The 245,119-nt window shown below is 44.7% G+C and overlaps 19 protein-coding genes and 4 long non-coding RNA genes across 43 annotated transcripts; 16 read left to right on the top strand and 7 right to left on the bottom strand.

Moving 5' to 3' along the window:
- The first annotated feature begins 5,892 nt into the window (after nucleotides 1-5,892).
- sp7 (Sp7 transcription factor) lies at nucleotides 5,893-9,792 on the top strand. Of its 2 annotated transcripts, none has more exons than XM_029152245.3 (2): nucleotides 5,893-5,998; nucleotides 7,173-9,792. In XM_029152245.3, exons 1-2 carry the CDS (start codon nucleotides 5,963-5,965, stop codon nucleotides 8,517-8,519), a joined length of 1,383 nt encoding a protein of 460 aa, XP_029008078.1. In that variant the 5' UTR covers nucleotides 5,893-5,962; the 3' UTR covers nucleotides 8,520-9,792. The 2 variants fall into 2 exon arrangements, with proteins under 2 accessions (XP_029008078.1, XP_055365214.1); XM_055509239.1 differs by having other exon boundaries at nucleotides 5,899-5,983.
- Nucleotides 9,793-14,764: 4,972 nt separating this feature from the next.
- On the top strand, nucleotides 14,765-18,793 carry tarbp2 (TAR (HIV) RNA binding protein 2). Its single transcript, XM_029150548.3, has 7 exons — nucleotides 14,765-15,010; nucleotides 15,353-15,667; nucleotides 15,886-15,955; nucleotides 16,062-16,179; nucleotides 16,597-16,724; nucleotides 16,960-17,155; nucleotides 17,335-18,793. The coding sequence occupies exons 1-7, from the start codon at nucleotides 14,958-14,960 to the stop codon at nucleotides 17,490-17,492; spliced, it is 1,038 nt and encodes a 345-aa protein (XP_029006381.1). The 5' UTR covers nucleotides 14,765-14,957; the 3' UTR covers nucleotides 17,493-18,793.
- A 34-nt stretch (nucleotides 18,794-18,827) lies between these two features.
- Nucleotides 18,828-26,242, bottom strand: tespa1 (thymocyte expressed, positive selection associated 1). The gene is made up of 13 exons (XM_029150550.3): nucleotides 26,103-26,242; nucleotides 24,368-24,658; nucleotides 23,576-23,760; nucleotides 23,275-23,317; nucleotides 22,422-22,459; nucleotides 22,235-22,288; nucleotides 21,932-21,971; nucleotides 21,571-21,621; nucleotides 21,335-21,430; nucleotides 20,963-21,171; nucleotides 19,772-20,853; nucleotides 19,482-19,563; nucleotides 18,828-19,081 (listed from the first exon to the last, which is right to left on the bottom strand). The coding sequence occupies exons 3-13, from the start codon at nucleotides 23,718-23,720 to the stop codon at nucleotides 18,999-19,001; spliced, it is 1,923 nt and encodes a 640-aa protein (XP_029006383.1). The 5' UTR covers nucleotides 23,721-23,760; nucleotides 24,368-24,658; nucleotides 26,103-26,242; the 3' UTR covers nucleotides 18,828-18,998.
- On the top strand, nucleotides 26,140-32,654 carry sp1 (sp1 transcription factor). 2 transcript variants are annotated; one of them, XM_029150542.3, is made up of 7 exons: nucleotides 26,140-26,271; nucleotides 26,906-26,979; nucleotides 27,834-27,963; nucleotides 28,057-29,250; nucleotides 30,148-30,289; nucleotides 30,510-30,700; nucleotides 30,832-32,654. In XM_029150542.3, the coding sequence occupies exons 1-7, from the start codon at nucleotides 26,265-26,267 to the stop codon at nucleotides 31,134-31,136; spliced, it is 2,043 nt and encodes a 680-aa protein (XP_029006375.1). In that variant the 5' UTR covers nucleotides 26,140-26,264; the 3' UTR covers nucleotides 31,137-32,654. The 2 variants fall into 2 exon arrangements, with proteins under 2 accessions (XP_029006375.1, XP_029006374.1); XM_029150541.3 differs by having other exon boundaries at nucleotides 27,834-29,250.
- Nucleotides 32,655-32,700: 46 nt separating this feature from the next.
- Nucleotides 32,701-35,567, bottom strand: LOC114855395 (cell division cycle-associated protein 7-like). Its single transcript, XM_029150547.3, has 9 exons — nucleotides 35,409-35,567; nucleotides 35,190-35,303; nucleotides 34,452-34,811; nucleotides 34,106-34,201; nucleotides 33,875-34,012; nucleotides 33,658-33,801; nucleotides 33,278-33,427; nucleotides 32,980-33,116; nucleotides 32,701-32,818 (listed from the first exon to the last, which is right to left on the bottom strand). The coding sequence occupies exons 1-9, from the start codon at nucleotides 35,409-35,411 to the stop codon at nucleotides 32,773-32,775; spliced, it is 1,188 nt and encodes a 395-aa protein (XP_029006380.1). The 5' UTR covers nucleotides 35,412-35,567; the 3' UTR covers nucleotides 32,701-32,772.
- LOC114855394 (anti-Muellerian hormone type-2 receptor-like) lies at nucleotides 34,733-40,640 on the top strand. Of its 3 annotated transcripts, none has more exons than XM_029150543.1 (12): nucleotides 34,733-34,842; nucleotides 36,354-36,489; nucleotides 36,707-36,901; nucleotides 37,040-37,198; nucleotides 37,459-37,572; nucleotides 38,019-38,128; nucleotides 38,351-38,569; nucleotides 38,791-38,905; nucleotides 39,019-39,158; nucleotides 39,347-39,503; nucleotides 39,749-39,885; nucleotides 39,963-40,640. In XM_029150543.1, exons 2-12 carry the CDS (start codon nucleotides 36,453-36,455, stop codon nucleotides 40,074-40,076), a joined length of 1,497 nt encoding a protein of 498 aa, XP_029006376.1. In that variant the 5' UTR covers nucleotides 34,733-34,842; nucleotides 36,354-36,452; the 3' UTR covers nucleotides 40,077-40,640. The 3 variants fall into 3 exon arrangements, with proteins under 3 accessions (XP_029006376.1, XP_055364852.1, XP_040926817.1); XM_055508877.1 differs by lacking the exon at nucleotides 34,733-34,842 and adding an exon at nucleotides 36,197-36,213; XM_041070883.2 differs by lacking the exons at nucleotides 34,733-34,842; nucleotides 38,351-38,569 and adding an exon at nucleotides 36,197-36,213.
- A 170-nt stretch (nucleotides 40,641-40,810) lies between these two features.
- On the top strand, nucleotides 40,811-43,823 carry prr13 (proline rich 13). The gene is made up of 4 exons (XM_029150549.3): nucleotides 40,811-40,963; nucleotides 42,271-42,331; nucleotides 42,454-42,899; nucleotides 43,256-43,823. Exons 2-4 carry the CDS (start codon nucleotides 42,316-42,318, stop codon nucleotides 43,295-43,297), a joined length of 504 nt encoding a protein of 167 aa, XP_029006382.1. The 5' UTR covers nucleotides 40,811-40,963; nucleotides 42,271-42,315; the 3' UTR covers nucleotides 43,298-43,823.
- Nucleotides 43,824-44,189: 366 nt separating this feature from the next.
- On the top strand, nucleotides 44,190-53,705 carry LOC114855730 (poly(rC)-binding protein 2). 7 transcript variants are annotated; one of them, XM_029151133.3, is made up of 13 exons: nucleotides 44,190-44,349; nucleotides 45,678-45,777; nucleotides 46,505-46,528; nucleotides 46,612-46,644; nucleotides 46,780-46,896; nucleotides 46,979-47,110; nucleotides 47,202-47,330; nucleotides 47,584-47,658; nucleotides 48,719-48,760; nucleotides 49,738-49,837; nucleotides 50,104-50,156; nucleotides 50,254-50,423; nucleotides 52,499-53,705. In XM_029151133.3, exons 2-13 carry the CDS (start codon nucleotides 45,709-45,711, stop codon nucleotides 52,533-52,535), a joined length of 981 nt encoding a protein of 326 aa, XP_029006966.1. In that variant the 5' UTR covers nucleotides 44,190-44,349; nucleotides 45,678-45,708; the 3' UTR covers nucleotides 52,536-53,705. The 7 variants fall into 7 exon arrangements, with proteins under 7 accessions (XP_029006966.1, XP_029006963.1, XP_029006961.1 ...); XM_029151130.2 differs by lacking the exon at nucleotides 52,499-53,705 and adding an exon at nucleotides 50,853-52,492 and having other exon boundaries at nucleotides 49,765-49,837; XM_029151128.2 differs by lacking the exon at nucleotides 52,499-53,705 and adding an exon at nucleotides 50,853-52,492.
- A 903-nt stretch (nucleotides 53,706-54,608) lies between these two features.
- Nucleotides 54,609-72,608, bottom strand: LOC114856403 (mitogen-activated protein kinase kinase kinase 12-like). 2 transcript variants are annotated; one of them, XM_029152344.3, is made up of 14 exons: nucleotides 72,323-72,608; nucleotides 63,325-63,857; nucleotides 61,482-61,665; nucleotides 61,184-61,375; nucleotides 60,932-61,090; nucleotides 59,480-59,638; nucleotides 59,261-59,369; nucleotides 58,036-58,145; nucleotides 57,807-57,923; nucleotides 57,417-57,554; nucleotides 56,621-57,329; nucleotides 56,309-56,376; nucleotides 55,834-56,134; nucleotides 54,609-55,748 (listed from the first exon to the last, which is right to left on the bottom strand). In XM_029152344.3, the coding sequence occupies exons 2-14, from the start codon at nucleotides 63,815-63,817 to the stop codon at nucleotides 55,662-55,664; spliced, it is 2,826 nt and encodes a 941-aa protein (XP_029008177.1). In that variant the 5' UTR covers nucleotides 63,818-63,857; nucleotides 72,323-72,608; the 3' UTR covers nucleotides 54,609-55,661. The 2 variants fall into 2 exon arrangements, with proteins under 2 accessions (XP_029008177.1, XP_029008176.1); XM_029152343.3 differs by lacking the exon at nucleotides 72,323-72,608 and adding an exon at nucleotides 65,110-65,383.
- Nucleotides 72,609-73,247: 639 nt separating this feature from the next.
- myg1 (myg1 exonuclease) lies at nucleotides 73,248-88,293 on the top strand. Of its 2 annotated transcripts, XR_008694701.1 has the most exons (8): nucleotides 73,248-73,583; nucleotides 74,470-74,582; nucleotides 77,282-77,441; nucleotides 78,822-78,971; nucleotides 80,459-80,581; nucleotides 80,785-80,966; nucleotides 86,156-86,398; nucleotides 86,711-88,293. XR_008694701.1 is itself a non-coding variant. In XM_029152345.3 (7 exons), the coding sequence occupies exons 1-7, from the start codon at nucleotides 73,305-73,307 to the stop codon at nucleotides 86,343-86,345; spliced, it is 1,197 nt and encodes a 398-aa protein (XP_029008178.1). In that variant the 5' UTR covers nucleotides 73,248-73,304; the 3' UTR covers nucleotides 86,346-86,632. The 2 variants fall into 2 exon arrangements, 1 of the variants encoding a protein (XP_029008178.1); XM_029152345.3 differs by lacking the exon at nucleotides 86,711-88,293 and having other exon boundaries at nucleotides 86,156-86,632.
- Nucleotides 88,294-89,840: 1,547 nt separating this feature from the next.
- LOC114856405 (leucine-rich repeat-containing protein 3-like) lies at nucleotides 89,841-95,185 on the top strand. Its single transcript, XM_029152346.3, has 2 exons — nucleotides 89,841-90,082; nucleotides 91,732-95,185. The coding sequence occupies exon 2, from the start codon at nucleotides 91,772-91,774 to the stop codon at nucleotides 92,621-92,623; it is 852 nt and encodes a 283-aa protein (XP_029008179.1). The 5' UTR covers nucleotides 89,841-90,082; nucleotides 91,732-91,771; the 3' UTR covers nucleotides 92,624-95,185.
- On the bottom strand, nucleotides 95,183-125,097 carry col2a1b (collagen, type II, alpha 1b). Of its 2 annotated transcripts, XM_029152339.3 has the most exons (55): nucleotides 124,978-125,084; nucleotides 124,764-124,882; nucleotides 121,566-121,775; nucleotides 120,478-120,494; nucleotides 120,131-120,163; nucleotides 119,497-119,529; nucleotides 119,335-119,388; nucleotides 118,184-118,285; nucleotides 117,530-117,607; nucleotides 115,925-115,969; nucleotides 115,016-115,069; nucleotides 114,191-114,244; nucleotides 113,745-113,798; nucleotides 113,539-113,592; nucleotides 113,395-113,448; nucleotides 113,210-113,254; nucleotides 113,055-113,108; nucleotides 112,835-112,879; nucleotides 112,681-112,734; nucleotides 111,425-111,523; nucleotides 111,291-111,335; nucleotides 110,956-111,054; nucleotides 110,795-110,848; nucleotides 110,603-110,710; nucleotides 110,422-110,475; nucleotides 109,913-110,011; nucleotides 109,242-109,295; nucleotides 108,515-108,613; nucleotides 108,370-108,423; nucleotides 108,009-108,062; nucleotides 107,522-107,575; nucleotides 107,126-107,179; nucleotides 106,724-106,768; nucleotides 106,536-106,634; nucleotides 104,961-105,068; nucleotides 104,812-104,865; nucleotides 104,649-104,702; nucleotides 104,445-104,498; nucleotides 104,216-104,269; nucleotides 103,190-103,297; nucleotides 102,761-102,814; nucleotides 102,624-102,677; nucleotides 102,008-102,169; nucleotides 101,151-101,258; nucleotides 100,076-100,183; nucleotides 99,663-99,716; nucleotides 99,086-99,193; nucleotides 98,515-98,568; nucleotides 98,288-98,395; nucleotides 98,115-98,168; nucleotides 97,898-98,005; nucleotides 97,501-97,789; nucleotides 97,068-97,255; nucleotides 96,700-96,942; nucleotides 95,183-96,619 (listed from the first exon to the last, which is right to left on the bottom strand). In XM_029152339.3, the coding sequence occupies exons 2-55, from the start codon at nucleotides 124,855-124,857 to the stop codon at nucleotides 96,473-96,475; spliced, it is 4,476 nt and encodes a 1,491-aa protein (XP_029008172.1). In that variant the 5' UTR covers nucleotides 124,858-124,882; nucleotides 124,978-125,084; the 3' UTR covers nucleotides 95,183-96,472. The 2 variants fall into 2 exon arrangements, with proteins under 2 accessions (XP_029008172.1, XP_029008174.1); XM_029152341.3 differs by lacking the exon at nucleotides 121,566-121,775 and having other exon boundaries at nucleotides 124,764-125,097.
- On the top strand, nucleotides 96,825-100,194 carry LOC114856409 (uncharacterized). Its single transcript, XR_003786053.2, has 4 exons — nucleotides 96,825-96,958; nucleotides 98,353-98,436; nucleotides 99,115-99,215; nucleotides 100,087-100,194. It is a non-coding gene; the product is annotated as an uncharacterized LOC114856409 (long non-coding RNA).
- Nucleotides 101,153-111,707, top strand: LOC114856408 (uncharacterized). 3 transcript variants are annotated; one of them, XR_008694706.1, is made up of 7 exons: nucleotides 101,153-101,278; nucleotides 101,768-101,941; nucleotides 102,010-103,324; nucleotides 104,218-104,892; nucleotides 104,981-105,131; nucleotides 109,223-110,550; nucleotides 111,415-111,707. It is a non-coding gene; the product is annotated as an uncharacterized LOC114856408 (long non-coding RNA). The 3 variants fall into 3 exon arrangements; XR_008694705.1 differs by lacking the exon at nucleotides 101,768-101,941 and having other exon boundaries at nucleotides 101,154-101,278; XR_008694704.1 differs by lacking the exon at nucleotides 101,768-101,941 and having other exon boundaries at nucleotides 101,159-101,278; nucleotides 103,195-103,324.
- On the top strand, nucleotides 118,286-127,261 carry LOC114856407 (uncharacterized). Of its 2 annotated transcripts, none has more exons than XR_008694703.1 (4): nucleotides 118,286-118,703; nucleotides 120,587-120,673; nucleotides 122,551-122,612; nucleotides 122,698-123,835. It is a non-coding gene; the product is annotated as an uncharacterized LOC114856407 (long non-coding RNA). The 2 variants fall into 2 exon arrangements; XR_008694702.1 differs by lacking the exon at nucleotides 122,698-123,835 and adding an exon at nucleotides 126,525-127,261 and having other exon boundaries at nucleotides 118,288-118,703.
- Nucleotides 127,262-140,204: 12,943 nt separating this feature from the next.
- LOC129604184 (uncharacterized) lies at nucleotides 140,205-142,023 on the top strand. Its single transcript, XR_008694859.1, has 2 exons — nucleotides 140,205-140,941; nucleotides 141,067-142,023. It is a non-coding gene; the product is annotated as an uncharacterized LOC129604184 (long non-coding RNA).
- A 2,457-nt stretch (nucleotides 142,024-144,480) lies between these two features.
- nckap1l (NCK associated protein 1 like) lies at nucleotides 144,481-158,209 on the top strand. Its single transcript, XM_029150236.3, has 31 exons — nucleotides 144,481-144,649; nucleotides 145,574-145,684; nucleotides 145,767-145,859; nucleotides 146,391-146,447; nucleotides 146,740-146,882; nucleotides 147,393-147,483; nucleotides 147,611-147,748; nucleotides 147,985-148,033; nucleotides 148,159-148,315; nucleotides 148,447-148,503; nucleotides 148,609-148,705; nucleotides 148,855-148,964; nucleotides 149,093-149,225; nucleotides 149,315-149,396; nucleotides 149,467-149,525; nucleotides 149,627-149,772; nucleotides 149,847-149,979; nucleotides 150,173-150,292; nucleotides 150,629-150,768; nucleotides 150,893-151,024; nucleotides 151,772-151,990; nucleotides 152,090-152,220; nucleotides 153,430-153,527; nucleotides 154,067-154,160; nucleotides 154,573-154,655; nucleotides 154,999-155,079; nucleotides 155,939-156,032; nucleotides 156,120-156,236; nucleotides 156,851-156,960; nucleotides 157,252-157,341; nucleotides 157,587-158,209. Exons 1-31 carry the CDS (start codon nucleotides 144,560-144,562, stop codon nucleotides 157,701-157,703), a joined length of 3,372 nt encoding a protein of 1,123 aa, XP_029006069.1. The 5' UTR covers nucleotides 144,481-144,559; the 3' UTR covers nucleotides 157,704-158,209.
- Nucleotides 158,210-161,216: 3,007 nt separating this feature from the next.
- LOC114855247 (dual specificity calcium/calmodulin-dependent 3',5'-cyclic nucleotide phosphodiesterase 1B-like) lies at nucleotides 161,217-169,234 on the top strand. Its single transcript, XM_029150237.3, has 14 exons — nucleotides 161,217-161,455; nucleotides 162,904-163,017; nucleotides 163,782-163,964; nucleotides 164,322-164,388; nucleotides 164,483-164,599; nucleotides 164,816-164,956; nucleotides 165,411-165,511; nucleotides 166,389-166,514; nucleotides 166,975-167,076; nucleotides 167,197-167,317; nucleotides 167,845-167,926; nucleotides 168,108-168,225; nucleotides 168,335-168,471; nucleotides 168,802-169,234. The coding sequence occupies exons 1-14, from the start codon at nucleotides 161,403-161,405 to the stop codon at nucleotides 168,897-168,899; spliced, it is 1,560 nt and encodes a 519-aa protein (XP_029006070.1). The 5' UTR covers nucleotides 161,217-161,402; the 3' UTR covers nucleotides 168,900-169,234.
- Nucleotides 169,235-170,093: 859 nt separating this feature from the next.
- On the bottom strand, nucleotides 170,094-183,380 carry LOC114855248 (protein phosphatase 1 regulatory subunit 1A-like). Its single transcript, XM_029150238.3, has 7 exons — nucleotides 182,989-183,380; nucleotides 178,270-178,330; nucleotides 174,248-174,285; nucleotides 174,008-174,071; nucleotides 172,820-173,002; nucleotides 172,121-172,246; nucleotides 170,094-171,789 (listed from the first exon to the last, which is right to left on the bottom strand). The coding sequence occupies exons 1-7, from the start codon at nucleotides 183,067-183,069 to the stop codon at nucleotides 171,710-171,712; spliced, it is 633 nt and encodes a 210-aa protein (XP_029006071.1). The 5' UTR covers nucleotides 183,070-183,380; the 3' UTR covers nucleotides 170,094-171,709.
- Nucleotides 183,381-185,900: 2,520 nt separating this feature from the next.
- Nucleotides 185,901-187,415, bottom strand: npffl (neuropeptide FF-amide peptide precursor like). Its single transcript, XM_029150239.3, has 3 exons — nucleotides 187,110-187,415; nucleotides 186,353-186,468; nucleotides 185,901-186,230 (listed from the first exon to the last, which is right to left on the bottom strand). Exons 1-3 carry the CDS (start codon nucleotides 187,257-187,259, stop codon nucleotides 186,110-186,112), a joined length of 387 nt encoding a protein of 128 aa, XP_029006072.1. The 5' UTR covers nucleotides 187,260-187,415; the 3' UTR covers nucleotides 185,901-186,109.
- Nucleotides 187,416-191,910: 4,495 nt separating this feature from the next.
- Nucleotides 191,911-200,581, top strand: LOC114855920 (protein shisa-5-like). Its single transcript, XM_029151449.3, has 5 exons — nucleotides 191,911-192,352; nucleotides 192,754-192,904; nucleotides 194,027-194,163; nucleotides 198,051-198,291; nucleotides 198,640-200,581. The coding sequence occupies exons 1-5, from the start codon at nucleotides 192,286-192,288 to the stop codon at nucleotides 198,719-198,721; spliced, it is 678 nt and encodes a 225-aa protein (XP_029007282.1). The 5' UTR covers nucleotides 191,911-192,285; the 3' UTR covers nucleotides 198,722-200,581.
- Nucleotides 200,582-200,792: 211 nt separating this feature from the next.
- LOC114855921 (protein shisa-5-like) lies at nucleotides 200,793-208,828 on the top strand. Of its 3 annotated transcripts, none has more exons than XM_029151451.3 (5): nucleotides 200,793-200,926; nucleotides 201,328-201,478; nucleotides 207,144-207,280; nucleotides 207,659-207,791; nucleotides 208,221-208,828. In XM_029151451.3, exons 1-5 carry the CDS (start codon nucleotides 200,860-200,862, stop codon nucleotides 208,291-208,293), a joined length of 561 nt encoding a protein of 186 aa, XP_029007284.1. In that variant the 5' UTR covers nucleotides 200,793-200,859; the 3' UTR covers nucleotides 208,294-208,828. The 3 variants fall into 3 exon arrangements, with proteins under 3 accessions (XP_029007284.1, XP_055365113.1, XP_029007283.1); XM_055509138.1 differs by having other exon boundaries at nucleotides 207,659-207,895; XM_029151450.3 differs by having other exon boundaries at nucleotides 207,659-207,899.
- Nucleotides 208,829-211,367: 2,539 nt separating this feature from the next.
- On the bottom strand, nucleotides 211,368-232,187 carry itga7 (integrin, alpha 7). 3 transcript variants are annotated; one of them, XM_029150846.3, is made up of 26 exons: nucleotides 231,688-232,187; nucleotides 223,028-223,155; nucleotides 222,860-222,939; nucleotides 222,502-222,757; nucleotides 221,839-221,970; nucleotides 219,021-219,228; nucleotides 218,717-218,913; nucleotides 218,524-218,612; nucleotides 218,295-218,422; nucleotides 217,878-217,973; nucleotides 217,736-217,797; nucleotides 217,338-217,507; nucleotides 217,090-217,239; nucleotides 216,784-216,899; nucleotides 216,457-216,643; nucleotides 216,276-216,350; nucleotides 216,088-216,167; nucleotides 215,868-215,945; nucleotides 215,588-215,690; nucleotides 215,268-215,471; nucleotides 215,031-215,153; nucleotides 214,840-214,953; nucleotides 214,449-214,547; nucleotides 214,135-214,260; nucleotides 213,644-213,800; nucleotides 212,694-212,833 (listed from the first exon to the last, which is right to left on the bottom strand). In XM_029150846.3, exons 1-25 carry the CDS (start codon nucleotides 231,903-231,905, stop codon nucleotides 213,690-213,692), a joined length of 3,330 nt encoding a protein of 1,109 aa, XP_029006679.1. In that variant the 5' UTR covers nucleotides 231,906-232,187; the 3' UTR covers nucleotides 212,694-212,833; nucleotides 213,644-213,689. The 3 variants fall into 3 exon arrangements, with proteins under 3 accessions (XP_029006677.1, XP_029006678.1, XP_029006679.1); XM_029150844.3 differs by lacking the exon at nucleotides 213,644-213,800 and having other exon boundaries at nucleotides 211,368-212,833; nucleotides 231,688-232,186; XM_029150845.3 differs by lacking the exons at nucleotides 213,644-213,800; nucleotides 221,839-221,970 and adding an exon at nucleotides 221,194-221,301 and having other exon boundaries at nucleotides 211,368-212,833; nucleotides 231,688-232,185.
- Between the last annotated feature and the right edge of the window lie 12,932 nt (nucleotides 232,188-245,119).

Raw genomic sequence — 245,119 nt, 5'->3', positions numbered from 1 at the left:
TTGTGTGTCCAAACCGTGTCTGTGAGCACTTACAGCCTTTTTCCAGCTCCAACCTGCTTCACTTTCAGACTCCGGAGCTACTTTTTAAAAGTCTTGAACCCGGCTTTTAACCACGCGGCCGTCTTTCTGAGCCTGCGTTTGCTCCTTGAACCCCCTCCTTTATTTGATCAGTATCACCAGGAAGTCCCCACTTCAGCCTCCTCTTCAAAAGAGGAAATACAAATCAAGAACACTTCGCTTCTGTTCCTCACAATCACTCAATAGACAGGGACATCTGATACTCTTGGTCACCCATCTAAAACACAGAAGCAAACGCTCTCTTTTGACCCACTTAAAGATGTTATCCCTCTCCTTCAGCGCAATATGTCTCTCATAAATAAACGATCCTTCCAGTCCTCCAAACCACATTGTTATGGCACTAAGACATCAGATATAAAGCTCTGAACAAGCCTCTGTTAGAAGTCACAGAGATGGAGGCTTTGTCTTGAGAGTGGCAGACCACAGAGCCGAAGTGGAGCTCAAGAGGGAGAAAATGCAACACAGACAGAAACTAGCAGTAAATATAGTCAAATACAATGAAAAGTTAAATAAATTAGAGTTATTTATTATGTTATATTATTTTTTAAAAGTTAGTTAACACAAAGAAAAAAGTGTGAAAATATAGAAAAATAAATGAATACATGTGATTTTTAGCAAACAGCATTTTTTTTTTGGCTAATTCAGTGCATCTTCATGCACTGAATTAGCCAAGAGTTAGAAAGAGTTCATTAAATCCACAAGAGCGGAAGGTTTTTCAAGGGTGAAGAGACGCGTGGAGGCTGCTGGTGGCAACGCGCGACACATGGAACGCATCACACGACGCATGGACTCGGACGAAATAAAGCAACCCGAAAAAGACAACCTCAATTTACTCCCTTTAAAAAAACCCTCCCCTCCTCTTCGCCAGGGCCCCACCAACCGAGGGGTAATGAGCTCCCGCCCAAACCTCAGCACCAGCTGCTGTCAGGGTCTGGGGGCACTGACTAAATATGTATAAACCACTACGGGAAGAGGGGAAGGTGGGGAGCTGCCCTGTGGGGTAGAGCTCAGCCTACAGAGGTTCCACAGAGGTTTAGGAAGTCCATACTGATTGATCAGAGATCACAGCTTGGCTCAGATAAAACACGCACACACACTTATACGTGTCTCTGCTCACACACACACACACGCACGCACACACACACACACACACACACGCACGCACGCACGCTCGCACACACACACACACACACACACACAGTTACTACTGCCCCCCGGACACAACTGCACAAATGCAGAAATTATTATTTATACAGCGGTGATTTAAGTGTCTCGGTTGACAAGCGCAGCCCACCGTGCTGCTGCCGCGATAATGTTTCAAACTTCACTGTCGCACCCTGTAAAATTCACGAGTCCACTTTCAGCGCCATCAGAAGACATTAGGTTTTGTGTGCGGAGGTATTTCAACAACGTTTGGACAGTTGTGCGCATCCAGCTGAGGCTTCGTTTGAACGACGGCAAAACCTCCCAGTTCATTTTAATGGAGACAAAACAGACTATTTATATTTATGTTTGTATTTTATTTAATTGATCAATTTTTATATATATATATATATTATGTTATAAAATTGTATTGTTATTTTGATGATGATTATTATTAAGTTACATTTTTGAGATCAGTGCAAATCCACAGGTTTGTTATTCAAACTCTATTCTCTGACTGATTTTAATATATCGGCCTTTAGGTCTTTGGTCAGAGCATCTGCTCAGCAACCTCACATATTTAAATATTGGAGCTGTGAGGTGAAAATACTAATACTCCTTCATGGTTTTACCGGGTCAAAGGTCAACTGGATGGATTTCCTAAAGTCTCACTTATTATGAAATATTCTATTTGAACACAGATGTAGGTTTTTAGACAGACACTACAAACCACAGCAGATGCCAATGTGGATTTAGGCATCATCCACATACACAGGTATTTCAGATATTAAGAATCAACCCAATACACGAACTGCGTACAAACAGCCTGCAGAGCCCAGTAAAAAGTGTAGTAGTGCTCCTCAAAGTCCCTCTCATTTCACAAAGTATGTATAAAGAGATATTGAAAGACACTGTCATTGCTGTCATTGCGCCATCCTGTGCAATTGCATGTATGACGCCTGTTGGGGTCATTAGGTGGCCGCATGTCTCCCCGACAGACGGGGAGATTACAGGCCAGATGTCGGCTTGTATACAGCAGGGAGGCGGCGGACTGAGATTTGTTTGGGAGTGGATGGCCGTCAGAGTTTCTGGGGCTGATACTTGCATGGAGCATCCCGTGTGACCTGTTGCGCAACGCTGGGAGAATAAGCTGGCGTGCAGGAAAACGGATGGGACGGAGCTGGACTCCGCTGGGGGCGGAGGTGTCCGACCGGAGCCACGGAGGAGCATGAAACGACCCACGAGGACAGACCAAACCATCTCCCGTGGCCTCGATTCTACATGCGATCATCACCGTGTCTAGTGCCTGAATGTGTTTTGTCCACTGGTTGAAATGAAGCCTGTTGGCGGTCGGATGAGTCGAAACCACCAACGCGCCCCGAAGTAGACGCTCGCCACTCGAGCTGGGCCCAAGCATGTTGTCGCGTTCTAAGTTGACTCTAAAGGGCCACGAGTGACTAACATCTGATGCCATAATCAGGAGCACAGGCGAACCTGATATCCAGTAGCATTGTATAACCAGCGCCCTGTCTCCAGTCCTCCCAGTCTCTCTGTCTATACATCCTCTCTCTCTCTCTCTCTCTCTCTCTCTTACTCTCCCCCACTTCGCTCCCTCTCCCATTTTCCGTTGACAAGCACTCTGAATCTTTGACCACACAGCCTGGAAAAATAGCACAGAGTCATGCTGCAAGGCAAGTCTATCCCTGACCCTGATTCCCTCTCACCACATTTCCATCAGCAGCAAAGTAAAACACATCTAATCATTTCAATTTTCCCCCTCCGTCGCAGTATTATTAACATTGTTAATTTTTTGAGGGTTGCAGCCCAGAGGGGAATGTCAAGGGAAATGCATTACGGCGATATATTCCATTGATCCGCCATTATGCACACTTACTTGGTCGCCGTAATGACCTAATAATACCAAGTGGCCAATTTAAAACCAATGTAGAAAACAGAAGGCTATTCACTCCCAAAAGAACGAGGCTTTAACGACCGTGGAGGGGATGTGAATGTAAAGACCAAGTTTGACAAGAGTCCCACATCCTCGTTTCATGTTTTCTCTGCCACTGAGCGTCAAGTCAAAAACTCTGGCAAAGCCCTCAGAAGTAAGAGTAAACGCAGAGATCATGAAACATTTTCTAAATAAAATGCGTGACACACTGACAATAAAAGAAGAATTTATTAAACGTGCAAAAAGTGCGTGGAGAAGAATTATCCGCAATCAATCGTGAACTCATGGATGTTTCGTTGATGCATCAACTACAAGCCACTTGTTGCGTTCAAACAGGCCGAGATAGAGCTAATGAGCTGGAGGCACTAAAACATCTGATATGTTTCCTACTGACAATAATCATCCACACTTAGTGTGTAATCAGGCCTGGTGAAGGTTATTGTGCCCACCCAACGCCCCGCAGTCCATCAGGCCTGCAGCGCCGTACTGTACGAACCCAGAAACGTGAACCGCACCGGGGTGAAAATAGTAAATAGAGCAGAGAAAGCTTTTTGAAGAGGCTGTTAAGAACTTAACGCATTCTCTAATTATAGATCTCAGGCGCTGCCTTTTGAAGAGAACTGTAAAGGGGCACACGCCAAAGTTGGGGATTACTACAAGTCTTGTAAAAACGAGGAAAAGCGGCCCGACGCGAACGCTCTCCGGCGCGAGGAGCCGTTACCTCCCTGTCATTTCACTTCAGCGTAAAGGGACGTGACGCGTTAATGAAGACTAAGGCCACAAGACATAGTTCACTTACGAGTTCCACCAGGACCAGACCATGTGCCAAATGAGAGGGGAACGAAAGACCTCAGAAAGTGCGAAAAGGTTGCCACGTACAACAGTTTTGTAGTAGGTTCCAAATGCCAGTGACCATCGGAGGTGAGTGATTCGTGAACGAAGCAGCAAAACGAGGTAAAACAAGGGAAGCGGCGCCCGTGAGCTGATCAGAAGCGGCTGAGAGACGAGGGCGACGCTCGTGCTGATCTCCCCCCGTGGGTTGGTTCTGACCCGTCACCACACCTGTCCGCTTCCTGCCCTCAGTCACGCCCTCAGCAGGAAGCCACACACTGCAGCCACGTGACCGGGCCCTCAGGGGCCCTCAGGGGCCCTCAGGGGCCCTCGTCAGGTGGACCGCCTGCTCCGCACCAGGTTTGTGGGGCCGTGAGCGCGGCCCTGCAGCAGTGTGTGACCGTGTAAAGTGCTGCACGGTGCAGCCTTTGTTCTTCTGCTCACACCCATCCTGGAATAAGAAAATAAAGCAATGAAGGTCAGTTAGAGAGCAGACTGCCAAATATAGCCGCTATGTTCATGTGAGGGCCAGACTCTCCAGAACGACAAGCCCAGCTCTGACCATGCCCTGTAATTGAGGAGAAAATAAGGACAGAAATTATATGTTTATTTTTGACAACAATTTTAATCTTCTGTGCTCTCCTTCAGAAAACGAGACTCCCACAAGAAGACGCTGAGAATCCGTCTCACTCTCAGACTAAAAAATTCAGATTCTTACTTTTGAAACTGAAACTTCAGAATTAAAATAACTGAAAGCAATGAAATTTATTATCGGCTCGCCTATTTGCGTTGAATATTATATTAAATTATTTTGCTGATCACAAATCAGCTATTTTAGGGAAAGATTTTTAAAATAACAGTATCAACATGATCTTCACATATTTGTTTTACTGTTACACTGAGACGTTGTACCAAATATGAAAGTAATGCGTTTCTGAGTCTGTCAAGGATCACTTCTTATGTTTATGATGTTTTAATATAAAGTCATAATCACAGTCTATTGCTAACATGCATTCAAGCAGTTCAGCTGCAAAAAAAGAGAGTATTTATGTTCATAATTCCCAGTGACTAAATTAAATTTCCCATTAATCCACACTGTTTAACATATCTAATGATTTTTAAATACCTTTGGCACCACTTTCCCTTTTTTGCATTTTCAGATGCTTTCCTTCTCAATTTTTTAAAGAAATCCCCATTTAACTGCATTTTATTAGATGTGATCATCTCTTCTTTATTTTATTAAATGACTTGAACCGCTTCTTCCTCACTCGTCTCTACAGTTCCGTCTGTTTAACCATCACAGTTAATGTCTAAAAGACAGTTAACTCCATTTAAGAATATTGGAAACAGAGAGAGGCTTGAAACCAGAATAATAAAATCTCAGATGGAAACCACAGTCTCGGTCAGCTTATTTCTTCTCTTCTCTTTTTTTAATTTGATTTATGCGACGTGGGCCAAGGCAACATTTTCCTCCCGGAGGAAACCGGAAAGCGTTTTAGTACAAGATTCACTTTTATTCCCTGTTTATTTAAAAGCGTGTAACCTGTAACTCACAGCTGAAGTCTTTTTTTTTGTACGTAGGAACCAGGGTAGGTGCTGTTAGACCACGTGCTTCATGGACCAAACAACGCCAGTGTATTTGAAATAATGTCCACATGGTGATGGACGAATAATCCATTCATGCATTCATCTTCAAAAAGGATTCGACACACTCAGCTTTGCGGGGAGGTGGGACGTCCTCTTCTATCAGCCAATCTCTGCTCGGTTTCCTCCACTTCTGGGTTTTTATTGCTTCTCCTCCAGCCTTCAAAGAGCCCAGAGCCTGTAATTAGGGGGCGGGCTCCTCGGGCCTCAAAACACTTCCCCGCGTTAGTGCTCAGCTTCTTCCAAACTGTCCCGGGACTCTGAGCGGCGCCTCTCCCACTCCCCTTAGCTTCCTTAGGATTTTGTTTCTCAGGGATGGCCGCATCTATTCTGGAGGTAGGGAATGTAATTGTAAGTAGACCTTCTTTTTCTATCTTTATCAAAAGTGATTTCACTGCTGTTAGATTTATGATTTAGAGTTTATGGTAGATTTAAGCAGGGAACCAATATGTGGAAACTTATGCAGAGAGTTTAATATGAAGGTATTTGATGCTTGACAAAATAGAGTGTTCTTGTTAACTGTTTTACAGCAGAGGTTTGTCTCCATCAAATGAAACTTTTGCACTCAACATTTTAACCTCTTACGTAAAAACGTAAAGCTCGTATTTTATTGGGGACCCTTCAGTCTATATGCACTTAAAGTCTGTCTCCCACGTTGTCTGTAAGGAGACGAGCATGAAACCAAGAACACAGATCGTAGGAGCAGTCAAAGATCATACAATCTGTGATGAAACACGCTGTTAAACTAAAACTTATGAAGAAGCTTCTGAGACAAACCATGTGTCCTCTTGGGAATGGGAGGAAAAATATATCCACAGTTCACAGTAATAACTCTGTAACTTTGTCATATTACAGTAAAGGGAGACACACTGAGCAGTTCTGTTTAAACTGTCGGAATTCAAATTTATACGAACACTGTGTTGTTCCAGAATATTAGTGATTCCTAATTAGAATCATATATGTTTGTGTGACAACACAAGACAAGCACTTGAACTCCTGCCACGTAGAAAGAGACTTGATACAAGTAAACAACTGTTATAAAGAATATTTTTATTCTCAATTGATCAGTTCATTTATTCCAAAACTGAGAAATGAGACTGAAAACGCTCCTGAAGAGTGTTTACAGGAAATACCGCGACTTGAACTGACAATGGTTACGTCTAAATATGTCAGCACACAAATGGGACAATGAGCTGCCTGTGACACAATGTGCCATGAGCTTGTCTAACCATCGCCCTCGCCATGGCGACCGCGAGAGAACAAAAACACGTCCGACGCGATATCTGTGTCTGCTGCGGTCGGCGCTCAGATACGTCACGTGTGTTTATGTCCGGGGGCGACAGGTGAAAAAACTGTGCAAACAAACTCAGTGGAGGTGAAACTACAGAGGAAACGTGTGCTGCGTTAAAGTGAGCGCTCAGACGTGCTCTCTTTATTAGACCTGACACTGACAGGAGCGGCGGCGGCGGCCATTTCCTGCCGACACCGCGTCTCATTTTCTCCCTCGCCTCCTCCTCCTCCGCAGGAAGACGCGCGCTATGGCTCCAGTCCCCTGGCTATGCTAACCGCCACCTGCAACAAGTTCGGCAGCACCAGCCCCGTCAGGGATTCGGCGACACCCGGCAAAACCGGCAGCAGCACTCCAGCGAAGAAGCCCTACGTCATGACCTCTGACCTTCACACGGCGAAGAACGGCCGCACCGCAGACAGCAGCGCGCTGGCCGACTCCTACACCGGCTCCTTCACCACAGCTGGAGGCGGCGGCGGCGGCGGCATGCTCACCCCCACCGGCAGCCCCCCTCCGTCGGCCGGCGGCTACGCCACCGACTATAACCCCTTCTCCCATTCCTTCCAGACCTCCGTCTCACAGGACCCGTCTCTTCTAGTGTCCAAGTCCCACGCGACGGCGGACTGTCTCACCAGCGTCTACACCTCCCTGGACATGACGCATCCCTACGGCTCCTGGTACAAAACCGGCATCCACCCCGGCATCACCGCCGCCCAGGCCAACGCCACCTCCTCCTGGTGGGACGTCCACCCCAACTCCAACTGGCTGTCGGCCACGCAGCCGCAGGCCGACGGCGGGCTGCAGGCCTCGCTGCAGCCCGTGGCGCCGCAGGCCTCGCTGAGCCCGCAGCTGCCCAGCTACAGCACCGACTTCACGCCCCTCAACCCGGCCCCGTACCCGTCTGTGGGCCTGGGCTCCTCCTCGCACCTCCTCCAGTCCTCGCAGCACATGCTGCCCCAGGACATGTACAAGCCGAAGCCGGTGGCCAGCGCGGGGCTGATCGAGAACCCCATGGGCCTGAAGCCCGGCAGGGGGTCCGGGGGCTACAGCGGAGGGGCCGCGCCCACCAGGTCCTCCTGCGACTGCCCCAACTGCCAGGAGCTGGAGAGGCTGGGGGCCTCGGCCGCGTCCCTGCGGAAGAAGCCGGTCCACAGCTGCCACATCCCGGGCTGCGGCAAGGTCTACGGCAAGGCCTCCCACCTCAAGGCCCACCTGCGCTGGCACACCGGCGAGCGGCCCTTCGTCTGCAACTGGCTGTTCTGCGGCAAGCGCTTCACGCGCTCGGACGAACTGGAGCGCCACGTGCGCACGCACACGCGGGAGAAGAAGTTCACGTGCCTGCTGTGCAACAAGCGCTTCACGCGCAGCGACCACCTGTCCAAGCACCAGAAGACCCACGCCGACGCCGCCATGCCGGGGAAGGGGGCGGCGGAGGGGGAGGCGGAGCGGGGCGAGGACCCGGCGGAGATCAGCGCCGGCGCCGGCGCCAACGCCAACGCCGGCGCTGAGCAGATCACCAACGGAGAGGAGAAGAGCGGCACGGCCAACGGGGTGGACAACAGCACTGGACTGTTGGAGATCTGACTCCATTAGCTCCATTACTATCAATACTACTATTCTGAGACGTGGTGGTTGAGTCCTAAGTAGAAAAATAAGGACAGTGTTTGTTGAACCACACACAGAGGACACTAGACCGACCTAAAAGACTTGTTATATTAAATGAGTGAACATTCTGTGGGTAGCAATCATTTTATAATGAGGTCAGCGCGCAGGAAAACACACGCACACACACACACACACACACACACGCACACACACACACGCACACACACACACACACACACACACTTACGTGAGCCATCGAAGATGAAAATGCAAAAGCATAATGCGCTCATGCACCAGTCACACGCTAACGAGCAAACCTGCACACGTTCCGATGACACGAACCACTGGGGAAATTTAATCCGCAGGAGCCAAGAGGAAAAGGGCTCAGAAGCCGCAGGAGGAACGCAGTCGGAGGAGGAGGCGCGTGTCGGTGGCGTTGACGGAGCAGCTCGTGCCCAGGGAAAAATCCGAAACGCAGCCGCGCTTCGACACCAACCAAAGGACACTTTCACTCACTGCTTCTCGTTGCCAAAGACATTCTGGTGTCAAAAGGGTTTTGCATTTCACTTTTGTTCGCTGTTTGCTTCTTACTATGTCTAATTTAATTTCATATATACATAATCTAATTTATGTCTTAAATTATACACATCAAAGATTATCTTGCAGCCTGTCGGAAACAAAACGCCTGGAAAAAAAGAATGCAAGATGGTTGAAGTTGGCCAAAAAGGAAATAAAATGCATTAAATTAAGACTTTTCTTTCTTATTTATTAGTTATAAGTGGAGTTTGGTGTATTGTTAAAGGTTTATTTATAAATCTTGAAGTTAGATGTGCTTGTAAACTATTTCTATATAATCTTTTAATTGTGAAGTCTTCCACACCTGGCAGGTAATAATAATAATAATAATAATCAGGGCTCTTCCTTGTTTGTACAGACTATATATTTACTGCAGTCTATAGATGTTGTTAGGTGTGTTATTTTTCTACCTTTTTTATATCCATGTCTGTGTTTCGTGTCACGTCCCAGAGGTTACAGGCGCCGGTCGGGTCACAGACGTTCACGCATTCACGCTGTATTGTCGGCCATGATGTGGTAGAAGCTGCCAGTGTTGCCCTGTTGTGAAATCAGTGAATGAGATACTGTAAATACTGATGAAGCATGACACCCTGCGAAGGTGCAGTGTCCGTGTAACAGCGGTGGCGCGCAGCCACGACGCCTTGGTGCTTTTAAAAGTAAAGACATTCTAAAAGTGCTTCTTCTTTGTGTCATTTCTGCCCCCACCCCACCCCGCTCTGCTCATATCGTCCCGTATTTCCCTCTCACCGCGGCCGGCCAAATACTTTCATTATCTTTTGCGGCGCAAACAAAGCCGTCCACAGAAGCGAGGTCTTAACTCCACACAATGACCCCCTTTCACAGAGCCACTGTAGTTACACTCAAGACAATTACTCCGCTCTGCAGCTTGGGAGGAGTAATTACTGCGAGCGATGCTCCAGCAGAGTCCGGGGAGAGGAGGAGAGAGGGATTAGGACAAGAGGAGCGGTGCTTGTATTGTTTATGGAGGGAGGCGGTCAAACAAAGGGCTTCAATTAGGGCAGGATGCAGGGACGAAAGACGCGATGAGGAGATATGAAGGCTCAGCATCACCTGTCAAACCGTCTCATCGGATGTTGGGCCGGTGCTTCACACGGGAGCCTCGTAAAAATACTCAAAGGTGGGAGAATTACACTGCAATAAATGAGACAGCCCCAGGAAGGAAGGGGAGGGAGGTAAAGAAACAAGTCAGAAGCGCTACAAGTGCAAACTAAAACTGAAACCAGGCGCTTGTGATGTAAACGTGCGCGCTGAGCTGGAACCACCCGAAGGTGCGGACTCTCCTGATGCAACGGTGACGCTTCCCCGGCTGCATGGTTCCAATTTAGGGCTTCTAATGAGCTGTAGTTGAGGTCAATTTATATAAAACGTCCCGGGGCCGACTCTGTCATCAGGGACCGGCATGTTTATGGTGGTCTGAAGTGGGCGCACGGTCGAGTCCACAGCATAAAAGGCAGGCGGGGGGAGCGGGGCACGGGCAGGGTGTGTCGGGGTGGGGGGTGGGGGAGCCGGTCAGCGGCTTTTAAACCCTCCGCTGCTGCTGGAGCTGGAGCTGGAGCTTTCTTCCGTCTTGTTAAAACACAGAGGAGCCTGAAACCTCCTCCGCGCGTCTTGTATTTAAAAAAGGCCCGGAAACATTAAGTGTTGCTTCAAATACGGCCCTAAAAAAAGAAAATGGCCGAAGCGGACGCCGGACAATCGCTTCCATATGCTTTGCCCACCTCGACCCACCTGTCCATTTCCAACCAAACAACATCCACTCAGCCGGGGTTTAGTTAAGTCATAAGACTTAATGAGCAGCAGAATGAATCACTGGGGGGAGTTCCACTCCTTAAAGCTCTTCAGGAGCGATGAACCAAGCGCTAACATGCCTCCTTTTCCTGTGATTATCTGGTCCTGAGTGAGTGGTCAATAAAACAATGAGCGGGGACTTAGCCACAGGCATGGGCGCCTTCAGTTCCCCAGGAGGACAAAAGCACAGGTGTCTGCAGGTGTAACTGGGTCCGTGGCCGAGCGGGGGAGAGAGGGGGGAGGGACGTGAGCACGGCCAGAGGCTCAGCGCCGCAAACGGGGCAGGGTGAACCATGACGCGACCCGGACAGGAGAGGGAGCAGCCGGGGAAGGGGTGCAGAGGTCGAAAGGTCGCGCGGACGCAGGTCTCATCGCGCTCCTCATCGGCTGACGTAACAGTGCGCCCGCATTACTCTGCTGGTGACACAGACCAGACCACCGTGGCCTTTAACAAAGTAAATATGCTTTTCGTGCCTTCAAGCGAACAGGCGGTTTTGAAGTCCTCTTTGCTGCCCAATGAACCCAACGCGCCACTAAATGAAGCTATTTTGTTTATGGGAGATGTGGGAGGCTTGAGGGCGACTCTGTGCCCCTTTAAAAAGATAATGTTTCCCGTTTAATGGCCTCCGGATGACAAATTGCTTCCAGGGGAAAATTAAATTAAGGAAATTGTACGTGTGACACTTGAAGACGTATCTACTTAACTTAAGATGTTTGTCTTCCATAATTCGATTATGGAGCGGTGGGTTCAGGGACACGAGGCCCGAAGCGGGTGCACGCAGCTCTTTATCAGGAAGTATTGCTTATCATGTAATATCAATGTACTCTTTCTAATCATGACACTAAACTACACACAGATTTACGGTTTATGGTCAGTGAAAGTAAAGCTGGTGCGGTTTATTTGATTTGGACTTCAGGGGGACGTTTTATCATGGACAATAGAAACAGTCATGTATCGTTTGGATCCGGCTGGAAAAACTCTGGCCCTTCCTAACCTAATACCTCTAACAAATATCTGGAGCGCCCATAAACTGCTCTTTCCTTTATAAAATGCTTACTCTCATGATGGTATTCTGGCTGACACAAAGCCCAAACCATTCTTGTTTGCTTTTTTTTCAAGTTCAAGCCACTAAATACTTCCCCGGAACGTTGAAAGCGCAGGGATTTCAGGGAGACGGCGCAGAGAAAGGCTGCGGGGCGCGCGCGAACACAAAAGCCTCAGGAGAGAGCGCAGCGGAGGCGCAACGAGAGGCCGGTCCCTGAACGCACCGCGCTAAGTGAGAGAAGAGGAGGCGGCCAAGGAGCCGACGAAGCTGGATTTGGACCAAGCGTGGGGGGGGGGGGGGGGGGGGCTGTAGAGGGGAAAAGGAGTCGGAGAGGAAGGAGAGAGGAGAGAGAGACGGAGTCCAAACGCGCAGTACGAGCAGTGATTTGGGTTGGAAGCGGGAGCAGCGAGCCGGGGTTGGCAGGGTTTCGGTGGAGGAGTGTGGTGGTTCAGAAGTCCTCCAGCGTGAGGCGCCAGTGTGTCCGGTGGGGGCCCTGACCATGAGCCGCCTCACCCCCCCAGAGCCACGGCCGCAAACTCCCCTCTCCCCCTCCACCGCCGGCACCGCCACCCCTCCAACCCCAAAGCCACTGGCAGGCAGCGCTCCGCTGGAGCTGCCGCCGCCGCTGCATGTTTATTTAATATTCTGTAGAAATTGAAATATCTTTGTGGGTTAACACGCATGCATACGCAATTACGCACGGCTCACCCGCGCGCGCACACGCACACGCACACACACACACGCACGTCCCCGCACGCATACGTTCACACACACTGCCGCCGCAATATATATATAAATAAAGTCGCGTAATAACGTTCTCTTGATCTGCGGCCAAGCGCAGAGTTGGAGAAAATCTTTTTCAAATGGTGTTTTCAGAAGTGTAGAGGAGGAGGAGCGACGATGTCTGACAGTGCGTGTTGCCTGAGCGGGCAGCGTGTCTCCGGCTGACTCCCACAGAGGAGAGAGAGAGAGAGAGAGAGAGAGAGAGAGTGAGCGTTAAGAAAGCGAAGCGGCCCCATGTGACAGGATGCGACTGTGAGGAAGAAACCAAACGGATGCTGATGATGCTGATGATGATGACGAAAGCTTCACGGTAACAGCTCCGCTGCTCCGAGTGTGTGGGCTGCAGATGAGAACACGTATATGAGGTGTTTGTGATGTGTTAAATGAATGAGTGAGCCTGCCAGCCTGTTCTGGGGGCACGCGCGTGTGTTTGCGCGCCCGTGCACGCGCACACACACACACACATCCGTAATGAGTCTGATCATTACAAAGCAATTCCTTCAGACAGAAATCCCTTAAACAGCCTCGGTTTCGGGCTCCATGCTATTCCCCCCTTCTGTCTCCTCTCTCCTCAACAGCCACCAACCACTGCTGCTGCCAAAAATAACACGGGAGCGCCACTCGAACCCGGGCCTCACCACAGCGCAGCTCGGCCGCAAGAGAGGGATCAAAACACACACAAAAAAGGAAACACATCATACTGTGGAAGGAGGGAAAAAGAGCATTCATACAAGTCCATGCTTGAAGATATCTACTGATGATTTTGGCAGCCAAAGAACCACACACACTAATGCACCGAGCCAAGACAGGGGGAAAGGAAAGGGCCTGTGTGTGTGTGTGTGTGTGTGTGTGTGTGTGTGTGTGTGTGTGTGTGTAGCTTCACTCAATTCTGATCTCATTCAGCCAATCGTTTGACCGCGAGCTCAATCAAAACACTTGCATTATCACGTTATAAGTCAGTAAATTAGATCCTTCGTCTGACAAATGAGCGCCCGGCGAACAAATGAGCGCAGGAGGGATGAATAATGAGCAGGAAGAATAAAATCTGGTCACTGATGAACCACCGCGCTTCCATTGCACGGTTTGGACTTCGAATGGGAGATAAGTTCATTCATTGTCGTGGCCGGTTCACGTTGTGTTGAATTTGGCGTCGCCAGTGAATGGAGACGCAGGGATCCAAGCTCTGTTTCAACGGTGACCAGCAGGGGTTTACGAGCAAACCATCACAGGATTCATTCCCCAACCACAGAAATAAAGGAAGCGATGGAAACGTGGAAAATGTACTCAAATATTTTATGAAAGTGCTGCTGCATTAGTTGGTTCCCAACTCAGGAGCCTAAACAATTTAGGAGTCTGTAAGAAGGAAAAGCGATTATTATTTTTTTAAATTTCATTTCATTGCTGTAACTTTTTTTTCCTAAATGGTAAATAAGGAGAGAGCTGTTATTGTTGCTATGAAACTAGTAGATGCTGCCACATGTCTTGATTCAAAGTGACTCCGAGCTACGGACAGTCAGTCTATAAACAGGACTGAAATGCTGCGTCCATGCTCGTCTGTAGTGGGGATGGCAGGTGTCAGACAAACTGAGGCCCCCGACAGGCAGCAATGCTGTGGCATAAACCAGCCAGCGGGGCAAATTGCTCACTGTCTCCCTCTTCTGGTTCATTTTAGTCATAGCACATAATTTCACAGCTCTAGTGCAGTGAAGGCACTAGCACAAGAGATGCTGTGACATAAGTAAAGTACATTAAAGCATACCTTCTTTATTTAGGTTGTGACACTCCTGTATTTGTAGTTAATACAGACAAATTTATCATTTAAATGCTAATGATGCTAAAACACGCACACGCACACACTTATCTCCCCTCGTGGCCGACTTCAACCGAGCATCACCTGTGAAGGTGCTGGGTGCTTTTCCCTGCCGGCCTTTCTCTGTGCGCAAAGTGCCCCGCCCACAGCGAATGCGGACCAATGAGAATTCGACTTTCTCCGGCAGTCGTTACGTCATATCTGTGCGCCAAGAATAACGTTAATGTTTTCCGTGGCTTGTAGAGGGCCTTATTGGGGGCTTCGCCTGCTCTTCACATGTTGTTACCCCATCATCTGATCGGAAAATACCGTCTAATGAAAGTAAAGCGTCTGCTTTGCTCAGGGGGGATTTGCCATCCGAAACCAACCGGCTCTGTCTGTGTGAAATAGGGAATGAACGACGAGACAGCATCGGACAGCTGGAATAGAAACTCAGGGTGCTCCAGGTAAAGCGGCACAGAGGCTAAGCTAGCATAGTCTGAGAATGAGATACTTGTAGAAATATATTTTAAGTGGTCTGACATGCCAGATCTAAGTTAGTTATGAAATACGATACCCCATTACGAATCTGTGAACAATTTAAACGAATTGAACTTTTGTCAGTGCAGATGATGTTTTTCTACTAAGGTAAATATTTATATTCCCATGCAATAAAGTGAGAGCAGCTAATGTTATCTAATAGTATAGCCATTGTAATTTAAAGGTTAAAAAAACACACCGCACTTAATTAATCTGTTATTTAGACAGATAAGAAGTCGTATCTACTAAATGCTGGGTCTTCTTCTCAGTATTGAGCAAATGCTGGCTGTGAACCCCGGAAAGACGCCCATCAGTCTGCTGCAGGAGTATGGAACGCGGATAGGCAAGACCCCTGTGTATGACCTGCTGAAGGCCGAGGGACAGGCCCACCAGCCCAACTTCACGTTCCGCGTCTCAGTGGGAGAGATCAGCTGCACCGGCCAAGGGCCCAGCAAGAAGGCAGCCAAGCACAAAGCAGCCGAGGCTGCTCTGAAGATGCTCAGGGGAGGCCTGGGAGGTCCCGCTGGAGTTAATGTTGGGGTGGATGGGTTCATTGGGGTTGATTTGACTACTGATGGAGACAGGTCAGTATACTTCATTTGTATGTGCCTACTGTACACATAAAATTATGCATACAATTAAAAACATGTGTGGATTCAATGTCAGATGATATAAATTATCTAATTCCTTACTTTTTGGAATAAAGTAATGTGCAATGTTTTAATATTCAGCAATCATGAGACATCCTTGTGGTTTAATTACTTCCTCTTTAGAGCTGTTATTTTTATCATCTTCTATGCAGCTCTCAGTCGGAAATGAAGACCACAGGCAGTTCTCAGCAGTCTGAATGTAACCCAGTGGGGGCTCTGCAGGTGAATAAACTCAATTTGTGATATAAGCACTGTCTTGAAAGTTTAAGTCTGTGTTGCGTTCAGCTCTTTTTATTATTAGTTTTTTGTCTGTGTGCTTCTGTGCTAGGAACTGGTGGTGCAGAAAGGATGGCGTTTGCCAGAGTACACGGTTACCCAGGAATCTGGTCCAGCACATCGCAAAGAGTTCACCATGACCTGCAGGGTTGAGAGATTTGTGGAAATAGGTAGGATGCCCAATCTTTGTGTGTGTGTGTGTGTGTGTGTGTGTGTGTGTGTGTGTGTGTGTGTGTGTGTGTGTGTGTGTGTGTGTGTGTGTGTGTGTGTGTGTGTGTGTGTAGCTTTTTGCCTCTGTTCATACTCGATCCTCGTAAAAACATAAGGCTGTGTTTTAAGAACTAGCAGTTCTGCTGAAGTAATGCTAGGACACAAGTAATTGAAACAAACATAAATGCCCATGCACCTCCTACAGCAGTGGTATGAGAACTTCAGTTCTCTAAACACAAATTTCATCAGTGTTGATTGGTTCCTGGTGCAGCTGCTGTTTAGAGCCAGACAAGTTTCTCTTTTACAAGAAACACAGCCAAATGTTGTGGTTGCATCATGTCGTTATCGTAATTCAACTGCATGTTCTTTATCTCCAGGAAGTGGTACGTCCAAGAAGCTGGCCAAGAGAAATGCAGCTGCAAAGATGTTGTCCCGTATACACGATGTACCAGTAGACCTGAGAACCAGCAATGATGCTGATGCAGAAGATGACACGTTCACCATGGTGAGAAATGGAGATAAACATTTACTGCTTCAGTAGCAGCATTATAGGAACTGATGCCTCTGAAACTCAACAGCACCAGTTCTCTTAATATCACACAATCTTATATATGCTTCTGACACCCCTTTACTACTCATATTAATCGTACATCAGGCAGATGTACGATTAGGCAGAAGTACTACAGGCAGAAGTACTACAGTTTATTAACTGCTATGAACGTTACCTTTCCTGCACACAGCACATGGGGAGCAGAGCTGAGTCAGGCAAAAGTAAAGTCTTTAGCTGCACATGGGATTCTCTGCGTAACTCTGCTGGAGAGAAGATCCTCCAACTCCGGAGTCACCCCCTGGGGATGCCCTCTGATTCCAACTTTTGCTCTTTGCTGAACGACCTGTCTCTGGAGCAGCGCTTTGATGTCAGCTACCTGGACCTAGGTGAGTTCACAAAGATTTTTTTGTCACTTCCTTGCATGGAGACAAGTAAAACCTGTAGCTGGCAACCATCAATGTGTACTTGATTTTACAATAAAAATGTAAAACTACTGATAGCAACGTAAACCTCCAACTGAGAAGTAGCCGGTGTTAAACGGAGACACTGTTGTTTGTTGTTCCAGAGCAGCGCAGCCTGAGCGGCCTGTGCCAGTGTCTAGTGGAGCTCTCCACTCAGCCAATCACAGTGTGCCACGGCTTTGCTTCAAGCACAGACGCTGCTCGAGCCAACGCAGCCCACCATGCACTGCAGTACCTCAAAATCATGGCTGGAGGGAAGTGACGTCTTCTTCATTACAGACTTGAACTCGCTGTTTTACAAAGCTGGGAAAAGGTTCCACTTTGGACAACAGAGGCACTTTTGTGATAAGTTCAAATAACATGAATTACCTCAAATTTGGAAATGGAGATATTTTCTGTCCACATGTACCCCCCCCCCCCCACCTCATTGTGGTCACTTGGGTTTTTTTAATTGTTGACAGAAAATATTACGTTGCCCAAAAATCTTCCTTGACGTTGGCCTTTTATCAAAGGCTTCCTGAGTATTTTTAGTTCTTGTTTGCTTTGATACACAGAGCACTGTGTTTTTCGAAATTTTAATATTGTCAAATTAAATTTTAAGTTGTGGATTTTGAAAATTAAAAAGAGGTGTCAAATAAATGGAGATAAAATCTGATTCAAATTAAAGGGGTTTAAAGAAACTGGGCCTGTGGTTCCCAGTTTCTGGTGCTTAATCTAATCCCTTCTCTCACAGATAAAAGTTAAATCATGCTAAAGCAACTCTATTAAATCAATATTTTTAAACAGCTTTTTTTCCAGATACACTTGTCTTGTCTTGAAATGTTTGGAAATCAACTGTCCATGAAGACAGTTGGGGACATTTACTAATATGATCTTGGAAGGATTCATTTCAAATGATGAATCTTGTATGCGTCAAGTGAATTCTTCTTAAAAGTGTTTTAAATTTGCCCTTTGTAGATGGCTTTGTCTGACTTTAAGTGCAGACAATGAATTCAATTGATTGATTGTTGCACATTGAAAATTGATTTCAAACACTGAAATATTCAGTATATAAATACAGTATATAAAATCTAAGTGCTAATAAGTGTATTAGAGGTTTGTTAATCGTTTTTACATTATCATCTAACACAGTTTTAATGTCCTCACTAAAAATGTTTGTTAATTCTAATTTTAATTTATGTGACTTATGCAATGTTGTGTTTTTTTAACATGAAAATCAATCATGGTTCCAGATTCTCCTCAATTACCTGTGGTTTCTTTGCATGAGGTTCCACTTTCACTTTCTCTACTGCCTTGCACTCATGAATTAAGTGAGAAATGAACTGGCCCTACTTGAAAGTATGAAGTCCTTTGCACAGGACAGGCTGTACATGAACACCTGCTGGAATCACGATCTAATGTGTGTGTGAAAAGGCAGATCTGCTTCACATTAATAACAGAAGAAAGCTTGTGCTTTAGCGAATATGTTTTGGCATAATTGATTAGAAAACGCAGAGAACTCAAATGTTCATGTGAGTTTGACTTGTTTCCAATAAAACATGTTTTTGTATGTTTTACTGTAAATTAGTTTGATAATAAATTACACATAACACACAGATATATAATATATATTATTAAGACTATGATGACTAGATGATATGATGTAAGCTTGCTTTTTGTTCTTGGGTGCGGTCTCTGTCTTGTCTGGATGCAATTTCCCACTCATTTACTGTAGAAAGAGGAGGAAAAGTTCCACCAGTGAGCGAAAGCCCTGTTTGGATGTCCTCCTCTATAATATCTGTCTGACGAGAGGCTCTTCATCGGCGTAGCCGCTGCTGTCCGACTGCACGCTGTCGCCCCGGACCACTTCACCTGCACAACACAAGGTTAAAGTCAAGACAACAACTCCGTGCTCTGCACACAGTAAACCTGCAGAGACGCAGCTGCAGTCTGAGGCATGAACCGAGTGCCTCCGGTGACGCGTGCACCTGCGCAGTGACCTGCATAGACGCACGGCTGCTGCTCAGAACCCTCCTGTTTCTCCTACATTCCTTTTCACGACCACACCATCGCACCTCTGAGCCTACGACGCTGCTTCCAGTTACTGTTAACCCTCACTGTCGCCCTTCACACGTCATTTGTCGGCCGCCCAAACTTGCAAATAAATGATCACAAGTCCTATATCTGGCGCGTAACCACAGTCTCCGACAGCTTTATCTACTTACAGTGGCCTGTGTTCATGAGGAGAACATGATGTACAATAATCCAGTACCTTTGGACTGATGCTTGGTGGTCGACAGCGAAGTTCTTATAGGTTCTGATGGTCCTAAATCATCTTCACCAGCACTATGCACCTGTAAATGTATGAAGCACACAATATAATAGGTGCCTGGATGGGGAACAATATAATAGCAAATGAACACCAGTGATGCTGAGCAATAACATGATGTGATGACTCATTGACCGTCACATTGCTTCCAGAATTATGTTGATGAGGTCAGTGGTACTAATTGTCCGTTTTTCAGGTCTAATCAAAGTGCGTACAAATGCTCCAGACCGTACCTCCTCCAGCTCAAAAGAGTTGACCTGTCGCAGGTTAGTGGAGACCTGCCCCAGGACCCGATGTGTCAGCGGGTTCAGGTACTGGCTCGTCCCCACGGTGAAGGACTCCTCGCACGTCTGGACGGGCGGGACGCGTGGAACGGGACCGGAATCTGGGGCTCTCACGGTGATGCAGTAATGGGTGTAGCTGCCGCCCGGGGCCGGGACGGAGAAGAGCGAGGTGGATGCGTCCTCCTGGGGCTCGGGCGCCGCGGTTCGCTTGCGTGAGGCGAGACGCGACGCGAGCCGGGGTTCCGGCCCGGCGGCGTCTGGAGACCTGTCTGTTTTGGGACGGAGCGTGCGCTGGCAGCAGAACGGCGCCTGGTGCACGCTCTCCACTATCTGCGGGCAGATTAGCTCGTACGTAGCCTTGGCGGCTGGTTTCACATCAGCTTTCCTGGTGTCGCCCTGAGGGGAACAGTCCAACTCCAACTCCGGTGGACGTGGAGGAACCTGATGAACCATTTCTATCACGGTTTCCCCTGATAACGATGACGCTAGAGACGTTCTCACTCTGCTCTCATCACCGTCATCATTATCTAATTGTTTATTGCTCTTCATATCCATCTGATAGAGCTTATTTCTGTACTGACGAGCGTCTGTATCCACCACAGTCTGCTCTGTGAGCCATTGTGTCTCAGGGTTAGCGGTTGTAGCTAGCCTCACGTCCACAGCCGATCGGCTCCTATTACAATCCTCCAGCTCCAGGTTCTTGGCCGCGCCGGGCCTGACTCTCAGAACGGCGCCCACCACGTCAGGGAGGCTGGCCCGCTTCTTGGGCGACGCCTGCGGCGAGGTGGAGTCGGAGCCGCGGGGAGAGCCCGTGTACAGGCACATCTTGGAGACCGTGTCCTTCAGCCTCTCCACCGGCGAGCGCGGCTCGCTGCGAACGCTGCTCCTGAAGCGCTCGATCCGCTCCACGGGCGACGAGAGCGAGAACTCCGGCGTGGCCAGTTTCTGCAGGGGGGTGCGGGACACGTGGGAGTAGAGCTCGTAAAAGGCATTGGCCATCGCTGTGAGCACTTGAACCTGCCTGAAGCGACCTGTGGGGAAGATTAAATCTGAATTACTACAAATAATAGGATTGTCTGTTTCATCCCAGAATAACATAATATCATTATAATTCCCACTATGGCAGATCCGTGATCTTACTAGCGAGGGAAAGGCTGGGGTCTTCCTCTCGTATGCGTCTTATCTGTGAGTCCAGGAAAAGGCGGAAGTTGATGCCTCGAGCGTGCGAGGGGAAGGTGAAGAAGCGAGGGGGGATGCGGACTGTGACCTGAGGCTCATCGCAGCCAAAGCCCAGTTCGTACAGCGTCTCCGCTGCATCCTCCGCACACATCTGCAGAACCTCTGACACACTGGGGTCGGGAGACCAATAAAACACGCACAAAGAAGAAGTACAATTAAATTGTGACAGAATGAATGAAAACTATCCAGCAATGTGTTGGAGGTCAGTCAACACAAGAGCCCCAGTATCACTCTCACACAAACGTAATATAATAAGAGGTGTTGATGCTTCACCTTGATGTGGTTTTGCATGTGGAGGAGGAGAGGCAGCTGGAGGCCAGGCTGTGGCCGAGGCTGAGCGACGGCAGACATAGTCCCGGACGAGGCGTGCTTCCGACCAACAGGGAACGCGGAGAGGAAAACAAGAAGAAACGCACAGTCAGAACCGCGTCTTGTGCTCGAGATCAGGAACAACGGGCAGTCCGCTGACAGCTAAACACATGATGATGAACTCGTGCGCCAGCACTGACCTGCTGGTGAGCGTGCTGTGGCGTCGCTTGGAGGGAAAGCGCGGCGTCAGGCTTGAAGGTCGATATAAATAATAGAAGGGAAGAAATAATTAACGTTCATTCACTAAGTCCAGAAAGAGTTGTGTAAATATTTTCTTAAAATGCACAGAAGACGTCATGCTTTGGCTGAATGAGATCATTTACACTCCTGTGTGTGAAGATTCCTGTGAAAGGCTTTTGTTTTTATATTAACATGCCTTTATTGATGTAAATGCTTTTATCTTGTACAGAAAAAATGTAAATGTCACATAATTAGCTTTATTGATGATATTGATAAAGTGATTTCCTCTACTCCAGCTACATAAACACAGTTGCAACTCACCCGGCGTCAAACGTAATTTCCCCACTGTTCAACACAGAAGCTGAAATAAGAAAGAATCTTCTTTTACTGTGGATCCAATTCAGACATTTGTCACGCAGTTCATTTGCAAACCTAAACGCATCCAAATGCAGTCGGTGTTTGCTTGTTGTGTTGATTTGCCTGGTGAAACTGTGAGCCAGGAGTGGACTGGTTCTGACATCAGGGAGGATGCACGTGTGTGTGTGTGTGTGTGTGTGTGTGTGTGTGTGTGTGTGTGTGTGTGTGTGTGTGTGTGTGTGTGTGTGTGTGTGTGTGTGCATTTACCATCAGCACCGAGACTCAGGTCGTCGTCAAGGTTACTGGCTCTGAGCACAGACTCTGAACACATAAGACACAATCACTGATGAAACGCATCAAATAAAATGGGCAAGAACCTAAATGTTCCCAACAGAGTTAGAGCCAAACGCACGGACAGTTATACACAATACAGGTTCATTTAGTTCTCACTCACCGACACTCAGCTGACCCGGCTCCAAGCAGGCACCCGGTCTGTAACACAGAACCCATCATTCAGTGCGCAAACATTGACCCAAGGCCACTCACACGGTCTTATCTGCGAATATGTTTTCATAAATGTGGAGTAAAAGAGCAGCTGTAAGGTAAAGCAAAAGCCTGTGAACACAGCGACTCAGTCGCTAATCGGGCTCTTTCTACTTCCTCTTGCTGTCCGCCTGCTCACATGCTGAGCCACAGTAAGGCCTCCAAACCCATCCGGTAACGTTCTGCTGAGTTCTCAGAACGCAACCAATTATCACACTGAGGCGCCGAGCTTCACTGACTAACACTGGTGCTGCTTTGTTTTTCACCTGCTGAAATAAAGGACACGAATGAATGTCTCCTGCTTCATTCAGCCACTTTTATAACAGAAAAAGGAATCGCTGTCTCACTCCAATTCTATCAGTTTTACTTTGGGGAAATTTAGCAAAAGCCAAAGGGCTTCAAACGCATATGTGCTGACAGTAACATTCTTTAATTAGGGTTAAAGCATAGATAACTATCGCAATGTCACTTAACATCTGCTGAGGAAACTGTGATAAAAGTTGCTCAACTTATAAACACGATGCTTCGAAAGCTGCGTTTTTTTTTCCAATGGAATCTTGAAAATGCATGATGTGAAGCTCTGGCGCTGACAAACAACGCTGTGGCCACCGTACGGCGCCTCCTTCCTGGAACACCTGACCTCAGACAGTTTCCACTTTCTACTCAATGTTGTTTGTTAATCCAGTTTTCGGTGTTTGGCACCTTGTTGAGTACGTGTGCAAAAGAAATATGCATCTGATTAGAGAAGCAGCACGGCGACTCACCCACAGCGCTGGAGCCATGTCTCAATCTTTCCTGTGACGCATCCTGTGGAAATCATATATGTACAACTCTTACTTTTATGAGAAATTGAAATTTCCACACTGTTTATCTTATCTTAATACGTCACATACACAAGTCCTACATTCATAATTTACCTTTGCCTACTCATTACTATTAACACTCTATGTTATGCAATTTTAATTGACCAACTTATCAAGTTATTATTACAGTTAAAGTTAAAAAGTTTATTTTGCATCTGTGTTGCAGGAAATTATAATATTAATCAACTGCAATTGCACTTACCATCAGAAAAGACGTCATCGTCTGAAATAGAGGCCGATCGCAGGTTACACAGCGGCCCTTCGGGGTCCAGGTCCTCCACAGTGGGCCACTGGCGGCTGCTGTTGATCCAGGCCCTCCGCCTCACAATGGAGGACGGGCTGCTCATCGCCTCAGCTCACACACAGATGGAGAGCATGGCACTGAAGCTACACACACAGCGTTTGAATAGTTGCATTTCTATAAATAAATATTTGCATATTAAATACAGCCCTATTTCTAGTAATGCTTATATGGATGCTGTTGCTCTTAATCAGAAACCCAGCCTCACTAAAAAATCTGAACGGGTCTCAGGTTCACGATTGATTTCCATCTCCATAGTTTGTCATTGTAACTGTAACTATAATATTGTATTTGCAGCAGGGTGGGACGTCAGATCAAACACAAAGATGAACACAACAGTTAAGCGCATAGAGCAGAGTAAACAGAGGTGAGTACAGTATGTTGTAACCGTAAATACGCACAATACAGTGTGACAGATGTGTGTAATTCTACCTTAACACAAAGAACTTTCACTGGAAGCAAAGCCTTGAGATCAAGTACCGACCTGAAGTCATGTCAAACGCTCATAACACAGGACACTGTCATCATTCTGCTTCTCTAACACAGAGTAACTGTGGGAAAGTGGTCAACTTTCCCATATAAATATAAGCAAGCACGTGTTTACACGTTAACTACATGCCTGATGCAAACTCAGAATATTGCTTCATACAACTATTTTATCGAACAAAGCTGGCAGAAGAGAGGCTGCTTTACCTTCGCCGACGCTGGTTTCAGTTCTGTCAGTGGCGCTCCTTTCTCTCGCTTCCTGTTGTCGCGGGCTCAGATGTCTGGAAACTTATCTGCAACCTTCATCGCGTCGCGAAAGGGCATCGGGCCGCTTCGGCCGACTTCGGGCGATCAGCGCACGGCGGCCGCGCTCCGGCCGTTCGCGCCGAGGCTGGGCAGCGGCGCCGCGGGGGGTGAGGTCCGCGCGCAGGAGGAAGTGACTTTGCATCTCCTGTCAAACGCGCGTTCTATCAGCGTGGGCCGCAGCCGCGGCGCATCCTGCAGACACGAAGACCGACAGAGTGAAACAGGTTGCTGGAAATGTCAAGAGGTGAAGGTCGACCGCGCGGCTCGCGCACGCGGCAGCCTCGTGTGCTTTATAAATCACACCAAAACAACCACTAAAAATTGTTATTTTTAAGTGAGAAAACATTCATTCAGTCATTCATTTATTTTGTGTCCACATTATTCTCACTTCCGATATACCCATAAAGGCCAAATTAGGACTTAGCCAGTGTTAAATATAGTTAATAGCCATTATATTAAAGCTTTAAGTTTATAATAGACGGCAGATGGCGGGAATTATTTTTTTTTTGCTTTTAAGGAAGAACAGCAGCCAAAAAAAGCGGCTACACACTGGTATTAACCTATAATCTTGCGCATTCATGCTTCCGTTTCTCAATTTTGGGTGAATATGGCTGCATGTTGCTGTGTTAGTTTGCCGGTTAACATTCTGTATATGGATAAAATCAGCATAATAGTGCAGAAGGTCTAGGATGTGGATGTCCTACGGGGGATGAATGAGTGTGGTGGTTCTTTGCAGTGGTGTGGATGCGGGCACAGCTGGAAGACGGACTCCACCCTCGGTCCTGTTTACATGGGCACATGTGCTACTTGATTGACAGCCCCCTCACACGTCCCGCTAATAAAAGCCCTCCCACAACGAGCCACTTCCTCCTCCCAGTGCCCGCGGTTACAGCCACTGTGAGTGCGCGTGCTGGGCTTCGCTCTCCTTCACCCGCCTCTTCGCTGTTTCCCAACCCACAGGGCACCGTCAGGGAGTGGCCAGTGGCCACGGAGGCAAGACTTAAATACCCGTCTGCCTTCCTCCTTACCCACCTCTGTGTTCGAAGCCCCACGTTAGCTTTTACACTCGCACACTGGATTATTTTAAAACAGTGTAGAGTGTAGCAAAACCAATCGTCAGTATTAACGTGGACACAATGGCGACTTTTGAACGGAAAACAGATAACACAACGTCAATCATACTCAGCACTACAACCTAGTATGCTAAGTCCCGCCTTTTCTCCGCCTTTCGCTCAATTGCATTGGATACAAGATTCTCACAAGCAGAAACGCCTTTTTCCATTGGGCAAAAGCTGCAATCCTTCACAAATGGCTTTCAGAGGGGTGCGCTTCTTTTACGGATTGATAGAGTCCGATAACACGCTAATAACGTTTGAGTCGAAACTGATTATAGTATCCTACGTTCTACATATGCGAAATGTGTTTGTTAGTTAATTTAAGTTGAAAACATTAAGAAAATGTAACGAGTTTTTTTTTTTTTACAAATCAGCATAAACTGAATACTTTTAGATTAACCACAAGATTTTCTTAGAAATATATTAAAACGCTTCTGCCTTAAATGTTTACTTAAAACGTCACTTTCTAAAATTTACTGAACAATGCGTTTGAATTGAAAATATATATAAACTTTACACACATGCACATATCCGTGTTTCGCGGATCTGGCGGGTTGCAATACTCCTTAGATCGAACGCACCCGTGTTTCGCCTTCATAGAGGGAGCTTTTCAGGTTTGTGTGAAGTTGTGAAAAGTTGTCAACCTGAAAAAAGACCAGAGAAACTCCTCCCGTCTTCAAATTATGAGCAGTAAGTGAACTTTTCAAAACTTAGTGGCATGTTGTGAATAAACAATCAGGTTAACAATAGGAAAGAAAATCAAAGTACATAGTTTAAAATATATTAACTCTTAGAAATTTGATACTACGTTGTTTTCTAGCTAGCGTCTCAAGCTGTTTAAAAGAGGCCAACTACTTAACTGCTGATTGTCGGTGCTTAGCTAACAACACTTAGCCAAGCGAGTAGTTAAAGCTAGCTAACTGGTTAACAGTAACATAACACGTGCTAGTAGTTGACACTGTCAGCTTACACAACAGTTTAAGATAGCTAGATTCACTTAAACTAACGATTTTTTTAGTTTAATTTAGTTTAAACTATTTAGCACTCTGCTCAACATTACTTGTGGTGCGTCCAGGTTAGCTTAGCTAACAGGCTAGCTGGCCCTTCGGGCACTTGTGGCATAGGTTTTCGTTGCATTTCATGTATGAATTGATACACGTAACTACAGAAACCTTAACGCGGTGTTATTACTGTGATGCGGACCCTGCGCATACTGATCCTTTTGTGGAACCCAGTGATTACGTTGTTAATTCAGCTTGGCGGTCTGGCGCTTTGAAGTAAAACTAGTCTCTGAGGACTGATGTTACCAACTCTTCTTCCGCAGATCAGCAGCAGGGTGAAATGGCCGCTGCGGAGAGCGGCGGAGGCTTCAGTCAAAAGCGAAACACAAACTGCCAAGTAGGTTAACTGCATACATTACTCTACGCTTTTGCCGAATTATACGTTTGTCTGCCGAGGAACTTTGTTCAACCCTCTCTCCCGTTAAAGCTGACATTAATTCCCTTTATGTTCGCTGGATTTTGCGGTCTATCTGTGTTGGGACTTGCACGGCTTGTTGATTTTCTCCAGAGCACATGTCGGCGGGGTGGGGAATGGGCAGGTAAATTTCGCCCACACGGGGTGTTGCCGTCAAACCCCGGCACTTCGTGTGCATTTTGCTCGGCCCATTTGGCTGGCCTTGGAGGGGGTGGCTAGAGGACTGTGTCAGTTTATAGGGCAAAATAAAGTGTGGGAGGGAGATGGGTGGGTTTGGGGGGAGGGCAAGCCGAGCCCGCCGCTTCTCTGGAAAAAATGCCGTCCCTCCCATACTCTCCCACCCTGCCTCCCTCTGGACCATTCACTGAATCCCACTCTGACAGAACAGGAGACTGAGATGTGCATGACGAAACGTGGTTTTGTTAGTGTCAAAGACGTAGGAGCTGTAGGAGCACTGCAGTATTGGATGTTTAGTCTGACATTTTATTAACAGTCACAAGTTTCTTTTGCTGCATTTTAAAATGAAATTTGAAACTTCAAGCTCTCTAGCAAACCAATGGAATAAATGAAATGCTATTTGTTTTAAATTTTTGCTATTGTAAATATGCTGTGTAAATAGCTTTTTTTTATTGTGTGTAATTTTCTTTTGCCTTATTTATGTTTTGTATTTTTTATCCAGCTGCTATAAACACTTGTTTATACAATATAGACATTGGATGCGTATAATATTGAAATTCTGTATTTATGCATTTCCATATATCTGTCCTCCATTGCAGGACTCGCAGCAACCGTCTCCTCTTGCCTTGTTGGCGGCCACATGCAGTCGAATTGACACACCAGGGGAGAATGATTCACCTGCAGACCAACAGCAGCAGAACCAGCAGCAACAGCTGGACCTAAATCCAGGTGTATTCACCTCCAATGCTAACGGCTGGCAGGTTATTCCTCTCGGCGTTCAAGCATCCTCAGGCACTAACACTGTCACTACTGACTCGCCAGGGGTGATGACAGGAGGAGAGACAGGCAAGACCAGACAGGTGCTCTCACACTCTGCAGCTACTGCAAGCAACCAAGGACAGCAGCAGCCACAGCAATATGTAATAGCTCAGGCTCCATCCATGCAGGGTCAGCAGTTGCTTACCACTATATCGGGTGTGATGCCCAACATTCAGTACCAGGTTATTCCCCAGTTTCAGACAGTAGATGGCCAGCCACTACAGTTTGCACACCCTCAGCAGGATTCAGCCATACCTGCTGTGACTGCAGCAGGGCAACAGTTTCAGATAGTATCCTCCCCTAATGGCCAGCAGATCATAGCCACCGCCAACAGAGCAGGTGCCACAGGCAACATTATTACCATGCCTGGTCTCCTACCAGGAGCCATCCCGATACAAAATATAAGCCTAGGCAATGGCGTAATACAAAATCAGCCCCAGTTTCTGGCAAATATGCCTGTTTCACTAAATGGAAACATCACTTTGCTTCCTGTTAGCACTGCAACAAGTGGTGCAGGGGGAGATGCAAATATTGGAGGGGAAACAGGAGGAAACCAACTTATGCAGCAACAGCAATCACAGCAGCCAGTGTCTTCAAACAGCGGGGCAGGTTTCATGACAAGTGCATCCACTGTCACAACACAGACGACCTCTTCTTATGGTATTACACAGACACATAATAGCAACGGGGCAGTGACTGGCACATTTCATCAGAACACAGTAGCTTCTCTTGGTGTCCCAATACAACAAGACCACAGAGATGGCCAACAGCCACAGCAGATACTTATTCAACCGCAGCAGGTTATCCAAGGTGGAACACCCCTCCAGACCATTCAGGCTGGTACTGTCCCGGCTGCGGGTGGTCAGGTATTCGCTACTCCAACACTGAGCCAAGAAGGGTTGCAAAACCTTCAGATCATGCCAAACACAGGCCCTATCTTCCTGCGTACTGTAGGCCCCAATGGCCAGGTGAGCTGGCAAACCCTTCAAATACAAAATCCAGCGGGAGCGCAGATCACACTGGCCTCAGTGCCGACTCTCCCACAACTTAGCCAGGGGGCCACTGCAGCTGGAGGAGTATCTGTCAACACAGTGCAGATTCCGGGACTCCAGACGATAAATCTGAACTCACTTGGAGGATCTGCGCTACAGATGCACCAGCTACAGGGTGTTCCCATCACCATCACCAATGCCCCGGGTAAGTTAGAGCTGCTTTTTTTTTTTTATCCATTTATATGTTCATGTCATTTATTTGACCTTAGTGAAACTTAGTCTGTGTTTTAACCAAACACCCACCTTTTTAAATTTAACAATTAATTGTTTAGTTTTTGTTACTTTAGGCAAGTAATCAGTAACTAAAAAAATGAAACTAGTAATAGTTGACACTATGTGTACAAAATTACGCTAAGTAAATATGTTGTTGTTTTCGAGCTGTGTGTTTCTTATGCTTCTGCAGTGAAATGCTGAGTGTCTGGTATCTCTGGATTTGGATTTGATCTCTCTTGCTTTTTGTTTGAAGGGCACTTAACAGGTTTAACCAGTTCAGCCAGCTTTTTGTTTCCTGAGCTCTTTATTACACTGTATGCTTGTGTTCTTTTTAACCTTCTTCTCTTTCTTGGTGACATTTCACCTCTTCAGATTATCAGGACATGAGTTCTGTGAAATTTTCACAACCTGTGTCACAGAAGCGTCCCTTCTATGACCTCCCATTCTACCGCAACTTTTATTATGTCTAAATCTATTTAGTCATTGCCTCCCTCAGTCATATGCTAATTTATCAATATATTAAGAAGAAAGTAGAACAAATAAATTAGCATAAAGAAATACCTTGGCTATAATTGGAAGGAACCTGAAGTAGATCTTATCAGAAATTGTTTAAGTCTTTCATTTGCCTGAAAAACTGTTGATGTGAATGCACATTTGAAACACTTAAAGGAGGGGGGCAGTTTAACATTGTGGTTGTTTGGACAAATTTCGATAAACTTTTATATAATTAATTATATTTATAAATGTAAGCAAATAATACCTCAGGAACGAGTCAATCTAATAAGTGTAAACATTATCACATCTGATTATTTCGCCTTAACATTTCCAGGAGAGCAGGCACTACAGACTGGTGGGGAAAGTTTGGATGATAGCACAGCTATTGATGATGAGGACATTAGCCCACCGCCTCCAGGACGACGTAACCGAAGGGAAGCCTGTACCTGCCCATTCTGCAAGGATGGGGAAGGGCGGTATGTTATTAAACTACATTGTCTAACATTATTTTGACATCATGCTCATTTAGATAACTTAATATGTTAAGAGAGTGTTTGTCATTTGTTACACTGCGTTAATATTTCAAGCTATAGTTAAGAAACTAAGTAATTACTACAGTTGCAGTTAGGACTTCCCATACCCTGACCGTTACAAGTCAAATCACACTCTCACTTCTCATTTGTGGTTGTCATGCAGTGACCCAACCAAAAAGAAGCAGCACATTTGCCACATCAGTGGTTGTGGAAAAATCTACGGCAAGACATCCCACCTGAGGGCTCACCTTCGCTGGCACACAGGAGAACGGCCCTTTGTCTGTGGCTGGCCTTTCTGTGGCAAACGATTCACCCGTTCAGATGAGCTTCAGCGCCATAGGAGAACACACACAGGTATATACAAGAACTTTTTTACAATATCATGTTGTTTTTTGTAATTAAACAAACTATATAAATACGGTAATAACACTTCTGAGGGGAATCAAATGCAGCTTTTTTATTTATTTTTTGTCTCATCGTCTCAGGTGAGAAGAAGTTTGCCTGCACAGAGTGTCCCAAACGTTTTATGCGCAGCGATCACTTGTCAAAGCACATCAAGACCCATTTAAACAAAAAAACACCTGTCACCACGAGCAGCTCTACAGTCTCAACTGGCACCACTTCACCTGCAGCTGGAACAGAAGCTGGAACTGGAGCAGTGTCAGCCAATGACCAGCATACCATTGTCACCATGGAAACCTTATCTCCAGAGAGCATAGCTCGATTAGCCAGCAGTGGGATCAACATGATGCAGGTGGACCTTCACCAGATTAATGGCAACAGCTATTAGGAAAAGGAAGGCTTCCTTGGTGAAGGCTGCTTTTAGACATTTGGGGTTAAAAGGGGCACATCTCACTGTGCACACAAAACTCAAATGCTTCAAACAAGAGAACTGGTCATCTGCAGCAGCAGATTCTATATAATTTTCATTTTGTATTTACATATCTGTGGTATTTAAGGGTTGGAGGTGGGTGAGTGGTACGATGTTAAAAAAAAGTCATTAAATTGTATTTCCCCTAAATAGAAATGACACTACACTAACATTTGTCCCACGTAAAAAGCCCAAATTAGTTGATTGTAATAGAACACACATACCAACACACTTAACATTGGCTTGGTGGCAAGTAATGTTGTCTACAAGCTTCTTTAGTACAGAGATGACACTACGTCAGACTTTTACCCTAGTGACCTGGTTTGTGAGCTTTGCTTCTTGTCCCTCTCAAACTGGACTGATGTATCAAGGAATGCCCTTCGTTGCTATTTTATGTCACAGTAGCCCATAATGAGCAATGTGCCTGTTAAACTTAGTTACAACCGTATGATGTGAATATATTGAAGTAAAAGTCCCTTTTTTTACGTGCAAAATGTCTTTAACAAGGTTCAGAGGAGGGTTGGAATACATGAGGCCACGGCCAGGGCAGAGCCAGAAGCACTAATCAATGTGAAGTAAATGTATTGGGGCACTGAATCCTATAGGTACACTCATTTAAGCCATCATGCTTTACCATAAGCAAAAAGTTTTTTTTATGTATATATATTTTTTGGTAACATAGAGGATACGTCTGTTAACTTAGGAAGAAGCCTCTTATATGAATGCAGGAGATTGCCTTTCAATTGTATGGCCCTTTCATGCACAATCAATCTTAACCATATGTTACATATATATATAAATATGTAGATTAAATGTGTCAACATAAGAACCTGCCTGTCATGGAGTAATGTATTCTACATGGTCTAGATCGTCCTACTACTTTTTCTATTCTAATTATCATCTGAGACTTTGCCTTGCAGTTGCTTCAGTTTGACCTTTTTTACTTGCACCATATCTAATGGATTTTTGTTGTAATAATGCCCAGACAGCATAAACATGTAAGCTCAAAACCAAAGGTTCACACTCATTTTATGAGAAGAGGATATTGTTCTGTGGTCCATCAACTTTTCTCATTTTTACTTATATTCAAGTTCTAACTGTAAAGACCCTGTTAAAAGTAAACTTCGGACACAACTCCTTTTGTTAAAATAATGCTAAATGTATTAAGGGTGACCTGGTAATTAAGTCAGCTATTTTTAAAAGGTGCTTCTCACCACTGTGGAAATACTTTTCTTCGTGCTTTGAGAAACAGGTGTGTAATGTTTGTTAAATATGTTCATTTGAATGTATATACTTCATGAATATAGATTCAAAGTATATACGAGTTCATCAAACAAGTGCCCTTACTTTCCCCTGCTTTAAATAAGGGATTTTATATTGTATGTATACAACTCCTGCATATGCCAACAGCTGGATTAAAATTATGATTATACATTGCCTTTTTCATTTTGCACACTTTTTGTCTCAGTCACTAAGAGTCAGCTGGTTAAAATAAACTTTATTCATTCAGAACTTCAGAGAATAAAACAGAAGAATTGTGCCCTCTAGTGTTAAATTATTTCTCCACGTCATCACCATCGCTCCTCAGTTTGTTTCTAAGGCTGTAAAAGAAAATTCAAGTTAAAAAAAACCTTGGCAGCATTATTCTTCATATTTATTTTCCAGATCAAATCCCTGGATTAAATTAGAAGAGGGATGCCATGTAAAAATATGCTTACCTCAAAATTTACAGTTTTTAGGTAAAACATTACAGTGCATTTACCTGCTGAGATAGGAGTGGACGTCAGAGAAGCCGTGGTACTGAGCCAGAGGGAACAATATACCAGTGGGGCATCGGCCATCGCGCTGTCGGCAGAAGCTGCAATTGCAAATTCCTCGACAAGGAGGACACTTCCACTCCTGTAAGAGATTACTAGCTGGTTTAAAGATTTATCTTCATTTAGTTTGCAAATACTGTTTATTGGTTTGAATACAGAGGACCTTTCCTAATTGTGATGACCCTGACGTCTCCTATCTTGCTTGTGGTCCCAAGTAAAAAAATCAAATGTGCACAGTCTCACCGGATCAAGCAGCGCTTTCTTGACATCCTCTCCATATCTGTTCCTCAGACATGGCCCACAGAACTGACCCTGAATCCCACGACAGTCCTCACTGCGGCAGCAGGTTTTAGTGTCAATAGTTTTCTGACGACACTGATGACATGTGGATCCCTAAAACACAAAAAGAACATCAACAGCAAACAGATATTTAGTCTTGTGAATCAACCACTCTGCCTGTTTGTCTAACCATTTGCCACATTGTGGTGGTCAAGTCAATTTTACCTCAAACATATTACTATTTTAGAACCTAATCAACTTTGATATGACTGAGGCGACTGAAATGGAAATCTGTCAGTATATTTTATGATTCCAATACATCTAGAGTTTGGATGTAAACTCACTGTAACTCTGTTGTAGACTTTATCAGTCATGTTTTCAGCAACCAGAAGAAGTTCATCCTCTGTAATGTCTTCCACAGTGCGAATAAAGTGAGGTTTACTTGGATTAGGCCGTGGGGTGTTGCGGCGCTGAGGGGCTCGACGCACCTGGAACACAACATCTTGAAGTTTTATACAAATGATTGGTTAAGCATTCATACTGACAAACCTAATAACTGACCTCCAGCAACTCCTCCTCTAAACTGAGCTCGAGGTCTTCCTCTTTGGGAGCTGAAGAATCCTCACGCCCCCCCATGGAGCGGGTTTGTCTGCGGGACATCCGGTCGGGGTTCCTCCTGCACTCCGAACGTGGAGGGCGCTGCAGGAGATGTTGGATAAAAATCACTTGAGTACACAAATCTAAAAAGCTGAATATGTGCTGCCCAAACTGCCCATTTTTCTCATCACTCACAGTGCTTTTCTCATTGGTCTTCAGTTTGCCGGCACGTTTTTTTAGGATTCCTGCTCCTCCTGGCATTTTCTGCAAGTCTGCCATCAGCTGAGCCAACTGTCAGAAGAGCATCAGGGTAAGAAAAAGATTAAACACAAACAGATCTTCATGTTAACATATTTGGTTTTATTTTTACTACTATTTACTAAAGATAAAATTAATTTAGGTGAAAGTCAACATCAGATGTCTGACACCAGGGGAGCTGCTAGTAATTAAAGGCACTGGTTTTAAAACTACTGATTTAAATATATCTGTCTATTTATAAATTCTATTCTTGTGTATATTGAAGTCAGTGTTTCTGCTTTACCATTTCTTTGTTGGCCTTTATGTTCTGCTCTCTTTTAGCTAGGAAAGAATCTATCCCATCTTCAGCTGAATCAGGCCCTGTCTTCCTAGAAGTAGGAGGCAGAGTCACGTCAGTCTCCTCATTCTCAAATTTAACAAGTTTCTTCTCCTTTGCTTGAGTACGTTTCCCTGGCTTCTTGGCCCCTCTGCCTGCTGCCCTCATCCTTTCACCGTGGGCATCCTCATCGTCAGTGGAGTCCTGGGTGGACGGAGCGGAGCGAAGGGCCACCCTCAGCTTGAAGGCTTTGCCGGCAGCAGATGGTTGCGTTGTGTGCTCCTGCAGGGAAACATCGAGCTGGCTTTCACCTTCAGCGTCTGAATTCTGATGGATAAAGAGAGAGGGCTGCTCAGCGGTACATCACAGCTTCAAAGCGGAATTAATGTGTTTTTTTGGTCAAAAATGCTTGTAACAGACTAACTCAACTAAAGCAAAATGTTCTGTTAAGTTTCTTTACAGGCCAATAATATTATGAAATATTCCCAGGTACAACTTTGGGTTATCTAATTAAATTAAATTACTTTTTATATGCGCCTGGAGGTTATAATTTATAGTATTATTGCGAAACGCGTAATGAATTGTTTTATTAAAGCTGTACTTGAGAGACAATAATTGAATCAGTACAGATTACGCTTAGACTGCTAAACTAAACTACCGTTCTACCTTTCTATTGACGCATCTAAAAGAAACCTTAAAACGCACCTTATCGCTGAGTTCGCCTCCAGAAAAGCCATAAAACGTCGTGTCATTTTCAGAGTCCTCGGCGAAAACATCCGCTAGCTCCTGTGTCGGGAAGCGCGTTGCTAGCACACCTGTCTAAGGAGAGATGCGACAACATCAGCCTGCACTGTACAAACTAAGCTTCAGTAACTACATGACCTGAGACCTTAGCAATAATAAAGTTAACGAGTTAACTACTACCATGTTCGTGACTAACGCCGCGGCTTTAGCGACGCCTCTTAAAATGCAGTTAACGTTAGCATGGATCGCAGCGTCGCGCGCGTTTAGCTGCGGTGGAGGATGGAAGCGTTTAATTGCCCGACGCGGCAGCGCCAATCTGCGGGGTTAGCCCGCGTCCCAGCTTGTTTAAACCCCGCCCACTAGGAGTGTACAGGTACAATACTAAACATGAAAGTAATTACAATGCAATATTAATTGATTTAAGACGGTGTAGAAACGTATACATTTGTTAGGCGACTTCTGTTTAGGCACCGCAACGCTTGCTGCTAACGTCGGTGGCAGTCGATGAGTTTAGCAAACATCCCAATAATGGCCTGGTGGCGGCACCACCGGATTAGAATGAATCCCCTGGGAGCCATTGAGTACTGTACTGTATGTGAGAGTTAGAGATGGTTTTTTTTTACATGCTACCTGCTGCTTCTATCCCACACATATGTTTAGTACACTGCACGATTAAGCTGTAAATATGTTTTGTATTGTTATGTTCCCATGTTTTATGTTCCACTTGTGCACATTTCTCTCTACTCTTGCTGTGTCCCAGTGGCTGCTCCAGCAATTGAATTTGCCCACTGTGGGATAAAGTTCATGTATCTATCTAACACGGCTTAAAAGGTCAACAAAACCAAGTGATGTGGACACAAATACATGCACAGAAGCCAGAGGGCTCGTAAACCAGTGAGAAACAGAGACACAAATCACCACAGGAGCACATGTGTTGTTGTGCGTCTGATGTATGTGTTCGGGTCACTCCAACATAAAACAATAGGTCCGTCTGCTACATGTTTTTACCTGAAAGGCAAAAAGCACCTGGGATCTTCTGTCCCGCGTGTAATTGTCAGTTTGAGTAACATTATGCATAATGTAAATTGTTGAATAATCGTTGCATATGCTTTACTCTTCTGGCAGACAGTATGTGCAGCACCAGCACATGCGTGGGAGTGATGGGAAACTCCACACAGTCTGAAAACTGAGTGTGGCGTGTCAACCTGGGCGCAGACTGAAAAAATGGTCCAGGGAGTGAACCATGTAATATTCACTGTTGGTGAGTGAACCTTTTTAAACTTTCAATTGTTGGTTTAGTTAGAGCCAGAAAAGTTTTCAAGTCAGCCTGAAAACAAATCTAAAGCTCTATAAAATCATACCGGACTTTGTGAGTGTTATTTCAACAGTAGATGGTTGTGGTAAAAATGAGGCAGAACAAAATTAGAAAGGTTTTTCAGACCAGTTTATAAGAAATAGGATCTTTTATTTTCTTTTAGGATGCATTGTTCTCTCCGGTCAAGCTTTGCGGCAAAGGAGGCAATGTGCTTTCCAGTCAGGAAAAAGGAACAACAATTTATTCAGTTTCTCATCTTTGGGGAATGTGACTGGGTCCATTCAGGTCTGTGAAAACACAGAATGCTGCGTGGGCTTTTTTGAGGTCATCAATAACCAAGCAGAGGTTGATATTCTTGGTAAGGAACTATAATACTCAAAAGAGTCATATTATTAGCTTCAGTAACACATATTGTGTTATACAGTGCTGTGTAGAATACATATAACTGCGTTTGGAAGTACAATATGTATTTTTCATTACTGATTTTCTGTTTTAGCATGCAATGTAGCTGAAAATGATTGTCCAGATTCAACCTGCAAGCCAGTAATGCTTCACACTGGTAAGAACTTAAAGTGCGTCTGCAATGCAGACCTCTGCAATAGCAACATCACTTGGAGCCCAGAGACCCCCAGAGACACCTACTCCTATTCTGCAGGTAGGACAATTGCTTGTGTATCAAATGTCACTTGAACAGTAATAAATCATTGTATATTTACAGAAGAAGTCACATTGTTTCAAACATTCCACCATTCTGAATGGTTTACTAAACCTGACATTTAGGGAAATTAAATAAAGTATAAAGTAAAGCTAATTTAATGAGATTTGGCCACTTAGCACCAGTACATAGTATCAGTGAATTTATAAACTGATTAAAACAAACATAACTTCTTACATTTGTTTTGTTGTTTGTCTTAGATAAAATTATGATACCTGTTGGACTTATTCTGACTGGAACTATATGCCTTATGATTGTTGCATTTATCCTACGGTTCACGGCTGTCAACCGGAAAGGCCTCGTCACAGACACAGGTATGTTTTGTGATCCAAAAACAGTAATAGAGCAAGAAATGGGGAGTCATGGTGCTAGAATGGAGTAATCTCTCAAATGGTGATTTACACAATATAGTGCAGAATGTGGATTTACTATACTTATTTACTCTATACTTATACTCTTTAATTGTATTTCATTTATTTATTGCAAATGTCATGATTCTACATTAAGCACAGATTCACATCCTATGATGTCTTGACTAACCTTGAAGCTGTTTCATTCTCTGGTGAACTGACCTTGTTCTTTGTTACTCCCCTTTCTGTTCTTTGTTGCAATGAAAATATTGTGCCCTTTTTTTTTTTACTTTTCTAGGTAAGCGACATCATCATAGCTAATCATTGATCATTCTGATGTTAGTGTCGCGTTATCTTTAATAAGTTTGAGTTAATCACAAAACTGTGTCCATCTATGTCCATTGCTGTAGAGATGAAGCCACAGTGGTGCCCTCATTATTGCACTGTGGGTGACCTGTGTTCCTGTCTAACAGCAGCAAACTTCTCTGAGATTGACATTGCTGACATTGAACTGAGTCAGGTATGTCTACTCAAAAGCTGGTAATATGTGGGCAACCTGTACAGTAATGTGACATGCAGCAGCGGTGATCTGACCAGTCTGTGGCTAAATAGTCCCAAGGGTACAAGACAGCATTTTCCTGCATGTTATCCAGTTCCATCATTCAATAGTGTCAAGACAACAACATACAAAGAGTCTTTTTTGTATATGTAACATTTCTTGTACCCGTGACATCATTTTTAGGTTTTGAACCAAGGACATTTTGCAACAGTTTGGCAGGGGGAATACCATAAAGCCAAAGTAGCTGTGAAGGTTTTTTCATCAGGCTGTAATGAAAGGTTTTCAGCTGAGAAGGAGATTTATCAACTACCGCTGATGAAACACGCAGGGATCGCCCACTGCCTTGGCACTGGAAGGAAACCAGACAGGAGTGGTTTCATCGTCCTGCAATTAGCCGAATATGTAAGTAGCAGCCGTTCATTAAAGAGGCGGCTGTAGATCAGGTACAATAGGTGTTAGAGTGCCTTACAACTATTGCAGGGTCAGTGGTTCACTCCCTGGATTCTCTGGTTCACATGTCAGAGTCACTGAGAAAGTTGCTCACCATGAATCCACCCTCCGTGAGCTGCACAGAAAATGACTAATAATCCACTTCTATCCTCTGTGTTTCTCTTTGATTTCAGGGATCTCTGCATTCCTATCTATGTGAACATACCTCCAGCTGGATGTTGTCACTGAAGCTGTGCCAGTCTTTATCAGAGGGACTGTCTTATCTCCACTCTGACCTTCGAAGAGATGGTACTGTTTACAGAGTTACTGTGGAAGAAAATCTATGTGGAAAAACTATGTGGAAAGATTTGGATTTGCAAAACTATAGCTTAAATATCGAAAACTTTAACTTTTACCTGCAGATGTGCATAAACCTTCTGTGGCTCACGGAGACCTCAGCAGCTCCAACATACTTGTGAGAGCAGATGGCTCGTGTGTCCTCTGTGATTTTGACTGCTCCACCATCCTGCAAACCTTTTCAAGAAACAAAACAACCATAGAGGTGAGACGAACGGTTGGGAATTCACAGAACTGTGAGGTAGATATTTAGATATATTTAAATTCTCTGACAGATTGTTAACTGATCTTTTCTACTCCTGCTACGAGCATAAAATAGTAAAACACTACAAACTAGATAAACATTAGGTAACATCATTAAATGTAACAGTTCTAATTTGTGTGTGTCTAAAGGGTCACGCTTGGAAAGGCACGCTGCGCTACATGTCCCCTGAGATCCTGCAAGGCAACGTCAACCTAAGCAGCAGCTCGTGCCTCATACACGGAGACATCTATTCTTTGGGGCTGCTTCTGTGGGAAATCTGGATGCGCTGCTCTGACTTATTTCAAGGTAAATTTTGATGACCAGACTGATTAAATTACATATATATAAATAAATTCGTAGGGTACTGGAGGAATACAGATGAGCCAACAATACATAATAAAACAAACTATACATATTTAGTACGTTAAAATAGTGTATAATAAAGTTTATTATATAATATATAATAAACATATATGTAATATGTTTAAATGGCTGCTTCACTAGTCAGCTTATTCTGATGCTAAAATGTACACAAATGTCTCCATCTATAGGCGGTTTAGTTGCTCCACACCTTTTGCCTTATGAACATGAGCTGGGGCCCATTGTAACAATAGAGTCCCTTATCTGGTTTGTGGATGGCATGCAGAGGAGACCCACCATACCTAAAGAGTGGGCGCAGCTACCGCAGGTATGGCTCTGTGTCGGCTATGTGCCAGGAATGAGCTGCATTTGTGACCTCAGTGACTGAAGGTTCACGTCTTTCAGGGATCTGCTCTGCAGGACCTCCTGAGTGACTGCTGGGACTGTGACCCTGAAGCACGGCTGACAGTTACCTGTGTTTCAGACAGACTGAGCTCCCTTCAGTCCTCCTCTCCATGACCGTGGCTTTGGCTACGGAGCTGATTGGCTGTAGTTCGAACATCAACCAACGTCATTGTTCTACTTCTGTGGGCTGTTCAGTGTGTTTTTATCATATATCTATTTCATTACAATATTTTTCTATGACTTACCTACAACTGTTTTAAAAGCTGCAATAGAGATGCAGTGTCTATAATCTGATATGCATGTGCATATTGTTCTTGAAAGACAGTCTAAACAAATGGGTTTCTTTTATTCTTAGAAGTAGTTTTATTAGTTTTAGTGGTATATGAGTTAAGTTTTCAAGTAAAACATTAGTTTATGTCCCACATGATCCAACAGTAGACATTTTAAATGTGGCCAGTACTCTACTTTACTTTAGTTTCTCATGGCAAAGTAAGATATAAATAATAAATGATTATTGGCTGATTTTCACTGAGTGTCCTGCTGACTCATCATTAGTGACTCATCGTTAGTGTTGTTTTATTGTATTAACACATTTCATTTTCCTATCGCGCCAAGTCAACATTTTAACCGTATTTGTTAACACTTATTTTGTTTCAATAAAGTGCGAAACGTGTTGTGCGACAGACTGTTGTGTATTTGCTCTTCACTGATGTTGTGTGTATGTTGTAACCGCTGTGTGTATTTCACGGCCATTTGGAAGTAGGTGGGAGCACGCAACTGTTCCATCGTGACAATTGTTCCATTGTGTCCCGCGGGTCCGTCGCTCGCGGCCCGCCGTCGGTGGCGATTGCGTAAAAACGCGCGTGGCCTTTAACAACGGGCGGAGCCTGACCGCTGATATACGATACACTTCACAGCGTCCGCGTCGCTCAATGCGGAAGAAAAAGGCAGAAAGCACAGGCCGAGGTCCCGACGCCCGACGCAGCTGCAGAAGTTCCTCGGTAAGTTTATGGAATATAACGGCTCAAACGCATTGATTATGAGTGTTCCCACTAACCTGAAACTACGGTCGTACGATGTATTAGCCCTGTCAGTCATGTCCGCCTTGTGTATAACTCATCTGTAATGGGAAGTGGCTGTGTCACATTAGTGAGGTATGTGAGGCTAAGTTGTTTTTGTAAATGTTTTAAAATAACACCAAATCATGCAGTGCATGAACTTAAAGAACAGTTAAAGTTCGGTACTTGCTTAAAAATGACTGCACTGGGAGTAGAAGCAGATACACGTTCAGATACTTTACTGGGGGTAAAGTACTAAGTTTATTCTCTGGTGTGTTTTAGGTACGAAGGTACAAGTAAGAAGCTGATTTCTCTGAAAGACACCAAACAACTGAAATGAGTGTTGTTTCTAACATTCATATTTATGTCAAAATGGGTCTGCAGGATTATACATTGTACCATTTAATCTCAGAAAAAATAGGTTTTCTACACCAGTGAATAAAACTGTTATTGAATATTCATATTAAAGTATTTGTGCTGTAAACCTGTAAAACCCAATTAATCAAAACTAATATAAGGTTGATTATAAAAAGATGTATTGTCTCTAAAATACTTGCCTGTAAAAGTTTGATCTGACCATAATAATGCATACAAAATTACTGATTACTCATTAACTGTTTTGTAATATTTAAATAATTTGGATCCTCAAAGTAACTCAAGCAGTCATAGTAAATTAATTTTTGGTAAAAATTCTATATTTTTTACTGTCATTATTGAATTGTCATTAAAAGTAAGATAAAATATGAATGTGAAAATAAGCACACTTGGTAGATTGTATACTAAGTAAGCTGAATTAGTTAAATTAACTTAGCAAGTGTGTGACTAAAATATTACTAAAACAAGTCACATGTAGTACCTGGTTAAACACTGAAGTAATTATTTTAATGAAAAAACTGATTTTCCTTATTTGTCTGTGTGATACACTTCTATAGTTGTCTAAATATTTTTAAAAGCACGGTTACACTGGATGACGTGTTTTTTTTTCCACATGGAAAATAAGGGCAGTTTATTTTATGTATAAACATCTCCACAGGTTAATAATAGCATCAGTTTCATAGGTCACGGCGGGTGTTCCAAAACTTTTAACCCAAATGCTAAATGACAACACTGGATTTTTTTCAACGTGAGCCTTTTACCACCAGTAGAAAACAATGCATTGTTTGAGAAGTGTTTGATGTATCTGTTTGCTTTTATATGTAACATATTTTGAGTATACATTTATTGCTTTTATCTGCTTGTTGTTTGCTCAGGTTTCACCCTGACAGGTTTGAACTTTCCAGTCAAAAAAAAGAACCATGTGGCCAAATCAAGGTGGGATATCTTGTATAGTTAGCACACGGTGACATGACAATATTTTATGGTGTATTTTACACCCCTGTTATGATATAGGTGCTTGAAAAATAGATGTGTATGCATGCTTTTATGTGGATTAGGTCCTACTCCACCAGCGGGGCCCCCGAACCCTGCCTGCCCTCCAGTTTGCAACCCTGCGTATCCTGCTGTGCCTCCTTATGGACAATACCCTGCACCACCAAATCCAGCATATCCACCTGGCCAGTACCCAGCTGGTATGAACCCAGCCATGGTACCAAATGCACCTCCAGGAGCGATGCCTTACGGCGCTCCAGGATTGCATCCTTATCCAACAGCCCCTGGTGGAATGCCAGCAGTTCCTCCTGCAGGTGTTTATCCAGGTCCGTATCCTCACTCGCCAAAAGGAGGTCACCATAAAGGCCATCATCACCATGGAGGCATGCCTGGAGCAGTAGCAGGGGGATTGGCAGGAGTGGGAATGGGACTGGTTGGACACAAAGCCCACAAAAAGATGAAGAAGAAGATGAAGAAAGCACACAAGCATGGGCACCACAAACATGGCAAGGTGAGATTGGGTTTAACATCACACCATAAGAAATGTAAAGTGGCAGGTGGAATATTAAATCCATCTAAACTAATATTTGACCCAGTCCACACCTATTTGCTCTGAGCCTGTACCTTCTGTCAGCGCTGCAAACGCACACAAGCATCTCTATCTGGATTTGACTAAGATAGATCTTTAGGTAATTTGTCTATCAGAGGCTTTAGACTAACTGTGCAAAATGTAGAGTAGACGATAGATAGATAGAGAACTAACTAGAGAAAAATAGGCCAGTCAGAAATATAGTTGAATACAGTCACCTAGAGAATAGTTTACATATTAATCCATATATGATTTTTGTCTGTTTGTTTTCTCCACAGTCATCCAGCAGCAGCAGCAGCAGCAGCAGTGACTCAGACTGAGGTCTAGAAAACTTTAGCAAAAGTGCCACTTTGCATAAGTGCAACCTGGCTGTTAAATATAAACATGTAAGAATCAGTCGTATTAAGTTCAATAGAATTTATGGAACACACATAGAAACATCTAGAAGTGGATCTAACAGCTTTAAGCATCCCTGCTGAGATAATCTATATTACATTCCACCATGTGCTGAATTTCCAATTTACTTTTTGTTTGCAGTGTGTAATTCTGATGTTTGTGATTATGTGATAATGTTGCATGCAATAGTTAAAATTCCAGCATGTGTGTCTGCTTAAATAATTGACAAAGTCAATTAGAACTAATAAACAAAATCTAAATCTAATTTAATTGAAGCATAATAGGATAATTAAAGGATAATGAAATGTTTGAAGATGACACTAGAGATGATGATGATGGTATTGATACTAGGTGTGTGCAGAAAGGGTTTTTGTATTGGTTTATGACACTAACTATTTGTTAATATATGTCTCAATGAATTATACTCAATAAATATGAATTTTAAGTGTTTGTTTGTAGTCTCAAAAACATTAATTAAAAGTTGTTAACTGAGTTGCAATGCACCTTATGCCCACTAGTGTCCTTAAAAATAAACAAGTCCTTTTGTTGAAGTTTGTGAAGATGGTATACAAAAGCTGTGGTAAAATACTAACTAATTTCATGGCTTTTGATCGGACAAATGTAAACTATTTCCAGCGGCAGATCTTCCTGTTTTTCTTTTTTAATCAATGCAACAATTATCTTTTGTGCTAAATAATGTGTTTAAAAACGACCCAAATGAAGACTGTCCAGTAAATATTAGTAGTTTTTTAGGGGCGTCGTTCTGGTTTGTGTTGTGGTCATACTGGGCGTCGGGGGGTGTTGGGGGGGGGTGAGAGGGGAAAGTTCAGAGGTCATAATTTTGTTGTCTTTGTGTAAAGGAGTGGAGCTCGATCTCACATCACTCTTCCCTCTTCCCCGAGTCCTTTCTAACCTCTCCCCTTCCACCCTTACAACCCCAACCCTTCCCCTGATCACTTACCGGCGCACGAACCAGGTGAGCATTTTCCTATCACGTTTGGCGTTTTTATATTTGTTTATATGTTCTCAAGTAGCGGTAAGATATCGCGCCCAGCAGCTAGTGGCGGATTGTGAAGCATGCTAACAGGCCGCAGGATGATGAGCACGCAGTCTCCGTGCTGAACGATGTAGCGTGGGGGGAAGTTTGAGGCGTTTTATGTCGTTATTTAAAACAACAATCTAATGTTTAACAGATGTACTTGATCAGAAGACGTCCCAAACACAAAAATTAAAATTGCCACACCACAAAAAGAGACATTTTTTCTCAGTATTAATAACGGGATATAAAAGCTAACGCGCTAGCTTTGCTAAGTAGCGCACGCATGCTCCATTCATTTTCCCACCTCGGCGAGTAGCCGGAATGCTAAATGGCTAACACACGGCAACAAATGTTAATAGTTACCCGGGGATGCTTCACGTTGAGCAACACAAGCGACACCCGCAGTTAAAATTGCGTTTTCAAGCCACAAATGCCCATTTTATCTAAATATGAGGCTAAATGTGGTAGTACGACCGTAATTGCCTGCACGTTTGTTGACAAACTTAATTCGTAGCTAAAGACGAAGGCGTCGTTAGCATGCGAGCCATATGTCTTGGGGTTAGCTCGGACTTGGTTTCACCGCTAATTCGTAGTGTTTGAAGTCAGATAATTTGTGTCAAACTAACGTCGACGTGTTTGTAAATACGCGCACCCAATGGCAAGATGTAGTTTTAATTGGTAAGTGAACTCTTGGTGTGACGTTTGTATTTTGGACACTGTCGTACATGTGTTTTTTAAATATAAACCGTGACTTGGATTACTTCACGAATACATTCCTAAATTTACAAAGGGGGTTTGGCGCATTTAGCCAAATGATATGACCTTCTGTTTAGTCGGTGAATTAACTGCTTTAGTTTGATATATAGTCATCTTTAGTAAAATAGTGTTCGTTGAGGTCCGTGTAACCTGGTTCCAGCGACCTTTTTAAATACTGTATAATAGCAACATCTGAGTTTTTCAGCTATGTCCGCCAGGCAGAAAGTTCAATTTCCATTGATTTGTTTTGTTATGCTAGATCATAGATACAATGAAGAGCTCACTGTGGGTGGGATGGAGGTTGCAGTACCTTCATACTGTAGACAAAGATCCAATCACTCGGATTGGTCATGTGTAATTAATTTAGCACGTGTTTTGTATTAAGATTGCAGGAACATCGTCTATAACTAATCTGTATGCTATATATGTTTTTTTGTCCTTTCAGTAACAGTTATAAAGGATGACTGTGTACCAAAATGCATGTTATTTCTGTTTGTGTGTGTCTTTAGATACATCTTGGTGACCAAAGAGGTTGCAGTTATGGACTCCGGTGTGATTGAAGGAGGGCTCAATGTCACCCTTACCATTAGGCTGCTCATGCACGGCAAGGTGAGGTCACTCATCATCTGCTTATGTGACACTATAATAGTGTGCGACGTTATATTTATGGAAAATGTGGCCTTGTGGGAGGTTGAAGTGCTGGATCTCTGAGTAAGTGTATTGATTCATTGATGGGATCCTGAATCTCAAAGCAAGGTGCAGTGGGATGGTACTCCACTAGTTCTACCAACAACCATGCTCAAAATATACTTCTTTGCTACTACTTGCTTCACTGCTTGCCTGAAATCAGTGGTTAGATCCTTTTTATATTCTTTAAACCTATAAAGCTTTCCTCAGACATTTGCTAAAGCTCATGCCTAGAAGACATGACATAGCATTTGCTGTTGTCACTAATCTGTCTGGTTTTCACATCGATAGAACAGTGACATACTTCTTGCATCTCAAAGTGAAACTTAAGGTTTCGAATGCTGAGAAGCCATATGGCGAGAGTTGGCTGCTTCAGGAGCTGATTCTGACACAACGGCTTATACTGCTTGCATACCAACTTGTGATTTGCCCAAAAGCTTTTCCAACTCCAAGCATCATAGACCCTAGCACTACCCTGGCATTAGGGGCATACCAGCATTTTTTGTGATGGGTTATGCCAAGTCAGTGGCGCCATTAGAACAACTTTTAAATAACACCAATTTACTGGGTCCAAATCTGTTTTTAATGTGTCAGGTGTCAAAATTTGGTTAATCAACCTAACGGAACTCTTTCTTCTTTCCTACTCTAGGAGGTTGGAAGCATTATTGGAAAGGTAAGGCTGTCTAATGGGGTAGGAATAATTCGAAGGCCGGTCTATTTAACATAATGATTCTGACCTTGATTTTCTATTAATAGAAAGGTGAATCTGTCAAGAAGATGAGAGAAGAGGTGAGAGTTTTACTTTGTTACTGTAATTGGCCTCCAGTATAGAGGGCTGTAAGATCACATAACACATTTCTAGAGTTTCTGCTTTTAAAAACCTTCTACATTTCTAAATTTCTTTTATTTTCTTGTTCTCTGTAGAGTGGGGCTCGCATCAACATCTCTGAGGGCAACTGTCCTGAGAGGATCATTACTTTGGCAGGTCCAACCACCGCCATATTTAAAGCATTCTCCATGATCATTGAAAAGCTGGAAGAAGTAGGTCACAATATATGTTGAGTAATGGAGCGAATAGTAATCTGCCTAGAGAAAACATTAATTTCATTTTTTTTCTTCCCAGGATATAAGCAGTTCAATGACAAACAGCACAGCTACCAGCAAGCCCCCAGTGACCCTACGCATTGTGGTGCCTGCCAGTCAATGTGGCTCCCTCATTGGAAAAGGTGGCTGCAAGATCAAGGAAATTCGAGAGGTGTGTATGGAGGAGAGGATCTAATACAAACAAATACAAAGCTATAAAGGGAAACCAACATGCTTTGATTCACTTTGTTTGTCTGCTTCAGTCAACCGGTGCTCAGGTACAAGTGGCAGGTGACATGCTCCCCAACTCCACAGAGCGTGCCATCACCATCGCTGGCACTCCTCAGTCCATAATTGAGTGTGTGAAGCAGATCTGTGTGGTTATGCTGGAGGTAAGTGGATTCATAAAAGCATGTGGCTGTTGGCCTATAAATGAATCATGTGAAATATGGAGCTTTTGGCTGCTGTGTGGATATCAAAAACACTATAGAGCACTATAAAAAAAATACAATAGGACTTTAGGATAGTGTGTGTGTATAAACATCAGACTCAAAGCGTTTGATATCTAAGTAGTGGTGTGCTAAGTACTTTTTGATATGATGCCAAATGTAATACTATAATGACCATGCTTAATCTCTTGCACAGTCTCCTCCTAAAGGGGTAACTATCCCCTACCGACCCAAGCCTTCAGGATCCCCCGTCATCTTTGCAGGCGGACAGGTACGTACAAAACTTCAAAAGGAAAGAGAGGCCCACGGGTTTGTTCGTAATGTTTTATGAAGTGTGTATTTCTGCAGTTGACAGCTGTTCAGCTTTCTATCAGTTTGGAATGTAACTGTGATTTCATGTAGGAACTCTGGAGAATTCTCAGCCTGTCAAATACATACTCAGAAACCATTGTTAAATGAGTGTGTCTTCAGGCAGCACTGTGTGAGAGGAATCTATCATATATAATGAATTAACCACATGGGTGGAAAAAACCTTAATTGTAGTTGCTCCACAACTATGAAGTGTAACCAGAAAGAAGACGTGCATCATTTCATTGGCGCACAAATGGCACCTGGTTCTCATTGATGGTTCTCAAGAGGCCCCCGTTTGACCTTGTTCTAGTGAGAAACAAATAAAGATGATAAAAAAGAAAGTCCTGCATCTGTGATGGTGGAGCACTAGTTTGCTTCAGGCATCAAACTCTGCATTTAGTTTTAGTCAGGGAAAAAAAACACTTGATGCTGGTTCTACTGAATTCACTGATTTTATTGAAAGTCAGAAAAAATCCTGAATTTTTTGAAGATAAGGCTGGTAGAGCATAGTTGATGCCTAAGCTGCAAGCAGAGCTGCTCATGCTAATTGATTGTGCATTAGCAATGTCTTAGTCAGATGACTAAAACATCTTTACTGTGTTACAGGTATTTCTCTCCATGATTTCCCAAAGCTTATCTTATTACGTAAAGACCTATTTCCTACTGCTGTTGGCCTTAACCCCAAAGCTTTCTGGTGCTTTATGGCCTATCATCACAAGGTCTTTTATCTCACTCAATCCTTTTTTTTTTTATTTCTTGGAAAGAATATCTCTCTCCCTGGTTTTCCTCAATTCCGCTATAATGTCTCTGAAGATTCCCTTTCCTCTGAAATGTGGAGACTTTGGACAAGGCATGCATTTTGAAATCGGTTTCATAAAAGGCTTTTGTGTGTTGTAGTCTCCAGTAGATATCGATGTAGCCGGGAAAGTACGGTAACTTGGACGTGAGGCCCATGAAAGCTTTGTTTCCATTTGTTTCAGGCATATGCTGTACAAGGGCAGCACGCGATTCCACAGCCAGATGTAAGTGCAGTAGATGTCTTTACATTAACTCCACCATTCCCACCCATAATTACAAGTGTCCTTCCCCAAATGTGCAAACGCCCACCCACCCACACTTTGTTTTCTAGCCTGTAACTGTAGCTGAACCTGCCCTCTAATTTTATTTTATGATGTCTCCCTTTGCCCTACTATTATACATTTTTGTTAACAGTTTAGTGAGCAGTATTCTTAGTCCTTTGTGTCCCTGTAGTTCCACAGTTGACTGGCAGTGGTTAATTTAACTGACAGTTGCTTTGTTTGTCCAGACTCTCCACTGTTCCACGATCTGTTCTCGCTGCCAACCTTTTCTTCTGTTCTACTCGTTGCATCAGTCCGTTTGAAACAAACGCATTCTCCTTGCTCTTTTAATCCTCCGTGCTGCTTTGTGTCCTGCTGTCTGGTGTCTTGAATCAATTAATCTTTGTTCTCTCTCTCTCTCTTTTTTTTTAAATGACCCTTTTTAGATGTTCCTTTAGAAGCATTGGATCTAATAGGACATATATCAGTAGTCTTGCCTGCAAATAAATATTGCCAACAAAGTCAGATGTACTCTACAATTTTACTCTCAGATCATTAAGTTGGATTAAGTTGGTAGTACTTAGTTTCTGCTACAGCTTCACTGTTGGCTGTCAGTCTTATTTGGGTCTTATATTATTATTGTTGGTGAGGAAATTATCTGTTTATTGAGAGCTCACTCCTTTTCCCTGAAGACAAGAAAACAATACCAAGTAGAGGAATACCTGTGGGGTACCCTGCATAGATAGAAAAGTCAGAAACTGGCAGCAGAGTTTTTCAGTGGATAAGAGCATCAGTCTGAGCATTCTGTTAGAGCGTCTTCTCTTTTCTTGTGGTGACTCTTTGTGTAACTGTCAGTACTCACTATGATTGTTGTTTTTCCTCTTCCTGTGTTTTTTCCGTTTCCTCCGTTTCTCTCCCTGTCTTCTCTCTCACTCTCACAGTCTTCCTCTGCTGCTATCTCTCCACAGCTCACCAAGCTTCACCAGCTGGCCATGCAGCAGAGCCCCTTCCCCATCGCACCAAGTAACCAGGGATTCACTGGTAAGCAGCATGATGCTGACCCAGTGCCTGTCAATACAACACTTTTTGTGGGAGGGTTTGGATCCACAAATATCTGACTTTTTAAAGACTTTTTAAAACTTAATAGTACACAAGGTACCATTAATCTCTTTTGAATTTAGGCTTTTTCTAGGCTGCAGTTGCTTCTGGTTATAATAACGGATAACTATAATAATCTGTTAACATATGCTCACTTATCCAATCCTATGCATTTAGTTTTTTTCCATTGTTGGTTGTCATTTTTCCAGGAATAGATGCTGCTGCTCAAACCAGTTCTCATGAGATGACCATTCCAAATGATGTAAGTGCCTTAAATTTAAAGTTGAGGCAACATGAAGAGAAAAGCTGGAGTTTAGTGTTTGTTGCTGCTAAACCTTCCTGCTCATCTCCTGCTGTAGCTTATTGGGTGCATCATCGGCCGCCAGGGAGCAAAGATCAACGAGATCAGACAAATGTCAGGCGCCCAGATCAAGATTGCGAATCCAGTGGATGGATCGACTGACCGCCAGGTCACCATTACAGGCTCGCCTGCCAGCATCAGTTTGGCAGAGTACCTCATCAATGCCAGGTGAGCTATTGACTTGCATTACTTGAAGTAGTGCTTTCTTCCTTCTAATATTGTCTCCATAATTAATAATACTTGTGTAAACTAGTTTGTGTTTAATATAATATGCAGCTACGTAATTCGTGTACCTGCCTATTTGTGCAATACGTCAAGTTTTCTTGTACGTCTGCAATTTCCGTTCCTTTCCTTTTCAACGTTAGCTCCCCATTAATTCATCTTTTAAGATGTGATTTCGTTTTCCCTGTATTTATTTGTATGACTCATTAATTCTTAATGAAGCATTTTGCTGCGTTTTAGTCACACCCGAGTGATTTCCCCACACCCCACTATTCTCCCTACCCACAATGTCCCCCACCCATTGCTCACCACCAACCTGCCCTGTGACCCATCCCGACTGTGTTGTCCCTCTCTCCTTGTCTTCTCTTTCTACAGTGTAGAGTCCTCTAAACCTCCTCCTCCCTCCTCCTCCTCCTTGAACCCTGAACAGACCAGCCTGTGCCCTTCCTCCACCTCTACTACTACTACTACCACTACTACTACTACTACCACCACCACCACCTCCTCTGCTGCTACCTCCTCCTTCTCTTCCTCCTCCTCCTCCTCTTCTTCCTCCTGTGTGGTGCCCCCCTCAGCCTCCATTCCTCTGTCCTTGTTGGCTCCTGGGCCTCCTCCTCCTTCCTCTTCCTCCTCCTCCTCTTCCTCCTCCACTGATTCCCTGCTCCCAAGCTCTCCTGCCTGTGTGTCAAGTCTCCTAAGTCTCAAGCCCCTTCCTCTCCTGGCACTCCATGTTGTCAGTGGGGCCAGTAACCCTGCACACCCAATCCCCACTGAGCCCAAAATCGCCCCAGAGCTGGGCTCCAAGTCTAAAAGGCGAAGGCTCTCCCCTTACTAATGAAGGAAACATAAGTCATCTACTACTAAAGTACTGACAGTTCTCTTTGTTGTCTGTACCTGCACTTGCTTTTGTATCTGGCTGCGCCATGCCATGCTTACTACAGAAAACAAATGCACACAAACCGGTGTTTTAAAGCCAAACAGAAGGTTGCTGCCATATTTATTGAATAAGTATCTGTAGCTTGATTTGGCCTGTCTCCTAAAGAAATGACATGTTGAGTGCATTATATTTTTAAATGACTTTGAACTTCGCATGGACAGTGAATAATGTCACTGATTTACTAAAGCATTTCTTTGTGTCAGCTCTGCTCAGGTAGCGGCTCTCTTTAAGATGTCACATTGTATTTATGGGAATAGTTTTTGTTGTGAACTTTAAGTGACTATTGCTATCATAATGAAGAGTATGTGGTTTTTCTGCTTGTGTAAGAAATAATTGTAACTTTAATTCCACGTAAATCTGCCCTCAGGAAACAAAGGCACCAAAATCATCTTTTAGGTTAAAAAGAAAATTCAAAACGTTTGAGCGATTCATCTTTAATTTAAGGGAAGATTTGATATTATGGGAAAGGCAACTTCACAGAGCTTGATAAGAAGTTTAACAGCGCTGTCATCTATAGTTGAGATTGCTACCCTTGCTCAGTCAAATGCTAACCGATAGGCCTGCCATCACCAGGATTATGTGCCAAGTAATTTCTCGTTCAGCCACTTCCTCGAGTGACAACAAGATGTCTCAAGCCTCCCATTCCCTCGCCAAGAAATAGTCTGGTTCATAACCTACTGTAAAGGCAAAAGTTATTTAAGCTAATTAAATGTTTTTGAGCAGAAGAAAAGCTGCTGGACTGTCCTAATGATGAGATGAGCTAATCAGGTGGTTTGGAACTTCTTATCAAACTCCTAGCAATAAAGCAACTTTTATTCCAAAATACTTAACTCTTAAATTAACCTCAATTTTCAACCATTAAGAATCAGTCTGAGATGTTTGATCAGCTGTTGAACAAACCTATTGACAGCCGTAGCAGACAAAGCTGCTGCACGCCCATTCCATTAACCCAGCCAGTCTCCTACGCAGGTGTATTCTTCTATTGTTGTAATGTACCGTACATGAGGTTGACATTTATCTCGTCTGATTGCATGCCTTATTCTCTCTCCCTCCCTGGTCTCTGGGTGTCTCTCTGTCTCCCCAGGCTTTCGTCTGAGGCCACAGGACTGGCAGCCAACTGATAAGACACTGCAACTGCACTAAATCTCACTTTTGTATCATCGGCTACCATAAAGCAGTTAATGCAACTATACACCTTAAGAGTTTATATATTACACCACCTCTTCCTGTTTTGAAATCATGTCAACCAACACTGATTTGATCTGCTCTATTTATTTTTTTCCCCTTTGGTTTTAGTCAAAATACTCAAACAATTAGGTTTTTAATTCTTCTTTTTGAGTCGACTTGGGGGGTTTTAATAATTTACTAGACTTTTTGTGTATCCCTGGCTTTTTTCTTTTTTGCCATCACAGAAGAGTAGAGTTGGACAACTCTGAATAGGCATATAGCTTTAGTTCTGTACAGTCAGTTTTTTCTTTAACAAAGGAAAAGACAAAAAAGGAAAAAATAAAAAGTATCAAAAATAAGAATAGTGTGACTTTTTAAAATGTGTTTATATACGCCCCCCTTCTCTTCTCTGTTCGTCTGATCATTTCATGTCCATACTCGCTTTAATTACATACATTCTCCCCCCTTTGTCACCTGTTCAAAGTGCTTGTATCAGGAATTACACTCATGTCACTGAGAATACGTAGCTGTACATGCACTGTCACTAATATTTGGTTATTATGACAAATGTTCTAACACTCACAGATGAATTTATTCAAATAATTTAAAATGTGTATTACTACGCATGTCACTTCTTCCTCTACATATCAGTCCTCTCCCTCCATTCCCACTCCTGGTTCTGAGATCATGTCTTGATATATGCTGGGATGGGAGGTATTGGGGTTTTGGGCTTGGCTCAAGGAATTGGAAGTAGAGGACAGTCCTCGCTTTTTTTTGGTAAAGATTGATATATATACTAAAAATGTTTGTTTTAAATGGAGGAAATATTTTTTTCTTAACTACCAAAGGGGGAATAACTCCTGGACACTGACAGATCTGTCTATTAAATGTGATGAGGCTGAGAAGTGAAATCATTGAAGCTTTGGAACTGGACAAAGAAAGGGTTGTGAATTAGCACTAGTTTCCTGCTCTTTGCTTTGCTCAAATCAGAATTAATTTTATTTTTTATTTGCAGGAAAGAGAAAAAATAATTTTGTGCACGTTTTTGAGACTGTAGACCTGGGTGCCACAACGTTGTTTAAAAAAATACAGAAATAAAGATGTGAAATGCTCAAACCACAAAATGTCTTGTGAATTGTGTCAGTGAATAAAGAGTTCACACAAGAGGCTAGTTGATATTTCACATGTTCAGTCTTATTTTAAAATGTTTCTTAAATATATTTATTGTACAGTTTCCATAGTGAAGTATAAAAAGCAAATGTTGGTTCACACCAGGCTATTTCAGTCAGCATCCATGGGAAACACGGGTACAACCATAACGTAGTCACTGGAGGGCAGTAGTTTGCTTCTTGGCAACATTTCCTCTGGGCTTATTTTTAGCTTTCAGTTTGAGGGAACAACTGTTTCAAAATGCTCTATGATTTCAAATTCAATATTAAAAAAGCTGCCATTTTAGCTTATTGAGTGTGATCTGGAGTTGATTAGATGGAACTGTTCCGTTGGACGGTCACAATGGACTACTTGTACATTATAAAGGCTTCAAGAGGCCGAAGACCTAAGTTTGTGTTAATATGAAAGAGCTTTTACACATTCAGGAGGAATGACAACGCACTGGCCAACGTCTTAAATAATCTTTGTCTAAACCTCTTCCCAACCGAGGCAATGATAAAGTAGACGCATCCTGTCATGCACGATGATGTCATGAGCAGACTGCAGAACAGAAGCCGAGTTCTGAGTTTTTACTGAACGCTTACTTGCTTTGATTTTAGATAAGCCTGTGACTCAGTGAAAATACACAGCACAGAATCAGCAGTGTTTGTAGGTGTCTGCCAGAAATCTAGAGTTTTCATTATTCCTGTGGATGGTGGTTCACAAACAGCGACAGTGCTATATTGGTGTGTGTATGTGTGTATATATATATATATATATATATATATATATATATATATATATATATATATTATCTCTATATCTATCTCTATATCTATCTATATATATCTATCTATCTCTATCTCTCTATATATCTCTATATATATATATATATATATATATACATACACCTTTATCACAATAAAGCTGTTCTGATGCTCAGAAAAGGAAATAAACAAACATTATAATGCATGCAATAAAAGCATGTTTTTCCTGAATGAAGCCACATCTGTGACATGACGGGTCATACGGTAGCAGCGCAGACATATTGCTGTTTCTTTGTTCATATGCTGCTGCTCTGCTGTCTGTGTTTTGATGCTCACCCGTGAGCAGCAACTACAGTACATTCTACTACTGTGAGTTTTTGGAGATTCAAATAGCGCAATGCCGCCCGATCAAAAACATCAGCACCTTTAAATTATACAATCTCACGTTTTAAAAATTTGTTCATTGTACATCACATATTTACACTGGTAATAAAACACAGAAGTAGAAAACGGCAACAAAATCCATGTCGCAATTATAAATTAATGTAAATGGAAAAGTTGCTTTTAAAACGTCATTAATTAGCTGTAAATGAACTATAAATAAGTCAGTGCATAAAATTAGAGACAATATGATACAATGATGGTCAGAAAAAAAAATAAGTGCAAGCTGCATTATCAGGGGCTGTAACAGCAATGTTAACCTATGACACGTTGACGTGTAACGGAAGCCCTGATACGAATCACACATTCACATATGACACCGTGTGAAATGACACGACACATTTATGATATAAAATTCCAAATTAAAAGAAAGTCAAGGCCTCCTTGCCTGAGGCTCATGTCACTGAGGTGTCATTTAATGGGTTTTTGCAAAGCTGATCCTAGGTCAGTTGCTATTGAGGGAAAGGAGGAGGCAGCTGCTGTGGCCTTGTAGTGCTCCGATTCAGGCTCACATCCACGTGATGCGTTTATCTCATGTGTATTTCCACGATAAAAGATTTTTTTTCCTTGTGTCTTATGTTCCTTATGTGATTGAGGCAGACCTTCATTTCCTTTTTCTCTGCAACGTCCCTGACCATGACCCAGAGCTTTTTAATGTCCACACAAGAGGCAGCATCAGAGGTCACATCTGCAGTTGTCTGAGTGGGCTGAGGTGCCGTGTTTTCACCAGTTGGCTGGAGGCTGGCTGGGCTCTGCACTGCCTGAATGGTCCAGCTCTGCGCTGTCACAGTCCGAGTCATCGTACAGGCCCTGGTTTGGATCAGAACATTAGTTAGTGGGGTGTTGTTGCCACTGTCTGACATGCTTCACCTCTCCTCTCGCTCCATTTGCCCACCTCGTAGTTTTGTTCATTTGTACTGAGCTGCGTCTTCACGTGTCTCAGAGCAGCCTCCTTCTCAGACAACCCGTCCGAGCCCAGCTGGGTCGGGTCAGACGGGTCGGCGGGGATCTCGGAGCCCTGAGACAGCAGATCGTCGCTCTTGTCGTCCAGGCGCTCGTCGGTGTTGGTGCTGACGACGTCCGGCGTGCCGCTGTGCGAGTGGTCGGTGGTGTTTCCCTCCTCGCCGTCGGAGACCGACAGGTTCTCTGAGCTGAAGGTGGACAGGGACTGGCACTTGGTCATGCTAACGGTGCGCCTGAGGGCGAGAAACGAAAGAGACGATACGTCGGCATTCCTGAACACTTAAACGCAACACGGCGCATTCAATGACGCAGAGGAATGTTAAACACATTCATGTTTGTCTCATTCATTTCGTTGCGGTGTTGTTACAGCATTAGTCTGTAGATGTGGTGCCTTCTTCAGGTCTTACCGTCTCCTCGGCAACTCCACCTCGCTGTCCACCTCTCCTTCTTCTTCCTCTGAAGACACGCCGCGCCTCTGAGAAGACAGTTTACAGTGAGTGTGAAGCACAAGTGTTCACCTGCTTGAGTGCGTGTCGGCACCAAATACTGCCCCGACTACGTATAATTACACACGACCGTGACCAGCAATCTGAGTGACCGTATCATCAGTAGTATTTTTGATTCTAGAACATTTTTGTATCATCACACATTCCCACTGTGTTTTACTGTTAGTTCTCTGCAGGAACACACGGTTTCATTTTGTGGCCACTGATTCTCACCTGACTCCGCGTGACCGCCGCCCTGTACAACAGCGCCGCAGGCGTGAGTCTCTGGCTTCTGGGGGAGCGCGTTATCACCATCCCCTCCTCCTTCTCCTCACCCTCATGGGGCGCCCGGGGGGGCCCGAGCACGGACGCCCTGCCTGCAGTCGCCCCCCTGCCACAAGGAGAGTCGGGGCTGCTGGAGAACGGGACCGAAGCTGCGTCTTCGCTGGGCGTGTCACTGCGTGGAGGCGTTTCTGCCAGGTCATCGGGACCGACACCCACATCCGGCCCCTCCTCTGGTTCTCCAGTCCCGCTCTCCCCCAGCCCGGCGGAGGCACTCTGGCTGCCGGCTCTATCCAGCCCCGGCCTCACTTGGCCCTTCCTCCGGCCTTCGGCCTCCAGGGTGGTTGATATGAGGTCGGGGCTGGAGGAGGACATCTTCTTGAGCAGCAGGTCATGCTGCAGGCCTCGGAGAGCTGCGCTGGGGTCTAGGTGGTGCTTGCTGCTGGGAACAGATGAGGTGGCATTCACCATTGCTAAAGATGAAGAGAGGGTGGCCTTCAGCTGAGCCAGGTCCCCGCTGCTGCCCTTCCCAGCCTTCCTGTAGCGGGGCTTTCCTCGACGTGAGCGTCCAGGGGACGTGGAGCCTTTGTTGGGGATCGTGACCTGCGTCATGGAAGAGTCCAGTTTGGGGAGGATGACCTCTGACTTCAGTAAGTCTGGCCTGAAAAGAACACGGGCACAAGTGTTTTCAAAGTAAGTAATGTGCTATAAAGTCCCACTTTAGCTTTGAGGTGAGCGTTCATCTCACCTCTTGCTGTGCGACGGCAGCTTCTGAGGTATGTTGCGTTTCTTCATGAGCTTCTCCATGGAGTTGGAGGACGTCGACTGTCTGGAGCTGTGGTGCTTGAAGCAGCCTGGGTATTTCTTGTCCAGCGACTGTTCCCTCCTGGTGGCGAAACGCAAAGCCAATAATTACTGAATGGGTGTCAGTGGATCCTCAGAACTGCACATTTTATCAACACGCTTTAATACTACAAATACAACGAGCTTAATCAGAATTAATGGAGAGCAACCTGTTAATTGCAGGAAATCAAAACCTAAGGTTTTACTGCATGCTGCTCCGCCTCTTCTCGGTTTCTAACCTCTATTTGTGTGTTACTTTGGACAAAAGTAGAAATAAATGCCACTGTTTCCATACTTGAGCAGCTCCTTCTCTTTAATCTCCAGCTGCAGCATGATGGCGTTGAGCTCCATGTAGAGGTTGTTGGCTCTCTCAAGTTTCCTCTCATAGTGCTCTCGGATGTCCAGTGCGTGTCTGTGTGGAGACGGGGGGTCATGAACGCACATATTCCATCGTAGCATATCTGTTCACACCTCAGTACTTTTCCATTCCCGCTGGGAACGAACCCGCACTCTTTCCGTCTAACCTGAGTTCCTCCCTGCGTCGTTTGATCAGCTCCTCATCCAGCCTGTGAAGACACGTGCCCTCAGACTTGATCTTCTCAAAGTGGTGCCTCACCTCGTCTCTCCACTCCACCTGGAGGGGCGGCATTGAAAACATCAGTCAGATCACACAGAAATGACTAACAGGTAACTAAATACTTAATATTTTACAATTAAGCTGTTTCCCTCGTGTCTGTGCCTTATCACTGAAACATTAGTCTTTCAGATTCCAATCAATACTCGGAGAGAAAAAAAACGAACACGAGCTGTTCTGATGCGCAAAAAATGCAGCATGAGCACTTTCTTGTACACAGTGGAGCATGACAGCAGTTATCTGATACCTGTCACATCAGAAGACAAAAGACGTCAGGTATGAGCGCGTGCAAATACGTGTGTGTGTGCGTGCGTGCGTGTGTATGTCTACGCACTAGTGAGGCTTCTTATTAAGCTAATGGACTCCCGCGTGCACTCCTCTATGTCTTCAGTCCCCTCTTTCTGTCTCTGTGCTCTTTGCTCCCTACCATTAAAGCAATCAATACACTCCAGCAGCAAATACTTCTTTCTAACGTCACAAGAAAAATCCATTATGGGGCCGAGAGGAGAGAAACCGAGGAGGGCCGCAGGCGGGGGCAGGGAGGAATAAAGGATCGGGGATAAGTGGGGAGAGTGAAAGAGGTTTGTGCTGTGCATCATGGGAGATAAGACAGGGTCTTGGCAGCGAAGATGAAACACAACCTTAGCCGTGTGTTTTGGAATTATACATGCATGAGTTGCATGGTTCTGCACGGCAGAGTGAAGACGTATCTCCCACACAATTATACTTTTCCATCCCTCCTCTGCTTCATCTGTTCGAGTGCCCGGTTGGGGGATATTTGTCATCCCCACCCCCACCCAATTACAGGCGCACACGCCCTCCTGCTCCATCATATGCAGACCTTTCAGGCCAGAGGTTGTCACTTTCGCCACAAATCAGCGCTCGCATGTGACGGGAAACAAAGGCCGAGAAAGCGACAATGAAGTGTCGCCACTGAAGGGACAGGTGTTATTAGTGGGCTCCTGAGGGGCCCCGGTGCAGCTGAGCACGCCGCCCTGCCCGTCTTCACAGCGGAGCTCGTCCAATGAGCCGTTTATATGTTTGTTTATTTGACCATGACCATGAGAAGTGACGCTTGACATGAAACATAAATTAAGAAAAAAAAACAAGTCTACCTGAGACTGAAAGTATGTTTCCTGTGGCGTGGACAACATGTCCGCCGAGGCAATGTCCAGATGCAGCAGAATCTGTCGGAAGGACGGCCTGTTTCTTGGTTTGCAGTTCCTGTGGGTGGAAACGCAGGAATAGGCTCCTTGTTAAATATTGTTTTACTTTCCGTCCCTTCACTTTTACTACATGGCTCCAGCCATTATTTCCCCCCTCCGTCTGCTCACCAGCACTGCCTCAGGAGCAGTTTGAAGCTCTCTGGACAGCTATCGGGCACCGGCAGCTGCAGGCTGTTATTTCCCACTCCCCAGATGATGGCGGAGGAGTCCACGTCCTTATAGGGCACCTCTCCTGTCAGCATCTCCCACAGCACAACGCCGAACGACCTGCATACAGATGTGGCACATCTAATTTCAGATGCATCAAAAAAAAAAGATGTGAACTGATGAAAGGTGGCTCGATGGATGTCTTCTGAAAAATTAATTCTGCCTTTGTCACCGATATTAGTGCAACTACATTTTTATTTTAATGTTTTTTTAGTGGTAGGGTTTATTAATAAAATAAAAATCAATACACATTTTCCAAATGCAGTTTTTAATCTATACATTACTGTTTAATGGATGAACTGTTTTGTACGAGCAGACCCACAGGGATGGTAACTAAGGAAAGTCTGTTGTTGGCGATTATGGGTTGCCATAGCGACCATATGCAGCATCTAAGGCTCCAATAGCATCACATGCATCACGTTGTGGGTGTGTGTGATGTTTGGTTTTCGTGCATATTTTTAGAATCTCTCCATCTCCTTGTTTATGATTCGTGATGTGCACATGAAGAGAAGACTTTTCTTCTTCACTTGAATAGAGGGAAGTTCATGTATTCATGTTGGAAAAAAACAAATATTATTATTTGTCAAATTACTAATCAGTTTATGTTTTAATGTATTATTATTATTATTTTTATTTATTTTTTATTTATATTTATTAGGTGAGTTTAAGGAAACGTAGGTTTGCCCGGTGTTACTGTTTATTTTAGCATAACTGTTAAATGGCAGGTGCTCTTATGGTACAAAAAATAATACACTATGTGTCAAAGATTAGATTTCCACTAATGTTTTAGACTACTAACATTAGACTACTTTCCTTCCGAGTTATGACCTATGATCTAGTGATTTACATACATTTGAACAAAAATGTACAGTGTATCTTGTGCTTTGCTTTCCTCCTACATCAAAAGCTTTGTAATCCTATTTTCACTTCTCTGCTAATGCACTGCTGGCTCTGGGCCAAACCATCTGCAGGCTCCGAAGGTTATTCCAGCCTCTCCTGAGCACTGCAGCATCTGGCAAATCAATTATTAAATTAGCCAGCGTTCCTTTCAGGATGGAGAGGAAGAGTGATGGAGGGACGTGGGACGGGACAGGGATGGGAGAGACGAGGTGGAATGTACTGGGCCGAGCTTCACGCGGGGCAGCACATCAGATATGGCAGAGACCCTATAGGATTTCATGTAATGAAATATTGTACATAACACTGAATAGATTTGGTGGAAATAGGATCCCTCGCTCTCCACTGTAGTAGGCTGCAACTAATGGGATTCTGTGTTGATTCCGCAACAGATAAGACCCATGATGCAGGTTCACTCCCGCTGCACACAGGCTGCGTTCGAGGTCTGCTGCTTACCAAATATCCACCTTCTCTGAGACGGGCTCGTTGCGGATGACCTCCGGCGCCATCCAGGCCACCGTCCCGGCGAACGACATCTTGGTGCTCTTGTCACTGAGCTCCTTGGACGTGCCGAAGTCAGAGATCTTCACCGCGTCGTCGTACGTGATCAGGATGCTGGAATCACACGTCGATGCGTCACCTTGTGATTAGAACTGTTCGTTTACGCTGCAATCACTCTTTTTTTTCCAGCGGGTCTAAGGGACTCACTTTGGCGACTTGAGGTCTCTGTGGATGATCTTGTGGAGGTGAAGGTAATTCATGCCGCCAGCGATGCCCATGGCCCAGTCCATCAGCAGCGACGGCGTGATCTTCCTGCCGGCCCGCAGCACCTCATACAGCTGTCCCTGGGCACAGTACTCCATGATAATGCAGTAACATGGAGCCTGAGTACAAATACCCCTGCAAGTGTAGAAAAACATGTAGAGGCTTGAGTTCACGTCATAACACAACATTTTAATGGGAAACCTATTGCAATATCTTATTCCTAGTAATGATTTCTACTGACTTGAATGTGATGATGTTGGGGTGTTTGAGCTTGCGCAGGTGCTTGATGTCCGTCTCCTTGATGTTTCTCACTTTCTTCACTGCCACTTCCTGTCCGTGCAGTTTCCCCAGGAAGACGGCGCCCTGGGCTCCGCTGCCCACCCACTGCAGGTCTGATATCTCCTCAAACGGGACCTCCCATGCTTCTGACATTGGGAAAGGGGGTGGGTAAAACGGTCGGTGGGTTTATTTGTGCAGCAGCATAAATTACAGACGCACAGACAGAACTGGGGAGAGTGCAGCCTCCGTAGAGATGCAGCCATGATGTAGCTCAAAAACACACAGTGTGAGAACCCGCGTTGGTGTCTTGTTCTGCTGTTGAACCTCCTCTTAACCTGAGACTTGGGGAGTGCCGGCAGACAGACAGGGAGCTCTAATCTCCTGTGGGTAATTCTCCATCAGCCTCTTAAATCCTGCTTAGTGCCATTGTGAGGTTGACGCAAAACAGGGGTCCAACGCTGGGAAGGGGGCTGGAAGAGAGGGATTTTAAAAGCCTAGGATGTGGATGTGAGGCGGGAGGTGGAGGGGCGGTAGGGGTGATTCCCCATGAGCCCATGTGGCCAGAGACAGACTATTAATGCAGAGAAAACATACAGCCTGATCTGCTGCTGTTCTTGACACGGGGGAAGAAAATGGAGACGCATTTATCATATTAATAAGGGCGTTGTGAATGATTAATGCTCCGCAGTGGCTGATTGAGGGCTCAGCTACTAATGAGCCCTTCACATTTCCACAATAAAGCCAACATCTGATACACCAGGATTTTCCCAAGGTCTTTGACTGATCTGTAAAATTGGGGAAATTTAACACATCACCAGACGCCCCACAGTCCTTCAGCATCAATAAAAGGCAGATCGTTTCCCCGCTGTCTTTTGTGCCACATTGTGTCTTGCAATCAAAGCCCAATAATGGGGCATTGTCAGGCAGTCGGCTGCACTACGCCTATTTGTTTCACTTTCGTCATATCCACTTTGCTCCTCACGCCGCGTGTGACTCTGCACAGCGGAGGGGAGCAGCGAGGTGCAGATAGGCCGGGAGTGATAGCAATGAAGGATAAAGAGGAGACAATGGGGGGGGGTGGAGGTCAAAGGGTGCTACAGTATCAGAAGGCAATAAACACCGCCGCGTTCGTGCCCGATATTCATTCATCAAGTTTGCCTTCTGCTCCGTGATATATCTGCATCTTCATGTCAGCGCTGGGCGTGAAGACTTTCTATCTGCGGGCGTTCATCCACGTACGTGGGCCTGTGCGCGTGCGAGCTTTGCGTTAATAGAGACGAGAGGTGCGGGGTCAGAACGTGGCCATGCATAATTCATGAAGCAGATTTGGCAGAGGGGTCCCGGGGGAGCGCTGAGCTATTGTAGTGGCTGCAGACATAAACAACACAGCGTCACAGGGAGCTAGTTTCATTTGGGGGGGGGTTTAGTAGGAGGGAGGGTGTGTGTGTGTGTGTGTGTGTGTGTGTGTGTGTGTGTGTGTGTGTGTTGGGGGGGGGGGGTTATGGGCGAAGAAGAAATGGAGGGTGTCAGGGGGAAAATAAGCCCTTTGCAGCTTTGATAGAGTCTCTCTCTGGCTGAAGCGCATCCACGTCAAGGAAAGTGTTTGTTTACAGCGAGGTCTTTGTGGGAGTCATACTGTTTAATGTAATTAAACAGGAGGATACGATCATTTCATTAGCATATCAAAGCTTTTCACTGGCGATAAAGCGAGACGAGCTTTTTTGCTTTTATAGGAAAACTAAAAGCAGCCATTGACGTGAGTGTGTTTAGATGTGTCTGTGTGTGCACGGGGCCTCTGGACTCACCGTCCAGGTCGTGCTTGTGCTCCGTGGAGTAGGCTTTGCCAATCATGGTCCAGACTGGCCGCAGACACCCGAAGAGCCCCTCCAGAAACCCCCCTCCCCCTCCGGTGGACTGGCACTGAAGCCTGGCGTCGTCCGCCTGGCTCCTCACGGCGCTGGTGTCCGACTCCTGCCGCTCTCCCTCGGTCCTTCCAGGGCTGCCGTCGTGGTCGTGGAGCTTCAGGACGCTGTTGGCAAAGTGCTCCTGTTGTTCGTCTCCCGGCGTCTGGCTGTGCCCGGCCGTCTGCGCCTCCCCCCCCCGGACCCCGGCCTCCACCGCCGCCCCGGTGTCTATGGAGAGGACGTTGCGAAGGACGCACTGGGTCGGGGTCAGGTCCATTTCCGGGGTGCAGGGGGTCTCGGCATCGAGCCGCCGGAAGGATGGAGGATCGGAGAGGGGAGTGTTGAAACCGGAGAGAGAGGGAGAGGGGGCGCGAGGTTCATGAATGAGCGCCATGAGTGGCTGCAGTCATCCAAACAATGAGAGACAGGGGAACCTTGACAGGACCAGACACAGAGAAGAAGAGGAGGGAGGACAGGAAGACAGAAACTGTTACTGAGTTACTAATACTATTGAGGTTACTTGTCCATATTGCATCTGTGTAAAAACTCTGTGATAGTGTTAAAGTTAGCAATGAACTCCAAAAGCAGCCAGGTGCCTCCTTCTATGATCAACATCACAGATATGCTTTTTACAGATGCATAAGTACAACCTTGTTATTTGTGAGAAACAAGGAGGTGAAAGTAGGTCGTCGTGCTACGTGTGCATCTGAATCAACTGACGACCGATCGCTTGTGTCTGCAGACATCAAATCAATACTGGAACGTGGAACGGGGTCCAGGATGCGGCTAAAGGACAAAAGAGCAGCCTCTTTGAAGCAGCACCAATAAAAAAAAAATGCACGGATCCCACACACAGCGGCATCACAGCATTGGAGTAACAGACTGCTGTGCTCTGAGATTATTACCTAGGCCACACAGAATGAGCAACGTGACGGCTACAAGGAGCGTGTTCGAGGCTCGTCATTCGTCCAAGGTGGATGAAAAGGCATGATTTCTCTGTGTCTGCCTTTGGAAGGGACCCACTCCCCTTCCTCTGTCTGCCACAAACAAGGCAAGAAGTTGGCAGCCTTGAACAGCGATTAACTACAACCAAACTCCATTACAGCACTGGAGTAGTGGAGTTGTTGTGCACCTTAAGCCATGACATGAACATGGAGCCTCTTTGTCCATCATTTCAATATATTTTTGTGATATCCAAGTCAGTTTACTGAGCTCCGGTGAGACACACAGCCACGAACCCGTGAAGTCCGCAACCACCATCCACATTATCATTTTCTCAAACCAACCACCGAGACACATCTGGTGCCTCAAATCTCGCATCATCACACATCATTCACATCCGACTGGTTCCTGGCTCTCCTAATAGCCCCGCTTCCTGCTCGCACTTTATTGCTGTCGAGGCATCAGCTGCGGCAGGCTGCGCTCGGTTACAGGCCAGCGCGCTCCGGATGCGTCGGAGAGCTTCCTCGCGCGCATCACCGCCCCCCCCTCGCATCTCGCGCAGTTCAGACGCCGCGGCGCGTCGGCGGAGCATCACTGACAGCGCCGAAGCCGCAGTCAAGCACGTCGGCCGTGAATGATAGGACACGGGCGGCGTTGCTGCTGGTGCTGCTGGTGCTGCTGGTGCTGCTGGTGCCTTGCTCCGCTCTACCTGCCCGTCATCTGCCGCTGTGCAACGTTGCCTACCTCAGTGCCGACAGCTGAGCTCCATCGCTGGTGTCGCTGAATGCGCGCACTGTTCCACTTGCAGGGTTTTATCCTAACAAACGCTGCACGGCAATTCGCCCGTTCTCGGCTCGGACGCGTCCCTTCTCGGCGTGCGGCGAGGCGCTGCTTATTCCAGTGAACAGTAAACACAGATATGTGCGCTCCCTGGCTTCGGTTGCGCTCTCGCCTGTGCGCATCCCCCTTCAGCCTCCGAACGTGCGATCTGCGCACACTCAGGAATTTATACGACTATCCCACCTATAGTAAACACGACCGAGGAGCAGCGAGGGGAGGAGGGAGGGGGGGGGGCATCCTCGGCGGCCGCCTATCGGGGGGCGGGGATGCTGTGACGCGCTCAGCCCGGTGAGACACGGGACAAGCGCAGGTACACGGGGTTGGTGTGCATGAACGAGGCTACCTTTCGGGCAGGGAAGAGGGGGGGTCGGCCGGTATGTGAGGCGATCAAAATGATGTCATCCCCCAGGCACGCAGCTTTTGACTGGACAGCGCCACGAAAATCCCCTCAAACCCTATTAACGCGCTCTGCATCGGGTTTAATTGGTGCATAATCTGCGAGCAGTATCCCGTCTGCCACAGAGGGGATGTGAAGGAAGGACGGCAGGTCGTTTTTTATTATTATCGTCTCCAATCTCCACTGACCCAATTCTCTGAGACGAAGAGACTGGGACTGAACACATAGAACCTAAATGGGACTTTCCCCAGGCGCGGTTTGTTCCCCTGAGCGACTTTAATTAACCTGAATGAAGGAAAATATCCCACTAATTCAGACAAGTGCCGCAAATCACATTTGGTCTTTAACATTACTCATTATTATTGTTGTTTAATTAAAACATGCTATTGTGGCGTGCCATCATTAGTGATGAAGACCTGACCCCCACAATCACCTGATTGAACGCTAAAAGAGTTTTTTGGGGATGAGCTGGACTGGAGGGTGAAAAAGAAAGTTAACATCTGTGGGAGCTCCTTCACGACAAATGGAAAACCAAGTAAAAATGTCATCAGAGCAGAAAGTGGCAACTAGCACGTAAAACATAATTCCATATAGTTCTAAATAAACTAATCTATAAATTTCAGTTGTTTGAGATGTAATTCACGGGAAAGTCCTGCTGCATAACTCACTCTCAGGCAGATCATACAGCTACTGTAACACATTCAGTGCAGTGGAGTCCTGCATCATGAACGGAGGCTCCGCAGGCCAAGATGGGGATCATGAAATCAGTGTAAACACTGGAGAATCTTCCAAGAGTCAAACTACTTGGCTGGTGAAACAGCTGGGTCTCCCACGTCTGAGCTGTGAATGTACTGAGAGTAAATGGTTGTAACGACACGACCCTCTTTGAGCGCTAAATCCAAATCCTGTCCTTATCTCCCAGATTAAGCTCGTGTTGGGCTTAAATCCCAACGATGACCTCATCGCGCTGTTTGTAGACAGCAGGGAAACCCTAACTGGTGCAGAGACAGACCATGTGGGACTGAGAAACCTGTTCACACACTAGCTTTCAGAGACCCCCTCCCTCCCTCTTCATGAAATCCTGATGAAAAAAAACATAATTGAACCTCCAGCAAAATCACATTTCGAGAAAAAAAGGAAATATAAATATAAAAAGATTGCGTTATTTATTAAATTTTGGAGTGAACCTTCTGCCTCCAACTGAAGTCTTGCCAAATGAAAATTTGTTTTGTGGTTTACAGAAGCAGAGACAGATTGAGGCTTTTAATAATGGTACATTATTAGCTCCTAATGCCAAAAGGGGCAATACAGCAATTAATTAACTAATCAGCTAAATGTTTTAGAACATGTCTAATTAAACATCACAGTGAGACACTGTCAGGGAGATACTGTACGTTTAGTTGTTTAACTTCATTATTCTTGGCTTTTATGGTTTAATTTTAAAATTAGACATAACATCATCCACCAAACACTTTCAAAGAACACACCAAAATGTGGTTTATTAATATTTTAGGTTTTTAACATTAAACGCAGTAGAAAAACCTCAACCACTTAATCATTCCTGTTATTTTCTGCCGTCCATATCTCTCCCAACCGTGTCTTAAGGCAGTGAGAACAGAGCTGCACATGCTTTGTTCTCCCTCAGAAAAACTTTCTGCATGATTTATTTATTGGCGCTTGTAGTTGCAGAGCAGCTTTTCAGCGGTGCTGCTCGGGGACTCGGAGGATCAGCGCTGCTGTTTCTGATGTCCACGAACGCAGCTTCTGCTGTGGTTACTCCAGCTGAACGAAGCACTGAGCGAACGCTGCAGGGCATCACTCCTCAGATAAACCCCCCCCCCCCCCAAAAAAAAAAAATACAAAGTGACAGCTGTTCTACAGCCCATTCAGTGGGACTCCTGCAGATTGGAGCAGAGTTAGTCACTCCCTCAGATTATTGCAAATAGTAAGAGAAAATCAATGAAATCTGCCCAATTAACAGTGCCAGGCTTTAATCAGACTACTGAAGGAATGATGGTACAGGAGACGCTGTGTGGTCTCCATCCAAATGACTGATGCAAAATGCTGTGGTGACTGGCAACATGCCTCCTAATCTGTAGGGGGGATTTAACAAAAGCCTGCAGTGGAAGGAATAGTGTGTGTTCTGTGTGTACATACATGCCTCAGACTATGAGTGTACAGTATGCAGCATGAGGCCTGGTGCCAACTGGTCAGATTGTCCTGGTGTGGTTTAGGTGGAATGGAATGGGGTAGAGAACAGGGGTGTGTGGGGTTTGGGTGTGGATTGGAGCATTGTCTGTGTGTGTGTGTGTGTGTGTGTGTGTGTGTGTGTGTGTGTGTGTGTGTGTGTGTGTGTGTGTGTGTGTGTGTGTTGGAGGGGAGGAATCCCTGGAGAGTCTATTTATGGATCCTCACCAAGAGCCCCTTGTGTTGCTCATTGTCACCTTTGCTGAATAGGCATCCAATCATCCAATCCACTCGTCTGTTCCTAATGGGAGCGCGCACAAAAGAAGCAAAGATATCTGGGAAATGGAGGCTTCGACATCATGGCAAAGACACTTTTAAAAATTTCACAAAAAAAGAAAGGTTTGGTCGAGGAAGGAGCAATCCTGTCTTTAGAAGGAAGCTGATGCTCAAAGCCCACAATGCCACTCCATTGCATCCACATGCGTCCAGTGATGGGATTCATTAAGCTTGGCGCCGACCAGTGTTGGAGGGCGGGTAGGGGAGGTGTCGTGGGTGGGGGTATCCTCCATTTCAAGACAATGATCTCACCTCCTGTCTGCAGAGCTTTCATTCATAAAGTTCATCCATTGATCGCAGGTGTGTGCGCAGAGATGCACACACAATGAACTTGTCTCCCAACAGGATGCTGAGGAGACATTCGAGCCAGTGAGGCAATATTTTGGTGAGATCATTGATGGAAGTCAAGGTCCCTCCTTCTGCCTCAAACCTCTGTAAAAGGATGGATGTCTTTATCAGCTCTTACCATATTAGGGCAAGTGTGCTAACACAGGGTTATACAACCAACCTATGTGGCCATATAAATCATATTTAGTGACAGGATCTGGGCCCCGTCTTATCCTGGAGCCGGAGTGACTCTGTCTCTGCCATTTTGTGCTGAGGACATAACTCTGAAAATAATCTGATTGATGAAAAGCACTTAACCAAGACCAGAGAAAGCCAAAACACTGAGTTTAAAGTTGTACAACTCTAGAACATACGGAAATGGCAGGTTTCATCACTAATAGCAAATCCCTTCAAATACAGGTGACCCTTTGTTAACATAAAATATTGATTAGAGATGGCTAACAGAAGAACCTTACTGACTTATTAAGGGGTGTTCTAAATTATGCTAATCCAACATTTAGATCAAGCACTGCTTTGATCTTCCAGGGAGATTAGATGTGTGTCTGACTCGGCTTTGAAACCTTGGAGAGGGTGGAAGCCGGCCTGGCTGCCTGCTGTGAGCAGCCTCCGGCAGTGGCCCCGGCGAGGCAAGGGTTAACGCGCGCGCAGGGGAGGTTGGAGAAGCCTTCCTGAAAGTCACGTGGTCTGTGCCAAGAAGGGGTGGAGGAGGGTGGGGGGTCGGCAGCGTGTTGCCGTGGAAACAGAATCCTCAGTTGGCTGGGTGAAGTCAGAGGCGTAATATTAGGCGGTGACTGCAGTTAGATGCTGCTGGTGGTGTGAGGTACGTAGACGGGCGGGGAGGGAGGGAGGGAGGGGGGGGGGGGGGGGAGTGACTCACTCGGGAGGACGCACTCTGCATTCTAATGGATGGATGCACATAGAGTACTTCCTTGCTCACACACAGTATTTTATATACGTCCACCTACAACGTGCTATTCCCTGACTTCTCACATTACATAGAGTCGTTTTGCGTGTCCTCGACAGCTCTACGTCTAGAAACCAAAAAGGCCAATTCATTGCAATGGAAGACCTCTCGGAACGTCTAGTGGCTTCAGTTGTACCAAGAAAGGCATGTATTATCTCCAACGGTCTAGTAAAGTAATTGGTAATGGTATAATTGTGTAGCACAGGTGGCAATTAAAGTGATAATATATGTAAACCATGGTCACGATTATCATTGAATTAACTACACTTCCCAAATGCCCTCAAGTGAAGGGGCTCACCAGCTGTCACAGGGGAAGCCTTAATAATTATGTTCAGGATTTTTGGGTTGTTGTTTTAAAGGGCTTTTCTTTTTTAGCTGCAGGGCCGTTAAATAACATCTCATTACATCGACTGTGTACTTTATGTGAATGAGCGTTATTTCTCAGGACGCAAGACAAGAAAGCAAAAGCAACTACTGTACTATGCATCTTTTCTGAAACGCATATAAAACTAAATCATAAAATTCAAAAACAACTCATTAATTATTCTTGTTTAAAGTTATCCATTGCAAATATGTTTCACTCAGTCAGAGAGAATTTGAAAACAGAAGAGGCAGGAATAAATTTAGCTTCAATGGAATTGTTTAAAAAAGGTCATAAAATAATACTATTTTATCTTCTTCATCTTGTATCTACTTTTATGGAGTGTTATTTACCAATAAATTACATTTCTCTCTGTTGTAACTAACATAATCAATATTCAGGGTTGAAATGCTGTTGTAATGTAATTTGAATACATAGTGTTGTTATTCATTTTTTGTAGGTATAAATATTTAATTTTTGTTATTCAGCTGTCTGGCTGACATCCACAGCCTCCACCTTCAAAGCAGCCGCTGCAGTGTTACGCCACAGGGGAATGTGACATACACTGTGCCTGAAGCAAATAATTGACTTTTTGATTGAACCCTGCTTTGCTTTTCCTTTAAAGGAAAGCCAGGGCAGGCTCATTTCCCATCATCGCTCTGTGTAAAACTGGAAGCAGTGTGACGTGTCCTTGGCCACCACCCACAGCTGCATCTCATGGTGTGGTGCGAGCCAATGGGGAGCAGGCTCACTGACCAGTCTCAGCACCGAAAGCAGGAGGCTGGTGGATCCAACCAAACACGAATTTCAGGAGCTTTTATAGATGGTTTATGTGAGTGTGACTCATTTCATTTTTGGGAAGATGGAGCACATACAGTGCACCACAAAGAGAAGCAAAAGTGACATCAAACATATACACAATTATACACAGTGTATATAGATGTATGTATAAACATGGCATAGTTTAACAGAGACAACTATATTTCACAAAAGCAACTACATTCATCATAAATCACATATCTATTGTTTAAACTGTTAGTTCTCATAACCCACTTACTATGTTTCACAGGTCTTCACACAAACCCAAACAGAAAAATAAGCAGGAAGAAGCCTGAGGAATAGCAACAAAGGGGTTCCCTTTTACATGAACCCATGCAAATAACGATGTGTGACAGAGCACGGCCACACAGAAGACTTGCATTATGGTCAATCAGGTTAACAGCACTACAGGCTGTAATATTCATAGATGCGTATCAGTAACCCATGAACACACACAAAATTAACTGATCCTACACTTACCTAATATATTCAACCACGGTGGCCATTGCTTCCCAAATTTGTATTCTAGAGAAACACCAGCCACCAATTACACAGTTATGCTAATAGCCCTCTTCACTGAATCATATATTAGCCATATTAGGAGTGATTCATTCAACTGAGGTGGCCAAGTAGTATTTGTTACAAGACTGTGATGAAAGTGAATACACAGTAAAAATGTCAGGATCTAAGTGGAAAACATTATTGTTGTTTCACAAACTAGTAGCTGAAATGAAGAGACGCATCCTCTGCAACATCACAAGGAACTTCTGCCTGTTTTTTCAACGTAGTGCGCTGTCCATGGTGCTGATTAAGTGCACTGAAGCCAAGTAAGAGGTATAAAATGCATTTATCTAGAATGCAGTGTGCGGTTGAAAAGGGATGCCGTGTGACAAAAAAGGAATTTAACAGATTATAGTTAAACAAGTTATTCAAATTCTTAAACTTCCAGAACTTCTTAGACTTCAAGAAATAAAAACAAATTAGCCAAACAAAACAAGACAAAATTTGAATCAATTTAACTTAAAGATTTTTTCTACTTTCACTCAGGGGACTCAAATTATATTTCAAAGCCAAATACTGAATCTATTTTTATCAGCAATTTAATATGTAACGACATTTTTTGTGAAATGCTATATTTATTCAAAATTTAATGTTTCAACCAAATCTAAATATTTTACCAAATTCCTCCCTTACACTTTTTCTTTAAAATATACAACGTTTTTCGTTTTTACTTTTCTCACATTAGTTTTTTTTAAAGTAAATAATAGATATATTAGATAGATTATACAAAAAGCAGTAAACTGACGTTAAAAGGCCTTTCTTCCATTAAAACCTTGCACTCAACCTGTCAGGAAAATGGGAGCCCCTCTTCAAATCAATCTTTATCGAGTTGATTAGGCTGAAATAAAAGAGTTGTCAATGTGCCAAGTGAGCTGGTGATACGCAGTCAAAGCCTCTCAGCTGACCCGCAACGCCACCTGGCTGCTGGCAACGCAATCTGACATTAAAATACTAGATGTACAGATCAAAACAGCCAATGACACCCCGTTGTCCCCGAATATGGAAAGAAAGAACATTGCGACGAATTCCGCCTGTCTGTTTCTGCAATGTGTGCTCACATGGCGAGGAAGATCAGCGTTGGAAAGATGAATCGTCTGAGCAGGAAGCAGGGCTCATATAGCATATTAATTGATGACAAACCTACCTTCTGCAGGCTCGGCGTTGCTAAACGAAGACACGCGACTGTTTGGTTTAGTAAACGAGGGGTGAATAGCTGTGTTCTTCCGCAGGAGGAAGACATAAAAGCCGCGGCACCTCCGTTCAGCCTGGCTACCACAAGGGTCCCATCTGGCTAATTACCTTGTCAATAAACCTTGAAGGTAATATCGCGACAACGGGAGCTGGGGTGAGCGCTGCATTGACCCTCCTTAATGACACTGCCGCGATTGAAATGTGACAGCTGACGTCTCCATTTAAATTCATTGCATTCCATTATTTTGAAATCGCCCCCGGGTTCCTTGACTACACACTGCAAAGCAAATCTGACGCTACAACGCTGACAATTGCAAATTAAATCCTTTCTGGATTAGTTGAAAACTAGTCATCTCCGTAATATTAAAAAATAGCTACAGTAATTTATGAACAATTTATTCTCAAGTCAATGGTAAAATATTTTTCGTTGTTTAGTAATATATTGCTGGAATAGATTTTACTTGGCACTGGTGCCAGTATTACTGTCATGAGGCAATTAGAAGATTTATAGCACGTATAAAATAAACACGTGACCCAGTCACTCCAGTTCTGCACCCAATTTGAATTAAAACGAACTATTTACAATATTCAGCTACCACGATGCAGTTTAAGGCTGGAAAAAGAAACAACACATCTTGTAATGATTTGTTGTTAAGTGCAGCGCCCTCTAGTGTTACATTTGCGTTAGCATAAAATGCAGATGAACAAACATTTGGTAATTTTTTACTTTACAGAAATCGAGTCACGGATAAGACATTGTGATTCAGTTGAACTCAGTTACGGTGCCGACATTACAAGTCAGAAATGTTTAAGAAACTCATAGGGAAACACTTTCCCGCCAGGCGCCAGTGTTCCTCCGGATGAACAAGGCAGGCGCATCACATCCGGTCCGGCTACCAAACCTGTCCGTAACGCGCGCGTGGTTATGCGAACCAATGTTTATCCGTATGCTACCAGCTCATTTTATTAGATGTTCGTCTCTGTTGCTTAAAAAGAAACCAGTAAACGTAATACGCGGTTTAAACGCAAACGCTATTTGTTGCAGTTTGTTCACTGTGAATGTTACTCGTATAAACTCGAAATACATGTCAAGTGGACCGAAAAAGCTTCGCACAGACAATATGACAGCTAAAAAGATCGGAACTCATAACGGAAGCTTTCACTGTGATGAAGTTCTGGCCTGTTTTCTTCTCCGCCAGTTACCTGAGTATAAGGTAAATTAATTCCACGAAAATAGATGCGACAGTAGTGGAAAGTGGAGAAGGTCCTGTTTTCTTAGACGATGCTGTAAAAAAAAACCCTTTACTAACTTAAAATACAGCACATTGTGAACATCATAATGAAGTTGTGTCTATATATAACATCTATTAAATAAATACATTTATTTATTGTAGTTAAGGTTCGTTTTGCCCTAATGGCATTTGTTCCATGTCATGTCGTAACAGACCACATGGTGGCGCTGCTGTGTAGGAAAATCTATATTTGTGGAGTAACTAAGTACTTCTAGTTATTTAAGTATAATTATACATTTTGATAAGTCAATATCTGTGCATTGTTCGCTTTTAAATAACGAGTTTCTAACTATAGCTTTCTAGCATTATTCTGATTTTCCTCTGAAACTGATGTTTTTGTTGAAACTATTGTATAACAGCATTTGTTAAAATTTCATGGCCATTTTTTATGTAGTTTGTTGTGCTGTCGACATGAATTATATTATACTAATGCATAATAATTTTATTCTTCATATTATATTCATGGCGGCAGGACCTACTGAAGGACTGTTTGCTGGACTGTTTATATTTTTATATTCATTTATACTCAAATATATATAAAAACATTACGGCAAAGATGTCATCAGTGGTTGAGCTGGCAACAGCTCTCACACCATTGATATTTGTTTTTGATTTTGTAATTTTTTTTCTGAATCATATTCTAAACACACTCCTACACCAGTGGTTTGGATAGAATTTCTATTCTGTTGATTTGAAAATGTTAATAAGCTTCAATTTTGTTTTATATTACAATGTGTTCTTTTTGTGTCAGTCATATGCTCCACAACAAACACTCGGACGTCTACAAGTTTTTCTGTTTATTGAACAGGACGCTGAGATCATTCGAACAAGGGACCCGTCAGTGCTGGCACAGTGTGACGTTGTTGTCGATGTGGGTGGAGAGTTTGACCCAAAGAGGCACCGCTATGACCATCATCAAAGGTACACTCACCGAAAGCTCTTGTGAATTAATTAAATGCATTTAATTTTTATGAAATCTAATTAACTAAGGTTAATGACTGTATAAATAATTAAGGTTTGTAATGATATTGTGGGTTTATACTAATAAAGTTAACAGTCAATACTAAATTGATTAATAACAGACTGTTAAAAGGTTTCTAATTATAAAATAGGATTAACTACTGTAATTTACTGAACTGTGTATGTTAGGAGACCATGTCAGGTTGACGTAATGGCAAAAGATCATGTATTCCAGTGCAATGGACATTTCTCACAACAAGACAAACACATTGCCTCGTTAAAGTTTCTGTGTGAGGGTAAAATAAGGACACACCATGTTATCCTGAACGTGGTGTGTTCATATTAGGACAATAGCACAGTAGCATCCTTTCGTGACAGATATTTTAATGTATTTGCTGCAGAGCACATGAAACTAATCTCATTAGCGATGGCTCATTCCATTTAGATGTGCCCACTAGCATAGTTAATTTCCCTGCAACCACTTTGAGTTTTCATAGAGAAATGTTAATTCTATATGAGCTAGAGGAGAAACAATAAAAACACATTAGTTGATCAGTGAAATGATGTGTTTTTTTTTCTTTTTAACCCTCAAAGTGCAAATGTGAACTAAAAAAGTCATATCGTTAGCATGTCCAAGGCTTCTTCCTGTCTTAACATCCCTGTTTGCACAAATCATTGAACGGGCTCCGTGTTTCCTGGTAAAATTCCCTCCTAAGTCTCATCACGTTAAATAATCAGCCCATTGCAGGTGCCTTGTATGCTTAATGTCCTGATGATAATCAGACACAGCTTTTATGACCATGGTGATAAAGATATGCCAGGGCTCCCTTCCTGGCAGGCGGTTAGTGATAATTAGCTCTCCTTCAACTGAGGCCCCCCTGCAGTTGAATCACAAGGCACGGAGGCTGCCACTACGCTGTTAGCGCAGGCAGGGGAATGTGGCTGTCACTCACACACACTGGTGCGGGCAAGATGGTTGTGAAAGCAGGGACAGATGTAAGTGGGCTGGGTTGATGCAGGAAGTTGGAGAAGGAGCTGGCAAGAATGATTACAGTCTTCATTTCAGTAGCACTTTTTCACAGCATCCAGATGAAGTTGGCAGTAAAATCAATTCATTACAGTAATTTGCAATCTGAGCTCTTAATACACAGTACGATATCTAGAGAAATATGTTTTTTTATTTTGATGAGTAGAGGTTATGATGAAGGTGCAGTTTCTGTGTTTTGGGAGATGGTTGGTGTGAAAACACAGTGAGTTACAAAAAGCTTTTCTTTTAATGACGAAAGCAAATATCTTCTTAATGTCCACAGTGTGTCTGTGTCACAAGGGCCCTCAACAAATCATGTCCACATTGTAAAAATAATTATATATTTCTAGTAGAAATTATGCAAAACAGTTGAGCACTGTATCTTGAAGACCTCCTTTTATTATGAGAATCTGCTACAGATATGGCAAACTATTTTTAAAATGTTGATTCAGAGAAGAGGCAAAATGTTCTGACTGAAATTGAATGAAGCAGATGAAGATTCATCTGCTGGGGATTAGGTTTGTGGTTCTTTGTACCAGAAAATTCACTGGTGCTGCACAGCATAGAAAAATGAAAAAGGGAATGTATTTTGCTGTGAAAAATATAAATATTTTCAGTTTTACTACAGCAACAGTGAATAGTTAAATTCTCTTTTTATGCATTTTTGTTGAAATATAGTTGAAACATTAACAACCCTACCAATATATGGCCTGTATAACTGGCTTAACCTTTAATTATTTTTGTGACGTTCGTTTGCTAAAAATATCTTTTATCTGCTTTTTCACATCTTTCTTGATTCATTCACTTTTATCATCACATAATCGGCATAGAAATTCCTCCGCTTTGCCAATTAGCCCTTTAATGACTGTGATCACCCCCCCACTCCACTAGCATGTCACTCATTCTGTTTTCCGCTGTGCTGCAGCCAAAGCATCCTAATTAAGCCTGAATTAAATGACCAGCAGCAGCTCATGGTTGCAGCCCACCCATCCCAGCAGAGACCTCCAGTGCCTTTTATTTATGTGCTCACGCGTAAAATAGGCCCGAACATGCTCGCTCTCTGCAGTCAATGAAAACTCACGCTAAGAATCTGTTTACTTACTTATTTATGCTCCGTTCATTGATTTCTGATACTCATCCGCTGATGCACTCCATACATGTGGAAGTGGGAGGCACTTTATTGTGGAGATTGGTTATTGAAATAATGTCAATAGTCTGTTAATGAGCAGGATAGTATGTTTAATCCCCTAAGCTTTGGCTGAGGTATAGTGTTGGGTCTTACAGTCAAGTCCAGAACACAAGCATGTAGAGTAAAGATGTGACAATCTGACATAAATACAGTATCAGTAATACAGTACCATCATTCATTTTGCAGAACTCTAAATCCTCCATCTGCACATCTGTTAATTACCAAACACTGGACTTCAGACGGTTCTCTACATTTTGATGTCACTGACAGAATGATTCATTGGTTTAATTAAAATCCCTGTTAATTGCTGTTATGCATCAGGTGGAATAAACACCAAGTGTAATGATATTTTATGACCACTTTGAACACCACATTATGATGTTATTAAGGAGACTTTCCCGTTTCTGCCACGTCCCGCTGAAACAAGGTCATCTGTGTGTTTAGGACTTTTACGGAGTGCTTCCACAGCTTGTGTCCAGAAAAGCCGTGGGTGACCAGGCTCAGCTCCGCCGGCCTGGTCTACCTGCACTTTGGCCGTCAGCTGCTGGCCCACCTGACGCAGCTGAAGGAGGACGACAGGCACCTGGAGGTGCTGTATGACAAGGTGAAGTAGAAACGATGATGGCTTTATAGTCCACCGTGGATGACCACTACTTGTGTTTTACTTACAGCACATTTTTACTTGTTGTCTTGTTCGGCGAAAGCGGTCGAAACAGAGAGATGAGACGAAGTGGATGAATGTCCGTAGATACAAAATGAATGAAAATGAATAATGTTATTAGTTATTTCAGAACATTTTTATTGATCACATTGCCTAAACATTCACGTTGTTGATTTTAAAATAAATTGAACTACAGTAGTGCATGTGAGATGTCCAGATAAACTAATGATATAGAAAAATAATATCATTTTAGATTTTCAGATTTTTAAAGCAATTTTAACATTAAAGTTCTGCTCTGTCTGTTCAGCCTCTTCATTTGGGTCTGAAGTCTGCTTTTCTTCACCAAGGGGCTGTTGAGGGCATCATGTCATTAACTAACTAAGACCTGTGTAATTTCCCACTGGCTCTGTGTTCTTATGTAGTGGTGCCAGTCGAACAGGTACCGTGTATAGGCTTTAATTTGTGTATAAAACATTCTCTTGTGCTAAACCGTGATATTGATTGGACAAGGATTAACACCTTTATGAAGGGATTCAATGCAGTTTTGTTATATTTTACGAAATCCCAACAAAATCCCCTCAATAAACTTTATATTGTCAGGTGAAGACTTAAAAGAATTCTCTGGAAAATGCAACAAATCTCACCTGATGGTGCCCAAGGCAACAGTTGAGACTGAGAGGACGTTCCTTGAATGCCAGATTAATCCTGCAGTTATGTTTAGTGCACTTTGGACAGTCTGACCAGCAGGACGCCTCTGCACAGCCCACATTTTTACGACCAGTCACTTTAAGCCTGTAAAATCTAAGGTCACCACATATATTAGCTCTGCTAACTCACATTTTTATTGGCTTTTTGATGTGTCGGTTTGTTTGAAGTCCAGAGTAATCCTTTTACTCACAGCTGGGATTTTATTTATTTTAGGATGATGCATGTCTCATCCTTCAGACAAACTGAATCTCTATTTTTGCCAGAGAGCTTAGTTCCACTAGTAAGCCACTTGTAAAATGTCAACTCTTTAGTGATTGACCTTCCAGTGTATGGAGGAATTTACTTCTCAGCAAGACCCTAGTCTTGCTCCTCATACACTTATTTTTGAAGTTTTAATAGTGAACAGTAATGCATTTTATCTGAGTAACTGCCTACGAACTGTAGCCAAATGGGCTTCCATCAGGATGATGTGATCCCAATATAGTTCTCTCTCCTAAAAGTCCATGCCTAATTAAGTGACATTAAACTCTGCTGCAAAGCTTCATTTATTAAACAAACCTTAAAAGCGTGTCATTACACTTACCGGATCCTCTCCTCTTACAATTCTGTTTGCAGCTATATGAAAAATTTGTGGAAGAGGTGGATGCAATAGACAACGGTATATCACAGTGCGAAGGGGAGCCCCGCTACTCCATCTCCAGCAACCTGAGTGCACGCGTCGGCTACCTTAATCCCTGCTGGAACAGCCAGAGCCAGGATTCTGAGGTGTGTGAGAGCAATGACACTATATAATAACTGATAATAATAAACTAAACTTGAGTAGATTATTGTCCTGCTTGTATAGGTGTGCTTAATAAAGTGGCCATTGAGTGTAAATTCATTTATTTTTCATTACTTTTCTTTTAAATGATTTATTATTCATTTATAAATATATTATATTCATGCATTTTTGCATGTACATTTAGAGTAAAAGGGATAACAAGCTGTGCGGGTGGCGATACCTTTGCGCCGAGAGCTACCTACACAGTTGGACAAATACAAACCTAACACTGCAACTCAAAAGACTGACGGCTCATCCACCGCTGAGCCGCCGGCGCCAGAGAAACACCTAGCCGATGCTTCAGAGCAAAGGGTGCTTCCAAGAAGCCATTTCCTCTGTGCGCCTCTCCTCGCATCTTTTCCTTGCAGTACTGCATGCATATTTAGTGGGCGAGACTAGGAAGCATTGAAAAGATGCAAATGCGGCCAACATGCAGTTGAAGGAACTGGGAACCACCCAATGTTGTGCAGTACAGACAATCACTGTAATGCTGTTCTATGGTCACATTATTGTGTCATATGCATTTATTATTACAATACAATATTAAAACATGGACAGCAAAAAACACCACCACCACTGTGGTCTTAATCCTCCATCCATGCTTTTGTTTATTAATTATTAAAGTTTAGTAGTAGCTGTATTATCAGAATCCGAATTATTCAATGATAATCATAAAAAGCGAAAAAAAGCGAACACGCTATTATAAAACAAAGATGAAAAATAGGTTGAAACTTTTATTTTAAATGGAATTTTTACAGCCCAACATGTCATTTCCTGATTCACAACTGACCTGTTTGTTTTACGCATTTCAGCTGATATGATTATTATTCATGTCCAGACACCTTCTCCTCGAATTTCCCAATCCCCACTGAGAGGCTAGACAGCTCTGAGAAATCACAAAGTGAGAAATATTTGTATTGAAAATGTCTAAAGCTCTCAACAGTGCCTGTGATTATTGAAAAAGGTAATTGATTTTCAGCTCTTATTCACGTCTGTTAAAGCCCAGAGATGCTTCAGTCAGATGGATGTGTGTTCAAGTGCACATGGCAGGATACAATTGTGCCTCTATCGGTGTCTGTGTTTTTTTTTTTTTTTTAATGCTCTATTGGGCGTTTGCACATGGGTGATGAGTTTGAGGTCAGCCAGAGGTTTGAGGAGGTCATGACAAGAAGCTGATGAATTTGGGCTGCTGAGATCAGCGGGGAAACGGTCTGACAGTACTTCATAAACCTAATTTTATCTGGCAGATAGTCTCACTTGAATGGCTTGACATCAGGCTGTTTTGAAATTCAGATGCCGTGGCAGAGAGATAAAATGTGAATCATCTTAAGCATAAGTTCTTTACTTCTCAGAAGCTGTATTTCATCACTGGTCATAGTATGATCCAGTAACTCTCACTGTCCCACCACATGTGACTCCACTTTGTCTCTAGGAGGGTTTCAAGAAGGCTCTGGAGATGGTTGGTGTCGAGTTCCTGGATCGCCTGAACTTTTATCAGTCAGCCTGGCTGCCAGCTCGAGCAGTAGTGGAGGAAGCGGTTAAGCAAAGGCATCAGGTACAATATAAATATGTACATTTTTTTGTGTACTTTAAATGTTTTGCTTTAGCACTAAGAACACTTTGACATTTTGATTTCATGGATAGTTGTTTTTAAAATATATAGTCAAGCAATGACATTAGAGGGTTAATTCATGAGCAGCAGTGAGTCCCCATCCACATTACAATTATTGCACTTAATGCACAGCCTTCTGTTTCCAGGTAGATCCCAGTGGGGAGGTAGTGGTGTTTTCCCAGGGCGGGTGTCCCTGGAAGGAGCACCTGTTTGACTTGGAGAAGGACCTCCAGGTGGAGACACCCATCAAATTTGTCATTTACCCAGACCAAAATGGACATTGGAGGGTCCAGTGTGTTCCTGCCGGACCCAACACCTTCGAGAACAGGTGATTAATGTTTTAAAGTGACCTGAGCTGAGACCATGACGTGGCCGGAGGTATATTTTTGGAAGTAATTTCAGGTTATTTAAAGACCGTTCCTGCTTCATTAGGCGCCGCACATGATCGGATGTGCGCAGGGAGCGCGATTTACCGTGGCAGAAATCAGACACCGCTCGCGGGGGCAGTGACTCACACAGGAAGTCCTCGCAGACGTGATATGTTTAAATGTTGGTGGTAAAAATAGTGACAGGCACAATCTCTAGAATCTCCCAGATGTGTTGAATTGAGAATCGGATCCGGCAGCGGATGTGAGCGAAGGTGGGATTTAACTTTAATGCTTATCGGACCATTTGACAACTACTCACAGAGGGTTGAGGCGTCACCCGGTGGGAGAGAGACTCCCCTTAGGATGAAGCGCTTGTTTGTAGACCGTGTAGTGCTTGTGTTGTGTTCTCGCATTAGTCTCTATGGAAGGGTTTCAGACAATAGCACCTGAGCAAGGCTGCCTCCCCCGTTCACATGAGAAAAGAAAATGAAGCAACGTGCAGATACAGAACAGGCTGCTTTAACAGAGCGCCTTTATTTACAGCTACTTATCTAAAGTACGCCAGGAGGTGAATTTTAATGGATGTGTGATTCATGCTTGATTGAACAACAAAATCTCTTTAATTAAATAGACACCACTGTCGAGTCATGGCCCTCTTGTAATATGCATATAATTTAGGCTTCTTCTCTGGATAGCTGAGTCACCGAGTGTTTTCACAGCCAGTCAAGTTTTTGTTGCCAAAGAAGCACATGTTAGAATTGACATTGAATTCCTCGGTCTGAACATATCTGAAATGTTGGTGTCTGGGGAGGCAGTCATGAATTTTAACAGCAAACCATATGACAAAAACAACACTGTCCCAATTGTCAAACATGGAGGCGCGTCGGCCCTGTTGCGAGGGTGTTTTTTTCACTGCTGCAGTAACTTTGTTCAGAACCTGGAGATCAGATATGAATCTCATTGGAAGTTTCATATAAAGAGCAGACCAGTGAACAAGAACTAAAGAACTGATTATAGTTGTCATGTTTATGTAAAGCTGATGAGGCCACCTCACAGTATGTGCGTGTAGTTTGTAGCCGGGAACCAAAGCGGCCGTGCAGGCAGCAGGCGAAGGAGGAGGAGCGTCACATTTACCTTGTGTTTCTGCTCTTCTATCAATAATTAGCCCTTTAGCCTTTTACTTGTCAGATGAGTGAAAGGCGCCTGATTCCAGGAGATTAAACCACATTAGTATTCTCGTCATGGCGACGAGTCAAAGCTTCATAAATCTGTCAGATAATTAACACCTATCAAATCTGCTGAACCTCTGGAAAGGAATCATTTAGCTGAGGATCCTGTTGCGCTTCATGGATTTGCTCTGCCCTCAGTCCTACAGCAAACATCATTGTCAGGGTATTCCTTCAGCTTTCGTAGCTTCTCGGTCAAAATATTAGTAGCCGCTAAACAAACTTGGTACAGAAACAAAATCAACAACTGAACAGTCCAACAGCCATGGTTCTGGATTTGGATCTTGGACTCCACATGTTGTTGATTTGTGCTGCTTGTTATCGATCGGTGCTTTTCAATATTGGTAGCACAGAGTCTGAACTGTTTGCACCTCAGCATTCGTGACCGGGCTGAGAGAACATTAGTAATGATCTGTTTTTTGCAGGGATGAGCTAGAATGGGCTCTGATACTGTGATCGGTCCAATTCAATCTAACCTTTTGTCAAACCCGTTTACTCAGTAAAACAAAGAGAAACGCTAAGAACAGTGTAAATCGCAGGAGGTGAATAGTGATTTCACACAGCTCATCTCTGTATTTAACCCTAGATTTTTTACATTCATAGGTGAAGGTTGTGAATATAATTCAGCGTCTTCGCGTGACATTTGCAGTGCTTCTCCTGTCTGAACTAACAAAAGCAATGAAACCTTTCAGATTTGTAGCTTATTCTACAAATGCTGAAAAGTGGACTTGATGAGAGTCAGGGAACGAGGATAATGAAGCGGATGTGACCGGGTAATTGGATAAAACGCTGCCTCGTCCAATCCCTCTTATTGTCTACATCACAGGCTGCCACTTGTGAAAATGGAAGCATAAAATACCGCAGGGAATGAGGCGGGAAAAAAGTCATTAGTGTTGTCTGTGGTTCCACTAATGAAGTCACTCTGATTTAGTTTGTGTCTTCATTTATGTCCATGTCTAAGCAGCGGGAATCATTGAAATATCATGTAATATTCATCCTGATTTTAAATGATAAATTGGATTTTGCATAAAATTTAAATTAAATAGAAAATTATTCTTTAACTTTTTTACTTATTAGTTATTTTCATTGAGCTTTTCGTCCAATGATATAGACGACTTATTCAACAAGTGTCAAGCAGATTGTTTTTCTCTTGGCCGTAAATCTCCTGAGCAGACACACGTGGTGTAAAAGCTTTATAGCCTGGTTTATTTTTCAGCAGAACGCCTTGAAAACAAATAGAAGCCCTTTCTTCACTGTGGGGTTGCTTGACAGCAGCACATCGAGAGTTAAACTGTATTAAATCACACCTAATCTGACCAGTAGCTGTTCTGTGTTCTCTCTCTCTCTCGTGTTCTGTGTTTCTATCTCTTTACCATAATTACTCTTCTCCGTTTCATCACCTTCACTCCGGTTTGTCTGGTATCTTTCCCACTAATCCGGTTTCTCCTCCCTCATCATCTTCCCCTTCGCCCGCTGCCCACATCCTATCTCATCAACCTTTTTACACCTTCTGCTTATCACCAGGCAGCAGCGCTTAACTAAAACGACCAGCACCTGTTTATGGCGGCGCGGCTCTTCACAGATTTAATGTAATGCAAACATGTCTGTTGGTGTGGGGCTCCATGAGAACAATGGCTCATAAGAAGGATAAAAAACAAACCATAGCTCCAGATGGCTCTTTCTATGGGTGGCCAGCTTCCTCCCAGTAGGCATGTGCCGACTCTGCAAAAGGGGTGTTGTTATCACCTGTGTCCCTGCTTTTGCACCTGGGGGAAAGAAAGGTCTATTTTTATCAGCACCACATTGCTAATGTAATGTGAGCTGGGTAGTGTCCTGTATGGGGATAGACAGTAATGTGAGCAGAATGAAGACGTATAAATCTATTTCTGAAAAACACATTGGCTGCTGTCACAGTTCTCCCATTAATCTCCCCATTCTATTAAAATATCATTATAAAAAAAATTCTTACTGCATTTCCATGTGACTTTTACAAATAATCTAGAATAAATTATCATGAGCGAGTAAAAAGCAGCAAATCCTTGATTCTGAAATTTTCGCTAGCAGATTTCTGGTCAGTTGTCGTAGAAAGGGAAACTCTGATTGTTATCATGACAAAGTGATAAATGAAAACATCTCTTCTAAAGGTCCTTAAAAAGGTTAACGTCATCCACCTACTCCTATTTTTAGTCCTTCTGTGCTACCAATTACTGCTGTGTAGCCACTGTTGAAAGGAGGAAAATGCGGGAGCTGAGGTTTTTGGTAAATTAACGGTCAGCAAGCTGCAGGAGGATTCGTCCCCTGCATGTATTCAAGTGTCTCTTTGTTGTCTCAGAAAAGACGATTTCACAGCAGGTCACGAGTCTCACAACATCATGAAACTTGGCTTCTATCTCTTATCTCCTATAGACTTGATCCTGGATCATTTTTTCCTCTAAATTCCTAATTAAGTTCCAACGAGCGTCTGGATTTTGCTAATTGGCCTCTTCTGCGTAGACCGGTCATCTTTAGCGCTGGCGCTTCCTGGCCTGTCATAACAATAGCAGTCATCTCCCTGATGCTTCCTCCATGTTGACCTTTTCTCTGAGCTTGTTTCCCAGCTGTGCTGTGCAGCTATTGATTGGTTAATTCATTTAACAGGGATTAGGGCTTTGCCTCGCTTGCCTCTCCAGGTTGTCCATTGACTGTCTTAATAGGGACAGGACTGGGCAGACTCAGATAATGACTGGGGTTTTTGCGTAGGCGAATCGTTTGACATTATGGTTCATCTTGTTCTCATATAGCGCCTCACCCCCTCAATGTTTTGGTCTTAAAGAACGTGGAACAGAATGGTTAATTAATATTCAAAGGGAAGCAGAATGTCAGGAGAAAGTGCTGTAGTCATGTAGTCAGGCTGCTGGTGTATTTGACAACTGTGTCACTTTATTTCTGACAGCGCGTTTCCGTAATTCATCATCATGACGGCGAGAAAGGACCTGAGTTTGAAATGACGTTCAAAACGAAACCTGAAGCTTTTTGCAAATTTAGACAGTTTTTGAGTCACTTGGAGTCTACTTCAGAAGCAGGAAGGGGCGAGAGGTGAACGATAAAATGATGAGTCAATTAAGTCACAACCACTGTGAAACATGGCGAAATCTATGAATACTTTGAGAAGAGAAGCAGCTTGAGGTGGGGGACATAATAATCCCATCAAGGCAAGAGAGCGACACACACACACACACACACACACACACACACACACACACACACACACACACACACAAAACAATCTTCTTCATGAAAGAGGTTATGTGTTTTAAACGATGTGCCGGGCTGTGGACTGAGGTGTGCGTTACCTGCAGTGGGAGGTAAATGGGCTGCTCTACATTTTTATGCATGTCTCACTCTGTACACTCCACGCAGACACTTTATGGAAGGCAGCCCATGAACCTTCACAGAACCAATCTTTTCTCTACTTTGTACGATGGTCTTCGGACTCGTTTTTTCCCCCCTTATGGCACAGACACTGTGCCAATCTGTGATTTTCCACACATGAAGCGGATGTTGATTGCTTCATTTCCAGGCGTGAGGAACTCGTGTTGATTCTTTTTGCAGAAGGAGTCTGAACCAAAGGAGAAAATAATGATCTGCATTTCATCTCAAATATGCTTTCTTTTTAGAACAAATTACTATTTTTATTCTGCTAAATCTTTCCAATTAACTTTGTTTCCTCACCTTTCTTTACTACAAACCAGAGCCAGTTTACATATAATGAAATATTGAGGATTTTTTTTATTGTTTTATTTTCATTCCTGAGTATGATCCTGTTTTTTCACTTCATCTTCTTGTTCAGACCTTCACAGCGGGGGTGTGACGAGGGGCTGCGATCAGCTGACCACATAGTGTCCATCTGTAAACCAGCATGTCCTTCTGTCCTCCCGTCCCAGGCTGTCCCTGCCAGAGGAGTGGCGCGGCGTACGGGACGAAGCGCTGTCGGACCTCAGCGGGATTAAGGGCTGCATCTTCGTCCACGCTTCGGGCTTCATTGGCGGGAACAAGACCCAGGAAGGAGTCCTGGAGATGGCCAGGAGGACCCTGCAGGCCGCTGCCCAGTCCCCTGCGAATGGAAGCAGCTGATGGGTCAGATGGTGCGGCCCACGGCACATTTTGTTCTCGCGGCCGGGCTTTAGGTACGGCAGCCAGGATTAAAATGTTAGTTTGCTAGGTTTCAACTTGTTCCTCCCAGGCAGCGCTAATGTTGTTTTGTCCCATCGTGCCAGAACAGGGTTGGTATAGAAGTGGCAGCCAAATAACCTTGGACCAGTTCCCTAATACCTACTTCAGATCTGTGTTGACTCGCGTTGTTCATCTCGCTGCCTGTCTTATAAATGTCAATCACGTTCAATAAAAGACAGTTTAGTGTATACTGTGTATTTTTGTATGAAAAAAGTTGAGCTCCTTTCAGCAAAAGAGCGTTTTCCCCGTGATTTTTTTTACTGCAGCTGAAGCAAGATGTCGCCGTGTAGCCGAGCGGCTCCCCCCCGTCTTCAAAGCCTGCGAATACCACGGCCTTACCTTTCAAGGGCTGGTTCATACAGACACCAGAACAGCGGCTCGTCCTTTCATTTCCAGCCCGCTGACATTAGCTGTTGCACTACAAAGCGGCGCAGAGGCTACTTGCACCGGTCCCAGGATCAAAGCGTCAATAATAAGGTCTGATTAATTCTGAGAAATTAAATTTCCACGGGCCACAGCGGAGGACTCGTTAGGGCAGCCAGAGTCGTGGGGAGGTTACTGGCAGTGGGAAGAGCCACGCAGTCAATTTCCCTGTAATAAAGTGAAGGGATGGGCCTTGAATCTTCTCATTAATTCTCCAGGTTTTCCTTCCCAAAGCCTTCTACCTGTTACTATTCCCTTATTGTCATCTCTACAAGGCTGCTCGTCTGCCTCTGCCTATCTGACATTGTTTAACTGCTGTGCATTTTATGTCCAGCTGGTCTCATCATGCACGTGCTGCATCAGTCAAGTAACAATCTGTGTTACAGCGCTTTGTCACGCTTGCTTTTTTTACTTCCTCGTTCGTCTCTTAATTGAAAAAGGCCCTGAAAGGTTCCTGCCTGGACATTAAAACATGAGATGCCTGTAAGCCCAGGTATTTTACACCGATAATAGCTGGATGGAGCGATAATAAACCTCTCCGTGTGTCATCTTATCTACGTTTTAGTTATTTCCCCTGCGGCTGAATGTGTAGCTGTAATAGCTTTGGAAAGGTATTCACCTGATTCTGTCTGCTTTTCCGCACCATCTTTGTGTCATACAGTACATGCATACACATTTTAGTCTTATTACTCTGCTCTCTCTTGCGCTGGATCTGAGCCAAGGTCTCAATCTAATCTACACACATTTGTGAAAACCTTTTGCAGTCACACGTTGTAGTACAGTTTCAGCAGCCAGAGCATTGTTGTTTTGGAAGACACAGAATGTGTGTTTTTCCCCGCGAAGGTGTTTCCACCACACTGGTGTAACTGCGCACCCTTTTATCCTAAAATCTAGGTAAACAGATGAAAAAGGAGAGACTTGTCGTTCCCAGCCACCACTTTACCATTGCACGCACAATTTCGGGCTCATTCATCATCAAGTGCACTTGCCTGATTGCTGTGCACAGCAAATCACAGGATGCTCCGGCTTCGTTTGGGAAGTCGAATCGTGCTCGCTTTTGTGGCATTTTTGTTGACTTTTCCTCCGGCGCGACCAAAGAGACGTAGCTGGCACCAAGTCCTTTCCTGCCGCCCGAATCACTTACAAAGCAACATTTTATTAATACTTTGTTTTGTCAGCACAAATGATTTTCCATCTGCGCCGCGGTTGCTAACGACACACAGCCTTTACATTGGTTTTCGATCGTAAGCAGTTTCAGACCACTCCGGCTCCGGCAAATCCCAGTTGGTCGCACTGTGGAAAAATGGCTACTGAGAGTCTCAGCAGAACACCTGCCCCCAGCCTGACCCGTTTTTAGTGGATTCATTCCCCAGAGAATGACAGGGTAGTTACAAGAAATGCCCCGCTGCTTTTTTTTTTTTTTTTTTTTTTTTTAGAGCTCTGTCTCTCCCAGTCCATCAGGCGAAGTCGACATGCAGCCTGGACATGTATTTGTGGCTTTTGTCATCCTCTTTACTTTTTATAGCAGCAATAATAGACAGCGGAGGGCCACACATGCACTCTGTGGCTTGAGGTTCATTCCTGTGTGTCTGTGTGTTCATGAATGTGCACGCGTAACGTTGAGCTCAGCCTCAGAGGCCGAGTCGAGCCGACGGACGGTGCCTCGGTGAAGTGAGGATTAGCGTTCACGTCAGCGTTGTCATCAGTCACCTGCACCTGGGCACGGACCCGCTTCACCTGAACAGACGCTGCAGAGCAACCTCGCGTTCCATTTACAATTTTATAGGCTTCAGGTTGAACCGCTCACCTTCCAGGACGCCATTCACCACAATTTAACAACCAGAAAAACTACAGCAACGCTAAATGTCACTGTCTAACATTTTTTCAGAACCTCTCCCTGCCCATCATGTGCTTTCTCATCACTAACCATTCTTTCCCCGTGTGGGTATCTGGAAAAACAAACACACGTCTGCAGACCTGTTTCCTGAAACCAGGGACACAATCGACCATCAAACAGCCTGTAGTGTCCTGTATTATCGCTGTAAGGATGGGAACTGTCGCGTACGTGGAAGGTTGACGGCAGCAGGACGGGCTGAGGAGGCAGCGGAGGGATGTGTGGCGCCATCGTGGCTGTCACACCTGTCCTTTTCCCCCCGAGGGCTCTGCTCGATGGGCCGATATTCTGGCTGTTCATAGGGGGGAAGCAAAGAGCCACGGGAGCGGGGCACTTGGCTTATGAGCTAACATTATTCCACACAGAGCACCTGCGTTTGGTACCGTGTGGGGTTGTTATTCAAATGGATGTTCGCAGCCCTGTAGCGCGCGAGCCTCAAGGTTGCCTCATGTCCTCGTGCCTCCTCGGTTTGTAAATGCATGGAGTTATTTGTATGCGTGCAGAGGCAGCGTGGTCTGTACATGATCAGATCAATCTTAATATCCAACTTTGTATTCAGTGGATCCTTGTGGACTAAAGTCTTTAGTGATATAATGTCTCTTTTGTTTAACCTCCTGGAAACAGACATGAGCGATTAGAAGATGTGCATCTTTGCCTTTAACCTTGTTTTCCTTCTGTCCTATCACTTATTCCCCCTCTTTGTCTTTTCGTGACAGCTGCAAATGTATAATATTTGTCAGTCTGACACATATTAGGAGTGCAAGGCTTCACTGCTGACACTTCATATTTTTTGAAGAAAAAAAAAAGCTGTTTACATAGCCTGCAGTTAAACTTCTCCCGTTTTTAATTTTGCCTGCCTGGAATTAATAAATGCACAATGAAATTAGTGTCTTTCTGTAATAATAATTTATGTACAATTTAATTATACCTGTGAGTGAATAAGTTAATATATCTTATCGATTCCCCATATATAGCGACTGATTACCACTATTGTGAGGACAAGAACTGATGGTGACACGCCCCCAGGTTAGTCCCTGTCTCCTACTCACAGAAAGAGAGAGAGAGAGAGAGAGAGAGTTTGCTCCACAGCTTTATTGCAATAACTGCCCTCCGGTTTGACAGTCGGTGATGAAGCCGTCTGCAGGCGACAGACCGCGGACCCAGAAATGATTCTCTGCACCTAAGAAAAGGCAGAACACGGTGATGTCCAGGCTGCCGTTAGTTACCAACCCGTAAGAAACAGGCAGAAACTGCAAACGGAGTCTAAAAGCGTCTTTATCCGCCGTTCACATCCCGAAACTCCACCAGAAGCCGCGCACAGGTGAGTTTCTTAGCGAATAGTTTATTCCCTTTACGTCCGCGCGTGCGCTTCGTCGTTATCGCTGATTTTACCGTGGCTTAACTGGGCGAATAAAACATCTCAAAAATAATAACAATAACTAATAAGCGCGACGGAAAACTTGTAAAAACAACCAAAAAGAAAAAAAAACATTCCTGTCAGGTCCAGCTGAGCCGTTTCATTCAGGTTAATGTCATTTCTGGTCTAAATAAAATTTGCGCAGCTTAATCTCGTCAAATAAAAGTATTGCTCCGCAGATTGACTCGGACTCTGAAATATTAGAGTGTGGGAAGGAGTGGCTGAAAAACAAAGGGAAACCACCGCCTGGAGCCGCCAGTGCCGGCGGTGTCTGTGATTTGCATCACATTCTCCATGCAGCACATTATTATTTTTGTAATTGTGGATTTGCATGCATCACAGTTCTGTATCATCATAGCACACGTGATAAAAGGTGAAGCGCATCCTCACCTGTGGCCCTAGAAGCGCAGACACAAGGCCACTCCATGTCTATCACAGGACTGTCAATCAGCCGCTCACCTTTAGGCTCATCGGCCAAATCTAGGCCACCGTTGACCTGGGGTTGAGGCCTGCAGTGTGTCCTCTGAATGGAGACACATGGCACTTTTGATTCTATTATAAAGATGGGGAGAGAGCAAAAAAAAAAAAGTGCTTGACTTTCAAGAGAATGGCCTTTTTATTCAATTACAGCAGGTAGACGGTGGTTGATCTGGAGCAACAACGTCACACGAAAAAAAAAACACCTGATTAGATTATATGAGCACTGACACCATTTACAGACCCACATACTGTAGATTAAAAAAACACAGGCTGAGCGTCTCTAAAATAGCTCAACACACATAACGCGTGTGGGGTTTTCTCTGGTGCCTCAGTCAGGGTTCTATTTTCCCATGAACTGTTGCCTCCTCGCTGCTGAGCAGATGTGGCCCACGGAGGCGACCGCTGGGTGCATATTATTTTTCCAGCTCTGTCACTTATCGACACTGTGGGACGGCCGGGATCGAGGCTCCTGCAGTTGATAGTAACAGGCGGCGCAGGCGCTATTGATCCTCCGCCTCCCTAGCCTCCATCCTAATGTGCAGCAGCCCCACCTCCACCCGTGGAATATGATTAAGCAGCCATGGCAGCGGCGGAAAAAGGAGGAATAAACACGACGGACGTGTATCGATGAGCCTAATGTGCTGCTTTTCAGGAAGGACGCGGCAGGAAGGGGGTGTGTGGAGTTCATGTAATTGCATCAGTGTCCTCCTTATTCAGAAATACAAGCTCATTAAATCACAAACTATCATTACTGCTGCCTAAACTGTGACTCATGAGGCTATAAAACACACTGTTGCCAATTTCCTTTCAAAGTTATTAACAGTCCACCCTTCCTGTGTAAATTAGTTATAGTCCAATGCCAATGACATGTGTTTCTTGAAACCGTGCCTTTTTTTTTTTTTTTTTTTGCTGTTGCGTTAGACTGTGCAGCAGCGTATTTATCTGGAAAAGAGGCTTAAACTTGTTTCACTGCCTTTATCCGCTGCTTCTAAACATAATCTCCCACGTCATCCGTTACGTGATGGCGTGTTGTACGGACGGACAGGCACGCTGACCTTTGTTTTTCCTGCCAGACACTCCTGGTGTGTGTGATCGGGGGGCTATGGTGAGGCGATGCGCACGGGCTGGCGCGAGGAGAGACGCGGCGGCGGCGGCGGCGGCGGAGGCGCAGCCTGGGCTCTTTCTTCATGGCTCTGCGTGCCCCTCCTGTTCTCCGCTCTGTGGCGCCCGGCGAGCCCCCAGTGCCCCGACGGCTGCCACTGCGCCTCCGACACGGCCACGGTGCTGTGCTCCGACGCCGGGCTGCGAGAGGTCCCAGACGGCATCCCCCCGGAAACCGTCTCCCTCCACCTGGAGCGCAACCACATCCGGACCATACCCGAGGGCGCCTTCCTCAACCTGGCTCACCTGCGGGACCTGTATCTGTCCCACAACCGCATCGACTCGCTCTCCTCCGGGGCCCTGCGGCACCTGGGCCCCGAGGTGCGCCTGCTGGACCTCTCGCACAACCAGCTGAGGCACGCGAGCCGGGAGGAGTTCGGCTCCACCCGGGCCAAAACCCGGCTCTACCACAACCCCTGGCACTGCGACTGCGCCCTCCAGGAGCTGATGGAGACCCTGAACCTGGAGCCCGAGACTGTGAACGGGATCGTGTGCGAGAGCTCGGTGCGGGGTGTGGGCGAGGGGAGCCGCTGGGAGGATCCGGGGTCACAGGGCGAGCACGCGGGTCAGCCGCTGGTCAGGCTCCTGGACTCCGGGGTGAACTTCTGCAGCTTGCAGAGGAAGACCACCGACGTGGCCATGCTGGTGACCATGTTTGTGTGGTTCTTCATGGTCATCGTGTATGTAGTGTACTACGTGAGACAGAACCAAGCAGAAGCCCGCCGGCATCTGGAGTACCTGAAGAGCCTGCCCAGCCCACGCAAGACCCCCACGGAGACAGACACTCTGAGCACCGGCTTCTGAGGCCTGGCTGTAGCTTACAGCTGGAATTGTCGCATCATTTTCATGGAGATAAACCTCAATGTTTAACTTTAAGAAAGTGACTGAAAATACGGACGCTTTTCCACTTGTTTTGTATAAGTTATTTGTTGCTCGCTAAGGGACTCATAATTTTCCTATCTTTTTCCCACTGAATTTCTCAACTTAGCGAAAAGCAAGAACATTTTTTACTAATTTTATCCCGAGTGTGAATTGAGAGGCAGGAGAAGAAACTGAAGGCGTAGCAGGGGAAAGATGAAAGGATGAACTGAGAATCTGTGAAAAAAAGGACTCTCTTTGAACTTTATTACCTTCAATCCCAATTTGTAGTCCCCTTTTCTATTTCTTTTCTAACCCCACCTGCCTCATACTGTACTCTTTTATCTTTTATTAAGCTCTAATTGGGACTCTTTGACCAGCTGACCCTTAATGAACACTTACTGTAGCCCCAATCAGCTGGAGTGTGTTTATCAGGTCAAAAGCAAGTGTGTGTCCTCGTCTAATTGTGATTCCTGCGTACGTGTGTGTGTGTGTGTATGTGTGTGTTGTTGTGTGCATTGTTAGAGCCAGCTTTACTTAGATAACATTGATTTTGCATGGATGCTATTTAAGCATTTCCCATTACATGGCTATTAAGACAGTTGTTTTGGTGCCAGCGGAGAACTGCTGATCTAAATTTACTCCCGTGAACCCATTAGCGCTGAAGGTGAGCCGTCTTGTCTCCAAGCTGCAGTCACCCGCTCTGAAATATTTGGACAGGATACATAAAGCTGTCGCTGACTGGAGAAATTTCAACCAGATTTAGAAATGGATTGATGTTCTAAATGAGATTAGTAAAGCCATTTATCCTGAGAAAAGCTGTTAGCTTAGCTTTAATTAATCTTCTCAGTCCTGTGTTTCTAGTTCCCTCTGCACTGATGGCTGTGTACAAATTGTTCCGTCTGTTATTTTAGTTATAGGCTGTATCATAATTGATTTTTTTATCCAACTATAGAAGGCAAAACATAAATGAATTATTTACCCTGGTGGTACATTTACAGCTTCTGATGTTAGGAGCTGTGCTGTTTAATATATGTTCACTGCCTGGAAAAGCATCAACCTTTTTGACTTTAGTTAGTTTTTTAATTTTTTTATTGTTATATATTTTTAATGATTGTACTCAGTACAAAAACATATTTTCCCTTTTGTGTGTTGTTTCACAATGGTTTAAAATTGGCCTGTAAAATAACGACATACAGTATAATGTTTTTTTCCCATAAGCCACAGCTGCAACTTTTGTCTAATTAGCAAACATTAGTGGGCTAATATGCTAAACTAATTGTTAGCATATTAGCATGCTACTACTAACATTGAGTTCAAAGCCCTTAGTTCATTAGCATGACCATAGGTGCATGTGTCTTTGTGATAGATTCAAACTCGTAAGTATTGATGGATATAATAACCTGTACAGTAGCATTATGCTATTTTAGCTAAAGTTTAGGTTGCTGAAAATGGAGTTAAGTTTAAAATAGGTCGACTTTTTGTGTACTATGTGCTAAATGTGTGGTACGATATGTTCTACAAAGGCTAGTTCTATACTGTGAGCGGCCTTTGAGTAGGACTTTGTTGTAAAAATACATGTTTTGGGTGTAGACCACAGGTTAAAATAAACGGTAGTAGCAACTTGTGAGTTTAAAAACACAGCTGTTTGTGAGCACACTTGCATAGAACTGTTAGAATAGTTCCTGGATGTTATCCACCATCACTTCTGTCTTGTGCGTCTTAAATACCCTTAACCCCACTGGCTCATGAAGCAACAATAACACAGTACAGTAATGCGAAACAAACAAAAAAAAAACAAGAATGTCCTTTCTGTTAACTTTTTCTGTGGATATTTTCTTTATTGATGTATTTCTGTCCTTGTGATTTGTTTTCTCTCCTGTTCGTAAACCAATAATTCTTCAAACAAGGATAGGTCATAGATTGGAAATCATTACATTAAATAATAAAAGAACTATCAAAATCAAAGAGTGATCAGGAAAAACACAACATATATATAAAAAGTAATGCAATGTTCATAGAAATGCTTCTGGCGTTTATTGCTACTATAGGTTGAAAACATCAAGAAGATGAAGAGAAGCAATAGAAGCAATGGAAAACATGATCAGTTCACAGAATCAACTGATTGCGCTCAAATGTGTTCTCTATCTCTAAGCTACCACAAGCTTAAAACAAAAAGAAATGATTAAGAAACTATTTTACAAATATGGAAAATTTGACAGTCTTTCCCCACCTCCTTTTTAACTTTGAGTTTTTCAATCTCCATCAAACAAAATCAAAATGGCCCCATATTCATTCATGCATTCACTGCCTTTTCTTGAATTCCTAGCTGTTTCTCCCCCTGGAAATATATCTGGACTTCCCCGAAAAAACATACAGTGGAAGCAGGGCACAGCAAATTGTTTAGGTGTGACTTTTTCCCAGCGGAAAAGTCGCAACCATTGCCCCAGATACTTCACAAAGGGAGAACAAACCAGGATATAAATAAAAAGCGACTTCAGCCTGTTACTTCGTTTTGTCTTTTATTTCCAATTTACATTAATTAAAACGTAACAAAAAACACGTCATGATATTAATAATAATAATATACTATTGCTATTATTATTAATAATAACATTATTAATAATAATAAAAAATATACACAACCTCACACAAATGTACCATCTGCACTGGCTGTAAAACTGCAATCAGGTCAAACACACCTTCAATCTCACCATCTGTGCCAAAGCAGAGGGCACACCTTGTGTGAGGGAACTGATGTAGAGAGGGAGAGGGGTCAAAGGTCACAGCAAATGGGGGGGGGGCAGCAGAGTGGGCTTTCATGAGCCAATATTTTAAAACATTGGTGTATTACTTGCCTGAAATATGGGATATATTTGTAAACAAAGAATTACGGGGAAAGCCTTTTTGTTTTAGTTATGTGAGGTAGCTTTAAAAACAAATAAAAAAGAAATTTCATTTGTTCCAAAAGAAGGTCGTGATTATAAAATATATCGGGGGCATGTGTTTGAAAAGGGCTGAATCAGGAGGGTGGGGCATGGCAGGAGAGATCTATCATCCTGAAATCCAACATCCCAGGTGAAATGCTCTCTCTGAGAAACTGGATATATATGTATACGCACATATACATATATAGACATCGCTACAAATGAGTATATGGATGTTAAAAAATACAGACTGTTTTACAACAATAGCACCATTGTTTTTTTTTATTACAACAAAGAGATGCACCTGCTTTAGTGGAAAAAAAAATGAGGAAGTGAAAGACATTTATGGATTGAAGGTTATTTTTTGTAAGTGGGCATTTTTTTAATACTTAGCAACAAACTCAGTCCTATCGCACCTGGGACCCAAACCGAAACAATAAATAAATAACACCACACATTTTTCTCTCCCTAGCTCTCTGGCATGTTCCCATATTCTCCTCATATTCCCTCTGTCTTGATCGTGGATGCAGCGTTTGGTTTAGGAGCTCGTCGTTTCACTCAGGGTACAGGGTAAAGTGGGGGGAGGGAGTTGTGGGGGCTTTTGGGGAATGCTTGGTGCCCGTGTCGGAGGTGAGTTGACTAGAGGCGATGCTGGATGAACCACAGATGACAGTTGCTGGTGTCATCCAGTGCAGATATCCTACGGAGTTCAACTTGGAAAAAAACATTTTTTACTTAGAAAATCGTCCCGTTTAAAACAAGTGTCTTGATTTTTCTTTTTTTCCTCTTTCTCTCCTTCTTTATCTGTAGTGTGCTCCTCTTTCGTTTTATTCTTCTCGCTTTTCACTCTTTTTTTTTCTGCTTGATTTTACAAGAAGCAGACTGCCCCAACATCAACTCCGAACTCCTGATCGGCTCCTCCAATATCCATGGGGGCAATGTCCACAATGGGCAGACGAGAAGTCTTCTGTGACCTGTATTCGATCACTGTCTTGCCCCAGTGTCCTGTGTGTCTCTGTAAAAGACAGGACAAATAGTGTAAGTAAAGACACATTCACAGCACTTCCTAAGCCAGTTGTATCTTTCCATTCCTACCGTGCAGCCGTCCTCCATCACGCTGTAAGTGAAGCGGCTGTTGCCCTCAGCTCGGATCTCCACGTCGTTGGAGCCCTGCAGGAGCACGGCCTTCTTCAGGTTGCTTGTCGAGGCATCCATGTAGGCCACGCTGTTCTTACAGTGGTAGGTGAGGTTTTGAGAAGCCTCGGTTGAAAGCAATCTCAGGAAGGTCATCTGAATGGCAGCAGTGTTGGGCGCCAGGCTGTCATCACCGTAGCTGAACTGCAGGAGGTCACAGGTAGGAAGAAGCGAATATAACAGTCAGTGCTGTTGTTTTAACTAACAAAGGGGACGTTCTGCCCTGTTTTAGCTTAAATGATTGCACAGAAACATGTGACGTGACTCACGTGAAATCCTCCAGTCATTGTTTCGCCGAACCAGATGTGCTTGCGGTCCTTGCTCTTGCTGGACCACCAGTTCTTACGAGGAATGTTAGAAGGTCTGGGATGGACACAGGACTCTCCTGTCTCCATGTTGCAGAAGACTTTGATTGCATCAACTGTGCAACCCTGATTAGGATCAATCCAGTACTCTCCTATAGAAGGAGATCAAGGAAAGATCAGCCTCTAGGGTAAAATTACTCCATAATTAATGGATGGGATGGTTTGAAAAAAAAACTCTAAATCAGAAGCAAGCAACAACTCCCAGACATCACAGTCTATATTTACCTCAACATTTACCTTTGCTAAACTTCCTGTCAGCATTAAATGTCAAATGCCTAGTTTACATCCGTTTCATCATCTCAGCCCAATTTAACAAATTCTCCATGGTGTCACTCACCGCTCTTCCAGTCAGGATGGCAGAGCTTCAGGTCTCTGCAGGTGCGAGCTGGGTTCTTCTTGGATCCCTCGGGGCTGCGGATGTTCTCAATTTGGTTGTTTAGAGATTTAAGAGTGGCATCGACCTCGGCATCATGCTGACGGAGGTTTCCGGAAGCCTGGTCGGCCCTCATGTACCTGAGAGGATCAGGGGACTTCTCGGTCTGCCCCAGACCAGCAAAGGCAGACATGTCAATGCCAGGCCCAGGGGGACCAGGAGGACCGGGGGGTCCGGGGGTTCCAGGGGGACCCTGAGAGCAAGAGATTGAAAAAGAGTGATTTAAAATTTTAGCAAAATAATCCCACACTAAGTTACAATTACTATGTATTTGCCCTAAAAAAATATGATCAGTACTCACAGATGGACCAGTCTCTCCACTGCGACCACGAGGTCCAGGGGGACCAATGGGTCCTGGCAGACCATTTGCACCATCTTTTCCAGCGGGACCAACAGGTCCAGGTGGTCCCTGTATTCACAGATAATGAAAAATGTTTGATGCTAGGTTCTAATGACAAAGAAAATTATTTTAATTGGATATATAAGTATAAGTGTTATTGGTAAGTTTGCATACTCACTCTCTGTCCAGACGGTCCAGCAGGTCCGGTAGCACCCTGGTCTCCACCTTGACCCTACAGCACATGATAATTTTTACATATACTTTGAAAAGTCTCAAAAACTGTAATTGAGACATGATCAATACAATACAAAAGTCTTGATGCACATATTTCTACTTCTTCTGGCTGCTTACCGGAGGTCCAGGAAGACCCTGCAGACCAGTGAAACCTCTGTGTCCTTTCTGTCCTCTCTCGCCAGACTCTCCTGCCTCACCCTTGTCACCGCGAGGCCCTTGTGGTCCCTGGGGAGTGGACAACATCCTAATTCACCTTTGATTGTCAGGTAAAATGTTTATGTAAACACCAAAACATAGTAGCGTTCCAAACTGTGTTCACTTGTCAGAAATAAGCAGATACGTACAGGCATTCCCCTGGCTCCAGCAGGGCCTGGAGGTCCTGCAGGTCCTTGTGCACCCTGAAAAAACAAAACTAGATATTAAAGAAGCACTAGCTACTAGCTAGCTAATTTTATGACCTACTTCACTAATAAGGGTACTAACTGTTCCTGTAAGTTAGCTGCTAATTGTTGCTTGTTACACACTGTACCACAGATTAAATGACACTACATATACGTCACAGATGTTCTATGAATATTGACTTTGATGAACTAAGAAGTGTTCAAGGAGCAAATAATGCAGATAATTAGAAAAACTAAAGCTCTTAAGAACTGTACTTCAGTAATTGCCATGAGAAAGGAAAAGTGATGAGCACAGAAGTCATTACAGTTAGTCAAGGATGAAACACTTGAGACATCTTCCTCTATACTTATGTGCCATCAGACAGATTTCTAATCTTCAGCAGGTGAAACATGACCTAATTAAAGCGATGCTTCTTCTTTGCCCACATTAATGCTTTCAAAATGTGTTCTGTTCTATGAAATAAATCACTTTGCGTTTTTAGACAGTTCCCCTTGTGTTGTTGCTGCTACTCACAGCCTCTCCTCTGTCTCCCTGTTTGCCAGTGGGACCAACTGGGCCAGGAGCACCAGGACCACCTGGAGCACCAGGAGCACCAGCTGGACCGGTGTTACCACGATCACCCTGCAGCACACAGAGCACAAACGTGAGACAATGAACTTGGTTACTAAGTGTAGAAAAACCTATGTATGCTGCATTAAAATGAACAACTACTCGTCCCACTGCTTATCTGCAGCAGCAACAAAGTTGCATTGTGTGCAATTTCATAATTTACAGCGAGTGGTAGTCAATAAAAAAAGATATGCTCAATATAAAACCGAAGAGCACCATCAGAAACAAATAAGCAATGCAATCAATCTTTTATTATCTGCAGGATATCATGAATATTCAGAAAGCAGCAAGTACATTAGCTGTATATACATTTGGCAGGTGCTTTTATCCAAAGCAATTTACAAATGAACATACTGTTCATTCCAAAAGCTACGGTTCATGGGGCTCGGTGTCTTGGACATCAAAGGAAATAAGACTAAGTCTCCTGCCAAGTGGCCCCGTTCTACCTACAGTATTTATCACAGCAGTTGCATATTCTGACCTTGATTCCAGCAGAACCGTCTCTACCAGGAGGCCCATCAGACCCAGGGTTGCCCTGTAAGAACAACACTAACAGTTAGCAGCTTCTACATCCGCTCATCCAGATGTCCTGTTGAATACAAATCAACTGCATAATGAGCCCGGCTCCAACAAAACACATTAATAATATGGTGTAAACACAATGCAAATGCACACATGACGCAAAAAGCAATGCATTTTAACAGGCTTGGCCTCCACATCAAACTCTGCTGCGTAAATCTGACAGTTCATCGCCACCGGGTTAATTACAGTGTGGCAGATGTCAAACCAAGCGCGCGCACACACACACACACACACACACACACACACACACACACACACACACACACACACACACACACACACACACACACACACACACACACACACACTGACCTCTCTACCAGGCTCTCCTGCAGGTCCAGTGAGTCCAGGAGGTCCAACAGGTCCAGGGGGTCCACGGTCTCCTGCCCCACCAGAAGCTCCCTGTTTACCAGGCTCACCCTGAAAGACAGGCAAAGGCGATTTACTTCATTTTGTTTATGCAGCTAGTAGTAGATCCTCTAAAATCAACATTAACCACTAGTAAGTAAGTATAGTGCTTAGAAGACCCACTAACCAAAGTCTTTTAGCAGGTACCCATATTACTTGATCTATAAACTCAGTATAGTTACTTTGTATCTGAATGGAAATGAATAAATTCAAAGATGACTTCAAAGGTAACAAACCAAACTCTATCTCCAGGTCTAACTTGTGTTCTAAAAGGCAATTTCACAGCTTGAGAGGTTTCTGGGCGAGTTTGGCATCTCGGCTGCTTTCCTGGCATCCCTTTGATGCACACTAATCAATAATTCATAGTAAGGACATGCCCACTGAGATGTTGTAAATAGAGGACATGGCTCATGTCACATATCACATATCAAACAGTGCAAGATGCAGGCAGTGGATGCCGTCTTGTCACATGTCATGCTGTACATCAAATGGAGCCAGCTCACTCTGGCTTATGTGACGTGATCTGACTGTGATCCAAGGACGCAGCAACGACAGGCCGGAGCTCGTATCCACACTAAAACATCACCATCAGGCGTTGTGCTTTTAAGGCAGACCACTCAGTGTTTTTAGTAAGAGCCTGTTTTTATTATTTAGAGGTTCATAGATATACAGTATGTTGCACGCAAAAAGACACATGCCAAAATAAAAACTCGCAATCTGCTGACGCACAAGGCTCAGATTGTGATTTCACTTTGACTTATAACTGACAAGAAACAAAATAATCTCAAAAATCTGTTTTTATACCTGTCCTGATATTTACCAGTAGTAGAATGGATGCAGGTTACGTGTGATTATTTAAACTGTTAAATAATTTTGCTCTGTTAATATACATTTGTTATGCATTCATACAAATAAAATATGTTGGCTCTGAGATTTATTTAATCCAATTAACTGATAGCACTAACACTGTGTTACTCACAGAAGGACCAGGCAGTCCAGGGAATCCTCTCTCCCCACGCTGTCCAGGTAGACCAACGATACCGCGCTGCCCAGCCAGACCCTGAGGACCTGAAGGACCAAGCGGACCCTGAGAGGGAACAGGATGAGGTGGGAAATGTAAATGTACTGCTGGGTTGTTAAATCTGACTCAGTCTCCATTAATTACAGTAACACCTGCAGCACTTTGTTTCATTTCTATATACAAATCCTGTTCATTCAAGTGTAAAATGACATTGTTGTGCTTTTATGAGTTTGCCTGTTTCTTTCTGTGTGGGGTAAAAGTAAATTACACAGATTTATTATTGCTACAACCAAACTATTTCATTCAACAGAATAACAAGCAATTTACACCCAAACAATCTTTTTGTTGATTTGATTTATATCTTCCGTGATTTCATTGACCTCTCAATCAGACCTCGCTGGTCTACTTCAGCACACCACCACAGTCCTGTCTGGCACATGTCCTGTGGTGTGACAGCGACATGATTCAGCTCGACTGATGTGTTGAAGCTTGGGTTATAGACTCGTGCCTAATCTGTAAGTGTTGAGTTTGCAGTCATCCATGATATGTCACTAACTTGACAGGGACTGTTGTAGTGTGTTTGTGTGAGTGCAGGCAATGCAAAGGGCTGGGGTTCTGTCTAGACCTGCTATAACAGTCAGTGATGGACACATCTTATTAATGGAGTGTTCTTGGCTGCTGTCTGCTATGGATGAAAGCGGCTCGTTGGGCTGACAGTCAACAAGTCAACAGAAACAAAGGAGGCAAATGTATTTAATCATTATTTTCCACATGAATGAACAATCTGAGGAGTAAGTGTTTAATGGCTCACTCACAGGAGGACCGTCCTCTCCAGCATCTCCCTTTTCTCCCGGAGCCCCAGCAGGACCACGAAGCCCAGCATCACCCTGTCTGCCTGGGGGTCCATTGTCCCCCCTCACACCCTTGGGTCCATCTTTGCCCGGGGGGCCAGCAGGTCCAGCAGGCCCAGGATTACCCTATGAGAAGCCATGAGGAGGAAATACATGGAGCAGAATAACTTTCCAATACATGTTGGTTCTGTTGCATAAACTCCACATTTATAAAACCAACACTGTTTCTATTTTGTCTGTGCATCTTGTGCAACTATTAATATCTTGTTTCTCACATTAGCAGATTTACGCAATCTGAGGTGCTTCTCACAATATGTTGCACTTCCTTTTAGTCTGTAGAAGTACGATAACTCGCATTGTGCCGGACATGCTGTTCTATCACACGTACATGCTGAGACAGCGAGTGTTACTGGTGAAAATTAAAAAGGTTTTGTGACAATAAGCCGGGTAACATTTTGACAAGACCCCTGTATTCGTTCTGCAGTATCTGGTTCATTCTGGCCATTTATTAAACTTCCATAAGTTTACGTGAACTGCGAGGCGGCTGGGTTTATCTATAACATTAAGAGACTGAACTTACATTGGGACCTGGGGGTCCAACTCGACCAGCAGCTCCAGGGAAACCAGTGGCACCCTAAAAGTAAAAGAACAATTTAGACAAATTATGAGCAACTAGAAGTCTGGACTTCGTTATACAACTTCTGAAATCTTACTTACAGGAGGTCCCTGAGCACCGCGAGCGCCTTTAGGTCCAGAAACACCTGTTGGACCCTGAAAGAGGAATGTATTGTACAGTACATCACTGTTTGAAATGACATTACTTTCATATTGAAAAATGAACAATGTTGGAGTTTATTCAGGGGGATGTTCAGCCAGTTCTTATTGTATCTGGTTTGAAAAAAAAGCAGCACGAAGGACACTCTGACAACACAAAGTGAGCATTGAACAGAAAAAAGAAACTATCTGTGCATTTATGCAACAGACAACAACCTTCTCTTTTCACAAAAAGGCAGTCATTATGTGGATAATTTGCTGCTAATGAGAATTAAAAAAGATAATCACAGCTTTGTTATGACTTGGTCAACACTAAGCTAATACTATTTTAATGATATTCATTAGTTTGAGTCTAAATGTAAAAACACCCACTGCAGGTCCAGGGGCACCGGATGGTCCTTGGGGTCCAGGGGCACCAGCGTCTCCCTTCTGTCCAGATTCTCCCTGCTCTCCCTTGATTCCAGGCTGACCATCAGAACCCTGAAAGAAGAAAACGAAGGAGATGAAGTATACATATATATATATATATATATATATATATATAAAACAACCATAAAAGTGTTTCATCATCTTATCCTTCACTCTGTGTGGTGTAAAGCATGGAAGGTTACAGTCTCTAAACTGTGAATCAAAGAGCATCTTGACATCTTGTACAGTTGTGTTAGTCATCGTGACATAAATTCAATAATTAGTCAGAGAGCAACACGGGGAAAACGTATGATAAACTGTGTTGTCATGAAAACATTTTTAATAAGCTGCATCCTTCCATCCATTTAGGAAGGATGCAGCTTATTAAAAACATTAATTAGACATCTGTCTAGAATCTCTGGGCTAAAATAAATGGATGAGCAATACAAAGACTTGCAGCTGTCTACACATTAATCCTTCTCCCCAGTTTAACACACTGAGGAAACAAGATGTGTGCTCAGATAAAAACGATCTGCCAATAGCAAAAACAGGCTTAAATTAGATATCCAAGAGTTTCCAGATATTACTAACAATAGAAAAAGCTTTGTCAGGCTGATGTTTGTCATCAGGCAGCTCACAATCCTTTTTCATAAAAGCTATCTGATAAAATGGACGTTTTTCTCAATCGAAGAAGAAATTAGCCACAGTTTGTCTTAATCACGGTTGACATAGTGAGGTTATATCTTGTATGTCTACTCCGCTTTGCTCCAGTAATAAATAGATCATCTGAATGATGAGTTATTTGCACATTACCTCATTTCTTTAAATTATTTGTATGCATTATATGTATACCTTAGCAATTACACATGCACAGTTCACATCACTTTAGGGCCATAGATTAAATGTCAAGTAATGCATACATGTACAGTAGTCACAGTTTTTAGATTTCAGGAGAGTACAAAAATGGACAATCTTCTTTTTGTTACATACAGGAGGTCCAGCAAATCCAGCAGGTCCTGGAGGTCCGGTCTCACCCCTGTCGCCCTGAACATTGAAGGAAAGGAGACAACAAAATGAACATCCATAATACTTCAGCATTAATGTGAATATTCTCTTTCAAATGATTGCTTCAATTAATCGATGGTTAGAAATCCTTGACGTTAACATGGGAAAACATTTATAAACCCACACATACTGAATAAACACAGATAACACATACCGGTGCACCGCGGGTACCAGGAGCCCCAGAAGGACCAGCAGGACCAGATTCACCCTGGAAGAGAACTCATCAATCAACACCAGCATCACATGTCAAGACCTTCACACTGGGTGTGGCTTTTATGCCCCAATCAGTGTAAACACAGTGTAAATGTACACAGATATGAAATTAAATTACAGGCAACTGTATTTTAGTGATGCTCACCTTCTCTCCGTTGGGGCCAGCAGGGCCAGGAGGACCAATGGGACCTGTGAGGCCCTGTAATAGAAAACATAGTAGAAGGGCTGTTACACCTTTATTTTAGAAACTGGACCTAAAAACATGAAAATCTATTTGCAAAAAGTAAGGATTTTAACTTTATACTCACTCTGGCGCCATCTTTGCCTGAAGCACCTTCAGGTCCTTTCTCCCCAAGGTCGCCCTATAATGGAAAAAAGTAAGTGAGCAGGTTCGTGAAGATTCTACATATTTAACAAATGCCTATTCTGTGACTAAGTCATTCATGTCGTGACTTACTCTGTCTCCTTTGGGCCCAGGAATGCCGGCACCTCCTCTCTCTCCAGGCATACCCTGCAGGCCAGGTGGTCCCTGGGCTCCTGCGGCACCAGCGGGTCCAATGGCTCCCTGTTACGATGGATAGATAAATGAAAACACAGAACCCTAAGCAGACCCCCGTTACTGCACAAGGTGTGTTTCCTCACACTGCCAAGGCCTGTTTTTGTCACATTTAATCTTCCTGCTGCCTTATTTATGTGTCAGTCACCACCACAAATGGTCTTGTCACATAGTGAGGCACCATGTAATTATTCAAAGGAGCCACTCACAATCACTTTTTCTCAGAATTTTCTTTTCAAGGTTCAGAGAATTTAAAGAAACAAAAGTTCCTCCCTGGCTTCATTGCCAACGTCCTGGATCAAGTGTACTATAAAAACTTCAAGTTCACTTTTAACTCTGTATTTTAAGTAGACAGGGGAGTTTTATCGTTTAGCATATGGTAAAACTATATAAAAAGTCCACCAGTCCCACCTGGTCAGACGCTGACGGGCTTATCAGCAGTGCTTCCTGCCACAGCCCCTCACTGGACATCAGACACACAAACACCAACTGTAATGGCTATGGCCGACGCCAGCTCAGCGTTGGCTGTGAATACATTAAAGGCTACAGTCTAACTTCTAGTTCAGCAAATCATTCTCCAGCTTCGTCAAAAACGAGCCTCAGCATCCGTGTCCTCTTCCATCACCCCTCCCCCATCTCTCATGCTGGATCTATAATCCCCATCTTCTCTATCTGCTCCTGGCTGACCTTAACGCAAGGAAACCTAAAAACTGGGATTAAAATCTGACCAGATAACAAACCGAAAGTGGAAATTGGAGCTGCACTGAGCTGCCTCTAGTCACGCTCTGCGATTGTGACAAATTTCTGATTGGAAATACAAATAACTTGATAAAATAAATTGTTATGATTATTTTAACATGTACAGTATGTATTTAATTAATATAAAAAATGAAAAATAAATTTGCATAAAAATGTAATCGTGTAGTAGGACAGTGACTGTAACAGTGTCTAGTCATTCTAAAGGCTTCAGTTAGAGGAACTTGTCAATACATACTATATAAAAAAGCAGAAACAGACAGACAAGCTTTCTTATCGCTTTACTGTCTCGTGACCCTTCCATTTATCCTGTGACCTCTGGTAGCGTCCCAGACCCAGAGCCTTAGTGTGCTCGTAGATTAAAACACTTTTATCAAGTAGAAAACTGACAGCACACACTTCGCCAACTCAACATGGCCAATTGGGTGCCAGGATCTGGTTGGTTTGCTTTATCCAATAAATCACAATTTGGGGGAAAAACACTAAAACAGCTGCAGACGAAAATATTGAATGTACACAGCTCAACTCACCTCAGGTAATTATTATTTGATCACATGCCCAGATTGTTGTGTATCCTCTGCTGCATGCGATAGGAATACAGACGTAGTGCAGAATTACATATGCTGATGGTGTGTGTGTGTGTGTTTGTGGACCTCAGTAAACTTATCTCATAATAAAAAAGCAGCTTTTTCCTAGTGTTAGACTAAACGGTGAACTCACCTTGGGTCCATCGCTACCAGGAGTTCCAGGCAGACCTCTCGGTCCCTGCAGACCCTGCGTGCCAGCTGCTCCTCTCTCTCCGGGGAAACCACGCTCTCCCTGAACGGTGACACAGGGAAAATCAGTGGGCCGGGCCGATAATCAGCGAGCCGAAGAACAGGGAGGTTAACTGAAGACTGTCAACTTACTCTGGGTCCGGTAGCACCAGCAGCTCCAGCCTCTCCAGGAACACCCTAGATAAAAGAAAAAGGGAACAAGCAGGGTCTGTTTATAACAAGTCACTGTTCATTAAACACCTCACCTTTTGATTTACTTTAAAACAGAATAGATGATTCAGTACCACTAAAGGATTATTTCATGCTATTGTAAAGCTTTACTTCCACGTGAGATTTGCTGTTACACACAAACAGGAGGAAAGTCCTGTATGTGTAACTGCCATAGTGGCTACTGTCAAGTAATTTAGATAACAGCATAAACCAATTTACTTCAGCATAGATTATCGCGTGTCGGCTATCGAGGAATAATCCCAGCATTTCTGCCGCAATTATGTGACATTTTCAGCTGTCTGTCACGGGGGAAAATGCACAAACCTGGTCTCCGGGTTTTCCTCCCTCACCAGGAGGGCCAGGGGGTCCAGGCAGACCCTGCGTACAAGGAGAAATTGTGTCATAAACACAGATTTAGCTAGCAGCATTCCATGCACAGCAATAATCATGATAATAACACAATATTCTGGTTAGCAAAAAAAATATAACAGCATTCTGAAAACAGGCAGAAAACAAATATGTTAGGACATTTTTTATCAGCTTCGAGTGTAATGATGTTTACACCCCCCTGCAGAATACCACAAATAAACACTTTATGTGGTCATGTAGTGTAGTGTAAACATAGTGAAATAATGCTTTCCTAAACACAATAAGAGAAACAAATACATTGTTACACAAAGTTTATCAGGCAATTCAAGGTAAGGGTTTAAGTAGACAGACCTGGAAGCCTGATGGACCGGGCTGTCCCTGCTCTCCTCTCTCTCCAGCAGGGCCCTACAGAGATAATACATAATTCTTAATCACAGCCGCTGTCTACTGTATTTAAGGGTAAGCATAGTAATTTCCCTGATATGAAGATTAACACTGTGCGGACCATTCTCGTATCAGTAAACACTGGAGCCGCCACTGCTTTTGTAGATCAGGTTTTCCCCAGTTAAAGTGCATTGATATCATTTAATTATTTTGTTTGCACAAAAGCACTACAGTAACTTCAAAACAAGCTAAAGGTCTGTGCATCAGTGATGACACCCTGCATTGTCTAGACATTTGTGTCAAGGGCGATTTCTTCCCCAGACGGCGCTATCATTGAAGCCGTCTGGGGAATGGAGATACCAAAGGTTGCTTCTAAGTCCACACCAAGAAAAGGGGAAGATAAGATCAGTGTTGAAGCTATGTGGAGTAGCATAGGGGAGATAGGGATACGTACGCCGGGGCCAGGGGGTCCGGCAGCACCGGTTTCTCCATCTTTGCCGGGCAGACCCTAAGGACATGAAGGAAGAGTGAGCAAAAAAGGGAAATGGAGGGATGCAAACAAATAAATATCAACATTTAAAATGAAGGTGACGCTGTTTGGCAGATAAATATCTGAAAGCTATAAGTGAGAAGGATTCAGAAGCTAAGCTACAGAATCACAGCAGCTGTAAAACAGAACAAAACTACAATTATGTGAAATCTTTTGGTTTTCACATACTTCAACATGTTGAGTTGTGTAATATATAATTCAATGATTTTAAGTTGCACACTTGATTTATTTATCTTTATATTAATAATAACTAAATATTACCTACCCTTAGACCAGGAGCTCCAGCCAACCCTTTCTCACCAGACTTTCCAGGCTCACCCTAATCACAGCACAATCAACAATAGCATTATTTCAATTTAGAGGACATCTTTGTTCCCCTTTCATATAAAAATGTGTGTTTAAACACCTACAGTTGCTCCCTTGGGTCCAGGGAAGCCCATGACGCCAGGCTGTCCGCGGGCTCCCTGTGGGCCAGGGGGTCCTGGACGTCCGTCCTCACCAGCAGCTCCCTGGTCAGAGACAGTTTAGCTACAGAGCATATTTACAGCTTGTTGTTGTGTAAAGTCAAAAGCAGCTGGAAAAAGATGGACCTGACAGTGAGGCAAAAACTGGAGCCCACAGTGGAAGGTGCTATACTGCCTCTCTATTGGTTTTTAACTGGGAAGCTGCTCAATAATTACTTTAGAAACTGGGTCAGGACTGAAGGAGCAGGTTTGGATTGGGGTGTAGCAGACAAATGTCCAGCATGCTCACAGGAAGTGAAGCAGTCTATTAATTTGTTGACATTTCCAGCCTTCCTAGCTCCAAAATAAAAAAATAAATATACAAATAAAGAAAATGCCTGTGCTGGGACTTCATTGCCGCAAGTGTGACGTCTCTGCCCTATAAACCAGAACAGGTTTAATTGAAATATAAACATCGCTGGAGATGAGGCTGCCGAATCATTTAATGAAACCACTGTCGAGTCATAATGTGATGAGAGCACATTTGGCAAAATTGCAATTTTCTCTCTCTAGCTGTTCCCCGTAAAATAGAGAAAAGAATAAAACACTGAACATGATTTATGTGGAAGCTGTAGAAGCTGTGTCATTATAACAGGGCTCTTTATTATGTCCCAGCATAAATCAGCGGACTTACTGAAGGTCCAACTTTGCCTTGAGGACCAGCGTCACCAGGGCGTCCAGTCAGGCCCTGTTAACGAAGGAGACAGATGATGACACTCACCAGACATCTGTATGTAGACAAATGTTCGCTGATGAATTCAACTGTAAGACAGCAACTCGCGGAGGTAACTAAAATCATAAACATGAATGAAAAAAAACATTTAGCTGGAAGGAGCTATCTGAGCTCAGGTTGGAGATTTAGATCAAGCCACCTATTTTATATATCAAAGTTTGTTTACAGTTCACAGGAGTACAACTGTTTACAGTTGACTCATAGGAGAGAGACATGCACAGAGTCTGATAAATTGCCTCAAGAGATGTCATTTCAGCAGCAACAGCCTTAATGTCTGAAAATGAAAAACACCTGTATTTTTCAGGGTATGTCAGCATTCACAGATTAAATTTTGACTACATTATTTCAAATTTAGTTTAGTTTCAATTTGTTCATGTGATCTAAACTTAGCATAGATCTCAGAGAATATTATGTTTATCTTGATTTTATGAATTAAAAGGCAGTAAAGACTTGGGGCTGATCCGAGTTACTGTACAGTTGGATAATAATTGTTTAACTGTGTTTGATATGTGTATCCTGTTTAAATACTGACCACACTTTGATAATACACAGTTTGAAGAGGACAAACATACCCTGGCACCAGGCAAACCAGACTCTCCAGGACGGCCTGGGTCCCCATTAGCACCCTTGGGTCCACTGGCACCAGCGGGTCCTCGCTCACCAGGGGCTCCCTGAGAATAAAAAGGAAATTGGTCAATCAGTCAATTACTGAAGAGAGGACACTTCAATCTTCCAACTCTCATGGAAGTGAATATCTTTTTTAATCGTGGGAAGTTTCATTGACCTGCCGGAGATGAGCAGATTGAATTCTGACAAATTCATCGTGGAATAAATGAAACAATGTGGCAGGAAGATAACGTTAAATGAGACTCTGGCTTTAGTGATTTGGAACATGTAGGTCACATGGGGATGTGAGCTGTTCTGCCATCTTGTGGCCATGTGGTAAAGTTACTTTGGTCAGTGCAGCCCTTGCATTGAGTTTCATTCCACAAAAAAGCAGCATTAGTATTGTATTTCACTGTTTGTCTAACACAGTATGAAGTAAGGCACAGCTCCTTCACAGCAGAGATTCTGTTCCTACCTTGGGACCAGCCAGACCATCTTGACCAGGGAAACCACGGTTACCAGGAGCTCCCTTCACAGAACATGAAGCAAGACTTAATGATTTGTTTGCAAGACTATTACAAATTCAAACAGAGGAAATCTGAAGGTGAGTTTCTACAGCAGGCTAACAAAGTTTCTACTAATCTGCTGACACTCACTCTCTCTCCAGGAGGTCCGAGTGGCCCAGCAGCACCGGGCTCACCCCTGGGTCCTCGCTTGCCCTCTTCTCCTATTGGCCCAGGTGCTCCCTGAAGCCCAACTGGTCCCTGAAAAACACAACAGAATGCATTAATACACTGACTAGAGGAACAAGACAAAAATAATACATAAAGAAAGAAGATGAAACTTACAATTTCTCCTTTGGGCCCAGCCTCTCCCTTAAATCCTGGAATACCTGGGTCTCCCTACACAAACACAAACGAGACAAACAGGAACACACAGAGGGACAGTTAGTATTTGGAACAGAAAGTAAGAGCAATATTTCACGTGTCAATTACAAATTCATACATACAGATGTTCCTTTAGGTCCAAGAGGTCCAGTAGCTCCCTGAGGCCCTGGAGGCCCACGAGGTCCAGGGAAACCAGGAGCACCAGCGATACCAGGCGCACCCTAAAATAAAAAGAGACTTAAGGTCTAAGAAAAGGCGGCCACTTTATTGACTCTGTGTGGAGTCACAGCAGTTTTTGATTAGTGGCTACAAGTCGGCAGCATAACAGCATCAGTGACAATAATATAATAACAGTAATATTATTAATAATATACTGTAGTCTATTGACTGTTCCAAATTATTACTGTAACTAAATTACCTGCAAAACTCACAGAAAACAGAAACAGAAAATACTTACAACTGATCCTTTAGCTCCATTGATGCCATCAGTTCCAGGGTTGCCCTATAGATAGAAAGGAAGGGAATGGAACCGTGATTCATTTTTTCATTGGCAGCCTTCTTTTCTAAATATATGTTTACAGCTTCACTTACAGAAGCACCAGAAGGTCCAGGTGATCCAGGTGTGCCAGACTCTCCACGAGGTCCTTGAGCACCTTCAGGTCCACGAGCTCCAGTAGGTCCAGCTTCTCCCTGACACAAAGAAGACAGTGAAAGAGATGTACCACAGTGCTGCAAAATAATCTATTTAGAAAACATGCAACAGAAAAGCTAATGTTTCCAATAACCATTCTGTCCCCGGGCTAATAAAACCAAATGTACTAAATATTAGATCTGTACATAAATAAATGAGCCACAGTTTCACTTTCAGTTTCACTTTGGGAACTCTCTGCTGCCTCAATGCTTTTGAGCCTCCACCTCTTATGGACACGGGCCAGTTATTATTACCACTGGTGGTACGCAGCCTAATGGTGATGAATGGAATTCCACTGCTATTTCTGCAGCTGTGCAGACTTTGCAGACTCCATACTATGACATAATACAGTTTATGGGTGTTATAAGTGTTTGCAGACACACTTGTGTAGTAGATATTCTTGGCAAGAGGAAGCCACTTAAACATACAGTATGACATAGATTTGAATAGTCAGGAAGTCTTGTTCACTGGGCTGATAGAGGAAAATGCACTAATGAGCTTTCAAGGAGTTACGGTACCAAGCAGGCCTGATCCAATTAGACAGAACAAAGGCTTCTGCAGGTACAAGAGCATAATGTAATATAAGATGGTCCTTCCCATGGGGCTCTTCCTGGAATATTATAAGCACACATTCACACAGAGAGAGGCTATAATCTGTGTTCATTGTGTTTATGGATGCAACTTAATGCAGCACAGCATCACACACATTCCGCCCTAAGTGTAGCTTGCCTCCCGTACTTCTAGTGTAATTTCTGAGTGCACCAGAATTATCACGGGGTTCAATGAAAGTGGCTCACCATGCAGTGGGAAGGTAGAGGGGGACAAAGGGACAAAGGGAGAATAACACTTTTACAACCCCCCCCCCCCCCCCCTCAATAACTTCCTACACAGGAGGCTAAAAGCACTTGCAGCCTTCTCCAATTTCCATGAAGTATTCAAGCTTGGCCCTCACAAGAGCTGCCCAATATCAGCTTAGATTCAATACATCATAAAGAATGTGTTTACAAAACCCATCACTTCATCTGAAAATGTAAAATGGTGATTTCCGTTTCTCACAGAAACAGAGAGACGGACACAGACGGCTTCTTAAATAAAACAGCAGCCAGAAGAAAAACAGTAAGAAACACTAATAAAACTATATCAGTGACTTTAATACCTTGGAACCAGGTGAACCTGGGAATCCTGAAGCTCCAGAGGGACCAACAGGGCCCTACAGACACAAAGACGAGTCAGTTAAACATCACTGACATTTAAAGGTTAGCGCTGCGTGTGATGAAAATGATTTAGACTAGACCAAAAATGGCACTGACCGGGGGACCAGCAGGACCTGGCAAGCCATCGTTTCCCCGAGCTCCCTGTATGAAGTAAGCACTAGACGTCAGCACATGGCACAAACAGAGGTTAACTGTTCGAAAAGCTACTTTTAGACATCAAATCCTTAAATTTCAAATTCTTAAACGCAGACTGAAACGTCTACAATGTTCACTGTGAGCCTGATTCTAGTGTGCAGATCGAGAGGATGATGCTCACAGCAGCCCCGCTTGGTCCAGGTCGGCCTCTTTCTCCAGGCAAACCACGAGGTCCCTGTGTCGAAGAGGAAGAGGGGAAAAGGCCTTTACTATGAGTTTCTGATTCATTCCATTCAGAAATCATGCTAAACTAATGTCGTGTTCATAAATACACACCATGGGTCCAGGAGCGCCGCTCTCCCCAGGAGCCCCAGCCTCACCCTGGAGAGCAGAGATTATTCAGTGGTGTTATTAATGTGGCGACAAGGCAAGAGTGATGTACAGTACGATCATCAACACAGACAGAAAAATACAGAAGTATGTTGATAAATCATATATGTTTATGGATGAGAAAATACTACCTTAGAGCCAACCGCTCCAGTTTCTCCCTTTGCACCATCCAGTCCTGAATAACCCTAGAATAATTTACACAAGTTAGAAAAAATCCCCACAAACAAACCATCTGACTTTCCTGAAGACCCCCATCAGACAACAAGCACACTCACTCTGTGTCCCTTGATGCCAGGCAGCCCAGGTGTCCCTGGGAATCCACGGGCTCCCTGTGATACAAGGGCAGACATGATGTCATGACGGCACCATCTGAGCAGCCTGAGGTTACAATCAGTCTATTTACTGCTGTAGAATATCCTATAATATTGTTTTTTACCTTACGTCGGCAGAACCAAGCAGTACATAAATAAAAAAATCTCACCTGAGGCCCAGCGGGTCCTCGCTCACCAGATTTCCCAGGTTTTCCAGCTTCACCCTAAAATAGAAGCAGTTATGAATATGTGTCAAAATGTGTGCAGCTGTTGTAGTTTTACCCGGTTTACTGTTTCACTTTTTTTAAGTGGTTGAGTTGCAAGTGCGCGCCCCTAGTGGACAACTTGCAGTATTGCAGGTATAGTGTCACCATGTGGCCATTATTGAGAATTACACTTTTATTTTTAAGATCATTACACCTTTACGTTTTAGAAATGATTTTAAAAAGATGCTGCCAATCATAACCAGAATCAAGTTGTACTTGGTATTTAATATTCTAAAGCACATTCAGTAATTAAACTGGAATAGTTTATATAAACGGGACTATGCTTCACGGTGTGTTCCTGTTTATATTTAAATATGTTTTAACAGTTTTATGAATTTGTGGAAACTTACATCCTCTCCAGGTTTTCCAGGAGGTCCAGAGGGGCCACGAGGACCCATAGCACCCTGTGAGGAAACGAGAAAGCAAAGGTGAGACAAAGTCAATATTTAGAACCAACAGGGGGCACACAGTTCGAACGCTGGCTCCTCAATTACAGCATGTGGTGAAAAACCCTGCATGTTTACTTCATCATATAAAGCAAAGGAGAAAAGGCAAATACACTGTTAATTAGTTCTGTTTTTCAGCATTAAAAAGTGATCGTGATCTGCAGGGGTTGGATAAATAATGAATACAAATGATGGATTTAATTATGCAGTTTTCTGATCCACAACCCTTATTGTGAAATTCAGCTACTTTTATTTTTCTCTCAGTTTATATGAGCTCCACAGGCACAGATTAACACAGCAGTGGTGAGACACTGCTCTGTGGACCTGCCAAGGGAAGGAGGAACCCAGCGGAGAGTGATTCTATAAAGCTACAGGAAGGCCGCACCACCAGGACTTTTCTCTGGGTGTAACAAAGGAATTAAAGAAATATTACAGTGCCAAATTAGTATAAAGCCAAGAGTCTGTGAGAATCAGGTAAAAAGATTAACAAACTTCAAATGTGCTCTTCACAGAGAATGCAGTACGATGGTAGTATGATCATCGGAAAAAATTTAGGTTAAAGGTTAATGCTAAAAGGCTAAAAAGCAGACCTGCTGCAGTAGATTTTCATTTTAAAATCAAGAGCATTCTCATGTATCCTTATAACACAGTGAGCAGCAACAGAGGCGACAAAGAGAGCAACCTGCTGGGGAGGTTTTTAAAATGTTCTGTGCACGCTGGGATACGTACAGTTTGTCCAGGCTCTCCAGGCTCTCCTGGGTTGCCTTGGAAACCTTGTGGGCCCTGGGGTGTAGAAAGAAGAGAAACATGATCAAACATCTTTTATAGATACAGTGACTTTAATGTAGAGCGTCACGCCATTCACTTTTATGACAAATTATCATCACAGCAGATAATGATAACAGTAGTCTGTAGCTGCAGGCACAACCACTGTAGGTCTAAGCTTCAATTATTGAGCTAATCCGAACTTAATTAATCTTAGTTATTCGATTACTTTGTTGTTATTTCACTGTTTAGTCTAACATGTCTAAAAATCAACCAAATAATCATTTTAGCATCTGTTTGTCCACTTCACAATCGGCAACTAGTGACCTTTTCTGCAAATGATAATAATAAATGTAAAAAAATAATGTAGGCAAGTCAACCTCTCCAAATGTATAACATCAAGTTGAGGCAGGTTAGCTGTCACTGAGCACAACGTAATAACTTTAACGCCTGGAAGCGGACAGTAGAGCCGGGCTGTGAGCGGGAGCAGCATGCGGTGCAGGGGCAGCTGCAGGTGGCAGCTGCTTGGAGTTGGCCCAGTTCAGGCAAATTGTCAGGTGCACTACACTGATTCCTAGTTGCGGCGTGAGCTCACGGCCGGCACACGAAAGCGCTGACCGTGCGCCGCTTCCTGTGGAACGGGGCCGTGTGTAAATGTGGCTGCCAGGCACACGGTGCCGTGCTCTCTGCTGCTCTGCTTGAGGCTGTTATGGTATATATTGTTGTATATATTGTTTTTGTATTGTATACGCAACACTTCCTAGTGGAGCCGGCAAGGTGGCGAAGTGCAATTATGAGATTTAGACTGGAGAGGAGGCCGGCGGACACAGGATCCCGTCTACAGGTGGGTCTGGCTCGTGTGTGGGTACTTACAGGTGCTCCGGAGGGGCCGGGGGGTCCTCTGGGTCCCATGGGGCCCTGAGGGGAGGACGAGACACAGGAGGCAACATCAGGATGACATAATCACATCCCCATCACCAACAAAGCCTCTATTATTAGTATTTAATTAGAGATCTGTATTGTGTTACATGAAAAACCTTGTCGGTTTGTGTGTGAATGCTGTGACACTATGAACACGTATTCTCTGCTTTGCCCTGAAGCTGTGTGAAACTCAGTGGCTCTTCTTGTCAAATCCGTAAATCGCTTGGAATTCTTCAGTGACGTCCCGGCTTTCACCTGCTCTTTTGGCTGCTGTCTGTCCCTTCGTTCACTGCACTGTGTGCTGAAGGGCGTGAACTCTACATGACTCCTTGTGCTCTGGACTAGTAATAGAAAAAAAATAACAATAAGCTGAACTAACTGAGGTTATCATGTTTTGTCCCAGAAATGTTTCCTCGTGCGCAGCAAAACAGGATCAGGTGAGATTTTTTAACCTTAATCTTCTCTGCGAGAGTTTCTGGCTGGAATCATACGTCAAAGCAATCCCTCCTTTAACTTTTATGCATCAGTGCTCAACAAGAAAAAAAAATCACATCCTGTGGAGGCAAGACGCTAAGTCTCCACTGCTTCCCCCTCCCACGCTTGCAAACAAACCCAATGAAAAACCAACTGTCCACAGGAACAATACACTGCGAGTTCATGTCAGTTCAATACTCATAGCATAACACAACAACATAACTGACTAAAGAGGAAACAGGCCTCAAACCTCTAATTTACTGAATGCTTTCACCTACTGTATAAAAAAATAGTATCAATAAATGTGCTTTCATAAACCTTCATTCAAGCATTATGTTTGTGCTTCAGGGATGGAAGCCAAAGAAAGTAGAGGGGACTGAAGGTTCCCATTCAGTGGGTGTGGGAAGCCTCCACCTGAGCGGGTGGACACTTATCAATAGGGGCTCTGTGGCTTCAGGACCTCTTCAGGGACATACATGCGTGTTCCTATGTGTGCATGCATTTCAGTCAGCGTGTGTATGGCCGCTTGCATGGCGTGTGTGACTTGTGATTTAACATCGGCCCGGTCGCTCCATTCTTCTAATCCTGCAGCGGGTCAAACGCGCCTCCACCCGGGCCCGAGGCCGCCCTGCGACCACAGCAGCTCCCGGTGAGCTTCTCACGCCGTCTGAGGCGGGTTCTCGCGGCCTTGGACTTCAACCACAATCAGAGGTTTTAATCAGCCCTGCGGGCTCCGCGTGCTGTGTTTATTTCCCGTCAAGATGCAGAAGTTCAGTTCACGTCCACAAAGCAACGTTACAGCACCGGCGACATCACTGGGTCTGTCCTTCAGTGAGTAGCGTGCAGACTTTTAAATCCTGCGTGGGTACTGTACGTCCTCTGGCATCGAAGCATCCGTCTGATAGTTTAGTCTCTTTAGTTCAAAGTAGAAGAAGCTGCTCTGGGTCTGGTCTCTTTTTGTCTGACATTTGCTCGCGATCCATGAAACTGCTGCGTCCTTGCTGAGTCGACCGCAGCAGAAAAAAGAACATGGGCGCGTCGCCATCATCATCATCATCATCATCACCGTCATCGCTCGCTCACCATTGGTCCTTGCATCACACCCATCTGTGCGCCGCCGGACTTCTCGTCAAAGCCACCGGCCATCTGAGCAGCAAAGTTCTGAAAAGCATTGAACAATTATAACTATAGTGAATTTACATATAATGGTTTTGTTAAAGTATTTCTCTCGGAGGCTGAATGTGCTGCCTTTGATTTGCAGATTATGGAGGCGTCGGCCAGTTTTTAATAGACTGAGGGCAGTTTTTTATGTGAATCCTGATACAGACAGTGGGGAGACAGAGGACATATGAGCAGTTTTCATCTCTTTCTCCTTCACAAAGACTCTCCTTGTTTGTTCCCAGAAAAGCTCCTTCCCCTCCCCAAATCTCTCCCTCTACCTCCTGTCCTTCCATCTCCCCTCCCCTCAATCCACCTCCTTTCGTCCTTCCCTGCTGCAAAGAATGAGAGGCATTCGATCCATTCTCCCTCTCAGCGTCCACACGCTGTTGTCCTCCCGCCTCCTCCCACCCCCAGCGATTGCCCACATCTTTTGTGCCCCCGAATTCTTCCCTTCTCGCCGCTTACTCCACCTAGATAGAATGATCCCGTCCCAGGCCTTATATCAGTGTGTGACCTGTCTGCTCCTTTGTCCGGACTGAATACCAGTCCATCAACCCTGCGCCATCCGATACTTACTCCACCAAGTCCAGGGGGTCCGTTTGGGCCTGGAGGTCCGGGGGGGCCGGGGTTTCCAGGGGTACCAGGTTCACCATCTCTGCCGCGGGGACCAGGGCTTCCCTGAAAAAAGAGGAATGAATAGAAACGAATAAGAACATGTCAAAAAAGAAACAGGGTTGTGAGTAGTTGTCAGTTGTTCTCTATGTAATGGAGATTTGACTAAAACGAAAAAAAAAAATGATGACATCACAATTACAAAACAAACATTCGATCCCCTAACTTTCTGTTTCCATTAAATGCATAGCCTCTGTGTATATTTTCAAACTGCAGCGTGTCAGTTAGCGTTTGAATCCAGTAGCACTTCAGAAAAATCATTACACAGTTGCTGGCAAACGACGCAGAGCTGCACTCCAAGTGTGAGATGCTGCTGACTGAAGCCTGACGTCCAGCTAAACCCTCTCCCAGCTGGTCCAAACCCAAGCTCCATCACGGATGCCTCCAGTAATCGGCCTCTTTTCCCTACGCTGGACTAGACAAGGTAAAAACACACCTAAAGACAATCCTGCAGGTTAAACTTCCATACCTTTGCCAGAGGTTGTTGTGCTTCCTGATGATTTATCTATGCTAATCAGACTAGCTCGCATTCCTCTGTACGTGTAGTGACAAATTACCCTGCGAGGGGATGCTAAACTAAATATGTGCTCAACACCTAAAAGGCTGCTAAACGTCTGTTAGTCAAAACTCAGTCCAACTAGATCTGCATAAACAAGACGACTACATGACATAAACTCCTCGCCTGCAGCCATAATCACGAACAAGTGTTGCCGCATTAATGCGATGATCAAAGCCTGGCGAATGTGATAACCACGCGTTCCCACAGTGGCTGCGGAGCAGAGGTTTACACTACGAGGCTCCGACAGGCCCACATCTGTTAAACAACACAGACCGCACGTCCTAATGGAAATGACACATGACTCGGCAGACTGAGCCGCTCGGTGAAAGGCCGCCATTCTGCTGCAGACCTGCCATCTACGGCGGGAACCCCATCCCCCCACAGCGCAGCCACAAAAGACCTGAAGCCGTGAGATTCGATAGGACCCACTGTATTTCTTAAAGAAGCAGAGTGTGGGTTTGATTTTTTTCGGGTGAAGAGAATCCTAAAAACTGACCTTCTCTCCCTTGTCGCCTCTTGCTCCGCGGGGCCCCTGCTCTCCTGGAGGGCCCTGGAGAAAGGGAGAAAGGTACAGTAAGTAGCTGGTAGCGAAGCTCAGTCTCTTTGCATTCTTCATTACACATATACAGTAGTACAGGAATACAGAAATACTGCGTACCATGGGGCCAGCTGGTCCTCTCGGTCCTACAACCTGTGCACATACAGAGGGACAATTAGACCATGTACTGTATTATACATATGAGTGTTCACAAATGTGTGAGCAGGCTGCTAAACAAAGCTTGAATTTGCCAGACGCGTTTGCACACGTGATGTTTAGAAACGCTCTCCCTCCTCCCCCATCGGGGCGGAATTGGTGATTGCTAATGTCGTTGGGCAAAGCGTTACAGGACACATACAGTAAACAATGCCTTCTTATTTCCTGCCATTAGCTTGCGTTAAACCATTTCCAGGTGGCAGAGCTGCAGCAGCGCCTCCCCGTCTCGTCCCTGGCCTATGAAGGCCTGCATGGAGGATTGTTTGGAGGCCTTACTGTGCTTGACTGTCTATAGAAGTAACAGAATCTGCCACATTGAACTGTATGTATTTATGCAGAAGTATTTCTACTTTGGGTAGTTTCATCCCACTACCATTTATTAAGAGCAATGTGTAATACGTTATTAGATATTCTTCATGCAACAGCTGTAAAAATCATACTTCGACATGCAGTGAAAGCTCTGAGGGTACGTGAGATGCTTTAAGCCACTTGAATGAGCAGAGTGGTTCATTTGTAATTGTGCGTGGTGTCAACTTACATCGGTAATGTCTCCGGGTTCGCCTTTCTGACCCTGAAAGAGCAGTTAGGATCAGATTATGTCACTGGCAATTTGATGAAATGTCTCTAATGCAGTAATATCACTTGATAGAGATATTGTGGTTTGATGAGTTAACTGCTCAATAGCCAAACAGTGTCTCTATAGGTCTAAGTATGACACAACATGGCAGACACAATAACCGTTATCCATCTGATCCACATCAAAGCATCGTCTGACTCTGACTATAAAGTACAGGCCGTCCTACAGCACTAATGTGAGACTGGGACAGACACAGGTCTAATTGCAGGTTTTACAGACAGTGCATTAATGTGCAGCAGTGAGCTCACCTTAGCTCCAGGGACTCCTGTGATGTGGTGGCACAGAGCGGAGGGGGAAAACACAACAGTTAGACACAAGACAACCCACGAGGCGTAATAACACTGTGTTCCTCCACAGAACGAAACGCCTCGACATGTTGACAGTACTTTCCTGCATGAAACTACACTATCAAGTTACATGTGCGGCACCTAAGGAGCCCATCAGGTATGAACAAGTGTTGGGCGAATCACCATCTTTAGAGCTAAACGCAGAAGCAGAGCAGCTGTAGACAAAGAACAGCATGAAGAACCTGATGTAATGTTAAATTCATTACAGTAAACAGGGTTAGTGCGGTAAATGTTTTGAAGCATTAGACAGAATGCAAACTACTCTACATTCAAATTAATTCTGTATTAATAATAACTTTGGTGACAATAGCATAGCACAAAATATGATACTAAGTTAATATTTGATATTTACCTTTGGAAAGATATAATTACACTGTGTCTAAATACAAGTACAGACGTGATAACCAGCTGGTGAGTAGAGAAGTATTTCATAAAGCATCAATTACAAGCAGTGACATTTCTGATTACATCCGTTCTCCAACGCCTCCTCTGTTTAAATCTCCAAAGAAACATCCTTAGTTTTTACCCAAGGAGCAAGAAGTAGCTCCTTTAAGGAGTCTTATAGGCCTCAGTGTCACTGTGTTTTTCTGCAGAGGTCCACAGAGATCATATAGAGCAGAAATGTGAGGCCATGTCTGCTTGACTGAGGTATTTCTTTAATGACTCCCACATGTTTTCATGATTCACGAGGGAGGGAGTATTCAAACACGATGGGGCCGAGGTGAGGCGGCCGTGGAAACGGACACGGAGGTGGCATCTCGCTAAGACGTGTTCAGATATGTCACTGTTGCTGTTCCCATCATTTGTTTGCTTTGGGGGCACGAAGCAGCAATGGAATCAAAGGCCGACGCTGCGGCAGCAGAGAAGGTTAAACTGCACCCGCACAAGCTTTGATCAGGGCCAAATTAAAACTGCATCTCCCCAGAATAAACAACATGATGTCGCAGAGTAATTTATTTATGAGGGACGTGAGATAAATAAATTACAACCAATGGGTGGAGACGTATCAGCTGCACAGATGGGACAACACTCTCCGAATGGGATTTCAGGCTTGGGGCAGTCTTTTAGTTCCTCGCAGACAATTTCATCACACAGGACGGTTCCAGTGTCACACACGCAGATGCGACAAGGCTCCGGTTTCCACACGTCCTTGTCGATATAGCGCTGTCCGTCCTGTATACAGCTAAAAGCGTCCGTCTCTGTGTGTGAGATTATAGTGAGGATCAAACAGAGGTCACGGAAAAAGCAGATTAGGCATCAGGTGTAAAAAAGCAGCACTGCAATGTGTAGCTCATGAACAAACAGGTGGAGCCGCAGATGATTTGTTCAGGTGGAAACCACATATGCAGTGTATGAGGGATGAGGGCCAATGCGGAGAACTGGTTGGAAACCTACACCTAAATTCAAAATTAAACCAAAAAACAGGTCTCTATGTTAAACATTCATGTAATTTAACGTTCTGTTGACTTTGTGAGAAACAGTTTAGAGTCTGAGCTGCAGAACACTTGTTGAGTGAGCAGGTCCAATGCAGCAGCATCAGTTCCCTCCTCCTCCTCATGCACATGAAGACCTACTGTATAAACTGACCATCTATTCTACCAATACATCCATCTGTCTTACATATAATCACATTCTGTGATGTACAAATGCTGTGGGGCATCACAGTGGTAGCCAGGGTACTCTGCTCTGCCTCCCACTGTTCAATAATGCCATGTACTGTATAGAGAACAGAGTGCCGTTGTTGAGCTGCCGTGTGGCCACATGGGGGCAGTGTCACACCACAGCACACGGTGCCACAGCGAAGCAAGAGTTGCAGGAAACCTCTAATAGCTTCACAGGAGCTGCAGACCATGTGCCCGAATTCCTCGACAAGTTAAATATAGGGCGAGTTTACATTGTGGGAGGTAACCTGATTTACAGACAGACTTTGCATTGAGTAGATGAAACATGTTTGGATTTCTTTTTTTTTTTCAGACCGCAGCTTGGTAAAGGGAGCACAGTGGAACACGGCGGAGGTGGGGCATCTTTCAATGCAGGTACTGTACACGGCCTAAATAACACCAGTCACATGTCAGACGTGTAACAATGGATACAGGTAATTAGCAGTGTTCAATTTTCCAGTCTGGCAGCAGCACAAGACCAAACACTTGCTCAAAGAAATGCTCTGATTGGAGCCACTGAACCTGCACCAACGGGTGAAAAAGACCTGGCTCACCGAAAGAAAGGCCTCAGGGTGCAGGGAGCAAGGTGGATGAGAGGCGAGGGAGCTATATTTACCTCTTTTGCTTCGTCTCGGTAACCTAACGGACCTCAGCAGCAATGAATAAGGTCATTCTGGGAAGGGACAGAGTGGCCAATTCACAAACTATGGCCTCGTACAAACAAGGGGCACATTAGAAACTGGAATCCGTACCTGTCAGATGCCAGTTCAAACATGTCAGAGAGGAGAAAATGCACCGCTTTCACGCACATACCTTGTGGTTTTTTAGTTTTACAAGCCTGGATGTACTGTAAAAGGCCTCCACCTGTCCTTTCACTGGCGCAGACGTGAGAGATTCGTCTGATATGAGCTGTTGTGGGAAAAGGGGCTCCACTGGCGCAGAACACATAAAGACGCTGGCTTTCATCACTGAGGATAATTTGTATGTCTATTCTCCTGAGTGTTGGCAGCCGTCCTGTTTCACCAGGGAGTAAAGTGAACACTGAAAAGTGGACCCAGGTGTAGGACAGTAGAGGGATCTCTGCCTCCAGCCTCTCTGGTGTCCAGATTGACATTAACGGTAACTTTGTGGCCCTACCATTGAGAAATAAGCCGCTTCCCCCCTGTTCCTCTGTCTCCCTCTGAGCGACTCCAGACCGGAGCTGGCTGAGGTCACAGTTAGATGTCCTTCCCACTTCCATGCCTCCCAGAAAAAGACCTGCCTCCATTTATTGCTGAGGAAAGAAGGGCTTGCATTATATCCAGGGAGCTGTGCCCCTAGAACAGTAACCTGAGACTTGTAGATCCTCTGACCTGAGCATTTTTCCAGTTCTTCTCATTCTTTTCTTAAAAGAATGATTCCCCTGCTTTAAAAACTTGCAATGTGCGATTTATGGATAATGACACTACTGGACTCCTCAAAAATACAATAATAAAGTCTGTGTCTTCCGTTTTTCCAGTCTCCTCTCTCTTACACCCTGGCTCGGTGTCTTTCTGGGCTGACAGCTTATGGTAAATCTTTTTAACAGATGGAAACAATATTCCTGGACCCAGATCTGCTGTCACACCTCTACTGTCGACGCTAACGCTAAAATGGTAAAAATTTACATGGCACAGTTCTTCAAAACCATAGACGGACTGTAGAAAATCTGCAGCTAGATCTTGATTTTGAACGGAGCAAAGATCCATAAAAACACTTGAAACGCCTTTTTATAGACGTTGGGTTATTAGTGCACCTTTACGCCTCAACAAGCCAGGATTTGCCCGGATGCCCTCTGACAGCAGTGGAATGTGAGCACTTTTCACCAAAGGCCCTTGAGCCTGGCCACCTTTCACTTTTTGCCCATCCCTCCCCCCCTCACCCTCTATATTAAGTGAATCTGCAGCTAAAAGGAGAGCCTGTCAGGGCCTCTAAAAGACCCACAGGTGTCTGGCAGCTCGGCTCATGCAGGGAGGAGGAGGTGGGGCAGGAACTGCGTTCCACTGGAGATCAAAACCTAGATCTTATGATTTCTCCCTTTTAAACAACAGTCTATTGTGTAAACTCTGACCAATATTACTAAAAGTACCAGGGTCAAAGCAATTTTGCGTGAATCGCGCAAGAACACCTGCTTTATTTTTGCGTAAAGGTTCCATATTTGTCCCTTTTACGCACGTCCACAACTCTGATCCAGCGGATTTTTACACACTTTGCAGGTGCGGTTTAATGAACGTGTGAGGCAGACGGAACGTCCACAGCCATCGGTTGTCATATGTCTTTTCCTGCCACTGAGAATGCTCAAATCATCGAAAACGTCCCGTGCGTAAAATGTGCGAGGAAAATCCCGAATCGCCGCAGGCACCGACACCTTAAAACCCTCCATCGTCCCCGTGATGTGCTCAGTTATACAGTGTATGTGCCGCCAGCGTTCGGACAAGCAGACACAATGTTGCTTTTACACTTTATGACAACTTTCTTTAAAGCGATAAGAAGAGATCTGTCACTTACGGTCGTCCTCCTCTTGACATCTCACGACGGCTACTAGACAGACTTGGGTTGCTACAAGTAGCAGTACAGTCCTGGAATCCACAAAGCTCAACATGTCTAAATATTAGACATGCGGGACCCTGAAGGGAGAAAGACGGGTGCGAGGTGAGCGCGGGCTTCTCTCACTGTTTAGTTTGTGTCCCCAGTTACAGAAGCCGAACCCTCCGACATTCACCCTTTCCCAAAAAGCCGATGGGGAGAATCCAGCGGCAGGACCCGGACCTGCAGCAGAAACTCAGCACCGACCGCTTCAGGCCAGACGCTGTAGTTTTATGTCCCCGTTGCCTTCAATGAATGCCCGTATATTTCCAGATATCAGTCCGGCCCCTTACCCCCTGTCAAGCTGAAACCCGAGCCCCCTTTTCCCTCCCATCCTGCCCCTAATTATTCCAGTCCCAGACCACTCCTTTCTCCACGTGCAGCTACTGAACCCAAAAACGGAACCGTTTTCCTCCCAAGTTCGGTGCCCTCTCCTCCCCTCCCACCGCCTCGTTCATAGAAAGCACAGCCATGTCAAGACCGCTTTGTTCCGTTAATTAAAGATGCTTCTTTTTTAGTCTGCAGTCTGACAAACCATAATTAATTTTGTGATCCCCAAAGTTATATTTGGGCGCTAACACAAGCGAAAATGAAGCCACTATGAAACAATAATTACTGCATGGTTCTAACTGACCAGGTGAGTTAAACCAGCCTCTAAACAGGTAAACACGTCATACGTATGTTATCAAGTCATATACTTTTACTGTGAAGTTTATGACATTCATCTAGATTTCAACGGTTCAAACTAACAAACCTTCAACCCCAGATGTTTTTGCAGGAACCTGGCTGTGATGGCTCTGGGTTTAGACTGAGTGCATCATCTCAAATAAAAGCTTTCACATCCAACTCAGTTATTCACATCCTGATTTTTTTAACAACAAAATGAATTCTTCTGATCTTGAACCTGTTTATCAGTCCTCCTAATCTGTGTTAAAATCTTCTCATTAGAGCTGTACCACAGTGACAGTTTGGTCCCCTGTCTATTAAGGTCACATGAGGTCATAAGTCACAGCAGCTAAGTGACTGCTAATAGACCCACACTGTATATGGCAAAGTTCAGGGTGACTGCATTCATGCAGGATTCAGTCCTCTCTCCGTGGCTGTGACCTGTGAGCCTTGACCTTCGACCCTCCTCTCACACTTTATTGGAATCAGGAGCAGCTGGTGCATCCTGAGCGTGGAGACCTCGTCCCCCACACATCTGATGTCTTTACGAGCCGCATCTGTCCAGTAAAGTAGTCTAAAGTGAAAAATACATGACCAACCAGAGGCTCGACCACCAAAGTACCAATTCATAAGATGCAGACGCACCATCAGCTGTACAGTAGCTCTTTGTTTACCTATTGCTGGCACTAACTGGCAACAACTCGTAGCACTTTGTAGGATAAAAATGAACCAGCAGCGCGCTGCTGATTGGCTGATAGATGAGATACCAGGAAACCCACAGATGTCTTTGAAAAGAAGCGCTTTGAACGGCTCCCACAGAAAGCACACGCTCCGTCTGTCAAGGGTTTCCTGTGAGCGTGCATGCAAATATTAAGAATCGGCGTCCGGACAAGACACAGCTTTGTTTCACATGCGCGTGATTTTGAAAGCGCCCGGTGAAGTGTCCTGTGGCTGGATTTTGATTACTTCTTCAAAGCTTTTCTGTGGTGAGCTGACAGACATGTCTCTCTCCAACAGGGCGATGGGTGAAGGTCTCTGAAAGAAGCAGACAGTGATCACTGAGGGACTGGATGACAACAGCTAAGAACCACCAGTAAATTACACATGATCCTAAAGTGGGCTCTCCTTTCAATTGTTTAATATTTTCTTAGAATTTACGAGGTGGTGATAAATTACAACAGCAGGATCAGTGTGTTGTTATTTATACTGAGAATCTGGGCTTTAAAGTGACCAAGAATTGTGGCGAGAGTCTGTAGCTGTTTAGGAATGAAGTCTGTCTGGAAGGATAATCAGACTCTATGGTGGAAAAGAAAAGCAGAGAATATGGGAGCGAGTGAAGGGAAGTAAGGTGGGTGGGGGAGACTGGAGGAGCAGGGGAGGGGGCCGCTGACAGAGGAGGAGAGAGTGTGATGATGAGAAAGAGAGAGAGAGAGAGAGAGAGAGAGAGAGAGTCAAATGAGCCTGTGTTTAGTGGGATACACCAACTGAGCTGACTCATTTCATCACTGTCTGTCTGTGTGATTTGCTTCTGATGACACTGATATCACGAGAGATATTCCTTAACCCACTGAAGCCATGAAATGACAGCTGATGCCCTGATGTTTTCAGACCTTAATCCAGCAGACCTTAATTAACAAAAATAAATCTGCAGTCTGGTCTACTGAACTTGGATGTTTACAGCTGGAGCATGAACGACTCTGGGAACCAACAGTTCTGTGTGTTTCCAACTTGGCTAAATAAACTGTAGCCACTAAACAAACTGTGGTGTATTGATTTCATACATGGCCATGACAGTTGCAGCATAAAAGCTGCAGTTATTTATATTTGTATGAGAATATTTTTGCTGTGTTCTTGGCACAAACTTGCTTTGAACAGTTACTGTAAGCGGCTTTTTATGCTGTGATACAGATGTGAAGGCTAAGAATCTATTTTTGTTTCCAAATCTAAACTTTCAGGACGATTTCAAAACCCCTGCTCTGGTTCAGGGGTGGAAGGAGAACAGATACTGTACAGCAGCATGTGGTGCTACTATCAGCTGATCTGGAAGAGTGGCAATAATTTAGCCCAGTGAGGAAAACATTTATATTTATAAGCACTAAACCAGTCTGTGCATTTCCTTTTTTATGTGGCTTAGATCTCAAACCAATTATAATTATATGCGCTTCACTAAATGATAATTTACACTCATAATGAGAAGCAAGAGGTTTCATAGGGCATTAAACAATGTTGAGTGACTAGATTTTCTATAAAGAAATGTCTATAGATTATTTAGAATGACACAGTCAGAATAAAAGGGAAAGAAGGGGAAAACAGTTAAATGTGGCAGCATCTGTGGAAATCTCTTCAAGGAGTCGGGGGTGGGGAGCGAGTTAAGACGGTCCAAATCGCTCAAAGAGCTCAGTTTCATGTGTTTTTAAGACAGAGAGAGAGAGAGAGCGAGAGAGAGAGAGAGAGAGAGAGAGAGAGAGTGAGAGAGAGAGAGAGAGAGATGATGAGTGGAAACTTTGGGAGCATTGGTGACTGCTGACGTGAACATTATTGAACTGTTTCACATATTTTTAGAAGAAAAGCATTTTTCAGCAAGATAAACTATTAAATAATGACCTGAATATTGAATATCTATATGAGATTCTTCAGATTTCTGTATTTGTCACCTACATGTAGCGTCTGTGACCTCCACTGTAGCCACTTAAAACACTTCAGTTATGACACAAAATAGATTTAAAGTGAGAGATTCCGCCTCGATCCGTCTTCTTTCCCTAAATGTATTGTCCCTCAGCTCCACTTTGTTTTCCTGCTTCTAATGCGTCTGTTTCTGTCTGTGACTGCGTCTAGTTTGTCTGTCAGAGTGATCAGAGTTCCCACCTCTCTAACGGGCCCAGGTTTGGGATGAGGGAGGGCTGTTCCTCCAGCAGGGCTGTCACGTTTCCCTCCAGCCCCGCGCAACATTCAATGCATAACAGAAATTCCACGATTTCTCACCTGCAAGAACGCGGTATCCTCTTACAACAACGATAACGCATTCATTCAAACTAACACCCTACGGAAACGACTATAAATACTGATATTGTCCGCTGAGAGTCCACTTGACATTTAAAGTGTCCGTGAAGACCCAGGGTTTCAAGCGCACAGACCACTCACATCTGTTCACCACAGCCTCTCTGGATTTCCAACTGTGCGTCTGAAGCGCTGGCGTCCAGCACAACTGTAGACTGAGGCCTGTCCAGTGCGGCTCCGCGTCTGCTTGGAGCCTTAGCTGGGTAACTTTAAAATAGATGATAACCATGATGAGACTAGACTATGTATAATGTACCAACCTAAGTTCAAATACTGTATATAAAGAATAATAACTTTATTTTCTCTCTTAGCTTTGATGGAAAACGTTTGAGGAGGGATTCCTAATTCATGTCATGATGGGCCAAATAAACTGTTTTACAAAGGCAGCAAGGAGACGCTGGAGCCAGCGGCTTCATGCTGGTCGGGACTGATGCATCTGCGAGTGATTCACTTACACTGATTTAAAGAGATGCAGACGTGCTCATTGCTCCGTCTTTGCAATGAAAGCGTCCACTCTTCAATCACGATCAAGTAATGTCAAAAAAATTCAAAAGGTTGTTTTACAGCGTTGAGACTTGGACACGTTCATGAACGCTCCTAAACAGCCTTTCTGAATAGATAAATTAAAATATAAAATCATGTAAAAAGCAAGCAGTCTTTAGTGCTAACAGATGATATTTCACCCTGTCACTTTAATGAGAAACACAGTGGAGCACACTGGGATCATCTAGTGGCTGTGTATGTGAGACGTGATGGCTGTGAAAACACTGGGGGCCATATTTGTGAGCGGGTACTGTATTGTGGAGGCTCAGTACCCGGTGCGTATGGAGCTCATTTCCTGAAGTACATCACTGTAGGTCGGAGACATGAATGGGCCTATTTATGGGAGCCGAGTGCTCCTGTAGATGAAACCAGGTGGTGAAATGTCGAAGGGAGATGTTTGACTAAAGCAAAAGATGCTGTGTTTTTCATAGCACAGAGCAGTTGGAATCTTAGTATGAGTTTCATTGTAATATATTTAGTTAAGAATATAAACTTAAACCTTGACGAACACCTTGACTCATGTGACCCTAATAGCACATTAAGCACCTGCATCCTCACAAGTCAGTGAAAACTGCCTTTTGAAAAGAACCAAAATGTCTTTGACTAAATATGTCTATTTACCCATTGTCTTCAGGTGCACAGGTAAACTTAGGTAAGCACTCATTAGGAGCCCAGCTCAAGGTACCATAGGCTCCACATCCCTTGTGTTTTAGAATGATCCTCCATTGCTTCTTGCTCTGTGGTGCTTTTTAACTCTGGGTTTCAGTGCTGCTCGCGTTGCTGAAACTATCAATTATGCGGCTGAAAAAGAACAATATCAAAGTGAGACCACCACCTCCCTAACCAGATAATTACACACGAGATGACAGGAACTCGCTGCAGCCCCGGCTTTAACGTACCACACCTACATTTGGTAATAATTACAAGACTGTCAATCTGATTAATTGGTGTCAAGTTGCAGGGAACAAACATTGTACGAGCACACGTCCCCCCCTCCTCATTTGTCTCTGTCGCTCTCACACATACACATCCTGTACGCTGTCAACCTCTACAGCACAGCTACTATCCATTCATCGCCAACCAACTGGACCAAATTTAATACAAGCGGGAAAACTCAACACAAAAAGCTCCACCGCCTTTGCTACACGAGCCTTTGAATGGGACTTCCAGTGTATATTTTAATACCAGGGTCTTAGAGCAGAGTGAGCTGGGTAATGCCCCAGTGCCTGTCTGAATTCTAGTGGGGGTAATAGTGGGGTTAAAGCTCACCAGTGCTTCAAATGGCAGACGTCTGACTGAAAACATGCCATTAAGGCAGACAGTGCCTGTTATGTATTTAGTCCTTGCCAGTCATTCTGTGCCCTGTTAAAAGTGGTGGCGTATCCGGCTCACGGTAAAGTTCTGGAGGCGACTTACCAGCTTTACAGTGTGAGCCAGTGTGTCAGCCATGTTAGCTTAGCGTAGCATAGCATAGCCTAGCTTAGCGTGGGGTGATTTCAGCCCCAACCAAGACAATGATATGCAACAACAATGGCAGAAAGTGTTGGTCCAGTACAGGTGTAAAGGCTCCAGGTCGTGGGTCCTGCTCATCCATGCAGTACTGTTTGCTGCTGAGTGTGCAGGGATAACACTGTGAAAATGACAATGGCTTCATTCATGATAAATATTAGGATCTGTGGAGCTGTGTTGTGGGAAACAGTCAAGTTGCATAATCACGGGCCAAATTGTGTCTGCTGCTGTGAGTGGAATGTTCCACCTATAACTGCGTGGCTGCAGCCTCCAGCCAGAACCCGTGAATCACAGGATCGACATACATCCAGGAGGAAAGGGAGGGAGACAAGAAGCAAAACGAGTGGGAAAGGCGCGAGGAAGAGGGAGATAAGGAGAGAGGAGACCGTCCAAACGTGCCGTGGAGTTGGACTCGAGAGCGAGAAAAATAAACCTCTTTAAAGGAATGGGGGCCAGTTCTGTTGGGGAAAACAAAGACACATTGAGCACTGTGTGCTGGAAAGATGAACTGATTCCCGATGCCTCAAGCTGGACCGCGTTAGAGACACAGAAAAAAGGTAACCTCGAGTGTTAATGAAAACCAGACGAACTGTGGGTTCGTTCTGTCCTTTTGCAGGGACATCCTCTGTGTCGCTGCAGCCGATTGGCTGATTTGTAATCGGTAGAGAAACTCTAGTTCGTTCCTCGGGGGCTATTTTCCGTCACTATTTCTCTCGCGCTTCCCTCGTTTTTCCTTCCTACTTCAACACTTTCTAAACTACAAACACGGAGGGTGACGCAGTGTCACTGCTCCATGAGTTTAAGCTGTCACGTCCCCGGGAAACCACGAAGGATCCCCCGCCTCAGCTCATCCCCACTTCCATGTGGAACCACTCTCCTGCAAAACTCAGAGCACTCTGCAGCCGACTGTTGACAACAGCTGCTGTGCCCCTACAGGCTGAAGGCGAGAGGACAAAGAAGCCAAAGGAAAAAGGTCCCAGTGAGTGAAGAGATGACGAAAGGTTGAGCAGCTCATCTCAGGCTCGACCTCCAGCAATCTGTCAGCAACAGAACAGCTAGAACTCACTGTCTAGCTGTTTCATATTAATATCAGTACAGTCTGTATAGAACTTACTGTATATATATTCAAAAGTTTACCATGTACTGTATATACAAATACTTTCAGTATATTATATATGTATGCTCAACACAGTTCAGGAGAAACTGTGATGTCATTCTCGTTCACGTTGCATCATGAAGTTGCTGAGATGCAGGTGCACATCCCACCATCAGAGGACTTCCACTCGCAGTAAATTCTGCGGTGGAAGTCCTCTGGACACCGGCCTGTTCCAGTTCTGGCATCTGAAATCCTCCCGTCCCAGCTGAATCAATAAAAGCCTGCACTGTCACAGTGGTGCATTCCTGACCCCAGACCCAGTCACACACACACACACACACACACACACACACACACACACACACACACACACACACACACACACACACACACACAAATGTGCTTACTCATACAAGCCGGCGCTGGCACACAGACCCACACTCACACGTACGAGACACCAGACCCTTCCCAAACACGCGCATTCCTCACACTTGAATGAGATCCTTGACTCCTGCCTCCCTGCCCTGTTGTATGAGGCGTCTCCTTTTATAAACTACATATCAGCAGATGACTGCTAATATGTTCCCACCTTTACTGATGCATGCGTGGCTGTAGGTTAATGTGTGAACAAAAAGGCAAAATCAAACAGAGCATCAGACATGAGTCTGAGCTGTTGCATCATCGCTTATCGTTAAAATCATCTTTAAATTTTTTTTTTTTTTTATCACAGATTATTCTGTACTGATGATATTTAGTAAAATAATTTGTTTACTTTTCCACGGTTACTACTTGTCTGCAGTGACAGGAGACAAATCAGACCTCATTGGTGGAGGCTGTTAAAAATAATCACCACGGGGTCAAATGTCAATGTGCCTCGACCGACATCAGCAACAGGGCAGTACTGTGATGTAGATTTCCTATAATGTACTTTGAACAAATTGAAAATAGAACAGCAATAAATGTAAAAGGTATTGCTTCATTTGTGTTAAGTGTTGTGTTGTAATGTGTTTCTACTACTGTTGTGGATTGAAAAACGTTAATGCAGTAAGCTTCATGCAGCAGCAGTAAATGATTAGGGCGACACATGGCAACAACGCACACAGAGCTAATCTGCCTGTTTTGAAAAGTGATGCTAGTGTACTTCTCCCTCCCCTTTCCAGTCCTCGGGTCGGGCTGAGCTCTGGCCCACTGTAATCTGGCTGAAAGCAGGCCACATGGCTCTATCTCGTGAGGAGATCCCTCTGTGTGGCTGCTCATTCTTTTCAACCGGCATCTAAGCCTCTCAGGAATGCTGAACTCAGCCTCAGACGGAGAGCGCAGAGTGTGCAGAATGTGCATGTGCAGAGACTTCACAGTGTGCGTGTGCGTGCCTTTATTTGACATCTGACATGTTTGATGTTCGTGAGCAATGTATCAAAAAAAGTCAGTGATTTTTTCACAAAAACAAGAAGGTAAATGACTATAATAAATGAGCAAGACGAGCAAACAGCCCTGTTGTTCTCTCTGCACCCTCACAGTCTTACAGAATTATGTTTCTGAGTCACACGTGATAATCTCTCAATTGGGTCCAGTTGAACTCATTAACCTTGAAGCTGGTGAAATGGGTCATTTGTTGCACCACCGAATGTTTGCACAGACGTTCCTTGTTGTCAGCATTAAGTGGCTATTACAAAGGAAGAAGATTAAACAGAACGTGTTTAAATCACCTTGTAATTTTTATTGCTTGATGGGATGTTCTGTTTGTGTGTTCATCTCATGCACCTGCTTCTTAAACGTAGATTTGTTTAGTCACACTAATGCTCTTATAGAAGCTAGAACTGTCTAAGAAGATGGATGAGGGTTGTTCCATTTAAAGGTTTTCATTTATTTAAGATAGTGTTTATGAAAATATGAATGAGACTGTTTCTCTGCTAACTTCATGATGAGTTGCGTCAGAGTTTGGTCCTGCGGCCTCCAAGTCAGAAAGCAGATGTAATCAAGAAATCTGCGGTGAGCTGCTCTTTATTGTTATTTTCTAATAACAGGCAAAGCTGCTGTGGGTCTCTGTCATGAAAGCTTTACTGTAGTTGATCTGCTGCTGTTCCTCCATGCTTTTTAAAGGACTACCAAATCGAGCTGAGCGGCATCGTGGCAGGTTGGCATAAAAACACGGCCCCTTAAATTAGACGTCCCTCCATCCTGTCTCGCTTCCTCTCCACATGTCTGAATTTCTTCATCAATAGCCTTTTTGAGTCAGGATGTTTGGTTATAAACATTGGTTTGAAAAAAAAAATACAGAGTGAGGTGTGTTAATAGTGGCATATTTCCAAAAAGGGTGCAAAAGGAAAAAAAATGATCGTGTGGTGGAATGAAAACAGGGGAAATGAAGGGGAGCGATGAAATGCGGGTCAAGGTGTGTGTGTGTGTGTGTGTGTGTGTGTGTGTGTGTGTGTGTGTGTGTGTGTGCCGTACAGTAGCTTGTGGTCTCCTAAGGTGAGTCCAGTGGCAGCGTGTGGTGAGAGGTTGGACTGCGTGCTCCCGCCCTGGCTCGCTGACACAATGGAGCTCTGTGTGGCAGACCTGAGGAATGCTGAGAGATGGCAGCGCTGTGGAGAAGGGAAGGAAAGAGGGGGTTTGGTGGAGAGAGAGAAGAGAGAAAGGTTGTGCATGAGTCTGGGTGGGGTCAAGAATGGAGAAACGTGACAATGACTTCACGGTGCTGGATGATCTGCAATTCTTGTCTTTTTTTTACTGATATGTAAATGAAGGTGAGGATGTCCAGGGATAATATGTTCATCCATCTAAGAAGGTCAGAAATGAGAAGAGAGGTACAGGAGGAAATAATGTAATAACTGTGAGAAGAAAGAAAGCCTGATCTGAGAAGGAGTGATGGCCGAGGAAGGAAAGAAGGAAAGAAAACCAGATAAAGATGAAAATGGTAGCTGAGGAGGGGGTGGATGCAGGACAGAGCATCAGAAATAAAACAAAAAAGTCATAGAAATGGTATCATTAAAGATTAAGTTAAAGCTTAGGGATGGATGCAGAGAAGGATGGAGGGAGAGAGAGAGAGAGAGAGAGAGAGAGAAAGAGAGAGAGAGAGATGGTCAAAGTGATGGCTGAGAGGGAGGAGGCAGAGATGATGGTGGATTTGTTTACAGACCTCCCGACATAGAGCAGGCTCCAGGGGTCTAGAAGGAGACTGGGAGCCTTGGTGCACCTCAAAGGTGTTTCTGATTAATGTAGCCTTTGTTCGATATGTGCTCTTCAGTGAATGTAGCTGCCAAGCGTTATTAGCCTGTGTAGTTCTAGCATCGCACCATTTTTCGTCCCAACTAGGTCGTTGTGGCTGTTAAGCATCTCATCATTGTCCATTATAGGTTGTGTCACACCCATTTGCATTTGAAAAGCTCTGACTACAACAGGGAGGGCAAATGTTACGCGCGGCCAAAAAGTAGTATTTCAGATGCCTAAGTAACCGTTGTGATACGCTGTACATGTGGTGGTGATAAGTCCTAAATAGATCAAAGGAAAACCATATGCACCGTGGCATATTTGTCTTGTGGCTGAGTTATTCATGATATGTTTCCATGAATATGAAGCTATTACACAGAAGCCTGTGTGTGTATGTGTGTGTGTGTGTGTGTGTGTGTGTGTGTGTGTGTGTGTGTGTGTGTGTGTGTGCGTGCGTGCGCGTGTGTGTGTGCTGTAAAATAGTGGAACACAGTGTTTTATCCAGAGGAATGAGCATGCCATGTGAGGAGAGCTTGCTTCCATCCCATCGCGGTGTGTTTAGGCAGAGAACACACATTTATAGACAGGACAGAGTGCAGCGCAACACGCTTTCAGAATAAAAGGCCCCCTTGTGGAAGAAATGCACGTTGTGCCCGTCCGCGAACCAGCAGCAGACCCTCTAAGCTGATTATTGTGCACCATTAAACTAAACGAATCAGGACTTAAACGTTCCTGCCAAACAACTCAGAGCTACCTAGAATAGCTCTGCTAGCATTAGCGCTGTAATGGGCTTATTCCACAATAATGGAGTTAGTCACACAAAGCAGAACTCCGCAGGCTTTTTACTTCACATTTGTTGTTTTTGATCAAGAACAGCGAGTGTCACTCATCCTTATTAAACGTATTCAGCTGATTGGTTGGTTGCTGCTGATTGGAGTGGAATTCCTTCTGTAGCAGCTCTGCTTTTTTCTGAGAGCGCCATGAGTTTTTAAGCTTTCTCTGAATTTACCGCTTCCACAGGTAAATTCAGGTGTTTTCTCTCGCTACGTAAACTGGCCTGGATAACGTGCAGTTGGCCTCTCTTCGGCAAACAGAGAACCTCACTCTGTGAAGTTTGAAGGAAGTGAACCGCCCAGCGCTGTAATCTTAGCAAGGCTTTCTGTCTTGTAAAAGTATGACTTTAAGGAGATTTGCTCCATTAGGTAGCTTTATTTTGCTTGACGTGTGAAGGAGCAGCCTGCACACATTATTTCATTCTGACCTGTTTTTCAGACCTGTGTAGTTCAGCTGAAACAGTGGGATCACGGCCTCGTACAGTAGGTCCTCCTTGTGTTTGTGTGGGCCCATTTCAGGAGCAACAGCTCCCTCCCTCAGTCCAAAGACATGCAATTAGGCTAATTGGCCACTCTTAAAATGACACATATGTGTGAATGCTTGTCTGTCTTTACTGTGTGCACCTAAAGATGGATCCGTTCATGGTGCAACCTGCCTCTCGCCCAGTGACAGCTGGGATTTGCTCCAGCTGCCCCAGTTGCAATGCTGGGAAGTGGTAGACATGCAAATTTATAAAATTTGTTAATTTTACAGTAATTTTTTACTGTATGTGAGAACATGTACATATAAAAGCTAACATTTCCCAAATGTCTGATCTGAAAAACATACAGTTCTGTGACTGAGCTCCATTCGGGCAGAGGGCGGTCTCACCAATTAGACTTTGGTTTGCTCTGTCCTACTGACCCCTTCATGTCGGGACTGTGACTGTCTGGGTTTCATAACCACACATTTGATGGGAGCCTGTATCAGTAAGTGCACAGTCACTGAACAAGAAGCCACGTGTCATTGTTACAGCAGCTTCAGACAGCAGGCGTCACATCACAGCGTCTTTGAGATCGGTCAGTGCTGATAAACAGTCTAAATGGACACAGTACTTGCAGTATAAGTTCATACTGTCTTGGCCAGATGGGTTCACCTTATCCCAGGGTTTAATATACGTCCCTCTGGATAAAAACAACCTTCATTCGGCCTCGTGCACAGTTTATCCTCTCTTTACAGAGAGCCCTCTATACGTCCTGCCTGTGGAATCCTTTGGTCGCGGAGGAGGAACGTGCCCTGGGAGCTCAACGTGTGGATTGTGAAGTGTTCACCTCACAGAGACAGTGAAAGCTTTTAAAGCAGCGGAGAACAGGTCTGTGTCAACAGCGGGCGAGACAAGGTTCGGATTTATCCAGGACTGTGACGCACTGGAATTAGCCCAGTTACCAGCTTCCAGGGCCGTCTGAGAAATGAAGGAGAAGCTGGTCAGTGCATAAGGTTTGATGATACGATCTGGGATGTAACGTATGAACCTGCCTGGCAGAAGGAAGTGGGTTAAAGCTCAGCACTCAGGTGTAATAAATAATGAGGGTCTATGTTCCTCACGAGGCTCCTTCTATGATAACTGCAACATTAATCAGGCCAAAGTATGTGAAGCCCTGACTCTGATTTTAGTTTCCAGCACTGAGGAAAGTAGCTCAGAGAGGGTCTCTGAGGAAAAGCTACAGCAAAGAAGAGTCTTTGTGTGGCCGGTATGACCATGCCGCACTTTTCTGCACATTTGCTTAAACTTAGGAATTTGCTTGTTTAAGTTCAGCCTTTTCCGCTTTCTTGTCAGTTTCATTATCAAACTAACTCTACTGACAATCTGCACTAACACAAACATCTGGACTCGAGGACCAGCGTTTTGTGGCCCATCTGTAACACCACTTAGCCTATTTCTAAAGCTTCTATATTGTTTGTTTTGCTTTTTAAAATATGTAAATCCAAGCTCAACACCTACAGTAACTTGAATCATCTCCAAAATGAATCCATTGCTCAGCACAGCTCAGACAAAACAAAGCGCTCCTGTTGTTCTTGGGAGCAAAAATAAAGCACATGGAGCTTGAGTGAAGAAACAAATTCTCCTTTATCTGTTGCCCTCGGCGTAAACTGAGCATGATCTCCATGTTGATTCTGGATGAAGAGCAGAATACGTTTTCCCCCAGGAAACTAGACATTTCAGTATTGAAAAATATAATTTCACAAATCATCAGTTTGAACTTACAGGAAAATTGAGAAATGGAAAAAATAATTGTGATTTGAGTAAAATTACGCAGACACTGGGTCAGAGGGAAGGCGCCCAGAGCACCCACTGGGAAACAGGTCTCAGTCAGAAGGTGAATCTGCAGGAACCTCTGGAACCCAGAACCTTCTGGCTGAAAGACCTCATTCAACCTAGAACCAGGTCTGCAAATCAGCAGGATTTGCATTTTTGTTGTATAAGCAAATCTCTAAGTCTGGGAAAACTCAAAGAGAAGTAAACTCAACAGTGTATCGCTCGCCTTCTTCTCAGCGGCTTGCGTGTACAAAGTACAACAAACAGAAGCCCTCTCGCCTAAAGGTCCACAACAAAAGCAAATAGGCCTCGCTTGGCTATAGCTTTATTAGTAGTCAGCTGGTTCCCATTAGTACGGCTTTGTGAACTGTTATCTCCTCTCAAGAATCCCAAACAAACTGACCCTCGGCTCTGTTTGCCTCCCGCTAACCTTTCTCCACATTCTGTGTGCTTCTCCCAGCAGAATCCCAGGATACCGTTGCCCCCAAACAGGGGTCGCCCTTCGTGACCCCTCTGACCACTGAGGCCACTCGGGTTTAGATAGCGTTGAAGGATTTTGTAGAATTTTACTTTTCTTTCTTTTCTGGGAGTGTTTTCTAGATGTCAAACTAACCGGACCGCCAGTCAGTCGGTTATATGTACGTATGAGCTTTGTGGAATCATATGGGAGTTTCTTTGGAATGTGCATGAAAGATGAAAACACAGGCTCTCTCGGTTTCTTCATCAAGTGACGCTAGTAGAGCCTGGAGGACTGAGCATCCTTTGTTGAGCCTCGGCTCTTGGGTCTTGCTCATGCTCTCAGTCGGCCCCATCTGCATCAAAGCGACACCAGTCCTGCCCCCTATTGCTCAGACGTTATAATAATAGAAGGCATTAAAAAGCAAATGACACAATGGTATGAGAGGTCTAATTAGTTGTGGAGGTCGGTGGTGTAGGTGGTCGTTGGGGAACTCATAGACTTGACCAACCAACACAAAGCTGCCATTCATCATGTTCCTTCCCCGGTAATGTAAAACGTTTCCCCCATGACACTGAAAACAGAGCAAGGGGCAAATCTGTAAAGACAACAGACCGGGTGAGGCGCTCGCTGCTGTGGTTCAGCATCCGCTGGCTGTGCGAGCGGCATTCAAACCTCCACATGGGTGAAAGGAACCAGGCATCTGCACCACGGAGTGCAAAGGAAATGAGAGGCCAGGTCCTCCGTGGGCACACAGATTGTATGGCCTTGGAGGCCAGAGGGACCTGAAGGCTGGGGCTCCTCGCGCTGATCATCACCGCCTAATTTTACGCATGTGACGTATCTTCAAACTTGTAGAGTGGAGAAAAAATAGAATCATAAGCTGCCAAAACCAGACAGGCCCGTGGTTTATTCGGTGTTAGGGTGATTGTGAATTTGGGAGGAATTAAACTGAGAAATCACACAAGGCGGTTTGTTAGTGGGAGCTTTGGAATCAAAGCACGGGGCCTCTTCATCCTATGAATGAGTTTTCAGAGAGACTGTTTAACTTGGAAGCGCCTCGACTCTGGAAAGAGACAAAGACGCAGACGAGGGGACGATGAAACGGCTGCAGCAGCTTTGGGTGGTCGTGAGCTCCCCGTTGCCCCCCGTGACAGTATGTTATGGAAAAATCGGATTTGATTCGGGGATCTGGATCTTCTGACGGTGCGCGTCCAGACATCCTGTTTCCTGAGGGGAAACGGTTTCTTCTCTACTCTCTCGTCGGGACCCCGCCTGCAACTTGAAGTCGATGACTGTTTGTGTTTTCAGATTTGTTTCAAACAGAGGAACTAATTTGATGAATTTAACTCACAGTTGCTGTATCACTTAAAAAACAGGATGTTACTACTACTAATTTTGTTAAATCATCATCAAGTTGTAGATCATCGTATTTTGAAAACATCTTGAAAACATTCTCTTGCAGGTACAGTCTTTTCTACTGTATGTGAGTACAGTATGTGCGCCTCTTTAGGAGATGTTTCCTCAGGCTTCACCTTTAGACTAAAGAGCAGGTTTGGGAGAAAGGAATGTATGTAATTGGAGTTGGTGGTGCTGGGGGATGGGGGAGGAGGGTCTATTCAGCTGGGCTGGGTCCCAGAAATTACCTGAGGAATGACTGTTAGAGGCCATTCTGTTCCAGTGTCACAGGGAATTGACGTTTCTATAAATCAGTCAGTCACACATGTGGTTTTCAGATTGAGACATTTTCATCGAGTAGGACGGTGAGTTTTCTCTGTTATCCAGTGACCTTTTTTTCATGGCACCGCTAATAACAATAACCACCGGTCCAATACTTCACCTGGCGTCACAGTTCAGTCGATCTCTGCTTGTGACAGACCTTATGAGCTTGTCGGTCGTCACCCTCCTCCTGCAGCAGCCTCATTAGGTGCCATCTGCCCGTGATGACAGCTTAATACACACCTGGTCTGACCTTCAATTCTGCAGGCAGCCAGAGGACAGAGTTACCATGGAAACAGATGGAAACCTACAGCACGTCTCCCATTAAATGTAATAATGAGAGTAGAGGCGGTATTTCTACCCGTAGAAGACAGTACTTAAGCTTTGGCCATGTTTCATCATTTGCAGAGTCACAGTCTGTGGCGCTGACACAGATGTGGCTATAAACCACTGCAGGGGTTTGATGCGGAGTCTGATCAGTAAAACAGAGATAACGGGCGGAACACAAGCGAGCAGGGTCGTCATTCACGGCCGGGTAGACGTGAACACTGGGCACACTGTGCTGCTGGAGGCGATGTCTGCCGAGAGATGCTATCGTTACCTCATAGCTACAATGGTCCCACAGACGGCAGACAGTGAACCAGCTGCACAGACGCTCTGCCAGGAAGACTGCGCCCCCTACAGGAGCAAAGCGTAAGGACGTGACCGTGCAGGTGTGTTTAAAAGAGGAATTAGGTTGATAACGATTAAAAAAAGTCTGCATTGATTTTATAGACCAGCAAAGTGCTATTTAGCACAGAAGCATCTTCCCCTGGCTCACTGTGGCAGTTCTTCACAGGTTTGGATGCACGACTGCCGGAGCTATTTCCTGTTGGCATCCCTTGCTTCTCCTCTCATGACGACGCACTCCGGCATGCAGGAGGGAAGAGGAGAAGAGGGGTGAGCGCGGGATGGAGCGGTTACCTCGCTTTCTAACGGAACGATGACCAGGTGTCGCACAGGATTTAAGACAACACACACATTACATTGTGAGAAGTCACTGGATTCAGTGTTTGAGAGCATTTGGAGAGTGGGTGAATTTCCTACGCAGGCTTGTGGGTTTGTCTCCTCCCTCACCTGTTTTTCTCCTCTCCCCACTTATTTTTCCCGTCTCTTTCTGTCAGCTCCTCCCACCCAACGGCTTTCATGCCAGATGTTATCAGCTGATTCTGGGTGAGACCACAATGGAGCACGTTTGGGGAGGAGAGGATGCATCATCTTTGTGTTAAAGTGTGACAGTTTGGTATTTATTGAATGTGTATGTGAACATGATACAAAGTTGGGTTTCTGGTCATACAGTATATAACACAATAGCCACATCTGTAAACACTATGCATCCTCTTCTGCACAGATATAAACAAATCATATACTGTCAGACAAACCTTTTGGTTTGATCTGTGGCCACTGCAGTGATATAAGGAAAAATGAAAAATGTGCAAATGAATCAATGTGTTATTTAATCTGCTCTGCCTGCTGAGAGCCTGGCAGACAGCTGACCTGCTTCTGATGCAGGGCCAGGACATCTGCGAGCCATTTACATTGTTTTGACTGAGGACTTAACCACTTTCAGCCTGGTCTTAGTGTAATACAGCAAAATGAGTCACACAGCCAATAGCAAAAGGTTTCACACTTCAACTCAAAATGAGCGTTTATTATTTTTCATGTACTGCACTGTTGCAGTGTTGTTGTTACGTATATGACTCATGCATGTTGGTACTGTACTGTGTAAAATTAAAAGAGATGGGGATTGTTCTGAGCAAGTGGTTCATTAATGTGGCTCCAATTTGTCTTAGAATACTGTAATATGTAGTGAGGAGACACACCCCAGCTAAATGAGCCCTGACAGGCTCAACGCAGGGGAAAGATGTGAACCAAAGTAAGTTGTGAAAGGAAATGGAAACAAACCAAGAGCTTTGCAGAGATTAACAAACGAGGAGTTACAGTAAGTAAAGTAAAGCAAAAGTATGTTCTACCAAACAGGTGTCATAAAATGTTTGTGTCTTTTATTTCTGGAGGACAGTTAACGTAGGTGTTACAGCTTCTTTTGACTTTTTACTGAATATCTCTAATCACTTTACTTTTCTCAGAGTTATGACCAGACTTCACGGGTCACATTCTGAGAGCCTCTGAAACAAAGCTGGCAGGTTAGAGGATTACTGTCCAACTTCATCCCTCAAAACACACTACACCCTGCGGGACTTTTTCCTATTAATTGCCAGAGACTTGGTTACTTTGAGATATGCTGCTCCGCACTTCAGCACAAAACAATGAAGGGACAAAAACTTTTTTCTTTTACAGTAACTGTATGAAAACCTTCAGACACTTTGATGATCTTAGGTGAAAACATCATGAGCGCTTATGAGCGTTCTGTTCAGGATCCGTATCCTAAATGCACACAGTGAAATCAAATTAGTACTTTAATACAATGCATCGAGTGTTCAGCGAAGTGGGCACTAGACTAAACCATTTAACTCCTACCAGCTGAAAGGAGCCCAGACTCTTGTCCTCTGGGGAACCGAAGTGCAGCAGCAAATCCAGCGAGCACAAAGAGTGGCTTAGAAAACCACTTGTAGGAGATAATATCAGTCATATCTACCTGAACCTGAGTATTTTTATCCCCACTCTTCACATGCTGTACATTCCATAATGCGTGAAAGCAGCACTATAAAGATTTACCATCGATGTTGCTTCTGCCTGTTGAAACAGCCTATTTTGCTTTCTGTCTTTGTACCATGTTCAAACGTGCCAATGAGGAACGCTGTGTTTGCCAGCTTCTCCTCAGGTTTAATCACTTTGATGAACTTCCCATTGTGTCATAACCAGCGGGAGTGTTGACTCAAACGGGACATAATTCATTCCAAATGCAATGAAAGGCAAAACCTGATAAATGATTATACATGATGTTGATAAAAGGGGATATTCTCATCAGCTCTTAGTTCAGTCAGGGTGAAAAGTCTGGGTTTGCCTTTTAATGGGCATTAATGCAATACAGTAGATGATAAATGGGAAACTTTACCAGGTTGGCCTCTTTCCTAATGAAGCAGGTACAGTAGGAAGTCCCATATTTTTCCTTGGTTCACAGAGTGTAAGTGTTTTATTACCTTAGAGCCCATCCTCTGCTTCTGCTCCTCCTCCCACGTCCACTGTCTGCCTTCCCAGACGACCTTGTTAACACGTCTTTGTCTCCAAGCTTCTGCCAGTGGGAAATTAATAAACAGATCAAGCTGCAGTCATCAGTTTGCTTACAAATTTATTTTCTATACTGAATCCTATTCACAAAATGACTCTCTCTACTCTACACTTTACTTTTTAATGATCATCTTGTGGAAATGTGAAAGACGTTGTCTGCAAGGAACAGAAAATGACACTTCGGTGCTGCATAACTTAGGGCTTTTTTAGTTTACATGACAAAGTCTTTAGTCAAAGTAATTATGGTGAACCAGACAATAACTCAACACTGCTGCATCTTGCAGACTGTAGTAAATTCAGAAAAGGAACTTTGACAGCAAAGACAAAATATTTCTTTCATTCAAGTTTAACACATATCAGTTAGATGTAATTGTAACATATTGTTGACTGCAAGCACGATTTTTGCTGATTCATTCACTCATGCAGAGCTTCGGTAGGTAAATGTTGCCATCTTCTGGTTAAAAACTAGAGAAAGGTTTTGGTTTTGTCATCCTTACAGGTTCATTCCTGTTCCCTTGTTAAAGTCATATTTTAATACTATGTATTATAAAGCCGAAACAGGAGATGCACAAATTTAAATTCATATATAGTAAATTATACCTTTGTTCCATCTGTGTTTAGAGGAAATCTTTTCTAACAAACAGGAAGTAACCGCGCACAGCAGAAGAGGCGACTATAGTTTAACAATCAGGAAGTAAGACTTTGCCGTTGCATACATATAAACAGAAATAGTGTATGGTTTTCAACATGTTGTTTTGTTTTTGCGTGTACAGTACAGTATGTGTAACTGTACAATGAACAGTAGTACTATGTAACTTTTTGAAATGAAAAAATTTTTTCTTAAATCTCAATCTGAATTTTAAAATTTAATTTTCTAAAATACCTTTTTTATTCAATGAATAGAATAAATAACAGAACAAATAAAAGGTTAAAGTATATAGTAATATTAACTTAACTTACACCATAACTCTCCACCCTCAAGCCCCATGTGACCTTTTGTCAGGGTGAGGCTCTGAGTGCACTTGTTTCTGAGGTTTCAATTGTTACCAGGGACCGGGAGGCCACGGCGTGAACGGAGGGACAGGTGCAGTACGTCTGGAGTCATGGACTACCAACAGAAACTAGCTGAAAAACTCACCATCCTCAATGAGAGGGGCAAGGGGGTGCTCATACGCATGAACTACATCAAGAAGGTGAGGGCGAGGAAGATCTACCGAACAGAAGCAAATATGTGTGTGTGACAGACAAGAAACAAGGAACTTGGCTTATGTCTCAGAACTCAGTTTTTTCAGCCCTTGTTACTTTTAAATCTTCCATTTGATGTTACAATGTAATATAATTAAGGTCTGACTGCTCAGATGATCTGCTTTTGCATTTAACACATAAGCAGATCAGCATAGCACAAACACAAACCACTAAGTACGAACAAGTAACTGCTTCTCTGCAGTTCTAACTCAAAACGTGTTGCGATGTATGGTGTGTAACATTTCAGACACTCTAAATGTGGTGTGTGTGTGTTCTAGCTTATCGGTGTATCAACTGTGTTTAAACACTGTGTTTTACAGCAGCAGCTAAAGTTATTTCTTCAAAAAGGAAGTGTAACCAGGAAGTCAGCCTGAGCTGCCAGTCACTTCATTTCAGCTATTTAGAACTGAATGCTCTGAAACGTCTAACGTGTGCACTGGTCAGTCCGTGGTTTCACATTTGTGCTCTCAGCTCCCTATTTTGACATTCTGGGCAGCTCTGGATGTCACATGCAGAAAGTGACATCCAGTGTGTTTGCATTTATCTGGGGCAGAAATGGAAAAACACTTATGAGTGTCCATGCAGTTCAGTATAATGCACTTTACTTGGGAGCTGCCACATTCTGTACAATGCTTTTATATTGTGAGACTCTAAACACACTGGGTGCTATGGCAACGTTGAGGGCAATAAGAGGAGCTTTATACAGGTGATACATACATGTATACATCCATCCAGTCACTTCCTACTGACAGACCTGACCACTGGCTGCTACTCAAAGAATGGGATCCCACATACATCAGCCCAGCACCGTCCTGCCTTTCATTCTATTTTCATCTATTTGATTTTGAATAAAACGCCTTCTCGTGTTGCAGATATGTGCAGACCCCAAGCTGCGACCATCCTTCCTGACCGAAAAAAGCATGGAGTCTGCAATTAAGTACATCAACAAGAAGTTTCCCAACATTGACTTCAGAGGAAGCATTGTCAGTAGGATTTGTTGTTTTGGCTTCTTCGCATACATGTAGAACTGCTAGAACTAGAACTTGTCGTTATTGTTGATTTCAGCAACAATTGACCAGCATCCAGCGACAGAAGTCTGAGGTGTTGACAGCCACGGCCAGCTACTACGACTCCTTCCTGGACGTCATAGAGTTCAGGGTGACGTACTCTGGTTCTCAGCGGTTTTGTAACATGGAACAAGGAGATTTTGCTTTTTAGGGCTTAGTACAAACAAAATAAATCTCTACATTAACAAAACAAATAGAAATGCATGAAGCATGACAGCCCAAATCTGAAAATATGGTGGTTGTTCTTAACACAATGCTGTGTTATATTTCCTGCTATCCAGCCAGGATTTTGAACCTGCTTCCCAGTCGACATTTACATATAGAGTGGTTTATTCAGATTTAGACAAATAATTGATTATATTTGGGGGTTTATCAGCTGATAGTTCGCTGTGGTTTGATGCAGTTTGTTACACCTCCCTAAAATTAGCATATTTCTTGGATGTTTCCTGATGGAGGTTGCAGCCAGGCCAAGGCATCATCAGTATTTGTTAGACAAAGAGCAGCTCAAAGTCTGATGAGATACTGTAAAGCAACAGGGATCTTATATAGTGTCTTTAAAAAAAACTTAACAAAAACAAATGCAGGTTTTGTTTTCTAATTTAAATCTCTGTGTTTGATTCAGGACCATGTTTATGAGCTGCTGAACACAATAGACGCCTGTCAGTGCTTCTTTGATATTGTGAGTATTTACTGTCTGTCAGTAAAGGAAGGAAGGAAAAAACTCAGTTGTCTACAACATCTGCTGATAATTTGACAAGCTGCACTGTTTTCCCCTCCTTTCAATCATTCTGCTGCTTCAGGCCCAAACTATGTCTTCCTACCTTCTCCGTCGGTGTTGGGGTCATTTCATCATCTTAATTAATTCACAGTGTTTCCTCCTCTTGCTTTCATCCCGTGATCTGGTCTGTGTTCACACTGGAGTGGTAGCCAGCAGGTCCAGAGCCACTGACTACGCTGCTGTTGCATTTCAGACAGTCAACTTTGACTTCACCCAGAACTACCTGGAACTGATCACGACCTACACCTCCGTGATCATCACGCTCTCGCGTATTGACGACAAGAAGGCGCTGGTGGGCATGTTCAACTGCGCCCATGAGATGACCAACGGCAGCAGGTGGGAAAACGTGGACGTGTTTAACAATGGCAGACGAGGCTTCATGCGCAGTAATAGCTCTGTGTCTGTCTGGATAGTTTCTATTTACAGTTCAAGCAGTGTTCTGTCAACACAGGATTTAGTTTCAATGTGTGGCAAAACTTGTAATTAATTCCACTACGTTTTCTCATCCATCATACAGCACTCGCCCTTCCTGAGCGGTATTCTAATGGGTATTCTGACATTTTGAGCTTGCGTGATATTAATTTGCATGAAGCCGGTTGCTTATCTCACGAACACAAACATTTTAATGTCACATTTGACTTGCACAACAGACAGCCTTGCCTGCTGAGAAGAATCCATGCCCAGCCTCCTTCCAAAATTAAAGCCTGGCTAGATATAATTTCTCTAAATCCCTGTAGGTCATTCCAGACTTGCAGAGCTTTCTCATGTTTTTCTATTAATACTCTGCGTTTTTTCTTTGTTCTTGTCCCTACTCTAATGATGTGCTCCTTTCCATGAATCCTTCAGCGACCCCTCATACCCACGGCTCGGCCAGATGCTGGTGGAGTATGAGCATCCTTGGAAGAAGCTCGCTGAGGAATTCGGCCCTCACACAAGGGTGAGAACGCGCGGGAGGAGAACTGAGACCCTTGAAGGGTCCCAGCAAGCTTTCCTAGTGATGTTCTGCTGCTCTGTCAAGCTTGCCCCCCCCCTCCATCACCGCTCTGTCCTGTTCCCTCTCCTAGTCTGTGACCATGGCGTTGCTGTCTCTGAACATGATCTACCCACGCAGGAACCTGCCAGTAGATCAGTGGCGCAGCTCTCAGCTCCTCAGCCTGCTCAATGCTCCAGCTGCGATGCTGGACCCAGCCTGCTGTGACACAGTGAGCCAGCCGTGTGACCCCTCACATTGTGTTGTGTTGTTTCTGACAGACGGAGAACGAGAGATGACATCACAGCTTACAGACACAACTGGAATAGAAATGTTTACACAAGTGCCGACATTTCATTATAAAATAAAGGCACATTAAGAAAATATATTTAGGCACATTTTACTGTATGTTGGCTGCCATCGTGTATAATTCAACTGACTCCATAATATGTTTGATATTCAATTCAGATGTCATGTGAATATCTGCCAATGGAGGTGATGGAGCGATGGATCATTAGTAAGCAAAACAACTTACCTGATCACAGCACTAGTCTTTCCTACAATTGCCTTTATTAACGATGATCACAGACAAGAGTAGAAACAGACTCTGACTGCGTGTGTTGCTGGCTGTGCTCCTCGTAGTTGGATTCCTGTTGTGCCACAGCAGCCTGAATTCTAACCAGGTCTCCCAAGAACTGTGGAAGATGGCTCTGCGCAGCGGCATCTACCTCACCCTCACCCGAGACGAGGTTATCAACATTCACAAGGTCACCGAGGACCTGTTCGACAACATCAAAGGGTGAGCACGCCTCAACCTGAAGGAAATGTCATACAATCTACTGTATGTAGAAAAACAAAAACTGTCCCAGTAGCCAGACAGAAGCCTGTTAATTACAGTAACTCATTGTTTGTATTTCTGATTTTATGTAGATACAGCAAGCGAGTTGCAGACATCAAGGAATGCCGCGATCATGCTATAGTCAACAGGTGAGTCAACAGGTAAAGCTCCTCAGTCTCTAAATAAATATTCTGTATTGTCAAATAAGCTGTTAAAATATTGCGTCTGTGTCCATTTTCCTGTGTTTGCAACAGCGGCGCTCTACACAGAGACAGGAGGCAGTTTCTGAGAGGAGCCATGAAGGAATTATTCAAAGTACTAGACGATGAACCTGGGCTTCTGGGACCAAAGGTACAGTACTGTACGGGTCCAATCATTATGTACTGTTAATCACCATATCATGAATCAAGAAAAAAGAAAAAGGAGTTCCAGCGTCCATCCTGCACATCTCAATGTGGGCAGAGCAGTTGTGATAATTGTGCGCCTGTCTTCCAATCAAGGCCCTGTTTGTCTGCATGGCTCTGTCATTCGCCCGTGATGAGGTCCTGTGGCTCGTCAGACACTCCGAGAATATGCCCAAGATAAAGACCCCTGAGGACTACGTTGACAAGTAGGTCATAATGTAGGGAGAGAATGGGAAGCAGGAGCCCAACGTGACCACCATAGTGTATAAAAAAGAAACATGAATTCTAACAACGCGTCTGATGTAGTGTTAATTAGCTCGTTCCGCTCTTCCAGTCAGATGGCAGAGCTGCTGTTCTACATGGAGAAGCTACGAGGCCTGATGAGAAGGTACATCCACGTGGTTCAGCGCTACCACGTCCAGTACCTGGCGCAGTTTGACGCCTTGGTGCTCAACGACACCATACAGGTACTGGCAGAAGACCCGGGCGCGTGGCCGTCTCACAGCGCCTTCATATCGGACCTCTAACTGCACCGGCGTCTCACTTCCCTCCACAGAACATGTTCGTGTGTCCAGAGGAGGAGTCGGTCCTGATGAGCTCGTTCGTCTCGACGCTGTCTGCGCTGTCGGTCAAACAAGGTAACGACATGAGACCCTGATTACTGCATCTGCTCCTAAAAGAGGAAATAACACACACTTTGCTCTGCAGTCGAAAATAAGGAGGAGTTGGACTTCAGGGCAGTCAGGCTGGACTGGCTGCGACTACAGGTATCGGATCTAGAGTTTGAAACTAATAATGTCAATCCTTCCTCTTACCAGCTGATCGTGTGGAGGACATCACTTCCAAATGTCCTTATCTTTGATTTTAGGCCTACACCAGCGTGAACAAGGCTCCGCTTCCTCTGAAGGAGTACCCTGACTTGGCAAAGGTGATGAACTTGATCCAGTTTCACACGCGGATGGTGGACAGTGTGGACGAGCTGCTGCAGGAGACGTCCGACGTGTCCATCTTCTGGTCAGCCTCCGGTCCTCTCTCCCCCTTCCGCCTCGCCTCCTCTCGTCTCATCAGTTTCCCGCTCTGTCTCCCAGCTTCTACCCGCGCGTCTTTGAGAAGATGTTTAACCAGAGCAGCGAGGAGATGGCCATGAAGCGTTACCTCATGGCCTTCCCATCTGTGTGTTCCCACTTCAGCCACTGTGGACACCTTCTGTGCCCAGAAGAGGTCAGTGTTCAGTTAGCTGCCGTGTGGGAATGAAATCACCAGCTAAGTAGCATCGTCAGCTGCCTCCAAACAGCTAAAACACATGAAAGGTTCCCGAGAATCCAAAATACAACAGAGCAGAGTGACATCAGGCTTTTATGTCCTTTCTTCCTGTATATGTGAACGCTAATGTGCGTTCTTCGTCTGTGCCCAGATGGAGATAGTGGAGAAGAAGAGCCTGCGTCTGTGCGTGACCTTCCTGGAGCTCATAGCCAAGCAGACCAGCAACGTTGTGCTCGAGATATGTGCCGAGCAGAGCAACCTCAACGATCAGGTGACGCATCGCTCCAGTTCACCTCCACAAATCTCATTCTCTAGTGGGATGGACTCTGCCGAAGCCCACATCCCAATGTAATCGCACTGGTCACAGCTTAATTGAGTGCATTTAACTGGAGGCAGTGGCCAGATTGGGACTGAATCAAATATTAACTCTGGTGCAAAACTCTCTAAGGGCTTGAAGAAAACAGGACAAACACATATTTACGCTTTGACTGAGCTCTTGCGGCGTAAAAGCAAAACTCCCACGTGTGTCTTTGAGCAGGTTATCTTCTTCTCTTTTTCTAATCCTCTATTTTCTCCACTCCTCTGCACCCACTTAAAACCCCCATAGTTGCTGCCCAAGCACTGTGCAGAGACCATCAGCGCCGCTCGCTACAGAAAGCAGAAGAAGCCACTGCCGAAGAAAGGAGAGGTCCAGAAGGAGAAACCAGGGGCCGAAAGCCTGAGGAAAGACCGAAGCATCATCACCAAGTTAGCTTTTTATTTCTCTCCCTCCTTCATCGTTTAGGAACTACTGGGTACAAATGTGGAACTACAGCTCAACCTAATTAAACCCGACATCCTCGTCTCTCTCTCCTTTCTCTCCACCTCCTAGTTTTGACAAGCTGCATCAGATGCTGACAGAGCTCTGCTCCTCGTACAGTCTCTGCAGCGACTTCACTGTCTGCAGTCACGTCGTCATTCCTGCAGAGTTCCTCCTCTCGCACTTGGAGACACGCCTCTCTGAGTATGTTAAGTGGGGAAACATTCATCTAAATGAATGTGCATGACGTTTGACGGATTTGCTTTATTCAAATGTCCCTGTGATCGGTAGAAATGTCAAAGGAAGACAATTACTGTCAGAAGTATGCAAATGACTGCTTGCACTGTGAAAACATCACATTATTTTACTAATATTAGGGAAACATAGAGCTCAGTGTTCTAATACATTGCCTTCATTTTGCCATATGTCAAAACCCACTGGTTGATGACCGATGTCTGGCCAGCAAGAGACAGACTAGAGAAATATTAAAAACAGAACATCAAATCAGCCTGAATAAATAAAAAAAGTGATGAATGATCACTTCATAACTGTGCTGTACACAATAATAACAACATCAGAGACCTCCATTGTGCCACTCTCACTCTCTGCGTGAGCTCGGTGCTTGCAGTTGTTTAGATTGGGGCTCGGTACCAGCTGCTAATGTTCCTGTGTACATGCTCTGCGTAGTCTCCCCGTCTCCGCTGATGATTATCTCTCCTGGCCCTTAACTATCGGTAACCACGCCGGGTTCGCTCCTTCCAGGGTCAGAACGGCCAACGCCGTCTCCTCAGGAAGCGCCAGGCCATTTTGGATAATAAATGACATTGGAACGCAGGCCAGGCAGTTTGGGCCCTAATGAACGCCGCGGCTCATTTAACCTGCTCCACTGCCCCGGCTGCCCGGCGCTCGGCGCACGGCAGCCGGATCACAGGCGGCTCTGTGTTCCTGCAGGATCATCGTGAGAATGGCCAATTACAGCCAGGCCACCCAGCAGATAGCGCGGCCCTCCGACCTGCTGGCGGCCGTGCGCACCTACGTGGCCAGCCTGCACTGCCTGTCCAGCTACATCAGCGTGGACGTGACGCGGCTGGTGAAGAGCGTCCTGCTGCAGCAGACGCAGCCGCTGGACTCGCGCGGCGCGCAGACCGTCACCACCGTCTACACAAACTGGTGCGTAACCATTGCCTGACGCACAATTCACAGAAATGTTCTCTGCATCATTTCCTGTCTTGATTTATACAGTATCTTCCTGTTTGTTCTGCACCTCAGGTACCTGGAGAGTCTCTTGCGACAGGCCAGCAACTCCCTCATTGTCCACTGTCCCACAATGCATTGCTTTGTCAACCAGACTACCGACAACGAGCCGAGTTTCAGGGCGGAGGAGTACTCGGACGTGTCAGGTCGGCCTCTGAACCTACACACAATAATTCAACCTGCAGTACATGTCTGCTAACAGAGAGGAGTGTGTCTCAGGAGGTGATGAGTACATGTTTGCTGCTTTTCCTTCACTTTCGGGTCCAACCAATCCCAAACCATCTCCATTAAATTAAGATCAGGTGATTGTAGAGGCCAGGTCATCTGCACTTCGTCACGCTCCCTGAACAAATAGCTTAACCTCGAGGTGCGATGGGCTCGTTTTTCTGTTAAAACAAGCATCGACCGATGGGGTCAACGTGTCACTGATGCTGATGCTCAAGATGCTGGTGTGGACGAAGCGCCTCCACAGCCTCACACCTCCTTCTACAGGCTTCACAGAGCGAGCTGCACATTCAGGAAGCATCTATAGAGTAACCACAATCAGAAGTGTTTAGACATGAATCTGTATTGTGGAAAGGTAGTTCTCACCTTTGGGGGTTTAAAAGCAGCACTTATTCCAGACAATCCAACGATTTCCCCTGTACTCAGAGTTGTAATATTTAGGATCCATGAGACGACTCACTGCTTTCAGCATCTACAACCTGCGGCGGTCGTTCACTCGTCTGACGCCAGACGCGGAGGGAGCGAGCCTCCTCGGGAGAGCGCCGCGTGCGCTTGTTGTTGTGGTTGTAAGCAGTGTGTTTGTCCTCGCGGCCTGTCGTGCTGTCTGATCTGACACCGGATGCCTAATGTGAACGCATCATCACGCTGCTTCTGTGCCCCTGCTTCACTTCTTGGCACATGTACACAGGCGAACATGAACGTGCCAACACACACACACACACACACACACACACACACACACACACACACACACACACACACACACACACACACACACACACACACACCCTTACAATGTCATCATCCTCGTCTATATTTACTCTGCTCTGAGTGAGCTACTGTATCTGTCTGCCTCCTGGTGAGTCACTCGCCCGTCCATTAACCACCTCCAATTTTAACCACACACGTCCTTATCCATCCAGATGCAGCCAGAGATGTCAAGCTGAGCGAGGGCTCTAATACAGCAGCTGTCTCACGCCAAGTGATAAGGCCACAATTGCAATTCAAATTGAAAACAGCGGCGTCCGTCCTCGCTCCTGTCACACACCAGATATTTTCGTATTCGTGTATTCGTGCATTCTTCGTGCATAAACATTTGCGCCTCTTGACACCCGCGATCTTCTGAACAGAGTTGCAGGCCCTGTCGGAGCTCATCGGGCCGTACGGCATGAAGTTCCTGAGCGAGAACCTGATGTGGCACATCACCTCTCAAGTCAGCGAGCTGAAGGTACGGGCGCATTTCAACTGGAGAGTAATGAGTTGGGTGCTGATTTACTGCCTGTTGAGTAAACTAGAGAGACGTCAGCCAACGAAATGTTGTGTACTTCTGAGCCTCGAGAACCATAATCAGAACAAAGCGTTACTCATTTAGCTTCAGCTGAGCCTGAACCTGCCGGTCTCGTCAGTGAGCCCTTATCAGCAGCACCTGAAGCCTCTCCTCATTACAGCAGCTGTCTGGCGGCTCGTCTGTGTGAGGCCCACTCTCTCCAAACCACCGTCTGTGTGGATGTGAAATGTGGCCGGTGATCGCCAACACAGCAGAGGCACACAAAACAGAAATTATAGTGTAGCGAAGCAAAGAAACTCGTTCTGTTTTAAGCTTGTGGATCGTTTTAACAACAGGGGATTCTCACACGCCGCTGCACAAGTCTCCGGTTCCCCACTTTGACACCTGGGACTGAACTCACTGACAGACAGCTATCGGCCCCTTTTCTTCGCCCTGAAGCTGGTTTTCTCACCCATCTCACTTCTGTTTTCCTCTGTCAGAAAATGGTGATCGAAAACATGGATGTGCTGGTGCAGATGAGGAGCAACTTTGATAAGCCAGAGGAGATGGCTGGCCTTAAAAAGAAGCTGGCGGGTGAGTATTCGAGAGGGGAACCAAGGAAAAAGGTTTTCAGTGTAGAAAAGAGCTGAGAACCGGCTTAACACATTCTATCTAAGACAATTCTTCACCTTTGCAAACCTGGTCCAAGACAAAGAAAGATGCTGAACACCTACTGTAAATAAATGTTCAAACCTAGAACAGAACAGGCTGCACTAAGTCTCGTTATCCTGAAGCAAATGCACTTACAGCTGGAGATGATCCTCCCTAAATCATTCACGGTGAGGATGCTGAGGGAGGAGTAGGAGGAGTCATGCGTGTGTGTAGGAGAAAAAACTGAGAGCAACCAAATGGAAACATCTATTTCCGTCTCTTCCTCTTAAGCCCACGATCACAAAAAAAATGAAGTGAGTGAAAGAGTCACGATGTTTTCCTTTGCACCTTGTAGGTGGGGAGAACGTGCTGAAGAGGATGACCATCATCGGGGTGATTCTGTCCTTCAGATCAATGGCACAGGACTGTCTGAAAGATGTAATGTCCAGTAATTATTCATTTGTATTATTTATTTATTTCTGTCAGACAGTGGCGGTCATGATGAAACAGTTTGTAAGATAGTGTAGGTTCAAAGCTGAGGAAAATGTGATGATGAAAAATGGGAATATGTTAAAAAAGGCCCTGTAATAGTCGTCACAGGTCAAAGGTCAAGGTTATGTTTTTCTTTTTCTAAATAAGTTCTTGAGAGTTACCGAGAGATAAGACTGTGCATTATCTCTCCAGAGACCTGGTGATGACGGCTTCATGTGCATCTGCTGTACAGGCGCCTTCTTCACTATGTTTGATGTCACTGACATTTCCTCGTGGCTTTTTAATCCAGGTTGTGCAGAAGCATTGTCCGTACCTGACGGGTCCCATCAAGGACCTGAGAGACTTCCTCTCCCCTGATGCTGAGATCAAGGTAAAGCACACGCTTCACACCAACACTGGAGGGTTCTGAAGAGCCATCCATAGGTTGTGTATGTGTTCCCACAGGTAAATGAAAACGCAATACTCAGGTTGTCACTGTGCATGAATCATCACATCACAGTTTATCAACAGCTTATACAGTTCATTTTCACAGGGTCAGTTCAGTGTGGGAGGATTGAGGTCGGAGACATGTTATTCTACTGAGAAGTGTCCCGATGTATATTTTGTCTTCGAGACTGAAAGGAATTCACCCGCTGTTGTCAGAGGTTAACAGAAACGCGAAGGTTGAGAACGTGTAAGAGGCGCTGAGCAGCACATCGGAGCTGGAGATGCTGGGATGTTTGTACTTGTTCTTGTTCTTGAGCGCGCACCAAAACCGGATTCCTCGTCTCCCGGCGGAGCAGTCTGTGAGACTGCGCCCCATGAACTCCTCACCCCCCCCCCCCCCCCCCCCCCCCTCCCTCCGCCGCTTGCGTCTGGCCTCTGAGTGGAGCGTGACAGCCGCGCCACGGCCGCGGCCAGGATAACCCCAAAGACGTCAGCAGCCCCCTCGTGCCTCCGTGAGAGAGGCCGCTCTGCTGCTGCAGCTCTGCGCTGGAAGCCACATCAGTGGAAACATCCACACTGAGACACCCACAACCCATTCAGTGTCACTCTATGTTTTATTTCTAAGTAAATGTAGTCGGCTTTGTAATATGTGAAGCGCAGATTAACACCCTCTTCTATTGTTGCGGTGTCTTTATGTGGTGACATTTTCCATTTAAAACCCAATGATGCTGCCTGTTAATAACATTTTTATTTATTTAGGGACAGTAGAATAAAGCCTTTCTTTTCCAATAATGACTTTACAGGTGACTCTGGGTGTGTATGAGTTGGCGTCCGCTGCCGGGCTCGCGTGTAACATCGACCCCGCCCTCGTCACGGCCATTAGCAGCACGCAGACAGGTGAGGCCGCGTTCGCCGATCCCGCAGTTCGGGACGCGCGGGTGAGACGTCCGTTCAAGTGTAAATGTCCCCGTGACCCCCCTGCAGACAACACGTCCATCGACGAGGAGTACAAGCTGTCCAGCCTGCTGCTCGTCTACGTCGCTGTGTCTCTGCCCATCTTGGCCCTGGACAACAACTCATCCTACAGCCGGGAGCACGGGGGTGAGCTTCCTGCGCTTATTCAGCCGGTGCCCGTCATCATTCTGACCAAACGCTCACCGCTGCGTCTTCCAGCTGCCTCGCGTGCGCCGGCTGCTGATGGGGGATAAGAATCATGGGGCTCATTAGCGAGTCGGTGCATCATAGTTTCCAGCCCGACTGGCGTGGTCTGAAGCAAAGCATGCTGGTTAACGAGAAACACGTTTCTGCCGAGAGACCTCCTGTTTACAGATAACTTGGGCTGACGTGCATCGGTACCGTCCATTTTGGCACGCGGCCCCCGCTGACCCCGGCCGCTTGGCCCTGAGCCCGGACTGCGTCGTTAAGAGCGGCGAATAGCTGAGATTTCTATCGCAGCACAGGGTGGCGTTTGTCTCGGATTATTTTCGTTGTGCCTATTTTCCATTGCCGTGTTTGAAATACGTTGGGCCTCTGAGCCCGAGGAAATGTCCCAGCGAGCTTCCTGCTAAGGGTTACGCGTCATTAAGCGCATTTCTGCAATCGTCTGGCCTCAAAAACATCCTCTGTGTGGCTAAAGCTACAGGACGTGCTTTTTTTTTTTTTTGCTCTCTATTTTTCGGCAATGAATTGACTGTAGTGCTTTTTTGTTTTCCCAGGCCACAACAACAACATCCATTGCCTAGCAACAGCGATCAACCAGCTGGCTGCTGCCATGTTCACCGTGCAGAAGAAGAACATAGAGCACGAACTCAAGGAGTTCCTCCTGGTGACTGGCAAACATTTATTATTGCTCATGATCACATGATCAGAACCTGAAAATGCTACAATGTCATTACATGAAGTGCATATTGTCTTTTAAGTCCTGAAGTGTGTCGTAGAGTCTGAACTACAGTACTGCCTTGTTGCCAGACGGATTAATGGGTTTTTCGGGCAGGCTGACGGTATTTCAGTAGAAAGCGCTTTCTCAAGACACTGCCAACCTTTTGGCCCAGCTGAGGTCAAGTCCAGCCTTCCAGTCGTCTGATGCGTCTGCTTTTAACTCCTTGTCATTCCACAGATGGCCTCCTCCACGCTGCTTCAGCTGGGACAAAACGTAGACAGGGTGGAGGTCAAAAACCGGGAATCCGTCTACCTGCTCCTGCACATGGTGAGTTCTCCAGAACGGTAGTTATTGGATTCATGACTACCAATACACATAAACATGCAGGGTTCCACAGTGAAAAATGTATATTCCTTCTATTTATAGAAGAAATATACATTTATAGACTAAACTCTATCTATAGAGTTTAGTTGGAGCCGGCACATTTTGGCCTTTTTTTATTGGAATTTGTTGACAATAGGAAAAATGTAAATGAAGTCCAGTGTTAACATTTGTATTACTGCTTTGTTTAGATTGTGGAGGAGTCGTCATTCTTGAGCCAAGACATGCTGGAGAGCTGCTTCCCATATGTCCTGCTTCGAAATGCCTACAGAGAGGTGTACAGGTCCTTCATCGTCACTCTGGGTTGACCTGAGCATTTTCAACACCTTCTTGGAGGTTTTATATTCAGTTCTGCAAACGCAGTCCTGGTTCAGCACTGAGCTTATGTACTTTGAGCAGAGCTGGGGCTTTTTTCTCGTCAGGTCCAGCTGCGCTGAGTCATAGCGGTAACGATAACCTCGCGCGGCGGAATGGAAATCATTACCGATCACAAATAATGATGCTAATGTCTCCACTCCCACTTCTTAAACCTTTGACCTGCGTTCGTGGGGTTATCTCTCGCCGCTGGTTCAGATTTTCAAGGCTGTTACTGTACATCAGATGTCTCACATTCAATAATTTGATCCGTTGTACATATTTCAGATAAGCTTCACACATCAGCAGTGCTTTGTCTTAATATAAACAAACTAAAATAAATATCTTTACAATGTAAGTGTATTAATACAGGTTTTAAATAGGCTATTGTATTGACAATTAACTTAATTAACATTAACAACTGATGTGTAAGAGGACTTGAATAAAGTGATAACATGAAGCTGTTTGTTTTCCTTTTGGTCTATATTCAACACGTGTTTCTCTTCCATCCCTAGCTTATTCTCCACTCTGACTACCCTCCCTAGACAGAACTCTCTTCCTACTTTATGTATAATTTAAATGATGCACTCCAGTTTTACAGAACTGAAAGTGCAGGCTTCTAATTTTAGACAGGGCCTCAGTGTTTTTCCTTTTTTTATTTTGCAACCAACGCAGCCCCTGGGTTCTTCTCTTTCCCCCCGTCTCTGCCTCCTCTCTCCACGCTGTTGTGCGGCTGCATCTGCTTGGTTGCCACACTGGAGATACGGGTTCTCCCATGTGCAAGCTGCATATCGGAGGTTTCAGAGGCCGCGGGAGAGGGATGCAGGCCTCTCACAGGAGCACAATGGGTCCAACTCCCCAAACAGGCAACACAGAACGTTCATGAATAAACAAGTGGTAGGTGCTAAAAAGACCACATTGAATGCATTATCATCGTATGTGTGTGAATGAATGTTTGAATGAATGAATGCATAAAAGGTTTGACTGCACAAATGTATGGTTTCATGTGCAACTGTGGGAGGAATAAGCAGAATAACTGCAGCCGCTGGAGGTTATGCTTGTTTGTATTTCATCATGCTGCTCATTAGGTGTGTTGTTAGCTGTGCTCGATCTGAGAGTCCTATGATTTTGTGAGAATAGGAGAGTTGTGTCCTCAACATGTTTGTGCCCAAAAAGCTACAGTAAAATAGGACTTTAAGCAATATATTACATTATTTACAGTAACTAGTGTGTTTAAACTGTTACTGCTAAGATGAGCAGTCTAGCAGCAGTGATGTCATGTCTGTGAGATGATTGCCTCCACGGCTCCCACAGTGGATCCGGTCCCAAGGCCCTGAGAACGGTTAATGGTGGAAACTCTGGTCCTGATATAAAGACTCTCTGCTGAATGTGTTGGTGACGCTGAGGCACACACACACACACACACACACACACACACACACACACACACACACACACACACACACACACACACACACACACACACACACACACACACTGGCCTCGATATGTTTGATACACACAGAGCAGGGCATAGATTGACATACAATAAACCTCTGCTCTTGTATCCACACATCCGACACCAGACAAGCTCACATGCTGGATTTATTGTAACTCAATCTGGGCCTCATGCCGTGAACAGATACTGTAGATTGTTTTGCTGTTCGATGCCAGAGGTCACGAGAGCGACGGGTGAGCCACGCAGAGAGACCGAGAGACTTTTCAATATGGTGACACGGAGAGCCGGCGTAGAACGGTAAGAACGTCTCCACGCTCTTCTTCTCTGCTCGTCTTTTTCTGCTTCAATTATTCATAGGTTTTGGGCACATTTCCTGGTTCATGTGCGACATAGACACGGATTAGGTTGTTTGGTGCATTGTGTGCTGCAGCGTCACACACAGGTTCACATTTATTCAATTGCACAGTAGGATGAATGTTTTAACCCAGTCCGTCTCACTCCAAAATAAACATTACCCATGTTGATATGTGAGTTTATGGAGTAGCTACTATTTCTTTAAGGCTGGAATTTTGAAAATGATTACAATAGTTTTATGAACTAGAACCAACCACAAACCCGTGGCTGTTATTAAACTTGAGTATTACAAGCATTAAGTGATTGATGAAAGCGTCACAAGTGTATTTTTAGTGCATCCTAAGAGGGAGGTGGCTATCTGTCCCACAGCAATGCCTCACTGCATCATGTGGTTAACTGCCAGTGTTAAAGCAGCCACTGGGCTGAAATGGAGGCATCACGTCTGACCAGAATGAAAAAAATCAACCCACCGCCACGTTTCCAGCGTCCAGTATAAAGACTAAATGTGGCGTTTGTGATGAGGAGATTTACAGTGTATAATAACTGACTGAGGTCTCACAGAGGAAGAAAGGATCAGAAAGTGACTGCTCATACAGTAATTATCATAACTGGCAGAATGTGAAGCAGGATGCCTGAAAGCAAACCTTAGATGGACAGATGAATTATCAGTCGTTACAATTCATAGATGATACCAGAGCGAACATGACTAAGTCCACTGGCTTTTCTGTGGCCATTCTCTATCTGAGTGGAGTTCCACTTTCGATGGGAGAAAATCATCCCCGATTCACACGTGAGATTAAAAGAAAAACCCAAAAAACCTCCTCATTTTTGCGACGTGCCGTGTCAAAGAGCATGGGAGCATGAGAGTCAGCGTGACCCGGCAGCCGGAGCGGGACGGGCCAGGAGAGAGCCGGGCGGGCGGCGGGCAGGGGCTTTCCCAGGCCACGGTCCACAGGAGCTCTCCCAACACAGACAGCGCCGGTGTTTAGACGCCACTTCCATTGTCTGAGCAGTCCAGTAGATTTGTGCGCTCTCCTTTTACGGCACCCGTCCGGACGGAAAACTGCCTTTTCCATCTGCTGCTGAAATGACGCAGGGTTATTGATGTGAAAATGTTTTGGCTCTGCTGTTACAGCAGATTATTGACACGAGGTCAGTGGCACCGTCAACCTTTGCGCTGCCGATTTGAGTTTGTCAGTGAGAAGCTCAAACAGAGAAACCTGTTAAAGGAATCAGATAAATGTCCTCACATTCTGTGCTATGAACACGGCAGGTTGTTGTGGGGGAACATTTTGTTGATGCCTTTTGCTCTAGATGAGGCTGGTGGGCTTTGGTGAAAGGCCCCCTGTGTTCTTCCCTGATTCGCCACTGCCTTGGGAAACTCTCATTTGGGATTCGAGCACACACGACTTGAAAGCCTCACAGTCAACACTTCATCAGAGAGTGAGGTCGCACTCACTCTCACTTCACACAACGGCTGCACACGTAGGCGCGCGCGCACACACACACACACGCACACACGCACACACACACGCACACACACACACACACACACACACACACACACACACACACACACACACACACACACACACACACACACACTGACACAGTTTGTGCCTGCCCAGCCAATCACAGTGAAGTGGAGTAGGTCCCCCCAGAAGTGGGTGGGAGCGCTGCTGAAACACAAGTCTGTCTTAGGACGCACAAAGTTCGCGTTGCAGTTGGAGAACTTTTCTGCTTACTACAGTGCTTCTCTTGCAATTATCACCCGCCGTCATCCTGCCCTTGTTTTTGCGTCAAACTCTGGGGGTCCACTGGGGCGACGCTTGAGTGTGGAATGGCTGAACTGGTGCGGATCCGTAAGAAGCGGCTGCAGATCCCCATCTCTAGGTAAGACAGGGCATTAGCGCCGCTCATGTCACCGTTATGAAGTGGACCCGCGCGTTGTGCCTGCGTGTGACCGTGGAAGCGAGGCTGGAGGCCTCCACCGGCGTCATACATCATTTAAATGAACACTGCTGCTGTGTGGTGCAGAGAGGCTGCTTGGATCGTTCCCCTCTGTAGGAGTGGTTGTGTAGCTTTGCAGCAGTGGAAATGTGTGACTCAAGGCGCATCCTGTGATGAGCACCGGCGAGTGATAAGCTAATGCCACGCAACAAGTGAGAACTTCATCCTCACGCTATGAAGTGAAATGCTTTCATGCATTGAAAGGATTTCGCGAAAACTCAGCTGGTTGTGCCTTTTCTGGCTTCCAGTGGCCGTGTGAACACTTCATGCATCTGCTGCAGCAGAGGTGATGGGTCATGTGGTTTTGTTTTGGTTAACACTGTCATACATTATTATCTGCACACTTCAGAGCTCGACACCTTTTTTTAGGTCATTTTCTTTGCCTGGATTTGAAGTTTTAAATCTGTTTTGCTAGCATTCTACCATTAGAATTAGTATTACAGTAGTCTCTGCTGTGCTGAAACCCACTTTGTGAAGCTGACACTACGCAGCGTCCAGTTCCACTAGAGTCTGAGCCAAAGGATGATTTATCATTTGTCTCTATAAACATATTCTGTCGAGGGCGCTTGAAGACTAATTTCCTGCGAACGGCCGGTCGGAGACTCGTCTACTGCAAACAGTTGAACCAAGGAAGACGTTGTTATCATTATAGATTACTTGAGATTGAAGGGGAGTGGCAACATTTCAATGCTATTTTTATGACTCGACAGCTTTTGCCAGCGTGATAAACACTTGAAAAGTTGTGAGGGTCTCGTCCCCAGGAGCCGGCTCCCACGTCAGGCACACGTAGAATTGTTATCTATACATATATAACTGGATATGCCTCCATATTAAAGCAATAAAAGCATCATTTTTTCGCTCTTATGCGCTCACACTGACTCTCTGCAAGTCGGCAGCAGTTTTAAAACCACAAAAAAGTAACATGATCCGAGCCAAGATAAGATAGTGACTGTCAGCACTTGTAAAAACCTCATTTTCACTGAGCAGTTTGACGCAAGGTGGTTTCGTTCAGTGAGAAGCTTCCCTCTCGTGGAAGGTTTGACACTAATGATGCCCTTTTCCTTGGACAGCTTGATATTTCAGTTGTTTCAACATCAGCACTTTCCATTCATGAAGACTTGTTTGTAAAACAATAATCAACACCATAAGTGATTTAAATGAACTTTTATGTGTTTGAAATGTTCAAACTGGCCTTTGTTCTGTTGCTGTAACGTCTAATGTACTTCACGGCACCACTGACTCTCCGTGGCTGCTTTCTAGTGTCTTCCTAAAGGGAAATGGTTTTGTTTTGGTTTGATCGCGTTGGAGCAACTGATTGTGTTTCCTGCCAGGCTGAGGAGCATTCTGAAGCAGCTGGAGGAGAAAGACATCGACTTTGAGGACATCAAAAAGAACCTGGATTTAACGGCGTCGTTACTAGAGGCGGTTTATCTCGATGGAACAAGGTACTGCAGTGCACAGTGGTGTAAAAACAGTCATTTTTGAGCAATCTTCATGTTCTTGCCTTGTGCTTTTACCATTTAATACCAGAAACGTTCCCCATTCCCAGCACAGGCTGATTTATTGGCTTTGCAGGACAATGACTAAATATGGTCTCATCCTGAAAAGCTGCACATACACATTATTTGGACTTTCGACAGAAAAATGAATTCAGTTTCTGTTTTCTTGAGACCTTTAAATTGTCCCTTTAAATATTGTTGATTCTTACTGTGATCGTCACCTGGTCTACTTTTCACACTCTGCCTTGCTAATAGTTCACTGCCTTCCTGGCGTTCTGACAGACCATCAGCTGTCAGAGTCAATATCCTGTCAGTGCTACTTCAACACACACATGTTTGAGAACATAAAGGCAGTGCATCTGAAAGCTGGTCATTGAGTGTTGTTGGCTGAATGCTGTGTCTTTGCTGCACTGTATGTATAGATGGTGAATGAATGTGTGGGTTCCTGTGTGAAGCATAGAGGAGGAGGTGCGATGCTGTGGTGGTGCTTTGCTCATCAAACCCTGGGCTCGAGGCCTGTAGCAGCCCGGCCATCGCAGCGTCTTATGATTATGACCTGCCATCTGACCCGGTCAACACTGGGTGGGTCCGGGTCCTGGTGGATTTTAGGGAAACACATGCAGCACAGGCAGTGGCTTGGCTCATTTCAGCAGGTCAATCCCTGGGTTCGGTGCGGTTCCTGACTGTACTGTATGCCTCCCACACCCCAGGCAGTGTCTGGACTCCGAGGACGACCTCCAGCAGCTGCAGTCAGACGGGGTCCCCTCAGAGGTCACCGACTGGCTGGCAGCCACCTTCACGCAGAGGATGCGGCGGCCTGCGCGACGCTCAGATGAGAAGCCCAAGTTCCGCAGCATCGTGCATGCGGTGCAGGCTGGGATCTTTGTGGAGCGGTGAGGACCATAAATATAAGGTTTATTGAACCTACAATTGATTTCAGACCATAGGCCAATTCATGGCTAATAGGATTGCATCAGTTTGTTCCCTGGACTAGTGATGGGGCCTTGAACTATTTGAGGGCCACTCATTCAGATTATATTTATGACACCTACTGTACAACCAGGAAACAAACGCACCAAACCCTCGCAGTCACAGAAAACAGTATAAAAGTATTAGCGCCTTTTTCTCTCCTTCCCAAGAGGATCGAGCCTTTGGAGGGTTGCATATAAACACCTCCTGCGTGACGTTCACTGCACTGTGTCAGCGTGTGACCTTTGACTGAGCTCAGCATAAACACTGCATTGTTCCAGGATGTTCAAGAGGGCCTACACGGCCGCCATGCCGGACCAGCCCGCGGCCGTCCTCAACTCCCTCCGGGTGAGTCTCCGCCGGCCGGGAGCCTCAGCGCGTGGAATGACGCCACAGCGGCGGCCGCCGTGCAGACGTGACTCACTTGGCTTTGCTTCTGTAGGACGTCGACCGCTGGAACTTCGACGTGTTCGCGGTGAACTCGGCCAGCTCGGACCACGCCCTACGGACGCTGTTCTTCGAGCTCGTCGTCAGATATGAGCTCAACAGTCGCTTTAAGGTCACCTGCTTTAAGAGGTCGTTGTAATGTGCTTCAGAAGGTTGCTTCCACTCCATTTTATTACACATGCAAACCTGTCGATACAGAGAAATCATATCGGGAAAACCTGTGTTGTTATTCGCAGATATAATCAAACATGTGGCTCTTTACAACACGCTCCACCCTTTGAGTCGCGCTGTTGACACAAACTCGCGATAACGCGCCACTCTCTTGCAGATCCCCATCTCGTGTCTGACGGCGTTCCTGTCTGCGCTGGAGAGGGGATACTGCAAATACAACAACCCCTACCACAACCTGGTTCATGCTGCTGACGTGACACAGACACTGCACTGCCTGCTGCTGCGATCTGGACTTGTGGTAGTTAATTCAGTGGTGTTCATTGTTTTTTCCACCTCCTCTGCTCCATCCATTTCTTTCTATTTTTGTTTTTCCTTAATTAGCTTTTTAATTACCAGCCAAAAACATGAACGTTGAACACAGGCTGTGGATCCGCGGGCCTGTGAGCCGTCCCTGCTGCTTCCTAAGCTCTCCACTGTGCTGGACTTCTCTCCATTAGTCTTTCGGAGCCACAAATCTATTGTGGAAGGATTGGCAATTTCCAGCAGGAATATTACTTGGCAGACACATTGAGTATATTGAAAAAACGCATGATAGCTATACAGTGCATCTACAGCAATTCCCATCAGCCTTGGGTGTCATTTTCTAAATTCATTTTCTATTCTTGACTCCATTTACTGCAGCTCCTTTTCATTTCTTTTGCCCTCTGCTCTAGAATATTTAGTGTTTTTTTGTGTCTCTTGTGTCTGTGAAGCACTGGCTGACGGAGCTTGAGGTGATGGCGTCCCTGTTTGCTGCAGCCATCCATGACTATGAACACACCGGAACCACCAACAACTTCCACATCCACACGAAGTAAGTTCCTTTTTTTTTCTAACGTCTGACCTAAAAAGCATCAGCTGTATCTGTACATACTGTACACGTCACATCCTGCTGGCAAAATGTAGGAGCAGCAGATGTCAGGGACTGGAAATAGTAAAGCACTGTGTCCTGAATGTCTTAGTGCAGTTTTAAAAGCAGACGGTGAGAGTGAGGCAACGAAAGGCTAAAGCAAACACATCTTTATGGCGGAAACAGTATTTTTAGATGCAGATTTTCCACACAGGAGGGCTGAAAAACGCAGTCTCCTGGCACTCATCATCATCATCAGGCTTTATTTTGGAAAAAGAGCACAATGATGCGTGTCCACAGTTTGAAGACAACATCTTAACAGATAACAGAGAACATTACATTCTTAGAATAATAGTATCCAGCTCAGGGAGGGCATTATTTTAGGCACCTGCTGTGGACATTACTGCACAGAGAAGACTCTTGTTCTTGTAGTTGGAGGATTTGTTTGTTCACAATGTGTCCTCCAGGGCAAAGAGGAACGTCCATGCTGTTCACTGCAGCAGGCCAGAGTATCCGAGTCACAGTTGTTTATTTTCTCATAAATAATATATGAGATTATTTGCTCCTGAATTTTACTTTCAGCTTCTTTTTATTGTCTGTACAGCCTGCAAAAATCCACTTTAACAGACAACGTTATCTTTGAAGCTATTTTCAGTGCTTGGTTTAACTGTGGGCGGTGGATGGAAGCCTCAATAAGTAGTAATTGGAAAACGTTCCAGAGGACACTAGTTAAGCCTTTTACCAGTCTAATGAAGTAGACGATGCAAACACGTGGACTCGATCAGCTGACTTTACCCCGTGACCCCCTGCTGCTTCATCATCGCCCCGGCGTCTTTTCCAGGTCGGAGTTCGCGCTGATCTACAACGACCGGTCGGTGCAGGAGAGCCACCACCTGAGCGCGGCGTTTCAGCTGCTGCAGGACGAGCACATGAACATTTTCACCAACCTGACACGAGAAGAATGGATGTAAGACAGGGTTTCTGCAGCATGAAGTGCCACTGCTCAGTTTAGATTTGTTAACGATGTGACATAAACAAGTAAAAATGATAGACGACTCGCACTCATAGTCACATTCTACATATACAGTACTGAGCACGAAACTTTACTGTTACAACTTGTGACGTACAGAAAGAAATACTTGTTCTGTAAATACTGATGTGGGCGTTGCTGAATGTATCACTGATGCAGTAGGTGGCTGTGTTATTCTTAGACAAGCTCTCCAGATATCGCTAAACATAAATGCCAGCAGCGTACTATCACGGCCTCGTGTTACCATGGGAACAGTGAAATCCATTATAGAACCCATAAAGGTTACAACCCCATTCAGCTTTCTTACCTCACCTTGTTGCTCTATGCAGTCACTCCCTGTCATGTAAGGGCTCTGATGGTTCTAACGCTCAGCTGTGCTGTGCGTCTGCGTTGACAGGGAGCTGCGCTCGCTGGTTATAGAGATGGTGCTGTCCACAGACATGTCCTCGCACCTGCTCCAAGTCAAAGCCATGAAGTCCTGCCTGGAACAACAGGAACGGTAACGGACCGCGGTTCAGAGCGGACTCCTCTGCTTTGCTCTGCACCATCGTGTAATCCAGTCTGGCACAGAAACAGCGACAACAGCCGCGTGAGCTGAACGCGCTCTCTCTACTCACAGAATAGAGAAGCCTAAAGCGCTGTCCCTGTTGCTGCACACGGCTGACATAAGCCACCCGTCCAAGCCCTGGGCGCTGCACTCGCGCTGGACCCGGGCCCTGATGGAGGAGTTCTTCAGGCAGGTAGGACCTCAGCGACTCGAACCGCTAATGGTGGAGCACTTAGTGGGCGGCATCTCCACGGGCTTTTTCCTGATTTAACTCACGGCCACAACAGGATGTTTTGGGTGTGACCTCAGTGTTGCAGTAGTTATATGCTGTATGTAGCCCTTTGCTCTTCTTTTACATTCTTGTGCGTGATCAACAAGTCCCAAGGTTGGACTTGTCAGGCTGTGAATGACTCATCAGACTCTTAAGGTGACAGGGCCCGTGTATCGTTCTTACTGGGAAGAAAAAACCCTTTTGTTTGGTTGCCCACATCGCTCGCCCGTTTCACCCTCTCTCCTCTTTCCGTTGCTTTCATGACTTTGAAGGCGACGTAGAATAGAGGACTTGTGGCAGCCTCGCGCTCTGTGATGTCTGTCTGTTTAACTTTACTACAAAATAAAGTCACAAACACAGCTCGGCTCAAACAATCCAGCAGCGCAGAGCAGATCAAGTCTGTGCTGGATGCCCTTTAACATATCTCCGCTCTCTTTATCTTTTGTGAGGGCGACAGAGAGGCGGAGCTCGGCCTGCCCTTCTCTCCTCTGTGTGATCGGAAAGGCACTCTGGTAGCCGAGTCCCAGATCGGTACGTCTCTCAGCGCCCTCCACAATGGCTTCACTCCTTCATTTTCTTCCCAGTGCTTAAGTTTACTGAATAATAGCAGTCATAGTATTGTTTTAAATTTCTAAGAGGTGCAGGAATTTCTTTTTCTCTCCTTTTGGGAAGCCTCCATCTATTTCCCATGCTGATAATTATTGTCTTGCAGGCTTTATAGACTTTATTGTGTATCCAACTTTCTCTCTGCTGACGGACATGGCTGAGAAGATCGTTATCCCCCTGGTGGAGGAAAATCCAGGTCCGCCAGATCCGTGCAACAGACACAGGTAACGCTCAGACTGGAAGAAAAGACAAGAAAAGGCAACGAGAGAGCAAGTCCATCAAAGATCGGCAGGTTTTCAGCAGGTGAAAGCAAATGTTGGTGTTTTCTGACAGTAATGTCTGGAAGGAGAGCTCCAGAGGCCTGCAGTGGAGCCTGGCTCACATCACGGCTGAGCTGGTGAGCTTCCGCTCCACCTGGACCCGACACACTGAAGACAACAAGCTCAAGTGGAAGGAAAATGGCTCCAACGGTTTGTGATGAACAAATGCACCCACGGTTTATTTCAGCGCCGTACATTTTGAAACCACTACCTCACGGGCTGTGAATCATGTTTCACCTTTTGCACTGTTACAACATTGTTTAACTGACCAACTATGGAAAACTTGGCAGCCTTTGTTGACCCAGAATAGAAATATGTGATGGATTTGGCAGCGACAGCCCCGCTTTGCTCCGTATGTGCTCAGTCTCCTTGATTTGATTTGTACATTCATTTAAAGAGTGATCTCACGAGGAGATATTGTTTCTCATTCAACTTAACAACATTTTCCGAAACATTCTCCAATCTTCTCTCGTCCTCCAGGATTTTCAGATCCGACTGTGACGCAACAGCAGATATCCAGACAAGAGGAGCTGCCAGACGAACCCCCGCCAGGGCCCCTTACGAATACGAACCAGTAGACGGAGCGTCGTTATGATGTGTGCTTGTTCATGAAATATATAGTTAACAAGGTTAACGTTGTGACTGAGAAAGCTGAGTCAGAAGGTTTAAATCATCTTCCCAAGGTAAGATGCAGTGTAATCACAGAACTACCCTAGTGTCTTACATTAAGTGTAGTGTGCTAAGCTAATTTAAATGCACAGTGTACATGCTGGCCATGTTATACAGTACAGTCTGTGTTATTAATTTAATTTGCCTCCTCTAAACAACTACAACTGGGGAATATTTAACATGTTTTCAGTTTAAATTGTAAATCAGCCATTTATTCATGTACAGTAATAAACTTTCTCATTCAGTTCCTGTTTACAATAGTTTAAGATACGTTTGACTGTAGTGTGATTTAGGGAAAGGGTTACACTGCAATCGTTATGAAATATTATAGTATGGTACTATAATTCAATGTGTTTTATTTTTATTCATATAATCAATGTAAAGCAAAGCCACTTGTTTACGATTTGTGCTCTACCGGTAGAGGGAGCTGTAGAGCAAAGTGAGACACTGGCTCCAGGGAGAACCTGAGGGCTTTGCTTCAAACGACCTGTTCTGGAATGAAAAAGAACATGTTCACATTTGTTTTTGGAGAAGAGAACCAATATAATATAATATAATATAATATAATATAATATAATATAATATAATATAATATAATATAATATAATATAATATAATATAATATAATATAATATAATATAATATAATATAATATAAATTATGAATAATCTAATGAAATAATAAACCAACCTTATTTTATTTATTTCTTGCAAATAATAATCCACATAATTCTGTGAATCTGCTGCTTTGCTGCATCTGCACCAGAACGAGCTGTGTCTTTGGAAATTGTGTTATTGTTATAGTTCGACCTCTGGAGAACAAGGCTGCTTTTAATCCCACTGGGGCGGTGACTGCGCCGCGCTTCACAGACTTTACCTCTTTGAGGTTTCTGAACCTGAACAAGTACAGGAATCATACGGAAGCACATTTAACACACAAAATCTATTAGTGAGGATCAGTCCTAGTTAATGAAACATGGATGTGTTTCTTTGCGGTTCTAGCTCTGACTACTTTAAATTATTCATTGGCACAGTGCTTATTTTTAGTATGCAGGGAAAGTGAAGCCAGTCTGCGACCAGGGCACACAGGAAAACACCCAGTCACTAATTTAAACATTTTATTGTATCAAACAAATTTAGATTACAGCTGTAATCATCTATCAATTCAAGTAAAACCGAAACAAAACTCATAGTTTAATTCATGTCAAGTACAATATAACCATTCAGAACAGGACTGACAACACATGGTCCATAAACACACAGCAGGGAAAAGGAAGCTTACACAGGAATGTTTCACTGTTTATTGTTGATTTATTGGTCTTTGTTGGCAGCTGGTTGATAAATTATTTGCACTGAGGCTGATTAGGCTGCAAAGGGGACGTTGTGGAGGTTATGGAACGATTGTCACTTAATCTACGTGGTGTAATAATGGAGTGATGACTATGACGGTGGGATTCTTACAGATAAACTAAACTAGGACTTAAAGAAGTATTTAAATGTCTGGATTCTGCCCAACGGCCACAACAGTAGGTGGAGCTGGTGCTGTTAATGTTGGGGTCAACGTGGGGGAAGTGATGCTGGTTGTGTGCAGGGCCATAACACTGCTGATTAGTGTAGGTTCACGTTCAGTCCCTTTACATTCAGTGCCGTGCAACAAGGGGTTTTAAGAAACACAGAGTTCTAGATGTCCTTTTACCTGGTTGTCAGTGGCTTGTTGCACCTGTTTGCAATTGCAATTTATTGTTCATTTGTAACAGGGCCAAAAATAAGAAGGAGACCTTGTGGATTTTTTTTCCCAGCAGCTGTGCTTGTGTTTGTGTCTGACTCACAGCAGCTTCGGTAGCAGATTGAGCTCTGCCAGGGAACCGCACACATAAATAAACATGTAGTGGCTCACACGTCACAGACAGGCTGTGTTGTCGCATACCAGCGTCTAAATGGACCACGTTTGCTGTATACGCCGTCCAGTGTGTTGCAGCTGACCAGCTAATTACATAATTAGTGTAAAAGCCGGTGTCGGCAGTGGCCTCGTCCGTTGCTGGATGTTTGTTGGGTCACAGAAGCAACAGGCGGAGGTGCAGGACAAGACCTGCTCCATTCTGAGGGACATATGTCTGCAATTCAGAAGACGACCTGAAGGGGCGCTGTCAGCGAGACACAAACATGTCAATGTCTGTCTGTCAACTCGGATATGCTAATTTATGTCATCTCATATATTTCAGGTGCGGTTGTCCATAAGGAACAAAATATAAATTATTGCTTTACACTGAAACTACAATTGCAGATGTCATGGCACGTTTTTGATACTAAACCTATGTGAATGGATTGTAAAGAGAACATTTGTTGGCTTTGAGCACTGAATGAGGAGACATTGTGTGTTGAGATAGCTTCTGACGACGAACGTGTGACTGAGGCAGGAAAACACTGTTCCATTAGTGCTGTGACTTCCAATCTGGTTCATACAGTAACTCCAGTAGCTACTGTAGGTTTTATGTTAGTGCAGGGGGAGCAATAAGAAACAAGCAACTTACATTTAAATAATTGTCCCTTCACACCAGAGTTGAGACCCAAAATAAGTGTAGAAACCGTAATATTTGTTGTCAAGGTGGTAACTAAGGCCTGACTGTAGGAATATAGATGCCCTGATGTTTCTAAAAAGTGTAAATGCAAGCACAATCTTCTGGCTGGACAGACTGGGCAGCGTGGGCTTGGACGCGGGACTATTTGTCTTTGTCCAGGTTGCATTTCTTTGTCTTCTTCCCTGCCGGCTGACTCGCGCTGGGCGCTGCGGCTTTTGTGTCTACAGAGTGAAAACGGAGACAAGGGAAAAAAAAGACAAACTCCAATTTAATTGTGGATTTCCGTCAATGCTTGTTCGGTTAAACAGCAGGAAATCTGCACCTTCTGTTTCCAAAAGGATGGAGCGCTAAAACAAATCCAATGAGCAGATAAACAAGCCTCTACGCAATCAGATTGTTCAGGCCTGTGTGAAATGTGGGTCAAAGCCACTTTACGGATGTTTGTTGACAGGCTGTGATCTCATGACACCGGTCCAAGTGCTCCACATGTCTAAATAATGGCAGCCGGCTGATGAAGGGAGTCCTACATAACTACGGTCCCTTTGAATCTACCTGCTTGCGTGTTGTTCAGTTGCAATGATGGATCTGCTACACGTTCAGCGCAGGAGCCGTCCTCGTCCTCCTTGGAGAGGGGGCACTCGAGTCCACCCGCAGCCTCCAGGCTCTCCCGGGAAAACTCTGCAGGCGACAAGGCCAAGACTCATCATCATCGTCAACAAAATCAGACACTATGGGAAACCTCACACAGGTGCTTATAATTACAGCGGATTATGTTCGGAGCTCATAGCCTCGCGTTAGAGCCTCAGTCGGTGGCACTTGACATTTACAGGCGTCCAGTATGTTGTTTACTTTTGCTGGGGGTGGTCTTTAAGTAAAAGCTACAGTTGACTGACTGGCGTTAATGGCCATTGATTTGTTTCCCCCGCTCTCCGCTGGACTAATCTGCAGCTCCTCTCCTCTGTAGGCGAAAATCCATAACCCCTGGTCATCTGTGTCGCAGCTACTCAAAATGAAAACACTGCAGACAATGATGTTTATGAAAAATGCAGCGTGTCGCTGTGGGGCTACGGCTCCACCGATACGATCCACTTATGACTCATTGGTGCTCATCAGCCTTCCAGCCATTTTTATCCTACTTAACTCTCAGCTTTACTTTCGATCCCCTCATCTTCACCCTCTCATACTGTTAATTAGCTCTATTCGGTTAAATCCATAATATTCCTCTGCGTCTTTCTATAAATCCAGACAGACCTTCCATTTGGCAGCGCAGCTTCTCAAAGGCCTCGGCCGTGGCCTCGTCGTCGTGCGGGAGCTCCTCTCCGGTGGGAACGGAGTCCGGGCTGGGCCGGTCTGACAGGCAGCTCTCCGAGGAGCACTCGTCCCCAGCTCCCTGCTGCTGCCTGTACAGGTGGTGCTCCACCAGGAACTGCAGCTCTGGAGGAGAGCAGATGAGAGGAGAAAGCTCAAAATCACGGGGGGAGTCGGTGTTAAAGGGACGAGCGGAGGAATAAAGTAGTGTGAAATGAGGAGAACCGACAGGGTTATGAAAGCAAAAATAGATGGAAGGAGGAAGCGTCCATGAAAGTGGAGACTGGAAATCCACTAAAAAGACACTGTCGCCTAATAAGCTGTTATTTAATTAAAGCCCTGTTCGGAGCAAAGGGACGGGTAAAGATTAATGAGAGCTGGGAGATGATTAGTTTAATCACCTTCTTTAACCTGCTTTATCCGCGATTCTGACTTTTAATCCTCCTGCTGTGGGACGGGACTCACTTGGATCTTCATCAAGACGCAGCTCACGCATTACAGCTACTGTAAACGCCTGTTTGAGCTTGAGGTGCTTAACTGAGAAACTAAATGTTACAAAGTTGGAGCCATTGGCGTGATGAGGTGGTGAGTCATTGTTGTGACGTGTGTTGTCTTGTGCTGCAGCTCTGACAGGGAACCAGCCTCGTTATCTTCATGTATCCAGGCTGTACAGGTAGCTGACATTCAACATCCTGAACTCACTAATAGGTTCCACTAAATGATAGGTTGACATTTGAACAGCGATCTTTGCTTACGTCTGTACCGCCGGGAGAAGAGCCCTCTCTAACGCGATTACAGCGTGAGTGCCCGAGCACCACACGCAGTCCTTGGTGGGGCCGAAGTGCACTCAGCCGTCGAGTCTGTCCTAATCAAGTGGTTTCCAAAGTTACGTGACTCGGGTCTGATGCAGTGACAGAAACGCCCGACTGGAAACGAGACCGATCATGTTCTCGTCCAGGAACATGATCTCGTCTGTCTGTTTTACACTTCATACGACCCAGGAGGAGTTGTTCCATCATCAGAGGCTCCACGACCACGTGTCCAGGAGCCCTTACTGGGAACCAGCAGGCGTCTGAGCAAATGCTAACATCACGTTACAGTAGTTAATGAAGGGAGTGAGGATGACTCTACCTTTCATGGTTGGCGTTCCCTTTTGGCCTTTCCGTCGTTGTCGAGGGGAGTTCAACAAGGCTGCCTGTAAAACGTCAACATTGTATGACACTTGGGCAAAGAGCACAAAGATAAACGTGACTGTTTTAATAGAGACAAAGCTCATTTAAAAAAAAGGAAGCCACAGCTCACATACTGTAATTCTATTCCTGCAACTTTACTTTACTGAAGCAGTTCGTAATGCAGCATAAATTTAATTACCTTGTACAACTGGTTTGGGAGACGGTCTTCATCTATTTCTGCAAGAAGATAAAATCAGTCATGCGCTCGTTAGAGAAAAAAACAGGCACTGAATGAGAATGTACTGGCTTTTTGCTGGTTGTGTAGTCAATGTTTTCCCCTCAGATCATCGTGCCTGGTGCGCGGTGGTGTCCAGACAGCTCAGACCACAGTGGATGAAGCTGACCTCCAGCCACACATTTATCTAAGTCACCACCTGCTGCACCTGCTGTAATGTAGCAGGAGGAGCTCAGTGTTTACAAAGGGCTGTGGTCGGTTGTTTTTTAAATCCACATCTGTCATTTTTAACTAAAAACAGACTCTGTGGATAATTTTTGTGCTGACAGCGGTGATGCTAATCCACTGCCATCATCTGCCTAATAAAGAGAATGCTGAGGTGCTGATGTTAGAGGAGCAACACAAAATAGTTTATACAAAGCTGCTGAATGGGAGGAAGTGTGTTGAATACTGGCAAAATGTCAGAGCAAAAAGTAGTAATGAAATATTGGCTGTAAAACTGTTTATTCTATGAACTAGATGCTACACACAGACACAAACATTGTATTAAGTTTATATACTGCAGTTCCCACGGGGTTAAGAAAAGCTTTGTTGTGGGTCAGTGTCTGTTGTCAGAACTGTACGTGAAAGGTCACAGACAAAAGAAAAACAGCGGCTGATGCAGCAAAAGAATCAACTGTGATCACGTTGAAGTGTATTAAACCTTCATCCAACTTTTTTTCTAGGGCACCTTGTTGCTTGGCAACCTGTGCATCCCTAGGCACTGGGATGGCACTGTGTGTGTGTGTGTGTGTGTGTGTGTGTGTGTGTGTGTGTGTGTGTGTGTGTGAGCGTGTGCATATATTATTCTTAAGAGTCTGTTCAGGCAGTTGATGATGTGCTAGTTTCATTCATAACTCGCTCTCTGCACTAAATACAGTGCAAACACAGAGATATTAGTTTAGGCCTGATGTAGTTTGGTCGACTACATATTTAGTACAGCATTTAGAAAGATTTTCAACATGTTTGCAGCACAGTACTGTAACATTTGAAGTTGAAATCTTTCAGTTGCTGTTTTGCACTGGAGGAAAAAGCATATTTAAAAGTGTATGTTAGAAAACAAACAGAAAGGTCCACATGCTGTTTATGCATTAAAGGCTTTTTCCTCTCTGGTCTTTTTATAGTTGTGTACTATTGCTCAGCACAGAGAGGGCGTGGAGAAGAAACTCCTTTCTCCTTTTTGCATATATGAGATCATGTAGCTTCTTTTCTTTTTTAAGAAAGACCTCCCACATACTGTACTGTATGAGTTTAAAATAAACAAGCACTTAAGGCATTGATCCAAATATCAGCTCCTCCAAAAGCCAAAAGAGAGAAATAATGATATTACTGTTGCATTTGCTACTTTCAAAAGAAAATATTGAAATTACGACTGGGAATTACAGCCGTGGTGGGATCAAAACAATTTGGCCTTGACAGTTATCAGGCATAATGAAAAGGATACCTAGAGGAAAGCACTGGTAAACCAAAACATGAAAACACACCCCTGCAGCGGAAAAATAATAACTAAAACAAGAATAACCTCATTTAGAGTTGGATGTTTATTTATTAATAACAACTCGGGTACAGTAAGAAGAGATGTGCTGTCATTTAAAGACACGTCTGCTTCGCTCATGTAATAAGACAAGTATGCAAATACGGAAGCAGTTAATCTGAAAGCGATCCAAAAGGAGAGTTTTCTTTGTTTTATGTTTTTGTGCAGATAAAAAACGTCATGCCCTTTTTAAACAAATCTGTACTTAGTTGTTTTGGGCAAATGTGTCTTTATGCCAAATTGCCCTAGAATATAGATTTTTCCCTTTTTTTAATCAACTGCTGTTATTTCTGATGTGATGCACTTGGTTTACAGGAAGGTTTTCATCTTATAGTCTAGCATTTATTTATTTTTTTAATTTATTAATTAGTTTCAGTACTAGTACAGACGTGGTAAAATGTTAAGTAAGACAAGGATGACTGTTATTTGGTACCTTTTGAGTAAAAGCAAAGGGAAATCAGAGGCAGCCCTGCCTCTAAGGACCAGGTGACAGGAGTCACTAAGCTTCCACACAGTGAAAGCAGCAGCAGCCCATTACTGGCCAAATAACAGTATGTGACCATGTGGGTGTATCCTCCATTTGTAGTAAGTGTTGATGAAATGCTCAGATAAGACCTCAGTAAAAATGCAATAAATGCTCATCACCGAGGAACAAAATGCTAAAATAACAGTTTATATAAATATCAGTTTCTCTTTCTTTAACCCAACTCAAGTAGTCTCCTTGTCTCAGTCTCCAGGAATCATTAAAGACGCGGCTCCTCCCAAAAGTCTCCGCTTCAGATGAGATTCAAATCAGACGCTGCCTTAACACAGATTCTGCCTCCTCGTTATTTAGCCCTCAGCCTCTGATGTGCCATTGGGGCTCACGGGATAGGGGCCAAGAAATCTGCAGAGCATTAAATAATGCAGGGCTGTGTGTGTGATGTGGGGCGCCTGCTCACTCATCGTCACGCCCCCCCCCCCCCCCCCCCCCCCCCCCCCCCCCCGCCTCCTGTCTCGCACATCCTCCTCCTGACATGCACAGCTGCAAACGCCTCGGCCTCCGATTGTGTCTCTGCGTCTGATGTGATGTCAGTCTGCAGCAGCCTGTGTCAGTCCCTCTGTCAGAGGCTTTAATAGTGTCTTCTCTCTGTCTCGAGTCACTTTTTTATTAAAACCACACACACGCGCTCAGCGGAGACTCACACGCTGCCTTATCCTCCACATGTTATCACTTATACGCCTCTAATTATGATAATTACAGAACCATCCTACTGACGAGCTACAAATGAACAGTGGCAGCACAACTTAGACGCAATGTGCTAAATGTTGCGTACTGCTGTAAAGTACACAAGCGCTGACAAGGTGTGACTGTGGAGGCGTCTGCCAATCCCCCGTCTCCACTTTGGATCCATGTGTGACTACAAACCCCCAGAGTTTGTGCTCCTCTGTCAAAATGTTCCTGCAAACTTTTTGCCTCGGCTCCGCGGGCTTTCTCCTCGTCAGTCGGTCCTCGGGGCCCTTCTTTAACTTTGCTTCCTGCTGTTTTCTAATTCAAACCTGTGTGTGTACTGTACAACCACCGTCTCATCCTGGAGGATGAGGAGGAGGTTTCCTGTGGGAAGTCCCACTGTTCATCTCCTGCCTTTTTACATCAAACTGCACCTGGGCTGCCATATCCTAATATTTTTAGGATGACTTCTTTTTTTCTCTCAAGCTTAAAGTCAGATAAAGGACGATGGAGCGTCTTGGACTAACATCCTCTGCTGCTTTCTTTATTTGATCAGCCTTCCCTTCACTTCAGATAAACTCTACACCACTTCACGGCTTTGCTTTTTTACCTCTTCTCGCCTCTGATCTACTAAACTGGGAGGGTTTTCTCTGCAGTGCTCATTTGGACACGGAGACGGGTTTGCAGAAGCTCCACGCGCTCACAGTCCAAACACAGAAACGCACGCACCCAAACAAGCAAACATCTAATAATATCAACTAATAAACCGCTCAGACGACGATAAAAACAGTGATTGTGGACGCTCCGTGACAGACTGCAGCCGAGGCATCGGTGGATGAGTCACAGATGAGGAGGACTCTCTGGAGAAACGCTGTTGTGTGTGATCGCTGCGCTCACGAGGGGACACACACGCGCTGGGTTCTGTTGCCACAATGAAGCCGTAAGAATCACTTAGTGCATAATTCAGCCGCATTGTTACAGCAAAGCAGACCAGAAGCCTGAATGAGTTGAATGTTATGAAACATGGATGCGATGTTTGAGTCTGGTGTGAGTTTGTGTTAGAATTAATTACAAAAAAAATCGAATCGTGTAATGAGTTGGCAAAGATTACGATGGTGACAAGGATAAACACTGTAGCCTCGGAGCTTGAGGCCAGGTTTAAACGCACACGCTGCTGTATGTGTGGTGTGTGATGAGCCTTACCAGGCGATGACTGGTCACTGGACGCCACCAAAGTGGCGGGTGTGGGTCTGCGTCGTCTGATCTGGAATAGCAGCAGAGGGTAAATATGGAGTGATGCATGTCAGCGGTGGCACCGGCGGCGCTTTCTGAAGCCTTTGCATGGCAGCCATCGGGTCTCAGTGTGATCCATATTGTGAATTTGAGCTCTGACGGCGGTGCAGGATCAGCGCAGGGCAGCTCCGCACCCATAATAACGAGGCAGCGAAGTCTCACAGCAGCTTGACTTTTTTCTTATGCAACCGCACACATGGAATCTGCCATTTCGACTCCAGCCTACTGTAACAGACTGTAGATTGGGTGAGATTAATCATCAGGATCAGGTGATTCACACACACACACACACACACAGACACAGACACACACACACACACCTACATGTGGACGCTCACTGCACTGTTTAGCTCCGTCCTCCATGCATTGTACAGTACCAGTGTTACAAAAAGCAAACTGAACATCACACAGAGGACGGCTGCGAATGCCGGGGGGTGCAGAGGGCCTTTGCTTTCCTTTAACATCATGCAGAGCTGTGTTACTGCTCGGTGCAGTTCTCCAGAACGACTGTGACCCTTACATTTTGAGACACGTTTATTCAGGGTTATCTCCCAACAACAAGATTACTGTTAGAACCCATATCGAAGTAGCTATGAGCGCTCAGAGCGATTTAATATCACAAAACTGTCAATATTTGTCCCTGGCTGGGATTGAACCCCCGCGCCCTCAAGCTGTGACCTGCGTAGCAAAGCGCTTCGTTGTGTATATGTTTTGTTGGATTCCAGACTGTGACTGTGCAGAGCTGATCATTGAATCAGCCAGAATCATTGATATTCTCCTCATCCGGCAGCTAAGTCCCCGATCCTCCTCTCACACAAATACCACAACTGGCTGCTCAGGCTCAGCCCTCGGACCGGCATTCCTGCCCTTCAACCCACGGTCCGCTTCAAATGCAGCTCTGTGGCCTCTCGCCGCAACCAACAAAAACTGCCTTCAAAACTGTTGGGTGGGCAGGAAAAGCTGTGCACGCGTGATCTCCTCCGCTGGCACCGGCGGTGGACTAAACACCCTGGAAAATATAGGTCAGGCTGAGAAATGCCAGGCCCCAGCAATTCCTGTTAAAGCAAAGATGATAAAAAATCAGCTATTTCTCTAAGACGTATTTTCTTGGTGTAACAGTTTCCAACGCCAGAAATGAGGCTGCACAAAAAAGTACATAAAACAATACAAGACATTACTTTGAAATATGTTACATTTAGAGTAAAGGTTAATGAACTATACATTAACTATGACTAACACTCAAATGTCAGGTTTGTAAATTATCATTACATTTCTCTTCCACGATTCTTCTTTATTCCACAGCAAAAATACGCTAAGCTGTCATCAAATCTGCATTAAAAACGTGTAACCACCCTGAGACTGCTTTGGCCCGGAGAGCTCCTCTCATCATCGACCAAGCTAGAATAAAGGTTTGAAAGTTCAACCTCTACTTTGGGAAATCCTCAGGACTGCACTGAGTGTAGTCTGACTCGGAGGAAGTCGTCATCACCGTAAAAGGGAGAAAGGAGTCAGACCCATCAGGTTCCACAGGGTGAGGAAACTCTGTTTGATACGAGGGCCTGTCACGGTTCAGTGCGGAGGACGTCACAGTGTGAGGGGATTCGTGTAAGTCCTCATCCTTCATCTTGTCATTGGAAATAGGGTGGTGGTATTGTTCAAGCCCGGCCTTCAGACGCTATAAATCTTCACAGATGCTCACACACGGGCTGTCGTCTCATTTGGCTCTGAATAGAGTCATTACTCAGAGAACTTTACAAAACCTCCTTCTCTTCTCTCTCCTTTCAAGTTGGTCTGTGCTCAGCTCTCTATCAATCAGCCTCTGTCCTCACCCGCCAGCTCTGCTTATCATCGTCTCTGTCGCACACGGAGCGCAGGAGGCTGCGTCCACATTTTAGAAACTCTATTAAATGTACAATTTGAGCTCGAAGCAGCTCTTGTAAATGATATCTGGCCGTTGTATGGTTCTGATTCTGGCAGGTCACTGAGAGGTGTTTATTATAGTACTATGGCCTGTTTTGTGTCACTGACTTGATGATATATATGCATTGAGTTCTCAATTAAATTAAATTCATTTATTATTCAGTCATAGTAAACAACATCTGGCTGAGGTGCAGCGTTTAATGAGGAGGTCAAATCTGAGGCTTTGGTTTCAGAAAGGCAGTAAAAACTACAGAAAGAAGACACCAGACTATGTGAATATCTGTACTGTAAATGTCTTTGTGTGAGTGTGAGTAACACCAAACGCTGGAAGACCTGCTGTGAATAAACATGTTTACTGAGCTCTGACTGCTCAGTAAATGGACAAACAGACAAAACAGCCAGTAATAGCAGAGTGGCTCTGAGATGAGGAACCTGCATCATATTCTGGTTAAAATCCAACGTTTCAGTTTACAGTAATAGACCATAAATGCCATAATGTGCAAAAGATATGCGGAGAAATGACCATAATAAAACCTGCTCTAGGAGGCGGATGGAAAACGTTCATCCTGAGGGAGAACGGTTAACTGGTATGTTCTCAGCAAAGGACAAAGATGGTCTCACGTGTCCACGTAGCGATAACGAGGAGAGGACGTGTCTGAGTCTGCAGTAAAAGACCATTACCTCAATACGTCACCGTTCATCGTCTCAACAGGCCGGCGCTGCTCTGACTGATAGTGATGTACCAGTGAATCACAGAATCACTTAATGGAAGGTTAATAGGAATGTAAGCACAGCACAACATGCATGAAACTACGTTACTGTACAGTACTGCACTGTGCTGTACTGTACTATGCTACACTAGACTTATGCTGTAAAAAGGGAAAATCAATCACGGTTAACTTCATTTATATTAGCGTAGTACATTGACAGGGAGCCAGGACGTGACAGTCTGCTGATGCTCAGTATCACAGGCTGCTTCTGGTTGAACCAGCGTCAGCTTTTCCTCCAGTGCCAAACATTTGCATTAGGTTCAGAATGAATCCTATAAGTTTTGACGTTAGGTAAAGTTTTACCGTCATTTGTGATTCAACTCGACTTCATGGGTTGTGTTTCATACTACTGGCATCACCCTAAATAATGAGAAATAATCAAGTAGTTTCCCTGCAGAGTATGTAGTAAAGTATATATGTGGGCCATAAACACCCCAGCTGGGTCTCAGTGAGGTCCAGTCAGTCGATGCTCACAGCTTTAGGGTTATGATGAGGGTGACGGCCACTAGATGTGTGTGTGGATAGGAGGACGAGTGTGGGCTTTTGTTGTGAGGGTCACGGCTCTGGGAGGCTGTTCTGACTGACGTCCAGCTCTCCACGGAGGCTGATTCATTACGCTGGAAGGTGTCAGGTTGCGGAGATTACTGAACCGTGGGTGAAGCCCCCGGGCGGCATCTTCAGGAGCATGCAAACAAGCACATGCACGCGTTTGCTTCTAGCTGTGTCGACAGAAGCACACGAGGCCCCCGCGCCACGCGGGCCGGGCCCTACGAGGGTCCCGGTGGCTTTAGGCTTTGTTGGACAAAGTCTGTCTGGCTGGTGAAGAGGAAACGCCTGGACACCCGGACACATCTCCATCTCTCAGACAGAAATGCGAAAGATAAAATCACTGCAGGGATGCTCCGACTGGCAATGAAGACACTGATGCATGAAAGTGGGGCAGGTTCTGCTCAAACATGATCGTTTACGCGCGAAACTGGGTTCAGACTAAAACCTTAAGCCGAAACATGTGTCCCTTTATCTAATTTGATCATTTATAAAAAAGCAGAGCTTTTATGCAGATGTTGCCAGATGCCACTGTGCAACTCCCAGCATCCCAGTCACTTCTGCATGTGACTAGTGTAAAAAACAAGTACTGCTACAATTACTCGCTGAAGTGCGTCCACGCACCGACATACGTAACACAGATGAGTCACAGTCATTGACCCATGTGAACCTACTGTGTAATACTGTAGGTAGCTGTGAAGTACAACCTCTGTGATAATCCAATAGAAACATGTTCAGCATCTACTCTGCCTCTGTGCTCAACACAGAGGAAGAGAGAGAGACTCCTGCTTTGACTAATTCATCATCGAAGCCTCTCTTCATTTTATATTTATGAAAATGGGATGTAACGTTTCAGCCTAATAAAGGTCATGGACTAAACTTAATTTTTATTTGCACGATGATTGTTTTCTGAAGACATTAAACTGCACATTTAGCAACTTTATCCTGCGATGTCGGACAACTTTAGTCGGTTCGTGACTGATGGGCATGGAAGCTAACGCCAAACCACTGGATACCTGTGTGTAGAAGGCTTCTTCATACGTCAGCTGAGACTCTGTCTGTCTCTAAGAACCTGCTTCGCTGGAAGAACCTTCATTTTAGCTCCGCAGCCAAAAAACACGGCCCGATAAGTGGATGCAAGACATTAATAATACACCAGAAATGTGTTTATTTCCTTTTTCATGCAGCGATTTGTCACCAGCCTGTAATGAAGCACAGCTGTGTGGCTGCACCTGCTTGTTCGAATGGCAGGATTAAATGTGCCTCAGCGGCTTGCTCCAGTTTTACAAATAAAGAAGTATTTATGCCCCTGAAATATAAAAGTCCTGACCCACCCACTCCACCTCCCTCCTCCTCCACCCCCTCGCCCCCGTTAACCTCCCCCTCACTGTACCTGTTCAGCCGCCTCCGGGTCCAGGTGGGTGTCCAGTAGAGGGACGGTGAACTGTATCTTCCTCGGGCTCCCTGTTTCCATGGTGGCACTGTCTGTCTGAGGAGGACGGGAGGAGGAGGATGGTCCAAGGAAGGAAAAAAACCCAAGAGAAGGAGAGTAGAGACGGCTCCAAATGCAGATAACTGTGTTCTGTACTCCAGTTGAGGAAAAGAGAAACCGCTTTGTTGCTGTCTGACAATTTTCTGCTCTTCTTTTATCCTTAAAAACACTTTCCCCTGAAGAGCATCCTATTTCTATTCCACTGTGTGGCTTGTTTTTTTTTTATCCAAGCACCTGCTGGTGTGTCTGTTCTGGCTTCCTCTCAGTCTCTCCTGGCTCTCAGCGCTGAGGCAAGGACGTTCAGGGCTGGGAACACCTCTCCTTCACTTTCATTTGCTGCGTCTGTCTGGCTTTCACGCTAAGTCCCGCCCTCTACTCGCATTCTACTCCCTTTCCATTGGTCGCCTGAGACCAGGGCTGTTCTGCAGCAGCTCCTGCACAGAGGAAAGAGTGAGGATGGAAAGACATATCTCCCTTTCTCTCTCTCTCTCTCTCTCTCTCTCTCTCTCTCTCTCTCTCTCTCTCTCTCTCTCTCTCTCTCTCTCTCTCCCCCTCTCTTTCGCTCGCTCGCTCGCTTCCTCTCTCTCTTGGTTGAGCACGAACAGGAAAGATGGCTTCTGCTTTAAGAGCGCATTTAAAATTGCCTACGTGCCCATGCTTAACTATAACCTACCCAGTGCCACTCATACGCTCCCACACATGTCAGCGAGACCTGCATAGAAACCTCTGATCATATTCAATGAAACAGACTAAATGTTTTTCCAGAAGCCTGTGATGACAGTTTCCAGCCGACACAGACTAAAGCTGAGAAAAGACAATTTGAGCCCGTCTTCAGTGTTGCCCGGCCAGCACCATTTGTATTGATCGTCTGTAGCCGTAATGTCCCTACATCACACATCTGCTGGGGGCCTGATACCTGACACCGGCCAGGGAGCATATGGCTGCTTTTGTCAACGTAAGCAGTATATTTTTTTGTGCGGAGACAATGAGTTATCCAAAAAGCAAGTTTCAGAAAAGACTTTAAAGAGAAACAACCGCTTTAATTAAAATATTAGAATTGGCTTCTAAAATGTCTAAACGTACGTTTGACAGGTTTAACTCCATATTGTGTTGCTTTTCGGCTGAGGCAGGTAGTAAAAAAAGGCAATAAGAGAGAAACATAGGCCCTGAGGGGAAATTAAACGGAGGGGTGAGTCGACCACCTGGCACGAACCTCAGACCGCGAGGCCACGGGCCTAAATGTCAATTACCTCCACAGAACAAGAGCACATTTTTCTTCATAGAGTCTTATTGTGTCACATTCAGCAGAGAATTATGAAAACAGCATCACATTTGTTAACTCAGCTGCTACGTTGCCCACAAACCCTCCCCATGTACTATAGAAGCCACCCAGTCTTTCTCTTGCGGCTGCAAATCAAAGCCGGCGTTAATAAAAAGCTGCCACTGTAATGAGAGCTTTTCCTCAACTATGTCTTAGAGGCCGCATGCTGAGAGCAGCTGGCTGCGCATTCTGCCAAAGCGCACGTTTGTGCTGAGTAAAAAGAAAATCTATGGTATATCCTGATACTTTCTATCAGCAAAATGCTTGAGCAAGCTTTAAATAGACAAGCCTGCAGTCACCTCCCCACTGGAAAAAGAAGGTTCATGGCTTATTGTGCCAGCTGTTAAAAAAATATATGCTAATGCTGTGTAATGTTACAGCACGTCTCTGCGAAACAAGACCATTCAGTGACTCTGGAGCCATTAGAGTCTGTTGTGTGTGACGGGTGGCAGATGAGACCTGCCCCACCGCCGCTCAAGATGGCCGCATTCCAAGTGGGAGCGACGGCTTGAGCAAAGGTCAGCGACGCGTAGTAGACGCACGAGGGCAGAGCGTTTCCAGCGTCCGAAGCGCTGCTGAGGAGGAAAACCTCTGCATCGACATCTCGCTGCATCAGTCTGCGTTTTCTGTCTCCCTCCGTCCTTGTCCCGCTCTCTCTCTGTCTCTCTGTCTCTCTCTCTCTCTGTCTCCTTTAATTGCTGCACGCAGACTTTTGCCTGAGCCCCCTGCAGACTCATGAAATTCAGATGAGTTGTGTCTTTCTTTAATTCATCTGTGCAGATCAGAGGCTACAGCTGTGTGGACAGGCAGACCCCCCCCCCCCCCCCCCCCCCCCACGCTCTCTTCCTTTCTCTCGCCCGCTTTTGGTATTTCTTCTGTGGAATCTGGCTTTTGCTGTTGCCTTCTCGTAGGGTTTCAGTTTTGAGTGTGCACATGCTTCAGTTAAGAGTCCCCATGATATTTTTGGTTGTTGAGTGGATAAATAATGCTGAATGTGCCGCGTTTCGGTGTAGGGCCTGCAGGTCAGGCTGCAGCTCTCTTCCTGAGAGGGACGGACGTGCTTCCATTGGCATAATTGGCAGTGGAAACCGTGAACGTGAAGAGTAATTGCATGTTTCTGTGTTTTAATTAGTGCTGGGGTTTATCGCCCGCCGCTTCCCCAGGTGGCCTGTAAATCCACCACCCAGCAAAGCAACCAGGCACGGGCTGCGCATGCTTTACATTAAACACATCATTACTGGATTAGACAGGTTCTGTGGACAGTAGCGATGCACACTGCTGAGACCAGATTTGTCCTTGTTCATGTAAATGTTGAGATGTTTTTATGTGCCTCTACTCAGCGTGATCCATGTCTGGCATTTGGTGCTGATGCTGGAACAAAGTCATGCAGTTGCTTATAGCATGATGTTTATCTGCGTGCGAAAGCTGGAATTTCAGGTTGTCATTTGTGAGCATTTGCTTTTTAATGTAGAAGCGTTAAAGAATTCAGCAATGGAATTGGAACAAATTCATTTAATTGACCTTTTGAAGTTAAAACGTTTTATTTGATCACAGAACCAGAACAGAACAAAGCTGCGTTCATCCTCATTAACAGATGATCCACGTAAAACCATAACACCACAGGCACGGGTCAAAGTCTCTGACGCTGGCTTGCTGTCTGGCCTCGAACCCGGACACTGATGTCCGCGTCCGCCTGCCACTTTACTTCCTGCCGAACCTCTGGGGCACCGCCATGCTCCAGATCTGACCAGGCGCAGCCTCCCAGTCACGGGTTTGTAGCTGATCCTCTGGCACTGCCTGCCCTCTGGAACCGCGGCCAAACCTGCGGGGCAGCGGGTCCGGTCAGAATCCGCTCACTCAAAGCCGGAGCAAGGCTGAGAGCGACGTCCCATTCGTAGAATATCTGCACTGGGTGATAAAAGTCATCGCCATTGTGTCACTGACCTCTGTGGCTGATGAAGCACTGAGTTCCTGGTTTCCCTCTGAGATCCAAGCAGCAGCGCTCTGATCAGTGAGGTCAGCAGATGGTCGTCAATGCTGTTATCGGCGTATTCGCTCTCCTGCACAAATGCACCAAGCATCAAGCATTCTGTTACTGCATAAAAATGAAAGCCCAAAGGCGCGATTCTGGAACATCAGGAGCATTAACGGCATCAGTCGGCGGCTGCAGCACCGGCGCTGGCGGCTGGAACTCCAGCAAGGCTGGAGCTGTGAAGTGAGGACCTTGAGACGTAGATACAGCATCAACACACAAAGGGAGAGGAATGCGCCTCACGCTCGACGCGGCATCGAGCCGTTTCCATCTCCATGCAAAACAAAACACAAGTGAGTCTGCTGTTGCCTCCACAAAGGGCAACGCTCTTGTTTGTGTATGATGAGAAGCCTCAGACCTTTTATCCTGCGCTGACTGTCTGTTGACCCCGCTTTGTATTACAGGGGATGCTTCAGTGTGTTTCACACTGCTGCATTTACATATTGTCACTATAATAACAGGCCTGTGGTTGAACCTTCAGGCTGGTTGGTTTTAAATCAGTTTATAGTTTATGCGAAACTCTTGTCTACACGTAGACTAAAGATTTAAAGTTCAGTAAATTCTGGAGAGTTTTAGCTCATGATCATGGTTGAATATTTTACATATACGCTATTTTGTCCATGTTGATAGAAGTGACAGATCGATATCGTGAGTGGTTTGGTTCCTCACCAGCTCCAGCAGGCGATCGGCCATGTTCTCCTCTGAGCTGCCTGGCTGCGCGTCGTTCTTGTCCACGCCGCCTTGGACGCGCAGCGCCTGACTCGCGCCAGCCGTCGCCACGAGCAGAGCCAGAAGAGTCGCCGCTGCAGCTGTGTCCATGGTGTCGGCTCGGAGAGGGCGCTGCTGTGGAGGAGGAAGGTCCAGTTACACCTGTTGGCTCCTGACATCCTCCGCGGGTCCTTTATACGCCTCCTGGCCGGTCCCCCGGGGAGCGGCGGAGAACGATGGGAGCGTGCAGAAGGGAGCAGGGGACCTCGCAGAGGAAGGAAACCGTCCCTCATGTGAGACTTAACGAATCCATTTAGCAGGATCAGGCCATTATTGATGCCCGAGCACCAGAGTGTGTTATTAGGCGGCCCTCAGGGCAGCGCAGCACAACCCTCCCAGTTATTAAACAGATAAATCCCTGCAAATGGACCCAGTCCGTTGTCTTCTCCGCGTGTGTCGTTGTTCAAATGGACAGTTGAAGCCCAAGATCCAGAACAGGCTGCATGTAATTAAATATTTCAGTGAGATTCAACTGTAGAATCACGAAATATCATTTATTTTAATTCAATATTAACCAAAGATCCGTTTATTGGTTGCTGAAAGAGTTCATGCTGAGAAACAGATGCTCTTCGAAAAACGCCTGAACCTGCTGAGATGTTTACAAAAACAAAAAACTCTATCATCTCCACCTCAAACAAATACATCTAAAGGCTTGATTTGTGGAAGAGACGCTGACTTTGTTGCGTTACTTTGTTGTGTGTGCTTTGTGCCTGTAATTACTGTATTAGTCACTTCCCCAATACTGGGTGAGACATCAACAGATCTTGCTCATCAAAGTGTCTAATGGGCGACAATCCGCTTAAACGTCCACACACGCACGCAGTCCAGTGGTCCTTGTTTAATTACCATGGCAACCGGGGCGACGTCTGAAGGATTGGTTTCCACTAAGGCTTCTGGATTAGAGCACAATCTAACACGTCCACAATGACGTGAGCATAAATGTTAGATTTGTGTTCAGTCCAGGATGAATGAATGCATTTAATAAAAATGATACTGAGGCAGTTTATTGGGATTAATGTGGGGCTTGGGTAGATACTGGTTCAGCACAGGTCAAATCAAAGGCCAGTCAAATCCAACTGTATTATTACTAAAGACTAAATCCTTGTTATCTTCTACAGACAGCTAATATATAACTATCTGTCGCTGTGAAATAACAATTATGCAGCTGGTTTTTGGGCTCAGTGGATTAGCATCATATTCTCACAGGTGGAAAAACCTGGATGTGAATTTGACAGCGTGATATTTTTTCTGTGTTGCCCATACACTAGGCTTTTAATGGCAGTCTGTCATTGTACATCAGGCCGGTGACAGGCGGGCGACCTGTCTTGGTTGCGACCTGCCTCTCACCCAATGACAACTGGAATTGGAAGCAGGGCCTCAGGAACAGCAGTTAAGATGATGGATTCAACATTTGTTCCACATTGTTAGAAATTTGGCCATGTTTCGCCAAAATGCCTTTGTGCCATCAGTAAGATGAGATGAGAAGACCACAACTTTGACCTGTTTTCTCAGAAAGCAAAAACAAGGAAAGCAAATACTTTAAAAAATGATTTAAGTGTGTTCTTACAGTAAATGCCCCCTATCAGTTCAGAGAGAACAACAGCTGAGCTCCATGAAGGAGATCAACCTGATGCTAACCATGATTATAGTTATTTTTTTCTCTTCCTGTAGAGACTTGGTGGATATTCGATTTAAGAGCTTTAACGCCACCTGGTGTTCAGAAATTAAACTACAAGATTTTCAAATCCAGCACGGTAGAACATTTCTGAATGATCGAACAAAATGATAAAAATTGTAGTCGTAGAAGTTGTCGTATTGTAGTTTGTACTGGGTTTATTGTTTTTTTTATTTTGTTTACAGTGTTAAACAGTGCAGCTAAACAAAAAAAAACAAAAAAAAACAAGTGAAGGCACCACAGCAACAGTAGTTTCATGCATCTAATACAAGATTCCTGTCGAGCTGGACGGATGCTCGTTACCGTCCTCCAGAGCCTTGACTTCTGAAACCTGCCACTTTTACCATAAGGCACTTGTTTACATGTACAAATATCAGTAATGAAGGACTTAATGAGCAGTGTTGCCCCGGCTGGTTTGATTTGAGCACGTCATCAGGAACAGTGCCACAAACAGGTCAATATGTTTCTGCTACAGTTTGGAGACAAAACGGAAACATTTTTACATCTCAGCAACAAAATAAAAAACTCAAACCTCGCTATTTAAATGTTTAATTCAGTAACTCTGGGTTCTATGTTTCCAAACATAGTCATTAAATACACTGAGATTAAGTTAATGTTCTTGGCAGACAAGACATTTATTCAATATTCCTCATTTAACATCTAACAATGCAAAAGGGCAGAATACAAATCAGATATGTTTTTTTAATGCATACACTTCATTTGGCTAATTGTTAAGAACATATGTAAATACAGTACAAACTGAAAATGTTCCTTGTTACGAAGATTAACTCAATTTATAAAAAGATCAGCTGGAGTTCATCACATTTTCTGCAAAACCAGAGCAATTAGCGAACCCAGAAACATATTCAGCGTTCTGCAGCTTTACTTCTTACATTCCCACGTTCCCACATTTAGAACCCCTAAAAGAGCATCTTGTTTTATGTTCTATGCTTGTGCATCCATGCATGTCTGGAGGTTGTAGTCTTTATTGTGCTGCATGTGCTGCACTGTTACTGACCTGCAGTGTTTTCTGTAACACCGATACAGACTTTCCCTCTCTCTCTTCCTCCCTCACACTGCCTTGCTGTCTCTCACTCCTCTTGCTGTGGTTTCTCGTTGGTGTGTGAGTGTGTTTCTCTCCTCTTCTTCTCTGCAGTGATTTTACCAAAAGCTGCTTTAAAGCATTTTGTCAGCTTTTTGGAAGTGTGTAAAGGCTGTAATACATGTGTCTTCTCTCTGCTTTGTTACAGTGATGGAAAATGTATCAGCGACTCAAAGAACGTACACAGGCTACACTGTCCAGAGTTTTGCTGTGGAGACTGCAAAAAAGATACTGCTGTGATTCATTCTCTGAAAGAATTCCTGGAAATGAACAGCACGACTGGTATTCTATTCCTCATTTATTCATTGTTTTAACTTTGAGTTGATGTTGATGAGTAATATTTTCCATAAAACATCTGGCAGGAAGTTTAGTCTCAAGCTCTGTTGTTGGGTAATAGAGGTGTTGTTGGAGCATCTTACACAGGAAGCAGCGTCTTCCTGAAGCAGATGTGCTACAATCTTAAAACTTAGTCTATTTTTATCTCACCACCACCAGATTTATACACTATGTTCATCTTAATGTATAGGTTTGTTGTAGCATTGACTAGAAGGTACAGTAGGTAACATATCTGCTACTGAAAGTTATTTTAAGAAAGGAAATCATGGTCACTTCCAGAATACTATTACTTTTAATTTTGTCTGTGGTTAGAAGAAATATAAGTTGAGTTAAGACTTCAAACACACTGTCACAACTTTTAGGCATAGTGTATTAGCAGAGGCTTTTAGTAGTATGTCTGCTTTTAGATGCCGAAGTGGCAGCTGTGTCTCTAAATGGGAACCGTGATGTGAGTTTGGAAGCATTTATTTTTGTTGATAGTACTGTATGTGTATGATAGTTTAGGTTGAAGGACATAAGGACCCCCTCCAACATATCAAGAATCCAGTGGGTGTGTGTTCATTTAATATACAGCATGTACTGAAGTTCCTGGTGGTGTATTCGTAAAACACATTTCTGGCTAATGAACATGAATCCTTTTCTGGTAAAAATCTTCTGAAACCAACTGCTATGAGTGTTATGACATGTTGGCAGAAGTTATGAAATGTAGCCATTACACAAATTCCTAATCATAATGAAACATCTTATTATGCAAGTGTGATTCTTCAGAATAGCTGCAAAAGGAAGTGGGGGGTGGAAAAACCGCCGTCATGCAGATGGTCATTTCTACCGGTAGATGTGGTAGTGACTCTGGTTTCTTGGTTAGAACGTACCCACAGTTCAAGTCCTAATCATGTTGTGTCTTCTTTGTGTCCAGCTTGTCCTGCCAACCCACTCAACCCACTGCCTCCCAGCCAAACACTGCATCCTCTACTGCCTCCTGCACAGCCACAGTTTAATGCTCCGGCCTCATTGACAAACTATCTGACCCAACCTGTGTACTGTACAACACAGATTATGTTGGACCACACCCCAAGACCGGATGATGGGCCATAATGTTCATCTCTGAGCCACTTGAAACATTGTGCATCATTTTAAAAATCTTGGCAGAACTAGGAATGTTTAACCAGAATAAAGATGGTCTTTATTTTACAATTATGTCTGAATGTTACGACACATTTGTAGTTAGAGTTTTCAGCTGCAAAGGTTAATATGTGTTGAATCACATTGCATAGACACCTCATCCATAACTGGTTCAATTGTTGGCACTTTCCTACTGGTTCCATTGTCGTTATCTCGATGTTTTTGTTTTTGTCTCTGTTTTGTTAAAAAAAAAGGTTAAGAAACTTGTTTTTTGTAGTCAGGTTAGCGAAACTAAATGCAGGAAACAACTGTGCTTTCTTCATCATGTTGCTTTCATCAGACACACTGTGCCTGCTGTTTACGTAATGCATTTTAAATTCTTACTTTCCATTTATTCATAAGTTTTTGAGCAAGTTGAGGTTTTTATCTGACTGACCACAGAACAGTTTCTACTTTGCCACAGACTGCTTTGAATGAACTTTTGGGTCAGAGCAAGTGACGGTGTTTATGGGTCATGGACGTTCTTTATTGGACTTCTACTTTACATGGATCACAGCAACCTGTGTTCAGAGAAAGTGTCCTTTGTTGTTCCTGTGCCGTGATGTCCATAGGAAACAGACAGTAATAGTGTGATGATTCAAACCAGGAACATACTGTACTGGCTGACTGGCCGCGTGTATTTCAGCCGTGGACGGAGGGTGAGCATCGGGGAGGTGGGCGAGGCGTCTGCGGAGGAGGCTGTCTGCGCGTAGCGGATCCGTTCCCATCACAACGGGCGTCCTCCTCCAGGCGACCGAAGCAGGACGTCGCCGCTCCCTGGATCCAGGAACCTCTCAGTGGCCATGGCGTCCGGGCTCCCCGCTGGGTGCGTGTTCGCCCTATGCGTCCTCCTGTCTCCGTGTGTTTCTGGTGAGTCGGTCCGTTTGACGTCTAACGCTGGTCGAGAGTGGAGCCCGTAGACACGAACCGAGCTCCAACAACCCTGTGGTGGTTCGGGTCAGCAGGGTCCGAGACTAGTTAGCTGTCGGAACACTTGAACTACGGAGTTTAAACCAGTCTTATGATGCCGCTAAATGTAAGTTAGTCAGACACAGACTCAACCCGACGGAACCTGCAGTCAGCGATGGCTCCGTAAGATCTCTATGCATTGCTTATATTAACATCAACGCTATATAGTATAATGTGTGTGGAGACCGTCCCGTTTAGTAAGTTTACTAAAAGTTACTTTAATGTTTTTTCCAGTTTATTGGACGAGGTAAAACTGGCGCTGTTGTGTGCACCTCTGTATAAAAAAGTGTGTTTCCTTGCAGGAGTCGAATGGTGTGAGGATTACATGTCTCAAGGAGGCTCATACCATGCTTTTGATTCCTCATGTGAAAAGTTTTGCTGCGGCACCTGCTACAGCAGATACTGCTGTGATTCAGAAACCGATAGGATTGCTGCGTATGATCAAAACGCCTGGTATTGTATCTCCTTTTATTTATTCATTGTTTTAACGTTGAGTTGATGTGGATGAGTAATATTGTCCATAAAACACCTGGGAGGAATTTTAGTCTCAAGCTCAAGGTGTTGTTGGAGCATCTTACACAGGAAGCAGCGTCTTCCTGAAGCTGATGTGCTACAAACTTAACCCTTAGTCTCTTTTTATCTCACCACCACCAGAATCATACACTGTTTATCAGTATGTCTGTTGTAATATTGACAAAATATCTAACCTTGGAGTTTGGCTACATACATGTACAGTATTGGACTGTTACTAATGATTATTCTTGTAATATATTGATGAATATTGTCTTTCGATGAAGCCATAAAATTTTTTATTAGGTGTTTGGGTTATTATACACATATAAAACCCGTAACTCTGTATTTCTTGTAAAAGTGTCCTCAAAAAACTGCAAAAGCCACATTTTGAGTTCAACTTTAAACACTCAAACTACATATAAATAAACTTGGTTGAGATATGCCGCCAGCCCTGGTCTATACAACTGACATGTAGACACTTGCTGTGAGGTAACAGCTAAAAACTGTAACAATGCAATGCTGCTATTATTTGCTACTTTTACGCTTAGTATCTAACTTTGCACCGTTGTAAATTAACCCATTTTAAGTTGGCGCCATCAATCACTATAAAATGAGCGAGATGATGCTTGTTTGAAAACAGTAATTATGTAACTTTCCTCAGCAAATCAACTTTACAATAGCAGTTATTGAAACTCTACTGTCTACATAACTTTAGGTACTGCTGCTACATCCATGACACCTCTAGGATTTTATTTCTCATGTATCACTGTAGTATTTTCAGACCAGACAAGCTGAGCTTTGCATGACTTAGGTCACAGACGTCTTAAAATAATAATAAATAAAATGTTCTCATGTCATGACAGTTGGGACGCAAACTTCCTCCAGCTGCCGTTTGATCTGTACTTACTTTGTTGCCTGTCATGCTTCACTGTATTATGAGCAGCCCAATAAATTAATAATGACAATCATTGACAATGAATTTCATTATCATCAATAATATGTGCAGCCTTAACATTGTATATCTTAATGATTTATTCACCTTTTTTGTTTGTTTTATTCTAGTTCCGCTTTACACTTTGTAAATATACGTCTGCCCTTGATCGCTGGTATTGTCATCCCGATCATCGTTGTGCTCATATTGATCTTCTGTTGCTTCTGCTCCCGCTGTCCCCTATACAAGAGGTGTCGGAAACCCAAGCGTAAGTACTTTATTATGAAGATCATTTGGTGCTGTTAGTTACCGAACTGGCAGCTGTTTCTCTATTAAAGAAAGGGACACCATAGTGTGAATTCAGAAGCATTTTTGTGTTTTTGTCACGTGTGGCAGGAGTAGCAAGGTGAGGACCCAAACGCACAGCACACAGACTTAGGATTGTGGAGATTTAATGAAACTTGCTGGTCAGTATACAGGTTGGGTATGGAAAATAGCAGCAGTACAAAACAGGGATCAGGCAGTCAGTCACCTGACAAGGTTCGGGAAACAAAAGGCAGAGTCCAACAACCAGAACACAAGGGAGCAGGCAAGGCAAGGTCATAACGAGATCCAGGACTGGTACAAAGAAAAACTTACTAGAACACGCTGGAGAGTTGATACTGTCACAACTCCAGTTTGTGGTCAGGCAGGCAAAGGTCATACACGATGCAGGCAAAAACAAGGTCCAACAGGGAGTAGGCAAAAGCGAGGTCAAAAACTGGCAATGGTCAAAACTCACGACTCAGGAATATCAAGGGCTGGACAAGAGGCAAGATGACTGGAACAAACAGGATCATACACTGGGATGGGACACAAGGTAACGCTCGAATGCTGGTCATGAAAACGCAGACAATCTGGCAAAGTACTGTGGTAAGAGGTGGTGCTTAAATACAGCTGTGATGATTACCAAAAGGACACAGGTGAGTTAACTAAAAACAGAAGTGAAGCTGAATATGTTTAGCATATGTACTGAGGCAGGAAGTGGCAACAACATAAAACTGGAAATGAGTAACACGGTGACTAAATGGCATGAACTGTGACAGAACACCCCCCCGTCTATAGCGGATTACTAGACGACGAGAATCAAGAAAAAAAAAACACAACCAAGCAAGATGGGTGAAGGGAGGACTGGAGGAGGGCCAGAATAAAACACAAGAGGACCAAAACACAAGGAATGAGTTGCGGGGAACAGAACAGAGTCCACGAGGGGAAGTCCATACGTGGGGAAACGTATGTCCAGGTACTCCCTCAGGGAGGGTGGGGGCGAGGAGAGTCTTGGCCCCGCCGCCACCGGGCCAAAACGGCACATTCCGTGCCCGAGGATGAGGCTGGAGTCCTAGGGGGCCGGCGTCTGAACATGACGCCACGCGTGGCCCAACGCACGCGATGATGCTCTCTAGATGGGCGACGCTCCTAGAGGTTGAGGAGGCGTGGCGGCCGGTAACGGCAGAGGCCGCGCTACCATCGTGGCAGGAAACGGCGGCCTCCGGGCAGTGAGTCGCCCCCGGAACTGGGCAGCAGAGGGGGCCGACGCACAAGAGGCAGCGCTATCCCTGCCACGGGACGCTCCAAGGGTGAGGCCACCCATCAGGCAGACGAGACGAGAGCCGGCGGGACGCCGGAACCAGAGACCAGGACAGACGTGGGACCAGAACCAGAGACGAGGCCAGACGTGATGTCGGAGCCAAAACCAGAGACAAAGCCAGACGTGGGACCAGAACCAGAGACGAAGACGGACATGGCGTCAGAGCCGAAACCAGAGACGAGGACAGCGGAGACGCCGGAACCAGGACCAAAGACGAGGACAGAAGAGACGCCGCAACCAGGACCAGAGACGAGGACAGACGAGACGACGGAACCAGGACCACTGCCGAGGGTAGACGGGAAGCCGGAGCCAGGACCAGAGACGACTCCAGACGTGAAGCCTGGGCGGACGCCGTTGGTGCTGGATCATCAGGCACCGAAGCAGGCGTAGCCGGGACTGGGCCACCAGTAATCACAGCGGACGCGGTCGGTGCCAGACCACCAGGAGCTGAAGCGGACGTGGCCGGTACCAGACCACTACAAACTGAGAAAGACGTAGCTGGATCCGGACCACCAAGACCGGAAGCAGACATGGTCGGGACCCGAGACTGGACCGCCAGAGACAAGACAAGCTGTCACCTGAGCCCCCCCATGCCCTTCGGAGTCAATACCTGCACAGAGAGGAACAGAGAGCTCGGAGCCCCCAGCCGGCGGAAGCCAGTCTGGAACCCCAGAACCCGCTGCCGGGAATGGAGCGGCCTCTTCAGGGAGGCCAACAGGAGCTGGGACGGCCTCTTCAGGGAGGCCGACAGGAGCTGGCGTGAGGTGCACACTGGCTGGCGCAAAGCTGGAGCTTGAGCGTGACGCAGCTGAGCTGGAGCTTGAGCTGGGCCAGGTGGCTGTACTGAGACCAAGACAGGACTGGGTGCAGACGGAGGTGCAGACTGAGGCATAGACTGTGACACAGGAACCGATGCAGACTGTAACGCAGGAGCTGTGGTAAGAGGTGGTGCTTAAGTACAGGTGTGATGATTACAGATGATTGATGATTGACAGATACCGCTAATTTGATCGACAATCTGGCAGTGAGTGTGGTGAGCACTGAGGTTTAACTACCTGACTGATTACTGATTGACAACAGCTGATGAATCATGTGACTGGAGGGCTGATGCGGTCGATGCCAACCATCAGGGGCTGCCACCAAAGGCAGATGATGTGAGCCTATAGGGCCTTGCCAGGCTGACGAGACACCAGAGCCAGAGCCGAGAGATGAACCAGTGACGATGACAGACAAGGCACCGGAGCCAGAGCCAGAAAGGAACCTAGATATGGAGCCGGAGAGGAACCCAGACGTGGAGCCGGGACCAGAGAGGAAGCCAGATGCGGAGCCATAGCGAACAGGATTGGAGCCGGACCACCAGGGACAGTGACGGACGTGGATGATGTCGAGCCACCGGGAGCCGAGGCAGACGTGGTCAGCGGTGGACCAGGAACCCTGGAGGCAGCACCTGCACACAAACAGAAGCAGAGGGCACAGGAGCCCAGGCTGCCACTGGATACTAAAGTTGGCGTGGCATCCCTTTGACCACCAGGGGCAACACTGACTGTGCTCCTTCAAGAACCATCAATAACTCGGGGATGACACCTGCACACACACAAGAGTAAAAGACACATGGTCCAGTACCAGCATGATCCAGTCTAGACCACCAGGACCTCCAGTAGTGGCTGGGCAGAAGCTGGGCTTGACTGGGCAGAAGTTGGGCTTGACCAGGCAGCAACCAAAACGGGCGAGAAATGGCTGAAGTGTGGCGTACGTTGACTGGAACAGGGCTGAAGCTAGAGTTGGACATGGCAAAACTGGAGCTGAAGCTGGAGCTTTATGTGGAAAGGCGACAGACACAGCAGGGGTAGATTGCATGCTGAGAGGCAGTGGATGAAGGCCAACTGGAGCAGGGTCCGGGCAACATGGTGGCTTGAGCTGGGCACGATTGGTGCACTGGGGTTCACCAGGCGACAGGAGCAGCAGGGTTCAGGCATGGCGGATTGGCAGATGCAGCGGGGTTCATGACAGGCAGGGAACCAGGGACTGATGCAGGCTGGGACACGGGGACATGAACTGGAGCATGACGAGACACCGGAGCGGGTGATTGCTGTGACACCGAAGCAGGAACAGGGGCTTGAGTTGCGGGCAGACGGGGAGCTGAGGCTTCTGCGAGCAAAGGAAACCAGACAAACCAGGAATCAAACAGAATGTTGGCAAAATAAAACAGGAAACCGCAAGCAGACAATGATAGACAATTAAGCCGTCATCACTAAACAGTGTCACTTATCTTTTTCATATCATTTAGAATTTTCTAAATATTAGGCTGTTTTCACTTAATTTTATTACTGAAAATAATATGAAGACCTCATGAAACTTAACCACTGCTTGTTGAAATATTTTAACCAATTAATCAAACTGTAATTTTGTAACTAAACTTCACAGCTATAGCTGTAAACATTTTATTACTGAGGTACATTCACTAACTTTTACTCATAGTCTAGTGAGCTAATGTTAAATGTGTGTCTTACATCTGTGTTTTCCTTCAGCTGTGGAAAATTCCACCACCCACTCCACAGTGGTCCCCCTTCCTCAGCAGTATCCTCTGCAGCAAGTGGCGACACCAGGACACCCTGCAGGGTACCAGCATCCATCGTACCAGATCACACCAATACAGCCAGCGTATGGAGCCCAACCCATGCCCCAGAGCTATGGAGCTCAGCCCACAGTACCCTACCAGGGACAGCCATTCACACCAGGACCCCCTCTAACTTATCAAGAATCCAGTGGGTGTGTTCATGTACTGTAGTTCCTGGCGGTGGATTTGTAAACACATTTCCTGATAATGAACCTGAAACCTTTTCTAGTGAAAAATATTCTGAAACCAAGCTGTTGTTTGGATTTTTTGTTTTCCTACTTAAACACAGCTGTTTCATAAAGTCTTAATTACAATGAAACAACTCATTATTATGCTATTGCAATTCTTCGGAATAGCTGCAAAAGGAAGTGGGGGTAGAAAAAACGCCGTTGTGCAGCTGAGTCATTTCTACCGGTAGATGTGGGAGTGACTCTGCTTTCTTTGGTTAGAACGTACCCACAGTTCAAGTCCTAATCATGTTGTGTCTTCTTTGTGTCCAGCTTGTCCTGCCAACCCACTCAACCCACTGCCTCCCAGCCAAACACTGCATCCTCTACTGCCTCCTGCACAGCCACAGTTTAATGCTCCGGCCTCATCGACAAACTATCTGACCCAACCAGCATACAACCCAGATTATGTTGGACCACACCCCAAGACCGGATGAAGGGCCATAATGTTCATCTCTGAGCCACTTGAAACATTGTGCATCATTTAAAAAATATTGGCAAAACTAGGAATGTTTAACCAGAATAAAAATGGTCTTCATTATTGATTCATATTTGAATGTTAAGACACATTTGTAGTTAATATGTCTTTGATCATATTGCGTAGACACCTCATTTATGTGTGGTTCAAGTTTCTCATTGGTTTTGGAAATGGAAAAAATCCACGAGAAGTGACTGGATGGAAAGTGAAACCATCAACACTGAGTACTTCCTTAGTCATAAATCAAGTATGTTAAAAGTTCAAGCTTTTAAATACATACACAATTGTCAAAGTCATCTTAACAGTGTTTTTTATTCAGTCTGTTGGCAGAATGTGGGGGAAGAAGGAGTTTTACGAAGCAAACCCATGTGAATGTGTTTGTTTCCTTGTTGCCTAAAGAATCAGATTTTTTTGGGATTCTGTTGCTCATGTGCATTTATATGTTTTCAGTGACTGTGATTAGACTTAGTGGTCAATTCTTGGAAAAGGAGTTCAGTATCACTGGATAGAATCTCATTGCTTTCCAGTTTACATCCGACCCAAATAAGTGTTTTTTGTATACGCTTATCAGTAATATTCAGGGATTAAGGGACAGCTTTTCATTTAATAGTTAGTTCATTTATTGACAATATTTTGCTTTGCACCTTATTTACTGTAACATTGTAGCCACACATCAGCAAGACTTTTACATAATTAGCAGTTTCACAGCAGCATCTATGTAATTCTACTGTTTAGAGTCTGTCTTCATTAGATGACACTGATGTGATGGTTTAATAACTAGTTATTATCTTTTTGCTGCTCTGCTTTGTGTTTTGGAAAATTTGTTTATTTCAAGATGTTTTTTCTTTAACCATACTGAACTTGGTGAAATAGAATCAGAGTTTGAGACAGTTGAGACATTCATTTGTTTAAAATGACAGATATTTCAACTTCTTTTGTTCTGCCTTTGTGACCTTTTAGAGACGACACGCAAACATGTTGCCAACATACCGTAGTTTGCAATTAAACTTGTTTGTGGTGGAATGTACAGGTCTCGTAGAGCTAACTGATTCTCTGTAGCTCTGACTTTCACCTGAGATCTGATTTATTTGTGTGTGTGTTACAGACATTTACATTGTATAGATTCCATAGCCATTTATAGCCAAATGTATTCCTGTTCTATCTCTTGGTCCCAGAATAATTGTCCTTGATCCAAATATAAATAGGTTAGCTGCAAAATTATTTCCCCTCATGGCTTTATTGCTATGGTCAGAACTTTTGATGTGACAAAATGTTACAAGTAAATAGTTAACCCTGATGTCTTCAGGGATCATTGTTGCTTTTCCAGATGTGCACCCCAACACTACTGAGATGCAGACTTTCACCTCTGACTCCAAGGTGGATGCTCCCGCTTTTTACATGGGAGGAAGCTGAGCAAGTGGTTTTTATCTGACTGACCACAGAACAGTTTCTACTTTGCCACAGACTGCTTTGAATGAACTTTTGGGTCAGAGCAAATGACGGTGTTTATGGGTCATGGACATTCTTTATTGGACTTCTACTTTACATGGATCACAGCAACCTGTGTTCAGAGAAAGTGTCCTTTGTTGTTCCTGTGCCGTGATGTCCATACTTATAGACAGTAATAGTGTGATGATTCAAACCAGGAACATACTGTAGTAAAGGTATGTGATAAAGATTGTTATAACAAAGAATGTATGTCGTTTTCTACTTGGAATACAAGCACAGAGAAAGACGCGCCGACTAAATGTCTAGTCATTTATAAAATGATGAATTAATTATATAAAGGATTGTCACTTAGTGTTATTGAAAAGCGACGACCAGAGATCGAACCTGTGACTGGCCGCGTGTATTTCAGCCGTGGACGGAGGGTGAGCATCGGGGAGGTGGGCGAGGCGTCTGCGGAGGAGGCTGTCTGCGCGTAGCGGATCCGTTCCCATCACAACGGGCGTCCTCCTCCAGGCGACCGAAGCAGGACGTCGCCGCTCCCTGGATCCAGGAACCTCTCAGTGGCCATGGCGTCCGGGCTCCCCGCTGGGTGCGTGTTCGCCCTATGCGTCCTCCTGTCTCCGTGTGTTTCTGGTGAGTCGGTCCGTTTGACGTCTAACGCTGGTCGAGAGTGGAGCCCGTAGACACGAACCGAGCTCCAACAACCCTGTGGTGGTTCGGGTCAGCAGGGTCCGAGACTAGTTAGCTGTCGGAACACTTGAACTACGGAGTTTAAACCAGTCTTATGATGCCGCTAAATGTAAGTTAGTCAGACACAGACTCAACCCGACGGAACCTGCAGTCAGCGATGGCTCCGTAAGATCTCTATGCATTGCTTATATTAACATCAACGCTATATAGTATAATGTGTGTGGAGACCGTCCCGTTTAGTAAGTTTACTAAAAGTTACTTTAATGTTTTTTCCAGTTTATTGGACGAGGTAAAACTGGCGCTGTTGTGTGCACCTCTGTATAAAAAAGTATGTTTCCTTGCAGGAGGCGAATGGTGTGAGGGTTACTATGATGGAGGCACATACCATGGTTTTTCAGGCCCATGCTCAAAGAAGTATTGCTGCGGTAGCTGCTACAAAAGAAAATGTTGTGATGATTTCAGCAACAGGCTTTCTCCGGAAGATCAAAGCACCTGGTATTGTATCTCCTTTTATTTATTCATTGTTTTAACGTTGAGTTGATGTGGATGAGTAATATTGTCCATAAAACACCTGGGAGGAATTTTAGTCTCAAGCTCAAGGTGTTGTTGGAGCATCTTACACAGGAAGCAGCGTCTTCCTGAAGCAGATGTGCTACAATCTTAAAACTTAGTCTACTTTTATCTCACCACCACCAGATTTATACACTATGTTCATCTTACTGTATATGTTTGGTGTAGTATTGACTAGAAGGTACAGTAGGTAACATATCTGCTACTGAAAGTTATTTTAAGAAAGGAAATCATGGTCACTTCCAGAATACTTTTACTTTTAATTTTGTCTGTGGTTAGAAGAAATATAAGTTGAGTTAAGACTTCAAACACACTGTCACAACTTTTAGGCATAGTGTATTAGCAGAGGCTTTTAGTAGTATGTCTGCTTTTAGATGCTGAAGTGGCAGCTGTGTCTCTAAAATGGGCACCGTGATGTGAGTTTGGAAGCATTTATTTTTGTTGATAGTACTGTATGTGTATGATAGTTTATGTTGAAAGACATAAGGACACCCTCCAACATATCAAGAATCCAGTGGGTGTGTGTTCATTTAATATACAGCATGTACTGAAGTTCCTGGTGGTGTATTCGTAAAACACATTTCTGGCTAATGAACATGAATCCTTTTCTGGTAAAAATATTGTTAAACCAACTACTATGAATGTTATGACATGTTGGCAGAAGTTATGAAATGTAGCCATTACACAAATTCCTAATCATAATGAAACATCTTATTATGTAATTGTGATTCGTCAGAATAGCTGTAAAAGGAAGTGGGGGGTGGAAAAACCGCCGTTGTGCAGATGGTCTTTTCTACCGATAGATGTGGAATTGACTCTGCTTTCACAGGAGAGTGGATTACACAGGAAGAAGCGTCTTCCTGAAGCTGATGTGCTACAAACTTAACCCTTAGTCTCCTTTTATCTCACCATCACCAAAATCATACACTGTTTATCAGTATGTCTGTTGTAATATTGACAAAATATCTAACCTTGGAGTCAGGCTACATACAGTACATGTATAGGACTGTTACTAATGAATATTATGGTAATTTATTGATTAATTTTATGATAATGTCTTTAGATAGAGCCATAACATTTTTTATTAGGCTTTTTGGTTATTATGCATATAAAACCCCAACTCTGTATTTTTCGTAAAAGTGTCTTCCTACAGTACTTCAGTATCTAACTTTGCACCGTTGTAATTTAACCCATTTTAAGTTGGTGCCATCCATCCATCCATCCATCCATCCATCCATCCATCCATCCATCCATTTTTATCTGCATTATCCGAGGCCGGGTCGTAGGGGCAGCAGTCTGAGGGTCCGTGCATGAAGTGCAATTCATTATTCATATAAAAATTGAATAACGTCTTTTTATGCTGTGTTTCGTTTCCGTAAGTCGGTAAAACACATTTGCGATATTTCGACACATAATGAGACCCACATTGTTAACATTAAACAACGCAACATCCTGCTTTATTAGACTGCAGCGATATCACGACCTTGTCGACACCTGATGAGGAAGAATTTAGCGCATCTGCGGTGTTCCGGTGATTTTTAGTTTATGATTAGACTGAAATCGCGTCCTCCTGCTTGGCCGGTTGATGCTCTTATGCCCAGGAAGACGCTCTAATGTTGTGCCGATCTTTGCAAGTATTCTAAACAGTGATTTATTACAGTTTATTGTGGCTGTTTAGACATGCTCCATCATTGGACTTCCTGTCTCAGAGCCTGCTTTACCTGCGGGAGAATAACAGCCACTCAACCTGCCTCACAATATATAAACTCATTGTAGGCCACGACTACACTAATTTGCATCGCATCATCTTTATGAGGCAGATTCTGTGGCAAAGTGTGTGTGATCAGATGATCTGTCATGCAACATCAAGGTGTTACTGTATGTACAGAGCAGATGAGTGCCTGCAGAGGATCTTTTTATTTTCCACCACCTGCCTTTGGTATTGGTTTAGTAGTCATCATACCTTGCATTGAACATCTTAAGTGCAGATGACAGAGGAATCAGAAACAACAGTGCATCCTGGAACACTGTGGGTTCACCTCTTGTAATGCAGTCCCAAATCATAGCTACCATACATATCATACAATAAACTGTAATAAATCACTGTTTAGAATACTTGCAAAGATCGGCACAACATTAGAGCGTCTTCATGGGCAAAGGAGCATTAACCGGCCAAGCAGGAGGACGCGATTTCAGTCTCATCATAAACTGAAAATCACCGGAACACCGCAGATTCGCTAAATCAGGGATGTCAAACTGCGGTCCTCCTCCGGTGTCCCTGCTGGTTTTCCACCTGTCCCTACTGATTACCTTGAACAGGTGTGTCAGTTGGCTGCTGATTGGCTTAACACACCTGATCCAGGTAATTAGCAGGCTCTGGAAAAGGGAGAGTTGGAAAACCAGTAAGGGACTGCTTTGAGTTTGACACCCCTGCGCTAAATTCTTTCTCATCAGGTGTCGACAAGGTTGTGATATCGCTGCACTCCTAATGAAGCAGGATGCCCCGAAAACATAGCTTTGTTGGCAGGTGATTCTGTAAGTGACCCGACAGTGGCGAGCAGACTGACCTGTCATTCCTATAGCAAACGCCATGTGCGTAACGTAATCGTCAGTTGTCAACACTTGGTTAAATCGCTTGGTTAAATGAATGATTTAAATAAATAATTGTTACGTTGTTTAATGTTAACAATGTGGGTCTCATTGTGTGTCAAAACACGACCGCAAACCTTCAAGAGTTACAAATATTTGCCGATGTTGCGCTTCAAATGCTCTTGGGCGTTTTATTGTGAAAGTCCGGAGACTGGCCCCGCCCCCGGTTTCCCTTTTTCTTATTTCGTTTTGAAAGTGGAGAAAAGGAGAATGAGTAAATCAGTATATCGCAAATGTGTTTTACCGATTTACGGAAACGAAACACAGCATAAAAAGACGGTATTCAATTTTCGTTTTACACATGAATAGTGAATTGCACTTCATGCACGGACCTCTGAGCTGAGAGTTCCAGACTTCCTTCTCCCCGGACACTTCCTCCAGCTCTTCAGGTGGGACCCCAAGGCGTTCCCAGGCCAGCCGAGAGACGTAGTCTCTCCAGCGTGTCCTGGGTATTCCTCGGGGCCTCTTACCGGTGGGACATGCCCGGAACACCAGGGAGGCGTCCAGGAGGCAGCCGAACCAGAAGCCTCAACTGGCTCCTCTCGATGTGGAAGAGCAGCGACTCTACTCCAAGCTCCTCCCGGGTGACAGAGCTCCTCACCTTATCTCTAAGGGAGCGCCCAGCCACTCTACGGAGCTTGTATTGCCGCTTGTATCCGTGACCTTGCCCTTTCGGTCATGACCCAAAGCTTATGACCATAGGTGAGGGTAGGAACGTAGATTGACCTTTGCCTTTCGGCTCAGCTCCCTCTTCACCACTACGGACCGATACACCGACCGCATTACTGCAGCCGCCACATCGATCCATTTGTCAATCTCATGCTCCTTCCTACCCTTGATCGTGAACAAGACCCCAAGATATTTGAACTTCTCCACTTGGGGCAGGAACTCTCCTCCAACCTGGAGAGAGCAAACCACCTTTTTCAGGTCAAGAACCATGGCCTCAGATTTGGACGAACTGATTCTGAACCCAGCCGCTTCGCATTTAGCTGCAAACTGCACCAGAACACGCTGAAGGTCCTGGCCCGATTAAGCCAACAGGACAACATAATCTGCAAAAAGCAGAGATGCTATCCTGTGGTCCTCAAACCAGACCCCTACGGCCCCTGGCTGTGCCTAGAAATTCTGTCCATAAAAATAATGAACAGAACAGGTGACAAAGGGCAGCCCTGCCGAAGTCCAACATGCACCGGGAACAGGTCTGACTTACTGCTGGCAATGCGAACCAAGCTCCTCCTCCGGTTGTACAGAGACTGAACAGCCCTTAGCAAAGAGCCTTGGACTCCATACTCCCGGAGCACCCCCCACAGGATGTCACGAGGGACGCGGTCGAATGCCTTCTCGAGATCCACAAAACACATTTAGACTGGTTGGGCAAACTCCCACAAACCCTCAAGCACCCTGTTGAGGGTATAAGCTGGTCCAGCGTTCCACGACCAGGCCAAAAACCACATTGTTCCTCCTGTATCTGAGGTTCAACTATTCTCCTCTCCAGTACCCTGGCATAGACCTTCCCAGGGAGGCTGAGAAGTGTGATCCCCCTATAGTTGTCCCCCTCGTCCACACGATGTTGCAGAGGCGTGTCACCCAAGACAGCCCCACAACATCCAGAGATTTGAGGTACTCAGGACGGATCTCATCCACCCTGCCACCAAGGAGCTTACAAACTACCTCTGTGACCTCGGCCTGGGTGATGGGCGAGTCCACCTCTGAGTCCCCTGCCTCTGCTTCCTCAGCAGAAGGCATGTCGAAGGGGTTGAGGAGATGCTCAAAGTATGCATTCCACCGTCCAATAACATCCCCAGTTGAGGTCAACAGCTCCCCACCTCCACTGAAAACAGAGTTGGTAAAGAACTGCTTCCCCCTCCTGAGGCGCCGAAAGGTTTGCCAGAATCTCTTTGAGGCCGAGTGATAGTCCTCCTCCATGGCCTCCCCAAACTCCTCCCAGGCCCGAGTTTTTGCCTCGGCACGGGCTGCAGCACGCTTGGCCTGTCGGTACCCATCAGCTGCCTCAGGAGTCCCACAGGTCAACCAGACCTGGTAGGACTCCTTCTTCAGCTTGATGGCATCCCTTACCTCCAGGATTACCATCATGACAGGCACCGGAGACCCTGCACCCACAGCTCCGGACGGCCGCGTTGATGATGGAGACGGAGAACATGGTCCACTCGGACTCTATGTCTCCAACCTCCCTCAGAATCTGGTCGAAGCTCTCCCGAAGGTGTGAGTTAAAGGTCCGTCTGACAGAGGGTTCAGTCAGACGTTCCCAACAGACCCTCAGAATATATTTGGTTCTGTCAAGTCGTTTTAGTCTCCTTCCCTGCCAGCGGATCCTACTCACCACCAGGTGTTGATCAGTTGACAGCTCAGCCCCTCTCTTCACCCGAGTGTCCAAAACATATGGCCGAAGGTCAGGTGAAACGACTACAAAGTCTATCATCTACCTCCGGCCTAGGGTGTCCATCCTTCCATCTAGTTGGTGCCATCCGTCACTATGAAATGAACGAAATGATGCTTGCTTGAAAACAAAAATTATGTAATTTTTTTCAGCAAATTAACTTCTTACACACTTCTTACACTTTAGCTACTGCTGCTACATCCATGACATCACTCTGATTTTATTTCTCATGTATCACTGTAGTATTTCAGACCAGACAAGTTGACATTTGCATGACTTAGGTCAGAGATGTCTTTGTTGTTTATTATAAAATGCTCTCATGTCATGACAGTTGGGACGCAAACTTCCTCCAGCTGCCGTTTGATCTGTACTTACTACAATTATAAGTGGCTGCATTGTTGCCTGTCATGCTCCACTCTAACATGAGCTCAATAAGTTTATAAATGCAATCATTGACAGTTAATTTTATTATTACCAATAGTTTGTGCAGCCTTAACATTGTATATCTTTATTTATTCATTTTTTTTGTTTGTTTTATTCTAGTTCCGCTTTAAACTTTATGAGATCAGAGCTGCCCTTGATCGCTGGTATTGTCATCCCGATCATCTTTGTGCTCATATTGATCTTCTGTTGCTGCTGCTCCCGCTGTCCCCTATACAAGAGTTGTCGGAAACCCAAGCGTAAGTATTTTGTTATGATCATTTGGTGCTGTTAAATACCGAGCTGGCAGCTGTATTAAAGAAAGGGACACCATAGTGTGAATTCAGAAGCATTTTTCTTGTGTTGATGAAGCCGTCATCACTAAACGCTGTCACTTACCTTATTCAGAATTTTCACTACATTAGACTCTTTTCACTTTTATTTCATCAGGAAGGCCTCATTAAACTTAACCCCTGCTTGTTGAAATATTTTAACCAATTAATCAAACTGCAATTTTGTAACTGAACTTCACAGCTATAGCTTTAAACATGTTATTACTGAGGTACATTCACAAACCTTCACTCATAGTCTAGTGAGCTAATGTTAAATGTGTGTTTTACATCTGTGTTTTCCTTCAGCTGTGGAAAATTCCACCACCCACTCTACAGTGGTCCCCCTTCCTCAGCAGTATCCTCTGCAGCAGGTGACGACACCTGGACACCCTGCAGGGTACCAGCATCCATCGTACCAGATCACACCAATACAGCCAGGGTATGGAGCCCAACCCGTGCCCCAGAGCTATGGAGCTGAGCCCACAGTACCCTACCAGGGACAGCCATTCACACCAGGACCCCCTCTAACTTATCAAGAATCCAGTGGGTGTGTTCATGTACTGTAGTTCCTGGTGGTGGATTTGTAAACACATTTCCTGATAATGAACCTGAAACCTTTTCTAGTGAAAAATATTCTGAAACCAAGCTGTTGTTTGGATTTTTTGTTTTTCTACCTAAACACAGCTGTTTCATAAAGTCTTACTTGTGCAATTGTGATTCTTCAGAATAGCTGCAAAAGGAAGTGGGGGTAGAAAAACCGCCATTGTTGTGCAGCTGATTCATTTCTACCTACGAGTGACTTTGGTTTCTTGGTTAGAACATACCCTCAGTTCAAGTCTTCATCATGTTGTGTCTTCTTTGTGTCCAGCTTTTCCTGCCAACCCACCGCCTCCCAGCCAAACACTGCATCCTCTACTGCCTCCTGCACAGCCACAGTTTAATGCTCCGGCCTCATCGACAAACTATCTGACCCAACCTGTGTACTATACAACACAGATTATGTTGGACCACAACCCAAGACCGGATGACGGGCCATAATGTGTTGGGAGTGGGGGTACATGCAATGAAGCAACCAGCTCACAATCCACATTCACAAAGGAAACTATTAACTGTTTGGTCAATAAAACTTAAGAAACGTTTTCTGTAGTCAGATTAATGTTCGATTAGTGAATCTAGTTTTTCCCTGGATACAGTAGGTTTATCCCCAAGTGCTCAGATGTCTGAGTGTATGTGCATCCAGGTTTCTCATTGGTTTTCTAAAAAAAAGGAAATGGAAACAATGACACATAAATGATGAGGTGTGACTGGATGGAGAGTGAAACCATCAACACTAGGCACTTCCTTAGTTACAAATCAAGTAAGTTAAAAGTTCACCTTAACTTTATGTTTATTAAACTACATTCCCAATAATTGTCAAAGCCAGCTTAACAGTGTTTTTTGTTCAGACTGTTGGAAGAATAAAAGATTGTTATGTCACTGCTTCTCACCTGATGCTGTCAGAGGCAACTGCCATCTGTTACTTTGCAGAATGTGGGGGAAGAAGAAGTTTTAGGAAGTGAGTCTCTCTAAGTGAGTTTGTTACCTTGTCGCCTAAGGAAATTGATTTCTCTGCATTCTGGAATCTCATTGCTCTCTTTCCAGTTTACAATATGTCTGACCCAATTAAGTGCTTTTTTGTATTAACTTGTCAGTAATATTCAGGGATTAGCAAATAGGGACTCCATCATGACATCTGAGGAAAGGTGGCTTTATATTAGAAGTGCACTGTGTAGGATTTAGAGGGATTTGTTTGCAGTAACAAATCAACTTACAAAAGGAGAATTGATGCTTTTCTGTCAGCCAAATATTCACATTCCCAACAAGAATGACTTACGAGTAAATGCAAGAAACAACTGTGCCTTTTTGACCATGTTGCTTCAATCAGACACTGTGCATGTTATTTAATACACTTTAATTTCCTACTATCTATTTATTCAGATATTTTTTCTAGTACTTAAGTTGTTTGCCTAATTTGTAGGTCACAAAGCTGTGCAGCTGGAAATTCCATCATTACAATTACTGGTTGGCACCATTGTTAGTGTGGTGTGCTCCTAATGCCCAGCTTGTGGGTTCAATCTCCTCAGAGAGGTTGTGTCAGGAAGGGCATTTGGTGAAAAAACTTGCCAAAAACAAGTATGCAATTCATTTGGAAAGCAGACACCTTTTGTTTATACAGTATATCTTATTGGTATACAGTAAGTAGAAGGTGAAAATGCCATGCTCTGCCACCAAATGGCAGACTCTATCTGCCATTTCTTGTGGGGCCCAAACACAGGACTTCATTGAGGCATGATTTGACAATATATTAAAATTAGCACTCTTACTTTAACACATGACCTGGACCTGATTATTCTTAATAAAATGCATGACAAATATATTCAGTATCTACTAACAAATGGTAGAGAAAGGCATAATGCACGGCTTACGTGGACTACAATGCATAACTGAGACGGCTTCAACGCAAAGCACCGGCTGATGGAGTTAAGGCATGACAAGAACACAGCAGGACAGGATTGCTCTCACCTGTGGTTATGGATCAGCATTAGGTTCAAGGCAAGTCTCTTCGGCACATGGCGAGAACTAAGACAATCAGTCCCACAAAAGGTGTAGAACAGACAGACCAGCAAGATAGTTGAGTCAGGTGAGTTCTTATTTGTTGACTCAGGTACAAAGGCACAGGTGAACTGAATCAGATGATTAGGGCTGAAGGGGAAGAACGTAAAGTGGGCACAGTAAAGAAGAGGTGGGAGAGGGAGGCTGGCAGAGCCATGCCAGTGATCTAGACAGAAAACCTTTAGTTTTAGATCGCATGTGTTTGTCAACTCTGGAGCAACGACTGCAAAATTAGAGCAAATTACTTAAATAGTTTCCATAAAAATGACAAACTGAAAATAAGGTTGGAAAAGAGTATTTGTACTGTAATTGGTACTTCAAACGTATATGGAATGTCACTGGTAAAGAAACAAGTCAATAAACATATACAGTAAAATAAAAAACACAAATGTTGCTTGTGCCTCTGCTAATACAGTATGTCTAAAACTTGTGACAGTGTGTTTGAGGTCTAATATTATGGAATGACTAAATGCAATGTTTTAACACCTGAACCACCTGAATACTACAACAGACATATAAGATGAACATAGTGTATAAATCTGGTGGTGGTGAGATAAAAGTAGACTAAGGGTTAAGTTTGTAGCACATTGGCTTCAGGAAGACGCTGTTTCCTGTGTAAGATGCTCCAACAAAACCTCTATTACCCAACAACAGAGCCTGAGACTAAACTCCCTGCCAGGTGTATTATGGACAATATTACTCATCAACATCAACTCAAAGTTAAAACAATGAATAAATGAGAGGTTGTGTTGATCAACCTCAAAAAATTTTTAATTGTTTGATGATATAATTGAGCTCAACCTGATGCTTGCCGGGTGGAAAAGACCATGATATTGGATTCCATCGCACCACTAGAAGACCCGTATGCTCTAATAAGGTGCCCAGAGGAAGTTCGCTTTATTCCACTGGCGTGGGCGCAGGGTGCAAAGATTAGCAGAGCAGGCCACGCAAACGGGTGGTTTTGGCGCAGTAGTGGCTACACGAGGGCTTTGCAGTTGGGTTCAAGTCGTCTGCCTTCTACAACGGTCTTAAGCAGCACTAACATCTGCTTTGTGTAACCATGGTAACGACTGCAGTTATTTGTGCACTCTAATCTGCCCCTTTATTTGGGAATGTATGTTAATTCAAGGTAGAAAATATGTAGACACTCTAATACACAATCTGATCTAGCCTACACTAATCATGATTCCATTTATCATTTTCTCTTCCTGTTGAGACTTGGTGGATATTCGATTTAAGAGCTTTAACGCCACCTGATGTTCAAGAACTAAACTACAAGATGCTCAAATTCAGCTTGGTACAGTAGAACATTTCTCAGCATTTGGCTTGAAATTGTACACAAATGATAGAACTCAAGTTGTCGTATTGTTGTTTGTACTGGGTTTATTGTTTCTTTCATTTTATTTACAGTGCAGCTAAACAAAAAAAATAAATAAAACAAAAACAAGTGAAGGCAGCACAGCAACAGCAGTTTCATGCATCTAATACAAGATTGTCCAGCAATACCCAAAAACTCTTGGCTCTTCATGCTTTTCACCTCATTTGTCCTCGGCACCGCGGGGCGTCTTCTGTTCCTGTCGAGCTGGACGGATGCTCGTTACCGTCCTCCAGATGCTTCAGGGCTGCAGGTTCTCATGTGCAGAAGCCTCGAGTTCTGAAACCTGCCACTTTTACCATAAGGCACTTGTTTACATGTACAAATATCAGTAGTGAAGGACTTAATGAGCAGTGTTGCCCCGGCTGGTTTGATTTGAGCACATCATCAGGAACAGTGCCACAAACAGGTTAATATGTTTCTGCTCAGTTTGGAGACAAAACGGAAACATTTTTACATCTCAGCAAAAACAATAAAATAATCAAACCTCACTATTTAAATGTGTAATTCAGTGACTCTGGGTTGTGTTTCCAAACATAGTCATTAAATACACTGAGATTAAATTTATGTCCTTCATAGAGAGGACATTTATTCAACATCCCTCATTTAATGTCTAACGATGCAAAAGGACAGAATGTGAATTAGATATGGTTTCTTCATGCATACAGTTCATTTGGCTGATTCTTGAGAACATATGTTAATACAGTACAAACTGAAATGTTGATTCTTTTCAACACATTTTCTGCAAAACCAGAGCAATTAGCGAACCCAGAAACACATTCGACCTCCTGCAACTTTACTTCTTTCATTCCCACGTTCCAACACTTCCACTAAAAGAGCATCCAAATATATATATATTTTCAGTGCCTCAGCGGTCAGTCTTACAGTAGAAAAGTAGTCTTTGTCATGAGCAGTGGCCTCCTCCTATTGTCCAGTGTTTGTGTGTCTCTTGTTTTATGTTCTATGCTTGTGCATCCATGCGTGTCTGGCGGTTGTAGTCTTTTTTTTGTGTCAGTCAGAACTGATGACAGACAGCAAAGTCTATATGGAGCTGCTGAACATGTGCTGCACTGTTACTGACCTGCAGTGTTTTCTGTAACACCGATACAGACGCATGATATGAATAAACCATCCAAGGCTGACGATCAGTGGGTGAGCGTGTGGATCCAGTCACAGTGAAGCAGGTACTGACACAGTACAGAGTGCACATCATATCAGTCTGTGTGCATGTTTGAGTAGTTTTTAGTGTCACACTGGTGATTTTGATAATTCAGTCAGTCGGTGCGTCGGGGAGAGCGTTACGAGGTCCCGTCGCTCCAGTGCGTGGCCCACTCCTTTTTATGGACCACTCCTGACTTCTCAGTCTGGAACTGGGGCCGGTCCTCGCGAGGGATCTTCACCGCGTGGTACTGAGGCAGTTTGTCTTTGTAGTGAGCCCGTCGGAAGAAGCCACACTGAGAGAAGAGAGAGGCAGGAAATAATATACTGTTCATAACCGTGAGAATACAAATCAGCAGCGTTTACTTCAGAACGTCTTCTTGTTCATGCGCTGCATTAGTACCTTCTGATTTGGTCTAATGAGTCTCACACACGAGAAGAAAAAATATTTGAGTGACGACGACCTTCTCCCCAGTGTTTGACAGACAACAACACAAACAAAAAGCATTTGCACACATGCTCTAGATTGTGTCTCACGCCAACACACTGCCGCAGTGTATTAATACAATCAACACGCTCATTCTGGCACCTGGAGGGTTTGACGTGTTTTCACTGAGTCCTCGCACCACTCAGTCGGTCAATCATTACAGAACTAGTACTAGAACGATGTATTACATCATATATTTTGGATGAGTAAAGCAATTTTGCACAACACTATGATGAGTCTTTAAGATGGTGATGTCAATACTTGATAGTTTGCACAGATGGGTGCCAGACTGAACAAAAGCAGGTACAGTAGCAGGCATCTCACAGCTCTGAAGGACGGAGGGTTCTGAGCAGCCACACATTAAATAAAGACAACAGTGGTGCTGAATAAAAGACTTAGCCTTGAATTAATTGAATTAATTTCCAAACTCAGTAATTAAGTATGTTCCTATGTCCTATTTTGTCTAACTATCATAGAAAAGCCAAGCTTAGCACACGGTCATCTAGCCGCCACTCTGTAATAGCAATCAGTCAAAAGGTGCTGACAGTTCATGCTGTATAGATCAACACCATTCACAGCATAGTGCGTAGCGCGAAGCCTTTATGGGCGAAGTGTTTACCACTTGGAGGGAGAGGAGGAGGGGAGAACAGGCCAGAACGACTTTTTTATAGTTCTGTCGCCTGCTTCTCCGCCTCCGAGGGCTGGACCCCCAAATGGGCGCGGTAGTACTCCGTCTCATAGTGCCGGCGCCGCTCGCTGCGCTTGAAGAACCCACACTGGGCCAACAGAGAACCACAGGGAGGCAGCGAAAGGTAGGCATGAACCATCAGACGAAAGGGGAAAAGTCCCAGGTGAAGAGGGATGAGAGACAGGGATAAACACAAGTACAGGAAGGGAAAAGAGCAGTTGAGAGTGGGCTGAAAGGAATAAACTGATTGTAGGACAGAACAGAATAAAGTTGACAGGAACGATGAAAAATGAGCGACATGGACGAAAACACCATCAACTGTTTTTTTTACTTAATATTTACTATGAAGGGATTCTGTGAAGATTTTTATTAATATTTACTGCCGATTGTCACCAGCCCATGACTCAGGAAGCGAGCGTTACCTTCCACAGTATGCAGACCAGCAGAGTCAGCAGCAGGATCCCGGCCAGGATGGCAATGAGGATGATCCACCAGGGGATCCAGTACTGGTCAGCAAGACCATGTTCAGGGTAGATCATGACCGGAACCTGCAGAACAATGGAGGAAAAAAGGGAAAACAGTATAAGATGATCACAATAATACAGCTAATAATTAAAAATTCATTCAGCTACATTCCTTATTGTTGCAGGCAGTAATTAGCAAACAGAAGCTGGTGGGAGATCAATAAAACGTGCATTATTTATTTGCAGCGCTGGGCTTGAAGTGTGTTAATTACCTGTGCAGCAGCGTCTCTGAGCAGCAGGTGCTTGATGCTGGACTTCACCGTGATGTTCGCTCTGACCAGCAGCTCCAGGGCACTGACTGCTGGGAAATCCTGGGAAACAACCAACGCTTCCAGTTAGCTGTGTTATCATCTGCTGTACTATAGGCCAAGACATGTAGCTTCATGCACTTTGACCTATGTGTTACAATTTGGATGTTGGAACAGTCACAGGCGCAGGTCAGAGCCGTTGTCTTCACACGCCTCTGACTCTGTTGGTATCAAAGCTTCTTGACACCTCACATTAATCACCCTCCGCTGCAGCGACCACCCATTCAGCGCCAGCAGCAGCTGTAGAAGTCGCATTAGTAATGACTAATGTCAGAGACAGGAGGGGGTTTTTTACCTCTGTGAAACTGCTGTTCCACAGCCTGGCGTGGATCCTGAGCACAGCCTGACCCGAGAAGCTGTGGAGAGGACACTGCAACAGAACACAGCGCGCCGACCCCAAGAGACAGTCCTGGAGCGAGAGGTGATGGGAGATGATCAGTCAGTGGACACGTTTAGGGTCCGTCTCATCCCTCGGTCCCCTCTTACCAGTTTGAGCGACTTGCGTTTCTCTGACGCTGCCACAGCTGGGGTGCTTCGTCCCGGGCTGCCTTTGGTCAGGACGTGACCCGCTTCCTCTGGGTGGGAGCGGCGTGTCCTCCCCCCCTGGTGCTGGTGCAGATGAGTATTTGACACGGACAGACATCCGTTATGTAGTTGAAAGAAACACAAGTGCAACCGGATGTAGCTGTGTCCTCAGTAGGATGATCTTTAAAGGCTGCTTACCTTGTCAGAACTCTCTGCAGGAGCAGAGCTCTGCAGCTTCAGAGGATTCAAGGCGCCTGTGGGGACGCACTCTGTGCCGGGTTGACCCTCAAAGGTCAGGCTGTCAGGATACAGGAGCCATTTGCCATTGGCTAGTTCATAAGGCCACATGATGTTTAAGAAGGCCGAGCCAAGTGTCTGCAGAACCTGCCCAGGATTAGTAACCTAAGAGAAAACACACATAGATACTAGAAGACAGACACTGTGGATGTTTTTTACAGGCTAAAATGTCAATTCAGCCACAAGACACACATGTAGAGACAAGAGCCACTGAACCTCACCACAAACTCAAAATCGACTGGGCTGCCGATGTCCTCCAGGCTCGTCATGGCGCTCTCTCCTCTTACAGCGCCACTGAAGAACAGCTGGTGGGGTCGGGCAAGTCTGCAGGAACACAGATCCGAGTCAGACCGCTGCACAAGCTCTGACATCACCACTCAGTGCAAGGGAGGAAATGCATTTAAATCCTGTGCAGTACAAAACCAGCATATGTGCATCTGACTTGCAGTTTGGTGTAAAGTCCAGGTTGGCGCTAACAAAAAGGTTGCAGGTGCTACTCACCCGCTGACAGACAGGGGGAGCTCTATCACAACTTTAGCAAATGCTGTGACTGGGACCAGGTCGAGCTGCTCACTGATCCTGAAGACAAGACAGACGCCTCAGCACAAGTGAATTTGATCTAAGTCAGATATTGGAAATGTAATACTGCACACACGCTCAGTGTGTACGGAATACACAATACAGGTCCATTATGACCCCGTCAGGAGACGCAGAGGCTTACGTCGTCAGAAGGAGATCTGCTCTCAGCTCAGTGGTCTCGATGGTGATGTTCGACGTGCTCAGGTTGATGGAGAATTTCAGCTGAGAAACGGAACAGTTGATTAAAACAGCAGACAAAAGGATTTTTGGCAGCACACAGGACGTTTTATCAAGTATGTTACTTCATAATCAGGCAGGTTTCAGCCTTACCTTAGCGTCTCGTTTGACTGGGTTTCCCAGGTCGCATTCAACCTGAGAGCCATTCTGGTTGGCTTGACAGCTCATCTACACCCAACCAAGGTATCAAGGAATAAAAGCTGTTCATCATCATGTTAATTATTACAGTCCATGTGTTGACATGGCCAGCTCCAGTATATGCACTGCTTTGTACCTGCTGTGGGATCCTGGAGCCGGCGTACGACAGCGTGTTTGGCAGCGAGACGTTCAGCTGCGCGGCGTGAGCGTCGTCGCCGTCCTCCTCCGGAAGCAGCGGGTCAGAGGGCGCGTTGGTGACCGTGATCTCCAGCACCAGCAGCCGCTGATCGGACAGGGAGAACACCTGCACGCCATCCTCGTCCCTGCACGAGGGCAGCAACGCAAATGAGACGGCTCAGCTACAGTACAGGTGCATCGAGTCCTTGGGTGTCAACAGTGGAGCAACAGTAGGAACACGTGACTGTTTGTGTTGTCAAATCGCCCAGCTCACACAGATACTAACGTTGGCAGGGGGGTGAAGAGGTCAGAGGTCAGGGGTCGCGTTCCAAACTGGTAACTCAGCTTCAGGTTGCTCTGACAGATTTTGTCACTTCCGCAACCTTCTCGCAGGAAGTTCACCTTCAGAGAGTAAACAAAAAGACAGGGGCATGAATCATGTCAACAAAATTTAGATTTCATAAGACATGAAATACATTTAACTGAAGTAGCTCAAAAGTATATTTATACAAAAGCCTTTTATTCCATGAACAGAAGAAGCTCAAACTGCATCCAGACCATAACATGCTCATGTTTCTTTGCTGTTACTGACTTCAGAGTGAAGCGTATTCGAGGGGGAAATGTTCAGCACAGGTGCCAACTTCTCCAGTCTCTTGGTGCCCGAGTGTCTGCGTGGGGGCACGGGTTTGATAGTGTGAGATATCACCAGGGAGATGGGACGCAGCTTGTCACGAATGCCCTCCTGCGTGGACAGAGACATCAGAAAATGAAAAACAGTGAACCTATTGCCTCAAAAAGGACCCTAATAACAGGCATGAAGACTAATTGAAAGGCACTGACGTGCAGCTGGAAGGTGGCGGTGGTGCAGGCGGGGTGCCGCTGTCGATGCAGCTCCACCTCTTCGCTCTGCGTGTACTCGGGCTCCAGGGAACTGTGGCCCAGGAAGGTGACGCGGTGCGGGAGGCCCAGCTTCCTGCGCTCCGTGTCCGCTTCAAAACGCACCACCAGGGCTTTAAAGGGGACAGACACAACGGGAGCGGTGCTTAGAGGCCGAGAATCAGAAATGTCAGCACACACACACACAGTGGGAGGGGGGTACAATCAGCCCCCATCTGAGGGAATACAGGATTACACAGCTGTGGTTTAATGCACTAATAGCACTGATAGGGTTTCTAGCACTGACTCCCCAGCAGCAGTAGAGTGATCCGACGGCACACAGGGGCAGAGGTGGGACTTACTAATGTGTGGTGAGTAGTGCTCTGGGTGGGCTGTGTAGGTGAAGCAGGCCTTGACCTCCACGCTAAGAAAAGACAGGGTCGGTGGTGAGCGTTTCGTCTGTTGTTTTCGTCCCTGTGGTTCTGTGGCACATGCGCCTCTTACCAGACTCCATCTCTGCCCTTACAGTTGCGCTGCTCCAGGTCTATGTTCTGAGGGTTGATCGTTATCTCTCGGATCACATGAAGGACTGGGCGAGACCTGAAAGAAACAGAGAACACACCAAGGTTTGACCAAAACTTCAATCAATGATGATAAGATGATTTGAGTTAGGGCTAAACATTAGTACAGTAGTAAGTGGTCTGAAGTTGTAGGTGATGTTTCCCATAAAACATGTGTTACAGCGAGCTGCAGTTTATATTCTTTATGTGTTCATTTTTGTAAATAACTATAATTAAATTGTAAATATTTTTTTTGTCAATCCCAAGACGGATTCCTTGGTTGTCCTGTGCAAACGTGGCCATTAAAGCTGATTCTGATTCAGATTATTGAACTCATTGATCCTGCAGTGACTTGTTTTACCTGAAGAGAACCACCGAGTCATTGAGGGAACCCACTGCCACATCTGGATAGTGGTTTTTGTCGATATCCAAACCACCTGAGATGGAATATCCAAAACGTTTCACATCAAAGTCGCGGCCGTCCAACACCTAATGGGAATAAAAACGATAATGAGTCTTATCTTCCATCTTTCCTTATTTCTGTTATGAAATAAGGAATGTTCTAAATGTTATCGTTGTGTCAAAGTCACCTGGGCAGGTTTTGTCTCGATTCCAGCATCCGAGCCTCTGTAAATGAAAACCTTGCCGTCTCCGTCAAACGGTGCTCCCACGGCGATGTCTGACACAGACACGAGACGATTAGAAATCCCATCACAGTTTAAGTCTGTTGTGTTCAGGTCTCAGGTTGTGCAGCGATTTAACAAACAAAACAATAATGTGAACCTCCATATCCGTCTTGATCCAGATCCCCTATGTTGCTGACCGTCATCCCGAACATGGAGTCGTAGGTCCCATTGAGACGAATGGGCCGAGCCTGATCGTCCCAGTGTCCGAAGGGGTTCAGATACACGTAAACAGCTCCGCCGATCTCTGCTTTACGGTCAAAAAAATTAGGCGCTCCTACTATGAGGTCTGTCCAGCTGCAAACAGACAGAAATCCATTCAACTTATCAGCTCCTAAAAAGTGACACTTTGTGAATGGAAACTAATAATCCGAGATTCCCATTCGCGTTCACTACATCCTCACCCGTCCTTGTTTAGATCTGTGGTGGCGACCGAGTACCCAAACGACGACGCCAGCTCCTCGCCCCAGAAAATGTGTTGTGGCACCAGCCGGTAGACGTTGTCCTTCTTCAGCAGCACCACAGCTCCTATGTGATTGGCCCGAGGAGCCCCCGCCACAAAGGTCAGCTCCCGGAGGCTCATTATGCCCATGGCAGAGTCCACAGAGAACCCTGGACGGAGAAGAAGGAAGTCAGAGCGGAGGCGGAAGGAAGGGTTGGGGGTTTGTATTGACTGAGGCTCAGCGCCTCTCGTGTAGCATGTTCTGCTCATCTCCTTACTAATGAAATGTTTGCTAAGTGACTATTGATTTTATGCCAAAGTCATGATGTGTGTAAATGTCCTGCGTTTGCCAGTGGACGCCGTCGATGGGAAGCGAATGGTTGAGCGTCCACTAGTAAAAGCAAACAGGCTGGTTGTGTTCACAGGAGAAGGAGCTGCACCGAGCTTTGTCTAATGTCCCATGAGATTCATGGTCCTGTTGCTCTGAATCAGCTGCCTCTGGTGAAGGCAGTCTGCAAACACAGTGGGTGGGCATTAATCAGGTTTATAGCCTCTGTGTGTGTGTGTGTGTGTGTGTGTGTGTGTGTGTGTGTGTGTGTGTGTGTGTGTGTGTGTGTGTGTGTGTGTGTGTGTGTGTGTGTGTGTGTACGTGTTGTGCAGAGGAATGTCCACAACATGAATGTAAATCAGGTTTACATGCACTCGAACGAGTGGAGCCGGACTGTGTGCACCAAGCTGTGAAAAGCAGCACATGATGCCCAAAGGAATCAACCGCATGCATTTTCCTCTCTAATCTAAAACGTGACATGCAGACAGTTTGAAAGGTGACGCATGCAGAGACAAACAGTGAAGGGCTGTAAGGAGGCAGGTGTGGAATGCGACAGGCCGCGTCTCATCTCCTGTAAAAACCAGCTCACTGGGACTTTGCGCTGCTTCCTACACATGGGGGGGGGTTAACGCACAGGTTAGCTAAAGGGCCACAACCATGAAGCTAAACACGCTAAAGGTGGAGGAGCAAAAGGTTTTTAACAGGAGTGGACACTGCACATTTAGCGCCTGTTTGGTTTAGGTTCATTTGAGGTTTGTGAAACCCTAAGATTTAATTTCACTATCATAAATAAGCATTTCCACAGTCTCTGTTATTTCCTAAGCATGCATGGGCGTGGTGTCTGTGAATGCATATTGGAAGCATGTGAGTTGTAAACGAAGGCTGAAAAGGTCAGATGGGAATTAGTGTTGTCAAGGAAACAATTTAATATGGTGAAGATAAATGGGCTCGGAGGCATGTGAACGCCGAGATTTACAGCACAACCACACACTTAGTGAGTAGCAATAACTAGCACCGCACAATAACAATCAGCCGCTGCTGTGGAGCAGGCGGACGCGCAGACGCCAATGACCGAGTGCGTCAGAAAACTTTCTACAAAAAACAGCCTGAAAAACGTCAACAACAAGTACATAGAGGAGCATGACATTCATGGTTCCCAGAGGATGAACCCTATTGACTCTAGCCCTATATGCATCATTATCTTATAGAAAACTAATGTTAGTGCCTCAGGCTCAGCTGGTTAAACTAAAGGGAGACATTAAAAATGAAACATGCCGGCACAATGACCTTTGGCTTAAACACACCTGTCTCCTAGACGTAAAATTAAATAGACTTTACTTGCATACAAACTATTTGTTTTGTAAGAAAGTTAAGTTAATACATCTCCATTATTTATTTAAAAAATAGCATATGCCGACAGTTAATAGTCAGATCAATCCAATAGCTTAGTAGAGTTGAATGAACACCACCACCTGAAAGGTTTTGTACCCACACACATGCAACCGACAGACTCAACACACTACAGACGACAGAGAACTACAGACAGAACGAACACCCCCCCGCTATTAAAAGAGACAACGTCTGTCCAATCCAAAAGCGAGATAAGAAACCGTTACTCGGTTTCAGTTTTAAGCTAGTTTTCATTTTGAGCGGCTGCCTCTTAATAACAGGGAAGGCGATACTATCCCCAACTAAAGTCTAAATAATAAAAGTGAAATTAGCACAAAGACGAAGACGAAGAAGAGAGCGGGACTACGTCCACTACAACCCCACCCAGTCCAAACACGGGCACCTCACGCCTACAAACCTAAGTAGCTATTATGAGCTACGTCCTCAAAGGGCGTGGGCCGCCTGGAGGGCTCCAGAGTTTTGTACAGCAGCGTGTCTTCAACAGGGCTAGCCATGAACAACAGCCCTACGGCCCAAGACAGACAGAGAGGCAGAGGGAGGAGTGTGGGGGGTGGGGGGGTGATGGGATGGTGAAATGATGGGGGAGAACAAAAGAGTGAAAAGGGAAAAGGAGGGTGCAGGTGAGACGAGCTGTGATCGACTGGCGCTTGGTCTTTGGAGCTTTCCGTCCTGCTGAACCTCCGTTAGCGAGCCGACACGCGAGGCTCAGCCTGTACCCCGACTCCCTGCGCCGCCCTCCTGAACTTGGGACGATTCTCCAGCGCTTCCCTGGTGGGCGGGTGGAGGATCATTCGCATTGCATTTGACATTGTTGGTGGGTGGACTCATTTGGCATCCGAGGGATTCGCGTCATTTTTGTCTCTTAAAGAGAGGGTGGAGTCGCATGAGTCGCCAGGAAACGGACTGACTGGAGCGGGCGGAGGCGCCTTGGCCTCGCGTCGGCCATGTTGGGGTACAGCCTGAGCCCCGCTGGGGCTCCACCTCTGCTCCTCTCCCTCTCTCCTGCCCACAGGCAGCAGGGGGGTGGGAGGGGGAGTCCTACCCAGGTAACTGTGGTAGGGCACGGGGATGAGCTTGGCATTCAGCTGCTTCTGATCTGCCACCTCGTAGGGCCCGTCGTCGTACAGACCGAGGTCGAGCAAGGTCTGGTTCAGAAGCTGGACGTGCATCTCCCCTGGAATGGAAGAAGGTGAAGGCACAGCAGAGCCACAACACAGCAAACGCAACGCAACACAACACCGGACCTTCTGCTCATTCACTTAAATCACAACTATATCTCACGTTCAGAAACAGCAGTGAAGCACATTATTGATCCTGTATGACGGGAATAATATAATCAGTAACTGATTAATGCAGCAGATTAATCTCAGCGCTTAGGTTGATTAACAGGTCGCTGCTGCTCTGCTCTGACTCCAGCGTCCAATCGCTAGATTGCCTCATAAATCAAGGTGGTTTTCTTTATCTAACGAGCATCATCCTATTAGTAAAACTGTTTTAAATAGAAGAGTCATATGGCCTGGCTTTCTTTCTTGTAAGCATATTTTTTCACTATAAAAATCATCATCATTAATCATCATTAAGGACCATCACCTTAAAAGAAACAACATCATTTGTCAGCTTTTTCTTATTTGTCTTGTTCTATTGTCATTAACATTGAGCCATGAAGGCTCTTTGCTTATGGGGCTTTCTCGTCCGGAGGCCTCACCTTTCCAGTTGTATGTCCCGGGAGCCCCAAACAGGATGAAGTTGTTGTCGGGCGTGAAGCTGGCGGACAGGCCCTGCTGGCAGAACCCAAACTGCTCGTGGCCCTGCGGCCGGCCCTCGCAGAACTTCCACTCGCCGCCGTCCACGTCGTCCCGCACCGCCAGGTCCTCGCTCAGGACGTAGCAGCGGCCGATGGGGTCGCGAGTCTCCGAGGGCTGACTGACGCGCTGCCTCAGCTCATAGCGGTGGGCGCAGGTCTGCGAAGGAGGAGGAATTGTACTTTTATTTCTACTCCTGACAGAATTCCACAAGGACATTTTTACAGATGAGGACCTAAAGAGTGTGACGTGTGTTCTTACCACCACTTTCCCTCCGATTCCCTGACTCTTCACAGTGACTCCAAGCCACTGGTTGTCTTTGCTCTCTCTGTCCAGACTCACTGAGAAGTAACAGTGAAAGGGAATCATGACGCCTCCCTTGTTGTAAACTAACACGGCTCCATTTGTGCACATTTACCACAAGCTCACCTTCTCCATCGATCTTCACCCTCTCGCAGTCGTACTCCTCTGGCGTGATGGGACACCTGAACAGGGCTCCAGGCCGCGTGCCCAGCAGCGGACCCTGCCCTGCAGCCTGCGGGGCTCCCACCAGGATCCTGAAGACATGTCAGCGCCATGTTAGAGGTAATAACCTGCATCAGCAGTGGATGGCAGACGTTACAGGTCAGTGGACAGACACCTGCATCTAGAACAGAGACCGCCCAGAGTGGAGCGGTGTGATATCTGATATGAGAGCTTTGTGTGTCCTACACTTTTACTATCAGAAGAGAGGTGGTTGCTGATATTCTGGGGTCAGTGTCACTTCCCTCTACCTTATTAGGAGCGGCTGATTCGGGCTAGGAGGCTATTTAAAAACCGAACCTTGAGCCACATTCCACCAAACTCCATCAGCCATGGAGCCACTGAATGCATGGGAGCGAGACGTGAGCAGACAGAGAGAGGCTGGAAATCAAGATAGGAATGTTTCATAGAAGAAAAAAATAATTGAATTACAATATGACTACAGCTCAGATTTAATTATGACAGTGTTAGCTGAAAGGGGCCTGGCTTGGTTGGGTCATCACCAAGTAGCTGTAATGTGTCTGAAAACTTTCCAACCTTGTTGTATGAAGTATTTTGACTATAAATACAACGTAGCAAGCTGATAGCGCTGCAGGACAAACAGAGACGTGGCCACAGAGACGCAGAGAAGCAGCCGTGTACGTCTCAGGAATCCTCCTCCTCGGCCCCCGAACGGCCGCCCGGAGCCAAATCACTGCACGGCTGCACATCGACAGCGCAAACACACATCACCGGGGGGTCCAAATCCAGACCAAACAGTGATAAGCTCACGCAAACGCGTCCTAAACACGGCAGATTCTGTTCAGAGGAGGACTGATACGATCTGATGCCTCCTGTGGCTCCGCATTCCGGCAGGCTCTGGTTTATGTTGACGAGTTAAGGTGCCACTTCTGTTCCCCCTATGCACCGACGGGCAGGTGTGAGGGTGTGAGGGTGCATTGCTAAGCTGCCGTAGCACCAGAGTTTACAGAGAAGATCAAGGAGGAGCAGAAAACCGCTCTACCTGGAAATCCCCTACACTATCTGTGAATACGTTTGTTGTGTGAGACAAGTTAATACTGATCACAATTCAGCCTATTAGTTAATTTTGGACAGTTTAGGACTTATTAAAAGTTGATAAACATCAAAGATACGGACAGAAACACGTGTCCCAAATTAGTCACGGATAAAATGTCATGACTGAGTAATGGATCATTTATGACCCCACTTCATCGCTCGCACCATTGTTCGGAATTGAGTCACATAATGTGATCATGGTCTCCAGTGCCAAGCTCATCTTTCAGTCAGCCCACATGTGACAGTGTGTGTGTAATGTGGGCATGTGCTTCCTGCTGAGCCTGGAGCAGATATCAACGCGCTGAGTGTGATGGGGGATTCACACAAACCGAGATGCCACGGGGCAGAGTGTGTGTGTGTGTGTGTGTGTGTGTGTGTGTGTGTGTGTGTGTGTGTGTGTGTGTGTGTGTGTGTGTGTGTGTGTGTGTGTGTGTGTGTGTGTGTGTGTGTGTGTGTGTGTGTGTGTGTGAATTACACCACCATGAAGAGTAGATAAAGCCTGCATGGACCCCACCTGCATCTGTGAGCCTCTAAATCTGATAATCTAAGAAGTGATTCACACATCAACGTGAGGGAGCACAGCTTTCACCTAACTGACTAAAACTATACAGAAATGTTTTAAACCTCAGTTTAACTTAGTAGCTGCTCATTTTGTTATTAACAAATAAAAATGAGCGGCTGGACAAATGAAAACTTGGACCAAACAGTCTGGTTTCATAGTAATACGGATAAAAGCCCTGAAAGCATTTAGGGCAGTGATCAATAACCCCTCCCTCCACTGGCACAAGAGCCGTCCATGTTCTTACACATAATCAACACACAAAGGCCCTCACTGCTCCACTCTCATGTCCATGTGCTCACAGAGGAGGGCATAGCAGTGACCCCAACACTAACACTCCCCACTAAACACACACACATACACACATACACACACACATACACACTGGAATATATGCTGTAAAATGCTGACCAGTACATTATTAGTATGAAAGCAAGCATCTGTTTATGACAGAATGACCTTGGAGATCAACAAAAATCGTATATCACCAGTTTATTAGTCCCACTTTAAGGTCACAAATTTGCTTGAGACCTTTTCAGAACCACGTCCTCCAGACACACACCAACACAGACGCATCTTCTGACATTAAGCTAAAACCTGGGCTGCTTTTTTTTCATTTTGCTGCAGAAATTGCAGATGCACTCAGACCGGGCGCTGGCAGCCGGCCCAGTGCCAATGCACGAGTTGCCTTTGCTGCAATTCATAAATCTCAGAGTGGCTCAACCAAGAGCGGCGCCGAAAGAGACAGACGCAGAACAGCACATAGGATGCAGCCTAAAACCAAACCCGGGCTTGGAATGTTCCAGGCGTGGTCCTTTACACCAATGAAGTTTGTGAAATATTAAATTTCCACACCCTAAACATTTCCAGAATGCAGTTTCGTGGCCATTTCATTCTTCTCACACCCTGCAACATCTGTCTGCTGGGCAGCAGCGTCGGGCTGTTGCTCTGTAGACGGTGGCTCCACAGGCTCAGGCCCCCGGGGCTCCCCAGACCTTCTGTTGTTATCCTGAGACAGTGACCTCTGACCCGGACACACACACAGGCACACAAATAGACCTACACACAAAGGAGAGCGTGTGCACCCGTGCAGACATCATCACCGGCCAGCGGGCGACGTGAATACATTTTCACACAGCACCTTCGTGAATACACACCAGAGTGCACAACTGTGTAAACCACGGCCCGACACCCAGACGACAGCGGTTTCAGCCTCGTGAATCATTACTAGAGGATGCCGCTGTCACACCTGATCCAAGTCTCTACAATCATTCCTACAGATGAAAAAACAACAGCTGAGAATGAGATGACGAATCGGTGAATGGTCACATTTGTAACACCTAAACTATCTGTGACTCTCAGGAACAACAGAGGCCGGTGGGTCACAGAGAGACGGAGACAGCTGCCAGCCGGGCCAGAACTCCCCCTCTGGGACTCCGCGGTTCGCTGCCCGCACATGTGGCTGGACTTCCTGCTCCAGCGATTTGTTCAAGGACGTCAGACGGGACAGCGGAACGCGCCAGTGAGAAGCAAAGACGTGCACGAGCGCGGTTTTCCTCTGGACTGAGGAGCATCTGTGCTCCCAGCGTCACTGCACACGCATCTGTAACAAGCCCCGAGCTCAACCTGTCCCAGCACTGATCAATAAGCCAACAGCCACTCCCAGGCGTAGATGGGCTAAAGATTGGCCCTCGGGTCCGAAGTGTAAAGAGGCCACACGCCGGCACCACCCGTCCTCAGTTCCTGTGGATTCACCCCTTATCCACTCACCCAGATATTGATTCATCTAATGTGCTTCTCATGTTCCATGTCCTTTCCTTTAAAGTGTGATTTTCTTTTTGGTGATTTTGTTGTTGGGTCATTTGATGGGTCATACCTATTCATTCTGTGACGTCCGAGTCTGGTCATGGAAGAAAATAATACAATAGAGCACATGAGAGGTTAAGGGGCAGCACCATGGACAAAACAAAAAGAAAACGATCACAGCAACGTACTGTAGGGGATTCTTATGTGTCTAATAGGTTTATAGCTCATGTCTCATCCCAAATAACAAGTCCTAAATAACAAGTTACGCGTTATTTTTCACTGCTTCTAATGATTCTAATGAACCTTTTTAGTATAGTAAACCATGTCATTGTTCTTCTGTTAGTCATGCTGTGTGCCACAGATCATGTTAGCTTTAAGCTAAATTAACCCATATACAATTCTGTGCCAATAGTTAATGCCTTATGTCAGTTCTGTTGATCACATTGTTGCGTTCCTTATTGCCTTATTGACTATGTTTGGTCTTTATTGTTCACTTTAGTTTCACATTTGTTTGGTTTGAGTGTTTTTGTTTATGTTACTCATTAAATTCTTTAATATGCACCAGTAACTCTGCCAGGCTCTGACGCGGGTCCCACAGTGTTTCCGCTGATCTGACGGCCCCTTTATTCTGTAACAGAATGACCCAGCCCACAGCAGACCCAGTCAGAGCCAGGACACTGAACAGAATTGTCTTTAAACCACAAACCTATTGTGCAAAATCAGTAAAATCTCCCTTGTTAAATAGAACAAAAACCTCCGCATCTTGTAATTTCCTGTTCCTCTAGGCTGATCTCAGCTCAGTATCAGCTCCCAGTAGAGCTGCCATCAGCTGATTGATTAAACTGCATCTTCAGTTGAGCCTCTGCCTCCAAATGCACATGCGTGGTCACACATACATATATTTAATGAAAGGGGAAGTCTAGCTCTGATGTATTCACCCTTCCAGCTCCCATCCCCGTCAGACCTTTACCCCTCCCCCACATACTGTAGACATGCTATGATAAGGTGGTGCTTGTGAAAAGAAAACCTAATGACCAATGAGTTATTCCCAAAAACAAGACCATCAGATGATCTGATAATGTGGCAGAATGGCCTATTTTAATAGGATCTCCTTATCTGCTTTTGCATGAAGCGCAGATGCGGAATCAGCTCCTGCTCCTCTGATGCCAAACTGCACGTTTTCCTCTGCGCCTCAATTACATCTAAGTTGTATGTTTCTTCCTGACTCTGCAGATTGGTCCTCTCTCCCCGTCGAGCACGTGCTCCACAGAGTAATATTCCTGAAAGCTCTCTGCCCGGCCGCGCAGCCTCCCACTGAGCTTTTGTCCGGCCCCAGTGGAGGAATGGGACGGGCTGAACAGACAGAGCGCGAGTGGGACAAAGCAACGAGCATTAGTGCTGCACCTACAGCTCACGCTGGTGAGTCACTCTGGTCTCTCACACAAATAAGATGCAACAGGCTGAAGCTCCTGTATTTACAAGGCTGTCACATGGACGGCCTCTGGGACGTTTCGCAACAAGAGTTACCGTGTGAGAGAGGGAGCTGCAGCGAGGTCATGAATTGAATGAGGGGGGAAGGTTTGTTTTCCACCGCTGAGCTGAGGTTGAAAAAGCTGCTTTTATTGGCCTATTATGATGTAAATGAGCTCCCAGTTACTCTTTTTTGATATGAATGTGTGAACCAGTAGCGCTGGCCCCTTACCCTTTAAGTATGTAAATATATGATATATGTGAGGTTGTCACCCATGACTACATGTTTTTAGGCAGTGTTAATAAAGCCTCTGGTCCAGTGAGAGGATTTGTTGGACTTCAGAGGGCTTCGCTTTGGAGCCTCACTCAGTGAAACCAAACTCCAGGCTACATCGGGTACCTGTGGTATTCCTGCTCACAAAGGCAGGTCAGTTCAACGTGAAAGCCACTGGAAGAGGGACCAATACTGTCAATGGTGTGGGAGGTGTGGGACTCTTCCAGACCTCAGTCTGGGAATAAAAATGAATGCTTTAAGTTTATTCACGCCCCAAAGAATCCAGAAAATGGTTATAACCATCCACCTAACACAAAAGGCGGCTTGTAACTGGACCTGAGGAGAGATAGACCACAATAGGTGTCTTCCAAGGCCAGACAGAAATCCTTCAGCAGGAAACAATACTGGGAGATCTGTGTCCTACATCACTGCAGCAAAGCCCCTTCCCCCACCGGAAACCCTCTGTGTCAGATGATGAGGCAGAAGCACACCTTCGCTAAGGCCGGGGTGACTTTAACGTCTGGCACTGAACCACTGAATGAGAATGTATATGCAGAAGGCTTCACGCTCGCTCCTGAGCCTCGGAGCCTGTTCTAAGCATATCGATGTAGGCTATAACGTTAAAAGCTCGCAGAATGTAAGATCAGCTAATACACATGGGCCATGAGCAGCTCGCAGACTGGGCGACTCTAACAATACCAGTCCAGCATCCTGGTCCCGTCCAAGTTTATTCTAATAAATAATAATAACTTTGTATTAGCTTTGTTACTTTACACCTTAATATTGTGATGTTTGTAATAATTGCCTCTAGTTGGTTTCTCTATGTCCCTCTTGATACATATATATATATAGTAGACGGTGCCGAGCGTTAGTTCGTTTCCTGCTGAGCAGTGATTTTGAGTTCGGTTGGTGCTGGTGGCTCAGGTTCTGCCCATGCAGTGGACTTATGTTTAGTTATTATTTACTTGTGCTTATTTTCCATCCTGCGAGTGCAGTGCGAGTGTCTGTTTACGTTTAATAACTTATTATATGTTTCTCAGTTCTTCTGTGCTGGGTTCCTCCCTTCTCGTGTGAGCGTGTATCCTTGCGCTCAGTGTGAGCGCATCCTGTCCGCTCATTAGAGAGCAGTAGTTCCCCACTCGGTGTGGGCGTAACCCACCCACGGCTAGTGTGTGCATGGGTCCGTTCCTCCACCTGGTCCTCCTCCTGCCTGTTGTTTCAGTCCGGTCCGTCTCCCGTTTTTACCATCTAGCTCTGATCAAACTAAAAGTGAGTCATTAACACGCACCTGTTCTCGAAGCGTCTCAGTTGCTTATATTAACTTTATTTTGGTTTTATGGACTAGATTGTTGTGTTTTACCATCACATGTTGCCTGGCAGATTTACTACAGTATTTTTAAAACGCGCTGCTGGGAGTGGGAGGCGGGTTGAGCTCAGGGGTCCTGTCTTCACCAGGCAGTGAACTATTAGCAGAAGCACGTCTCATAGCCATATAAATAGCAGACACAAACATAACTCAGACTGATCCTCTGTCTGGCATCAAAGTTCAGATTGGGCCTTTGCTTCCACGACAATGAAGCCGGATAATGCTGATAGTTTACAGATATGGATCCTCCTCTAACTGTCCCATATTTTACCTTCCTTCCAGTCGTCACTGGCCAGGATCCTTTTACAGCGCAGTCAATATGAGATGACTGTGTCACATGGGATGACCTTTGCAGCGGCCTTTGGTGCCACATGGTTTTACTGGTGAAGATGAAGCTGAACAAAACGGCATTCATTACACAGAACTTTTGTGCCCAGCATTGTGCGGCTCAGCCTTTGAAGGAACGCGGGGTATTGGCACATTCACAGCAGGCTGCGCGATACAACCGTGACTAAGCCCACGATGGCACCATCAAAGCGGTGACCTCACAGTCGCCACCGAACCCAGAGGCGTAACACAACGAGCGCGACGCTCTGTGGCTACTGGCGACAGTAACCCAAGACGTGGACACACAAAGAGGCAGTGAGTCAGTCGCTTCTGATGGCGACAAGTTCCAGGCCGGTTGTTTCAAAGCCAGATATCACAGGAAGGGTTAAGAGCGCAGGCACAGACCTTCTGGCTTCAGTCATAAAGCTTAATGGAAATGCATTATTCACTGCTGCTGGATCTGAATAATACATTTAAACACACTAATACGCCTCAAAGTGCAGCAGCATCTCCAGAAAATGTTTACACACAAAGTTAGATTTTAGATCGGCTGGCGTTTTAGGGAGCAAGTCATAAATCAGGCTGTGCTGTTGATGCCCTTAACCTGAACTGCTCCAGTGAATCCGTTCAGTGGCTACAGGTCCCGTTGTAATGGGCTGTGAAAAGGCATTAATACTAATGAAACAACTAACGTTTGATGACATCATCATTACAGTAAGTCATATCTTGTGTGACATCACATGCCGCTCTTTTCCAGTAAAACCATCACATCAGCCCATCTGCTTTACTGACGTATTGACGTTTCTTTCCACACACACACACACACACACACACACACACACACACACACACACACACACACACACACACACACACACACACACACAGGGAAACAATATTTAATCTGTTTTCACTAAAGGTTACAGATCAGAGATGACCCCTGCTCCTCTCAGTCACTGTGTGTATGTGTAAAGGCTGATGTCACTCTCTGGGTCTTACCAGGCGACAGGATGACTCCAGACCGGGTAAACTGAGGAGCCCACAGTTAAATATGGAGCTCCATAAGAGCAATGTGTAGAAAATCAACTCCCTGTTCATTCATTTTCAGTACGATTCTAGTTCCTATAAGTTCAGTTGACATTAACAACTCCCTGTCCAGCATCTACAATGTAATTGTGCTAAGTTTAATTAAACACTGGACAGGACAGATAGAGAACAAGGTCACATGCTGTACACAAGCAAATATGCATGTATGACCCGCAATTAACACAAACACACTCTGTGGGATACTTCTCTCCTCTAAGCTGATGAAGAGCAAACGATCAGACCTGAGAAATTAGGTAGGAAACGTTTTCCTCCTGCGAGAGAAATCAGTGGTCGGCAGCTGATTCAGCAGAACTCCACTCATCCAATCCCCTCGTGCTGTAAATCATCCTTTATTAACTCAGGCTTTCACTGTACAGTACATGACTCACATGCTAAAACTCCTGCACCCAGCTCAGCGTTATCAGCGGAGCAATGATTTAGCAAATCTCACACACAGGGCCGACATAAAAGTCCCCACTGCAGAGCCGAAGCCGACAAACACACATGTTCCACGCGGCATCTGTGCGGGAAGCAGGTGCAGATGCAAGATATGACATATTCGAACTCGGTCGCAATCTCACAGGACACACAGAACAATCTCGGCGCCGCAGTCGTCCACTCACCAGCTCTGAGGGTTGGGAGAGAGCTGCTGGTGAAGCGCGAGGGAGAAACCGAAGAAGGTGCCGCGGTCGCCCAACTTGTGCAAAGTGTGAGTGGTGTCCAGGTTGAAGCCCAGCACCGGGCTCAGAAGCGTCAGCTGCACCCAGAGGAGGCTCGTCCAGCGGCGAGAGGAGCGGGGCGAGAGGGGGGCAGCGCTCCCGTGTCCCATCAGGGCGGCCATAGCAGGTTGCAGGGTGCAGGTCCCGTAGCACAGTTCCGTTCAGCCGTGAGGGGGGGGGGGGGTCCTTTTGTGGCTCAAACGGAACAATAATGCCCAGATCTTTGAGGTCTTGTGTCTCCTCTGTGGATGCCTCCCTTGCTTCCAGCCCTCTCTCTCTCTCTCTCTCTCTCTCACTCCTCTTGCTGCTGTCACTCCGAAGAGCAGGCTGCGAAAATGTGGCCGTGTGTGAGCGCTTCACTCCATGCATGTGCGCCTCCCCCTCCTCAGCGCTCAGAAGGGAGACAGAGGACAAGTGCCTTGAATAGCCCGCTCACTCCTCCCCCTCCCCTCTCTCTCTCTCTCTCTCTCTCTCTCTCAGTCCCGCCACCCTCCCTCGCTCCCTCCCCTCTCTCAGCTGACATCAACACTCAAGGGACCGCTGCCAAAATACCAGGCAAGGTTGTCAGGATACTTGGAGGCTACTGAATAGAGACAGAGTGGGTGAAAAGACTTCAGACTGCTCCGTGGCGTTCACACGGTCCGGGCTGCTTCCTTCCGTGGACACTCGTGGCCAGAGGTGCGGATAGATTTGAATAAAGTTAAAGGAAAAAAGTCAGGGACAAACTCAGACGTTAAAAAGTCAGTTGACAAAAATTTCATACACATTACGAGCCTGTCAGCGATGTGCCCTGTCGCCCTCAGCTGCAGTTTTAACCATTTCTGTTTCCCTTGAGTCAGACTGTGTGCAGCTGTCACTTTGTCACCTCAACTGTTCCACACAATAAACCACACACACAGTTGCACGCCAGCGACACAAACAGCTGATAAAAGTGGTGTAGAGCGTTTTCAGGAGAGCGTGAGTTATGCTTCCTCTGACGATGGGGGGCATTCAAGACTAAATATAACCTTGGTCATTTTATAAGGGCCAGCTTTTCCATGTTTATAGAAAGTGTCCTTGTTTTAGGTGAGTTGGTTTCTACCAAAAAGAAGCTGATGGTGTTTGATGCCTGAACGCTCAGCTGGGAGGAAGCGAGGTTCCTTTATAAATCCTGCAGGAGGATTAGAACCGGCCTAAGATTAGTGTCTCTGGGCACCATCATCAGATTCATACTGATGGGTTTTTTTCCCCCTCATGTGATCTGGCCGACACCATGAACCAACTCATGCCCCTCCTGCGCCCAAGGCTTTCTGAGCTTATAAGCTTTAACTCCAACTTTGAGGATACATTCAGCCAGTAATTCTTTATTACCTCACTTCACTGAGCTATTTCTGATTTGACTGGTGTTATGTGGTTCAGAGGTCACCAACCTTCAATGTGCACTATTATGCATATACAACATAGTGAGTGTGTGAGGCGTCAGAGAGCCACTAACATCGCCATGGTAACACACTAGCTAACGGGTATGTGGTCAACCATGTTCTCCATCTTATGCTAGAATTTGAAATTGAAATACACGCTGGACATGTTTTTTGCTTTTAGTGAGGTGCAGCACAAAAAAACCCTAAAACATTTGTAAAGTCAAAAAATTGAAACCAAAAATAGAACTAAAAATAAAGTCAAAAGATCATGAGAGCCGATATGATTCATCCTCTGGGCAACATAAAAGTCTGTGCCAAATAAAAAGCTGGTCGACAATTCAGCTCTGTCTTGTTCACCGTAAATGGAAATTTGCTAACACTCATCTTTAGTATAAAATGTAAAATGAAATGATAAATCACATTTTTATGACTTGATCCTCAAAGCAGGTTTAAAACCATTATAACATAAATAAAGAGTGTTTGTGTTTCCGTGCACAAGGGAAAGTTTATCATGTCTGTATCTCTTTGGAGCATCTTTGCCAGAACGAGACGCGCTGGGGAGTGTGTTTTTGTCAGTAGCACCCCCCCCCCCCCCCCCCCCCCCCCCCCACACACACACACACACACAGCACAGATATTATTAACTAAAAGTGACACCCAGTAACAGTAACTGGTCTTTATCTATGGGCCAGGCATTTCTGATGGGAGATATAAATACATGCAAACATCACAGAGGAATCCCACACAGCAGAACCAGGGGAGGATGTCGCGAAAATGCTGAAAACATCCTAATGGCCACTCGGGCAGGGGGCCAGACATGATTCCCCTCAAACAGAACAAAGCAAAAACGCGGAGAAAGCGACGTAGATGAAGAAGACTGCCGTGCTTGCTACTGTAGCTGTAAAGATTATCTGCCACATTGCCCGTGACTCCGGCATCCTACATAAGTGCTCATTAGCAGTCTGAGCCACACTTCAAGGAGAGAGCTTATTTTAGACATAGGACCACATACAGTATAAGCAGGGCAATCTTTCCCATTTTAGCCCCCCCCCCAGTCACTCCATTGACAGAGTCTGCTGAAGTCAGCACTATTACTGTATTGATTAATGGACGGGGCAGGTGCTATAATTGGAAACAGCAGTTCTAGTTATTATGGGATCAAATGCGAGTATGTCCTATTACTGTACTCAGCAAAGATTAAACTTTTCAAACATTTATTAATAACTCTATAATGTTATTTTACAGTAGGATGTGCAAAAAATCTTTATATTGCAAGTTTAAACCACATCCATGATGTCAGAGAATGCAACTCAGATAGGTTATGTTTACACAATGTCCAACAACATGAAAATGACATACACCGTAATGTAACTATATAGAACACTCAAAATAAGGTATTACAAATCAAACAGCATGTTTCCTTGTACACTTCTTTTTACAGATAGATCGCAAGCGTCATCTAGTGGTGGTTTGGTGTTATTAATACAAAACGCCAACTTCCTTCAGACTGAAGAAGCAACCTGGATTGGTGGTAAAACGTTAATTCTAAAAGAAGATATCCAGTTGACATGACTCAACCCTCAGACAATTCCACCTGGATGAATGAGAATCATTGATACATAGGTAAGCCAATTCCTCATCTATTGTACCAATCTTATAAAACCTTACATCCTAACAACAACCTGAGAGTTAAATTCAGATTAAATGCAGAAGACAACTTTGGTTGTGATATTGTAACAGATGTGATAATGACCAATAAAGCCTTTCTTTCTTCTACTTTTGTATTCAAAACAATGGCATTTCTGACTAGGCATAATAGAAAAATTCAAATTGTTCCTAGTGAGAATCAGTCACTAGCGTGAAGAGGCGCCTGAAAAAGAAAACAGAGAATCACCTGACAGTAGCAGCCAAGCACCTGTCGGCTTCCGTAGAGGCTATTTCCTGTCTTGCCTCATTTCTGTCATTCCTCACTCTTTCTCCTCCCCAACCTGTAGTACCAGTTTGTAACAAAATCAATCATTTGTTGAGTTTATCTGATCTTGACTGTGAAGCATGTTGACAGTTCAAAGTAAAACAGAATTAAAACACTGGATCGTGTCCAAGAAAGACACTAACTTTTATCTGGCAGTTCCTGTTATTGTCTTTCTTGGATGATCCAGTGTTTTAAGGCTTTTTTCCATTGAGCTGTCAACATGCTTCACAGTCTAAATCACATAAACTCAACAAATAATTGATTTTGTTACAAACTGCAGGCGATTAATAAACGGACAGGAAGTACTAGTACTACAGGTTGGGGAGAACGACAGACTAAGGCTCTCACCGAGCACGAACTAGCATTCTTTAAACACCTGCTCAACAAAAACATGTGTTGTGATAGGGTCTGGTGATCCCAGTCTCATTCTGATTTCTCTGATGGATGGTCTTTTGCCTGTGATTGCATTTATGACTGTAGACAATAACTGTTACCTGGCACTAAACCTTTGAGTTATCTTCTTGATGACCAAGAAAATACTACTCTGGCTCTTACATTATGTGCCAACGTAACTTTATCCAAATTCCATATTGACAATAAATACTGTACTGTTTTCCAGTATGTAATCTCACCTTCACTACTAATAAATCACAGATTTAACAGTAAATGTACACTACCGTTCAAACGTTTGGGGTTACCCAGACACCCACACAGTGATTTCCATGAAAAGAATGCTTCATTTGCAGCAATTACAGCATTGCAGACCTTGGTCTGGCCTTCTAGCTGTTCATTTGTTGAGGTAATCTGGTAATCTCCATCGACCTTCTGATGCAATGAGCAGACACATTGTACCATTACAACACTGAAGTGATAGTTGCTGGCAATGGGCCTCCATACACCTATGTAGATATTGCATCAGAAAACATTTTGCAGTTGTTATTTGCAGCTAAAAGAGTCATTTTAGCTGCCACTTTGGCAGTGTATGCAGTGTATTTATGAATAGTTTGAAGCTATCTTCATTGCAAAAAACAGTGCTTTGCTGTAAAAAATAAGACATTTCTAAGTGGCACCAAACCTTTGAACTGTAGTGTATGTAGCTCTTTAGTTCTTTAGGTGAGATCATTATAGTATATATGCAACATTTCTTATGGAGTTTTCCATGAATAGAACGCATCAGACACACTATTTAAAAGAAAGTAACAACAATTGCTTTTTGTGTTCTGCTCTGAACCTTAGAATACGAGCGCAGGTGTGTTTTAGGATGGCGGGCTTAACGACAGACGAACAAATGACAGATGGACTGACTGCAGTGATTTGCTGAAATCTGTTTTGACATGTGAAATGAACTTAGAAAACTGGTTCTGCAGGTACAGTAGTTACAGCATCATGTGATCTAACCATTTATATACAGTAAAGGGGGATCTAGTAGAGTTTCAGTAGCAGAGCATCAGAGAAACGACTTGGTCTTGATTTTTGATAACAGAGGTAAGAAAATGTTTTCTGAAGCGAGTCATTTAGCATCAGATGAACAGATTAATAATGTCATTGATTTAATCTTTTCTTCTCTTGTAATGCCAGTATTATGAACGTTAAGCTAATAATGAATATATGCTGTCTTTCTCTTCCTAAAAGGCATCATCTGTATTCCAGAGAAAAAATGCTGAATTATGAAGTTATTGTGCACACTGGACACTGTGAGGAAGCCGCCACCTTTAATGATGTATTCATTACGCTGGTGGGCCAATTTGGGCAAAGTGAAAGCACAATGCTCCAGACAGACAAACAGACTTCACCCTTTGCCCAAGGAGCAGTAAGTCTGACTTTGTGTCTGTAATAATCTCAGTTCACAGGACTTACCCTTGGCAAAAAGAAATATTTTCAAGGGTACTATTTGTATACTTGTTTTAAACTGAAAAAAATAGAAAAAAGTATCCTTTAAGTTCACTTTTATGTACATATATACTACAATATACCAAATGAAAGTATAATAAAGTAGTAAAGTATACTTTGTTTATACTTACGTAAGTATAAAAGGTGTTTTTCCATCTATATTTGTAATTGTACTCAAGTATACTTGACTCAAACTGACAATTAAACAGAAAAGTTTAAATGTGTTAGGTGAGTAAGCTATAAGAAATGCCACAAATGGTTTTCAGTTTTCTAAAAAATAACTGATGACACCAACAAAGATTTTTAAGTCAAGTAAAGTCAAAATCTTGTGTTGATTTGCAGTTCTGTGTTAACTAAAAGTACGAGTGCTGTGTTAACTAAATAAGGCAGAAGTCCTGTAGTAACCGAAAGCAAAGTCTCATGTTTTTATTAATGTCCATTGTAAGTGTGTTAGGTCCAGTGGTAAATCCTGTGGTATTTTTTTATATCAAAGTTCTGTTTTAAGTGAACAAAGCAAGTTAAAGTCAGTATCACTGTTTGGTCCCCTTGGTCCCTCTGTTAAAATTAAATCAGAATCAGAACCAGAAAAAGCTTTATTGCCAGGTCCTGTAGAGCAGTGGTCCCCAACCTTTTTTGCCACGGATCAGTTTAATTTAAACTGATCCGTGGCGATAAAACTTTATGGTGGGGCGGAAATATAACCCTAACAAAAAAATGTTACGATCGGCATGAAAACTATTATTATAAATGGAAAATACCAAGCGTGCATCCATCGTGTGTGCAGCTTTATTAGCAGCATCCTCGTAACATCGCCTAAAATGTAGAATGCTTGATCTGCAAGTGATGAAGCTGCTTAAAGGCTTGATTGCCTCGTTAGAACCAGTCGTTGCACATTATGCAGAGCGGACTTGGAACAACCAGTCGTAATAAGTCCATGTTTTAGGTAGGACTTCTGGTATTGTCTGTCCAATGCAGCTTTCTTTTTATTTGTATTCGCTGGCTCTTGTTCTGCCTCACTGGCGCTTTTATGTTGAGCAAAGAAAGTGTTCACTAGCTCTGGGGTTTTAATTTAGCGGTATAGTGTTACAGAGACAATCGTAACATGTGTCAAGACCAAGTCATAGGCGGGTTTAGCCAAGAGATTCCCGTAATTTTCCAAAATAACATCTTTCAAAATCACACAATGAATAAAACGGAAATAATGTGAGATTTCTTTCGCAGGCCCGGTACCAATTGACCCACGGACCGGTACTGGTCCGCGGCCCGGGGGTTGGGGATAACTGCTGTAGAGCGCACGTTACAGAACGAGGAATTTGACTTGGTGTTGGCAGGTGGTGCATCTCAGCATAAATAAAAGTACTTTGTACTTGGATAGTGAAATTAAGGATAAAGTAATCGTGTTTGCCCATAGTGAACATAAAGATACTCATTCTTTTTTAGTGGTCAAGTTCTTTTATTGTAAGTCTGACTCTGGAGAAGTCAGTGCCTCGCCAGCCATGGACCTCACCGCACGCCACTGGTGTTTATGTACCGTAAAGTCAAAGAAAACAAGTCATATCATCATAAATGGTAAATATATCATAAATCTTACCCAGCAGGGATTTCAGTATAACGTTGGCGCACTGGTAGTAGCTCTTTTAACTGCACTGGATTTTACTTACGAACCCACAACAAGGCAAACTTCACTTGCGGAGTGATGCGGGCTTATCTGCCTCTCTTGAAAAACTGAACGCGACGCCTTTCCTGTAGAAAACAGTTTCCTTTCTTGACCGATCGGATCCGACGCTCCTTGAAGATCCTCCTCCATATTTCTTGCAAAGTGCACCTGTGTATGAGTCCTCTGCCGCACTTCCTTGCAGCCCCTCACTTACAGCAGCTCGTGTGCTAGTATGTAGTGATGTGACGTTTCGTATGGAGGCTACGAACCGAACCGTGTGCCGAGTAGAGGAGGCGGTGTTTCTGCGACGCGCGTACCGAGGCTCGCTTCATTTAGGGGCGGGGCTGTGCCACGTGACTGATTCCGGAAGCGGTTCGGATTTTGCCGCGGGCTCCAACACTGGGAGAAACGGAAATATGTCTATCCCCATTTATCAAAGTTAGCGGCGGCAAAACCCTGTGAGCGGCTGTATTCCAAAGCAGAAGAAATAATCTCAAAAAAAAAAAAATCGTCTAAGACCTGCCACATTGGAGAAACTGACGTCTTAAAAAAATAACAATGATGTGTAAACTAAACCACAATCCATACCTCAACGTTACAAAAGCACAATCATTGTCTATCCCCTCACCTCATTGTAAACAATCATTTGCATTTTTATAATTTCTAATCAATTTCCATAAAGTGTGTGTGTATGTATGTATGTATGTATGAATGTATGTATGTACACTAACGTTCAAAGGTTTGGGGTCACACAGACACCCACACAGTGATTTCCATGAAAAGTCACACTTTTATTAACACCATGAGATGTAAAATCAATAGAAAATATAGTCAAGACATTCAATGGGTTAAAAATAATGATTTGTATTTGAAATAATAATTTTTTTTATTCAAACTCCACTCATGTCAAAGAATGCTTCATTTGCTGCAATTACAGCATTGCAGACCTTGGCCTGGCCTTCTAGCTGTTCATTTTTTGAGGTAATCTGGTAATCGCCATCAGCCTTCTGACGCAATGAGCAGACACATTGTCCCATTACAACACTGGAGTGATAGTTGCTGGAAATGGTCCTCCATACACCCATGTAGATATTGCATCAAAAAACATTTTGCAGTTGCTATTTGCAGCTAAAAAAGTCATTTACCACATTGGCAGTGTATGCAGCGTATTTATGAATAGTTTGAAGCTATCTTCATTGCAAAAAACAGTGCTTTGCTGTCAAAAATAGGACATTTCTAAGTGATCCCAAACTTTTAAACGGTAGTGTATGTCTATTTGTATATACAGTATAACATACAGCATACATGTTTTGCATACTTATTTATTTGCTGACAGTTTAATTTACAGTCTTTCTGCAAAATGCCACACTCTTCAAATTCATGCCAACTGATAGAAGCCAAACTGAATTGTGTTTTGGCCAAACTGACGGTCAGGAAGCAAAACAAAATAAAAGTCCATGTCCCCCCCCCCCCCCCCCCCAATACATAATAATTAACTTAGAAATGCCTTCTACAAACATATAAAAAAACTAATCTCCTAGGACACACCAATACAGTAAGGCATATAACAACCATTTTAAATAAAACTCTACTCTACTTTTGTGATTTCTCCAGGTGTCTAGTTTCGTTGTGACCTGCCTTGAATCCCTCGGAGATCTGATTATGATAAAACTGAAAAAACACCGCAATGACGCGTACCCAGAGGTTGACTGGTTCGTGTACCCAGAGGTTGACTGGTTCGTGGATCAGGTAGAAGTGAAGTCTCCAGAGGAGACCTATACGTTCCCCATCTACTGCTGGATCGTTGGCCGTGAGGAGCACTGCTTCCTTGAAGGAACAGGTTTGAGATTTGACACTGTGTCCTCTGAGGACATTAGTAGTAGTAATATTATGGTCTGTGCTTTGTCTATCACAGAGAAAACAACTGCTTCCTAAAACCTTGATGTTGATCTCTTTCGTTTCTTCATTTTCCAATCAAGCTTGTATAGGTGAAAACTCTCCTGTGATGAATTTTACTGCACATGCCATATGCCAGCATGTGTTGACCGATCAAAAGAAAAAGTATCGGTGAGCACTTCATCATCTTCATCATTCACCTAAAATAATAAGCACCACATTATGCAGCTTTTTGGTACGAACAAAATGAACAAAAACATACCAAGGTTTAACAGAAGCAGCATTTTTGGTAGTTGTACTATCTAACAGTGAATTCCTCTTTTCATATTTTTTTGTATTATGTAAGTTATATTTGCAGAAAGATCTCACTTTTTTGCTTGTGTCTGTTTTCCCAGCTGGCGCGTGTATGAAGAAAATCTCCCTCACTGTGTTGATGCAGATAATGTTCTGGATTTGCCTTTTGAGGTGTGGTTCTCCATTTGCAAAATTTTAAGGACTTTAGATTTTTACTTCGCAGCAGCTACAGGGTAAGGTCCTCCCAATCTGTGTGTTCCCATGTATGGTCCTGCAGTAACGTTACTCTGTTTTTCTAGGTTGATGGAGCTGAAACTTACAGGAATGGGTGATTGTCAAGACACATGGTCAAATTATGAAGACATCAGTCGTACATTGACCTGCAAATCTACTGACATGACAAGTAATGGCTCCATTCAAAGTCTATGTATAGAAAGTTGTTGTGCTTTTAGGTGAGTTTAGTTTTGCTCATACAGGAACTGTAACCACAGCCACAATGTTCCTAACCCCCTCGCTATCATGTACCATGTGACATGAAATCATTAAAACAATCAAAGGATCAAGTGTAAATTGCAGCTGAAATCAAACCACTGTAGCGGACTCAATTTAATAGTTTGATATTAATGCAGAAACATTAATATTGCTCAAAGTTGGGGCACCGAATTTGTTTTAAAGCTGAAACCATGCTTGTATCAATCTAGTCAACACCAGATGTCAATTCAATGAGTTACTAGTTATGAACAACAATAACAACTTTCTTGCGATAAAACCAAATCAGTCTCTAATGTTGTGAATTCTTGTTCAGTGACCTCGGCTTAAATCTGAAGAACAATGCACACAAAACCAGATAATACTAATACTATTGGATATAGGAATAAAATATAAAAATACTCAGATGATCATCAATGGATGAACAGAGAACAGTGTTGGTGAATGAGGGTATGTGTGTGTGTGTGTTGAAAGCTTTGTATGACAAATAATGTTAACAGCAATTAATGAACATATGTGAACACAATCACAGAAAACACAGCAATCAGCAATGAATGAATCAACGAGTGGAAGGACAAGGAATGGTCAAGACCTAAGTGTGTGATGACTTTGATCAAGCGAAAAGAGTATTTATTTCTAACTTATAAAAACTTAAGAATAACTAATGAATTTGGAATATTCCATTTAGTGCTCTGAGAAACACAAGACTTCTCAGAGGATTAGAGATGTTTGTTAGGGAAATTGTTAGTTCCCTTTGTAAATCTTAAAAAAAAGCAGACACATCGGTTGAGCCCAACCTCCCTGAACATCAGTTGAGACCTTCAGGATTTTACTTGCAAGGAGTGAGCAGTTTACAGCAAAGGCAACTTCCTCTCACTGAAGAGAAGACAGGGATTCAGCTCATAATATGTATTGCATTCTGGGAGGTGCATCGTCACACAGTACGTAGGAAATATTCTCTGCACAAAGCAAGCATTGGGCTCATCAGATAAGGATGCTACACACTGGTACTCCCTATTTCTTGCAGAGCAGAAGGGAGAAAACTTCAAGGCTATAGCACAGCTAACAAGGCTTCAGCAAAATATGTTTCAATGATTAAATGCAGTATTTTTCCAACAATGTTCGTCTTGCCTTAGTTTGGAGCTGTAGGCTGCTGTGCAGCATCTCCCGTTGGTTGAGCAGCCGTGCCCTCTCTGATCCAGGTGCCACGGCCTCTGGGCCAGGAATCGGCGCCCGCGGTGATGATGGCGGCTCGGGGTCAGCAAAGTAACAGTCAGCCAGGGAAACTTTCCAAGGTGTTTCAAAACGTCAGCTACCTAAACCAGCCCAAAAAGGAAAAGGGCTGGGATCTAATTTAATTAGTTCAATCAAAAATAGCGAGTCAATTAAGGACTTAAGTTTCTGCAGAGTTTCTTCAGATGACTTTCTAAAGTAACATTTTTACAAAATTTAAGAACAAAGGAAAATTAAAGAAAAGTAATGCAACACGAAAAGAAAAGGTGAAAGAAGTTTGAAGATAAAGGGAAATCCAATTCAACTAGGGTGTCACTGGTTTAAATACCCCTGGGGCAGTGGTCACTTCAGGGCGGAAAAATGAGTTCAACCAGTGGTGAAGAGTTCAGATCAGGTATCAAACTATTTGATTTAGATCGCTCCTAAATTTAGGATAACTAATCTTTCCTCTTTCCTTCAAGCTCAAAGTTTCATCACACCATAACGCAATACACATGTAACGATCACTTTGGCACTCAAACAAGAAAAAAAGTCTAGAATGGTTAAACAGAAATATTATATGCATAGAATATTAAGGTTTTATATGTGGTCCCTTAAAACGCTGTAATTAAATGAAATGTTATTCATGATGAATGGTCTTGTCCCTATGTAACACCAAGTAGACACTAAAACCCACATACTGTAATACACAAACAATAATTGCAAGCAAAATCAAATTATAAATGGTTTAATCTAGACATTACTAATTAAACTATTGTAACATTGACTTACTTAAAAAGACAAAACAATAATGTGGCAAATCTGTAGATCAGGCATTGACCATCACACAGAAACCAATCTAATATTAAATAATAGCATTTTGTACACAGAATGCAATAACATCAGTTGGTTGAAAGTTCTCGTGCATCTGAGCCAGAACTGGTGTCAAATGAAGAGTTTACATTTTTATTACTTCACATTCCTGGTTTACGATCCAGATCTCCTGGGCGAGTGAGAGAGTCCATGAAATGAGTCTTGGTAGAGAAGTTACGAGTCTTGGTCTGGTTAGTGATAAGGCAGAGGAGGACCCTGGTGAGATTTAGGTTGTGTTACCTAAAAGTATCCATGGTCTTTTGATGTGCATTTAGCCATATGTGTGTTGTTTATGTTAAAGTCACAGTTCTGTTGTGAAAGGAAACAGTGTCCTGTGGAATAGACAAGAATTATGTGTATCCTTATCTTCTGGTGAGGTGAAGCTCACACGTTGTGTTAAGTTACCTAGGTCCAGATGTGAATTGCTACACCACCAAAGCTGACTGAAGTTGAGTTTCATTATTTTCTCAGACTACATCCAGGAGCACTGGAGGGACGATGATCTTTTTGCCCACCAGTTTCTGAATGGTGTAAACCCCATGGTGATCCAGCGTTGTACAGCTCTGCCTGATAACTTTCCTGTCACAGATGATATGGTCTACCTCCATAATCGTAAATTGGCAGATGAGATGAAGGTACAAAAATTATCTGCCGAGTTTGAATCTTAGTATTATAACATTTGCGCCATTTGTTCATGATTACTTCTTATTTATTTATACTTTAAGAACACAAACACAGTTAATCTATCACTTGTCTGAACAGAATGGAAACATTTTCCTGTGCGACTACAAGAGTTTGGACGGCCTGACGCCAAACTGCATAAATGGGAAGCAGCAGTTCCTGATGGCTCCTCTTGTGCTGCTCCACAAAACCCCTAATGACAAACTAATGCCAGTCGCTATTCAGGTGAGAGTATTGCTGATGCCAATGCTGATAGCAGCAGCACTGAATGACATGCTTCTTCTTACAAAGGATCCCACAGAATACAAAATACAGCTAGAAACAAAACCCTCTGAGCATTAATGGAAGCAGAACCAGGCACATTGTACAGTTGTAGCACTTCAAAGCGACCACCTTTTTTACCGCAGTACGTGCGCGTCGCCAGCGCGCCACGGGTGCGTCCCCGACTAAGGATTTTTAATCCTGCAGCCAGCTGAAAAAAATCAGGGTGCTAGTCTCGTTTTAACCACCAGGTGGCGCAAAGATGTGAGGTCCGACTGTTCATTTCTATCTGTGTCTGCACAATAAGCACAAAAGACGATTTCATTGTTTTGTATCATTAAATGTAGAGTAGTTCATTTTTAATTATTATAGATTATTATGCGTCTTTGCTCGCTAGTGCGCTACTGTTTGTTGTCAATTGCCGAAGCTGCAGATGTTTTTACAGTTTCCAGGTCAGCCGAGAGACACAGTCCCTCCTCCAGCCAATCCAATAGAATAATATAAGTATAATAACATAAAATAGGAATCTATATTTATTCATCAATCGGGGTTATAAATGTATTTTATATGTATATCTGTAATCGTCTTCTGGTTTGTTGATCATGAGGAAAAAATACAAAACAAACTGGATTCGTTTCGTTTCGTCCTCCCTTTATATGAGCGACAAACGGAATTCAAGTGTTGTTGTTTTTTCGACACAAGGCACGGAGT

This window comes from Betta splendens, chromosome 5 (assembly GCF_900634795.4).
Source record: "Betta splendens chromosome 5, fBetSpl5.4, whole genome shotgun sequence".
Taxonomy (NCBI): domain Eukaryota; kingdom Metazoa; phylum Chordata; class Actinopteri; order Anabantiformes; family Osphronemidae; genus Betta; species Betta splendens.
Note: the sequence above shows the minus strand (reverse complement) of the source record. Positions and strands in the feature narration are given on the sequence as shown.

Coding starts and splice junctions, on each gene's coding strand:
- sp7 (XM_029152245.3), top strand. CDS start 5,963: ATGGCCGCATCTATTCTGGAGGTAGGGAATGTAATT. Junction 5,999..7,172: donor TGGAGGTAGGGAATGTAATT/GTAAGTAGACCT, acceptor CCTCCTCCGCAG/GAAGACGCGCGCTATGGCTC.
- tarbp2 (XM_029150548.3), top strand. CDS start 14,958: ATGAACGACGAGACAGCATCGGACAGCTGGAATAGAAACTCAGGGTGC. Junction 16,725..16,959: donor AAGATGACACGTTCACCATG/GTGAGAAATGGA, acceptor TCCTGCACACAG/CACATGGGGAGCAGAGCTGA. Junction 17,156..17,334: donor TGTCAGCTACCTGGACCTAG/GTGAGTTCACAA, acceptor TTGTTGTTCCAG/AGCAGCGCAGCCTGAGCGGC.
- tespa1 (XM_029150550.3), bottom strand. CDS start 23,720: ATGAGCAGCCCGTCCTCCATTGTGAGGCGGAGGGCCTGGATCAACAGC. Junction 23,318..23,575: donor CGATGACGTCTTTTCTGATG/GTAAGTGCAATT, acceptor TGATTTCCACAG/GATGCGTCACAGGAAAGATT. Junction 21,172..21,334: donor ACATGCAAAACCACATCAAG/GTGAAGCATCAA, acceptor TCCCGACCCCAG/TGTGTCAGAGGTTCTGCAGA.
- sp1 (XM_029150541.3), top strand. Junction 26,980..27,833: donor AGCGAAACACAAACTGCCAA/GTAGGTTAACTG, acceptor CCTCCATTGCAG/GACTCGCAGCAACCGTCTCC. Junction 29,251..30,147: donor CACCATCACCAATGCCCCGG/GTAAGTTAGAGC, acceptor TAACATTTCCAG/GAGAGCAGGCACTACAGACT.
- LOC114855395 (XM_029150547.3), bottom strand. Junction 33,802..33,874: donor TAGAGGAGGAGTTGCTGGAG/GTCAGTTATTAG, acceptor GTTGTGTTCCAG/GTGCGTCGAGCCCCTCAGCG. Junction 33,117..33,277: donor AGAAAGCGCTGCTTGATCCG/GTGAGACTGTGC, acceptor AATCTCTTACAG/GAGTGGAAGTGTCCTCCTTG.
- LOC114855394 (XM_029150543.1), top strand. CDS start 36,453: ATGGTCCAGGGAGTGAACCATGTAATATTCACTGTTG. Junction 36,902..37,039: donor AGCAGAGGTTGATATTCTTG/GTAAGGAACTAT, acceptor TTTCTGTTTTAG/CATGCAATGTAGCTGAAAAT. Junction 38,570..38,790: donor TCCTGCAATTAGCCGAATAT/GTAAGTAGCAGC, acceptor CTTTGATTTCAG/GGATCTCTGCATTCCTATCT.
- prr13 (XM_029150549.3), top strand. Junction 42,900..43,255: donor GGCACCACAAACATGGCAAG/GTGAGATTGGGT, acceptor TTTTCTCCACAG/TCATCCAGCAGCAGCAGCAG.
- LOC114855730 (XM_029151128.2), top strand. CDS start 45,709: ATGGACTCCGGTGTGATTGAAGGAGGGCTCAATGTCACCCTTACCATT. Junction 47,111..47,201: donor AGATCAAGGAAATTCGAGAG/GTGTGTATGGAG, acceptor TGTCTGCTTCAG/TCAACCGGTGCTCAGGTACA. Junction 49,838..50,103: donor AAGTAACCAGGGATTCACTG/GTAAGCAGCATG, acceptor TCATTTTTCCAG/GAATAGATGCTGCTGCTCAA.
- LOC114856403 (XM_029152344.3), bottom strand. CDS start 63,817: ATGGCGCTCATTCATGAACCTCGCGCCCCCTCTCCCTCTCTCTCCGGT. Junction 57,330..57,416: donor CTGCCGTCGCACAGCAAGAG/GTGAGATGAACG, acceptor TGTTCTTTTCAG/GCCAGACTTACTGAAGTCAG. Junction 56,135..56,308: donor GTGGAGTTGCCGAGGAGACG/GTAAGACCTGAA, acceptor TCTCGCCCTCAG/GCGCACCGTTAGCATGACCA.
- myg1 (XM_029152345.3), top strand. CDS start 73,305: ATGTTTATCCGTATGCTACCAGCTCATTTTATTAGATGTTCGTCTCTG. Junction 74,583..77,281: donor CGCTATGACCATCATCAAAG/GTACACTCACCG, acceptor CTGTGTGTTTAG/GACTTTTACGGAGTGCTTCC. Junction 80,582..80,784: donor CGGTTAAGCAAAGGCATCAG/GTACAATATAAA, acceptor TTCTGTTTCCAG/GTAGATCCCAGTGGGGAGGT.
- LOC114856405 (XM_029152346.3), top strand. CDS start 91,772: ATGCGCACGGGCTGGCGCGAGGAGAGACGCGGCGGCGGCGGCGGCGGC.
- col2a1b (XM_029152339.3), bottom strand. CDS start 124,857: ATGTTGAGCTTTGTGGATTCCAGGACTGTACTGCTACTTGTAGCAACC. Junction 110,849..110,955: donor TTGGACCTAAAGGAACATCT/GTATGTATGAAT, acceptor GTGTTTGTGTAG/GGAGACCCAGGTATTCCAGG. Junction 96,943..97,067: donor CAATGACTGGAGGATTTCAC/GTGAGTCACGTC, acceptor GACCTCCTGCAG/TTCAGCTACGGTGATGACAG.
- nckap1l (XM_029150236.3), top strand. CDS start 144,560: ATGGACTACCAACAGAAACTAGCTGAAAAACTCACCATCCTCAATGAG. Junction 146,448..146,739: donor GTCAGTGCTTCTTTGATATT/GTGAGTATTTAC, acceptor GTTGCATTTCAG/ACAGTCAACTTTGACTTCAC. Junction 152,221..153,429: donor GGAGTACTCGGACGTGTCAG/GTCGGCCTCTGA, acceptor TCTTCTGAACAG/AGTTGCAGGCCCTGTCGGAG.
- LOC114855247 (XM_029150237.3), top strand. CDS start 161,403: ATGGCTGAACTGGTGCGGATCCGTAAGAAGCGGCTGCAGATCCCCATC. Junction 165,512..166,388: donor AACTTCCACATCCACACGAA/GTAAGTTCCTTT, acceptor CGTCTTTTCCAG/GTCGGAGTTCGCGCTGATCT. Junction 166,515..166,974: donor CTGACACGAGAAGAATGGAT/GTAAGACAGGGT, acceptor CTGCGTTGACAG/GGAGCTGCGCTCGCTGGTTA.
- LOC114855248 (XM_029150238.3), bottom strand. CDS start 183,069: ATGGAAACAGGGAGCCCGAGGAAGATACAGTTCACCGTCCCTCTACTG. Junction 173,003..174,007: donor GGGAACGCCAACCATGAAAG/GTAGAGTCATCC, acceptor GCTCTCCTCCAG/AGCTGCAGTTCCTGGTGGAG. Junction 172,247..172,819: donor GCTGCGCTGCCAAATGGAAG/GTCTGTCTGGAT, acceptor TGTCGCCTGCAG/AGTTTTCCCGGGAGAGCCTG.
- npffl (XM_029150239.3), bottom strand. CDS start 187,259: ATGGACACAGCTGCAGCGGCGACTCTTCTGGCTCTGCTCGTGGCGACG. Junction 186,469..187,109: donor CCGATCGCCTGCTGGAGCTG/GTGAGGAACCAA, acceptor GCATTTGTGCAG/GAGAGCGAATACGCCGATAA. Junction 186,231..186,352: donor GTGCTTCATCAGCCACAGAG/GTCAGTGACACA, acceptor GCTGCCCCGCAG/GTTTGGCCGCGGTTCCAGAG.
- LOC114855920 (XM_029151449.3), top strand. CDS start 192,286: ATGGCGTCCGGGCTCCCCGCTGGGTGCGTGTTCGCCCTATGCGTCCTC. Junction 192,905..194,026: donor GCGTATGATCAAAACGCCTG/GTATTGTATCTC, acceptor GTTTTATTCTAG/TTCCGCTTTACACTTTGTAA. Junction 198,292..198,639: donor ACTTATCAAGAATCCAGTGG/GTGTGTTCATGT, acceptor CTTTGTGTCCAG/CTTGTCCTGCCAACCCACTC.
- LOC114855921 (XM_055509138.1), top strand. CDS start 200,860: ATGGCGTCCGGGCTCCCCGCTGGGTGCGTGTTCGCCCTATGCGTCCTC. Junction 200,927..201,327: donor CCTGTCTCCGTGTGTTTCTG/GTGAGTCGGTCC, acceptor GTTTCCTTGCAG/GAGGCGAATGGTGTGAGGGT. Junction 207,281..207,658: donor GAGTTGTCGGAAACCCAAGC/GTAAGTATTTTG, acceptor GTTTTCCTTCAG/CTGTGGAAAATTCCACCACC.
- itga7 (XM_029150844.3), bottom strand. CDS start 231,905: ATGGCCGCCCTGATGGGACACGGGAGCGCTGCCCCCCTCTCGCCCCGC. Junction 216,644..216,783: donor CTCTTCACCCCCCTGCCAAC/GTTAGTATCTGT, acceptor GCCCTCGTGCAG/GGACGAGGATGGCGTGCAGG. Junction 212,834..214,134: donor TGGTCTGCATACTGTGGAAG/GTAACGCTCGCT, acceptor CTCTTCTCTCAG/TGTGGCTTCTTCCGACGGGC.